Below are 204,278 nucleotides of genomic sequence, written 5' to 3' on the forward strand. Positions count from 1 at the left end.
GCGTCAAGGTCTTGGAGGACCTCAGCTGCTGTCAGCCAGGGCTTGCTGCGTTTCACTGGTCCCAAATGGTTCATCCCGGAGATCCAAATGGGGCTGTGGGTGGCGCTTCTGACTCAGGCCCCAGGTCGGGCCTATTACCCCTCGAGGAGGAGAAAGTGACCCGACTCCGCCAGCAGGAAATGCAACTGGCCGCTGGTGTCAGTTGCAGGAAATGCAAAGGCAGCAGGAGGTCCCGATACCGATCTGATCCCTGACAAAAGACTCAAATAACACTCGGCGCTGTCCCCCCCGGCGCCGCCCGCAGCCAGACCTGCGAGCCGCCTCGGACTCCTCGGCACACCTCTCGGACACCCGGGAAGCGACCTCCCGCGCTGGGTGGAGGGGCTGGCTGGCTGGCGGGCTCGGGAGGCTGGAGGCTGGGAGCGGTTGCATTTCCCAACCCCCTGATCCTGACTTGCCCGAGAAGGGCTTCTGGGTGTTATCTACTCTCCATTCCTCACGGGCCCAAGTCCCAAGGGGTCCCTGTCCCCTACGGAAAAGGAGCCACCCATTAATGACCACGCTAACCCGTGGCTACGTGAACGCCAGTGTCGAAGCCTAAACCTGGCTGGCTGGGGGCCGCGGCGGGCCCCGGCCCTCAGAGGGTCCAGCGTGCCGTGTGCCCCTGAGTCCTCACTGTGTCCGGGGCGCGGGCTTTGCCCAAGTTTGCTGGGCGATGCCCTTCCCGGAGCCCGAGTTGTGGGCCTGGCGGGAGGGGCGCGTGATTGACAGGCTGAACTACAGACTCATCTCTTACCTTAGGCCGCGGGCGCTGATTGGCTGCTCGCTGACATCCTCAAACCCGGCTGCTCCGCGCTGGCTCCGAAGGGGGGCGGCTGCGGGTGGAGGTGCGCTTCTGCCAAGCCCGAAAGTCATTTCCAATCTCAAGTGGACTTTGTTCCAACTATTGGGGGCGTCGCTCCCCCTCTTCATGGTCGCGGGCAAACTTCCTCCTCGGCGCCGCTTCTAATGGAGCCCCACCTGCTCGGGCTGCTCCTCGGCCTCCTCCTCGGTGGCACCGGGGTCCTCGCCGGCTACCCAATTTGGTGGTAAGACTCGCCTCTTGTCTGCCCGCGGCCCGATTTCTCAGCCGCGTCTGGGGAAGGTGGGGGGCCGCGGACTGGGGGCGGGCTGCGGCAGGGCTGGGGCGCCTTTCTTCTTGCCTCCCTCCAGACCCCCACCCGCCCACCCCTCCTGGATTTTCTGCTGGTGTCGCCTTCAGAATCCAACTCCTGGCTTCTCTGATAATCACCATTTTCCCTGCTACCCGCTGCAGAGGCTGGAGGACTTTCCGCGTCTCAGAAGGTCTCTTATGCTTAAATACTAACCCTCCACCCATCCCAATCTAGAGGTCCCCGAAGACTCTCCATTTGCTTGCAGTTGGGTTTCTGGAAATCCAGCGCTGTCCCTGGGGCCCAGCCACTCCTCTTCTCCATTTTGGGGTCTTCATGGGCAAAATCATTCTGTTCCTTCATTGCCACCCCACCTTTGCCTGCGCCTCCATCAAGAGATTTCCCCACAATAACCCCCTTTGCCTTCCTATTCTAGACCCCAAAGAATTCAGGGATCCTCCCGGGGCAGAGGGGAATGTGGGGAGGATTTCATCAGATTCTCCCCACTCTGCTCTAGATTAATCTTGAGCCGCTGAAGTGAATACGGTATTTGATGATCCGAGATGCCATTGAATTCGGATTTTATTCATTTCTTGCTTGTCCAACCTGGCACAAGGGGGGTTCCTTGAAAATGTAGTTGTTCAGGAAGGGTAGGCTTGTTGTTCTTTGACGGAAAACCCAATTCCCTGTGTCACATTCGTTCCTTTTGGAAAACCGAGGAGAAAGGGAGAAGAGAATTCCGTCCCCGAGAAATGCGGATACAAAAGACATTTTAGTTAAGGAGGCTGAGAAGCCAGGCGTAGGGCTTGGGGGGCTGTGCACGTGCAAAGGGGACTGGGTGAGGGATCAACAGCCCCTTGGGAGCCCCAGCTCCAGGGAGTCCCCTTGTTTTCCAAGCGGGCCCCATTGCCACTCCCCGCCCTCTGCAGGTCCCAGGGGCCAGAGGGGAAGACACACTGAAACCAGTTCTCTAAATTACACCCCGCCTCTCCCCAGTCTCCAGTCCCCTGCATTCTGGAAAACTTTAATTAAAGAATCTTCCCCCTCCTGGATGGAAGAGAGTCTCGGCCTGGGGGTGGGAGGTGAGGGGGAAGAATTTGGGATCTGTGAGTGAGAAGTGTGGCTGTCTGTGGGCCCTGGAGTGAGAGTCAGGGAGAAGTACCTCTAGGGTGCTGCCTGCAGCCCCCATTCTCCTTGCCTTGGTACCCCCAGAGTCCAGGGTAGGGAGAACAGAGTCAGCAAGATTTGGGGGCCACACCCTACGTCTTTCTCTAGTTTTTTGGGAGGTGGCAGCATTTGTATCTGGGTGTTTGGGGGTCCCTGAGAGAGAGCCTGGGGGCAGGGGCAGGTCATGACCAAAGGTTTCTGTTCAGAGGGTAGTGGGAGCTGCACCCAGGACAGATACCAAGGGGAAGTCTTTCTTTTGCCCAGCCAACCCTTCCCTATGAGGCCAGGCTGGCCTGAGGCCTTCTTATAAAGAAGTCCATTGGGTGGTGAGGCAGCCAGGGATTCCAGGATAGGGGTTTTGCCAGTTGGGGGTGATGGCTGCAGCTGAAACTAGTCCTTCCTCACTGGCCATTCCTGACTCTCTTCCCATTCCTGGGCCAAGGCCATGCTGCTTTTGCGTTCACAGGGACCCTGCTTTGGGGTGGTGGTGAGGGGACAGGAGGAGCAGGCTTTGAGCCCCATAGATGGCAGGGACCAAGGAACAGACACCAGGCTCCCCTGCCCTATGACCTGGAGGAGGGCACTTCCTAGGGCAGTGCTGGTGGGTAGGTGGGGAGGGGGTTCTGGTGTGAAATGGTGTCTTGGGGAGCATCTAGATAAGGACTACCCGATAGGAAAAAACACTGGGAAAATCTGGAAGATGGAGACAGGGGTCCTAATGTAATGCTAGACACATGACTTGTTTGGGAATTGGAGGTGGAGGGACAGGGATGCTGCTTTGTCTGAGCCAAGGAGAGACAAGACGTGTGTGTGTGTGTGTGTGTGTGTGTGTGAGGGAGAGAGAGAGGTGGGGGGTGGGCAGGTCCGAGTGTGCCCATGTGCGTGCCTGTGGTTGCCTATGTATGTGTGTGTTTCTGGATCTATGCCTAAGAGGTGTTGTTGGTACACTAGTGTGTCTCTGTGTGCAGAAGTGTTCATGGCTGCAACTGGGCAACTGTGGATGTGAAATCATGCGGGTGTGCTGGGCCACAGCTATGACAGGGTGTGCTTGTGTCTCTGCATACAAGTGTCAGCAAGTGCCAGATTCTGGGATGTGTGTATTATGAGAGTGTGAGAGACAGAGACAATTCTAGAAGTACCTTTACCCATGTAAAGGTCAGTGCTGTTTCTGTTTGTGACACTGGGCTCGACTGTGTTCGTGACCGGGCATGTTGAGTGTGGGGTGTGCGTGTGCACACCTTCATGACACTGTAAGGGGAAAGCCCCACAGCTGTCTTTGTGTGTGAATATCAGTGCTCATGGCCATGACCTGATTGTGCTTGTAGGTATGAGTGAGCCTTATGTCCACAGCTGTGTGAGGACTGTGTCTGGGTCTGTCTGTGATCCTGTCCCCAAGTGTCAGTGGCTGTGGCTGGGCCCCTGACTGTATGTCTGTGGACATGTCTGCAGACATCTGCCCTGTGAGCTGAGCGTTGGTGGGCAGCTGTGGTCCTGAGGCGTGGTCCTGAGGGAAGGTCCTGCAGGAAGCAAAGTTCTCCCAAGGTAGCTGCAGGGAGCGCGCCTGACCTGGAATCCCAAGGGGGGTGGGGTGGGGCAAAGCCTTCTTTGGCACCAGCTTGTCCTGTAGTTACTGGCCCTCTTCTCTGAGGTCGTTTTCTTTGGTCTTGGAGCTGGGGTGGAGGTGAGTCACTTTCTGAGAGCCAGGCCAGGGCTGGGGCTGCAGAGTGGATGGCACTCAGATTTCTGACCCCACTTTGGCCCCGGGCAGTCAGATTCCAGTTCTTTTAGCAGCTGAGCCCATCACAGCCTGCCCTCTTCAGCCCACCCAGCTCGCATATTCCCCAGAAGGGATTTAAAGGGGACTCATGTAGCTGTGATTTCTGTCCATGCCACCCTCAAGGAGGGCACCTCCATTCCGGTAGCACAGTGACCAGAAGGGAGTGCTCTGAGGAGCTTCAGACGGAGGCTCCTGGATGGAAGTGCTGTGCTCCAGGCCCCCAGCCAGGTAGTGGCAGAGCTGGGACAGTGGAAAGCAGTGGGAGCATCACTGATATTCTAGAACTCTCCTTGTCAATCTCAGTTAGCGCCTGATGGAGAAACTTGTCTTTCTTTGCCTTCTTGGGAGAAAATGACCCTATCTTATTAGGGCCTAGCCCAGCACCCCAGTAGAAAGGGCCTGTGCTGGGGGGTGTGGGGGTCAGACCTCACCCTGCCTCTGTGTGACTGAGGACCAGTGACTCATCCACCTGGTGAGTTTCTTCACCTTCACTTGGGGATCACAAGCCTGTCCTGCCTCACAGCTTGGCTGAGAGTGGTTTGCAGAGGACAGTGAGCTGGGAAATAGGACTCCTGTCTGCCATCCTCCCACTTAAGCACCTGCCCTGAGCCCTGCCTCAGTTTCCCCATCTTTCGGGTGTCCTGCTGCTTACTTCCCCCACTCCCACTCCTACCTCCACCGCCTTTCAGAGGCTTGTGAACATGTTCAGTCAAACCCTGGTGGGGTCAGTGGGCTGGGCCCAGGGAGGCACCTGGAGACTGCGGGGGAGGAAGGCCCCAGGCCAGGTGTTAACACTTGTAACAGGCAGGAATTACAGCTGGCTGGGACTGGGGCTGGCGAGGAGCTGAGCTGGCTGCAGGCTGTTGATCCCACAGACAGACAGACAGACAGATGGGTAGATACCAGAAGGGATGGCCAGGCTTTCACAGGGTGGTCTCTCTTCTAGGGCAGGCCTTCCCCTGGGGGTATGTGGTGGGGGAAATTAATCCAGGTCTCCTGGAAATGAGTTAACAGCCCTCCTGCTTACTCCACCCCTATTGTAGGTGGGGCTTCAGAGTCTAAAGGGAGCGAAATTTGTGGCTGATCTGTTGGTATTCTTCTGACGGGATCACATTTTGCTTAAAAAGAAGAAAACAAGTCAAACGTTATAATAATACCAGGAGCCTGAGCTGAGTTATGTCCTTGGAAGAACCTGCTTTAATGTATTGGGGGAAGGCATGGAGGGAAGAGGAAACTGTCAGGGAAAGTTTGCCCAGAATTTCAGAGATCATTTTATCAACAGCTTTGGGACCAGGAGGTGAGCAAAGGGTAGAGTCTGAACATCAGCCCCACCTCTACCCCAGGGATCCTGAGGGCTTGGGGTTTGGGATATCTGCCCTGCAATTAAACCTGCCCTGGTGGGAAGACTTTTGGAAGGGGGGGGGTCCAAAGACGCAGGAGCTGGACTTCTGTGCCAACTCCTTTTAGCAGATGTGTGCTGCAGCCTCCCCTGTGGCAAGCCCAGCCAGACCCTGTCAGTGACCCCCTGGGTGCATGCTCAATTGCTAATGAAGGAGAAACCGAGGCAGACCAGACACAGGTCTGAGTGGAAATGCCCAAAGAAGAGACTTAGATTAGCTAAGCAAGCATCTCCCATCCTGTTCACTGCAGAACTTAATCCTAGTAAACACGGTCGCTGGGCAGATGTAAAATTGAGACAGTAATCTGGGAACTGGGCATAGGAAGGGCACTATGGCCCTGGGGTTTTCTCCGAACTTGGTCTCTCCTTGGTCTGGACAGAAGACAAGGAGCCTGGGGAAGAGGCAGGAAAAGTGACTTTTCTCAGAGGAGGATACAGCTAATAGACACTTCTAGGAAGAGAGTTAAAAAAGGAAGATTTTTCTGGCCTCACAATATGTTGAGTCAGGGGGTGAGAAGGACCTTTCCACCCATGCTGATGTGAACCACAGAATCCTTATAAAGCCACCAAGGAGGGGAAGACATTCTCTACCCCACTCCCACCTCCCCAAAGGTTAGTGCCATCCTGGTATGACATCTCTACATCTATGTTATCTTGTATGTTGGAAGTGGTTACAACTGAGAGTGGAGAGATCTTGTCTGAGTTCTGAGTTTACCACCAACTGGCTGTGTGATCTGAGATAAGTTTCTTTCCTTCTCTGGGCTTCATTTACCTTGACTGCACTGAAGGATCTCTTCTGCCTGTCAGAGTCTATGCTGGGGACTCGATTTATTGCTGTGAAGCATGACACTGCACAGCAGACACTCAGGGCCTGCCTTAGTCCACACCTTTATTGCTGCAGCTCTGTCTGACCTCAGTCCCAAAGCTGGCTGTCCTGCCACCCCCATGCCAGCCTGTTTGACTTCCAAACCTCACTCCAGAAGCTCTCATTCCTCTGGAGCCAGGTTGTTCACATTCACATCTGGCTTGTTCATGTATTACCTAAATAACTTAGGGCCAGTTAACCTCTCCAAGCCTCAGTTTCCCTATCTGTAAAATGAGCATAATGACTGCCTCTACCTCATAGAATTGTTGTGAAAATTAAATGAGTGAATACATATAAAGCTCTCAGTATAATGCCTGGCATACAGGAAGCACTATATAAAAAGCACTATAGCTATTTTCGCTGCCTATCTGCAAACTATTGGTTCATGTAAGTCTTGGATCCAAACTTGCTTCTTTCAAGAAGTCCTCTAAGATCGGCCCCACCTGGCTCTGTTTTCTCCTTATCATCTACAGAGCCCATTTATCCCATAATATTTGGCATTGGTGACCACAAGCCTGTAGCTTTATTCTTAGGTTGAAGAAGCCAGTCCAGTATAACCCAACTTCAGATCTCTGCCAGCCCAGAAAGGAGAGGGCAGAGCAGAGAGGGTTACTGGAGTCTCCCCTGAACCTCTCCCCACCGCGCAGAGTCTGCTGGACTCTGCAGCCGCTGCCATTCTGTGCTGGGCCCAGGAGGACCTGGGGAGCGGGCTCACCGGGGGCGTGGCACCAGGCTGCCCGGAGCAGCCTGAACAGAAGTTGCTCCTCTAGGAGCTGAGAGATGATTCAGAAGGTGATTTATAGACGGAAGGCAGAAAGCTTGGCTCCTGGCAGAGGCCTGTTGCTTAATTACATTCTTTGGGGGGCGGAGGTATGTGTGGGGAGGCAGCAGGGGAGAGGCTCTACCTCTTCCCCCTCCAGGCCTTGTCCCTTTGGCTGTCCCAGCTCCTGCAGGGTCCTTTCTCCTGCTGCCAGAGAGGGAATTCCCTGTTGTCAGTGAGAGGCTAGGCGAGAAGAGTGGGACTAGCCTCTGGGCATGGAGAAGCTAGGAAGAGGAGTCCCTTGTCTCACCTCCCATGACTCCTCCAAAAGAGTCATCTGGATGAAGATGGACTGGAAAATGAGACTGCTGGAACAGATTGCTTGGTCCCCTCCCTGCTTCTGGGCAAGTGAACAGCTCATCCACCAGGAAAATGGCTTCTAGAGTCTTCTGAGTATGGCAACTCCACATGTTCCCTCCAGGGCCCTCCCCCACCCCCTTCCTCTGAGGACCTGGCTTCAAGTCTGCTCCTTTGCTGTCTTGGTCTTCAGTGGGCTGTGGGGTCTGGATACCAGGTCCACGCTCCGAGGCTGAAACCCATTCTGCAGTGTTAGGCAACCCGTCTGTCTTCTGTGAGCACAGGGGTCACCTCAGATCCACAGAGCCTCTCCGGGCAGGGCCAGCCAGGATTCCTCATGTTAAACCAACATCTCAGGGAGTCACCACAATTCTACCAGCTAGAGCAAAATAGCCAAAATCACTTCCGTGCTGTTGATGAGCGTCCTTGTTCTGTGTAGTCACTTGCCTTGTTGACACCTACACACCCTCTATGAACACTGACCCATGCAGCAACTGGCTTGGTGACACCTCTCTCAGGTGTCCTCATTCCTGCATCGCAGCTCAGAAACCCAAGGGCTTCACTGCTGGTTCTTGGGGCTGGAAAGGTGTGGGGCAGCAGGGGTGGAGTTGTGGAGGCCGATAGCGTCTGTTTATCTGTTTGCAGCTTGGCTTGTACAGCTGGGAGGGGTTGGCAGGGGTCAGGATGGGGACAGTAGACGGCTTTCTGGATCCCACCCCCCACCCCCAGGCGGGCCTTCTCAAAATGGCCTCATTATGTGTGTGGAGTGAATTCCAGAAATGTCAGGCACACCCATCCAGCTAGGGGAAGGATGGGGATGCAGACAAGAGCTCTGGGACAAGAGGGCACAGTGCAAGGGGATGGGAAGCTTCCAGGCAGGGGGCTAGGGATTGGAGACCTGGCTCTGCCACCAGTTGTGGTGGGATATTAGGCAACTCTCTCATTTGTTTTCGGCCTCAGTAAATACGGGAGCAAATACTGTAAATACTGCTGGCCGAGGACTTCCAGCTCTGAGATCTCAATCCCATAGGCTGTGTTCTGTGTTCAAGTCACCCAGCTATTGGGATTATCTGTGCCTGGTGGAGGGTAGTCACTGAAGGTGATCTCCAGGCAGGGTGGGAGGGGTAGGGAACTGACCTTTACAGCTCTGGATCATGGATGAGTCTCTAACCTCTCTGGGCTTCCGGTTTTCTCATTTGCAAAAGGGACAATGATCATAGTACAACCACCTGCCCTGCAGGGCAGGTAAGGAATTCAGATGGAATAATCTTTGTGAAAGTACTTTGTCTTTTTTTTTCTTTTTCTTTTTTGAGACAGAGTCTCACTTGGTCACCCTTAGACCCTCGGTAGAGTGCCCTGGCGTCTTAGCTCATAGCAACTTCAAACTCTTGGGTTCAAGTGATCCTCTTGCCTCAGCCCCCCAAGTAGCTGGGACTATAAGCACTCACCACAACATCTGGTTATTTTTTAGAGATAGGGTATCATTCTGCTAAGGGTGGTCTCCAACTTGTGAGCTCAGGCAACCCACCTGCCTCCGCCTCCCCAGTGCTGGGATTACAGGCATGAGGCACTGTGAAAGCACTTTTAATTATTTATTTATTTATTTATATTTTTGAGACAGTCTCAAGTTGTCACCCTGGGTAGAGTGCTGTGGGGTCATAGCTCGCAGCAACCTCCAACTCTTGGGCTCAAGTGATCCTCTTGCCTCAGTTTTTCTATTTTTAGTACAGACAGGATGGCTCTTTCTCAGGCTTATCTCAAACTCATGAGCTCAGGAAATCCACCTGCCTTGGTCTCCCAGAGTGCTAGGATCTTAGGTGTGAACCACCATGCCCAGCCTGTGAAAGCACTTTGAGAAGCATCAAGTTCTTTCCAGAGATGTCAACTATCATTGCTAGTCCTAGAAAAGAGAAACAAGGGCCAGCCTTTATTCAGAGGTGCCAAGAGGTCCAGTGGGACCCTTCGAGCCTCTGACCTTGACTTGGTATTTCCCACAGAGGAGTTAGAAATGGGACTGGATGGGGAAGTTCTTACTCTTAGCTTCTTCCTGCAGGGGTGGTGATGCCCAGTGGGGAGCACTGGCCACAGGGCATGCGCAGGTCCATAGCTCAGGGCGTGGGGCTTGGTGGTCCCCCAGGCCTGATGCAGAGACCACAGGCCTGACCCTGGCTGAGCTAGACCCAGAGTGGAACTTCCTACCAGGGACACAATGGTGGGAGATGTGGGTGCGGGTGAGGAGGGTGGAGGCAGAAGCCTGGCAGCGAAGGGGCTCCCCTGACGCTTGTGGTCATCAGGGAATCCTGGTTGGTTAGGTAAGGCCTAGCAAACTGGGAGATAGACACAGGCCATTCCCTCAAGCTGGGCTGGGAAAACTGGGAGGACTGAATGTGTGTGTGTTGAGAGGGGAATGGGACCCACAGGACGAAAGGAACCTGCCCCTGGGCACAGAGTCCCACTTATCTGCTAGAGCCAGCTGGGCTAGTGAGGAAAATCAATCTTGCAGGGCCCATTAGGAATGCAAATAGGGGCTCATGACAGCAGTGGCAGTGGCATTGGTGAGTTGAACACATATCCCACCTCCTGCCCAGCTCCCCACCACTCATCTTCACAATGTGGATTTCTGAAGGTGTCACTCCCCTACTCTAAAACCTCCAGTGGCTCCCCACTTCCTGTTTGGCACTGGGGCTCCCCATGATTTGTCCTCTACCCAGCTATGCAGGTGTTCCTTTCAGAACCCTCTCCAGCCCTCTGACATCTTACTTCAACTGGAACACAACCTCCCTGCGTGCCCACTGAAACACTTCCACCATCTCTCTCTGACTTTAAAAAAGCAGCACAACCTGGTCCCTGTTGATCAGGGTCGGTCTGCTGTGTGCAGCTCAGACCTCACCTGGCTCAGCCCTAAGCCATGGAGGGTCCTCAGAGTGTCTCCCAAGGTGGAAGGGACCACCACCTGAGCAGGCTGCTGTCCCAGGGCTGAGATGAGCCTTGTCTCCATGGTGTCAGTGCCTCTGGGTTTCTTTTTTCCATCCCAGCTGTGTTTGCAAATGTTTCCTATTTGTGTACCATTTCTTCCTCCATGATCCCCAGCTCATGCTGTGCTTGGGAATCCAAGTCCTTAGTTTTAAGATCGCAATTGGCAAGACTTGTTTCTCTCCCCAGGAAAATGTGAATGTTTGTTGACCTGAACGGGGTGTGGAGAAGCTCTGAGTCCATGCCCTGTTGAGCCCAGTGCCTTTTACCTTCCACCATTCAGGCTCAATTATGAACTTCTTATTTGGGGGTAGGAATTTACCTATTTATTATTTATATTCTACCTTGTTCCTCAAAGGATGGTTTTGAGGCAAGCTACACCTGACCTTCAATTGGAAGGCTGCTGAACCCCTAGGAGATCTCTTACTTGGGGATATTCAGTAGTTACCAGGTGTCTTCAAGCTGGGATGCTGCCTTGCTGGCAGGAGAGGCCGTGTAGCATTTTGTTGCCCCTGGGTTCTGGGGGATACCTCCTGGGCCCCAGTTTTCTCACCTATGAAACAGAAAGAAGACAGACTAAATGACCGCTCAGATTACCTCCAGCTCTAAGCATTACCATTCTTTTTGTTCTTCGTACCTGTCTCCCATCATACACAGCCATGAGGCAAATGGGCAGAATTCTCTTCTTGGCCAAGTCCAATTCTTACCTTGGTATTTCTGATACAGCTGATTTTCACCTGACGTTCACAATTCAACATTCAGCTTTAGTTCTCCCTGAGGCACCAGTATGCTTTCTTCTTTCTCATAAAGTAGTTTTCCTTTATGTCCCGACTGCGAGAACACCCAGTGTCAAACTTGAAGTTTGATCTTCACACCTGCACTGACCCCGACTTGGGATGTTTGTCTTCTCCTTTATCACGATCCTGTGTTTCTGTTTTTACTGTGTTACTTAATCCGATGGGTTTGGTGTTAGAAGCTTCTGAGGGCAGGCATGTTGGATTCTTGGAGCCCGGATGTGCACAGTGGACCAGCAGTAAATATTTGTTACCTTCGGAACAGTTGCTGTCAGTGCTTCCAATTCTTTCTGGAAAGAGGCAAAGCACACACGGATTAAAAAGCAAAATAAGTATTGTCCTATCAGGGTGCTGGCCCTGGTGGATAGTTTTGAGTTATAAGAATTCCAGTCGGAATTTTTTCTCTTTGTTGTCAACTTTCTCCCGCGTCTTCGGGGAAGTCATTCTCCTTTCTTTCTTGCGTGTTCTGCTTCATTCCAGCCCTGAAGTTGGTGTGGAATCTTCCCCCTGGGAATCTCTCCTGCTCCTCCCCGGCTCCTTTCACATCTGCTTACTCCCGCCTTCCCTCTCCTTAGAAGGCGGCAGTGCCACTGCTGCTGCCCTTGTGCGGGTGATGGCAGCCCAGGGGGCACTCACCTTCTCTCCAGCCAGGCTGCTCCCAGGCCCCAGCAGCCACTGTGGCAGCTGCCCGGGGGGCGGGGAGGGAGAAGAGGAGTAGAGGGTGGCTGGGCCCAAGATCATGCAGGACAAGCACCAGGCTCCTCACTGCCAGCCAGGCCCTTCCCATTAGCAAAACCCTAAGAGGGCTGCTGGCTTGGCCTGGGAAGTGCTTAGCCCCCATCTGCAGATGGAGCCTCCAGGAGAAGCAGCAGAGAGTGGCCAGCAAGGGAGGCCAGGCCACTCTCACCTATCCATCCAGCAAGGCATCCTCTGAGCTCTGACAAGCTTGTCACCTCCTCTCTGCTTCTGCCCTTGGGCAGCATGGCTGGAGTCCACCCAACTGCCCCTTGATTCACTCCAAGGAGGAGACTTGACTCCAGGGAGGAGAAGGTCTAAGCCCAAGACTGGTTGGTCCTTCATCTGTAGGGGAGCCCGGAGCCTTCCTCAGCTACCAGTAAGGATGGAGGTCCATGACCTCAACAATGTCCTCAAAGCTAAAGCAGCCCTGCGGCATCAGCACTTTATCCCCATTTTACCTGTGAGAAAACTGTGAGGCTCACAGAACCCAAGTAAGTAAGAACTAGGAAGCTGGAGGGCAGCCTAGAATAGCCAACTAATAGCTCATTGTTATGACGGGGGTGCCAGATGTCATGTGCACTGAGGAAACAGGGCACACGCATTAGCTCATTCTCCCAACAACCCTAGGAGGCAGATGCTCTCCTTATCCCCATTCCATAGATGAGAAACTGAGGCCCTGAAATGGCCACTCCATTGTCTGAGGCTCCACAGCTGGTCAACCCCAGAGCTACAACCATCACACAAAGTGCCTGAAGCCAGGCCCACTGGGCTTTACAGTGACACCACAGCACATGTCTGGAAGTTCCTCCTCGGGTCTGAATGCAGTCTTTCCTGATGTAGTCCAAGCCCAGATGCTCTCATTTGGCCTCCAGCAACATGAATATCACTGTAGATTTTCAGTTTGCTTTTGAGGACTAGGGCGCCTCTTTCTCTGAGCCTTCTCCAGAATGGTACCTTCCAGATGACCCAGCCTCTATGCCCTTTTAACCACTTGTTCTCCGTCTTGTGATCTCTCTCCAGCTCCTCTATATCTTTTCCAAGCCCTGTGACCCACAGAAACGCCTTTGTGCCAGGGCAAGACAGCCTCTCTGATTTAGAGGGCTCCCTCTGGCCACTTAGCCCTGTGCTCTTCCCCATGGGGCATGGATTTTGGGATTTAAGAGGCCTGATGCCTCTAAAGCCCACGCCCACCCACCTCAGCCAAGCTCTGGGCTCTCCGGTTCCTGAGGTTTCTTGCCTAGATGGCTGGGAGCTGGTTTCTGAGCTGTGCAGTCCTCCATCCAGGGTTCACCCACCAGGGCAGGCCACAATGTCTGTGGTAGAGAGAAAGTCAAGGGAGTCCCACTGCAGGGCTGGGATGGAGCTGGAAGGTTTGGGTGTCCAGTGTGGATGGAGTGGGAGTGAGCAGCCTGCAGTCTGGGGGCCAGCTCCTCGGTGCCACTATGTTTTAGCATGAACTCCACAGGGAACCAAGCCTCCCGGGGGTGGCGGGGAGTAAGGTATTCTGCCAAGATAGGAAGATAGAAGGATTTTTTTAAAGCTTTTAGTTGAAGTGCAACATTCTGTGTAGGAAAAAACACAAACTGGTTTTCCTCTGGTCTCACCTCACAGAAAACTACTTCTTCTGTGACCAAATGTTTGTGTGGGGGAGGTGTCTCTACACACCAAGCAAGGAATCAGTTCTACAGTGGACACTAGCTGGATATGTCCCATCCAACTGAGTTCTGATGCTGTCTACCTGGGGACAGATGACATCCAACCCCACGGGGTGAGGCTCAGTCCCCAAGGCTGCCCCCCTTTCGGATGCCAATTGCAAGCCCAGGTATTTCACCTGTGCCCTGACTGGCTATAAATCAGGGTTCCCAAGCCCCTCTCCTTGAGATCCATTAATTTGCAAGAGCAGCCCCCAGAACTCAGGGCAACACACAATTTATTATAAATGATACTACAATGCACAGGGTAATGTGGCAGGAAGGGGAGCAGAGCTTCCCTGCCCTCCCTGGGGCGCACCACTCCCCAGGAACCTCCATGGGTTCAGCTGTCCAGGAGCTCTCTGAGCTCTGTCCTTTTGGGTTTTGATGAAGGTTTGGTTGATTAAACCATTACCCATCAGTGATTGACTCAACCTTCAGTCCCATCTCCCCTCCCTGGAGGTGGGGGATGGGGTGGTTGGAACCGAAAGTCCATCCCTCTCATTCCCATCCTGAAGATGCCTAGGGGATGTCAGCCACCAGTCAACTCACTAGCAAAAAGGAAAAAAAAAGACATTGAGACACTAAAGACCAAATATATATTTTATAATGTCCCATACATACAGGCTACTACACAACTCGTTAAGTGTACAGCTCAGAGAACTGGATTGAACATATCACCTTTAACAGCTCATTAACCTGACAGAAAACTTAAATACCAGGCACATGGCAGATGAGCCATCAATTAGTAGCGTCACCCAGGCCCTCTCGATGTTCCAGCCAGGTCGTGGGATGAGCACAGAGTGGGGAGGAGGCCCTCGGCTCCCGTTCCTGCCTCTGGAGGTCACCTTCCTCCTCCATCGGCGGCACTGCCAGCTCCCTCCCAGCTTGTGGTCACTCTTACCTTTAAATCCCTTTGTTAAACTTGGAGCTTGTTTTATCCTTTCTCAACCTCAAAGGCTCTTCCTTCTTATTTGGTCAGGGTTGCCATTTTTTGATGGTCTGCTCAGGGGGACACTCGTGTCATAGATGACTGTGGGCTGCACCGTCTGGGCCTGTCTGGCCTCCAGCCCGATTCCCTCCTGACCGCTCCTCACAGCCTCGCCCAAGGCCCATTTTCCCTTGTGCAGGTGGGAGTATTGCCCGAGGCCCACTTTCACTTGCCTGGGTGCAAGTATGGGCCTTGGGCAACAGCAGCGGAGGGCTCTAGATGGTTCTGCCTTCACATCTGGGTGACCTTGAGCTCTCTGAACCTCAGTTTTCACTCTGTAAAATGGGTCATGAGGATTCCAGGATGTAACGCACGTGAGGCTGCCACAGGGTCTGAACCGTGAGTGAGGCACAGGCCCTGCCACCATTAATTGAGTTCTGAGTGTGGATTGTTCTTGAGCTGCCTCACACCCCTGCCTACCTGCCTCCCTGTGGAGTGACTGCGAACTCCTGTGCAGCCTTCGCTTGGCACCCTTGCCCCTTCTGAGCACATCTGTGTCATGGATGAGGCTGTGAGCCACCTGAGGGCAGGGCAGGTCTCAATCACCTTGGACCCGCACCACCAAACATAGCATGGGGTTCTCAAGACCTGACTGTAGGATGGAAGGCCACTGCTGAGAGTCACCTCATTGCCTCCAGGAGACCAACAGGCACCTGTCACATATTTTCTCGTATTCTTAGTTACCTCTTCACGTGGGTCTGTGTTCTCAGCATGAGGGTCAGCCCCTGAGGCAGGGCCCTGCCCTGCACACCTTCCTGTTGTCAGGGAGTCCCGTGTGTCCACCTGGGTGTTGCAGGAGCACAGTTAGTGATTGGGATGATTGGCTGGCTCATGAATCAGGCTCTATCCCAAGAAAGCTCATCCCAAGACCAGCTCATCCTCCAGCTGGTCCCCACTCTCTGGGACAGTGTACCCTTGCTCTGTGAGTTCCCAGTGGGTGCCGCTCTGGGCCTTTGGCCTCTGTGCCATGAGGCGGTGCAGCATTCTTGGGCCCAAACTAGCTGCGGCACAAGCCTCAGATGTGCCGCTTAATAGCTCTAGAACATGGGTGGTTACTTAAAAGTCTCTGAGCCTCAATTTCTTCCCTAAAAATGGTCATCTCAGGGCAGTTGTGAGGATGAAATGAAATAATACACAGGAACTGAATTGAAGGTGAATAATTAAGGATATTCTGAAGGTCATTCCAATGGAGCTAGGTTATAAAAATACTCTAGCCCAGCAGGGCTTCTTTGGAACAGAAACATCTGACTTCCTTCTGAAACAGACCAAGCTGAGGGAAGTTCATTGTCTTTATGTACTTTCATCCTGACTAATGAATCCATGTGAAGAAAGAAGTGGATGAGGGGCATAAGTGTGTGACTCAGTGGACCAAAGGCAACTCAGAGTGTGGCCTGACCTTGTGTTCTGGTGTCCTGTTCAGCCAGAATATTCACACGGGGGAAAGGAAGGGTAAACCAAATGTGGCTGGCAGGATTTACTGGGGTTTCCAGGGCTGGTCCCAGTAATTTTAATAAGGCTCCAGTGAGTGGTCACATCAGCCCTGCTAAGCAAGTAGGTTTGGCTGGGGGTGGGGTGGGTACTGGAGGCCTGGGTGGGATGCAGGCTGGCCAAGAGATGGCAGTCCCTGTGCACACCTTTAGGTGGCAGGGGTCTGCTAGATAATGAAAAGGAGTGAATGCCATAGCCGAGAAGGTGTGTGTGCTGATGGCACAGCTGGTACAAACCTACACAGATCTCAGCTGCTTTCCTGCACACTGATACAAAATATTTTAAATTCTATAATACTTGGCACACACAAGACAGTAAACACATCCTAGGTATGGGACACGATAACGAAGTAAAAACCTGGGCCTCATCACACCTTGCAGGACCAGACCATGACCTAGGCCACTGCAACCATCTGTAGGCTGCTCCCCCGACCCCCCACCTCCCTCCAGATGTGACCTGAATTTTGCATATTTATTCCAAATAATCATTTCCCAGGTACAGAATGCCTAGACAATGTATTTTTCATTTAGCTTCTTTTTTGTTTGTTTTTTTTGAGACAGTCTCAAGATGTTACCCTGGGTAGAGTGCGGTGGCCTCATAGCTCACAGCAACCTCCAACTGTTGGGCTCAAGCGATCCTCTTGTCTCATTTTTTTTCAATGTTTAGTGGAGATGGGTTCTCGCTTTTTGCTCAGGCTGCTCTCGAACTTGTGAGCTCAAGCAGTCCACCTACCTCAGCCTCCCAGAATGCTAGGATTACAGGCGTAAGCCACGGCACCCAGCCATTTAGCTTCTTTGTAGCATTATAAAAATGGTGTTATTGCCGCAGTCTTCTGTGATGAGCTTTACTCTCTCTGCATTGTTTCCAAGCTTCCAACTGTTACTGGATCTTGCTATAGTTTGCTCACTTTCTTTTTTTTTTTTTTTTTTTGTAGAGACAGAGTCTCACTTTATGGCCCTGGGTAGAGTGCCGTGGCATCACACAGCTCACAGCAACCTCCAACTCCTGGGCTTAAGCGATTCTCTTGCCTCAGCCTCCTGAGCAGCTGGGACTACAGGCGCCCGCCACAACGCCCGGCTATTTTTTTGTTGCAGTTCGGCTGGGGCCGGGTTTGAACCCGCCACCCTCGGTATATGGGGCCGGCGCCTTACCGACTGAACCACAGGTGCCGCCCCTATCCTTCACATGAATATACAATCTTTTTTTCTTTTGAAACAGAGTCTCACTCTATTGCCCTAGGTAGAGTGCTGTGGCGTCACAGCTCACAGCAACCTCAGACTCTTAGGCTCAAGTGATCCCCTTGCCTCAGCCTCCCAAGTAGCTGGAACTCCAGGTGCCCGCCACAAAACCTGGCTAGTTTTTCTGTTTTTAGTAGAGATGGGGTCTTCTTCTTGCTCAGGCTGGTCTTGAATGCCTGAGCTCAAGAGATCCACCCACCTGGGCCTCCCAGAGTGCTAGGATTGCAGCCATGAGCCACCGTGCCTGGCCTTGGATAAAAATGTGGAAAAGCAGCTCTCTGAGACCCAACACAGTCAGTGTAGAGAGAGGATATTTAGGGATAGGTCACATCCTGGGTGTTGGGCACCAGATTCAGAGTATTAGAGGCATCCTGTGGTCTCTCTCTTTTTTTTTTTTTTTTTTTGAGACAGTCTCACTCTGTCACCCTGGGTAGACTGCCTCAGTGTCATCATAGCTCAAAGCAACCTCAGACTCTTAGGCTCAAGCAATCCTCTTGCCTCAGCCTCCCTAGCAGCTGAACTATAGGCGCCCGCCACAATGCTCAGCTAATTTTCCTATTTTAGTAGAGACGGAGGTCTCGCTTTGCTCAGGCTGGTCTTGAACTCCCAGGCTCAAGTAATTCACCCACCTCAGCCTCCCAGAGTGCTAGGATTACAGGTGTGAGCCACCTCACCTGGCTGAGTACACAATTTTTTAAATTCTGTCTCCTGTCCACAGACGGGCATCTCGTGATGCACACACAGGAGAGTGGTTCGTGGAGATACCTACCTAGGAGTGGAACTTTGGGTGGTGGCAGGGTGTGTGCAAATGTCCTGCTTTACAAGATGATGCAACACTGTTTCCAAGGAGGTTGTGCCTGTTCCTACTCTCATCTTCAAAGTTGCTATTCTCATGGCCCAAAGCCCTCCTTCCAACCTGGGGCAAACCCACTCTGTGGGCTCCACTTTCTGGGACCTTCACTGTCTTTCCCCACTGGAAAGCTCTTTGCCATCACTCCTCCTCCTGGTCATGGCCTTCCTGGGATTTTTCAAAATCCAGCCCAGAGCTGCCATCTCCCGGGGAGTCTTTCTAGCCTCACTTGTACTCTCCCCTGGCTTTTCCAGACACCTTTTGGGCCAGAGCAGAAGTCGGAGCAGGACATCACAAAGTGTGTTTCTCACAGTACCAGTCCCATGTAACCCTGCTGAGAAAGGCATCTGTGGCCAAATACATTTAGAAATTGCAACTGGCTGCTTGGAGCTTCTTGGTGTTTACTGCACTCATTAGAATATTAGCAGCTCATTAGCATAATAGCCAAACACAGCAGCCCTGCCAAGATCACCCCTTTTTTCATTTAACTTGTTTTCTAGAAGTATTTAACCTCAGAGTCCCTTTTCCTCCCAGGTAGGAATAACTCATTTGGAAAATGTGATCTAGAAGATTCTCCTGCCTGTTTCATTTGTCTCATTTGTCTGTTTGGCCTGGTGGTCTTTTTTTTGAGACAGAGTCTTACTTGGTGGTCCTGGATAGAGTGCTGTGGCATCACAGCTCACAACAACCTCATACTCTTGGGCTCAGGTTATCCTCTTGCCTCAGCCTCCTGAGTAGATGGGACTATAGGCGCCCTCCATGACACCCAGCTGGTTGGCTTTGGGGTCTTGTATTTCTCTCTAACCTGATTCTGCTGGCTCTGATTCTGCTGACTTCTTTTGTAATCATCCCCTGTGAACTAGTTCAGTCCACAGCACACATTACAGAGGGCCTTGAGTTGAATGAATGCACGTACAAGTGAATGAATGAGGTAAGCAGCTTATCAGTTGGTCATGCAGCTGAATCCCCTCTCCTGTGCTGGAGCTGAACATTCCAGAAGCTGTTTATGGGGAAGCAGAGAAGCTTGGGTGCTTCCTTTCAGGGGAAACAGCTACTCTTTGAGCACCCAAGGAAAGGACGTGAGGGCCAAAGTGGTGGCTCAGAGGGACAGAGATGAGGTGATCAGGTCAGGTGTTCCACCAGCTGTCACCAGCCAAAGACGCCCATGCACACAAGTGGCCCAAGAATCTGGTGGAGGAAGACGGAAATCCTCCTGGCCTGGAAAAAGGAGAGAATTCCCAGGAACCTATAGCCTGCTTGAGTATGTGAGTTAAGGTGTTGAATTTTAGGTTTTTAGGTTGTTATCCTCTTCCTGGTGCACAGCATGTTCTGAGAATGAGGGAGGGTATGAAGACTAGGAAAACCCCTCTCACAGCTGGCTAAGTTCTTTGGTCCCTTAGCCCTCTGAGATAGCCTTCGCTTTGTGCTCCATATAATATGTAGGCTGGGCCCAGGAACCCCACAGCCCCTGCCTGGGGTTCTAGCCTTCATGGGAGCTGGGCTTCTTTCATGCTCACAGATGGTCCCCATCTCACTGCCTGCAGCGTCTAAACTCATCAGGGGGAGCCCAGGTCTCGGCCCCCTTCCTTGTTAGCCCCTTGAGTTTCTGTGTTCTATGTTACAACAATGTCTCAGAGGTATCCTTCCTCTTCCTTTTCTCTCAGGGCATAAAATCTGCCTCTGAGGTCCTGTGGATTGTCTGCCCCCACCTTGTTCTCTGTCCTCCTTCGCTTGGCCTCCCCATCTCCACCTAGACAGTTTGCAAGCTGGCTTATCCTCTCCCTAACACCTTGCTGTTCCTGGGCACAGCCTGCGTGGTGAATTTCACCTTCCTCTGGCCTAACGCCCTAGGCTATGTCTTGGTTACTCTCCCATTGTGCCCAGTTTGGTGCGGAGCATACAGTGGGTGCTGAATAAATGCTGTCTGCCCAAATATGCTGGTTATCACCAGAGGGTGAAATCCAGACAGTTGGCAAAATAGCAATAGTAGATGGCGTGGGGTCAGACTCCCCTTCCACTTCCTGGCTGGTGGTGTTCTGTCTGAGACTCAGTTTCCTCATCTGTAAAGTGGAGACAGCATCTACTTCTCCATTGTGAGAGGACTGATGGCCATGTTGTAAGGAAATGCTTTGCACACTGGCAGGTGCTGGGAACTGCGTCATCTACTCTGACTCCTCCTAGGAACTGGATTCCCAGGTTCTCTAACACTTCCTGGGCTGGTGTCTAGGAAGAGGTCTCATTAACCCCCTACCACCTTGAATTCTCTGGTCACCTACACTTACGTGTCCCGTCTCTCACACAGATCCCTCCATGACTCCTCCTCCCTTGGGGATGCTTTGGGTAGAGGCCTGGCCTTGTCTGAGATACCGAGCAGTGGACCTGAAGTGTGGATGATTCCTGCCGACCTTCAGTAAAGAGAAGATCACTAGGCAGGGCCCCAGCATCTGACACTGCAGGACTGTTGATCCCGTCGGCAGCCCGAGCAGCAAGGCCGACCTGAGAGTCTCCTTCCCCTCCTGACCACCCCTCCGTCAGCCTGTTCCCTGCAGGCCTGGCCATAACAGATGTCTCCCCTTTTTGCTTTATTAGCCACCTCAGAGTCACCATCTCCTAGCTGTGTGACCCCAGACAAGTTATTTAGCCTTATCACCTGTCAAATTGGGTTCTTTGGCAAATTAAAGGCTACATTGTATGTAAAGTGCTTTACTGGTACCTGGCACATAGTCAGGGCTCAGTAAATGTCAACCACCATAATTAGTAACAGCCATTCTGAGCCCACAGCAAAGGGGCCGCTCACTGCCTTAGCTACAGCAGCCAGTCAAGTGGCAGAGTTCCTCACACCTTATTGCCCAGCCTCTACCCAAATACCTCCCTCACCTTAGTCACCGTGGGTGCACCTGCGAGAGCCTTTGCCTTTATTTCATTTACAGCTGACTGTCCCCACAGAGGGGCCTCCTCTCTTCAGCTCCCTCTGTGGTGACTCCGGCCCTTCCTCAGGCGGGCCATCCCGAGGGAACCTGAACTTCACTTCTATCCGCCTTGACACTTCCCCTTCTGTTGAATACACACCCCACTTATATAGAAACTTGGTGATTAGGATTTTTGACTTTAAATATTTGCTACTTCTGTGTATGTGTGCCTGTGTGTGTGTGAGAGAGAGGGAGATTTTATCTTTTTTGCATGAAGTGTTTCTCCCTGGGAAAACTGTGACGAATGTGAATAGAACCCGAGATGGAAACTATAGGAACTGTCTGTGGCTGGGACGTGCATGGCCTAGCGGGGTGGCCTGGCGTACACAGCGAGCAGGGGTGTAAGAGTCCCAGAGGAGGGCAGTGCACAGGGAGGGCTCTGCAAACGGGGTCATTTCTGGTCAGAGACCAGCGGGGAAAGCCAAGTCTGGGGGATGGGGACGTAGCCGTGGCAAGAAGTGAGACAGATGTGGAGCCCCAGTAGGAGAAAGGCCTTGCTGCCTTGAACCCCGGGAGCGTCTGCTGGCGCCCTGCAGCTCTGCAGATAGAACTTCTACCTACTCACAAGCAGGTCCGCCCACTGCAAGGCTAAGCGAACTAAACGGGGTCAGGGAGAAGGGAAGCTAACAGCAGGAACAAACCGAGGAAGCCGGGCCTGGAAGCTTGGGCAGGGGTGGCCAGACAATGCATTAGGCTGCGGGGGGAAGGATTCCTTTTGAAATGTTTTTTATCTTGGCCTTTCCCGACGTATGTTCACGTGTGTTCTGGAATGCATATTAAGACCCGAGCGCGGAGGCCGGCGTGTGATTTATACCTCGGTGTGTAGTGGAGAGGCATGCCCAAACACTTTCACTGATGTGTGCTTTACTTGTGTAGCTGGGAAGATGGAGGTTTGTAGGGAGGACAGGAGGGAGCTGAGGAGGGAGAGCTGCCTCGTGAGAGGAAGTGGACATAACCAGAGTTTGGAAAAGCAGGGAGAGGTTGAGCTGGACTGTGTGGGAAGGGTGGCAGGGTGCTGGGAGCAGAGGAGGTGGGGCTGGGGGAGAGCAGAGGCGGAGGGCTGCCCAGCCCCAGACCCGCCGGCCCCAGGCTCAGCTGTGACTCAGAGCAGGGCTTCTCAACCTTGCTTGCTCCTGAAAATCTTGGGAGGGAGGCAAGATACCACTGAGGAGGGCACCCGGACCACTGGCCCACGGGAGGTCCCAGGCATCATTATGCCTATGAGGGCATCTGCCATGCAGCCAACACTGAGAACCAGCAACCCACCTCTCTGAGCGCTGGAATAAAGCCTTGCACGGTCTGCACGAGACCCGGAACACAGCTTGCTGAACTCGGGCACCTGTGACAAGGAGGCCCTTGAGCTGGAAGGACAGGAGGGAGTTAAAGGGTCCTGTAGAAGAATGGGTGACCAGAGTGAGGACTGAGCCAGGAAACCAGGGAAAGAGGGGGTAAAGGAAGATGCTGAGGCTCGCTCTGGACCTCCTTGCCTTGAGGTGTGGAATAGGCTGGAAGGCTGGGGCTGCCAGTGCTTTGAACTTGGGCGGAGCCTTCCTAAATAGAGTGGGGAAGTCCAGGTGCTGGGCAGGTCTGTCTTCACCTGCGCGTCCTCAGTGCCGTGGGGGGACAAGGTGCAAAGAAGACCTCCTAGGAACCAGCTGGAAATACCCACCTTGAAAGGCAGGGAGCAGGTCATTGCCCTGAGCAGCAGGGTGTGGCTGCTGTGCCTCCCGAGGGGCCCACCAGATCCCCTCCCCCAGCCGCTGGCTCCCACTTGTGTGTACCCCGTGCTGTGACCAGTCCAGGCTGGAGCCTGCGTGGTGTTCGGTATGTCTTGGCCTCAAGGCGTCCAGCCACTGCCCAGTGCTCTGGCAGGCAAGGTCCTGGATTCAAGCCCTATGTGGTTTCATCCAGAAGTCCTTATGAGGTATCTGTAGTTTTTGTCATTGTTCCTTCAGAGTTTTATTATGCAAGATGTTAATCAGAAAAATAGAAAGAAATAGAATAATGCACCTGTATACACGCCTTCTAATATAGCTGGTTTATTTTTTTTAAACATTTTTACCTGTTTCTTTCCCCGACCCTGTTTTGTTTCTACTGAACCATTTCAAAGTAAATTACAGTTATCGTGACCTGTACATTTCCAAAATGTAAGGATGACCCCTAACCACACACCATTAGCACTAAACAGAGTTATTAATGATTCATAATAATCTGGGTTTCCCCAATATCCTCAAATGCCCTCTGGCTATAACTTTCATTTTTGATTGTTATTATCTCTTAAATTCTTTTTTTTTTTTTTTGAGACAGAGTCTCAAGTTGTCGCCCTGGGTAGAGTGCTGTGGTGTGGTAGCCCACAGCAACCTCCAACCTCCAACTCGGGCTCAAGCCATCCTCTTTTCTCAATTTTTCTATTTTTAGTACAGACGGGTCTCGCTTTTGCTCAGGCTGGTCTTGAATTCGTGAGTTCAAGCAATCCACCTGCCTTGGCTTCCCAGAGCGCTAGCATTACAGGTGTGAGCCGCCATGCCTCCTTCTTAAATTCATTTTAATCTAAAACATCCCTTCTCACACTTAAAAACTGGCATTGGCTTTTGGAAGAGTTCGGACCTGTAGTGCTACAACACCCCACATTCTGAATTTGTCCAGTTGCTTCCCCATAAGTTCATTTGATTTGTCTTTATTCCTCATTTCCTGAGCACTGAAAGTTGCCTCTAAAAGCTTGGTTGGATTCAGATTAAACATCTTTGGCCAGAGAACTTCACTGGGGAGGTTGGGTCCTTCATATTTTGTCATCTGATATCATTGTACTATCATGCACCCAAGGGGAGGTTTTTTTGTTTTTTTGGTTTTTTCGAGACAGATTCTCAAGCTGTCTCTACCCTGGGTAGAGTGCTATGGCGTCACGGCTCACAGCAACCTCAAACTCCTGGGCTTAAGCGATTCTCTTACCTCAGCCTCCCAAGTAGCTGGGACTACAGGTGCCCGCCACAATGCCCAGCTATTTTTTTTGTTGTTGTTGTAGTTGTCATTGTTGTTTTAGCTGGCTCAGGCTGGGTTCGAACCCACCACCCTCATTGTTTGTGGCCGGTGCCCTGCCGACTGAGCTACAGGCGCCACCCTCTAAGGAGAGGTTTTTAATAATCCAGTTTCCTGGACTCCTCCCCAAAGGGTCTGACCCAGCATGGCAGGTGTTGAAGCCCAGGTGTCTGCCTCTTTAAACCATCCCAAGCGATCTGGCTGCTATAGTACACAGCTTGCATCCCTGGTCCCAGCAGTCAGCTGGTTGATGATTGTCCTTGATCTTCAGAAGAGCACAGTGTAAGGGACAGTTGAGGTAGATGAAGCCACCTGTGTGAGGCAGGGTAGGTGGCATCTGGGCCCCCACAGGGGAGGAGGACAGGCTACCCAAGGCAGCTCCAGGCTCAGCTGGGAGTTCTCACAGGGCCAGGAGCGCCCCACGCAGCATGCTCCCAGCGACCAGGCCTGGCCCAGCATCACTGTTTGTTGAATGAAGACACACAGCAGGCCGGTGGCTCTCTGAGGAGCCCAGGGGAGCTGCTCTCAGAGTGAGCTCCCAGCCAAGCAGCTTTTTGTGTTCCCTACTGGGTTGCTTCTAAGATTCAAACAAAGGATTTCCAGACTGCCAGCTAGCAGCTGTGTGAAAAGGCCCCGAGAGCCGGCAGGGCCATCACCTGCCCTCAGCGTGTGGCGGACGCAGCCTACAGGGTCTGGGAGAGGTGAGGAGATGAGTGGGCACTCAGGTGGGGCAGCTTAGTGCAGCCAGAGGAGGCCGGGAGGGCCTTGCAGGGATACTGCATGTCAGTATATACACTGCTCAATCTCTATACACGACTGAAAAGACTACTCCTTTCAAAAATCTCAGTGAATCAATGGACAATTCAAAGAAGCACATTTAAGGTTACCCCTGAGAAATGTATAAGAGCTGGGGATATGACCAGAGGGAAGAGTTTAAACTGGAGATATTAAGAGGGGATTTTAAGAAACGGACCGTGAGGGATGAATAGGAGTCCGAAGTAAACGAGAAGGCTGGGCAGGCTCTCTCTTGTCTTTCACTAGAACTGGGGTTGAAGGTAGGGCAGGGTGTGGACCCAGCAAGATCTTGCGTGGGAACCAGCAGACTTGGCTTCTCTGAACAAGCAACCTCACCCTGTTAGGTTCTTATTTCCCAACCTGTCAAAAGGGAGACATGTCTCTGCCTAATGTAACTGAGGGGCTGGAGGGCTCAGGAAGGAGTGCTATAAGGTTACAATGAGCTAAAGATGATTTAGGGAAGGTCAGAATTAGAATTCTCATTGGTGGAGCGGGAGGCAAAGAAGCAGATGGCAGAGCCCATCTTTAAGGCCCAGCTCAAGTGTCAACTCTTTGAAGACGTCTTATTCGCCTGCTCCCAGTCCCTGTCTCCTCAGCTTGCCCAGTCCTTGGGCAAATGAGACGTCTCACACTCTGCCACTGACCACGCTCACCTGTGGAACATCTCTCCTGCTCTATGGTGGGGGCCGCCAAGGAGGAGGGAGGCTACATCTCACGCATGCTAGGCATATAATACGCCGGGGCTACGTGAAGCTCAGCCCTCAGTTGTTAGGTCTGGGAGGCTTCCAGAAGGATCTGCATGGTGTACAGGAGATAGCGTTCTGGCTGAGAGTCAGAAGGCCTGGGCTATGCTCCCTGTACCTCTTCCAACCAGTGGAGGAATACCGGGAAAGTCATATTGCCTCTCTGGGCCTCAGTTTCTAAAGAAACTGGATTAGATAACACCCGAGATTCCACCTAGCTTTGACATTTTATGGCCTGATGCTATAATAGAATAAGACACGAGGCCTTTTACAGAAAAATTCTAAAGCCTCTCCAGGGTATTCCTCTACCCAACTCCAACTAGCAGAGAGAGTCTCCTTGGGCAGAGACTTTTATTCAACAGATCTTTATTGAACATCTACCTTGTACCCAACAAGCACCCCAGAGACACCTTGTTCCCCAAGGCTTCTGGAATGCTCAGCATCTCTGAGTTGACAAGACTGGCCATTTTGGATGGAACTATAAGAGAATCACCCAAAACTGTTAGATGGGAATGTTGTGGCCTCAGCCATCCCGTCTGCGTAATAAAGACAATAACCTGGGCGGCACCTGTGGCTCAGTCGGTAGGGCGCCGGCCCCATATACCGAGGGTGGTGGGTTCAAACCCGGCCCCGGCCAAACTATAACCAAAAAAAAAAAAAAAAAATAGCCGGGCGTTGTGGCGGGCGCCTGTAGTCCCAGCTACTTGGGAGGCTGAGGCAAGAGAATCGCTTAAGCCCAGGAGTTGGAGGTTGCTGTGAGCTGTGTGAGGCCACGGCACTCTACCAAGGGCGATAAGGTGACACTCTGTCTCTACAAAAAAAAAAAAAAAAAAGACAATAACCTCTGTCCATCTGAAGGCAGAGGCTGGACCACAGCTGGCTCCAAAGGGTTGGGACTCTAGCCAAACAAGGGTGAGGTCATTTGAGCTCCCCTGTGGGTTTTGAACTGCTTGGCAAAGATGAGAAAATGACTCGGTGCCTGACACATGCATGTAGAAGCTGTTTCCCCTCTGTGGTCACCTGGAAACTTATGTCGACCTGTGGTCTTGGTGCCTGTCAGGGAGACCTTCAGGGTCTGAGGGGTGAGGCCCCTCCCTTCCTTCCTTCTCTGGATGTCATCTGGGTTCAGAGTCTTCCCTGCCTGGAGGAAGGACTCACAGCTCTGCAGAGTTCTCTGAGAGCGCAGGGCAGGCCAGGGCTGCTGGACCCCTTCCTGCTGCCCATCACTCGCCTTCTTCCTCCCCCCACCCTTTTCAGGCCTCTTTCCCCCCTTCCCATCCAGTTGACACTACCTTTCCTCCCCAGGCCCCCAGCCTGCTCTGTGCCCTGCCCCCCAATTTGGCTGAAGGGGACAATCCTTCTCTTCCACCCTCCTCCCCTTCTCCACTCTGATGGGCTCCACTTTCCTATAAAATGGAAAGAAAAAAAAGAAAGAAAGAAAGAAAAAAAATCCTTCATGCTCACAACACAACAAAAAACAGGTTTAAACATTTTACAGGTTTCAACATTTTTCAGGCCGCCTTGTCACATCTTATCAGATCAGCCAGAGCCGCAGGCCAGGCACTCAGGGAGCTGCTTTGGAGAACAGAAGCTGTAACATTCCAGCCAAGCTCTGCCCCGCCCTCCCCACCCCTTCCCTCCCTTCCCTTTTCTCCCCAGAGAAACACCCCACAGGGCTCCCCGGGATGGAGCACAGCGCTGGCAGCCTCTTTCCTCTGTCTGGGCACTTGGGCTTTGATTGACCCCTTGGCTTTGAGCTTCTGTCCACACCCTGCCCTTCCTACCTTGGCTACAGAACCTGGGCCCTCCTGGGCTCTCTGGTGGTCCCGGCAGGTATGCCCCTCCTCTGAGGGCCCCACTTGGCCCTGAAAGGAAACCTCTAGAAGCTGGGGGCAGAGGGGAGTTGTCAAAGTCTCTCATAGAATGTAGAAGTGGTCACTTGGCTGGCAGGGCCAGTGAGTTGTTTCAGAGTTTAGGGAGAGGAAGATGAAGAGATGCCCCCACTCCCCGGCTCCTGTGGCTTGTCCTCAGGGTTACTGCCTGATGGGAAGGAATGTCTTTTGACTATAGTTTTCTTCGTGTGTGTGAGTTTTCCACCTGTGGTGTGGACCATGGCCTGGAATACCCCCTTCCCCTCAGACTCATCCTTAGACTGCCACCTTCCTATTCTTGACACTCGTGCAGCGATCTTGGGGACACCATATAGGGTATCAGGCCTGGGAAGGGCTGGCCAAAGTCCTATGGTCCAGATTCCAGCCGAGCCAACCTAAGGAGCAGACACAGCCCCTGGGTCTCAGGCAAGAAGGAGCCACCTTTGCAGCTTACTGTGGGGAGACAGGTCAGTGCAGGGAGGTGCCACTGTGTATGGACAGAGAGTCAACATGGAGGGAAGACCCTGGGAACAGAAGTTTGGGATGCCTGCTGAGCCCCCATCCAGTGAGGAGAAAAGTGGAAGAGTGAACAAGCAGAGGAAGGGAAGGGTATTGTCACTCAGTCTCTTCAAGGACATCCCTGAGCCTCCAAGGGGACCTCATTGGGAATATGGGAAGCACAAGCCATTCCCGACTGCCTGGGGCCATGTCCTGAGAGCCCTCCCTAGCTGGTGGCCCAGAGTTCTAGCCTCCTGGAGCCTTCCCTCAGCAGGTGGCATCTCCACTCTCTCCACTAAGCTTTTGGGTTGGCTCATCCTCCCCAGAGAGTCCCAGGAAAGATAGGGCCTAATGTGTCAGGGCCTAATGTGTCATTCGGCTCTTAGGTCCTAGACAGCGGTCTCCAAACTGAATTCTAGACTTTGTTTTCCCCTTGGGCTCTGTCTCTGCCAGGACATGGTGCCACGGACCCCACTGACCTGGGTGGATGGTTCTTGGCCCAGCTGCCCAACAGGCAGACCGCCAAGAGCCTTGCTCCAGGGACTGCAGTGTGCCGCCAGGCCCCAGAGCCTCCATGGCATTAATGCCGCACCAGCCTCCCAGTTGCTTTCCCAGCCCTGGGTCTCTAGTGCCTGCCCCTTGTCCCATTCTGCATGTGGCTGATGGGTCAATATTCCAAAGCCCAGCACAAGAAGCCTGAATACAGCCTGACACCCTGGGCCCCTTTCTAGCCGCTTCCCTCCTTCTGCTCCTCAGTCCAGCCCCTAGGCCCTGGCTGGGGTGACCAGGTGTTGCTCCCTTTCCCACCTCCTTGCCAGGGCTCCACCTGAGGGTACCAGCCTTGTCCCCCAACTCAGCAGCCACTCCTGGTGGAGCCTTCCTACCACGAGGGCAGAGGTCGCCCTTAGCAGGTGCTCTCGGGCCTGGCCCTCACTTGGCGTGTAAGTCGCAAGTTCCTCGGAGCCGTCTGTTACCATTCAGGGCACCCATGACGCCCAGACCCAGTCGGTGCTTGAGAAATGCTTGTTGGTCTCTCACTGACAGGAGCCTCCTGGTCTGTGTGCCCCTTGGGTGCGGCTTTGTTCATTTCCATGTTCCCTACACCTGGAACTCTGTCAGACTAAGAGTCGTGTCGTCACTCAGTGTGTATGTGCAGCAAACAGGGGTAAATGACTTTCTTTACCAAGGGAAGACTTTAACCTGCTCTCTGAAGGACCAGTCTCTCCATTACTCATGGCCTCTCTGCGTGTGGCCTGGTCTGTGTGCCTGGGTCTATGTGGACTCTCCACCCCCACCCTTCTGTCCCTTCCTGCATGTGAACCAAGGTGCTCCCTACTCCCGCTGGAGACACAAGGGAACCGCTGGACCCACTGAGAGAATGAACTGGTGACTAGTGGGAAAAGTCCAGAGATATCTCCTCCTCCACTTCAGTTTTTCTTTTTTCTTTTCTTTCTTCTCTTCCTTCTTTCCTCCCTCCCTCCCTCCCTTTTCTTTCTTGATAGTGTCTTAGTCTGTCATCCAGGCTGCAGTGCAATGGTGTCATCATGGCTCACTGTGGTCTCAGACTCCTGGACTCAAGCAATCCTCCGGCCTCAGCCTCCCAAATAGCTGGGACTACAGAAGCCTGCCACAATTACCAGCTAATTTTTCTATCTTTAATAGAGATAGGGTCTCCACTCTTGCTCAGGCTGGTCTCAAACTCCTTAGCTCAAGCATTCCTCCCACCTTGGCCTTCCAGAGTGCTAGGATTACAGGTGTGAGCCACCACGCCTGGCCTCCCCACTTTTGATGAAAAGCATCCATCTGCTGGGGCATCTAGGCGCCCTCCATGGACCACAGGACAAGGTGCCACATGAGCCCTTTTGGACTGAGAAAGAACTTTCTATCCTTGGCCCTGCACCAGAATGCTGGGATGGGAGTCGACCTGTACTTGGCACCCACAGGGCCCAGGGTGTGCTCCAGGGAGGACCATGGATAGGAAGGGAAAGTGGAGCTTGTGAGCCTTGAGCTGGTTTCTCCTCTGGCTTTGTGACAAGCTCCCTGACAAAGCTCTGGGGCCATGGCCTCCCATGTCAGTAGCAGTGATCACCTCGCCACTCTGGGTTTGACTCCTTGGAAGCTCTAGAAGTTGGGTCCACCAGAGCCCACTGGGCCCAGCCCCTTCCCCGCTCCACTGTTCACACCTGTGTATGCCCTTGAACTTGTGGGCTCCTCTCCTGATGTCCACCATCCCTAAATGGCCTCTTGACTCCAGAAAGATAGTGGCCTTTAGCTCCAAAGCCAATGCTTGGCTCTTTACTTCCTCTCATTTCTCAAGCCTTTCCTTTCGCTTCTAGAAGTTTCTGACCCACCCAGAGCCAGGATGGAGCCCCACTGGACCCAGGAGCAGGTTGGGCTTCTGTCCAGTACTGCCCAGAAGCCAGCAGGTGGAGCATCTAGCACTGGGCTGTCCTGGGGTTTGCAGAAACACTGTGGGCACCTCACAGGAGGGAGAGATACAAAGGAGGCAGTGTCCCTTCCCTGTCCTCCCCTGTCAGCTCCCACATTTGTCATTTAAGAGACTTTGACATTTTTAGATCAGAATCTGAAGGTGCCTTCTCTTCGGGGTTGGCAGAGATGGTTAGTCCTCACCATAGGGAAGCGTGAGTGAGGGCGAGGGGCTTGTGATTCTAAGAAAGGCAGGACTAGGGCGGCGCCTCTGGCTCAAAGGAGTAGAGTGCCAGCCCCATATGCCGGAGGTGGAAGGTTCAAACCCAGCCCCGGCCAAAAACAGCAAAAAAAAAAAAAGAAAAAAGAAAGGCAGGCCTGAAGCTTGGCCCTGGAGAAAGAAGGGGAGCCCTGGACCTTCTCTCTGGGCTGCACCGCTGAGGTCCCCCTTTGGTGCCCAGCATCAGAGATGCTTCTGAGAACATGCATTTCTCGGTGCATCTTACAAGGGTACATGTGAAACTCAGTAAATGTAGAATATAAATGTCTTAACACAATAACTAAGAAAATGCCAGGAAGGCTATGTTAACCAGTGTGATGAAAATATGTCAAATGGTCTGTAAAACCAGTGTGTGGTGCCCCACCATCGCATTAATGTACACAGCTGTGATTTAATAATTAAAAAAAAAAACAAAAGAAGAAGAGCATGCATTTCTCACCCCCAGCTTAGGGGTCTGGTAGTAGTGGAAGGTGGCATCTTCCCAACAGAGGCATGATGGTGCAGGGAAAGGAGCCCTGGTAGTTCTATCCCCACTTTCCCACCAGCCAGCTGTGTGACCCAGGAAAATGACACACCTCTCTGGGCCTCCATCTTCCCAGGCAGAGGAGGAAAGTTTCAGGCTAGATGAGGCTCTCGAATACATCTTGCAGAGAGGCTCAAAGGAAGAGTTAGGGGATGGGGATCCAGGTGGCCCCTCCCTTTTGTGCTATTTCAACCATTTTTAAGTGTAATTCAGGGGCATTAACTACATGCCAAGGTCGTGCAGCCGCCAACACTATCTATTGTCATTACTCCAAGCGGAAACCCTGGAGCTGTTCAGCGGTAACTCCCCACTCCTCCCTCCCGGAGCCCCCGTAACCTGCTCTACTGTCTGGCTCTATGAATTCCCTGTTCTAGATACTGCATGCAAGTGGAATCATGAAGCATTTGCTCTTTTGTGTCTCATTTCACTGAGCGTGTTTTCTTTTTTTTTTTTTTTGTAGTTTTTGGCCTGGGCTAGGTTTGAACCTGCCACCTCTGACATATGGGACCGGCGCCCTACTCCTTGAGCCACAGGCGCCACCCAGCGTGTTTTCAAGGTTCGCTTACGTTGTAGCAGGTATCAGAATCCTGTTCCCTTTTGTTGGCTGAGTAACATTCCATCGCATGGATATGCCACATCTTGTTTATCCATTCATTTGTCAATGGACATTTGGGTTGTTTCCACCTTTGGCCATTGCCAATTGTGCGGTCATTGATATTGGTGTACAAGTATCTGTTGGAGTCCCCATTTTCAATTCTTTAGGGTTTATAACTAGGAGTGAACTTGCTGGATTATGGGGTAATTCTACATTTTACTTTTTGAGGAGCAGGTCCCACTTTTTACCTGTTTTATATATATGGGAGAGGAGAGAGGCTGTGTACAATTCCATTTGGAAATAATAGCTAATGAATAAGAGACACCCTGGACTGGATGATCCTGTGACTCTTCTAATCTCTGAAATTCTATAGGCTGGGAGGCCAAGGCGGGTAGATCATCTGAGCTCAGGAGTTCGACACTAGCCTGAGCTAGAGCGAGACCTGTCTAAAAATAGCTGGGCATTGTGGCAGGTACCTGTAGTCCCAGCTACTTCGGAGGCTGAGGCAAGAGAATTGCCTGAGCCCAAAAGTCTGAGGTTGCTGTGAGCTATGATGCCAGAGCACTCTACCAGGGGCCACGAAGTGAGACTCTGTCTCAAAAAAATAAAAACAGTAAAAATAAAGACTAAAATCCCGGGTGGCATCCATAGCTCGGTCAGCAGGGCCCTGGCCACATACACTGAGGGTGACAGATTTGAACTTTGCCCCAGCCAGCTAAAAAAACAACAATGCAACTGCAACAAAAAAGAAATGGCCAGATGTTGTGATGGGCTCCTGTGGTCCCAGATACTTGGGAGGCTGAGGCAAGAGGATCACTTAAGCCCAAGAGTTTGAGGTTGCTGTGAGCTGTGATGCCACGGTACTCTACCCAGGGTGACAGCTTGAGATAAAAAATAAAATAAAATAAAATAAAATCCTATAGGGTTGGGAGGTTCCAAGGTAAAAATATAGACAAATTTGGGTGCAGAACTGCAAACCCTAATGGGTTATTCAGGGAAGTGGGGGGTGGGGGAGGGTGATGGCACACTGGACACCCCCCACCCACCCACAGCACAGGCAGCTTTCCTCAGTAGGGGCTCAGCCATCACTGGCTAGACAGCATAGTCTGTGGGTCAGCAGTGCCAGTGTCAGACCAGGCAGGACGCACCATGTGGGGCACTTTTGGTGTCTCACACATTATGTGCGTAAGTCAATTCGGCGTTGCCTTGTGCCTGTCACGCAGGCCTACCCTCAGCCCTCTGGCTTAAGGAAGGGGCGGTGGGTAGAGGGTGGGAGGTGGATGAGACCGTGCAGAGGGTTTAAGTACAGCCTATGTGGAGAGGGGATTTCACCCTTAGAGGTCAACAGTGAGCTTCCCCTGAGTAATGCCCAACTGCCTGGCTGCCTGTGTCTGTCCTCAGCCCAGCTGGGCAGTGGGTGGGCGATTGAGGTCGGGGATGAGCTGCCTTCAGGGGGAGGGTGGCAGGGCACCAAGGCAGGGTGGGGCCAGGAGCTGGGTATAAATAGCACCTGGCCCAGCTGTAAAGGCCTGGCCTGCCCTCCACCTCCCCCTCACCAGCTGCTGGTGCCAGGCAGTGCCCTTGCCCCCTTGGGAGCCTGGACACCATCTCAGATCCTAAACGTAGGAACTTCCTTGGCGGAACTGAGGAGTCTTGTCCTGTGTGGAGGTGGAACCTCCGGATGCCTGGAGACCTGGCCAACCAGGGGCATCAGAGTGGCCTTTCAGGAGCATTCCTTCATTCCTTTCCTTGGCTTCAGGAATTAACGAATATGTATAATGTGCCTGGTCCTTTGGAAGGCCAAGCGTGTTGGTGTGTGCATGTGTGAGCATGTATGTGTGCACACGTGTGTGTGTGTGTGTGTGTGTGTTCTGAGGGCAGAGGTTGGGAAACAGCAGGAGGAGACACAAACTTACACCAGGCAGGCCAGATGAAATTGGAAACAAATCAGTTTGGTACTTTACAATAAGGTTTGAATAAGTTTTAGGAAGAACATAAAGGGAGGAGAGGTGACCGCTGTCTGGGAGGTCTTGACAGTCTTTAGAATAGAACTCCTGAGCTCAGGCAATCCACCCGCCTCAGCCTTGAGCCGAAACTTTTGAATGGAGTATCCTGGAAATATCCTTTTGCCCTTGCCCTTTGTATTACCTCGAACCCTCAGCCAGAGCACAAATGTCTTTGTTCATCTATGCCTATGAGGATGGAGCTCTGATCAGTTATCCTTGCCAGCACTGGATGGGAAGGGGCTCTGACAATTCTGATTGTCCTAGCATGTTGGGGATGGGAGAATGGGAGGAATGAAGTTGTTGACAAGGCAGGGGACAAAGTGCTGGGGACATCACCCAAACCCATTGTAACCACAGCAACCCCCATCAATCGAGGGCTTCCTCACAGGCCCGGTGATGGATTATATCACTCATTCTTCCTATTATGTCCATGATACAGATGAAGAAACTGAGTCACGAAGAGGTTAAGGAAATCACTTGAGACCAGGAGCGAGGAAATGGCCGAGCTGGGTGAGAGATGGCACCCTGGCTCCCAGATGCACCATTGGTCCGACCTGGAAAGAGGAAGGAGGCAGAGTTTCGTGGGAGGATGAACTCACCCTCTCTGAGGCTGGGAAGCGGGTCTCAGGGGATATCACACTCGGAGTCAGACAAAACCAGGGTTTGGGCGGCGCCTGTGGCTCAGTCGGTAGGGCGCCGGCCCCATATACCAAGGGTGGCGGGTTCAAACCCAGCCCTGGCCGAACTGCAACCAAAAAATAGCTGGGCGTTGTGGCGGGCACCTGTAGTCCCAGCTACTCGGGAGGCTGAGGCAGGAGAATCGCTGAAGCCCAGGAGTTGGAGGTTGCTGTGAGCTGTGTGAGGCCACGGCACTCTATCGAGGGCCATAAAGTGAAACACTGTCTCTACAAAAAAAAAAAAACAAACCAGGGTTTGAATTCTGGCTCCGCCAACTTCTCTGTGCTTCAGTTCCCTCATTAAAATAGGGATGACAACACCAGCCTTGCAGTGAGGGTTAAGTGAGATACCATATGGAGGAGACTGCCACTGTGCAGCGGGAAGGACCCCCAGGGCTTCTTCCTGGGGGTGTCTGGGAGTTCTCAGGCTTCTGCAGCCAACCAGGCATGCCTACCAGTGCCCAAGGTCAGGTGTTTCGTGGAGCTGGGGAGACCCTACTGGGCTCCTCTGGGAGGAACTGGTGAAACCAAGGGGCCCCGTGGAGAGTCAGGATGAGGAGCAGCCTCACTGAGAGTGGAGTGGAAGGCCAGAGGGGGCCCTCGCTCCCCAGCCCCCCTTCCCCACAGTGGGAGGCAGCCAGCCTGGCACCAGGCTCCTCTCCGCAGACCTCTGCTTTTCTTTTCTTTTTCTTTTTTTTTTTTTTTTGGCCGGGGCTGGGTTTGAACCCACCACCTCCGGCATATGGAGCCAGCACCCTACTCCTTTGAGTCACAGGCACCACCCCAGACTTCTGCTTTTCATCAGTAAAAGTGGGCTTTGCGCTTTCTCACGGCTCAGCCTCCAGCTTAGCTTGAGGGTGCCCAGGGCTGTGGAAAGTGCCAACCGGTGTAAGGCAAAGGCTGGGAGAAGGCAAGGAAGGAGGGGGAAGGACCCCCCAAGTGCTTCTCACACCAGCTTCAGCTCCCTGTACCACCCGAGCTGTCCCATATGGAGCTTTCGGTCCTAAACACCATAGTGGGAAGTGGGCCAGCCTGGGCTTCTTCTGACTTAGGTCTTCTCTTGAGCTGCCCATCCAGGATGGTGCCATGCAGAGTTGTCTACACTGAGCCCTTGCTCCATCCCCTGTGGTTGTAGGGCGGCTGGGGCAGCTGGCAGGGCAGGGCCATGTACCCATCAGAGCTCTGGGCTTAGCACCTCTAGCTCCCTAGGGCAAAGGCTCAGCTTTGAGGCCCAGGGTACAGATGGACCGGGCCTCAAGCCCTGCCTCCCCCTACCCCATGCCAGGATACTAGCAGGCACTGCCCAGAGGGCAACACAGCCCAGTGGTTTGTGTTGTCAGACGACCTGGGTTCTAGTAAGCAACTCTTTGGCAGTTCTGTGGTCTGGCCTGGTTAATCAACCTGCAAGTCTAAGCCATCTGCAAAACAGGGTTCTAATAATGACACTATTATGTGCTACAGTTGGTATGAGACAACTCAAGGAAAGGGCTCAGTCCAGTGCATGCCACAGAGGAAATCAGTAATTAGGCATTAGCAGTGAAAAGTCAGGATTTCTGGCTGTTCCTCCCCCCACCCCAAATAAACAAGTAGAAAAACAAGGGCCTGCCTCTCCTGCTAACAATTGAGCCCAGAGATAGCCCAGGGAGGGTGGGCACTGTGCCTTTTCATGGTGGCCAGAGGGCTCTGTTCCTTGGGATCTCTGTGAGTCAGTTAAGGCTGACAGCAAGTTCACATCCTGGTGAAAGCACACAACACGCTCTGATTTGTCACAGATCTGGCACCAAAGAACCTTGGGCAAGCTAAATTGCTCTCTAAACCTCAGCTTCCTCATCTGGGAGATAGAGACATTTTACGTGTTCAAGGATTGATCAGTAATGTCGCAAGTGGTAAAGTGCGTGGCAGACAGTAAGAGTTGACAAATGGCAGAGGTTTGGTTCATCCCTGTGTCTAGCCCAGAAGCTTTGTGTGCTGTTTCCTGACCCACCCCCAGGGTCCTCTCTCGGATCCTCTTCCAAGGCTTCTGTCCATCAGTTTTTTTTTTTTTTTTTGTAGAGACAGAGTCTCACTTTATGGCCCTCGGTAGAGTGCCGTGGTGTCACACAGCTCACAGCAACCTCCAACTCCTGGGCTTCAGCGATTCTCTTGCCTCAGCTCCCGAGTAGCTGGGACTACAGGCGCCCGCCACAATGCCCGGCTATTTTTTGGTTGCAGTTTGGCCGGGGCCGGGTTTGAACCCGCCACCCTCGGTATATGGGGCCGGCACCTTACCGACTGAGCCACAGGCGCTGCCCTCCATCAGTTTTTTGTTTGTTTGTTTTTTTGAGACAGAGTCTCAAGCTGTCACTCTGGGTAGAGTGCTGTGGCATCACTGCTCACAGCAACCTCCAACTCTCGCGCTTAAGTGATCCTCTTGCCTCAGCCTCCCAAGTAGCTGGGACTACAGGTGGCTGCCACAATGCTCAGCTATTTTTTTATTGTAGTTGTCATTGTTGTTTGGCAGGGCCAGGCTGGATTCAAACCCACCAGCCTTTGGTGTATGTGGTTGGCTCCGAGAGACTTGACTTAGGCCAGTGCCAGACCAAAGCCTTGGTCAGTGCTGAATACAGAGGAAGAGGGGATGGGTCCTCATGTGCCTCTTCAGCTCTTGCTGCTCCTGACACAGGGCTAATTGCAGTTGTCCTTGGAGCCCACTGAGACCCATGTATCATTTTCTCAGCTTCTCCCAGAAAATGTCATTTCTGCTGTTCCTGTGCTGAGGGGGAGGAATGGAAAAGTGGTGATTCCTGCTGTACACTGGTTTCCTAGTATTTTAAACCTTCTCCCCATCCCCACAAGACCATTCCTTCTATTGAGTCTATAAAACCTGACAGAGGTTGACAGGATATTGATTGAAAAATGAGGGGCAGAATTGTGGGGTGACTTGACTAAAGTCACATGGTGTTGGGTGGGGGGAGTGAGAGCTGAGATCTTTGCCCTCTTGACCCTGATCGCAACTTGTCTGGAAACAAAGCCACACTTGAATCATAGGTGAGAGAAGAGGTGCAGCTCTAGAAACTTCTAGGGAACTGCAAAGATGGTCATGGAGGCCCTGGTGGACAGAAGACCTGGTGCAAGCTTGCAAGCTGTAGATTCTTTGGGGAAGGGGGAAGAGGAGGCTGTGGGCTGGGCTGGCAGCATCTGTGGAAGAGGCTGAGGGGCACTGCCATAGGCAAGGTGTGTGTGTGTGTGTGTGTGTAAATATGAACACAAGCAAGGGCAAGCTCCCTGCTGGGACTGATGTTTCTGTGCTTTTTTGAGATGGGGCTGGGGTCACACCAGCCTTGCTGCCTTCCTCCCTTTCGATTTGGGTTTCTTCTCATGAGTTACTGGAAGTCTCCATATGGCCCCAGAATCTGGAACTGCCTAGGAAATTGCCCAGCCCAACCCCTTAATGGTCATCAGGGAAACTAGATCCAGAGGCTGGAAGTGACTCGATCTGGGCCCCAAATACCATCTTTGCAGTCCAGGGTTCTTCTTATGGCACTACATTGCCCCCAAGAGTCTCCATGAGAGGTTTTTCCTTGGTTCATCCCCCTGCAAACTAGATAGGTATGGAGGGAGGGCGCTTCGAGGGGCAGCATGCTCCTGAGGTCAGAGGTAGCATGTTTAGGTGCCAAGTTCTCAAGCCCTCCATTCCTCCACCTACTCCCGAGGACTCACAAACAGTGCCCATGACGGACGGGCTGCATGCTTGTGCCTGCGGTGCCACCACTGTCTGTCTGCCTGCAGGTCCTTGGCCCTGGGCCAGCAGTACACATCTCTGGGCTCACAGCCCCTGCTCTGCGGCTCCATCCCAGGCCTGGTCCCCAAGCAACTGCGCTTCTGCCGCAATTACATCGAGATCATGCCCAGCGTGGCCGAGGGCGTGAAGCTGGGCATCCAGGAGTGCCAGCACCAGTTCCGGGGCCGCCGCTGGAACTGTACCACCATAGACGACAGCCTGGCCATCTTCGGGCCTGTCCTCGACAAAGGTACTGTCCCCAGGCTGAGTGGGAGGTGGGGAAGGGACTGGGTGAGGAAAGGGTGTCGGGAGCCTGTGCCCTAACACTCTAGTCCAGGGTCCCCTTGAGAGGGTGATAAAGATAGTCATGACCAGGGCAGGGCCTCCCTGCAAAGTGGGTTGAGTCCCTCTCAGGGCAGATCCAAGTTGTCACCATGGCTGCTACACTTTCCCAGGTACTGGTGGGCCTGGACAGACTGAGATTCTCCAGGGTCCAGAGATCTGAGGGCAGACACCAAGGAGGCCACAGCCTTCCTCCCTGGCTTGCCCAGAAGTGACTCTAAGCTTTGATGTGGACATTTGCCACATTTTCCCAATGCTGTGTTAAGTGCTATGCAAATACTGCTTTGGGACAGGGTGGGGGACATTGCTACCCTTAGGTCCCTCCTATATACAAAGTCCTCCTGAGCTGAGGAAAGTGCCTGGCTTCAAGAGGTTTCTGTTGGTCCCCATGCCCTGGAAGCTGGATATGACCATGAATTGTGGTGCCAGACAGTGACCTCTGGGTAACTTTCCAGCCATCTTGCAACCTGGGAGCCTAACTGGCTGTGCCTCAGACTTTGAACCTGGAGGGTGGGATTGAGCTGGCAAACGCTCCCAAGAAAGGACACTCCGGGTCATAAGTACTGTATTGAAGAGGGGCAATTGTTTGCAGAACGTCAGTGCCCACAAGGGTAATGGCCCTAGCTGGGCTGCTACCACCAAGAGCTTTGTCACCCAAACCAGACCCTGGCTTTCCTTCCTTTCAGAAAAGAGGCTGTTGGGTGGCGCCTGTGGCTCAGCGGGTAGGGTGCCGGCCCCATATGCCGAGGGTGGCGGATTCAAACCCAGCCCCGGCCAAACTGCAACAAAAAAATAGCCGGGCGTTGTGGCCGGCGCCTGTAGTACCAGCTACTTGGGAGGCTGAGTCAAGAGAATCGCGTAAGCCCAAGGATTTGGAGGTTGCTGTGAGCTGTGTGAGGCTACGGCACTCTACCGAGGGCGATAAGGTGAGACTCTGTCTCTACGAAAAAAAAAACACAAACAAACAAACAAACAGAAAAGAGGCTGTTGACGGGCTGCATTTACAGCTAGAAAGAACTAAGAGCTGAGGGCCAGTTGGAGGGTGGGGCACGGAGCGGGGGATGAGTTGACACCCTCATTTTAGTGTGCACCCCTCTTTACCTGAGTCTCAGGTGCACAGGGTCTGGCCAGCCTAAAGGCAAATGCTGGCTATTGTCATGGGGCAGAAGGGTAATTAGCAAATCAATGGATGATGACTATGTTTACGCTTCTATTACCAAAGCTAATTATTCCTTGTTGACATAAAAGGTTTGGCCTCTTAATTGGGGCCAAGTGGCGGCGGTTTGCATTTCAAACTGATCTTGTCGGTGTGTCAGTCTCCTCGCTTTCCGGTGCCCCACCTCGGGCCAGGTAGCTCTTAGCCCAGCAGCCTTGCGTCCAGACGCACTCCCCAAAGCGAGACTCACCTTCGGATTGCTCTGCCCGTTCGGGACACTAGCAGGGAGAGTCACCCGGGGCTTAACGTTTAAATCACCGTTGTAGGTTCTAGCACCCGCCCTCACCCCCACATTTTGAGAGGACAGGTTTGTGTTGCTGGGAAGCGCGGTATATGTCATACACTTTTGGGGAATTTGCTGATGGCCACGGAGTAGGTGTTCCGCGTGTACACACACGCGCCCCAGTGCCCAGTGCGCAGAGTCGGGGCGGTGACCCCGGGTTCGAACTCTGCCCCAGGCCCACGTTCGTACTCCGCCTCGGGCGATCCCGCACCCCCGCTGGGTGTGCCGCCCGGGGTTAATCTCTGCCCTCCGCCGGGAGCCCCAGGGGTGTCGGGGGTCTGTCTGCTCCTGGGCGCGCGCCTTCCCCGCTGCCAAGGACGACTCCTCCGGGCAGAGCGCAGAGGACAGGCCCGCTGAGGACTGCCACCGGCTAGGGGTTCGCACTGCCCCGCGAGCCGGGGGCGCTGGGGTCGGCGGCCGGAAAAGGAGAGGCCGCGACGGCGGGGCGCAGGCGGCCGTGCGGCGGGCCCGAGGCCGCTTCCCAGGGCGGGGCGGGGGCGGGCGACCCGTCGGGGCTCCGGCGGCTTGAAAAGGGCCCAGCGCCGCCCCCCACCGCGCGGCCCGGCCCCGCGCCCGCTGCGGCCGCCGCGCCATTCACACGCCCTCTGGCCATTCGGCGCGGCGCGGGGGCGGGGGGCGCCGCTTCAATGGGGATTTCGCTGCCCGGTGCCGGGGCCGGGGGCGCGGCCCGGCCGCGGGAGCCGCCCGTTGCTACGCGGTGGCGGCCGGCCCGGCGGCCCGGGCCTGGCGGCCGTATTATGCGGGTAATGCGCTGTGACACCGCGCGAACAAAGGCGGATTGACCGGCCCAGCGGGCCCCGCCGGACGGGGACCAGCACAGCGGGGCTGTCAGCGCCGCTCCCAGGCTAATCCCCGCCCCGCCCCCGCCACCCCCGCGTCCCCGGGGCTGGGAACCGAGCGCAGCCCGCGGCCGGGGCGCCGCAGCCACCACAAGAGGCCGCGCGCCGGCCGGAAGCGAGAGGCGCCGGCCCCGCGAGCTCGCCCACGTCCCCTTCCCACTGGGCGCGAGGGCCGGTGAGGCTGGAATGGGGCGAGGATCAAACCCGGTGCAGAGCCTCAGGCCTGGCCGCTTGGGTCAGCCGTCGGCCGGGACAGCGCAGGCTGCAGCGCGCACGCGGGCGGACCCTGCTCCGCACTCCCAGCCAGCCTGGCGGCGCGAGGACGGTTCCTCTGCAAGTGGCTCATGAGGGCGCTGGGGTCGGAGGAGGGGCAGCACTCTTGTCCGCGGAGCTGTGCTCTCCCTCCGTGCTCCGGACGATGGACATAGCCCAGGAAGGAGGCGGGAGCCCTGGCTTGTAAACCCAGCCCGGTGTCTTGCAACCTAATCAAGGTGGCAAGTCACTCCCTGGCTCTGGGGTCGACCCCGGAAGGTGAGAGAAGGAGAGAGACGGTTGGACTGCAGTTCTTGTAGACCTTTGTCTCCTTAATCGTCAATGTCTGTATCCATAAAATGGGCCTGTAGTAAAACTTGCTGCCTCACCCAGTTAAGAGGATGAAATAGATTAAAGCACAGGAGAGCCGAATCTGGTGCATATCCCAGCCCAGAGGGGTGGTTATCATTGTAATGAGGGTGGAGGAGAGCCCCAAGAATATCCCCTTTTCCTTCAGTGGACTCTGGGGCAGAACCAGGACTCCTCTGTGTCCCCACCCTTCTGGGAGGGGCTTGGCCTCGTCAGTCCAAAACCCCTGGTCTGGGTGGGAGGCAAGAGAATGGGGAGAGGGAGGCTGAGGCATGGGCCACTGCCTTACTGGTCAGGAATCCTAGAGGCAGGGAGAGGCTGTATCCATTCTACCAAGAGGGTACTGAGGCCCAGAAAAGGAGAGAGTCTGCCCAAGTGCATCCAGGTGGGGAATAAGTGGACTTGGGTGGGTTTAGGCTGCATGTTCCCAGACCTCCTTCCCTGCAGACCTGAAGCTGTCTCAGGAAGGGCGGGGCTCAGGCCTATGCTGATGTCCCTTGTGCTTAGAGAAGTGGAGGACAGGGGGGCCTAGGGCCAGGACACAGTGTGGCTACCTTATCTCTGCAGCATTCTGCTAGACTTGTGGTTTCTGCCAGTTTCTGATAGGCTGTGCTCTGCCCCGCAGCCCAGTTGAGATGCTGGGCTAACTAGTTAGCAGCTGGGGCCTCAGTTTGCTCATCTGTAAAGTGGGGATGTCCACCAGAGTCAGGACCAGTCAGAGTGCCTTGGGAGGGCTCCATGCTTCTTCCCTGGCCTCTTCCCTGACAGCTGGGGAGGTCGAGGCAGAGCGTGTGAGTCCCAGGCTGGGGCCTGAAAGCTGCCCCCCAACCCCCATTCCCTCCCCGCAGCCACCCGAGAGTCTGCCTTCGTGCACGCCATCGCCTCGGCCGGTGTGGCCTTCGCTGTCACACGCTCCTGCGCCGAGGGCACTTCCACCATCTGTGGCTGTGACTCACATCATAAGGGGCCTCCCGGTGAAGGCTGGAAGTGGGGCGGCTGCAGCGAGGATGCTGACTTCGGGGTGCTCGTGTCCCGGGAGTTTGCTGACGCGCGTGAGAACAGGCCGGATGCACGCTCGGCCATGAACAAGCACAACAATGAGGCGGGTCGCACGGTGAGCCGCGGCCACCCTGGTCCTGTGCCCCTTCCCTACCCGGGCCCTGCCTTTCCTGGGCTGGCCTCACTTCCCACCCCCTCTCTTCTAGCAGCCCTGTGCATCCTGGGCTCCCACCCAGCCCCATAGTCACCCCTTCTGTCCACTCTCCTCCCTTCTGGGGCTGTTCCTGGTCTCATCTGGCGATAAGTGTGCCTGGGAATGTGACCACTCCCTGGGAGCAGGCATCTGCTCGTTGCCCATCCTGTGCATTTGGCTGGTCATGGAGGACTGTGAAGTCCCCAGGGCCTGGTTTTGAATTCAGTTTCCACCCCTTCCTTTGGGTAAATGACCTAGGATGAGTCTAAGTGACTCCCAGCCTCAGTTTCCCCATCTGTTAATTAGGGATAGCCTATTTCCTAGGGCTTTGAGAAATGGACACAATGTCTGCCAGTGAAGGGGAGGGAAGCAGTTCTCCTGGTGCAGAGGCTGGGGGAACGGGCAGGTGGGGGCAAAGGTGAGTCTGGGGGCCAGCTGCCACTCCTCTTCCCCAGACCATCCTGGACCACATGCACCTCAAGTGCAAGTGCCACGGGCTGTCGGGCAGCTGTGAAGTGAAGACCTGCTGGTGGGCCCAGCCTGACTTCCGTGCCATTGGCGACTTCCTCAAGGACAAGTATGACAGTGCCTCGGAGATGGTGGTGGAGAAGCACCGTGAATCCCGAGGCTGGGTGGAGACCCTCCGGGCCAAGTATGCGCTCTTCAAGCCGCCCACCGAGAGGGACCTGGTCTACTATGAGAATTCCCCCAACTTTTGTGAGCCCAACCCTGAGACGGGCTCGTTTGGCACAAGGGACCGGACTTGCAATGTCACCTCCCATGGCATCGATGGCTGTGATCTGCTGTGCTGTGGTCGCGGCCACAACACGAGGACGGAGAAACGGAAGGAGAAATGCCACTGCATCTTCCACTGGTGCTGCTACGTGAGCTGCCAGGAGTGTGTCCGCATCTACGATGTGCACACCTGCAAGTAGGGAGCCAGGTAGGGTGCGGGCTGGGGCCCTGGGGTCACCTCCTCTTCTTGAGGACCTCATTCTATTTCTGAGCTATCCAGGATACAAAAGTTTCCACAGGCAAAATAGGAAGCCAGGATTTCCCAAGCTTCGGTGGGAATGATCCTTGGGCAGTGACTTGGTGGATTGCATGATGCAGAGGTGATAGCCAAGTGTGTGCCTAGAAATCTCAGGCAATGGATTAAAATTCTTAGACAAGTTAGTTAATTATGAGCCAGATCAAATTATTCCACGACCGCTAGCTATCATCCTTGAGCATCTGTGGATCCAAAAGAGGGGCACTGAAAATGGGAGACCCAATGTCTAGTCCCAACTTGGTCCCTAACTTTCTGTTCTTTCACTTCTCTAGGCCTCAGTTTTCTTACTGTAAAATGATGGGTTAAAATGCCTGAAATAGTAAGCTGAAAGTCTCTTTGACTCCTGGGGCAGAGTCATCTTGCATCCACCTTGACCTCAGAGGGCAAGTTTTTGCACAAGCATAAATCCTGCCAACCTCAGGGGGTGGGTGGGGGAAGCGGCACAGGAGCCCATATCCTGGCAGATCTGAAGCTGGGGTGGAGCGGGGAACACTCTCACCGCGTTTATGGATGATGATGGGGAGGAGGAGGGATTCAAGTTCAGAGTGACTGTGATGAGTAATTGAGGGATCAAAGGCTGGTGGATTATGTTCCCAAGCTTCCCAGAGGTGGCCTGCGTGGGAAGCACTGTGCATGGTCTTTGGATGTGCAGGACCCCACGATAGGTCAGTGCTGACATGGAGTGGTCCTGCAGCCTTGGGGTGGAATGTTTCTCTGGCTGCTGTGCCCTCTTTTTCTCTCCCCTGAGAAGGAGCTTTGTGTGTCAAGGTATCAGCATGGGTTTGGGAATGAGGCCCAGCGTGGTCCATCTTCTACCACTTGTCAACCATGACCCAGGCAAGATATTCCTCACGGATCTGTTTCCTTATCTGTTATCCTCTCCAGAGGGACTGTGAGGAACAAATGAGAGAACCTTGGGGACAGGGCTTGGTTCATTGAGAAGCACTTGCCTGCTGGGTCCTTGCTGGCTGGGGCAGTGTTAGGGGAGAGCAGCCAGTGACAGGGTGAGCACCTACTCCCTTCAGTGAACCTTTCAACTCGGAGCACCTTGGAGCTGGTGGTGCACGTCTGTGTTGTAGTGGGTGGGGACAAGGCAGGTCCGTCCGAGATACGGGAGGTACACTGTGGGAATAGCTCTCATTGAGGGGCAACTCACTCTACCCATCTGGAAGTCCCTTGGGGCAGCTCAAATGATGCCATGGCAAGGACAGTCCAGAAAGGTAGCAGGAGGCACTACCTTTCCTGGGGTCTGAAGAAAGCAGTGTGGGTAGTAGAAAGAGGACAGAGGTGAGTTCCAGCTCCACCACGTGCCCTCTGCCTCCTAAGCTCGGATCCCCAGTTTCCTCACTTTTCCATTGGTGGTAATAAAGCTCAAGTCAGCTGACAGATGTGAACGTTTCTCTGAACATATGCTAAAGAGAGTGTGACAAATACCATCAGAGAGCCATGACATGGGACAGTCATTGTGCAAAGAAGTAGCATCGTCACTTAGTTTCATTTACTGCTTTTCAAAATGATAGAGGAAAAGTCAGCAGATGAGAGAGACCTCACAGGCCAGCGGTGGCAGGCCAGAGTGGAAGGAGTGTTTGAAGATCACAGTGGCCGGCCAGGGGCAACACCGTGTCCCCACTGTCAACTGGACATATCTCTGGTGATTCTGAGAAGGGGCTGTGTGGGGACAGTCCACACACTGGAAACTGGACAGGGCCTAGAGGGCTTGCCTATTCCGGATGGGGACACTGAGTTAGCCGCCGAGGCTTTCTCTGCCTCCAGAAAGCCCCATAGGTTCATCCTGTGGAGGCCACAGCAACAGCCTAAGCCCCAGGAGTGGCTTCAAGGGGGCAGGGTGGGTCACAGGCACAGACCCTGGCAGCTCTGCTCTAGCACCTCCCCTTGTGGGCCCGTTGTAGGCAGGTAAGATCAGCCGAGCGGGGAGTGAGGTGCTGGGGTTGGCCCTCTGTGTCCAGATGGTCCTCCCACCTCCAACCCCTATGCTAATACTGTTCCAAAGAAAAATACATCCCCTTCATCAGCCCTCTTTTCTCCCCATTCCTTAAACCAGGGGTCCTCAAACTTTTTAAACCAGGGGCCAGTTCACTGTCCCTCAGACGGTTGGAGGCCCAGACTATAGATTAAAAAAAAAACAAACCATCAACAAATTCCTATGCGCATGTCTTATTTTGAAGTAAAAAAGCAAACGGGAACAAATACAATCACACCACCTTATGTGGCCTGCAGGCCGCAGTTTGAGGACCCCTGCGAACGGACAATTGTGTTTTCCCCCCCAATCTTATGTAAAGTGCTATGTAGACATGGGTTCAAGATGCCCATGTTCAAGATCAAGTAGTTCACAGTCCCCAACCCCTCCTGTGTGGAAACTCTAGAGCCCTCACTCTGTTTCGAGTAGAGAATAATCTCTCGATGTGGTGCCCTTTTGATAAATACTCAACTTGTTGAGTGAATGCAAGCAGCTCTGAGTTCTGGTTTCCTCATCTGAGAACTGGGGATGAGAAGTGTATCCCTAGCAGAGCCGTCCCATGGACTGGAGATGGTGCACACAGAGCCTGGCACAGGAACCAAGTGCTCGTGGAATGGGAGCAGAGATTCCTGGATCAAGCAGAACTGACCTCCAACAGCCACTTTTCCCAAGCTTGTGGCTTGCTCTAGAGCAGGGGTCCTCAAACTGCGGCCCGCGGGCCACATGAGGCAGTGTGATTGTATTTGTTCCTGTTTTGTTTTTTTACTTCAGAATAAGGTATGTGCAGTGTGCATAGGAATTTGTTGATAGTTTTTTTTTTTTAAACTATAGTCCGGCGCGCCAGCGGTCTGAGGGACAGTGAATTGGCCCCGTTTAAAAAGTTTGAGGATGCCTGCTCTGGAGCCACAGGGCAAGGATTGGCTGAGACCTAGTTACTGCTTGCTATCTGACTATCCATGCTGACACTCTATGCAGGCCTGGTGGGAGCTGACAGACAAGCTGGGAGGGGCCGCAGGTGACAGAGCCTTTAGCTCTTCTCTTGGCTGCTGCTCTGTCAGTCGCAGCCGCAGAGCAGGCCATGTGCCCTCCATGCCCTTGGGTGAGAACCCCTGTCAAATGGGCGTAGGCCACAGGAGGGGCATAGATTCCGGCCTGGGTCCTACAGGTGTGGGGCAAAAACCTTTCCCATCATTCGTAGCTCTGGTCCAGTGTCTCCATCTAACCATCGATTTGGTCCCTTAGCCTTGGTGCCTTGCAGGTGCCAGGTTTATTCCTTATTCTAATGTGAGCATGGTGAGCTGAAAGTTCTGGACAAGAGTTGAGTGTCACGAGTGCCCCAAGTCCTGGGCCCCTAATCCTTGTAAGACAGCCCTTACATCTTCCTGAGCCTCACTTTCTGCCCGTGTCGGCTCCCTAGAGGAGCTGAAGGATGGGGGAAGGCCTGTAAAATTGCTTTGTGCCTCAAGTCCTTGGTGAGGTGGAACTGTGCAAATGGAGAAAATGGATGCATTGGTGCTCTGGGGGGAGAAGTTATTCATAATTAATTTTGAGTAGTCTTCCCCCTATCTGGACAGCTCAGTATCAAGCTATTTGGTGTGATATGAACATGCAGTGTGTGCCTGGTTGGGGACTGGGCCCTCAGACTGGCCAGGTCTCTTCCAGTCCCCATGCCACGTGAATTCCTGCATTGCAGCTACAAGTGGGAGGGGGTATAGGATAGGGACTTGAAAGCCTGACCTTGTCTGTGAATCACATGACCTCCCTCAGCGTAGGTCCCAGGGTGTAAGAGTGTGTAGAGAAGCCACTGGCACGCTTATCACTTCTCAGCGCGAGAGAATTTTGAGACTGACCAATAGCCTCTGGTCTTTGAGCCCCGATGGGTGTCCTCTGTGGGAAAGGAACTTGCTCAGCCCCCATTTCTAATTCTTCCTATTTATTTTCCCAAAGGGCGCTGGGAAGGGGTGAAGTGTGTGGCTGGGCAGATTCAGTCCCATGGAAAGCAGGACCTGGAGCCGGGCTCAGCCCTCAGCGTCAGACAGCAAGGAATATGGACTGTCACCAGCTGCGTGTGGTAAATGACCCGGACCCAGCCCGCCCGTGATGGGGAGCCTCTCCTCCCCTTCTCTCATCTTAACGTTTCTCACCCTACTCTGGCTGGTGTGTGGTTTTTAAAGAACGGGGCTTTCTTTTTAGTTCTCTAGGGTCTGATAGGAGCAGACCTGAGGCTTATCTTTGCACATGTTAAAGAAAATAAAAATGAAAACAAAACAAAACAACAATTCTGCTCCAACAGAACAGGCTGGGCTGATGTGAGCTCTTGGCCTGGCGGTAAAGACGTCAGCACAGGCAAGACTTCGTTCCCCAACTGCTTCTTATGGTGACATTCCAGGATGCTTGTGAGGTGGGAGTTAGGAAGTAGGACGCACCCCTGCCGGCTCCTTTTCTCCGTCTACTCCCGTTCGAACCCGATATACTTTCACATTCTGATAAAAGCCATAGGTTTAGCTAGGATGAAGTGGTAGGGAGGTCCACGGCAGTTGTTAGAGTAGGATTTTGAGTTTTGAAGAACTGGCAGCTCAGGGTGGCCTGGTAAAGCCGTTTGAAGAGCAGCTGTGTGTTCTTCTCAGTCTCATTTTCTCTATAACCCTGTTCTGCACGAGAGGCAGTCTGATCTCAAACTCTTTTTCTACCATTCTGCAGTTTCCACCGCTAATGCAGTTCCTTTTTATTTTTTCATAGTGGACGTTGTAAATAGGTTATGTATGGGGGCAAGTCTTCTCCAGCTCAAATGGCTTCCTAAAGAAAGAAGCGGTGTCTTTGGAAGGGGCCATTCAGTCCTTCCCAGCCCTGCTCACCTGCAGTCTCCATAAAAGCGACTCCAGGTAGAGCAGTTGGGTTTGAGGTCACCTTAGTATAACGTAGACAAAGGGTCAGTGAGAGCGTAGCATTCTATTCCTGAAATTCCACTTTCGTGGCTAGCAGATGGGGAGGATGAAAACAATCCCTTCGTTTCCTCTCCGGTAAGGACACGTCTTCCTGCACCCTTTGCCCTCTCGGGCCTATGTGAGCAAACAGAAACGCCGACTTCTTCACCCTTGCACTTCCTCCCTGGCCTGCATGCTGAGATAGCATCAATCCATGCTGTTACCAAGGATCTGGATTAGGCGTTCAAAGTGAGGCAGGCAATCCCTGCTCCCTTGGGTTAAGCATCTCGTGGCTGAGCTCTCCTTGATGTGCGCTGGCCCTGCCGCGAATCCTAGAGAGAGCTAGCAGAAAGGAGGTGAATGGAGTTGGCAAGACCAGCTGATTCAACAACTCTGTCTTAAGGAGAATCAGACGGAAGAGATGCAGCAGGGGAACAGAGCAGAACAAAGAGTTTTCTCTTTGGGGTCTACCTAACCCTGACCTAAGATGCCAGGTCCGTGGTGGTCTCCCGGCTGTGCTTGTGTGGGCAGGCTTGCCAAGACGGCCACCGGGAAGCCTGTCTACACTCTTTAATCTGCTGGCCTCAAGCTCTACTAAAGAGTCACACCCTACGCCCTCCAGAGTCTAAAATGCCCCTCCCATGGATAATGCTTGCTTTAAGTGAGAATACTTCAGCAGAATGGATACAAATTTTCAAAAAAGTCTTTTCATATCTATGAATTCTATATTAAAAGTTATAAAGTCATGTTTCTGGGGCGTATTCAAGTAGCTGACAAATAATTAATAATAGTACATGAGTGATTGTAATTATTCTTGCCATAGTCAGGTGATAGTATCCAACAAAAATTTCCTACCAACCTGCTGTATCCAAAGTTTTGTAAAAAGCTGTAGAAGTTGTTGATCTTTTTGATTTTATATTCAAAAAGTCTCTTTTTATAAATATTATTTATTATACAATGTATATACCTTTGAGTTAACTAAGATTATATATTATATAAATATATATATATTTGGAGAAAATATATTTCATCATGCAGTTTTTTTCTGTTAAGTCATTAAAGAGAAGGTAAACAAACTTGAAATGGATACATTGTACAATGTGTGGAGTTTCCAGATTAATGCGTAGGAGGTCAAGAATATCTGATTCTGAATTTGGTGGCCTCAGCTAATTAAAAGACCAAAGTATGATCATTTCTTTTGTTTCCTAAACAAGGTCATCTGAGATGTGATGTTATGGATGGTAGGTCTGATCTACTATGGGATTTTCTAAGTCAACTTCTAACAAGGAATTTCCAGTTTTAGGAAAAAACAACTTGGGTGGTAATTCATTTCACAGACTTAAGCATGTTCAATGTACAAATTAATGTCATGGGTACTTCTAAAAGATGGGATCCCAGGCCAGCTGACCCTGGGGGTGGCCGCTGCCTTAATCCGCTCCCCCCACCACGTTTTCAACTCTATTGGGAAAATAGGATTTTCTCTATTGAAAATGAAACTTGACTGAAAATGATCCATCCCCTGCTAACTCCACTGTGAGAGCTAAACTATAAGCAAGGTGTAGGTTGGTCAGCATAAGATATGGCGTGCCCTCAGCTGTGGGTGATCTGGAACAAGTGGGTCATTTGAAGTTGTGGATTGGTTTGGGCAGGAAGGCTTTGAAGTGGGCATGCTCTGGGGATTGCCACTTCAAAAAGACTCACCTGCAGCGCCTGAAGTTATGCCTTAACAATGAGATGCTGTAACTCAGCAACACGACCACAGACAACCCTTTAGTTTTCAGACCTACATAAAATGTTACCTCATCTGGCATATTGTTTCAGAGAGCAGCTAAAATGCTTTTTTTTTTCTTTTTTCCTGATCTACCTCTATTAGGAACAAATCTTATCCACCTCACTACCTAGGAAAACAGTAACAACAGGAAAATAAAGCGGTCTGCCTTGTATGGTGGGGATGGGCTGCCTTGCCCTGAACCTCTCTATTCAGACCTTTAACTTGGCCAATGGAGGTTCACGAATTTTATTTTGCCTGCGATATGTCTTTAGCTCCTGAAGAAAGTAAGCCATAAAAACTGTTGTTTTTGCTAGTCAAGAAATTGGACGTGTAATCAGATCTCTTCCTCCTTCTACTGTGCTGGTTATCTTTTATTTTACTTTTACATAAAGCTCATACAGGTGGAGTATCTCTTATCTAAAATGCCTGGGAACATCAGAGAAGTGATCTGGATTTCAGTGTATTTTTGGATTTTAAAATATTTGCATATACATAATGCAATATCTTGTGGATGGGACCCAAGTCTGAACATAAATTCATTTAGTTTTTGTATATATCTTACACACATAGCCTGAAGGTAATTTATACAGTACTTGGTAATTTCATGCACCAAAGTTTTGACAGCATTTTGACTTCAACCCATCCACTTTCTAGCATCATGTTGGTGCTCAAAAAGTTTTGGAGTCTGGAGCACTTTGGATTTTAGATTTTTCAGGTTGGATGCTCAACCTGTACTCATCTGTCCTGGGTCCTTTTTTTTTTTTTTACCTATAAGATGGCCAAATAGCTAAGATAGTCCCTACTCCTAATTATGAAGACCATTTGTAATCCTATCAATGATCACTCTGTGATTAAGGAGAATACAGCTTATGGCTGTGCTTGAACATTCAGTCTCTACATCAGCATGACTAGTCTGCCATTTACAAGTGAATTCAATTCAACAAAAAACATGGCTGCTACCCTCTCATTGTTTCTCCTACCTTAACAGAGAACTTTCTAGAAGGCAAAAATTATCTTACCATTAATCGTATACTCCCCCCAAATAGTGAGATAATCGGTTGTGTGGAGACTGTATGCTGGGAAAATTTTAAACGGGAGCCTTCCATGCAAATTCCGTCTTCACCTACTTGGGTTTCTTGCCGATCACAGTGCTATCTCCCACATCGTGATGCCGTGCCTGGTGTCTGTCCCGCACACGCCCGCTGTCTCATTTCCAGGGCTGTCTCAGCACAGCTTGCCAGCTGATGAGAAACTCTAGATCATTCTGCAGTAATGTCTCAAATTTACATGCTTTTTTGAACTCACATACACACCTTTCCCAGTCACTTCTTTGAAGAGGCTATGGCCCAAGTTGCCAGGCAATGACAATGAAACCCTGCTTTCACCATCTTTTTGGGCTGGGGTGGCTTGTTTATAGCTGAATCCCTCCTTCAACTTGTCTGTTTATCAGGATTTGACTAGTATACACACTTGGATCTACGCCACGACTTTGTAAGTTGTTGCTGAAACTTTATTAAAGGGGAGACTGTTCACTGTAATTTTTAGGATATGAAAAGATAAAGTTAAAGCAAAACATATTTCAGACTTTGACCACGATTATTACCATTTCTCTCAGTGTTTCAGTGAAAATATACAAATTCTGTAAGGATAAAATAACCTCCTCTGTTGAGCTTTTGATTACAAAAAAACAGCCAGTTAACATTTCCTTCATAGGGGAAGACACGTGAGGGGGCAGCTTGTTGCTGTTTCCTTGCTGTCATGGCCAGGCCACGTCATTCAGTCATTCACCAGGCCGTGTCATTCACCAGGCCACGTCACTCACCAGGCCATGCTGCAATCCCATCTGCTCTGCTGCCCAGCAACGGCTTTGACGGATACTGGGACGGCTTTGAGAACGCACCTTCTCAAGGCTATGTGGGGACCAGGTTAGCCTCTTCTTCTCCACAGAGCCTTGCCTGATTTCTGAGCTGCCTCTCACCCTAACCTGAGCCACTGGTAAAAATTGGGGATTAGGTTAAGAGATCTGATAGCTCAGAAAAACACAAACAATGTGAAGGATACCAAAATGAACCATGTGAAGGAATCTCACCAAGAATATTTAAGTTCCTTGGTTTGTACGTTTCCCAGAAGGGAGTGATTCCAACTGAGAAACAACTTTTCAGTTTATTATTAGCCTCACTTGTAGCCTTGGTACCCCTGTTTTTAAATAAGGTAAAATAAGTCTGAAGCATGAAGCTGTGCATTAGCTTTTTGATATGCTAATGATGCTTTTCTTTTTCAACAATTATACTTTCTAAATAATTAAGACATTTTTGAATAAAATAATCCATCTCCTTATGCGAGTTGTAACAAAACAGGAGGGATTTCTTTGCTGAGCCCCCACCCCCCATCAGTTATATATGTTGTTTTGTATAAAATACTGGGCTACGGAATGTTTTCAAGTAGGTTTACTCTTTATTGCATTCCTTCATTTGAATTAAACAATATAATATTTATTTATACTTTTCAATATAGTTTTGGACAAAACACAAAGACATTAACCACATTTAACAAGAGACAAAAGTTAATACAATGTGTGCTGTTTTCATAAAAGGAGGAATCAGGATACTGGCCACCAGGAATCACAGAATTTCACAATACAATCCACTTTTTAAAAAGCCACGAAATAAGCGAGGGATGAAAACCCAACACAAAGTAGCTATGACACACAAGTCTCTAGCAAAAGCACACAGACAGCAAGATTTGGAGACATCTGCCTTTTACCCTGGAGACAAATGACAGAGCCACACCCAAGGGCCACTATGCTCACAAGCCTGGTAGGTGGCAAGAAGTGTGAGCACCTCAGGATGGCTTCTGAATGCTTGTCCTTCAACTTCAAGCAGCAATGGAGAAAGAGAGGCATGCTCCTTAAGTCTCATCACCAAATATGATGACCTAGTTAAATTCCTTCTAAGTCAGTTGGAAGTCACCCTCAAAAGGACTCAGAGTTCTCCTCCCCTTTGGAAGGGAAAGGGAAGGTGTTCACGTATTGGAATGGACAGTGAGGACTAACGGAAGAGGGCTAGAAGATGGCTTATTTTTCTGGACAATAGTGTTTTATTTAGATACTAAGTAGTATAGATAATTTAAAATAAAGGAAGGATAAATTCTAAGGACGTCATTAAGCTAAAGAAAAAAGAAAAGCAGTGATGCTAATAAGCTAACATTATACTAAAGAATTGACCCACTTAGAGTTGGACACTAATTAGTGCCGAGAGGTTTGTAAATTACTTTATTTTAATAACTTTTCTGTTTACGGGTGTACATTTTTCCATACCTTTCACACGTTTTTTAACAACATCTATCAAGCAGTAATAATTAGCATATCTCTTACCACAGAGCAAATTAGTTACATTAAGGGGAAGCCACAGCCAACACAGTAATAATCTGACTTTCTATTAAGAAAGATCTCCTAATTGCAACTTGGAAACATCTCTGAAAATGACTGAGAACAGCATTTTAGATATTCAAAGCCCTATTTTTTCAGGCAAAGATAAAACCCAATTTTGGGGGGAAACCTTTACCAAATACCCAATTACCCTTAGTGTTAGCTCAGGAAGGCTGTAAGGATCACTGCACCCACACCTCGATTCACTGCTCCTGACTCCTGAGTGGAAAGCCTACCTTCTAATAGGCCAAATGTTATCCTGCAACCTTCATTACATTTATTGAGAATTTTTGGATGGTGATGGTAGCAAAGAGCTGAAAACATGTAGTGTTCACAAGTACAGGATGTTTCCCACACAGAGAATGAATAAGAAGGAATCATCTGAGCTTGCATGGAAAGGTAAGCACAGCATTCTAAAGCAAGCCAACACCTTCCACAAAATACTAGAATATCTCAGTGAGCATAAGGAAGGCAGTTTGCACTAATCATGCAGAGCAAGTATGTGTTGAAGGTAGAAGACGTTCCGCTTAGTCCAGAATCTTGAGTAAGATGAGTGAAGATCCCAGGCCATCTTCACCTTGCTCAGTTCCCTGGGTCACTGTGTGTTGCCAACAGTACGTTTTCAATCAAAGTCAAGGGGGCTACTGCGAAAGAAATACCCAAAACACACACACACAAAAAAAAACCCAAATGAGGGCCTGCAAAAAGCCATTCATCACAAAATCACTAAAAGCTTCTGATTTTTCTACATTTTCCACTATGCATTTGCTATTAGATAAGCATTTCACAAAAGAAAATGATCAGAGCCCCATGCAAGCAGTTCCAATATATCTGTACTCTCAAGTTTTTCCTGCATTGAGACAAGGAAGGTTTGTGAAGCAGGACAGGGAAAGCAAACCAACAGTACAATAACCTTCCTTGCTTGGTCTCTCAGACCTACAGCACAGCAAAGAACTCTAGTAAGTGGAAGCAAAGTATCTAAGAAAGAAACTGTCAAATTTATATGCATCATATAGCAACTCTAAGGATAGGTATTGGGATTCAACACGTGGTTTGGTCGAGGGTCTTAAGCATTTTGTGTACTTACGCTCCTTCTTCTCTTAAGAGAGCCAAAAATTTTCTCACACGGTATTCAGGATCCATCTAAATGCATCAGAAAACATGAAAAAGGCAGTTAATGGTACCTTCTATTATGCTCTTAATTCATGCCATGGAAGTGCTTGGTTTCACACTCGTATCAGTGCTCTGCTGAGTTACAGGTGTTACCTGCTCCTTGAGCAGGATCTGACACACAATGAAGCAGATTATGTCACTCAGGAGAAGTGAATGGGACTGCCATGCGTGGAGAGTCACCGTGCCTGGGTTCCAGAGGACCCAAGCCAGTTGGTTATCACAGGCACCTTGGCTAAGTGCGCCCTGAATGCCGTGCTGGTGTGTAGATGCACGATGTGCCTGGAGACTGGATGGGGCCGTTCACAGGGGTGCAAATGATACCCAGCTCATCTACAGTGTGAAGTTCATCAAAGTCAGGCCAAACTTGGAGAAACCACATTGAGGTTATTAAACACTAAAAAAAGCTCATTAACTCTATATAAACAACAATGTACCTTTTCTTAGCTTTAGTAACCCTTGCATAATTTCTTCTTTGCGATTAATAAAAGAAAAGTTATGCTAAGACTAAAAAATGAAAGAGTATTGCTGATTCCTTTGGTATAATCTCTGGATAACCCGGGTTTCCTATGAGTGAGAACATGTCACAGTTCTAAGAGAAGATGGCGAAGCTTTGTTTCAGGAGCTTGGCTCAAGCAGCTATTATTAATGATCTCTGTTTTCATTTTCTATTCATATATATACTAATTTGTTAAAAATACATTTTATTCTTCTTGATCCACTAGAGATGTGAAGTTATCTAGAAAACAATCATTAAAAACATCTTTAATTCGTGAAGATGAATTTTTATTATAAGAAACACACCTAACTTTTAAAATATGTTTTAGAGCGAGTCTGTTTCCTGGAGGGAACTCCCTGCCCTCTGGGAAGAGCTTTCAAATGCTCCTGCAGCTGCAGGTAAAATCTGCTATCAGATTCTCCCTCCAAGAAGACTTCTTCTCTTCTATCTCAGAAAAACAGTGAACAGAAGTTTCAAATGTATCAAAGCTAAGAGGTCAGACTACAAAGGACTAAGAAAAAGTGTGAATTGCTAACAAAAGCAACATTTTTTCCTCTTGGGAATAGAATTACATATGAATCAATTGTCAAGTTCTTTAAAAAAAAAAAAAAAAAAGGAACCGGCTGGAGCTGGGCTGCAGTCAGTACTTGCAGTTCTTTGCCCATTAAATATATTTAATATGTGTGAGCAAGGACTTACCGACTTGCCTGTAGCTATGGAATTAAAAGTCAAGAGAAAGGGAGGAAAAAAGTAATCTAGATAAATGACTTCATTCCCTCAGGTGACATCCAGTCAGAGCAGATCCTCAGCACTGTGCAAGTTTTAACAGAATCGTGTGTAGTGAACAGAGAGGGAACATGACTTACATTCTGCTCAACTACATGCCTCTTCACTGGGGCTCAGTCTCTCTAAGGCAGATCTAAAGAGAATTCACTCAGCTGCACGGAATCCATTTGACATGAAGGGGTTCAAACTCAGAGGCCTATGAAGCGTCAATCGCTGAAGATTAGGCCCGGGTGCCCCACTCTCACTTTCCACCCCACATAATACACACAGAAGTATTAACTTGATCACTGACCTGCGGGCATCAAAGGAGGAAGGGAGGGGGGTTGGGGAGAAAAGCCCACATAGTTTCTTCTGTGCAATTATTTAAAAAAATGTGCTGAAACTAAAAAAACCCCCCAAAACCCAAGAGTAGAGCTATCTGACAGATTTATCTTTTTTCAAGGAAAAAGCCAATGCACCTGTATTTGCACCTTTACCAAGAATAAGCCTAAACAAAGTGATTAATCTGTAACTTTAATCTATTGCTCAAAATGGAAAATAAGTTGAGGTTTCTGAAAACTACACAAATTTTATTTTAAAATATTTTTACCTAAAAAGATTAAAAAGCATTCACTGTTTCTAATTTGTTTATAGATCCAGGAATGTATTTTAGATATAACTATGAGACTTAAACTTCACCTCTGCCATGCACTGTTCATAACAATAGAGTGGCGGGACACAGTAATGTGCAGTGCTTCCCCAGAGCCAGTCTGTCCACCAGCACCCGGATGGACTATTCATTCAGTGAAAGTCTACTGAGCACCCCACCTCCACCCGTGTCAGCTCTGTTCCGGGTCCTGTGGACTCAACAGTGAGTGAGAACCTATGTCTCTGAACTCACAGGACTTGACAGGGAGGCCTTTACTGTCTAACTTTTAGAGTATGTCAGATAAGAACAAGACAGTATTAGAGCATGGAGGGGTGGGGTTCCAAAAAGAGAAAAGGTAAGTTGCCAGTAGATGTGAGAAAGTCCCAAAGAAGTTTCATCTGTCTTTGCCCAGGCAGCAGCCTGGGGCTCAGTTTTCTATGTGATCCTGGATCAATCCTACAACAGTTTGCATGAAATTTCTAGGCGCCCAGCCAGCAGAAAATATAGAGCCCAAGTCTAGTCGATATAACTCCATCAACTTGTCACTAAGACCCCTTTTGGTATACGTGCAGCAGCTTACTGACCTCTGCTGTATACCATCCCTTGTCCATTACTGAGTGGCTGTGTAATCTCGGATAATTCACTGACCACATGTGGGACACACAGTACACTCATCCCTAAAACAAGGGCACAGCAGAACAATTGCTTTTTGAAGTCTTATCTGCTTCTATCTAGTGACTCCTTAAAACTAAAAGTAACTTTATAATCTTTTCTTCCATTTTTGAATTTTAAAAAGTGGAAAAGCATCAATAAGCTATTGTTTGATTTCAGAAGTAGGCTACTAATACCAACTTGAGTTCAGAAATAATATTAAAAAGGCCTGGCAAGACAGCTCATACCTCTAATCCTAGCATTCTGAAGCATGCGAATTGCTTGAGGACATGCATTTGAGACCAGCCTGAACAACATAGCAAGACCTTGTCTCTATAAAAAATTTAAAAAATTTTTAAAAAGGGAAATAATCTGAAAACTTATAACCTAAATTAAGACCTTAGCAAAGGAAATATTAAAACCTCTTGGTATATTATGAAGCTTCTTTCTACGTCTGAATCATGGAGGAGGAGGCACCTTACCTGTAGGGACATCTCGATCAACATTAGTAACTTCTTGATTCCTATCCAGACCTTTTTCCCTTTGACTTGCTGTGCAATTGTGGTGCGTTCCTTATCCTTGAAGTTGCCCAATAGCTACAAAAGCAACAGATCTCAAGTCATTTGTGCACACCCATATTAATAAAAGCACTTTTATAGTAAATACATTAACATTAGTTAATTCTCACATTTACCCTTAAAAGAACCCTGATTGGAGCTGACAGGATTGATTCTCTCCCTCCCATTTTAAAATCCAGTCTGATCTTTCTAAACCCATTAAGTGTAATCATGAAAGTGAAAACTGGTATCTTCAACCCTGTTTTCCTATGGACTTCCATTATAACTTAGAGATAAATTTGCTGGAGGAAAAAATAGCTCCAATCCATAATAAACATAAGTCAAAATTTTTAACATTCCTTCCTAGGAACAATCTATATATGTCAAAGCAAACTAAATTTAGTTCTCTAACCCAGCCCTGGCACAAAAGCTGCCTAAACAGGTAACCTGGAAATATTTATCATACAGATCATTTCTATTCTGTTGGGTGCAAACACCAACTTTATGGTGTTTACTGACTCTTACTGACAGAACCCTTACTGTCAGAACCCTTACTGACTCTACCACTGCTGAACAACTCACTAGATAATAGTTTCCAACAGATCTCAAGTCATTTGTATACACCAATATTAATAAAAAGTTCAACAAAGAACATACTTTTTAAAAAATTAAAGGCTTTGTTACTCTCGGAAGATTAAAATATTTCCATATTACAAACTTGTTAATAACATTCCTTCAACTTCTATAGCTTTTCTGAAGTTTCTAAGGATTTTTCATTGTTCTAATTTATTAAATGGAAGGAAATGAGCTGAAAGACTCTAGGAATGAGTGAATTTTCTATATTTCTGTGTCCCCACCCATTGTAACTCATTCCTGGCAGCTTTTATGGTACCTACACCTAAGAATGGGAAATTAATTCACCATTCCTTACATTCATCTTTCTCCTTCCATTCCTGAAAACAGTTATAGGCACAGGTTGAGTATTCCTAATCTGAAAATCCAAAATCTGAAACTTTTAAAGTGCTGACATATTTCAGATTTTTGAATTAGGAATATAATGAACTATTACAATATACTTATATGTATAATACAACATTCCAAAATTCTAAAAAGTTTTGAAATCAGAAACCTTCTTATCCCAGGCATCTCGGATAAGGTATACCCAACCTGTACTGTCCCAGGGTCTCAAGTTCTAGGTTAACAGAGAACCCAAACACCAGGTACAACAGGGCTGGTATCCCTTAGTATTATCTCAGCCTCAACTCCTTTCTTATGAACAGTCTGCAATCCATGGACTCATCTTCACCTCCAAGGCTTCCAACAGCTGCTCTCCTGTGGCAATGTTGGGCACGTGGATGGTGGTGCTGAAAGCATTAAGCATTTCCATCTCCTGAAGAACATCTTTTCGGCTGGTTGTCCCAATGATAAGAAGCTTGCGGCCCTGATCACAGGGAGAAAACGTGTTAAAAAATATAGAAGAGAGGGCGGCACCTGTGGCTCAGTGAGCAGGGCGCCGGCCCCATATACCGGAGGGTGGCGGGTTCAAACCCAGCCCCGGCCAAACTGCAACAAAAAAATAGCCGGGCATTGTGGCAGGCGCCTGTAGTCCCAGCTACTCGGGAGGCTGAGGCAGGAGAATCGCCTAGGCCCAGGAGTTGGAGGTTGCTGTGAGCTGTGTGACGCCACAGCACTCTACCGAGGGCAATAAAGTGAAACTCTGTCTCTACAAAAAAAAAAAAAAATATAGAAGAGAAAAAAAAAAAAATACAGAAGAGGGGCGGCGCCTGTAGCTCAAGGAGTAGGACGCCGGTCCCATATGCAGGAGGTGGCGGGTTCAAACCCAGACCCGGCCAAAAAAAACCACACACACAAAAAAAATACAGAAGAGGACAAGTTAGGAAACTTGTAGAGTTAAGTCTGAACAAAATGTGTAAAATCTGTTTATTTAATCACAGAAATGCAAATGATTAGGCAAAAGAGAAAAAAAAATTCAAGATTTTCCTCATGAAATTAAAAAAAAAATAACAAACCTCCTACAATGTGATTCAGAAATTGTCAACCTCTGAACAACTTCTCACTCAACTCACATCAGTAGTGACGTGGACTAGTAAATCAGGGAGAAGACAGACCAAAGAGAAAGATGCTGAAATGCGCATTGGTAATTCCTTTCTCAGGTCAACATGGCACATTTACATTTATAGTGGGAATGGGGAAAAATGAAGTGAGTGGGAAGTCTGTATTGGCTTAGCAAGGCTTTACTGTACCTTCTAAAAAGGAGAGACAGGGTAATAATCATTTACATTTATTCAGCACTTCACTGTGAGAGGCATAGGCATGGTGCATTACATAATATTTTTTAATATTCAAAAATTTAATTTTTATTTTTAACCCCCCCAATCTACAAGATGCTTAAAAACTATACCAGGCTTATGCTACCATTCCCAATTCCCTCTCTCCAGAAGCAACCATTTTCAACTCTTAGCTTTTCTACTTGTATTATTTGTTTATCCTTAAATAACAAGGTTACACTACTATTTTCAGAATTTTGTTTTCAGCTTTAAATATTATTTATTGACTTCCTTCTATGAAGATTTAGTGTTAATTTTGGACTGCCCCCCATATACTCCCTTTCCTATCATCCCAACATAGTTATTTCATAGTCTTTAGTGAAATCTATATTTACTATTTATTATGATTATGTAAATATGATTTACAGCTAAACCATATAGAATATGATTACCTTTCCTTTTGGGGGCAACATTTTGTTTTTACTGGGGTTAGCATCACCTTTTCCCCCAGCTTAGTTTACCAGGTACTTACCACAAATTCATCCCCAATCAAACACAACTGTGAGTCTCCTTTTAATATGTTCAAACGTGTTTGAAGCTCTGTTCTTTTCTTGAAGACATTCCCCTCCTGGAGTCCTCTGTCCTTATAGTTCAATCTGAACTGAGCACTTTCTAGGCCTGCTGTAACACTGTAGCTCTAGAAATCCCCTTTCTACTTTGTTATATATCTTGTATCTTTGTCTTCCTTTCTCTCTCTCTTTTTTTTAAAGACAGTCATCCCCGGTAGAGTACTGTGGTGTCACAGCTCACAGTAACCTCAGACTTTTGGGCTCAAGAGATTCTCTTGCCTCAGCCTCCCCAGTAGCTGGGACTACAGGTGCCCGCCACAATGCTCAGCTATTTTTAGAGACAGGGTCTTGTGCTAGCTCAGGCTGGTCTCCAATTCGTGGGCTTAGGTGATCAGACCACCTTGGCCTCCCAGAGTGCTGGGATTACAGGCCTGAGCAACCATGTCTGGTCCTCCTTTTTCTTAATTTATATCTTTTTGTACATACCCAGAAGCTTCCTGAGAAAGGGCACAAGGGGGAACTAAAATTTTAAAGACCATGCATGTCTGGAAATACCTTTATTCTGCCCTTAATATTGTACCTTCTATCTCATACTTAATAGTTTGGCTAGGTATAGACTCTATTGTCTTTTATTCAGTGCTACTGGCTAGAAGATCAATGCCATCTGATGCCTGACCCTTTGTTTCTAAACTGTTTTTTTTTTAAGTTTTAATTTTTTGAGACAGAGTGTTGCCGTTGCCCAGGCTGGAAGTACAGCAGCTATTCACGGGTATAATCACAGCTCATTGCAGCCTACAATCCTGATCTAAAGGGATCCCCCTGCCTCAGCCTCCTGAGTAGATGGAACTACAGGACGCTCTGCCATGTTTGGCTGTAACCTGTTTCTTTTTTCCCTCTTTTTCAAATATAAAATTTTAAGACTTTTTTTTTTTTTTTTTTTTTGAGACAGTCTTACTTTTTTTTTTTTGGCCGGGGCTGGGTTTGAATCCGCCACCTCTGGCATATGGGGCCAGTGCCCTACTCCTTTGAGCCGCAGGCACTGCCCAAATTTTAAGACTCTTTATTTCCATGTTCTGTAATTTGAAAATTATATACCTCAAGAAAAGTCTTTCTTTACTCACTTTGCTGTCACTACATTTCTTTTCTAAACTGGAAATTCTAATCGGGTGCTGGCTCGGTGCTTGTAGCACAGTGGTTATGGCGCCAGCCACATACACCAAGGCTGGTGGGTTCAAACCCGGCCCGGGTCAGCTAAACAACAATGACAACTGCAGCAAAAAATAGCGAGGCGTTGTGGTGGGCGCCTGTAGTCCCAGCTACTTGGGAGGCTGAGGCAAGAGAATTGCTTAAACTCAAGACTTTGAGGTTGCTGTGAGCTGTGATGTCACAGCACTCTACCGAGGGCAATGTAGGGAGACTCTGCCTCCAAGAATAAAAAAAAAAAATAAAAAATAAATAAAGATCAGGTGCCAAAACAATTTCAATTGGGTTTTGTAAACATTATGCTACTACCGTCAATAAGGCATGCTAGCCTTGCTCCTTACTTACTGATTTTGTCCCTTTCTGTGCCAAGAATGGACAATGTACCACCAAAGGCATATCAAAGAAACAAAGTTGAGATCCCCGTATAATTAGCCATTAGCATAACAGATGACTGTGCAAAGATTATGAGACAGAAGTATCCTGCGAAGTATACAGATTAAAGGGTCATTACCATTATTATTTAAGGAATCAATTAGCTAAAAAACAAATGCTTATCAATAGACATTTATCAAGTTCCTAGATGAATATGAAATAGATCTTGCACAAACAGGAAGGTAAAGAGAAAAGAGAGTAATACAATATAAAAACGTGGAGATACATGTATTATGCACAAGGACATCAGGTAGCGAGAAGAGATGTGGTAGAGAAAGCTTCTTTCTTTGGAGACAATACCTGACTTGAGTCTTAAGGAATGAGCAAGTCGATCAGGAAGATGAAGGAGGAAGGGCATTCTAAGCCCTAGGAGTAGAAATGCATAAGTCCAAGGGTAAAACGACAGAAACAAAACAATTACAAACAGATACAGGCATATACATTTCTATTATAACAAAAAAGTGGTGCTTTATAGGCAAAGTATTTTTTTTTTTTTTATGAGACAGAGCCTCAAGCTGTCGCCCTGGGTAGAGTGCCGTGGCATCACAACTCACAGCAACCTCCAGCTCTTGGGCTTAGGCGATTCTCTTGCCTCAGCTTCCTCAGTAGCTGGGACTACAGGCACCCACCACAATGCCTGGCTATTTTTCCGTTGCAGTTTGGACGGGACCAGGGACAAAGTATTTTTTAACACTAAATTCTAATGGTAAACATGGACACACATCCCTGAAGGCTAATAGATGCCAAAGGCCGTTCATGTTGGCACAGCCTCAGTAAAATTAAAGGTAACTATTACTTCCCCTTTTCCTTGTTTTTTTAACCCTCTCCCCCAATAGCCCGTAATTAAAACTCCTTCATCTTGCTCCTCTCGCACAGAGGACAGTATTGTCCCTAGAAGAATGACACTGAGGAAGAAGCTTCCTACTTATTCCAGAAAGCTGGACTTTAAAAATCATTGCCATCATCCTGGTGAAACTTATTTTTCCTTTAACAGTGACTATGTTCTTTAAAGTGTTGAAAGATTGGGAAATGTAGAGCAACTTATAATGGAGACGCTAATTTATGTTTTGCTTTTCTTCTTGTTTAACAGAACTGCAAACACTGCAAAGAGGTCATGACCCAGGCAGGTTCAGGTCTTGACTCGTAAAGCGTCATCTTTAAGAAAACACTGAAAAACATTACCAAATTATTAAAATGTGCTTGGTCATTTTGTATATTAATTAGCGGTAAAGTTCATAAGGCAGATTTATCATGAAAAAGCAGCTCTGAATGTATTAAGGTAATAAATCACGTTGGAGCCATCGGGAGAGAAAAGCTGCCAGCAGCACGAGGGGGGATGCAGTCTTAAAAATAAACGCAGCGTTCAACCCGAGAGGGGAGCTCCACCTTGTTGATGTGTGGTGATGGCTGTCAGTCCCTGGTGCCCCAAACACGCGCCTGATGGAAAGCAGATAATGTAGGGTGATAACCTATTTGGGGGGGGAAACGTTGCTCCCAGTATACTCTTTACTAAGATTTGCTAGTCCTGATGCTATAAAGAAAAGGCTCAAATAAAATGACTATCTGCCAATCGGATTATGATAAACATTGTTCCAAGGTTAAATAGTATTAGTTAACTAATTCTTAGTACTATAAGGAGCAACTCAGGTGAAAACATTACCATGAAAAAGGCAGGGCTCAGTCAGGTGTTGATCCTTCAAAAACCCACTTCTTTACATGAGGAAGAATGAGCCAAGTACTAAGCAGCATCTAAGCCTTTTGCCACACAAAGGACTAACCAGATAATCCAGACCCTTTCATAGGTCTTGTCCATTGACTGGCTCCAATAAACTGATTTGTAACAAAAGTTCATGTGGAAGAAAGCTTTCCCCCCCAAATAAAAATGCCACCAATATAATGAAATGGAAGGGCTGATTTCAACCTATGAACAAAAAGTAAAGTCAGTTATGCAGTAAAGAAAGGCCCTTCTTTCCATATCATTCAATGCTGAGCAAGTGTAATACATCCTTGGAAAGAAGACTTAACTGCAAACAATTGGAAGTCCTGAAATGGATTAAGAATGAGTTTCAAAGTGCAACTCAAAAGTTCCGTGTGCAGGGCCTTCAACTTTATATTCTGATTATTAGAATTTGAGGTTTCTATAAATGAGAGTGAAAAATTTCAGAATACTAAGGATTTATAAACCTGTAAGTAAAAGATGAAACTGTATCAACCAATAGAAGCACTAACAAGAATTTACTCTTTTTAGGTACTTAATGGAATTACGAGATTTGGTTTGTGCCTTTAGGATGATTACAATTTAGCTGGCAAAAGCAAATAAATATTCAGAGAGCACTACCGAGTAACACATCACCTGGGGAATGGGGTTATCTAGGAAGGTTTCTGAAGTATTTATTGCAGAAACACTGACAAAGAGGAGGTGCTGGCAAGACCCTTGAGGAGAAGGGACAGGTCTCTAATGCTACTAAATCCTATGTGGGTGGGGGAAACAGCTGAGCCACAGGACCAAGGGTTGAAATGAAGTCTTTTTGGAGAGATGGGTGGGTGGGCAGTCGATTAGAGGAAGACTAGAAATGCTAAACTAAGGAAGGAGATTTGCTATCAACAGCAACAGGAAGAGGAAGAACTACAATGGAGAGAAAGATGATCTTGGCAGCCACACCCAGCATGGCCACCTCTAGTGCACCGGAAGCAGCTGTAGCACAAAGGATGTGCCCGGAGCACCCCAGGAAGGATGCTGCACTTTTTGATAACTATCTTATACACATGATTTCCTTTTTAATGTAAGCCCAGGAGGGCAGAAAGTGGGCACTTGCAGGATGGACAAGTGCAGTAGAAAAAGTACAGACTCCATCACCCACAGCTGTGTGACCTGGGTACATTATTTAACTTCTCATTACCTGTATCCTGCTCAACCATAAAACTGGGATTAAAATACCCTACTTATAGGCCAGGCACAGTGGCTCACACCTGTAATCCTAACACTCTGTGAGGCCAAGGTGGGAGGATGGCTTGAGCTCAGGAGTTGGCAACCAGCTTGAGCAAGAGCAAGACCCCATCTCTACTAAAAATAGAAAAATTAGCTGTGTATTGGGGCAGACATCCATAGTCCCAGGTACTCAGGAGGCTGGAGCAGAAAGATCGCTTGAACCCAGAAGTTTGAGGTTGCTGTGAGCTATGATGATGCCACAGAAATCAAGCCTGGGCAACAGAGTGAGAGTGTCTCAAAAAAAAAAAAAAAAAAGGAAAAGGAAAAAAAAAAAAGCAAAGCAAAGCAAAGAAAATCCTGCTTGTGAGAGCAGAGCGTTAGATAAAGAATGCCTGGGATGGGAAGGAGGGCCTTTGCCATCACTGTCAGAACGGAATGGAAGGAAGCAATAGTCTTGAGAGAGACCTGAGAATCCCTCTCTTCCCGACAAGACAGGGCACTGGCAGCAAATGATGCAGAGAGGCCAAGGCTCACTCTGGGTTAGGGAAGATAAGCTCCCATCTGTAGTATAATGAGGGTTACCATGAGACCCAGGAGAAGTCTGAAGCTGAAGATCAAATGCTCCCGCAGAGGAACTCAGGGCAGCGTGGGGTCTCAGTGAGAGGGAGCAGCTTCCCAGGGAGAAATTGGTTCAGAGCCACTTATCCTGGCTTCATTCTTGAAATGAGAGTAACTTTCCATATTGTTACTTAGCTTGTATTACTCAGTACAGAGACATTTAGAAGAATTCTACCGTAGCATAGCATTTCACTGACCTTATTTACCACCCTGAATCTTGTTTCTAGCCTGTCAATTCCCTGGGGGTAGAAACCATGTCATACTAATCTGTGATACTACAGTACCCAGTGCAGCAAGCCTGGCACACAGAGAGGGTCTCTCTCCCTTGAATGCTCTTCCCTTCTGTATCTACACGAGTCCTTTCCTCAAAGTTAAGGAATTGTTTGAATTCAGCTTTCCCATAGTTCCACTTAACCCACGCATCCCTATTTAAAACAGACCCCTAAGTCCCGAGCCTGGCACCCTTCCTTTCCTTTCATCCTGCTCTCTCGCTCCCACAGTACACACCACCTTTTAACAGACTATCTACTCCACTCATTTACTATATTTACTGTACCATGTATTTCTTGCTGGTCTTCCTTCATGAGGATGGGACTTATATCTGACTTTATTTATTTATTTTTAGAGATAGAGTGTCACTTTGTCGCCCTTGATAGAGTGCTGTGGGATCACAGCTCACAACAACCTCCAACTCCTGGGCTTAGGCAATTCTCTTGCCTCAGCCTCCCGAGTAGCTGGGACCACAGGCGCCTGCCACGACACATGGCTATTTTTTTGATGCAGTTTGGCCGGGGCCAGGTTTGAACCCACCACCCTCGGTATATGGGGCCGGCGCCCTACTCTGACTTGATTGATGCATCCAGCGCTAGCACAGTGCCTTGTAGAAAATGCAAAATGAATAAATATGCATTGAACGACTGAATGATAATCCCAGTACAGGTTTCAAGGGTAGCAGATCACTTCTTCATTGTCACATTCTTTCTTCTGGCCATAGAATGATGCACATTACACCAAGTGTTTAACAGGAAAATTACTACCTACCATTTCAAATTGTTGTACCTCTAAGTCCCAATTACTGAATCTTTTGATAGCAACAAGTTTTAAAAAGAAAATAATCGTGGATGAATGGATGTATGCTTTGTGCTAAAGGCTGGCTTATCTCTTTTAGTTTATCAGTTGATCAGCTATTGACCGGATAACAGCGACCTCTCTAGCAGAGGAAAGATAAGATTATTAGAAGCCGTTAATTTAAACTAGTGAGATAACAAGTACTATTACACATCCCCATGACTCCTGGTTTCTCCAATCCAAGGGAAAAGACCGAGGGACCATTAAAATGATCAGAAGTCTGAACAGTAAAAGGAATCAGGAAGAGATTTCTGATTTCTCTTGATTGAATGTCTGTAACTTCTTTTGTGTGATTTTTTTTTTTTGCAGTTAAATGTTTACATTAAATACCAAAGGAAGGATGTTTCACATAAATCATGCTACAATGAGGCAGATAACTACACTTAAACTCTCCATTAGGTTTTACCCTGAAGCACATTCTCAAGTCTACTTCTCTGTAACCTCCCTTTCGGTGCTGTAAGCAGGACGGGACAACCAGGAGAATTCACGATGCAGACTGGACACGAGTGAGAACGTTAGCCCAGACAATTTACAATAATTCCTGCAGGCAAATGAAGCCTGCTTCATGATATTTAGTACCTAATTATGGAAAAGACACTGAGCCATCAGATTTTACAGTCTGAGCAGCTCATAAAGCTTACCTAGTTTCCTCTCTCCTCTGCTCCTTCTCTCTCATGTTCAGATGAGAAACGTGGAGTGAAAGGTGACGTGGTCTCTGAGGCTCTCAGTCTGTGAGGGAGCTAAAACTAGAGTTCAGGCCTTGCTGACATTTTCACTATGCTTTGGTGTTCACCATTTGTTTGTTTGTTCGTTTGTTTTTTGAGAGAGAGTCACACTTTGTTGCCCTGGGTGGAGTGCTGTGGTGTCACAGCTCACAGCAACCTCAATTGCTTTGGCTTAGGTGATCCTCTTGCCTCAGCCTCCCGAGCAGCTGGGACTGAGACTCTTGCTCAGGCTGGTCTTGAATTCCTGAGCTCAAGCAATCCACCCGTCTTAGCCTCCCAGAGTGCTAGGATCACAGGGGAGAGCCATCCGACCAGGCTCCATTGTTTTTATTTGTGTAATTTTTTTTTTTTTTTTTTGTAGAGACAGAGTCTCACTTTATGGCCCTCGGTAGAGTGCTGTGGCCTCACACAGCTCACAGCAACCTCCAACTCCTGGGCTTAAGCGATTCTCCTGCCTCAGCCTCCCGAGTAGCTGGGACTACATGCGCCTGCCACAACGCACGGCTATTTTTTGGTTGCAGTTCGGCCGGGGCCAGGTTTGAACCCGCCACCCTTGGTATATGGGGCCGGCGCCTTATTGACTGAGCCACAGGCGCCACCCCTTATTTGTGTAATTTTAAACTCATCTCAGCAACGGTTGATCTCTTAATGATCAGTTAGGGAGATATATTATTAGAAATAATGACCTCTGAGCTCTTGGGAGAAAAGGTTAAATAAAGTTGTACTGACCATGCCACAGTATTCTTAATGCCAAATGGAAGATTTTTATAGATGCTATCTCATTAGAAACTTCACTAAGATGACCTCAGATTAATTAGCAAATCCAAATTCCCAAATCTTGCATCCACAGTTGATTTTCCCTATCTATCAACTCTTAGCTTGGTTTGCCCTAAATTGACCCCTATAATCTAATTAGGTAAATATTCTTCCTAATTTAATTTCTATCTCTGTCACTTTTATCCAAAGCACTTCTCTGTATTAAAATGCTTTCCAGAGTTTTCTGCCAATTTACAATTATCTTTTATGTTAATAGTTTCAGAAGTTCTTTCTACACTGCCCTCACTTAACCCTACACAACTCATCTTACTCCTTTAGGCCCCAACCTTTCAGAATACGAATATGTCCAGTAATGACACCTCATTTGTGTGGAGGCCAATCTGCTAAACAATTTCATCTATCCAGAACATAGCTAAGAGCCAAGAAATAAGCAAAAATCTTCTAATTTGGAGGACTTAAAAAATAAAAAAAGTGAGGTTCATGTAAATTTCCTCACAAGTAGGGGTGACTTACCTATCAGGCACAGTGCCCAAGGCCCATAAAGCATTGAGAGCCCACAAAAATACTCTCTTTTAAAATGGCTCGGTGTCTGTGCTCAGTGGTTTGGGCGCCAGCCACATACACCAGGGCTGGTGGGTTCGAAAACAACGACAAAAAAAAAAAAAGCCAGGTGTTGTGGTGGGCGCGTATAGTCCCAGCTACTTAGGAGGCCAGGGCAAGAGAATCACTTAAACTCAAGAGTTTGAGGTTGCTTTGAGCTGTGACGCCATAGCACTCTATTGAGGGCGACATAGTGAGACTCTATCTCAAAAAATAAAAATAAACAAATAAATAAAATCAGGAAAAGACAATGAATCCCAAACAATAAAAAATAAAAAGAAAATGAAACTTACAATGAAAGAAATAAAAAAGTTTTAATATATTATAGAAATATTTATCTTGATACCAAAAGGTGAAAAATGTTATTTACTTTTTTTTTTTGCAGTTTTTGGCTGGGGCTGGATTTGAACCCGCCACCTTTGGCATACGGGGCTGGCGCCCTACTCCTTTGTGACACAGGCATCACCCTAGTTTTTCATTGTTAAAAACTCATTTAGGCTGGGCGCCTGTGGCTCAAGTGGCTAAGGAGCCAGCCACATACACCTGAGCTGGCAGGTTCAAATCCAGCCCAGGCCCACCAAATAACAATGACGACTACAACGAAAAAATAGCCTGGCGTTGTGGCGGGCGCCTGTAATCCCAGCTACTTGGGAGGTGGAGGCAGGAGAATCGCTTGAGCCCAGGAGTTGGAGGTTGCTGTGAGCGGTGATATGGCACTCTACCCAGGGTGACAGCTTGAGGCTCTGTCTCAAAAAACAAAAACAAAAACAAAAAACCTCATTCAGTTTTTAACTCTTCCTGAGTTATCAAAGCAATACATGCTTCTCAAGGAAAGTTTGTAAAATACAGGAAACTATAAAGAAGAAATAAACCAACCTCTAAGCCTATCATATAAAATGATAATCCCAGCTCTTTGGGAGGATAAAGTGGAAGGATGACTGGAGCCCAGAAATCTGAGACCAGCCTGGAAAAAATAGACCCTGTGTCTACAGAAATAAAAAAAATTGGCTGGACGTGGTGGTGCAAGCCTGTAGTCTTAGCTTCTCAAGAGGCTGAGGTAGGAGGATGGCTTTAGCCCGGTAGTTGTGGCTAAGGTGAGCTACAATCATGCCACCACACTCCAGCCTGGGTAACAAAGTGATTTCCTGTATATAAATAAATAAGTAAAAATATAAAACAGAGCAGTTATTTTTAGGAGGAATAAATAGAACTTCCTTTTAATTTCATTCTTTTAAAATTTTTTTGTATGTTTTTAAATGATCATCCCATAAAATAATATGTATCTGAAAATAGGGGGAATGAACTGCAAATGTTTTTATTCGTAGAGCATGTGTTCAGAAAGTTTGAAGGCCAACTGATATGAAGGGAATTACAATCAACAGTACTGGCATACCTTCTCCAGTCTTTTTTTCTTTAAGTCTGAAATCATACAAGGAGAATAACTGAGGATTTATGTGGAAGGTGATCTGATAGTTATGCAGAAGTTTCTGACATGGGCCTGTTCACACAGAGGAAGGGTTACTAACTGGGTGGCCACAGGGCTATTCATCTCACCACTGTCTCTTGGTATTTCTCCCTCTCCTCCCTTCCCATATGACTCCTCTTATTCTGGAAACCAGCCAGTATCTTCCCTTTCCTCTGGGACTGGCTTCAGGGTCTGCAGGGGCAGTGAGAGGAAAGGGGGCTCTGTGCTCTTCCAGAGAGGGTTTCTTCAGCAGCAGCTACCTGGAGCCAGGCTCCTTTGATATGGGTTGCTTGCTCGGTTTGCTGCTCTTATTTAATTTTTGTATGAGGAAAGACAGAGTCAGTGTTCTTTGAAATGAATAATTAACAATTGAGTTGTGCTTTACAGTTTATAAAAACCATAATATTTATCTTATTTAATCCTCACAACTTACACAATTTATAAAAATGTTCCACTTTTCAAATAAGTAAACTAAGACTCAGAAGTTAAATGACTGGATTCCAGTCCAAGTCTTCTGATTTAAATTTCTGTGCTCTTATTTACACTATCATTGACAGTTCTATGAGTAAGGCTAAAAACAAAAAGGTGAAACCAGGCAAATGGCAGTCTGGAGTCTTCCTTGTGAAAAGCACTTTTCCCACTCCCCAGTGTGAGGGGTAAATAGGGCTGGCAAGGTGATGTGGTTTCAGACCAAGATGTGACTTAAAAATATCAATGCCTGGTTCCATCTACATTCCAACAAATAACAGGAATATTGATGGATTATTCTGGATTCTTTGTAAGGTCCTCCTTTTGGCTCTTACCCAATAGCTGTTATGCCATGTAGCATAAATCCCTAGGAAATCTCTAAAGATCTGCATTCTTATTTCTGGGACAAGAAGGAAAGGAAAGAAACTGTGAAATACCATTCTGTTGTACCATGAGTTGAGACAAAAGGGAAACTTTGGTCACAAGTAACAGGTGGCTGCAGGGGAAGGAAGTAGGCAGACCAACCCCTGAAGGTGAGGACAAGTACAACCTGGTAGTGTCCTTGGAGATCTCACAGCCATCTCCCGCTACTCCTCACCTTACTGAGGATCCCTTGAGCTCACGAGTTTGAGATCAACCTGAGCCAAGAGGGAGACCCTGTATCTACTAAAAATAGAAAAAATTAGCTGGGCATGGTGGTGGGCACCTATAGTCCCAGCTACTCAGGAGAGACTTAGGCAGAGGGATTGCTTGAACTCAGGAGCTTGAGGTTGTGAGGTAGTCTGACTCCTGGGCACTCTAACCTGGGGCAATAAAGCATAACTGTCTCAAAAACAAAAGAAAACGAAACAAAAATAAACTTCACATCTTACTTTAAAATCCAGTTTTATGCAGTGGACACGTATAGATATTTCATAAAAGGATTCATCAAATTTCCTTCACTGTTTTTTGATGTATTTGAAATTAATCTACATGCATATTGACAGATAGTTAATTCGTATAGGACTTTCCAAGAAATTCTACTATATTAAGCAAAGTATAGTATAGAATTTTATGAAATATCATAGCCATCTATTGTCACTGACTTAATAAGTAGGAAAATTGGGTCACTAAACTGTCAATCACCCTTTTTTTAAATAAAGAAATGAAGTCCAACGCAAAAGTCACTGCATCAGTGATTACAATTAATGTGTCTGGCAAAATGACTAACCCTCTTTCCTAAAGTGGTTCTGTGTCTTATTGAGTCATATTGTAGTCATTAGCCAGAGTTAATTTCTAACAGATAGATGTAGAGATACTCATGTTTAGGCCTGCATCATTTGGAGTCTCTTCCATTACCTGCTTATTTCACTAAGCAAACTAAAGTCTGAAGAGTTGCTTAATATTACCAAGACTTCCTAATAACATATCTGAAGCGAGACTACACTACAATGTTGTGCAGTCCTATAAGGACTACATAAAAAGCAATTTTGTTTAGAGACTGGCGATGTTAAAATGAAACACCCATGGAGAAACAAGCATGTCTGCCCGAATTCCCCTTCTGAAAGTGCTAACAGTGTCTTACTGGTTCACACCTTAATTAGGTAATATTCATAGATGCTAGAGCAGTGAGGAAGTTATTTTTTTTCAACAACTTTATAAAACTTAGCTAAAACCCTAACAACTGTTAGGTCTGAGTACTACTTCAGTAATACTGATATGGATTAGGAAAGAGACTTCTTTTGTAAAAGTTTCATGTTCCGAAGAGTATTCCAAATGGTGAGCTGCACATGAGTAAAATGAGGACTAAGATATCAACTCCCCCTAGCAGTTAGGAAGGCTAGATGGTAGGTACCAGGGTGGCTGGGTCCCTGGCCAGTTGTGAGTGCCCTTATCCAGTTACCCAAATGCGTCATCAGATATTAACATTTTCTGTGTGCAATGGGAAGTGTTGAAGTGAAAAAGGACTGAGTCTCCATAAATTACAAGGCTACTGCATTACATACAGATGAGGTCTTCCAATTTACTTCCCTGAAGTGTCAAGTAAACCCAGTATTAAACAGGTTAATGGGCTTAACGACTCTCACACTTGAGGAAATTGGGACGTCATGTTATTTTGCAGCTCAGGAGTTATCTTTCAGACATTTTATTTTGTGTCCCAAAAAGGAAAACCAAAAAGAAAAAAAGGTAGCAGAAGATATCTATGAGGAAATAACCAAACACTGGTGCTGCCAGCTGCAGGAAGAGTTACCTGGCCTTCCCACTTACTACCGCTTCCTCCTTGACATTAAGATGAAGGCCTTCATCCTCCTGATCTTGAAAAGCACATTCCCCTCCTCAACTTCCATAAATCTGCAAAACTTGAAAAGAGCCCCAGTGTCATCAAGTAAAAGAGACAGCTTTAGGAATCTCACAGGAAGGAGGGGTGTCTTCAAGCCTCTCACTGCTAAGCCGGACATTTCCTAACACTGGACAAATTGTACGTCCAGCTCAGGGAGGGTGAACTGCAGTGGTCTTTTACCCTCCAAGCCAATTGTTAGCTTTTCACAGGAATCAGCAGGGAAGCACATGTGAAACCTCTGTGTGCCGGTGAGCACCCCCATGCCTTGTGTGACTCTGCATGTAGATGAAGCAGGCTGGGAGCTTTCTTAGCTACTGCTGCTGAGTTCTCAGAGAAGCCCTTTTCTCCTAGCTTGGCTCCCTGCTGGGACAGCCCTTTTCAATTTTTCTATCCCCCCTCGATCTCTTCTCCTGCAGAACACAGGGAAACTTGATTGAAATAAAGACCTAGGGAACATGTTTTATTTTCTCCTGTTCAATCCATTTTAGAAAAGCTTTTAATTGGTTTTAAAAAGATGCTAAACAAAATGTGATGATGTTTTTTCAGTCTTCATGAACTACCAATACCACTTTTTATACTTTCAAAGGGCTAATAAATCAATCATGAAATTAACTCTCTAGCTAAATTTAAAGCAAATTCACTGAATACCAGGTTCATTAAAAATCCATGCATTTACTTAGAAAAATTTAAAATTCAAAGAAAATTATCCTAGTAACTGAAATCTGACTTGAATTTTTAGTTCTACACTGAAAATCCAAGACCAAGGCAATCACAAAGGGAAAAAGGAGGGCTTGTGAACCAGTTTTAATAAGCCAATTTACAGGAAGGGAGGGGGAGGTGGGGGAGGGGTGGAAGTAGAAAAGAGAATATCTGGATACATAACAACATCCATCCTGCCTCGAAGGGATTCTTTTATTTGAGCATGTGCACACATGCACACACAATTTTTCTGTGTGAAAGCTGGAATTATAACAAACACAAAATTAAGGATTCTGTGACTGATATAATTGCTATATTGTACACATGTACAGTTCCTCCTTTTAAAGAAAAATGTCTCGAACTTTTCTGTTTTCTTACCAGTAATAAATAATTTCTACTACTCTATGCATCTCTACAACATTCAGATGAATAGACTTTAAATATTTCATTGAGAACATCTGAAAAACCTACATGCTAATGGTTTGGTGAACTTTAGAATGACAATGATTCCTGACACTGGATCAATATGAAAATTTCCCCTTATTTTCTTGAGAGAATGCAAACTAATTTTAAAAAGCAAGGGTGGTACAAAGCATACTTTTATCTTATTAAATATATGCCGACTAGAAATATTAAACCATTCATTTCTCCTGCTCCTGATTCACTTATATAGCAGGTCATCTAGCAATCCAGGTCAGAGTTACCAAATTCTGATTAATGACAGGCTGGTATTCCCTTAAAAGAGACTCCCTGCCATTTCTAATCACTAAGGCAACCAGATCTCTTACTTCTTGGAATATTTCAATATTCCTCCCCTTCAGTCTTCAGAGAAATCCTTCCCACATCCTTTTTAATGATCTCAATCTCTGTTTCTAAGATTTCTCCCAAGCTGGGCCATGTACCTTAGATGCTCACCCCTTACTTCTAACTGCCCATATAATTCTCCTTTTATTATTTAAGTAGCTTCTGAAACCACTTTTTAAAACTATAATTGCTTTACTTAGATATATAGCACACCATAAAATGTGTACCAGTCAATGGGTTTTAGTATGTCATATATACACAGATATATGTAACCATCACCAAAATAAATTTTAGAACATTTTCATCACCCTAAAAAGAAACACCATGTCTATTAGCAGTCACTTCCCATTCTTGCTGTCCAGCCCTCCCAGGCCCAGGCAACAACTAATCTTCCCGTCTTTACAGATTTGCCGATTCTGGACATTTCACGTAAGTGGAAGCATATAATATGCATTCTTTTGCAAATGGGTTCTTTTGCTTAGCATGTTTTCAAGGTTCATCCATGTTGGCACATGTATCAATACTGCAACCCCCACCTCTACCCCATGGAATCTGGAAACCAGGACTGTGGGCCTTGCCTGCTCACCCCAGACCCTGGCCTGGGCCCTGCAGGCCCACCAAAATAATCCTGCATTTTTTTTTATTGCTGAATAATGTTCCATTATATGGATATACCAGATTTCACATGATGAACATTTGTGTTGTTTCTATTTTTGGTTATTATGAATAATGCTGCTATGAACATTCAAATACAAACTTTTGCGTGGACATATTTCCCTTTCCTCTGGGTGTATACCTAAGAATGCAATGGCTAGGTCACATGGTAACTCAATGTTTAATCTTTTGAAGAATGTGCTAGATTGTTTTCCAAAGGCTGCATAATTTTTACATTCTTACCAAGCAGTGTAAGTGGATTCCAATTTCTCTACATCCTTACCAACACTACTTATTATCTGGCTTTTTAATTACAGCCAATATGAAATGGTGCTTCACTGTACTGGTTTTGATTTTGATTTTCATTTATTTGACGCTTAATGATGTTGAGTATTTTTTCATGTACTCATGACCGTTTGAACTTTACTTATTTTTTAATGTTTTTGCTCTAATCATACCCGATCTAGATATAAACTTTAGCAATTCTAAAACACTAAAGCCAATTGAAAAGACACTTAAAGGGTGGCGCCTGTGGCTCAGTCGGTAAGGCGCCGGTGGCTCAGTCGGTAAGGAGCCGGCCCCATATACCGAGGGTGGCGGGTTCAAACCCGGACCCGGCTGAACTGCAACCAAAAAAAAAAAAAATAGCTGGGTGTTGTGGCGGGCACCTGTGGTCAGCTACTTGGGAGGCTGAGGCAGGAGAATTGTTGAAGCCCAGGAGTTGGAGGTTGCTATGAGCTGTGTGAGGCCACGGCACTCTACCGAGGGCTATAAAGTGAGACTCTGTCTCTACAAAAAAAAAAAAAAAAAAGAAAAGACACTTAAAAATTGTTGATCAAGCTATCTGTGAAGGATGTATGTATAAACCTCTGTCCCAGACGCGGTGAGATTTAAAAGCATAGCATAAGACAATGTTTTTTGTCAAAAATCTTACAATTATTTTTACAAAATAGAAATAATTACTCTTAAAATCTTTCATAAAAATGCTGCAGATCATTTGTTAATATTTTCTGTTTATTTCTATTAGTATCTATTTTGGATTACAAATCAATCTCAGGGGATGTATTTCTGTTTAAATCAATGTATACAGTTTAAAATAACATTGAAAAATTTTTCTTCCTTTTTCTAACATAAATTCCTTTTAGCTAAAAAGCTGAATATTACATAAGTTTAAATGCCTAGAAAAACGTCTCTCATTCTAAATAATTTAAAATATACTCATTTCATAAAAAAGATTTTTGTGTTTGTGTAATATATGTAGAAGCTGGGGAGAAATTATTTTTGCTTTAGCACTTTTAGATACATCTGTTTATATATTTATAAAAATATTGAAGAAATCAGAGGAGGAAAAAATGTACTCACTTCTCAAACCTTTAGTATAAGCTAAAACTTCAATTAGTGGAAATAATGGCTACAGAAAGAGGATTTAAAAATCCTTCCACAGTGCATTTTTATAGCAAATATTCAAGGCTGTTGTAGGTTACTTTTTTTTTTTTACTACCCTAGAAGTTAGAAAAAAACCTAAACCCTAGAAAATCAAGGTAAGTCCTTTACTTTAAAGTGTTAAATACACACACAATTTTAACTGTTCAATTAAAAATTAGACTCACTAGCTTAACATTAAATATTTTCCATATGAATTAGTTTATCACTAACTTCAAATATGAAATTCCTATATAAACATTAAGGTGTTTTTCAAGTTAGTGCTTAACTCCTTTGCATCTGCCTTTGATTGGCATTTCTTCGAGTTTACAACACTAAGAATCAATCAAGAGAATCTGTGTCTTGTGACATAGCCAAACATGCTCCGGCAGCCACTACATAATTAACATATTTAACCAACCGTCATAGGATGGTTTTAAATTTGTTAAGCTATCAGAATCACCAGACTCTAATAGACACATAAGTAAAAATGCAACCATGTGAACCAAGATCTCTGCTATAAATAAAATTATCTATTTTAAAAAATCTTAAATTTGGCTAAAAGAAACTTAAATTTCCTCAAATACAAATTTTTAGGAAAACCTATAAAATGATAAATGAGACAAATGCGAACATATGTTTAATCCTGTCCACATTAACATTATAATCTCTCTGGGCAGATGGAGGAGGGAAGGGATGTATAATATGGTGGAGAGTTTATAAAATGACAAAATCAGTACTAATCAAAATTGGGATTCTTGGTTATCTTCAGAAAAGAGCTGGAAAAATTCTGTTAAGAAAATAACTCACTTTAAGTAGAAGGCCAGATCAAATGAAATTTCAAAATCCCTTCAAGAACAGAATTTTGTATGTTTATGATAACCCAGTTAGAGAGCATGCACCAATACCCATACGCAATTTACTGAAAAACTCTTTGTAAAAATATTCCTTATTATTGTTATTATTATTTACCTGAGGAGGTGCCTTTTTCAGTAACACAAGAAGAGCCTGTAATACGAGATTGGAAAATCGAGGGCCAATAGGAACATAATCTAGAAGAGAAACATTATTGTGTTTAGGGATTCAATAAACATGTGCACATATCCCAAACACTCAGATTGATCTGCATCAGGAGTAAACACTGCTCTAAACAAAAGCCATGGCACCATCTATAATAAGAAAATTACATGCTACATGCTTAAAATATAATATAAAAGCCCTTGTATTTTTTTAAAAAGTTTCTAAATATTTATTCTGAGTTCATATAGACATTCCTTTTTTAACCTGGGAAAATTCCCCAGGTTATTTGCTAAGCTTTTCTAAGAAACTACAGCAATGAGTACATTGATAAGAAAATATGATGCTAGAAACTGGGTGGAGGGGACAATAATAAGTAAGGAATTTTTTTTTTTTCAGAGACAGACAGAGTCTCACTTTATTGCCCTCGGTAGAGTGCTCTAGCGTCACAGCTCACAGCAACCTCCAACTCCTGGACGTAGGCGATTCTCTTGCCTCAGCCTCCCAAGTAGCTGGGACTACAGGCCCCTGCCACAACGCCTGGCTATATTTTGTTGCAGTTTGGCCGAGGCCGGGTTCAAACCCTCCACCCTCGGTATATGGGGCTGGCGCCCTACCCACTGAGCCACAGGTGCCGCCCATAAGTAAAGAATTTTAATAAAACTGTAAAGGGGGGGTACAACCGCTAAGATGGGCCCTCAGATGGCAAAGGACAGAAGACTTTCTCAGTAAACTTTGTACTGGTTAGACTTCTACCAATATTGCATAAGTACCCTTGTCCTGTGCGTAGAGTTACCTGCACCATCAGCCCTGATGTCAAAATGGGCCAGAAGCGATCCCTCTGTTTTATGAATAACCAGAACACATAGCACATTCTTCTTTGCATTAATTTTTGCTAATATATTTTATAATAGACAGGTACCATCTTGTTTTTCTGAGACCCTAATAATTCCAGCACAGTAGTAAGGGCTCAGCGAATGCTTGTTGAATAAATGAACAAGCAAGTATAGATAATAACTATTCCTACAAGCAAAAATATACTCAGAGGCCACACATTCCTTACATAGTAGGGTTGCTATGACCACACATCTCAATTGTGTTAAGATAAAGGAATTTACACAGAGCCATGAGTGTGTGCCTAAAAGCTTTTAAAGAAATAATCCTATAAACTGGGCTGAGATGTATCAAACACAGCAGACCAGAAACTTAGGTTACCAGATGAAACTATCAATTTAAGGAGACCTCATATGCTTTGTTAGATATTTTGCTTTATAACAGACATTGCCAAGACTTCAGAAAATAAGTAGCAGAGGACATGAAGCAAGTCTGAAAATAATGGGAAAAATGTAATTTGAAATCATTATGATACCATAGCTTAAGGAAGAAGGGATAATCAGGTACTGGGTAGTATTTTCAGATGTTTATTAAGTCACTAGGTGGGTTTCTATTTCAATAGAGATAATTATCCCACCCCAAGCCATTGTTATAATGAATTTATACCAGATCGATTTAATTTTACAATGCAATAAAATTAAGAGTAACGACAACTTTCTGGCATTTACTTGCCGCTTACTTCTTATGAGTTGAGTGCAAGGACTCAAGTCTTATTAATGGTTGTATCCTACAGAAGTGCACTTCAACACAGGAGATTAATAAATATTTTTAAAAATTACTACAGAGCACTTTGAGCTTTCAGTGTTTTCAACATTTATCATCCCATTTTTGTCTTCACAATTACTCTGTGGGGTAAACAAGGAAAAGATGACAGTCTCTGTTTTGCAAGAGCAAAAACTGAGGTACAGAGAGCTTAAAACTTCTAGCCCAAGTACTTTAGCAAATTTGTGGATCTCATTCTGATGCTAAGCCCTTCTATCAAAGTTCACAAGTGGACCTCAGAGCTATAGGCAGCTCAGAGGTACTAAACAACCAAAACGTCTATCAGTGAAAATTACTAGTCATTTATTATGGCAAGGCACACTGGAAGATACAAAATAAGACCTGGGCCTTACAGGAAAGCAGTTTATAACAGAATTACAGTAACAGGGCATGTTAACATGAATACTACAGCTGATGTCAGGTATGAGAAATAATATTATTTCTATTGCTTTATAATTTCTACATACTTGTTAATTTTCTCTTGTATTTTTTTGAGACATTAGCTATAATGTGGCAAAGACAGTAGGATGTCAGAAGTAAGGACTCACCAAGCAGTCTCTCAATGTCATCCACAACCACACAACTGAGCTGGGATTTGTACGCATCATCAAAGATCTGGAAGGAAGCAAAGCCATTTAGTATTTCGCTGCCTTTTGCATGACACTTTCTGAGAAGATTAAATCTAGTTACTTCTTGAGCTATATCTACACAAAGTAAAACACCAATACTTTTGACAACAATAAATTAGAATTTAATAGAGTATAGGATTTTAGAATTGGAAGAGTTCTTGTAAGCAAACTGAGGCCCAACGCTGTTAAATGACTTGCTGAAGATGACAAAACTGGATCGTGGCTGACCAGAGTGCAGGCGAAGGCTGTTCTCAGCACTAAGAGCTACATGTACCACACTCAGGCCTGCAGAGGACCATTAATCAACTGGCAAATCCTATCACGTTTATCACAATGGTCTCTTATATATGTGCCAGGAATAGGACTTTAGTGTTGTGATTCAAGAGCCAGATGGAGCCCCAAGGGATGTGCAGAATTAAGCTAGATGTCATTTTATTACCTGTAAGAATTGTGGCCCTGTTAAGCAAAAATACATTGAAAAATCAGAGTCCTGTCAAATCACACCATAATGGTAAAAGATTTTACAAAAGAATTAAAGTTATATATGAAGAGTCAAATAGATGTATGTATGAAACCAGACAAAAGGTGAAAGTATATTGTCTTAAGACAGCCAAAGAAATAAATGGAAATTAAAGCAAGCTTGAAGTAAGATGTTCTTTCCTGGCAAAGATGCAGATTTCAAACCAGACATTAGGTTATGTGTAAGTTGAATAGAAGTGCCCAGGGCCTTAAGACCAGCATTTTGGAAATGAGAGTTCCTATTCCAGAGAGTGTAAAGTGGGACTCAGTGTAATTAATTGATGTCATGGTAAGAAATTAATTATGCATCCTAGCCCAATCTCTCTGGTTGATAAATAACCTCAGTGCACTAAGATGGTAAAACCCAACTCAACCTCTAAATACGTCTTGTTTGGGGTGACGTAATATTCTTTAATGGATATCTTTTAACCATAGAAGATTTAGAATTAGGTATAGAAATAAAGTAAATCAAACTCATAATATTAATATATTTAATATTAGGTTTAAAGACAATTTGTGCATACTTGGTCTTTAAAGTATTTTTAACAATTAGGTAAAAAAAGAAAAGAAAAGTTACTTTCATAGAGTCTCGTTGCCACCATCTTAACTCAGTTCCTCATTACATCTTTCCTAGCACAAATACTATCAACAATTTCTCCAAATAGTCTATCAAGTCAGCTCTCCAGTGGACTTGCTTTGCTTTTCACCACCACTTTTAGTCCCTAATCACTCTCAAATACTCTATCAAAACTCCATCTATCCTTTCATCTTTAGCTGTTTCCCTAATGCATTGAGGTGGATAAAAACTTCCTTCTATTAGTATTATCTCTAGGGCCCAGCCCAGGGCATTATTTAGTAATGATGTCTGCTTAATAGGTTCAATGGTTGAAACAATACAAGTCCTAATTCCATCTTGCCGTAAGTTACTTGCCTCTCTTCTCCTTTGATATAGCGTTTTATGTATTAACCAAAGGATGTCCCATAGTTGAGCCTAACTTCAGAGGGGCTGGAGCTACACGGTCCCACCGTGTGCCCAGAGAGAGAATCGGGATGAGTGGGATCCCCAGTGACTACCACAGTACAGCTCCCTTGCTCTATGCCACCACATCATCTTGTATTTCCCCTAGCCTTTTATCTCCTTCCCATTAAAAAAAAAAGACAAAGGAAGAGAAAATGAGAAGACTAGGATATTTCCTTCAGCTTCTTGATACATAATGATGGTTCCTCTTGGCTTTGAGTTGGTGCATTCAAGCCAACTGAAATGTCTGAAAGCAGTTCCACAGTGGTTCTCTGCTATTTTCTTGAAGACTGAACAAATACAGCAGCCATTGCAATATCTCATAAACTCAGGAGATTCAGAGAATCACTCAAAATAATGTTTTGCTTTTCAAAACATTTTTGAGAATTCTATTAAAAGCTCTGATGTAAGCATGTAATTCTGACCTTGGCTGCTGTGAGATAATGGATTAGAGTCATAGGGGCTGGGGACACCATGACCTGGCTGGATGCAATAGTTCTCCATTTTTCCTGAATCTACCCTTCTCAAAACAATTTATAGCTTTTATGGTTACAGGGACCTTATTGAGGACACTACGGGGGTCTAAACTGTATTGCTATGTGTATGTAGTCTCACCAACTTATCTCAGACACTGTAATTCAAAAAGCACTGCAAATCACTGCACAGCTGACTTCATGGGCTGCCTGTAACATGTGAGGGAGGGAAAAAATACCTACAGCAGCCACTTAATATAAAGTAGTGGGTTTTGTTTTTGTTTTGTTTTTTACAGACAGCTCTCGGTATACTAATTACTATTAGAGGGAGAGAAGTACTCACAGCAAACTCTCTTAACGACGCACTAACCATGGCAAAGGCTGTGCAATTCCAGTTGTAACTTGACTAGTTTCAATTGACCAGTCAACCGAAACTTCTTTGGATAGCTACTCTCCTCTGATTTAAATACACAAATACACACCCCTTTCACTTCTTATACATACATTCTCTTCATTATCTAGTCTCCGGCACTCGTCCCCTGAACCCATGGTTTCTTAGTCTCCTCAGTCCCTTTCCCAGTCAGCTTCCTGGCCTAGGCCCCAGCAGAACCCTCAGTAAGAAGACACTCACATTTGATTGACAAGAACATGAGATTAGCTGCCAGACTAATGTCTAAATGGAATATTTACATACTGAGCAAGGAAGTTCTGCCACAACTTTGGGTAGACAAACCCAAAAAGAGAAGTACTAGAAAGAAAGAGGCAGGAAAAGTAAAATCATACTAACTGCCCGGTCAGAACAGTACCATTGAAGTGCCTATGTCACATCAGTCACAGCACACAGTGGATGCACAGTGCCTGCTCCACATCAAATGATGCCTCCACACAGAGGCACCCAGGAGGGCTGAGGCTGGAGGAAAGGGCTGTGTCTTATAGATTCCTTAAAAAAAATTGGTCTAAAGAACATAGGGTCATCCTAGTGTAATCAGGGAGTTTCCGGTAGAGCAGGTAAGATTGTGAACCTACATATTTGGGTTTTAAAGTCAGGTACAAAGTCTGCAAGAGAAGGGTAAGGAAAAAAAATGGACAGGTTAAGGAAGGAAACAATATGGGAAAGAGTGGCATCAGCCAGCATGAGCCTTGTGAAATAATGAGGTCTATTACAAAGGACAAGGAACAGCTCTGGGAAACACAAAATCCATAGTCTATTTCTAGCTGTGCACATGAGACTGTCACCATTAAACTCTGGTATCACCTCTATCACATGCAAAGGAGGATAGTACAACACAAGCTTGAGGGTCCTAAGAGACAACCCAGAATGTTAGGAGCCTGGGCTCAAAGCAAGAGTGAGCTGGATGCACTCTGTGAGCACTGAGGGATAGGAAGGAAAAGTGGACCCCGTCACACAGGTATTAGGAGCAGGTCTGCATATGTGCTAGAGGATAAAGGACATGGCTCTTATGACACAGATCCCACTCCTGGAACATTCCATCAAACTGGGAGCCACCTGTATGCAGGGAGGGGCAGCAGCTGCCAGCTCTGGAGTCTACATGAGCACAGATGGGAGCATGCCAGCATGAGCTCTATTAATCCCAGCCTTTCAGAATCACACACCACAGCAAAGTATGTTCTAAGGAGATCTCGCCCTCCATCCTCTGTGACCGCCTTAGTTCTCTTAGGTAAGGAAAGCCAAATTTTCTGGTTCTTTTGGGGCCTGAAAGAGTTCATCTCAATTCTAAAGTGGTTGTTGTGAAGTACCTCGTTAGCAGAAATCTGATGACTACAGGAATCTGATGGCATAGAAAATCCCTAATGTAGTAAATCTGTCAGCGATTAGTTGAAAGCATACTCTAATCATTTGGTAGCATATAAAAACATAAATGAGCAAATTCAGATCGGTGCTATCTGTAATAATCTCTCGTTTCTAAATATAACTTGGGAGTAGACCAAGCAAACATTAGCTGTCTTCTAATGACACTGCCTCAGGAAGTGGACCTAAACTTTTGGCAAAGCACTAAAGCTTCCTGCAATGACCTTAAAATCTTTTATTTGTTCGCTCTGCTTTTCAGGAACAAAATCCTACATTTTCATATAACAAGAGCCACAGAATGGGATAATAGAGTAAGTCACAAGGTCTGCACCACCTTCTCTGTATGCCACACAGATACTAGTGACAAAAGACACACTGTACTAAACAAAACAACAACAAATGCCCACCCTGCCACACAGGGACCTGCAGTCACTTCCGGAGTGTGCACTTCTCTCAGCTAATAAATGCACAAACTTCAACAAACCAGCTACACGATATATTAGGACATTAACTAAAAACATCCAAATTCTGTTGCTTAGTAACTGCTGTCAAAAGATCTAATTTCCAGCTCTGCTCTTTGTATAGACTAAACCATGAAAAGAGGAGGATTAGGCACCATGATTCTGTTCTGTGCAGACTACAATTTGCTGTAGGATTTACAGGAGGATATTCAAAGAAGATTATTTCTTTCTTGCAAAGCTAGTGGAAAGGAAAATTTCTTCCATTAATTTTCGATCCTTTGAAAATAAGACTATATCATGTTATTAATGGGAACAGTTTTATAAATCACAGATATTTTTACTTAATTTTATTCAAACAATTTGGTCACATCCAATTGTTCTATTTCATCTCTGTATTGATTGTGTACTTAGAAAGCATCAAGATTAGGTAAGTAGTTGAAATCAAATTCCACTGCTTTCTTCTTTTGTTCATTTAATTTTTCAAAAGTATAGATGCACAAATGGATAAAGGAGTTAAAATTGAAAAACAGAATGAAGTTTGAGAAGCAAACATAAAATGGGAGAGAAGAGGAAGCTCTGTGAATACTTCAGGTACCCTAATGGAACACATGGTATCCCCCAGAATGGGAAGGACAATGCCTCCTACATACTTAGGCTAAAGAAGTTTATCTATGGAGAAAGGATTTATTAAGCAAATTAAGAGAAGCACAAGGTGACCTTTAAGTTAATTGAGAATGAACTACTTTTATGCATTTTAGCAGCAGCCACTTGCAAAAAAGAAGCAATAACATAATTACGGTGAAATCGTATATACTTATTAAAGTAAGCTAACAGCCTTCTTTACCAACAAAAACTCTCATCTGTTAAAGCAATAAAATGTTATACAAAGATGCTTGATGAATTAACTAACTCAGACTACCTATCTTTAACAAAAATTAATGTGCTACAGTATTCTGAGCTTCACAAACTATTGTCATGCAAAACATTGAAAAATCTTTAAAATTGAGCAGTTAGTCATTAAAATTTAGCTAAAGAAATAACTGAATGCCAACCCTTTGCCTATCAACTTGACAAAAAATTATTTTAATACATCAAACGTGGGTGAAAAATCCCAGGGAGCTTATGTTCTCATATGATGGTGCTACAAGTGTAAATTGGTATAACTTTCTGAAGGGGTGGGCTTTAAAAGTTATTTTTACATTAGAGTTTTCATAGCAATATATATCAAAAAAATCTTTGAAATGTTAGTATTTTTTACCTTAGCAATCAATCCCAATTCTGAGAATTTATACTAAGGAAGCAATCAGAAATATATGTACAATAATAATGTGGTAAAAATAACCACTACTTTACTGAGTACATATTATGTCCCTGGCCCTATGCCATACTTTACATCAATTACCATGTCACTTAATTCTTACAGTAACCCTATGATGCAGCTATTAATATGATCTTCATTTTACTCATGAGAAAATAGAGGGTTAGAGGTTAAATGACTTATCTGAGGTTATAGAGCTGGTAAGTGTGGTGGAGATGAGATTCAAATTCAGATCTCCCTGAGTCCTAAGCCCATTTTCTCAGCCATATAATGCTACTATATCTAAGAAAATTCTAGTAATAAAATGAAGGGCAATAATTTTTCTAGTTTGGTAGCTCTACGGAATATTGTTTATAATTGTGACAAAAACTGGAAACAATTTAAATATCCAATGAAAAGGGATTGTTGAAATGGATATTTTGCAGCTATTAATTGAACATAATATTGGGATAAGTTTTAGTGACACTGAAAGCAATTCACAATATTTTAAGTGGAAAAAAGCCAGTTTATAACACTATATTCAATGTTAGCCCCATGTATAAGGGTGGGTGTGTACATCTGAGTAGAAAAGAGAATTGAAGGACAAGTACAAATATGGATTTATTTTTATTTTCTTTTATGTTCTTTCCTATATTTTATAAATCATTTTTGTAATTATAAAAAAGCTACATATTTTGGGGAGTGGAGAACCTACAAGAAAAAAAATGTTTTCTTCGAGATGATAAAATTTTACAAATTATTTGTGCTCTGAAAAAAAATTAAAACATCTTTTTCCCATCTTCACGCTACAAATGAAGTAGTGGGAGGCAGACTAGAACTTATACTAAAGAATGGCATTTGTATTTCATTTTCAAAAAGAACCTGGAAGACTTAGCATCTTTAGACTGGTTTGAGCCCTCAGGCTTTTGTCAACCTATCATTAAGTAACAATGTGAAAACTATTTGCAGGGAAAGATTTTGTAATATTTCTACTATATTTCTAAGACACCTATGCTTCATTCTTTTTCTCTTTTCTGAGCTTCAGTTGCAGGGAATAATATTTCCTCCCCCAAGGAAAACCAAAAAGTCTAACATGAATTTATTATATTGCTGAAGCAGAAATAATTTTTGTAACATTAAGAGTATATGGATGATCCAGACAGTGAATCATGAATCTAAACAATTTTGAATATGCTTGTTTAGCCACTTATTTTTATATTCCTTAGCCTTCTACTCATCTAAAACTCTACCTTGAAAGGCTTCAACAATTTAAAGATTAAATCATAAGTTATTAAGCCATTAATTTAACCATTTAAGCCTCTAAAATCAGCACATATTACCTTCCCCCCTCAAGTCAATTTGCAAGAGATTAAAATAATAAAAATGATAATATCTCTCATTTACAAAGCAGCTTTGATCTGCAGAAGCCTAAAGTACTTTAAAAAAACTTTATAGAAAAACTAGGGCCATCCACCCACATCTCAGAGTACATCTGAGGTAGAAGCTTGCAGCTGGTGGAAAGCAATGAAGTAATTTACCATCTGCAAAGAGGACTACTACTTTTGAATAGTATTAGGAATAAATGATTGAGGGAAATACAAACAGAATTACTATTCAATAAATAAATGGGACATTCAATGGCTAGAACTCCCAAGGGCTATTATAGGAATTTTCATCAGAAGAAGTGGCTTAAGGGTTCCCCTTAGAGGGAAAACGGAAAACAAAGAAAAATAACCCCTCCCTACTCTGAGGGAATTATTGGTCCTCGTTGTTCTACCCAGATATTCCTGGGAAGGGCAGATACTACTGGTTTTACCTCAGAAATAGAATAACAGGCTAGTGAATGATGCCCCATGATTATATCAATGTACACAGCTATGATTTAATAAAAAAAAAAAAAAGAATAACAGACCATAATACTCTATGTTCTTTTTGTACCTGACAACATTTCCCTCCCTTTCACACTCAATTTCAAAGATTTCTGTGTAGAATATTTATCTTGACATCTCAGTGTGTACTGCTGGAATCGGCTACAAGTTCTGCCTCCTCTATTTCAAGCAACCTGCAAAAACAATTTTCTGCCACCTTCGCAAACAAACTAGCGTCTTCTTTCTTTTCTTTTCTTTCTTTTTTTGAGACAGAGTCTCACTCTGTTGCCCAGACTAGATTGTCATGGCATCAGCCTAGGTTATGGCAACTCAAACTCTTGGGTTCAAGCGATCCATCTGCCTCAGCCTCTAAAGTAGCTGGGATTATAGGCACTTACCGCTACGCCCGACTAACTTTCCTATTTTTAGTAGAGACGGGGTGTTGTTTTGCTCAGGCTGGTCTTGAACTCCTGACTTCAAGTCATCCTCCCACCTAAGCCTCCCAGAGTGCTAGGATTATAGGACTGAGTCACTGCACCCAGCCTAGAGTAAATTCTTAACACTTTTTGGAAGTCTTCTTTTTAAATATATTTTTCCTCTCCAGTCCCTTTCCTAAAGATAAACTGAATTAATTCTACACTACATTTTTATAGAGTGAGGGCCTAGGAATAACATGAAAGAATGCCCTGAGCTGCTAAAACAGTCTTCCTACTAGGGGGAGGGCCTCCATAAAAATATGAGCAAGTCAGGGGAAAGCATTTCAATTCTCAAGATTCTTTTCCCTAATTCTGATTTTCTCAACAACTCTTGAACTTACAGCCAGTTCATATCTATAAAAGGTCAAGGATGGAAAAAAAGGATGTAAGAAAAAGAAATACTTCAGCTGGACGGAAAAAATAATTTCTTCACTGTAGGATTAGATTATCAATGGAAACGTGGGCTATCAAGTGAGATGAAACAACTGTTAAGAGTCTTCATCTTTGATTTTTGTTGTTGTTGTTGCTGCTGTTTTGTTTTTTTTTTTAAAGATGCTGTAGATGGCACTTGCCTGAGTATAAAATATGGACCAGATGATCTTATAGCCCTTTCAGCCCTAGGATTCTATTCTATATTGTTCCAACTTCACTGATCGTTCAAAGTGGCTGTATTAATAAGGTACCAAATACAGTTGAAGAAAGGAAGAAGATAGGACTAAATTAAGTTGCCATATAGACTCTGATTATTACCGAGTGTACAATTATCTTTGTAGGGGTTTCTGCAAATATTTTTCCAATGGTATATCTCGGTCCTTTCTCAAACTCTGTAGTCAAATTAACTGACCCCAAATGGTTTGACTTTGTACAATAATGAAAGAACTTAAAAAAAAAAAAATCCTACATGCATTTGTTCTACTCTATCAACATTCTTTTTTTTTTGAGACAGTCTCAAGCTGTTGCCCTCAGTAGAGTGCCGTGGCGTCACAGCTCAGAGCAACCTCAAACTCTTTGGCTCAAGTGATTCTCTTGCCTCAGCCTCCCAAGTTTCTGGGACTACAGGTGCCTACTACAATGCCCAGCTATTTTTTTTGTTGCAGTTGTCATTTTATTGCATTTTTTTTGTTGTTGTTGTAGTTGGCCTGGGGCCAGGTTTGAACCTTCCAGCCTCGGTGTATGTGGCCAGTGCTCTACCCACTGAGCTACGGGTACCGCCCTCTATCAACATTCTTAATTATGATTCTTTCAATCAAGTTGAAATAACAAACTTAGGAAATGAGAATTAACCTTAATATGTATTAAAGCATAATTTGGAAGGTAAAGGTAAAAATGCATTACAAAGTTAAAAAATCTAAAATAGTCACTGTCCCCAACCCCCACTCCCAAATTCTGCTGATAATTTAGTTCCACTTGAGAAGAACATAGTTGCTATGGTTTTTTCATATTTACATGTACACACACACACCTAAGAGATAGGAAATTAATGAATGTAAAAATCTTGATACCTTCTTCATGGCCTGACATTTGGCTGTCTCAGAAAAGCCAATCATCTTATCAGGAGAACAGATCTTGATGAAGGGGAAGTTGGATTCCTCTGCAATTTTTGCAGCTAAAGCAGTCTTCCCACTATGAGGAGGGCCTACATAAAAATATGAGCAAGTCAGGGGAAAAAAGCCAACCTAAGCAAAGGGAAATAAAACAAGTTTAAACTTTTATCCACAATGTTCTGAGGTCTCAACTAGTTGCTCATTAACATTTCTTGACACAATTTCACAGCAGACATGTTTTCTCTTATTTATTAGCAACTAAACTTAATGGACTGATTAGCATTTCTCAAGAGTATGGTGAAATACATACCTTCTTATTCTCTCACACAGCCTAATCTTTCAAACTTCTGGCTAATTATATAAAGTGTAAAGTTTTTGCTTTTTTTAAAAAAAGAGAGAGAGAAAATACATTCAAATGCATATCAGTACAGTACTTATATATTCTATCAAATTGTCTAACAAAAAATGCAGTCTTCTTAGGAGATGATATTAGGTGCAGGAAAAAACTGCCTTATTAGAAGCATAACTACCCTATTAAAAAGCTAGAATTCTAAAGACATAGGCCTTCTCCTAAAGGCCAGCCCTGCATTTGGACATACCCGCCCTTCCCTTCTGTACACTGGATGATGTGTCCCTCTTCCAACCACAAACCAACCAAATCCTCCTTGCTATCTTCTCAGGAACTTAACACTATTGATTGTTCCTCTCTCTCTATGTTCATCCTCTTCTTCCCTGAAGTCTTTCCAGAAGCATTTAAACATGCTCTGGTCTACCCAACCATTTATTAAATAAAACTAAAGCTCTTTCTGGACTTCACAACCCTTACCACTACCATTTTTCTCCCTTCAAAAGCTAACTTCCCTAAATAATTGCCCATCCTGGCTGCCTTCATTCTTCCCTCCCTTGTACCTTCACCAAATGTCATGGCTCCCACCCCCACATCACTGAGCAGGCTCCCCATCAAGGTCACCAATGACCTTCATGTTACCCAACCCAACAGATAGTATTTTTGTTGGCCTCTTGGAAGCATTTGATAAAATTCATAACTCCCCTCTTTCTTGAAGTAAGTTTCTTTTCTTTTTTTGCCTTCTGTGATAGCTCATTCTCTTTTCCTCCCTCTTTCCTCACTGGTTACTCTTGCTTAGTCTCCTTTGTCAACTCTGTCACTTCTATTTACTCCTTAAATGTTAACATATTTCCAAGGTAAGTTATATAGCCCTTCTCTTCCCATATCTTTTCTGTAAGTGGCTTCATCCATTCCCATGGCTTCAATGAAAATCTATATACTGACAACTCAGGCCTGTCTTCTAAGTGACAGACCCACATATACAACAGAATACTCAATGTTTCCAATTTAATTATCCCATATGAATCTAGAATTTAACATGTTCAAAACAGAACTCATGAGCTTTCCTCTAGAAATCTGCTTGTGTACTACTAGTATTCTCAATCTTAGGAAACAGCGCAGCAGTGATGTCAGAAATCTGGGGGTCATATTTGATACCTCGGCCCATATGTAATCTATGCAATATTTCTTTCTTCCTTTCTTTCTTTTTTTTTTTTTTTTTGAGACAGGGTCTCATTCTGTTGCCCAGGCTACAGCACCATGACCTCAGCCTGGCTCACCACAACTCTTGGGTTCAAATGATCTTCCTGCCTCAGCCTCCCAGGTAACTGGGACTATAGGTCATCACAATGCTGGGCTGATTTTTCTATTTTTAGTAGAGACAAGGTCTTGCTCTTGTTCAGGCTGATGTCGAACTCCTGAGATCAAGCAGTCCTCCTGCCTTGGCCTCCCAGAGTGCTAGGGTTCTAGGTGTGAGGCACCACTCCTGGCCTCTACCCAATTTGTCTACGCTTCAGTTTAGAAACAAAACAGCATCCATGTTCATAGGGTTAAAGTGAGGTTTAAATGAGATAAAATGTATAAAAGTGCTAGTAGAGGGCGGCGCCTGTGGCTCAGTGAGTAGGGCGCCGGCCCCATATGCCGAGGGTGGAGGGTTCAAACCAAGCCCTGGCCAAACTGCAACAAAAAATAGCCGGGCGTTGTGGCGGGCGCCTGTAGTCTCAGCAGCTCGGGAGGCTGAGGCAAGAGAATCGCGTAAGCCCAAGAGTTAGAAGTTGCTGTGAGCCGTGTGACTCCACGGCACTCTACCCAGGGCGGTACAGTGAGACTCTGTCTCTACAAAAAAAAAAATAAAAAGTGCTAGTAGAGTAGCTGGCAGACAGTAAGTGCTCAAGGAATGTTAGCTTAAGTATGGTTGATAATAATTACTAAGTCTTTTTTTTGTTCTACCTCTTAAATATTTCTCAAATTACTCTACTTATCTCCATCTGTGCTACCACCACATTACTTCAAACCACAATCAGTTTGGCAATGGCTTTCCATTGCTTCCAAGATATAGTCTAAATATTTTAACATAGCCTATAAGGCTTTGTGTGAACTGGCTGCTGTCAAGCTCTTTCCTACCCACAACTTTTTTACATGCTGGTCCTTCTGCCTCGAACATCTTTCCAATCACACTGGCCAGCTACTCCTCATCCTTCAGGCCCTGGCTTAATATGTTCCTCTCAGGGAGCTTTCAACCCTTGACCTTTGGATGGGGTTAGGTTCCCCTAGCATGTGGCCTCACTGAGTTCTTCTGTTGTCGTACTAATCACAACTGTAAATTAATGATCTGTAAATGGAATTTCCTTCCTTTGTTTATTTAATAAAATCCTAATTGATCCCTTTAAGGCTAAATTAAAAATCATCTCTAGCTCTCCCTATGCAAAATAACTTGCACTCACACACACCTTTACACAACACACTGGAGTTAGGATTTCTTTACAAGTCTTTTTTCATGACCAGACTGAACACTTGAATGTTTCTGTATCCCCAGCAACTAGTTCAATGACTAAAACATAGCAAGTACTCAGTAAATATTAATTTAACTGAATCAAGTGCTATGTGGTATCAGTCTGTCAAGTACCACAGAAACTTAGATACAATCCTATAAGAAAACTAGTTGCTATCACTGACCAGTGACATTCCACTGTACACATTCCACTGTACACATTTAATTTGTGTACAAATTAAAATATATATAATTTAATAATATGGTATATATCCTAGATCACTATTTTCAGATTACGAATAAGGTTAAGAACTGACGATAATTTACTTTTCTAGACTACACTAGATGGCTTTTAAAAAATGTTTTTGTTTTTTTTTTACCTTAATGTTATCATTCATTCTTACCTTCCAAAAGGACGCTAACCAATGGTGTGCGGTCACTATTTTTTGTCTGCTGAACTAGCAGCTCCCCATCATCTAGAACTCGGGTAACTGGGTCACCCCATTTGATGATACCATTCATAATGTAACTTGCATAATCCTCTTGGTTTGTGCCAAATGCCTATTGAGGAAAAGAATAGTTTAAAGCATTTTTAACAGTGGTATTCAAAGCAAAGCTAAAATATTTAATAAAGATGAATAATAGTTCCTATACACTGAAAGTGTTAAGCACTATCCCATACTAATGTAAAAAACTTAGAAAGAAAAAAATGATTTTAGGGTGGCGCCTGTGGCCCGGTCGGTAGGGCGCTGGCCCCATATACCAAGGGTGGCGGGTTCAAACCTGGCCCCGGCCAAACTGCAACCAAAAAATAGCCGGGCGTTGTGGCGGGCACCTGTAGTCCCAGCTACTCGGGAGGATGAGCCAAGAGAATCACTTAAGCCCAGGAGTTGGAGGTTGCTGTGAGCTGTGTGAGGCCACGGCACTCTACCGAGGGCCATAAAGCGAGACTCTGTCTCTACAAAAAAAAAAAAAAAATGATTTTACAATTTCTCATTTAACTTTTACCCAAAAGAAAAAAGAAAGCTGCTAATGCAATAAAAATAATAGATTCCTGATAGAAAGTGCATCTTTCTTTTTTTTTTGAGACAGAGCCTCAAGCTGTCACCCTGGGTAGACATCACAGCTCACAGCAACCTCCAACTCCTGGGCTCAAGCAATTCTCCTGCCTCCGCCTCCCAAGTAGCTGGGACTACAGGTGCCTGCCACAACGCCTGGCTATTTTTTGGTTGCAGGCCGTCATTGTTGTTTGGCGGGTCGGGTTGAATTCCAACCCGCCAGCTCAGGTGTATGTGGCTGGTGCCTTAACCCCTTGAGCCACAGGCGCCGAGCCTGAAAGTGCATCTTTCAAAGTGCTTATTTCTACAAAGAGTATGTAGTTTGTGGCCTTTCTGTTAAGAACAAAGAAAAAAAGGGATTATGGACTTAGAAGTTAGAAATGGCTCAGCAGACGATATACTATCCTAACACTGACTGTAGGTGCTATGAATTAAAATGGGAATATAAAATGGTAAAGAGAAGACACTGACTTTGTGGGAGGGGATATGAGTTAAATGGCACTAAGGTTAAGTTTGTATGTGTAAATAAATGATTTAGAATGAGACAGAAAAGGGCTGGGCTCAGTGGCTCACTCCTATAATCCTACCACTCTGGGAGGCCAAGGCAGGAGGATTATTTGAGCTCAGGAGTTTGAGACCAGCCTGAGCAAGGTGAGAAATTGTCTCTACTAAACAGAAAAACTAGCCAGGCATTGTGGTGGGCTCCTATAGTCCCAGCTACTTGGGAGGCTGAGGCAGGAGGACCACTTGAGGCCAGGAGTTTGAATTTGAGGTTGCTGTAAGCTAGGCTAAGGCTATGGAACTCTAGCCTAGGCAACAGAGTGAGACTCTACTTCTAAAAACCAAACCAAACCAAACCAAGAAAGAGACAGAAATGAGCAGCTGTAAGCAAAGGGTTAGGAAAAGGAAAAAAAAGAATTACTATATATAATAATTTTATTTGTGTTCACTACTTTAGGGCTTAAATCAAATCCTTCATTTTCAATTTCTAATCTCAAAGATTATAACTCCCATTAACACAGTTGCCAAAAGTAGACAATAACATTAGTAATTACAATTGAATTGGATTTTCATAAGGCTAACAGGAGAATAAATAAGTAGGAAAACATAACCAATATATAAGTAAAGGTCACGTATCTGGAGAATGTAAACTTTTTAAAGATTATCACATTTCTTAAAAAGTCAAGTTTTGATAATCTGATGTATGGAGTAATTTTAATAGTTCTTAGAACTTACACCTCACAGAAAGTTAATTTTGTAATAATGCCTCTCAAACAGTATCCAGTGGTCTCATGTCCTATTACTTCAATACAAAAACACTTTCAGACCACTGTTTGGGTAGTGTCCATGCATACACTACAGTCTTTTGATTTCTGAGTCAAGAGGAAAAGTTCATATTCTTTAGACTGGATATGGCAAATTCAGTGGCCCTATAAAAAGTTATAAAGGAAGAACCTAATCAATCCTGGTTAAATGGTTGTCCTAGGAAATTTGTAGGTTGGCTGGCCTTTGTCTTTAATTGTTCCAGGTATATACTCCAAGTCGCATGGAAGAATATTTAAGATGCTTGAACTGTAATTATAATGGTGACTCTGGATGACTTTCTTACACATCCCTTCATTTCACTTTTTGCTTATACTCCAGACCTTTGGAAAAAAATAAAAGTAATTTTTGAGTTCTTACTTCCTCACAGCAAGATTACTTACCATTAAGAAAAGAATCTGAGAATTGCTTAGTAACTTTTTGAAAGTATTTATTTTATAGTTAAAAGTCATAATGGTCTTAAAAACAGGGCTAAAGCGGCCAGGCATGGTGGCTCACACCTGTAGTCCCAGTGCTGTGGGAGGCTGAGGCGGGTGGATTGCCCGAGCTCGGAGGTCCAAGACCAGTATGAGCAGGAGTGAGCCAGAGTGAAACCCCCGTCTCTACTAACATCAAAAATAGCCGGACGGCATCTGTAATCCCAGCTACTGGGAGGCAAAGGGAAAGAGAATCGCCAAAGGAAGAACAGTAAAAAAAAAAAAAAAGAAAAGAAACAAACAAAAAAACTTCAAATGAAGAAGAATGAACAAGCAAACTGAAATTAAAAATAAAAATTAAAAAAAAAAAAAACAACAAATGGGGCGGCGCCTGTGGCTCAGTCGGTAAGGCGCTGGCCCCATGTACCGAGGGTGGCGGGTTCAAACCCGTCCCCGGCCAAACTGCAACCAAAAAATAGCCGGGCGTTGTGGCGGGCGCCTGTAGTCCCAGCTGCTCAGGAGGCTGAGGCAAGAGAATCGCTTAAGCCCAGGAGTTGGAGGTTGCTGTGAACTGTGTGATGCCACGGCACTCTACCGAGGGCCATAAAGTGAGACTCTGTCTCTACAAAAAAAAAAAAAAAAAAAAAAAAAAAAAACACAAAAAAAACAGGGCTGGGCGGCACCTGTGGCTCAGTGAATAGGGCGCCGGCCCCATACACCGAGGGTGGCGGGTTCAAGCCCAGCCCCAGCCAAACTGCAACAACAACAACAAAAAAAATAGCTGGGCGTTGTGGTGGGCGCCTGTAGTCCCAGCTGCTCGGGAGGCCGAGGCAAGAGAATCATGTAAGCCCAAGAGCTGGAGGTTGCTGTGAGCAGTGTGATGCCACGGCACTCTACCAAGGGCAGTAAAGTGAGACTCTTATCTCTACCAAAAAAAATAAACAAACAGGGCTAAAGCAAATTGACTTTTGTCTCTAAAGGACATACTTGTGACAAATAATTATTGTCAGGAATACATAACAAATAGCTGATAAGCATATGAAAAGCTGCTCAACATCACTAATCTTTAGGGAAATGCAAATAAAACTATAAATTTCACCTTATACTCATGAGAAGGGCTACTACCAAAAAATAGAAAACAATAAGTGTTGGCAAGGACGTGAAGAAATCAGAACCTTTGTGCACTATCGGCAGGAATGTAAAATGGTATGGCCAGTGTGGAAATCATATGGTGGTTCTTCAAAAAATTAAAGATAGAATTACCATATTATTCAGCAATTCCACTTCTAGATATATACCCAAAAGAACAGAAAGGTCTTGAAGAGATATTTGTATAGCTATGTTGATAGCAGTTTTATTCACAATAGCTAAAATGTGGGAGGAACCCAAATGCCCACTGATGGATAAATGGATAAGCAAAATTTAGTATCTTCATACAATAGACTATTATTCAGCCTTAAAAAGAAAGAAAATTTTGACCTGTGCTGCAACATGGGATCAACCTTGAAGACACCATGCTAAGGGAAATAAGCCAGTCACAAAAAGACAAATACTGTATGATTCCACTTATAGGAGATACTTAGTTAAATTCAGAGATAGAAAGAACAGTGGCTGCCAGGGATTGTGGAGGAGGGAAAAATGGGGAGTCATGTAGCATTTCAGTTTTACAAGATGAAAAGAGTTCTGGAGGTGGATGGTGTTTATATAAAGTAAATACAGACTAACGACAACAGTGTGTCACGTATTAAAGATCAAGATTAATCTAATTTTATGTACCCAAGGCTCTTTAAGAACTGGGCTTTTCTATGATTTGTTTTTGTGCTAATATAGAACTCCAACCAATAGTTACTCAAATGTTAGTTGCTTTTTTTTTATAGGAAAATGGGCGGAGCCTGTGGCTCAAAGGAGTAGGGCGCCGACCCCATATGCCGGAGGTGGTGGGTTCAAACCCAGCCCCAGCCAAAATACTGCAAAAAAAAAAAAAAAAAAGAAAATGGGTTAATGACCTTATAATGTATTTTAAAGCTTCAAGTATGACTATTTTGACTATATTTTAAGAAAATTATTCCTTTTTTAAAAAAAAGTGTACTGAGGATAGTTAAGAATCTTAGAAACTACAGCAGTCAGAAAAACAAACGGTATAGAGCAAGAGAAAGGGATGCCTTGGAAAAGGATGGAGAAAGGAGAGAAAGAGAGAGAAGAAGATATGAAAGTTAATTTTAAATATAATAAGTGACATATGGAGGATGGACTGAATTTAGGTGTTTGTAGTTTGGGATTATATAAGAACTGATAAGAAAACTAATCCTACTTTAATATAAAGTAAAATCTAATAATTAGAAAGTCTCAAAATTGAATGAGCTGTCTTATAAGATGGTAAGCTCCTATTATGAGAAATGATTAGTTAAGTATCAGTTAATCATCCGGCCATTATGTTTACTGGATAGATGTTTCTTATATTGGACACGTTCAAGACTAAAATTTTCTCATTTTATAAAACTACGTATGATACACCCTTTTCTGGGTAAAATAATACTTATTACTCCTGAATTATTATTATCATTTTTTTGCCAACGTAATACATCACTCAATATTTGTACTCACTGGTTTGATATCATTCTCCAAAGAAGCAAGGAAGTCTCCTCTTGTTACCTGCAGGCTCTCTGCTTTCTCCATGTCCACTTCCACTTTAGTACTGGCCTAGGTAGAAATGAAAACAAAATTCAAGGATTTCTCAGATTTAAGTATATTTAAGAATATTTTCAGCCTAAGAACATAACACCTGAGGATTAAAAGGTATGTTCTTACAGATTAAAAACTCAAGTATTCGCAAATCATATACTAAATATATAAGGGATTAGTATCCAGAATCTATAGAGAACTTGTATAATTCAAAAACAAAACAAACAAATAAAAAAAAGCAAACCCAATTAAAAATGGGCACAGGAATTGGACATTTCTACAAAGATGTACAAATGGCTTTAAATAAGAACATGATCTGTGATGCTCAATATCACAGATCTTTAGGGAAATACAAATCAAAGCTATTAAGTAAATTTCACCTCATACCATTAGAAGGACTAGTACCAAAAAAAAAAAAAAATTATAGAGAATAGTAAGTGTTGGTGAGGATGTACAAAATCAGAACCCTTGTATACCGTTAGAAGGAATATAAATGGCACAGCCAATGTGGAAATCAGTATGGTGGTTTCTCAAAAAAAAAAAAAAAAATAGAATTACCATATGATTCAGCAATTCCACTTCTGGGTATATAACCCCCCAAACTGAAAATAGGTTCTTTTTTTTTTTTTTGAGATAGAGTCTCGCTATGCTGCCCTCGGTAGAGTGCCGTAGTATCACAGCTCACAGCAACCTCAAACTCTAGGGCTTAAGCGATTCTCTTGCCTCAGCTTCTGTCTAGCTGGGACTGTAGGTGCCGGCCACAACACCAAGCTATTTTTTTGTTGCAGTTGTCACTGTTGTTTAACAGGCCCAGGCTGGGCTAGAACCCACCAGCCGGCACCCTACCCAATGAGCTCCGGGTTCCAAATGCCTACCAATGGATGAATGGACAAGCAAAATTTAATATTTATATACCAGAGACTATTATTCAGCCTTAAAAAGGAAGGAAAATTTGACAGATGCTGTAACACTGATCAACCTTGAAGACATCATACTAAATGAAATAAGCCATTCACAAAAAGACATCTATAATTCCACCTACATAAAGTACTTAGTACGGTCAAATTCATTCTAAATGGTCAAATTTAGAATGTTGGCTACCAGGAGTTGGAGAGAGGAGGAAATGGGGAGGCACTGTTCACGGGTATAGAGTTTCAGTCTTACAAGATGAAAACAGTTTTGGAGACGGATAGTGATAATGGTTATAACAAGGTTATGAATGTATTTAATACCATTGAACTACACACTTAAAAATGGTTATGATGGTAAATTTACGTCATATGTAATTTTAATACAATTTAAAAACTGGAAAAAATAAACAAAATAGGTCTCTCAAATTCACAAATATATAAACCCTTTGTCTGAACAACTCTATTTCTAGGAATTTATCCCCTAAATATATTCACAGATTACCGTTATGTATACAAGGAAATTATTATTGTAATTTGTAATAACAAATGACTGGAAGCATATTAAACGTCCAAGGGGGGCCAGTTAAATGAATTATAACCCATCTGTACCAAAGAACGCTGTATAGCCATTTCTGTAAAAAATGAGGCATGGCTAAGAGAAAATATTTACAAGGATAAGAATAGTGAAAAATACATACAAAAAGAAAATACATATAGAGGATAAGAATGATGGTTTTCAACCTTAGCTGTGCATCAGAATAACCTATATTCAGATATATTGATGCCCAGCCCTACTGCCTCAGAATTTTGGTTTAACAGGTCCATTAGAGGGCCCGGGTCCTGTTTAAAAAGCACCACAGGTGATTCTGATACAGGATCGGGTTTAACAACCATTACTTTAGGACAGTGGTTTTCAACCTTCCTAATGCCACGGCCCTTTCATACAGTTCCTGTGGGTGATGACCCACATGCTGAGAACCACTGCTCCAGGAGATCAGGAACCTACAACTTTGTACTCATGCTTTGTATTTGAGAATTTATGTGCCAACTCCAAATATTCTGCTTACTGCACCTGGAGCTAACATTTAGACATCTGGAGAAGCATTAGGCCTTTATCAGCACTTGGAGCTGCCTAGACCTGATGAGTGATTAAGATACCAACACATTTTTTAGTGCAACTGGGCTGACTACCAATAGCACAATGTAAGAGAGTCTAATTTTTAAATTAGTATCATTACTTTAAAAAAAAAAAGGCATCTCCCAAAAATGATGACTATAAAAATATGCTAAGTAAATATCAATCATCTGTCAATTATTATGAGTCATGTTCCTTTAGTAACAGACTGCTGAGACAAAGGAAAAAACAGACTTGAAAAAAAAAGGCAGCCTGTAAGATAAAAGACCCATGTCAGAAAACTGGATCAAGATGGCAAACACAACACGTTTAGGTATCTCTCTTCCTGCCCCAAATTCCATGAAATGACAGAAAGTGAGAAAGAAAGGTTAAAAAGCATGGGAGATATACCCAGAAGTTTTAACACTGGTCTAACAGGAATCTCAGAAGGAACAAAAAGAATAAGAGAGAAGAAACAACAGACGACTGAAGAGAAAAACATTTTCCACAGCTGAGGCAAGTTTTGTCATTGCAGTTTTAAGGGTTCAGTGAGTGATCAGAATAAATGAAATTCAGATGTATGTAGCTTATATCTACACCCACTGCTGTAAACCTGCAGAGCAGCAGAGATGAAAAGAAGTCCTAGAACCTTTCTGAGAGACAAAAACAGGTTGTCTGCAAAGAAATCAGAGTAAGACTGGAATGACAACTCTTATTGGCAACACTAGAAACTGGAAGATGACGACACCGGGTCCTCAAAAATATATCTGAAGAGCTACCCTAGAAAATGACTCTGTTACATAAATAGGAGGGACAGGAGAGTACTTTCACAATAGCCACAATAATCTGTATATTAAATAGATCATTTACTCATTCATTTATTATATTACTGAGTGCCTACCATATAACAAGCACTGCTAAAGACACAGCAGGACATAAAATAGAAAAAGGTCCCTGTCTTCATAGATCTTCCACCTTAAATTATGTAAGAGGCTAGAAAATACTGTGCATTTGTCCAAAATAATGAAGACAATTCACATGTACTGACATGGAAAGCTACGCAAGACATATTGGCAAGGAAAAAATGTCACTGCAGTTTAAAGGTTCAGTGAGTGATCAACATAAATGAAAAGAAAGTTACATATATCTACACTGCTGTAAAATTTGTAAAGTTTAGTATGACTCCTTTTGTAAAAAGAGCACAATATACATGAATGTAAATGTAAAGAAAACAGACTACAAAGGTACATCCCAAATGTTGGCTAATTTTGGATGTGGGAAAAAAAAGGGGTGTTGGACACAACCTTTCTCATTTTTCCCTTATGTTTGGCATTTCTGAATCTTTCACAAAAAGAATATGCTCATGTATGACTTCTATACTTTTAAAAAGAGAGAAAATATAGCCGGGTATTGTGGCGGGCGCCTGTAGTCCCAGCTGCTCAGGAGGCTGAGGCAAGAGAATCGCGTAAGCCCAGGAGTTGGAGGTTGCTGTGAGCTGTGTGAGGCCACAGCACTTTACAGAGGGCATAAAGTGAGACTCTGTCTCTACAAAAAAAAAAAAATAAGAGAGAGAAAATAATAAGTAACTTTTTTTTTTTTGAGACAGAATCTCAAGTTGTCGCCCTGGGTAGAATGCTGTGGTGTCACAGCTCACAGCAACCTCAAACTCCTGGGCATAAACGATTCTCTTGCCTCAGCCTCCCAAGTAGCTGGGACTACAGGCGCCCACCACAACGCCCGGCTATATATTTTTGTTGTTGTTGTTGCAGTTGTCATTGTTGCCTTAGCTGGCCCAGGCTGGGTTCGAACCTGCTAGCCTTGGTGTATGTGGCTGGCAGACTGAGCTATGTACGCTGCCAATAAGTAATATTTAATGAAACAACTATTTTACTTAATAGAACAATTAACATTTAAATTATTAATCAAACTTTCATTGGCACCTGTTAGGCATTTAATAAATATTAATTACATTTATTTGGCATTTCTAAGATTTAAAAAAGGAAATGATGTTACAGGAAACAAGCATTTCCATCAAATAATCTGTAGTTCTTTCTAGTTTATAAAGCATGTTCATATACGTTACTTCATTTTATCCTTACACAAATCTGGAGGTTTTCCGAAATCACTAAGGGTAGATTTTTCTTCCTCAGTCCCCTTATAAAAAGGGCTGAACTCTGATTACAACCGCCTGTAATCCCAGCACTGTGGGAGGCTGAGGAGGGAGAATCGCTTGAGCTCAGGAGTTCGAGACTCGCCTGAGCGACAGTGAGACCCCGACTCGTGAAAAAAACGGAAAAACCCAGCCGGGTGCCGCGGCGAGCGCCTGTAATCCCAGTGGCTTCTGGAGGCTGAGGCAGCGGGGTGCCCGCAGCCCGAGTCTGAGGTTGCAGTGAGCTACCGCGCCCACTGCACTCTGCTCAGGGGCGTAAGGTGGGACCCTGTCTCAACAAAAAAAAAAAACTTTTTCATACACCTAAAAGCATTCTAAAAAGTACAAATTCTCAGGAAAAAGTGAAGAAGCAAGCTCTGATAAAATCACTCTAAAACACTAATGATGTTACCAGTCTCATTTTAAATGTCCTTTGCCTACATTATCCCTAAACCCATTTGAATTCGAATGATGGAAAGATATAGCAATACGAAAGAAAAAGCCTGTCCATCTTTTAATGTTTGCCAGAAAATATGACAGATTTCAGAACTGAAGCTGGTATGAAACTTGTCTTTAATTATTAAGAAAGGAATCATCCAATGAATTAAAAGCAAATGAAGATGGCCAGGGGACAGAGGTATTTTAGAACAAGCTATTTTCAGGCACTCTTGGAAAGTTCTAATGTAACTTTAGAAGTTACATTACTGTAAGCCACCAATATTCCAATTGTAAATTATTCCTACTTGTTCATTAAAATAAATTTTCAAAGGACTTCTCTTAGCCAACTTTTAGCATTTTATCAAAATTTGTAAAATCTTATTTTCAAGTCTACAATTCTGAATTTTTACTCATTCAGAAAACCTTTTCTCATTTGTTTGAATTAATATGATTTTTTTCTGCCTTTTATTTATAACAGTTAATCAATATAGAAGAGGCAGCATCTTTCAGCTTATACCTGCAGAAACTAATAAACTTGTATTTCAACACTAGCAAATATCAAGTGGTCACTCTTAAATTTCATAACCTTTTAAACCTGACCTTTCAAAGTTCTTATCATTCCTCTTAAATTAAGGGTACAGTGACCTTAATCAATCAAAAATTCTACAGAAAATTAGCAATAATTTTATTGAAATTCTGCAAATATAACTCAGAGCTTCAATTCAGTAGGAAGTATGTGTTTGTGTGTCTTCAATCTCTTTACAACAGATTAGAGAAGAAATTTTGGTTATGAATCTTCTCTACCTGAAGGAGAAATTCCTTTCAAGAGAAAAACAACCAAATGTCACATGAATTTCAGTTGACCGCAAACATGGGTTCAAATACAAATGACATGAACATCAGGTGTTTATGACCAGATTTTCCACTTGTTTCAGAAAACCTGAAAAAAACAGTTTAACAGGGAAGACTGGTTTAGTTCATCTGTCTAAAATCTTTCTTTCTTTAGGCCTAAATATTTTGAAAGGGAAGCAAAATAACAGTGATGATAGCTTTTTATAATATGAAGAAAGAATATCAGCAAACAGCTGAATGTTTTAAAGTTCTATAACAACCTGTAATCATAAATTTCAAATTAAATAATTATTCCTCAATCACCACTTTGTAGTTATAAACTGCTACACCAATGGGAAGACTAAAACTATCTTTTGTTCAGCTGATGGGGAGGCTTGTTAGAAAAAGAGTGCTTCAAGAAAGACCTCTGATAAGGTGGATTTTTTTAAATGCAGGAAAGGAAACAAATGTTAACAATATATCTTTTGGTACAAAGGGTGTTGATCAAAATCAATATGTAACACCTGAAGCTTAAAGAGAATTTAGCCATATGGAAAAAATGGGGGAAATAATGCTAATTACTTGAACTACATCTTTCTTGTAAATCTCTCATAGAAGTGGTAAGGAAATAAAATGGTCTCCTCTCCCCCTTGATTGGTCAGAAAGTGAAAGGAATGTAATATATAACCACACCTTCTGACTACAAAATCTTCCATTTTCCCACCATTCCTTATTACTTCAGATGTTGATAAATGGAATATATGCTTGAAGAAAGTATGTTTCTTAGTGAGACCATGGCTTAGAGGGATATATGGGTTAGGATTACTATAGTAAAAATGAAAAATCACTAAGTAACAGAAAATCCCATAGCCAATGCTTTGAAAAAATCTGATAACTAGTAAACTAGTCATTGTAGATTATATCAAGGCTGACTGCAGAGGCTCATGCCTGTAATCCTAATACTTCAGGAAGATAAGGCAGGAGGATCACAGGAGTTTGAGACCAGTCTGGGCAACATTTGCGCTATTGCTTGTGTCTGTCATCCTCCTACTTAGAAGGCTGAGGCTGGAAGATTGTAAGCTCAGGAGTTTGAGGTAACAGTGAGCTATGATCACACCACTGCTCTCGAGCCTGAGAGCAAAACCCTGTCCCTTAAAAAAAAGGTGCTTTAAGAGGGACTTTACCTAACAATTGCAATCAGTGTAACCTGGCTTATTGTACCCTCAATGAATCCCCAACAATAAAAAAAAAAAAGAAGAAAAAAAAAAAAAAAAAAAAAAGGTGCTTCATGTGGTCTGAGATGAAAGATGAAAGTATAGTACAGAGCAAGTTTTACATCATTTACATACATTTTTTTAAACATCACCATCACTTCTTACTAAGACATTTTTTATAACAAGGAGGAAGAAGAAAAAACAGTCTCTAGGCAGCACCCATAGCTCAGTGAGAAGGGCGCCGGCCACATACACTGAGGCTAGTGGGTTTGAACCTGGGCTGGACCAGTGAAAAACAATTGACAACTGCAACAACAACAACAAAAAATAGCCAGGTGTTGTGGTGGGCGCCTGTAGTCCCAGCTACGTGGGAGGCTGAGGTAAGAGAATTGTTTAAGCCCAAGATTTTGAGGTTGCTGTGAGCTGTGACACCATAGCACTCTACCCAGAGTGATAGGTTGAGACTCTGTCTAAAAAAAAAAAACAACAGTCTCTAATGGATCCATTCTATAAAAGACCCAATATTAAGTTCCCACACTATGCAAACCTTAGTTATTTCTGAGCTAGGACAAAGCCATATTTATTAAGTAGGGAAATTATGACTTAGATATGTAGTTTGATTAAGAATGTAAGTTCATTCATTAAAAAATATTTACTGAACACCCACCATTTTGTGTGCCATGCTCAGTATTTTGACTTATTTAGGATACTGTAGTGTATTTCAGAGACTGTTAAGATATGGACTTAAAGTCTAGAATAGAGATCAGCAAACTTTGTTTGTAAATGGTCAGATAGTAATTTCAGGCTTTGTGGGCCATGCAGTTCCTGTTGAAAATACTCAACTCTGCCACTGTCGTACAATAGCAGTCATAGACAATATATAACTTATATTCCCCAAAAAACTTGATTTATAAAAACTATAAATAGGTGATTGGCTATATTTGGCCCTTGGGCCATTGTTTGCTGACTCCTCTTCTAGAACCAGCAATAGGATGTATCTGCATAGATATCCTAACAGCCTAACTGTTTAGGCTTTTATAATTTCCTGCCTGAACTGTTATATAAATTCCCCTCTCTTGTGTTACCAACTCCACTCCCCTAAATACTCGACACAGCTGCCAGAGTGATCTTATGTTTTAACACTATGTCACTGCTATTCTTAAAACTCTTCAATGGCTTAGCACCACTCACAGAAAAAAAAGTCCATACTTCTTAGCAGAGAATAAAAGGCTCTTTGTGTTCTATCCCTGCTTAACTCCCTGACTTATCCCCACAATGTCTTTCTCTACCACCCCTCCCCTAACTTCTATGCTGAAGCAATGTTAAATTACTCCAACACACCACACTATTTTATTCCTCTGTTCCTTTGCGTATGTTGTTTCTTCTACCCAAAATGCCCTACCCCACCTGGAGACACTCATATCCATGCAGAAAATTCCTCTGTGAAGATTTCTCTTGCCCCACAAGTTGACCACATCTGACACGGTTTCGCTTCCTACCTTACAAGTACTTTCTATCATTGCACGTGGAGGATTAGACAGTGAGTGAGTTTAAGGGCAGGCAGTTTACTTTTTTGCAGTTGTGTATTAACTTCTAGCATAGTGTCTGTACAGTAGGTGCTGAATAAATCTATTCTGAACCACAGGTTCCATATGTGATACATTGTTATTTCAAGAAGGAAAGCAGCACATCACTCCTAAAAGGGAAAATAAGAAGAGGTTTGACGTGGCAGGTAATGAAGACAGGTAACACAAAGGCTGAAGATCCTCAATGAAGCAAAGACAAACAAAATACCACACTAAAGCAGACAGACTGAAAAATAATGTCTGATGATCAGTGAGTATTTCAGTTTGGCTGAAGTGTATGGAGAGTAACCGGGACTATAGTTAGAAAGGCCAGTGAGGGTCAGATCTAGAGGATCTAAAAGACCAAGGTAACTTTATATTTGTTCTGTAAACAGTGGGGAGTCATTGAAAATGTCTGAATGGTAGAATCATATGCAACAGGAAGGTTAATCAAAGAGCAGATGGGTGATGGCACTGGGAACTGAACGGTATTGCCAAGACAGAATGGACAGAATTTGACAGATGACTTGATGGAGGACACAGAGGAGTGGCAGGAATCAAACATAATCCTGAAGTTTTAAGCCTAGGAAATTGGGATAATATAGGGAAATAGGAGCAGGAAGGAATTAAGTAAAAGTCAGTGAATTTGGTGTTGGAATATTAAATTTGAGACCTGATAAAACATCCAGGTGGGGGTATTTAGCATGAAACTGAAAATGGGAGACTGATAGTTTTAAGAGCTGAGATATACATCTGGGAGTTTGCTACTTTCAGGGAATAACTAAAACCTGAGAAGAAGACATGGTAAAAGACCAAGCACGTGCCAAGGAGAAATATAACATTATTGTAATCATAACATTATTGCACCAACATTATCGTACTAAATTGAAAACGTGTTCATTTCCCTGACTCCAAACTTCCTGAGAGAAGTCATGAGTATCTTTGTGTATCTTTGAAAAAGAGCAAGTTTTGGGCGGCACCTGTGGCTCAAGGAGTAGGGCGCCAGTCCCATATGCTGGAGGTGTGGAGGTGGTGGGTTCAACCCAGCTCCGGCCAAAAAAAGAAAAAGAGCAAGTTTTCAGTATATTTGCTGAATGATAACTCTGTCTAGTACATAGAAATCCAACTTCCTATGACATATTACAACTTAACACAGTGCAAAGATTAAAACAACACTTCTTTAAGAATCTTCCCTTCGCATATCTGTGTAGATGGAGACAACCTAAGGTTTATGAGTCTGTGATGCGGTGGATGCTAATATTATCTTTCCTTCTGCTCCTCTGAAGATTTAAAATTTGACGATTAATTCTTACTCCTTTTACCATTTCTTAATTATCAAAAGTCAGTAATACTCTAGCCCCTGGCATGCTTGAAAGGAAAGAGAAAGAATATTGGTGTGGTATTTATAGGGCTGTAAACTCTTAACCTCTTTAGTTGAATTTCCTGACCTTTATGTGTCTGTTCATAGCAGTAGACTGTGCTGCTCGCACCAGACCCTCCAGTTCAGCACCACTGAAATTCTTGGTCTCCACGGCAAGTTCTTTAATGTCTACATCAGCAGAGAGTAACTGATGCCCTCTCATCCTTGCTGTGTGGATGTGAAGGATCTGTAGTCGACCCTTCTCATCTGGCAAGCCTGATAAAATTAAAAATAAACAGACATTTTCCTAGTCTTGAAAACTACATCAGAGGAGATTATTGTAATCCTAATGCTTTTCTTACTCAAGCATGTAAACATGGCTTCTCATGATATAAATATTTTCTAACAAACATTAAGTCATATGACATTGTTCCTGTTAATAAACTCTAAATGCCACATCTGCATGCACATTGATCAGTGACAGATCTGCTCACCTATCTCCATTTTAACTTCCAGTCTTCCAGGTCGAAGGAGAGCCTCATCTATCAGATCTGGTCTGTTGGTCATTCCTGAACACAGATGTTAAAAGAAAACAACAAACAAAAAAATGATGGGAGTTCAAAATTAAGATAAAATGTCTCTTTAGCATATGTAAGAATAACAATTTCCCTAACAAGCTAAGAGGACATTTTACAAAAGTCAAATAGGTAACCAAATTATTCTAAGTCTAACTCTTTGCTGATATCATCCTATACCTGGAAAATCCCAGAACTCATCTATAAAACTCTTAGAAGTGATCAAGGAATACAGCAGCATCTCAGGATCAAAATCAATACTTACAAATCAGTAGCTTTTATATATACCAACAATAGTCAAGCTGAAAATATAGTCAAGGACTCTATTCCTTTTACAGTAGTGCCAAAGAAGATGAAATATCTGGGAATTTACCTAACAAAGGACGTGAAAGATCTTTACAAAGAGAACTATGAAACTCTGAGAAAAGAAATAGCTGAAGATGTCAACAAATGGAAAAACATACCATGCTCATGGCTGGGAAGAGTCAACATTGTTAAAATGTCCGTACTACCCAAAGTAATCTACAGATTCAATGCAATCCCTATTAAAGCACCATTGTCATACTTTAAAGAGCTTAAAAAAACAGTGCTTCGTTTTAAATGGAATCAGAAAATACCTCAAATAGCAAATACATTACTCGGAAATGAAAACAAATCAGGAGTCATCACGTTACCAGACTTCAGGCTACACTGTAAATCTACAGTGATCAAAACAGCATGGTAGGGGCGGCGCCAGTGGCTCAGTGAGTAGGGCGCCGGCCCCATATGCCAAGGGTGGTGGGTTCAAACCCAGCCCCGGCCAAACTGCAACAACAACAACAACAAAATAGCTGGGCGTTGTGGCGGGCACCTGTAGTCCCAGCTGCTCGGGAGGCTGAGGCAAGAGAATCACATAAGCCCAAGACCTGGAGGTTGCTATGAGCCGTGTGACGCCACGGCACTCTACCGAGGGCAGTAAAGTGAGACTCTATCTCTACAAAAAAAACAACAACAACAACAACAAAAAACAAAAACCCAGCATGGTAGATTTATGGAACAGAATAGAGAGGTAGATTTATGGAACAGAATAGAGAACCAAGAGATAAACCTAGCTACTTATCATCATTTGATCTTTGACAAGCCTATCAAAAATATTCAGTGGGGGAAAGACTCCCTATCTAACAAATGGTGCTAGGTGAATTGGCTGGCGACCTGTAGAAGACTGAAATTGGACCCCCACCTTTTACTATTAACAAAAATTGATTCTCACTGGATGAAAGATTTAAACTTAAGACACGAAACTATAAAAATACTAGAAGAGTGCAGGGAAAACACTTGAAAAAATTTGCCTGGGAGAATATTTTATGAGGAGGACTCCCCAGGCAATTGAAGCAACACCAAAAATACATTACTGGGATCTAATCAAACTAAAAAGCTTTTTGCACAGCCAAGAGCACAGTAAGTAAAGCAAACGGACAACCTTCAGAATAGGAGAAGATTTTTGCAGGTTATGCTTCCAACAAAGGTCTGATAACTAGAATCCAAAGAGAACTCAAACTAATCAATAAGAAAAGAACAAATAACCCCATATCTATGTGGGCAAGAGACTTGAACAGAAAATTCTCTGAAGAAGAAAGGTGCATGGCCTACAAACACATGAAAAAATGCTCATCATCCTTAATCATCAGAGAAATGCAAATCAACACCACTTTGAGATATCATCTAACTTCAGTAAGATTAAACCACATCACAAAATCCCAAAACTACAGACGCTGGTGTTGATATGGAGAGAAGGGAACACTTCTACACTGCTAGTGGGAATGCAAGCCAATACAACCTTTTTGGAAAGAAGTTTGGAGAATACTCAAGGAACTAAAAGTAGAGCTACCATTCGATCCTGCAATTCCTGTACTAGGTATATGCCCAGATGATCAAAAATTATTCTATAACACTGACATTTGCACCAGAATGTTTATTGTAGCCCAATTTATAATTGACAAGACATGGAAACAGCCCAAGTGTCCATCAACCCATGAATGGATTAACAAATTGTGGTATATGTACACCATGGAATATTATGCAGCCATAAAAAAAGATGTGGAGACTTCACATCTTTTATGTTTACCTGGATAGAGCTGGAACATATTCTTCTTAGTAAAGGTATATCAAGAATGGGAAAAAAAGTATCCAATATATAATCACCTACACATTCATATGAATGGTAAACATAACTACAGCTTAGAAAGGAGAAGGGAAGGGCGGCGCCTGTGGCTCAGTTGGTAGGGCGCCGGCCCCATATACCAAGGGTGACGGGTTCAAACCCAGCCCCAGCCAAACTGCAACCAAAAAATAGCCGGGCGTTGTGGCGGGCACCTGTAGCCCCAGCTACTTGGGAGGCTGAGGCAAGAGAATCGCTTAAGCCCAGGAGTTGGAGGTTGCTGTGAGCTATGTGAGGCCACGGCACTCTACCGAGGGCTATAAAGTGAAACTCTGTCTCTATAAAAAGAAAAAAAAAAGAAAGGAGAAGGGAAGAGGAGAGAGAGGGGAGGGGCAGGGGGAGATGGGAGGAAAGAGGATATATTTGGGGGGACCTCACCTAATGTGCATGATGCAATGGTACATTTCAAAACTATTAAGAAAAGTGTATAATTGTGATGGATGTGTTACTTAGTTCAATGTAAGCATTTCACATTGTATCTCAAATCAATACACTGAACCCCATAAATGCATCAATGTACAAAGTCATGATTTAATAAAAACAAAACAAAACAAACAAAAAAGAAAACCAAATTATTCTCAAAAATAGCATTTGTTCTTGATCTGCTTTAACTAAGAAAATACCTGGAGAGTCTACTTTAGCATTTCACTATAGTACAAGTCAATAGAACATAAATATAATGAAAGCTTACACAATATTTAAAAAGAAAATTTAGAGTTCAGAGAAGGTAAGTAACCTGTCAGATTGATGGGGCAATATCTCACTAACTCCAAAGTCCCTTCCCATTTTTGTAGGCTAGTGGTTTTCAACCTTCATAAAACAGCCATTTGTTTTTTTCCCAAAAGTCATTTTAAGAAGAAGCTCAGTACATAAAAGTTAAAAGAAGAATTTATGATGATGATGTAGGATCTGAAACTCATCTCCTGGCCCTCACTGGCCTTGAAGCTCCTCTCAGGACCCGTGGAAGCCACAGGACCCAGTTTGTAAACCACAGCATGACCTCGTGCTGCCCTTTCATCCATGGGTGAGCTATGAGCTTAAGCCTCCAAGGTGCTAAAACCCATTTTGTATTTTTCCAGCCCAGGCATTAAAATAGTCAAATTCTTCAATATAACTTGAATTCAAAATCTGTGTCCAGTGATTTGAAAGAATAATACTTTCTTTAAAAAGAAGTAAACATACCAATGACCAGGATGTTGTTCAGCTGCTCTACTCCATCAATCTTGGAAAGCAGCTGGTTGACAACAGTGTCATGAACCCCTGTGCTGCCAGCCATGCTCCCTCTCTGTTTGCAGATGGCATCGATCTCATCAAAGATGATGATGTGCAAACCACTGTTAGCACCAAGCTATTAGGGGAAGAAATTATAGTAAAGGTCACAGTTTGAATGTTGTATTAAATAAACAAATCAAAAAAGCAAAACAAAGCTTTTGATAGAGTTCCTTTAATTTTGACTAATACAGCAAGCGTAATTGTGGTTGTTGCTCTCTCATTGGTGTTGGAACTACAATCTCAGAAGCCTGCAATCTGAAAATGCATTCTAGAACCTCATATTTAATAGGCATAAAACAAAAATACACATTATATACTGATATATAATGTATATATGTAGAAAGTGGATTATTTATCCAATAACCAAATGTTAATTTATATACATTTCTTATCTCATTATTTGAAAGCTCTCATACTTGTCAGATACATTTGTTAAGGCAATGAGTGCAGCTTGCTCCCATGTTTCTAGAGTTTTGGTAAGAAAAATACCCCGGAAGCAGTAGGTTTAATGTTTGTTTTATCATATTATAGAGCTAAAGATTCACTCCACCCACAGGTTGCCTGGGAATTGAGCAGATGGGTGAAGAAACTGAACATGATTCATATTCACTTACATCACATGAAACGGATCACTTCTCCCTAACAGTGAAGTGATTACAGAGACACAGCTGATAAAAAGAACAAGGTACAGGGAGTGCTGTTTCTTCTGCATAGTGATTTTTGTTTTAGTATCTTGAAATAGAGTCACCTTTAAAAGAAATGAGTTCATATATTTTGAATTTTGAATAGATGTAAACACTTTTGAACACTAATAATTAGTTAGGTTAATTTAACATGGACCTTCTAACAATTTATATTAAAGCAATTTAAGTCTCCTCTTATGGACCAAAGAGTAAAGTACACTCTAGAATTTTCTTTCTTCTTAAACAACAACAACTGGGGGCGGGACACAATTATAAAAGAGACTTTACCTAACAAATGCAATCAGTGTAACCTAATTCTTTGTACCCTTAATGAATCCCAAACAATTAAAAAAAAAAAAAAAACCTAGGTTGGGTGTGGTGTCTCGTAATCCTAGCACTCTGGGTGGCTGAAGTGGGTGGATTGCCTGAGCTCATGAGATGTAGGCAGTCCTGAGCCAGAGTGAGCCCTCATCTCTAAAAATAGCTGGGCGTTGTGGTGGGTGCCTGTAGTCCCAGCTACTTGGGAGGCTGTAAGGCAAGAGAATCGCTTAAGCCCAAGAGTTTGAGGTTGCTGTGAAACTCTGTCTCAAACAATAACAACAACAACAACATCGTTAGGGATTGACAAAACAGGTAAAAATGAACCTAACCTAAATATGACAACATATAGATAACAAAAATTAAAAGACTATAAGATCAAATATAGTCAACATACATTCAAACTCTGATAAGAATATAACTTAAAAATTTTTTTTTTCAGATACAGCTTTACATACATGAAGAGAAACATATATATATATATATATTTTTTTTTTTTGGAACAGTCTCACTCTATTGTATAGGTTAGAGTACTATGATGTCATAGCTCACAGCAACCTAAAACTCTTGGGCTCAAGTGATCCTCTTGCCTCAGACCCCCAAGTAGCTGGGCACTAGCCACAATGCCCAGATTATTTTTCTATTTTTAGTAGAGATGGGGGTCTTGCTTTTGCTCAAGTTGGTCTCAAACTCCTGACCTCAAGTGATCCTCCTGCCTTAGCCTGAGTGCTAGGATTACAAGCCTGAGCCACCACGCCTGGCCAGATATACTTTTTTAATAAGAAGTTTATTTACTTTACAATAAAGGTAGTAGATACATTAACAGAGCAATAATTGCAAAATAAAAATTTAAAAAGAAAGCCGGGATGTTTGATACATGCAACAACTTGAAGCTAGTCCCAAAAGGTTATATACGGTATTTTCACATTTATATGACAATCTTGAAAAGAAATCTACAAGGATGGCAAACAGATCAGTAGTTACCAGGAGTTAGTTGCAAGGGGAAGGTGACCATAAAGGGACAGCATGAGGGAATTCTGGCGGGTACTACAAAAGTTCTGTATCCTGATTTTGGTGGTAGTTTCATGAACCCTACACATGTTAAAACCTATAAAAGTGGTCAGGTATGGTGGCTCACGCCTGTAATCCAAGCATTTGGGAGGCCGAGACATGAGCACCACTTGTGGCCAGGAGTTCAAGACTGTGCCTGAGTAACTTAGTGAGATCCTGTCTCTACCGAAACAAAAACAACAAACCCCCCCCCCCCAGTTTTACTGCATGATGATAATTGTAGCCAGAATAATAGAGTAACACATTCTATTATTCATATTCAGAGTAGTCATCATTCTTTAATGCAATTCTATGTAAAACAATAGTTATATGTCCATCGAAGTTTCTATAATTTAACTAGATTTTTTCCTCTGAACATTACTTACAAATTGTTGTCCTACAAATATTTTAAAACTTAATTTCAAACATAAAAAAAATCAACTTCATTTCTCAGTATTATTACATTTACTGAACAAAGGTCTAGTGATAAATGATAGCTTTCTTATACAAAAAATTCAATACCAAAACAGTTCAACTTTTCATCTATTAAAAAAACTGGAAATGGGGCGGCGCCTGTGGCTCAGTGAGTAGGGCGCCAGCCCCATATGCCGAGGGTGGCGGGTTCAAACCCAGCCCCGGCCAAACTGCAACAACAACAAAAAAAAATAGCCGGGCGTTGTGGCGGGCGCCTGTAGTCCCAGCTGCTCGGGAGGCTGAGGCAAGAGAATCGCATAAGCCCAAGAGTTAGAGGTTGCTGTGAGCCGTGTGACGCCACGGCACTCTACCCGAGGGCAGTACAGTGAGACTCTGTCTCTACAAAAAAAAAAAACTGGAAATGAGGAATTAGAACTACAACCTTAGCTTTGCCAAAGCACTTTTGTATAGTAGGATACTAATTCTTGCCATCTTGAGTATGAAAAAAAATCCCATTTGTGTCTAAAAAACTGTGAGATTTTACATTATTTTGTAAAGACATTTTAAATTAAAGGTTGTTTGCTCGATACAGCATGAATGCTGCTATAATGTATAAATTTTGCTGTCAGTTGCTTTATGTTGTTGCTGGCATCATAACTCCCTTCTCAGTCCAACCTCAAAAATCACCGATGTGGACAGGACAAAAACAATAAGAACACTGTGTTTGATTAAATGGTCACAGGGCAGTCTGTCCTAAACATAATTTAGTACAATTCTGACCTTTTCAGAACCTTACTAATCTTATTACCTGTCATCAGGTCCCTTCCCCCAACCTAGTCAGTACAAAAACATCAATTTTTACAGGTGTGTTACTTAAATAAAGGCAAGTTCTTATTGCAATAAATTAGGAATCAGGTAAGGAAGATGTCAAGAATAATGTTTACTGATTAACATAGTTGAACCATCATCAATAAACCTTTTACCAAAGGATTTAAGTTTCCACAATGCAATCCTCGTCAATTCATTGGTTTCTAGCTGTTTTTAACATCTGCAAGTCTTTCTCCATAGGAACAGAGCTGATGCTGTTGAGCCCCTGGCAACAGCTTTCCAAAGCGGCTGTTCTATATTTAACTAGGCTGACCTATATGCAAGTGTTCATCTCTGTCAGCTTGGACTGTCCAGAGTTACAAAGGTGATGCTTTCCTTTATTATGTAACACACAGATCCCCTCCATGGGGTCATTAGCTAAGTATAACCAAGCCATTTCTGGATGTAAAGATTGAGAAAGATATAACTGAAAGGCCAGCTTCTTAATATCTATCTAGAAATTCTTTGCCAACTCGGTTTATCATTAGTAGTATATTTTAACTGCCCACAAGTTTAAAAACAGCACCCAAGTTACCTAATGTAGCCTAATGTACAGAAACTATCAAAACTGAGATTTTATAAAATGCTTCTTTACATGACATTTTAACTTGTCTATGTCTACTGCTTAATCCTTGGTATATCTTCAGGTCCATCAGACCCAATTCTCTGTTTTTGAATTTCTTTTCTGGGACAGGGCGCGGTGGCTCACACCTGTGATCCTAGCACTTGGGAAGCTGAGGGAGGTGGATTGTCTGAGCTCACAGGTTTGAGACCAGCCTGAGCCTCAGAACAAGACCTTAATCTCTAAAAATAGCCGGGCGTTGTAGTGGGCACCTGTAGTCCCTGCTACCTGGGAGGCTGAGGCAAGAGAATCACTTGAGCCCAAGCATTTGAGGTTGCTGTGAGCTGTGATGACGCCATGGCACTCTACGGAGGACGACAAAGTGAGCCTCTGCCTCAAAAAAACCAAAAAACAAAAAACTTGGGTTTCTTTTTTGTCTGGTTCTAAGTATTTATAAAAATTGATATCTCATGACTTTTATTCCTTTTTAAGTCTTCCAAAGGAAAAAAAAAAAGATGGATTTTTTTTTTTTACTTCAGTTTAATGTGAGGGTACACTGTTTGAATTTGTTAGGTAAAATCAAGCTGTAGTTGAGCCCTTCACCTAGGAGGTGTGCCATATATCCCTACATTGTGCCCATCAGGGGAGAGGTTGCCAATCCCCCTCCCTTCTCCTGCCCCCACTAGAATTAAATTATGTTTTTTCTTTCGTGAGGGTGTGTAGTTGTTCATCTACTGGTTTCATATTAGCATTGAGTACACTGGATACTTGCTTAGGAAAATATATTTTAAAAAATAGAATAAAACTAATTCTATCTTGCAATCACCCTATGGGTCTACCAGATATTTTTATAAATTTAAGACACATTATACTGGTTCATCATCCTAGAAATTATGTCATTGTTACTCATCAATTGTTCCCAACTATGATAAAAGAGATTAAAATAATAAGAATACAGAAGAATGATGCAACAGTGAAATAAATATCACAATGTCATCATTCTTTAGTTTTCTTATTGTATTGCCCAAAGTATTACATCACCTTTTAAGAAGGTATAAAATAACTCTGGAGACAACACCTCTATGGCCCAATTTTAGCTTTGATTCAACACAATTGAGAATTCTGATAATTTTCTGACCAGAGAGACAAATACAATTAACAGAGGGAGATGTTTTACATTTATTAGATGAATCAGAAGATGAATGCAAAGAATGAGACAGCAGCACTGGAGACACTAATGAAGATGGTGAAATCGATCATTTAAAGGAAAATCTGACTATGTGCATTCAGATGATGATATTCTACATATTTCTCAAACTCAAGAATCAATGAGTAAGTAATATATTTCTAATCTAAGGACAAAAAGAAAATATGGTATTTTCATCCAGTTACTTATCAACAGAAAGTTTTCACTGTGCAATATTTTGTGACAAGAAACTAGGTCATCCCGCTTTGCTAAAAGGACACATATCAGTATTCTTTCATCTTTTATATCATTTGTACACCAAAATTTTCTTGACGTAATTTGTAATTGGATTGACCATTCTAAAAGGTGTCCAAAAATCTAAAAATGACAATATTCTGAAACTATGGAACATATGATGGCCATCCTCTCTTAAGACAAAAAATTCTTTTTTTTTTTTTTTTTGAGACAGAGGCTCACTTGGTCACCCTTGGTAGAGTTATGTGGTGTCTTAGCTCACAGCAACTTCAAACTCTTGGGCTCAAGTGATTCTCTTGCCTCAGCCTCCTAAGTAGCTGGGACTATAGACACCTGCCACAACGCCCAGCTATTTTTAGAGAAGGAGTCTTGCTCTGGCTTAGGCTGGTCTTGAACTTGTGAGCTCAGGTGATCCGCCTGCCTCAGCCTAGCAGAGTGCTGGAATTACAGGCATGAGCCACCACTGCACCTAGCCCCCCAAAATTCTTTAAGTATTAAGTTTTAAAAATGTAAGTATAAGAACTAGAAGTAATGGTAATCTTGAACCCATTAGAGATGTACAGTTGAACCTCCATAGTTGACCATCTCCCTACAATGACCACCTCAAGTTGACCTCATTTTCATAGACCTGCCATGCACCACACGTACTGTATGTTTAGTAGGCCTAGTTCCTTAGGTTGCCCACCTCCACATGTTGACCGCTTTGTTACAGTCCCTTGGCTGGTCAACTTATAGCAGTTCTTCTGTATTTGAAATTTAGAATCAATATTTTGAGTTCATACAGGGCAACTGATGAGCAGCTGGTGTATTCAGAGTCCTGCCCGTTATGGGCATACAGGTTGAACATCCCTATTCTGAAAATCTAAAATTTGAAATGCTCCAAAGTCTGAAAGGTATACAACACTGTTTATTCAGTGCCCTACAGGGAATTACTAAACAGTGATCTTTTATTCAAAACACAATATTGTAGGCGGCAACTGAAAGTCTGTTGTTCGGTGTTGCTGTTGTGTAACAGCTGAAATAGGTACTCTGGTGATCGTGCCATGCTGCTCAGTTACCCTGAACAAATCATTTTTTCACTGCATTAATGATATGTCATGTTTTACTGCAAGTACTTATGTGTGAATAAATATAAGAAAATGATTACTTATCAGTAGCATTCAAACTCAGGGTCAGAAATGATAGTGATGCCAAACAATCACAGATTGTCCATCTGGGTAGCTAAGATTTACACTTTTGCTTTCTGATGGTTCAATGTACACTAACTTTGCCTCATTAACAAAATTATTAAAAAATAATTTAGGAACCCTCAAGCTAATTTTACAGACTGACATGATTCAAAGCTGATCTGTAGCCTGTGGGAGGGTATGTCTATTTCTGGTTAACTTTTATTCCTACAGTATAGCCCTTCAGGTCCTGACTCAAAATAAGGTGTGTTCATCAGGTGTCCTCTCCCTGGGGCCAATGCCTCTAATCTTGGCTCCCTTTATTCCTACTGGCCTATCAAAAGGGTTGCATAGGTTTTTAGCACCTCCCTCCAGAATTGGCTTTTCCAGAGGATAAATGAATTCAAGTCTCTGAAAATAATGTGAATAAAAGTGTCATCTGAAAATATATTCATGATGAATTTTATAAAACTTTTGACTTACACAATCATCTACTCTTGTATTATGAACACGTGGGTAACGAAATCTCACACCATATAAATCCCCTACAATCCCAAGTACGCTGCCTCATATAAACTACATACTAAACAAGTTCTACCTGAAAGTTGTTTCAAAATACAGGTCAAAGTATAAACAAGTTTGCCTCTATAATTCTGAGTCTTGCTCATTATATAAGTGATAACAAACTTTTACTAAACTGTATTTATATTCATATTACCCTCCTTTGTTCCTCTTCAGCATCAGCAAAAAGTTTACGAATGTTAGCTTCTGATTCGCCCACATATTTGTTAAGGATTTCTGGCCCATTGACCACTTTGGGCTCTCTTGCATTCAACATCTTGCCAATCTGTCGAGCCAAGAGAGTCTTACCACAGCCTGGGGGTCCATATAACAGGATGCCTTTAACATGTTTACAACCTGAAAAGGAGAAGAAAACAGTCTTATGTCAACTTAGCAAATTCCAAGTAAGACTAAGGAAATTTTCTTCTTTATTTTTGAGACAAAGTCTCACTCTGTTGCTCAGGCCACAGTGTTTCAGCCCACTGAAACTCCTGGGCTCAAGTAATCCTCCTGCCTCAATTTCCCAAGTAGCTGGGACTATAGGGACCTGCCATAATGCCTAGCTAATTTTCTTTTTAGTGGAAATGGAGTCTCACTCTTACTCAGGCTGGTCTTGAACTTCCGAGCTCAAGCAATCCTCCTGCCTCACCCTCCCAAGAATGCTAGGGCATGACCCACTGCACCTCAGCTTCTTTTTCTTTACATGCACTTTAGAAAAAACACAGTGATATCATGATGCTATTTACATACATTAATATCACACGCCATGAACATAAATAAGCAATTGAAAATCCAGTAACAATTTCCACAATAGGATTAATGTTTGAGGGGAAAAGGCTGCTAGTTAAAGGTCTCTGGAAAAGTGATTTTGAGCTATCATTTAGAATACTTTCAGCTCTCAAAATGTTTAATTAGGAAATATTACTTATTTTCATTATCCTTTAAGGTCAGAGAGAAAAAAAAAAATTTGTGTTTAGGCACATCTAACCTGAAACAAATCTATACAGTAGCCTGTAGAAACTATGTTAGCCATAATCGAGCACTTGAAAAAAGGGCAGATATGTCTGAGTTAGATGGCTATACAGGAATATAAAGGGTCCTGATGGATGTCATCGATAAAACTGAATGTCTTACCTTATGTAACTAATATCAAGTAAAGACATACTTCTTTAAAGCAACGCAGATGAGGAAGTTGTTTCAAGGGTAGTATTTAATTATTTGCTATGCAAGCATAGCTAAATGCCTTAAAGGTACCATTAACAATTCAAACTAGGCTGGGGGCTAAGGCGCACACCTGTAATCCCAGCACTCTGGGAAGTCAAGTTGGGAGGACTGCTTAAGTCCAGGAGTTTGAGAACAGCCTGAGCAAGAGCCAGATCTCATCACTACTAAAAACAGAAAAATTGGCTCAGTGCCCATAGCGCAGTGGTTACAGTGCCAGCCACAGAAGTTGGCAGGTTCAAACCCGGCCCTGGCCAGCTAACCAACAATGACAACTGCAACAAAAAATAGCCAGGTGTTATGGTGGGCGCCTGTAGTCCCAGCTACTTGGGAGGCTGAGTCAAGAGAATCGCTTCAGCCCAAGAGTTTGAGGTTGCTGTGAGCTGTGATGCCACAGCACTCTACTGAGGGTGACATAGTGAGACTCTATGTTAAAAAAAAAAGAGAGAGAGAGAAAAAGAAAAATTAGCCGAGCATTGTGGTGGGTGCCTGTAGTCCCAGCTACTTGGGAGACTCAGGCAGAGGATCTTTTTCTTTTTTTGAGACAAAGTCTCACTATGTTGTCCTCAGTAGAATGCCATGGCATCACAGCTCATGGCAACCTCATCAAACTCTTGGGCTTAAGCGATTCTCTTGCCTTAGACTCCCAAGTAGCTGGGACTACAGGCACCTGCCACAGTGCCCGGCTATTTTTTAGTTGCAGTTGTCATTGGTGTTTTAGCTGGCCCAGGCCGGATTTGAACCCGCCAGCCTCGGTATATGTGGCTGGCACCCTACCCACTGAGCATGGGTGCAGCCAAGCAGAGGATCTCTTGAATCCAGGAGTTTGAGGTTGCTGTGAGCTAGGCTGACACCATGGCACTCTAGCCTGGGCAACAGAATGAGACTCTGTCTCAAAAAAACAAACAAACAAACAACAACAACAACATCCAAACTAGTAAGACTGATGATCTAGATTGCCAGGATTCCTTTAGCCAACTCCATGCAAACAAGTGCTTACACTATTTCATAAGGTGAAGATGACCTATGGTTTCCGTTTCCTCACCTGAGGGACTCTCACTTTTCTAGTAGTTTTCCAGTTAAGCCACATGGCTCCTCTCTGATGAGGTGTTTCTTTATACTATACTCAAAAAAGCACTCTGAAATACTGGATGATTAGATTTCAGTATTACACTCATAACCATGAATGAAAAAGAAAACTTCTGAAAATGCAATATAAATAGTTATGTGTCCATGAAAAATGGTTTGACTATATTTAAAATGAAAGCATTAAAAAGTATGTCTTCCTATAATCCTACCACACTGGGAGGCTAAGATGGAACAACGGCTTGAGTCCAGGATCTAAGACCAGCCTGAGCAGAAGCAAGACCCTGTCCCTGCTAACAATAGAAAAATTAGGTCACGGTGCCTGTAGCTCAGTGGCTAGGGCACCAGCCACATACACTAGAGCTGATGGGTTCGAATCCAGCCCGGGCCTGACAAACAACAATGACAACTACAACCAAAAAATAGCTGGGTGATGTGGTGGGAGCCTGTAGTCCCACCTACTTGGGAGGCTGAGGCAAGAGGATCGCTTAAACCCAAGAGTTTGAGGTGAGCTGTGACACCATGGCACTCTACCAAGGGTGACATAGTGAAACTGTCTCAAGAAAAAAAATTAGCCAGGTATAGTGGCACATTCCTGTATTTCCAGTTACTTACAAGGCTGAAGCAGAAGGACTGCTTGAGTTCAGGAGCTCTAACGATGCTCCTGCACTCAACCAAGGTGACAGAGTAAAATTCTGTCTCCAAAAAAAGTGCATCTTTAAGAAAAAAGAATAATAGATTGGATAACTCACATAGAATAAATCACAAGATACAAACAACACTATTAGAAATGTTACATTCTGAGGGGAAAGACCCTTTGGGTTGTCAGTATGGTCTTTACTTCCTTCTATCTTTATGCCAAGAAAGGACTCCCTTTTAATTCCCTGAAAATAACAACATCTGTGCTATGGTTAGGCTTGTAGAAGGAAATTTGGTGGAAACCCTTGAAGGATTAGAGTCTTAACTCTTCTCAACAGAGTAAATCCCTGCCCTAAGAACCATGGCCAATAAAATGTCTTTGGCCCTTGACCCATCCTTTAAGCATGAGTGGCGGGAAGATAAGGGGATAAGCCGTGAGCTTCTCCTTGAGGCCCAAACCACCAACCACTGCCAGCATCTAAGTCTCAGGGACACACTGGATGATGACTTTGGGATCCAGCTCCTAACCCTACCCCCATGTCAACTGTGAGCATCATGATTTGAAACTATTCATATATAGAAACCATAGCAGAGGCAGCTGGTAGTGGAGGTGGTGGTGGTGCAACAGGCCAGGAGAGGAGAGCCAGAAAGAACAAAATGAAGACTTGCTGAGCGCCACAAAGTATCAGCCTTATCCCATCTCCAGTTTCTTGACTTCCTCACTTTCTCCATGTTTATCAATTTCCTTTTAAACACACTTCCTTTTATAGTAAGCCATACTTTTTTAAAGGCCTCTTAACTCCCTGGCCTTTTTATATTTCTGTTCTAACTATCCCATGAGCCCTCACTACAAAATGGCTTTGTTGAACCTATACACTGGCCACAGAAAATCACACCCCTGTGCTTGCTTACTGATACTCCCCACAATTTCATGCTATCCAGTTTCAGATCTACTTTCACTGCTTTCTCAGCATTTCATGTCACCCTTCACTTGTCTTTGTTAGCTCATCTCTAATTCTCCTTATTAATTATCCATATCTTCACTGTTCTTCTCAAGAGCTACCACATGCTGTGAATTCTTAGAGATGACCTTGATACCTACTTTACATATTAAAAAAATGCAAAACAACAACAAAAACAACCTATCAGGCACAAACTTCCTTCAGCTCTCTGCTTCTCTGTCTGTAAACTGATCATTCTCAGACTCAACCCCATTTCTCAAAGGAGTTCTCCTTCCTTGTCTTCAGGATTTACATCACAATGATTTGTTTACAGACCTTGTTCTGTATTATAGGGTGAATTATTCAAGGGCAAGTACTGTTTCATAAATCCTGAATTACAAACACCCAGCATAATGCCTAGCACATAATATGGAAGCAATAGTCTTTTTTTTTTTTTTTTTTTGCAGTTTTGGCTGGGGCCTGGCTTGAACCCACCACCTCCAGTATATGGGGCCAGTGCCCTACTCCTTGAGCCACAGGTAAACTTACAAATTATGAGGGAGAGAAGACTATTTAAAGCTCATTTAAAAACTATTTAAAGCTCAATTTATGAAACGATGCTTACTTTCATAGATAAACTAATTTAAATACCTTAAAAAATATTTGCAATGATTGAGACTTTATAAATTTAGCAAAACAAACTGAATAATATATAAATAGTACAATCTTAACTTTGCAAGTCTGGTTTTGTATAAGGAAAATACTCAATTTAAAGTGTTTTGAATTAAATTTACTCAGCTCTTTAAAAATAAACAAATATTACCATAACAGCTAAAAGGAAGAGAGGTAAAATTCATACCCATGGAGCTTGCTATATATAACGTACATCTCTAAAATGATAGAGTATATCAACATAACATCAATAGGAATGTCATAGAAGCTCTAGTCTGCATTAGAACCATAATTCTTTAAGGATCTCAAATAAGCACATCAAAAAAATAGACTGACATGTAAAGACTTTCAAAATCCACATCTACAAAGGAAATAGTTACTTGAATAAGCAGTGGAAATGGGACTTTGTTATTACTATTATTATTATAGCCTATTCTGACTTATTAAATAAGCATGGGTCTCTAATTTTAAATGAGTCATAAAAACTCTTCATACCTTATTCCATTCAACAAAAGTACATTAAGCTCCTGTTTAGACTAGGTGCTAAGGTAGATGTTAGGGATACAAACATGAAACAGACAGTCCCTACCTGTAGGGCATTCTTGTCTTAGGAGGAAAGACAGAAATAAAAATAGGTTATCTATAATACTGTGTGACATCATCAGAGATATGTATGAAATGTTTTTGGAATCTTGCCAAGAGAGACTGATTCAGCCAAGGTGATGACAGAAAATTTGGGATAGACACAGAAGAAGAGGTAACATTCAAGCTGGGTCTGGAAGGATAACTAGGCGGTTCACGGCCAGGCTATGGAGAAGAAATGGCGATGGAGAGAGACTAGCATGATCAAAGGGATAGAGTATGGACATAGATGCTATTCTCTCAAAACAGCCAGCAGTCCAGCCCTGGAGGCCAGGAGAGGGTAGGCTGGCAGGCTTTGAGCTATGCCCATCAGTATTTAACTTGCTTCATAGATGATTAAACACTAATCACCTTTTAGGTATAGGTGATTAATTATGGATGATACGTCATGAGATGGTTGGTTTAAAAACCAACTCTTGTGGTAGAATGGAGGAAGATCTAGAAAACAAAGAGGCAGAGCATGGAAAGCTAGTTGGAAGAATGTTCTTAACCTTTTTCTGGGGACAATGACTCACTGAATCTGAATACCCCTCAAGTCTTCTGGAAGCATAACAACAAATGGGCCCACAAGCCTCCCAATGACATGGGGCTGCCCCTGCTAATGCCCCAGCTTTTTCCTGAGCTTCCCTCAGACATTAAAGCTGGGCTCTGATATTGAGGAGCCTCTGATCTCTGGCTGCTGCATTGACTGCTGAGTTGTACCGACTGCTGCTACTGTTTTTTTTCCTTAATGTTTTACATTACCCCCCATATAAGGAAATCAGTGCCCCGGTTTAGTGAACTAAATAGCAAAGATATGGAAGAAGTCAGTGGAACTGATTTAAATTGTCATACTCTTTCATTCTATTTCTCACTTTCTTTCCTACAGAATAGTCTAATGGACCTCCCCAGAAAAAACAGACATATACAAAACAATTGTATATAGGAGGCTGAGGTGGGAAGAGTGCTTGAGGCTAGGAGTTTGAGGCCAGCCTGGGCAACATAGCAAGACTCTGTCTCTAAAAAGTTTTAGAAAAAATTAGGCAGGCATGGTGGCATCTGCTATAGTCTCAGCTATTTAGGAAGCTGATGTGGGAGTATCCCTTGAGCCCCAGGATTTGAGAATGCAGTGAGCTATGTCCAGGCTGGGCAAGAGGGTAAGACCCTGTCTCTTAAAAAAAAAAAAAAAATTGCATACAATTTCTTAAATACTTTGAAGTCCATCTTTAAAATCCAAATTAAAAACTCCTGAATGTATTACTGAAATAATTCAGACAAGAGACTAGTAATGAAAAGAGGCAACAGTCACAGGAAATAGCAGGGAAAGAAAAAAGATGTGGGGAGATATTCATTAGAGCTTAGAGACCAAATGGAAATTGAGAAGGAAGAGGAGTCAAGAGCAACTGTAAGGTATCTCTTCTGGGCACATGGGTAAAATGATGATAACCTCTGGGATACCAGGAAGACAGCAAGAGGATGAGGAGCGAGTTTGGAGAATAGAGGAAATTGTTACTTGTTTCAAGATATAAGGCATTTGAGATTCCAGCAGTAATGCCCACTAAAAATACAGATCAAAAACTCAGAAAAGACATTAGAACCACTCCTTCCATATTTTTGAATGCTTATTCTAGGCGTATGAAAAGTTTAAGCAAAGGAATGTGACAACAGGGACAAATGCTACAGAGACAAGAGGACAAGGCCTGGCAAGAGGCCACTAGATATAGACATCAGGAAGTTCATGCTGCTTTGGGCCGCAGGTCTTTGATCACGGTCAGAGCATTTGGGCTTGAGGCCCCTTCCTTTTACTTAGAAGAAAGCTAAGGAGTGTGAGCAGATCTGGAGATCACACTTTCAGGAACTCTGGGAAAACAGTGGAGGGATACAGACACTTCTCTTTCTGAGATAAGTTAAACAAAGAAGAGGAGAAGAGGAGAAAGCAGAGGGTATGCTTGATAGAGTCAGCTGACTATGTGAATAGGAGTGACATCATCTACAAAATGAGGGATGAAGAGAGAAGATTGGGAAACATGGAGAATTGGGAAAATGTGTGGGTAAATGGGCCTGAGAAGACGGATGCCATTATGTAACTAAACTTAGCATATAAGATTCAGGTCATCAAAGGACCATCCTTTTTGCCATGTTTTCATAAGTGACTCACAGTGTTAGGTAAGGCATAGATTCTTTTTTTTTTTTTCCTTTCAATTTTGGCCGGGGCTGTGTTTGAACCCGCCACTCCCGGTATATGGGCTCCTTGAGCCACGGGCACCACCTAAGGCACAAATTCTTATTCAAGTCTATAAATATAAACTTCATGTAAGGTGACATAAATATCTTGACTTTTTTGGTTTTAACCATTTCTTTTTTTTCAAAACCAAATCTTAAAGATTAACAACATGAGGTAAGTAACAGGATTAAGTGAATTTGAAGTCAACATACTACTTGTATAGCTCAATTCTATTACTTAATTTTCCCATCAAAAGTGTGAGGTTAAAAACTATCACATGGGGCAGCACCTGTGGCTCAAAGGAGTAGGGCACCGGCCCCATATGCCGGAGGTGGCGGGTTCAAACCCAACCCCGGCCAAAACTGCAAAAAACTATCATATGCCTGTTCTTAAGTTTTTTCTTCTGTTTACCATAAAGATTGAGGCTTAAATCTTCATTTCTTTCTCTCTCTCTTTTTTTTTTTTTGTGAGACAGAGTCTCACTTTGTCACCCTCGATAGTGTTGTGGTGTCACAGCTCACAGTAACCTCCAACTCTTGGGCTGAAGTGATCCTCTTGCCACAGACTCCCCAGTAGCTGGGACTTTTTTAGAGACAGTATCTCACTCTGGCTTAGGCTAGTCTCAAACTCCTTAGCTCAAGCAATTCACTCATCCCGGCCTCCTAGACTGCTAAGATTATAGGTGTGAGTCACCACAACCGGCCTTAAATCTTCATTTCTAAGTCATTCTCATCTTTTCTCCTGTGTCTGTAACTTATGTAAGTAAGAACTATTGTGGCCTAATAGTAAAAGAGTTTCTTCCCTTAATTTCTTATGTCCAAGTACTTAAAACTGCTTGTTTTACTAACTGTTCCTATTAATCATCTTCTAAAAAATGCCTACTTCTTATTTGGATAAAATAAACATATTAACAACTCTTAGTCATAGTGATGGACAGAAAGGTGGTAGTGAAAAGCATAATCAAAAATGGCCAAAAGTAGATTTATATCCTGTTTCCCCGAAAATAAGACAGTGTCTTATATTAAGGTGTGCTCCCAAAGATGCGCTAGGTCTTATTTTCAGGGGATGTCTTATCTTTCTGTGAGTAGGTCTTATTTTTGGAGGATGTCTTATTTTCAGGGAAACAGGGTAGATATGGTTTGGGACTTTAAGTTGCTAATTGTATTTGAGTATAGGGTTAAATAAAGTTCCAGGGTATCATATTCTTTCTCTCATCCAACCAATGATACATTTTGCAGTGGGAAGATGAGGAATTTTTCTTCCACTTGCTTCCATTTTCTCAGTGAAATAAAGATTCCAGGTCATCAGCCATTGGTGATGATGGAAGAAGGGAAGAGGTGGTGTTAGGACTTTGAGGAGAGTAAAGAATTAGTAATCTCTGAGAATTTATTCTCCTGACAATAAACAGATTACGCTGGGGAAATATAGAAGGAATACCAGGAGTACCTGTTCTAAGAAATATTGAAGGCCCATTTGAGACCTGTTTCATAAATTTAAATGCCATAATACACTATGGCTTTGTGTTTTTCTGAAACCATATGTAACAGCCAGAATACTGGGATAAAGAAGGCAGATAGCTGAGAAACACTCAGGGCTTTGACACACTTGGAAGATGAGGAGTGAGGCTGTCAAGAGTATAGGCAAGAGAATTATCATGATAGACTGGGGAGCCTACGGTGGGTGAAGAGGGAAGAGAGAACAAAAAGATTACAAAGGATAGACTAAATTAACTGGAGATTCTAGTGAGATCCAAATTTCTGGGGTTGGGATGGGAGAAATGCTAGAAGTAAACCAAGAAAAATGACCAGTAGCTAGAGAACAGGATGCTTAAATCTGAGATCCCCAAAGTAACGCAGTTACTGGTGATGGAGAAGTCTTGTGTATAACCAAATAGGTAGCTGAGGTGGACTAAAGGAAAAGTTTAATGGAAATGGGAAGGTCAAAAAGATCTAAGAATATACTGCTGAACAAATTATCAACAAAGATGCTAAAGTCACCAAGAAAATACATATAATTAGAACACATGGCAGACTGCACTTAGGAAGAGCAAGTAAGTCAGACAGCTTTTTAAGTGGCTTTCTTGTTCATTCTCTCTGGTAGGGCAACCCTCACTCTCGTTTGTTCTACAAATATTAGTGACAATAAGAAGTAATAATGTTTATTAATATGTCATTATGCAATAGCTATTATTAAAGATATGAATAATATAAAATGTCAAAGAAATAAAGAAAGCAAAAGATAATACCATATGGATTTAAGTAAATGAGACCTTGGAACATTATGTATAAGACTATTCTGTAAAAAATAAAGCATAAGACTGATTTGTATCTCATTCTAGATCCCTTGTCATAAAGGATGTTTAATGATTCCTAGAATTTTGAACTGCAAAGCTGCACTTTAATTATGTTTCACGATACATATTTGCCAAAAAGGTTGAAAGTGTGGTAAAATACAAGAGAAATGAAAATTGAATGGATTAAATAGGAAATAGAAAATAAATCAGGTGCAAATCTCTGGAGAACATTAACAATTACTAAGAGCCCTACTTTTCTGAGCAGTAGTTCTCAGAAAAAAAAAAAAAGAACTACTTTTTCTTTTAGAAATGGGGTAAACAGCTGTCATTATGTTGTTTAGTTTTTATTTTGCAAGGTAAACATTTCTTTTTAAAAATCATATCTGACATCGTCTATCACCACCCTTTCATATGAGAAAATACATTTTAATATCAAAAGGGCGGCGCCTGTGGCTCAGTGAGCAGGGCGCTGGCCCCATATACCGAGGGTGGTGGGTTCAAACCCGGCCCCGGCCAAACTGCAACCAAAAAATAGCCGGGCGTTGTGGCAGGCGCCTGTAGTCCCAGCTACTCCGGAGGCTGAGGCAGGAGAATCGCCTAAGCCCAGGAGTTGGAGGTTGCTGTGAGCTGTGTGACGCCACGGCACTCTACCAAGGGCGATAAAGTGAAACTCTGTCTCCACAAAAAAAAAAAAAAAAAAGGTAGACTTTATCTCTGAATAAAGGACAGTCTTTTGTATTAAATAACCTCAGTTTTATGTTCGGTGTTAAAAGTGGGGGCTCTGGAGTCAGCTTGCCTGAATTCAAATCCTGATTTTTATACCTACAAGCTGGAAATGGTAATATTAGCTAGTTCAATAGGTTATTCTGAGGATAAAGTATAATGCATATAAAGCACTTAGCATACTTTCTGGTACATAGTACGAGTTCATAATATTGGCTGTTAGTTAATATTAGCCTCTTTTTATCATCTTGCTTTGGATGAGTGATAAAATGGAACTAGACTCCCAACTAGTATGTAAGAATTAGATCACAGTTAGATAACCATAAAGCTTGAAAATAACTGCTGTACTTACCAAATTCATTCTGAAACTGATAATTATTATCATCTGGCCCCTTAAAATTTTATCTAATCCTAGCACTCTGGGAGGCTGAGATGGGTGGATTGCCTGAGCTCAGAGACCAGACCAGACCAGTTTGAGACCAGACTGATTAAGAGTGAGATCCTGCCTCTAAAAAAAAAAAAAAAAAAGCTGGGTGTTATGGTGGGCATCTGTACTCCCAGCTACTTGGGAGGCTGAGGCAAGAGAATTACTTGAGCCCAAAAGTTTGAGGTTGCTGTGAGCTATGAAGCCATGGCACTAACCCCTGGAGCAACTGAGCAAGACAAGCCTCAAAAAACAAAATAAAACAAAACAAAAAAACTTTATCTAGGGCAGCACCTGTGGTTCAAAGGAGTGGTGCGCCAGCCCCACATGCCAGAGGTGAAGGGTTCAAACCCAGCCCTGGCCAAAAACTGCAAAAAAACCCCCAAAAACCCAAAAAACAAAAAACTTTAACAGGACTGTCACTTGAACTATGTAAATTATAGTACCCATTCATTTAATGAACTTCAAGCTCCAAATTAACACAGTGATCAATGGGTTAGACCATAGCAGTTTCACAAAAAATTACTAAGTTTCAATCAGTCAACTTTTTCTGTAGAAAGCCTCCCTTGCAGCTGGACCACTTATCAATCTTGCCTGCTGCTCTTATGCCTCAGAAAGAGTAAATTCACACCATTTCTCAAGCTTACAAAGCTCAATTAGAGTTGACATGTAAACTCATTTAGAAAGACAAGCTACCATGATTATCAGTTCCATATATATATATATATATATATATATATATATCCCTGTATCTTTTCTCCCCCGTTAAAGTATATTTCTTTCTTTTTTTTTTTTTTTGAGACAAAGTCTCACTATGCTGCCCTGGGTAGAGTGCTGTAGCATCACAGCTCACAGCAACCTCCAACTCTTGGGCTTAAGTGATTCTCTTGCCTCAGCCTCCCAAGTAGCTGGGACTACAGGCACCCACCACAATGCCCAGCTATTTTTTTTGTTGCAGTTGTCATTGTTGTTTTAGCTGGCCCGGGATAAGTTCAAACCTGCCAGCCTGGGTGTATGTGGCTGGCACTGTAACCACTGTGCGACAGGTGCCCCCACCAAAGTATATTTCTTTTCCTAAGTTCCCCTTCTATCTTCCCAACTGCAACCATTTTCAATGCCCATAACTGCCAGATATTAAAAAGCTGCTACTGCACTTTCTTTGGGAGCACACACCCTTCTCTGTTTGCACTCACCTGGTATCACCTGATTCTACTAACAGAAACTGGGGCGAATTTCTAGGCATGTCGCCCAAAAGTGTATTTGCAATGCTCGATCACCACAGCCCAACCTTTGTCTTCTAGTTCGAGGTAGATTAGTATTACCTGGATATTCTTTCTCACCTTAATTCTAGCTTCTACTCTTAGTTAAATCTGAAATCCTCTAACAACACAAAAAATGTGGACTGCTGGAGACACAGGTGCTAATAACCAGTGATTATAATTATATGAATTTTGGTGTGGAGAACTTTAAAAGGCTTTAATATGTATGCTACAAATAGCTTAAAGCAATTTCTGATCTAAAAGTCTAAATAGAATAGGACCTTATTCAATATGATAGGCAAATCCAATCCTATGATTGCAATGATACATGAAAATATTTATAAGATATCGAATGTATTACTTGTAATCTCTTTTCTTAAAATAAATCAATATAAAAAATAACCTTACTTCTGCAATACAAGGAATCAACAGCAATGTTTACTAGTTACAACTTTCAAACATTATCCAAAAAAGTAACAAATTTGTCTGTGCCAATCTTTTCTATTTTACAAAATAGTGAATTTTCTTTTGTTTTTTCAAATGTTACCAGAGGCAAGATGCATTGAGGAAAAATTGTCAGTTGACTTTCAGCTATTCAAAAGAGGAAAATAAACGGCAAATGAGACCAGGTACGGTGCCTCACACCTGTAATCCTAGTTCTTTGAGAAGCCGAGATGGGAGGATTCCTTGGGGCCAGAAGCTCAAGACCAGCCTGAGCAAGAACAAGACCCCATCTCTACAAAAGAAGTAGACAAATTAGCTTGGCATGGCGGCACAGGCCTATAGTCCCAGCTTCTTGGGAGGCTGAGGTAGGAAGACTGCTTGAGCCCTAAAGTTTGAGGTTGCACTTTAGTCTGGGCTACAGAGTAAAACCTGCCTCAGCAACAACAACTACAACAAACCTATGGCAAAAACTAATTTTACATACGAGAAAGCAGAATGATAAAAGATTAGAAGAACAGAGATGGTCTCTATCAAATTAACGTCAAGACTGGAGTGTTTAATTCATTTTGCAGGCAACATGATCTATAAAAAGAGAAAGAAGCATGAAGTAGGTTTTGAACAGTGACCGATGTTTAAAGGGGAATCCCAAGTGGCTTCTTGTTCAAATGCAAAAAGATCAACCATGTTTGCCAAACAGAGAGGCTATCAAAAGACTCTGGCAAGTCAGGACATATTCCTAAGTCTTACAAGTTTCTCTCTGCAGTGTGCAAACCAGATTTGAATGCTTAATTTTTAATATTGCAGGCACCTGTAGAAAATACAATCACAAATATTAATATTTGATCTTTTGGATTAAGGTTTTCTTTTTTTTTTTTGAGTTAAGGTTTTCATAATTTCAACTTCTCTCCTACTTCTTTTAAAAATTGTTCATTGGAACTACAGTCATGAGTATTTTCTTAGTTCTATTTACCATTTTAGTAGTATAATATGATTATTTAGTCTAAGAAACGGTTTTGTCTTTCCCAGCCAAGCAATAAAGACTTAGAACATAACTTCTACAACTCATAATACAGGAGGGCCTTTTGTTGGCTTGTTTCAAAAAAAAAAAAAAAATGTCAATTATACACACTGATAATCAGTATAAAAAAAATCTAAAATGGAGTATCCTCATTTGCTTATCTGTGCACTTATCCAATCTTTAAGAACAGGAAATATTTGAGGTTAAGGCTACTCCTGCTGACCCCATCTGGGCAGTCGAGTCTTAGATCACACACTTCTTGGGCATCATTTTGTCTAGCAGAGACTTGCAGTTGCCCCACCAACTTTAAATGCCAAGAGTTCTCAGAGTTCTGTGATGATAAAAGTGAAAAAGACCTGTGCCCTGAGCATCAGGCAGCTGTGTAAGATGTCTGCCACCTGACTGGTCTACATCCAAATTAGTCAACTTTGATTTAACAGATTTTCTCACTAGATAACCTAGAACTAAAGATGGGATGTGTGAAGCAACTTTCCAAACTAATCTTTGCTAACACCCCCACCCTTTTACACTCACTCATAGGGTGTTGGCTGGTGTTTCACGAATTCTTGAAGACAGAGATCACCCTTCTTCTATAGCAGGCCAACTGACAGTATGTATCTTTACTGGTTTCAGAATTTTACTGTTTCCTTTCTTCATTTTTTGCTCTGTTCGTTAGCTTTAAACCCCTTTTACTTGCTGTCCTGTAAGACTTTTGCTTCAGCCTGGCAAATATATTCTCTAGCAGACAACTTATTCCTTCTTTTCCTATACCTGGACTTTTTGTGTGTGTGGGAGAGACAAGAGCCCTGCTCTGTCCTGGGTCTGCCCAAGTTGCAGTACAGTGGCATGATCATAGCTCACTGCAGCCTCGAACTCCTGACTTTAACTGATTCTCTAGCCTTAGTCACCTGAGTAGCTAGGATTGTAGGCATGTACCACCAGCTGCACTCAGCTAGTTTTTTTTTCCCTTTTCTTAAGATGGGGTCTTGCTGTATTGCCAAATCTGGTCTTGAAGCAATCCTCCTGCCTTAGCCTACCACTTTGCTAGGATTCCAGGCATGAGCCACTGTACCCTGGATTCTACTCACTCTAATAGTTCATATTCTTCCGTCCCTAGAAATCCCCTCCTTAATTAATACAACATCATCTAACACTGATCACATCTATGGGTTTAATCCTTCAATACTTACAATAGCAGTTGTTAAACTTTAATATGCACAGGTGTCCAGTGGAGCTTGTTAATATGTAGACTTCCAGACATCACTCCTAGCAATCTGAGTTCATTAAGTCTAGAGCAGAGCTGAGGAAGCTGAATGAATGAGTGAATGAATCTACTGCAGGCCAGAGGACACTGAGAAACATCATTCATAATTATACCTGGCACTACATTAAGCTGCCTTCTAAAATTTCCTAGTTATTTTTTTAGTTTCTATGTTCTAGAGGCTCAATAAATCATAAGCTAGTAAATTTGTTTTTTATTCCTTGACAAGTTGTACCTCTAGAAGAGCAAAGAACTACTCTAACAAGAAAAAAGTTATCAATATTGAATATAAGTTTTCTGTACTTGAGTGCAGCTGGGTTTAGTGAGAGATAACTTGGGATTTTTACTCAGCAACAAATTTAATGAATTTAGAATGTAGATGTCAAAAATGTTAATGTAATTTCAGTCTAAGACTAATAATTTGAACAAAAGATGAATAGTTGTGGTGTATTTTATACAATAGGGACCACACTTGCAGTACTCCATGGAGTTCTGGGTGTCACAACCTAAGGTGAATGTAAATAAATCTTAAAGTTTACAGAAATATGACTAGGCAAAGACCAAATCTAGTCCCAAAAGACCGGCTGGAAGAATCAACCAAACTGGGAGAATTAGCTTACACCAGTGATTCTCAACCTTGCTAAGGCATAACCCTTTAATACAGTTCCTGTGGGTCACCACCTACAGGTTGAGAACTGCTGATTTAGAGAAAAAGATGAATCTGTGGGGAGCTGAGGTCTGGGCAAGAATAGCTTTCATTACAGACCCAAAGGGCTTTCACAAGGAACTAGGATTATGCTTGCTCTGTGTGGTCTTACATGAAGAACAAAAGCTTGTAGTAGAAGCTACAAGGATGTACATTTTACCTTCACGTAAGGAAGATTCAACTTAAACCTACAGTTGCTCAAAAATGGAATGCAGCCTTAGGAGAGAGTGAATTTCCTGTCACTAGAGGAACTCAAGCTTAGCCTAAGGAATTTGGCAGAATTTTACTCAGTCTAAATGTAGATAAGATGCAAACAAAAGACACGGGTGTGAACTAGATGACTCTTGAGATCCCTTGCAATACTGAAGTTCTACAGCTTCTTTGATATTCTCTGACAGAACCAGGTAGTTCTAGAGTGAGTTCTGAAGTAAATATTCCAGGATGGAAAAGAAGAGGTAAACCAAAGCTAGGAAGATAATAAAGAGGCTATTGCTGCAATGCAAGTGTAATTTACTAAAGCCATGAATAAGAACAAAAGAAATGATCCAAAACACAAAGCAGAAAGGAAATTCAGGGGTATTCAATAATAGATTTGACAAAGGCATGCAAAGCAAAGGAAACCAGAGAAACCCTGACTCCTACAAGCACCTAGAAAATAAAGTTTTGGGATTACAACTGCTAGTGCATCTTACAAGGGTATATGTGAAACTTAGTAAATGTGGAATGTAAATGTCTTAGCACAATAACTAAGAAAATGCCAGGAAGGCTATGTCAACCAGTGTGATGAAAATGTGTCAAACGGTCTATGAAACTAGTGTATGGTGCCCCATGAACACATTAATGTACACAGCTATGATTTAATTATAAAAAAACAAAAGGAAAGAAAGAAAAAAAGAAAATAAAGGTTAACTGAGAAGTGATAACTATTTGTACAATGGGAAACAATGTAACAAAGCTTTGAACATTTCAAGATTTCATTTTGGGGCCAGACCTGGTGGCTCACACCTGCAATCCTACCACTCTGGGAAGCTGACGTGGATAGCTTGAGTTTGAGTTCCAAAACAGCCTGAGCAAAAAGCAAGACCCTGTCTCTACAAAAAAAATAGAAAAAAAACTGAGGCAGGAGGATCACTTGAGCACAAGAGTTGGAGGTTGCTGTGAGGTATGATGCCACAGCACTCTACCCAGAGTGACAGCTTAAGACTCTGTCTCAAAAAAAAAAAAAAAAATCCTAAAACTGAAGAGACATGGCAAGCTCTCCAAAGAGGGAAAAGATGGTGCTCAGTAAAAAACTAGCCTCTTTGCTTTTATACACTGTGGACATGGACGCCAGGGTATTTTAACTTTTATTTACTGAGTCTCTATTATACACCCTAGAACTATGCTAAGCAAAGTTCTTTCACAAGATGACTAAGATAACCTCTGTTACCAGCAACTCAGTATTAAAAATCAAAGGTACAAATGTATAGAAACAAAATTTATAAAGGGCTGTGAGAAGACAAAAATAATTATTTCTATTGGGAGGATGTAAGTGTGACATATCTTCCCAAGACAATCAAGCTGAAACGTGAAGAATGAGCAAATACATGGCATCTTCCCTGCTAGAACCTAAGTATGGATCTTCACACTTCACTGAAATGAGGCATTCATATGGTGACTATTTCAGAAACGTTTTTATTTCTGATCTATCTTCCCTCTTTTACTACTGAGGAAACTAAGACTTAAAAATCACAGTCAATGACAAATCTAAAAGTAGACTCCAAGTCTCTTGATATCCGGTCCATAAGCTTTCCTTAAACCATTGTATTTCTTGTATTTCTATCTCTTTCAGGTAGCTACTTAGTAATTGCTTTTATCTATGTAACATTTTTACTTTTCAAAAAGGAAGTCTAAATTTGGTAGTGCATGTCAAAAATGCTTACACTGTGAATGTTTGATTCAGCAATTCCACTTCCAGGAATTTATCCTAAAAAAATATGAATGTGCAAAAATATTTAGCTCCAAAGATATTTGTCATACATACGATATAATAGTGAAAAACTGAATACAATTTACACATCTACCTATAGAGGAATGATTTTAGCATTACAAGTCTATAAAATAATATTCTAGAAGAATATTTAAGTAAAACTATTAAATTACCAAATGGAGGGGGGAACAGTACGTAAAATAGTGAAACACATCTTTAAAGTATATATACCAAAAACTAACAGAATGATATACTCCAGTACATTAACAGTATTTTTCAAACAAAATTTTTTATACCAAGTGAATGACCTATTCTTTTTATTTATCTGTATTTTTGAAATTTTCTACAATGAACAGGTATTACAACAATTAAAGGAACTAATAAAATTATTTTCATGGCCAGGGACAATGGCTCATGCTTATAATCTTAGCACTTTAGGAGGCCAAAGTGGGAGGATTGCTTGAGGCCAGGAGTTGGAGACCAGCCTGAGCAAGAGTGAGACCCCATTTCTACAAACAAACAAAAAATAGAAAAATTGGCTGACTTCTTGCTTTAACTCAGCTCGCCCCCACTGGAGTGAAATAAAGGCCGCTGTTGCCCACACAGCAAAAAAAAAAAATTAGCTGTGAGTGACATCACACTACTGTAGTCTCAGCTCCAGGAAAGGCTGAGGTAGAAGGATCACTTGAGGGCAAGCGTTTGAGGTTGCTATGAGCTAGGCTGATGCTACTGCAGTCTACCCTGGGTGATAAAGCAGGACTCTGTCTCAAAGAAAAAAAGTGTTTTCATAAACAGGGATCTAAGAGGCCCTCTAAAAGCTGAGGAGAAGATGACCACATTGAAAAAAAATAAAAAAAGATATTTTCCCTGGCCCCTAGGACCAACTGGGAACCTGAAGAAATCCAAAGGCTGCCAGAAGCTTTCTGTATCAAATTCGGACTCCAGAAAATAGTAAAGCTTATTCTGGAGAATGAGAAGTATGGTTTCACACCCAAGTTGTGAAATCTGGAATAAAGAAATCCAATAATAAATCAAATCATTTAAAATGCTTGAATCACAAAGCCTAAAGGGCACCAGACTAACAATCAGACAACCTGGATTCCAGCCCCAGTACACAGCAGTAACTTCACTGTAATGAAGTTGCTCACTCTTTGGGGGCCCCTATGTTCTCATCCACAAAGTAAGAATGACATGGATAAGATCAGCATTTCTCAACTGCTATTCCATGGAATATTAATAGGTATATCACCAGACAAGTATGTTTGTTAAGTAAGTTTAAGTAATTTAGAGAAATGCTAGACTAGATTATATCTAAGATCTCCCTCTAACGTGGTCTAATTCTGATTTAAATATATAGCTACTTCAATGCACTTAAGTTTGTATCTGTAGATATACTGTCTACTAGCCGGGCGTTGTGGCGGGTGCCTGTAGTCCCAGCTGCTCGGGAGGCTGAGGCAAGAGAATCGCTTAAGCCCAGGAGTTGGAGGTTGCTGTGAGCTGTGACGCCATAGCACTCTACCCAGGGCCATAAAGTGAGACTCTGTCTCTACAAAAAAAAAAAAAAAAAGATATACTGTCTACTATTGATTTTTTCATAGTAATACAGAGGAATATTAGACGATACAAAGAGCAGAACAATCCTGTTGAGAAAATTTCATACCTTGACAGGAGCTGAAAGCAGAAGACAAAGGGCTTAAGAGCAAGAAGGACAAAAACAATGTTTGAGTAAGATAACAAAGTAACAAATTTAACCGATGTGTTTCATTCTGTTTCTGTCTATCCTTTCAAATGATCATTGTCTTCAAATTCGTTCATAAATTACTAAGAACAGAATGATTCCAATGTAAGTGCAACTTAGTCAATTTTTAAAAAATATTCATTTTTAGATTACAGTCTTTCAACTATGGCAATAAATTCATCTTTCTCTCTTTGTTTTGACACAGTATCCTACCTGGAACCATCACTACTTACAAGACAAATGGAAATTTTGAACATCTGAGTTCTATGTCATTTACCTTTGGTCAGCCAGATCAGACTGCAGAGAACCTGTGACTCAGTTAAGTGAGTCTTCCCTATTTTCCTTTCTCTGAGCTCATCATAGCCACAGCTGGCTCCCTAATCACAGAGGAAGCAAAGCAATCAGGCAGCAGAAAAAAGTACCAACACAGAGAAGTTTTACTGAAAGAGAAGTCCAGCAGCACAGAGAAAGTGGCAGGCAAAAGAGTCTCTGTGAATTAAAATGGAAATGTCCCTGGAATGCACTAATACTCTGCAATGCGAATAATTCTCCCATGTGTATCTGAAATTTGACCCAATATATCTAATGTGTAGATTACTAGCATACTAATTATAGATTTATCTTAAAGTAACCAGTAATCATCAAAAGGCTCTGAAGCCTTACTAAGATTTCTTCCTCATGACAGTATTCTAGATAGATTTTAAAATCAAAGCATTTTTAAAAATCATATCATTATGGATTAATTCAAATAAATATGTGTAAACAGCATAGAAATTCAAGCTACAGATATATGTATCTTCATATATCAGTTTTCAATTACTCTGGAATAAGTATAGAATTCAAATTATTACTTTCTCAGAGAAAAGAGACTGTATTAAAGCCAGAAGTGTTGTTAAAAAACTCAAAGCCATAGGAAAAAATCTTTGAATATTCAATACATTATCCATAATAACTTTCAATGTCAAATTTTACACTATTAGTAAAATGGTATGTAGAAGGGATTTATTGCTGTTTAACTTCTTTTAAAAACCTGGAAGAACATCATGTTAATTCTTTAAAAAGCAGAAAACAAAACCCAATTTCTTTCGGGTGCTTTTTTAAAAGTGTGAATATATTAAACATATTAAAGGTAGACTGCTCCAAATAACAAGCCACATGGAACTCCAAGTAAAGTCTTGTTTGGATCTTGATAGAATAGTTTACGCTCAAATAGTTTACGTTCTGGGTGGTCTTTTGTTAACATTATTGCTAATATTCTAATTCTTCTGTTGCTAATTCCTCTCTTCCTCTGACATTTTATTCTCTATTGTATCTATCAAGACAGTTGTTTTTATGAGTCAGTATATGACCTATAAGAAACTGACAACATTTATATAAGTTGGTAGAGCATTTATCAGCCCCTCCCTGATGGAATGTGATAAAAAATAAATATAAATCAGCCAAAGTATGAGTTCACAAATAAAATAGATCTCTAAGTGTTCCCTTGAGTATCGTTTTTTTTTTTTTTGTAGAGACAGAGTCTCACTTTATGGCCCTTGGTAGAGTGCCGTGGCCTCACACAGCTCACAGCAACCTCCAACTCCTGGGCTTAAGCGATTCTCTTGCCTCAGCCTCCCGAGTAGCTGGGACTACAGGCGCCCGCCACCCTCGGTATATGGGGCCGGTGTCCTACCGACTGAGCCACAGGCACCACCCCCCCTTGAGTATCTTATCAACAATGTTCAAAATGGGTAATTACAAAACAGCTTAAAAGGATAATCTCAGGTGTTAACTATTTTCAACAGCAACGAAAGTTTTAAGATAAGAAGGAAACAGGGGCCCTGCCTGTGGCTCAAAGGAGTAGGGTGCAGGCCCCATATGCTGGAGGTGGCGGGTTCAAGCCCAAGCCTAGCCCTGGCCAAAACCCCCACCCCACCCCATCCCCCCCAAAAAGATAAGAAGGAAACGACATTTGGTTAAAAGGATTGGGTTAAAAATTTTTGTCTTTTCTTTTCTTTTTCTTTTTTTGGCCAGGGCTGGGTTTGAAAAATTTTTGTCTTTTATAGAGTTTAAAGCACCTTTTGGCAATACAATATACCAACTAACATACATGGAGTCTTTTCAGTTAGCCAGGTACCATGTTAGAAAATTGATACACATTAATGCTAGCCTGACAATAAGCTTATCAGTAAGTAATGTTGCAGGCAAGGGTATTGTAGCTCAGAAAGTTTAGAGCCCAGGGCCCTAAAGCATGAAGAAGCATTATCACCAAAGTGATAAAAGGGTAACTGATAAAAGAAAACTGAATGCCAATCTTGTTCTGGTGTTCTGGTGTTCTTGTTCTGGAAGGCCCAAGAGCCTTCTTATTCTTGAGGAAGAAATGCTAATTTACCTTTACAGGGCTTGTGTGGAAACAATTTTGCTAATACTGTTTATCTGTTTAAAAATGTATATATTACCTATATTTTTGCCATGGGTAAAAGTCCAAGATACACTATTTCGTTAAAAAAAAATCTCAGAACAATGATTGATATGATCCTATTTAAATAAAAACTATATTTACATATGAGTATATACTGTCAAATACATCTAAGTGTATAAATGCTTAGGAAAAGGTCTTAAAAAATTCACACCAATCCCTTTACAGTGACTACCTCTAGAAGTGAAACTGCAGTGGGTAAAATGAAGGGAGATTTCACTTTTCAAGCTGCATATCTATGTTGTTTTATAAGGATGTATTACTTTTAAAACTTATAAAAAATAAAATGTATGTGTGTACTTGTGTGTACACACACAAATATTAACCTGATGCCCTTAAATTTGAATTCTTTTTTTTTTTTTGAGACAGAGTCTCATGATGTTGCCCTCGGTAGAGTGCAGTGGCGTCGCAGCTCATAGCAACCTCAAACTCTTGGGCTTAAGTGATTCTCTTGCCTCAGCCTCCCAAGTAGCTGGGACTACAGGCGCCCGCCACAACGCCTGGCTGTTTTTTGGTTGTAGCTGTCATTGTTTTTAGCAGGCCTGCCAGGTTCGAACCTGCCAGCCTGGTGTATATGGCCAGCACCATAGCCACTGAGCTATGGGTGTCAAGCCAAGACTGTAAGCATCTTGAGGGCAAAGTTTGGGCCTTCCTGTCTAAGTGTTCTACTTAATTAATCAACATTAATCAAGTTCTTGGTATTTATTCATTTACTGAAAACTTATCTTATAAGGCAGGTACCATGCCAGGAGCAATAAATATACCAGTAACCAAAATTAACAAGATCTCTTCCTTACTGGATTTATATTATGTTTGTGGGGGAAGGGACATGGAGGGAGGACTTAGAATACAGATATGTAATAAGCAATTATAAAACAATCTAATAGTGCATAAAATAACATGGAATTGTTGGAACACACAGGAAGAGGAGCACTAAAGCTAAAGCATTCTGGAAAAAAAGAGATCGAAGCTGAAGCCTGAAGGATGAACAGGAATTAGATAAAAAAAAAAAAAAAATAGTGGTGAAAAAATACCCTAGGACACAGAGGTAAGAGAAAGTAGCATGGCTAATTAGAGGAACTGAAAATAGCATAAGCTGGCTGGAACCCAGAGTATGGGGGAGGGGCAGCGGCTGAGTGATTAGGTGGGAAAGTTTGGCAGGGCCCAGATCACACAGGGCTTGTAAACCATGTAAGGAGTTAAGGGGAGCTGCTGAAGAGTTTGAACCAGTGAAGTGACAGGATCAGACTTGCCTTTTCATAAAAATCACTTCAGTTACAGTGTGGAGAATGGATTAGAGAAGGGCAAGGCTAAAGGCTGACTGACAATTCAGGTAAGAGATAATGGTGTCCCAAAGGAAAAGTGGCAGGAGAGATGGAGATAACCGGGTGGATTTGAGAGAGATAGCGGACTGCAGAACTGAGTCTATTCTGTGACTTACCGGAAACGGAGAGGTGGGGGGAAAAGGGGGTCAAAGAAGGTGTCCAGATTTGGGCCTAGAGCACTGCCAGAGATAGAAAACATAGAAATATGTGGGTCACTACAAAAGTTTTCAGAAAGACTGTGTTATGGTCTATTATTTCACTTCCAAGAAACACAGTCAACAGTGTCCTTTATGATTCATCTGTGCAAGTTTCAACATGCTTGGTTTACCGGTGTTGCTGAGAGGGCTTCATTTGTTTTCATCCATGGATTTTACATTTCTTGATTTTTGTGTATCTCAAAACTTTCCTAATGACCTACATAGATGCATGTTTAGGGAGGATAAAGGGGGCAAGTGAATGAGTTTAATTTTGAACTTACTGTGGGATTATAAGATAGCCAACAGGTTATGCTGGTAAAAATTCTGAGCTCCAAACTGACACTGACACAGAATGTATATATTTGAGAGCTAATAATATAAGGATAATAATTAAAACTATGAAAATGGATGTGATCAATTTGGGGCAGAATAATTACAGAGTAAGGAAAAGAGTAGGTGTTAAGGAACCCCAACTTACTAAGGGACACAAAAGAGACTGAAAAGGGACAGCCAGTGAGGTAAAAGGAAAACCAGAAACCCTCGGAGTGAGAGAAGCCAAGAAAAGAAGGTATTTCAAGAAAAAGTGGTCAACAGTAAACTTCCTAAACACAGATTGAAACCACCCTTCAGTAAATTAAAATGTCAGTAATTCTTCCTCTCTGTCTTCTATTCCGCTTCCAGTTTCTTCTTTGGTATATGTGCAATAGTATTTCCCACTCCCCCAAACTAGGTCCTCCTGATTTTCTTATTTCCAATATTTTCTCAAAAGACCTGAGTCACTCAGGACCAGCCTGAGAAAGAGAAAGACTCCGTCTCTAAAAATACCTGGGCATTGTGGTGGTCACCTATAGTCCCAGCTACTTGGGAGGCTAAGGCAAGAGGACTGTTGGAGCCCAGGAGTTTGAGGTTGCTGTGGGCTATGACACCATGGCACTCTACCAAGGATGACAAAGTGAAACTCTGTCTCAAAAAAAAAAAAGACCTAAGTGTTACTTCTAATCTATCTCCAACAATAACCAATCACCAAATTCTGCAAATTTTATTTTTGTCATCTTTTTCACATCTTTCTTATCTTTCCATTCCTGTTGCCACCACCCTAATCTAGGTTCTAAGCACCACACAACTATGGTCTATTGGTCTCCCAGACTATGTAGTCCTTTACCTTCTCTCTAGGACTATCCTTTTCACACACAACCATATCAATTTATTCTAAAATATTAACTATAATTGATTTATTGCACTGCTGAAAATTTTCTAGTGACTTCTCATTATAATCATTTGTACAAAAAATTTCATTCATTTAGTAAATATTTATGTAGGGCTATGCTTCTCAGACTACCTGTGATAAGGTCCAAGTTTTGTGGATTTTTTTTTTCCTTTTCAATTTTAACCCTTTCGAAATCAATATTTTAAAAACTATGATGTCAAATTGCTATTAAAGTTTCTAAGTGCTTACTCTCAATTTCTAATATTTATCTTATTGTTGACTCGTAACAGTGGTTCATGATCCAATAATGATCTGCAGGTGACATTCCAAACACCCCTGATGTGGATAATACATAGATAAAAAGATATGATGGTGGCTCGGCGCCTGTAGTTCAGTGGTTAGGGCACCAGCCACATACACCGAGGTTTGAAGCTAGCCAGGGCCTGCTAAGCAACAATGACAACAACAAGAATTTGTACAGGGCACCTATAGTCCCTGCTACATGGGAGGCTGAGGCAAGAGAATCGCATAAGCCCAAGAGCTGGAGGTTGCTGTGAGTTGACATGCCATGGCACTCTACGGAAGGTGACATAGTGAGACACTGTATCAAAAAAAAAAAAAAAAAAAAAAGACAAAACATGATGGTTGTGTCTTTAAAGACATTTAAGCACTGTTCTCAATATAGGACAATTTTATCCCATTTTTTATTGCCTTGGGGGACTGGAAGTTGGGGAAGGAAGGAACTATTATTAGCATAGAGTCAGAGGCCAGAGACTCTGCTTACCTCCTACAATGCTGGCTAGGCACAGTGGCTAATGCCTGTAATCCCAGAACTCTGGGAGGCGGAGGCGGGTGGATGGCTTGAGCTCCAGAGTTCCAGACTAGCTTGAGCAAGAGGGAGACCCTGTCCCTACAGAAAATAGAAAAACTAGCCTGGCATTATGGTGGGTGCCTGTAGTCCCAGCTCCTTAGGAGACTGAGGCAAGAGGATCACTTGAGCCCAAGAGTTTGAGGTTGCTGTGAGCTGTGATGACTCTATGGCACTCTAACCAGGGGTGACAAAGTGAAACTGTCTCAAAAAAAAAAAAAAGTCCTATAATGCACAGGACAGGCCTTCTAACCAGCCTAAAGTATCAGTGGTGCCAAGGTTGAAAAACCCTGCCTTAGGAGTATAATGCAAAGGAATGATTATAACACATTAAGAACACAGCTAGATTCTAAATAAACACAAGGTGCAGAGGAAGCATATAAGCAGCAGCCGAGTCTGTCTGGAAGTTTACACAGGGACAGTACTTACCAAAAAAATTCCTTATCTCTGATTCACATCTTTCCACAACCCAAAATGAATCTTAAGTTTTTTTTAGAGATAGAGTCTCACTCCATCGCCCTCAGTAGAGTGCTGTGGCATCACAGCTCACAGCAACCTCCAGCTCTTGAGCTGAAGCCATTCTCTTGCCTTAGCCTCCCGAGTTGCTGGGACCACAGGTGCTCGCCAAAACGCCCGGGTATTTTTTGTTGCAGTTGGGCCGGGACTGGGTTTGAACCCGCTACCCTCGGTATATGGGGCTGGTGCCCTACTCACTGAGGCACAGGTGCTGCCCTGAATATAAGTTTTTAATCACATTTCCTGCTTCTTCCCAAGAACAGCTTGCTAGACTGGCCAAGGTCATAAATTCTATACCTTGCTTAATCTGTCACTCTTCCCAGGATATGGACAACCATCCCTTTTCCTCCCCTTATCTGAAATGACCCAGCATATAAGGCCTCATTCCAACTCCACCTCTTCCATGTAGTCTTCTGTGATTCTCTTTAAATTCCTATGGAACGTATCATCTACACCTCCCTATGGCCCTTAATCATATACTGACCTTTGGCATCATTTGTTAGGTTATTATCTAACTTTTAAATGATTAACATTTATGTTCCATGTGCAGGTTGACAATTTAAGACAGAATTTCTCTGACACATACATAGCAGCCACTTCTTTCCTTATGCTATAATACATGGCCAAAAACACATGGAAAAATTGGCATTAGTTATTAGGTATTACAGTCCTACCACCAGCCCTTCATGTCTTTTGAGCTCACAACAATTTAAATATATTAGATTACTAGAAAAGTCGGTTGTTTACAATGCAGAGGACAGCCAGCCCCTGTGCCAAATAATTACCAGCCCTTGGCTAGATCAAAGGTTGCCTCATGGGCGATGCCTGTGACTCAAAGGAGTAGGGCACTGGCCCCATACGCCAGAGGTGGCGGATTCAAACCCAGCCCTGGCCAAAAACTGAAAAAAAAGAAAAAAAAAAGGGTGCCTCAAAAATGCTCTAGAGGTCCTCCAAAAGTGAAGCTGGAAGGCCCATTTTAATGTTTTTATATGATGAGCTTTCCTGGCAGACTAGCAAAGAGTTAAGTAAGTGTATAGACTCTGAAGCTAGACTGCCTGGGTTCAAATCTATATCTACCATGTACTAGCTATGTGTACTGGACCAGTTACTTAATCTTTCTGAGATTAGTTTCCTGCTGTATAAAATAAGTATAATACAGCATTTACTTCATAAGGGTGTTGTAAGGATTAAGTAAGTTAATATTCAAAATAATAAGTGAAGCACAAGGTTATTGTGAGGATTAAATAAGTTAACACACTAAGTAATAAGTAGAGCATTTAGGCACTATGTAAGTATTAGCTCGTTTTCATCGTCAATGTAAATATGGGAGTAAAACAAGAGAAAATATCAACTGTTTCACTTTAAGGGTCATAGATATTAGATTCCTTAAGAAAATGGTTTTTGAAGACTGTAAACAAATTTACATACAGTTTCTCAGATGTCGGAAATTCTCTCTTCCTGGAGTTTGAGACCAGCCTGAGCAAGAATGAGACCCTGTCTTTACTAAAAACAGAAAAATGGCATATGGTGAGCACTCGTGCTCCCAGCTACTCATGCGGCTGAGGCAGGAGAATTGCTTAAGCCCAGAAGTCTGAGGTTGCTGTGACCTAGGCTGAGGCCATGGCATTCTAGCCTGGAATGACAGAACAAGAGACTATGTCTCAAAAAGAAAGAAAGAAAAAAGAAAGGATTAAAAAAAGGGGAGGGGGGCAGCACCTGTGGCTGGCTCAATGGGTAGGGCGCTGGCCCCATATACTAGGGGTGGTGGGTTTGAACCCAGCCCCAGCCAAACTGCAACAAAAAAATAGCCAGGTGTAGTGGTGGGTGCCTGTGGTCCCAGCTACTCAGGAGGCTGAGGAGTTGGAGGTTGCTGTGAGCTGTTATGCTACAGTACTCTACCAAGGGTGATAAAGTGAGACTGTCTCTAAAAAAAAAAGAAAGAAACTTAGCTCTCCCTTGAGGCACCCTTCTCCCACTCTTTCCTCTCTAATGCATCCTCAGCTGCATAAAGCCCTGGATGCCAATGTCCTCTCATTTAGGAAGAAGACAACTTACACCCATTACTATAATGCAATAGGAGGAAGTAGTTTATTACATATTGAGAAACTATTTTTCTCTTTATAGTAGGAAAGGGGTTACCATCAAAGCCCTTGGAATCTAGGCCCTTGAACCCTGAGCTCTCCTCCTCTACCAAAAACTTCCACGGAGGGAGTGGAACATACCTGTTCCCTGCTAACAATGGAGCCCTCCTGAGAGTGAAACAGACTGTGATGCTACCTTTTCTTTTCCTTTTATACATTATAAATATTATAGTAAAACATTCAGGCACAGAGATAAAGTAAAAGAACTAAAGTCTTCCTTTACTTTCCACCTGACTTCCCTTCTTGGAAATAAAACACTTTTTTCAACTTAATGTGTGTCCTTAATGCTTTTCCTTTCAGTTTCATACATCTTTTATTAATACAAATGCACCTCTACATTTGGAGCTATGTCATTTTTAAACTGGCTCTAGTCATTTCCCTTACTGGTGGACATTCAGGTGAATGCTTAAGCTAAGACTTCAACTTCGAAGTAACCCAATTGTCGATCTGTAAATAACTCAACTGTAGTTGCCAGGAAATCTAAACCACTGATGACTCTGTAGACAACACTGCCTCTCCAAAAGATTTATTTCTTAAAGTCTGTCTATAAATTTAAAAATATATATATGGTTCAGCACCAGCCACATACACCAAAGGTGGCAGGTTCAATCCTGGCCCAGGCCAGCTAACCAACAATGACAATTACAACAAAAAAATAGCTGGGCGTTGTGGTAGGCTCCTGTAGTCCCAGCTACTTAGGAGGCTGAGGCAAGAGATTCACTTGAGCCCAAGAGTTTCAGGTTGCTGTGAGCTATGACGCCACAGCACTCTACCAAGGGTGACACAGTGAGACTCTGTCTCAAAAAATAAATAGAAATAAATAAAGATAAAAAAAAACAAGCTGAATTTACATATAGTTTGATTTTGAGATATAAATGCTACATTATATCTCTTCAGATGTAACTTTAACGTTAAAAATTAAAACCCAAAAAATTAATTTAAGAAAAAAATATTCAATTATAAAGTTGCCTATAGTGTTTTTTTTAATGCTTAATTTCAGAAGAATTTTATTTAAAAATAGAAACACTAAAGTATATCATAAATAAATCAAGAACATGGCATACAACAGAATTTGTTATATAATGCACAATACTACCTCTGATTTTTAATGTAAATAACATGCAGAAGTAGACGTTTCCATCCTTTCTATTTTTTTTTTTTTGTATTTCCACATATACATGTGTTTATTAGGTTTGCCTATAGTGTTTTTTAGGGTATATGCTTTGTCTGTAAATCCTGCTCTAGAGATTTTGGAAATCACATGGTCATAAGTCATTTTCTTCTTCTATTTAAAAAATAAAACTATAAATTTCCCAATCTGAAGTCAGAATTAGTAAATTATTTAATAGTACACTCCTCATACCTAGGTATTGTCTGTAAGTACATGAGTGGAAAATCAGAAGGGAGAAGTCTAACTAGAGAGCAACTGCTTTCTTTTCCTCTGCTAATAAATTACAGGCAGACTTGAACAGATGTCAGATTGGCATTCAAAACCTAAAATACAGCCGAAAAGCAAGTTATGACTAATACAAGGAAAAAAGATGAATGTCAGAAAGCTTCATTTTTTTTCTTCCTTTTTTTCAAATTTCAGATAAGCTCTTTAGCCTTAGGGTTCCTTTTACAGAGCCCTGGAGTTTGGCTAGATGTCTTAACCCCCATTTAAAATGCAATCTCTCCTCATGAGTGGGGGTGTGAAAATGCATTTTAAGAGTGTCAATGTTTATGTTAATCTTAGCAAGAACTCCCTCTCTCCCAAATATAGCATGCACAAAACCTTAGCGCCCTTTTTCCCACTATGTTTTATTTGCACTGTTTTTAGCATGAGAAAGATGTCTGTGAGTGATTGAAAGGCTCCTTATCTTCTCCGCAGCTCTATTTCATAGAATAACTGCAGTTTCATTTATGATATCAGAAAAGAATTGCTTTCCTCTTGAATTTCAAAAGAAACCTTAAAAATACAGATTGAAAATGAGCTTACGGAGGGAGTCACAGGGGAAAGGAGACCAAAAAGAACACAGTTGTCAGTTTCAAAGAATGGGGGCACAAGACCATAACAAGTGGCTTTCCTCCCCTCTAGGTGGCCTGAACATCTACGACCCACAGATCCGCCGAAAGACAGTGTGAGGCTGGGGCTTTCTGTCTCTACATCCATTTCCTTCTAGCACTTTCCTTGGGTTGCTGTGAAACTATTCCCAAGATTATATTAAGAGATGCTGACTAATTCTTTAACAATATTCCACTGTTCATTGAAAAGGATTTGTTTTTTTACTTTGAGTTTTATAGCTTAGAGAGAATTGCCAGAGATGCTGGAAAAATGAAGTTTCTTTGCAAAAAGTCTATCTTTGCCAACAAAAGAGCTACAATGAGAATTGAAGTAATCAATCATTTATTTATCCTGAGCACTCTCCTCAAAACTGCATGCTGTGGAGTAAGTGTGGTAACTGTATGTATTCCACCGATATCTGCAGATGCCCAAGGACAACAGTCAGCTCCTGATGTATTCACCTATACTTCCAACACCAGCTTTTGATGCTAACGTTTCTACTATGGGGCTCACATAGTGCTTTCTAGTATCCCACAAAGTATGGATTTAAGATAATTTCTAATTAAACATCTACCATTGTAGGGGTAGAAGACATGCTAACCATAATAAGTATCTATTTGGTATTCACTAAGTATAAGGCCTAGGTCTAGAGTTCTTTGCTAATACTTTCATGTACTCCCAAGGAAGAGATACCTGCCTTGGGTTTGGGAGCACCCAACTGCTATGGACAAGGGAAAAACTAAAGAGTTACAGTATACAAAAAAAACCTAAAAACAAAAGTTTAAATTGATATTGTCAAGTAATCCCTTTTCCTATTTCTATACAGGCCTCTATCCCTCAGTCTACAGAGCTTTGACTTCTTTTCTCTTATAAGGATTTCCTTGATTTTAATTCTATAAAAATATAGCAAAAGCAGGAAAGTACTTTAAGAAAGAAACTGACAGATTGGAAAGTCAATGACAGTTTTTCCATGTATGTTACCTCATATGATCCCTAATTTTATTGCATATTTTTGAATCTCTGGTTACGTCACTAAGTCCTTCTATACCTCATTAGCAACATATATGTACCTAAACTATATTTTCTATTTTGAAAAGGCAACGTGAAGTTTTATAAACAAGAGAACTATATTATCTAGAAGCATAATTATCAATCTCATAAAAACAATGACAGAAGAGAATACTAAATTTATCACTTTGTAAATTTGAAAACTTGATAAATAGGCAAAAAATGCATTTAGATAAGATTCCTGTTTACAAAGTAGACATAGCTCCAGACTCTTGAGGCCAGATTTAGTCTCAAGCCAAAAGTAAATGACACATGCATAGCAAGAGAATTATTTCGCAGCTATTTAACCACTTAACAAAAAAAGTTAGCTCTAATTTGTTTTGCCTTTCTTCAGAGGAAAGAAAATAGTATTTTTCAAATTTAGCTCAAAAGCCAAGGTAACTTTACATTAGCTGTCCTTTAAATCAAAATGATAACACATGCTTCTTGATGGCAAAAAGCCAAGAGAGAAAAAAAAAATCTTTTAACAAAGGACAGTACTCATTTTTTTGTCTAAGTAATTTAATATAAAAATACTAGAAAAATAAATCCATCAAAAGAAGATTCTGGACAGGCTCACTCACAAACAATATTCAAATCTATAGTCCCTAATTAAAAAGCACCTCAATAACAAAAACACCCCACTATAATTCAACTCATTTCAATGTGGATATCAGAAACAGATTAAAATTTACTAATAGATTCCAAACCTGTTTTGATTTAGTTTCAAAGTCTTCAACACCTAGGAAAGGCACCGATTGGCCAGTGAGTCTTACCCTACGTTTTGTATTATCTATCCAACCTCACACAGGGGTCCTCAACAGTGGGGGCTGCATAATCCACAGTTACACAAGGTAACCAGTATCTGAATAACTGTCCTGAACAGCTTCCAAACAGTGAGAAAACATTTATAATATCATTAAAACATATGGCTAACTACAGAAGCAGTTTTTTTTTAATTTGTTTGCTGTATAATATAAACGTTCAAAGGAATAGCATCATTAGCTGCTTCTTCACTAGGTCCCAGTCCTGAAAAACCAATAAAAATATTCTACAAGGACAACTTAAAACATTTGGAATCATCCTTTTATCTCCGTTTTTGCCAAAAATAAATAATATTTTTATGTCTTGATAAAAAATACACATTACCAACACAGTGAAGTACCACATTTTAAAATGTTTTCCAGATTGGAATTCTGCTTTTTTACGTACTTGGCCTTTGTATCCTTCAGATAAAAAACTGTGTTATTGTGATTTCAGGGTGCATAAAACTCAGGTGATGAGGGTCTCTGTCATTTTCTCTTAATCCAATTCCAAACTCGACCTTTACCCAGTGAACAGGTGTGTGCTGTGCCTGTAATTCATCAGAGGGGGCAACCAGGCAGAAAAGCTAGCAACAATGGAGGCTAATACAAGCCAGGCACTTAGTGCCTAGAAAGCAGTTCTTAGCTCCACCATGATGAATATACTTTTATCTTCTAGTAGCAATTTAAAGATAAAGAATGACAGAGATGATGGGAATAATATATTCATACTCCTTCCATTTTTGATGAATACTGTTTTTACACTAATAGTCTGCCAGAAGCTGTTATGTTTTAAATTCCTTTCTCAGACATTCTGTTGCTCACATTCTAATCCAACGTATGATATGGATATGAAAACAGTCATGACAACTTTTCCACTGGACAAATAAAGCCATTTCACACAAGAAAGTAATAAATGAGTATAGCATTTCTTTATGTGTAATAGGGAAACTTCTATATATATTCCACATTTGTCTTTATAGATCAAATTTATCTTATTTAAAAACATGCCAGGTATCCATTTTCTAGGTACAAAGATGTACTACTAACTGGGCAATGAAACGTTACAGTAAAAAGGAGCAGTAGCTAATATTAAAACAATGCCCACAGTCCAACAGATAATTATTATTCAACAGGGCAAATCTGACAGCTGACCCAAAGTGGAGCTTTAGATGTTTTAGGTGAAAATTTTCAGTATATCCTATTGAAAAACATTCTTAAATAAATAAATAAAATGGAGCAACCACAAGTAGTATTTCTACATCTTCTTTATAAAATTAAAATGTAATTTTAAAAGCTCTAATATTTTGAAGGTTTTTCAGAAAATGTATCTATTTTTTTAAAGTTAAAACAGAAACATACTTTAGTAAGTCTGAAAAATAATTTCAAAACTATCAAAAAGATTCTTTATCTCATTAATTTCTTTTTAATAATGCAAGATTTTATCACATTTTTCTTTTTAAACTTACCCATCTGCTCTACAATCTCTGGAGGAAATACTCGGGAAGCAAAAGCTCTTCGAAAAATGTCTGAAAATTCCTTGTCGAGACCTCCTATTCCCATTTTTTCAAAGTTCCAGTCAGGATTAATGATAGATTGGCGGTTTTCCTTGGTTTTAGCTTTGCCTATGTCAAACAAATATAGTTAAATGTGAAATAAGGACTTCATCACTAACTATAAAAAGACAGAACTCCCTGGATAGCCTAAAGGAATAAAGAGAAGCTACCCTTATGCAAAGATGAACAATCTTAGCTGATTTTCTAACAGGAAGAGTTAAGTTTTATTATGTTACCTACTTTGGTCTCTATTTATGGTTAGTAATATACTTTTAAAATAAATAGTTAACTTATACTGTAATCTACTGGTAATCAATCTGTAGAACTTGGTTTCAATAACCTTTAAGCTAACCAAATAAACTAATTTGTTTGATTAGAAGAAACACCAAGTGCATATCTGATGAAGACAATACTAGCTGACAGAAATGCAACTGAAATCTGTCTCTGAAGGCTTCTAATGCAAGATTATTTAAAACTACATATATTTATATAGATTAATTTTGTACAGGTAACTAGGTATATAACCCCTCAGCCTAAAAAGACACACCCAGTAAGTTTGATGTCTTATTTGCTTTTTTTTATTTATGCACAAAAGTCTAAAATCATTCTAAAGATTTCAATGATTACAAATTGATTGTTTACCAATTCTTTCACAAGGATAAAAATTATATACAGTCCAATAGATAATTATTATTCAGCAGGGTAAATCTGACCCATAATGGAGCTTTAGATTGACATTATAAAACTTAAATGTCAGAGTGCCACCTAAAGTAACTAAAGAGAACCACATTTACTATTTCAAACAGAATTAATTACCTCAGTATACTTTACTATAAACAAAAAAATAAAGTAATAATATGGTTTTTATAAAATCAGGGAAGAAAATGTTGTATGAAAAAAGTTAACCCTAAGAAATGATAAATATTTGAAGTGATAGGTGTGTTAATTAGCCTGATTCGATCATGCCACAATGTAAACATGTATCAAAACATCAAGAAGTACTTGATAATGTGTAAATACTATTTGTCAATTAAAAATTAAATTAAATTTTTAAAAAACTTTGTCCTAGATGGCAATTTTATGGGTAGAGTTTTGAGGCCTTAAGATTTCTATTAGGAAGCTATCAAAAATATTTTTCTTACACTCTACTGTCCTCTTGTGGCCAAATTTTACTGCATGCCAAATTACTATGCAATTTTATTTTGCACTGAAAATCATACTTTTGCATAATTACTTAGCAATACCTACAATATTTAAAAGTTATACAACTCCCTTGGGATAATATGTCTTAACACAAGGCTGGGCATGGTGGCTCACATCTGTAATCCCAGCACTCTGAGAGGCTGAGGCGGGTGGATTGCCTGAGCTCAAAGGTTTGAGACCAGCCTGAGCAAAAGCGAGATCCCTTCTCTAGCTGGGCATTATGGCAGCACTTATAGTCCCAGCTACTCTGGAAGCTGAGGCAAGAGAATCGCTTAAGCCCAAGAGTTTTAGGTTGCTGTGAGCTATGATGCCAGAGGACTCTACTGAGGGCAACAAAGTGAGACTGTCTCAAAAACAAAAATAAAACATAAAGTGCACAAAAATAAAATACAAAGAAATCATTTCATAAATTATTGGATAAATAATCTGGAGATTATAATGTCCTATGTCCATAAAAGTGACATATATAGCCATTAAAAATCATGTTGTAGGGCGGCGCCTGTGGCTCAGTGAGTAGGGCGCCGGCCCCATACGCCGAGGGTGGTGGGTTCAAACCCAGCCCCAGCCAAACTGCAACAAAAAAATAGCCGGGCGTTGTGGCGGGCGCCTGTAGTCCCAGCTACTCAGGAGGCTAAGGCAAGAGAATCGCGTAAGCCCAAGAGTTAGAGGTTGCTGTGAGCCGTGTGATGCCACGGCACTCTACCGAGGGCGGTACAGTGAGACTCTGTCTCTACAAAAAAAAAAAAAAAAAAAAATCATGTTGTAGGAGTATACTTAAAATGCTTAAAATATGTTAAGCAAAACAAATCAAGTTATATAATAAAACTGTATAAAACAGAATCAAATTTTAGAGTTGTTTGAGAGCCTATCAATATTTTGTCAGGAAAAATGGTAATTTATGGACTAAAAAGAAAGCCACACATTAAAAGAATGTTAAGTAACCTTGGACATGATAGTGTGCAACCAAGGAAAACTCTATTTTCTATTAGGGTAGATATCAACATTGTTAAATCAATCAAAACTTAGAATCACTATCCAGTTAATGACACCATTATTCAAGAGAGTTACTATTATTAGAGACCAAGTTGCACTGTTTTAATATAATAAAAATAGGACTAAAGTACAAGAGTAGAGTTAAACTGTGAATCTGTTAGAAACATTTTACCTGTATGTTCATCTCTTAACTCAATCACTAATAGAAGTGATGATAGTATCTCAAAGCAGGTGAGGAGCATTCTATAAAATAACTAACCAGTTCTTTAAAGTCATAGAAGACAATAAAAGTCAAGGGACACTTCAGAGACTGAAGACTAAAAACAGATTAACTAAATGCATGTGGGTTACCAAATCAGATACTGGATCAAAAAAGGACATAATGGAAAAACTGGTTAAATTAGAATAAAGCTTGCAGTCTAGTTAGTAGCAATGAAACCATGTTTAATTTCTTAGTTTCGATAATTATACTATGGTCATTTAAGATGTTTAACATCAGGGGAAGCGGGTGAAGACATACCAAAAAGTCTGTGAGCTACCTTTGTAAATCTTTTGTAAACCTAAAATTACCTTAAAATTAAAAGTTAAAAAATTAATTTGTTTCTTTTTATTTATTTTTAGTGTAGCTACTCGGAAATTAGAAATTATATATGTGGCACACCTTATATTTCTATCAGACAGTGATAATCCAGATGAAGGTTTTAAACTTTTTCATCAGTAAATTTGACAAAGAGGAAATACCCTATGATTCTGTGATATACCCTCTCAAGGAAGGTGCCCCTCTTCTCTTTACTTACTTGAAAATCACTGTGCATGAGTCACATATAATAACAGAGATAGTCCCATTTCATTCAGAATCTTCTAAAAATTGTAAATCTTACCAATAAGATTGAGTGATGAATTTTCTGCTTTTTCAAAGGCAACTTGACTGTTTCCAACAACCAGTCCTACCTCAATCTGTACAGAAAGACAACAATTAGCAGTCTAACACCAGACTTCTAGACTTCTCTAAGAGCAAGGCCAAAAGTGAAGTGGAAATGAGGTCACTATACGCAAAGCAAGTCTTCCAAAATATCGTCTGAGTTATATTTACTTTTCTCATAACTGCCTTTTAAAATTCCTATGGGCTTTATTTCAATAACTGTACATGTATCTTTCCAATAATGCCTTTCTTAATATTTATTTACAATAAACACCTAGATTTAACCAAAATTATAATAAGTACACACATATACAAATTTCAAATTATTATTAAGTCTGAAAATAATTCTATTTTAAGCAGTATTTTAATAACAAAGCTGGCAATTAAGGGTAACTCTCTCCTACTATCTTTAAAGAGTAAACAATATGCAAAAAAATCACTGAGAAGAGTTAGGAAAATTATATTAATTCACATCACAAAGATTACCTAACAAAGATTATTAGAAATACTGCATACCTTCTGCCTTTTACCTGTTGCAGGTTCTCCCTTCAGGATGCTAGGGTCCATGGCTTCAATGTCCTTCACCAGTAGGCCAAAAAGCTTTTCATTGAAGCTGAACACAAGCTATGTAAAAAGGAGGTAAGAGTATCTCTCAAGCATGGGAAAAAAAGTATCCAACGTACTTAATACTATTACAAAACCAATAAATAGTCACTTACGCATCCATACGAATGATAAAACACAAATATAGCCAGAAAGAAAGAGGGGAGAGGAGAAGGGCAGGGGGAGAGTGAGTGGAGGGAGGAGTGAGGGCGTTTGGTGGGATCTTGCCTAATGTGCACAATGCAGGGGTACACTTCAAAACAACTAAAAGTAAATCATAAATGTCTTAACACAAAAAATAAGCAAGTGAGGTGATGGTTATGTTAATCAGTTTAAGCATTCCACATTGTACATCAAATCATCACATTGTACCCAATAAATGTATTCAGTTATGATTTAATAAAAATTAAATTAAAAAATAAATTTAAAAAAAGAGGTAAGAGGAGGGGAAAAAATCACTTCATGATGTGATGGCATGATTCTTACATCATCACCCATGTTTTTCAGATACAGAAAACCAATTTTCTCTTTTATATCCCTCTCCATCTGCTCCACAGGCAAATTAGAGCCAGTAAGAATAAAAGAGAGCTAACATTTATGATCTCCTACATACCAAACACTATAGGCAGTTAGGTTATATGGTTAATATTCACAAACACTCTTGGAAACAGAAATTATTACTCCATTTTACTAGTAAGGAGGCTGAGTTTCTGAAAGTAGCTAAGCCATGGTACTCAGAGGAACAGTAAATGATAATAAATGCCAGGAGTCCAGCCTCAGTCTGTGACTCTAAAATTGATCCTTTTCTACATATTATAACCAGTATAAAATGCCTGCCGTATGAGCGCAGAAACACCTTCTGAACATCCAATCACTCATTCACCACATGTTTACTGAGTGCCTTCTACAAGCTCAGCCCTGTGGGCTGGAGCATAGCAGTAGATACACAGGCAGGGCTGCCTCTCCATCCTGCCCTCTACTGTCTACTACCAATGAAAATAAATAGGAAGAACAGTGATGTGGGGTAAGATATTTATTTCTTCTCTGCATTATGATGAGTTTTCTTTCATGGCTTTATTGATATCTGTATGTGAATGTTTGTCATTAGGTTTAAAATTACTACAAATACCAAAGCATTTTCTATTAAACATCCTTCTAAGTATTTACTGTAAGATAATAAAGCTAAAGGCAAAGGTAAAAATAATTAAGTTTAGCTAGGCAATCTCTGCACAATTATTAAAAAAATACATGAATGCAGAAGAAACACAGTATAGTCCAAAAAGCAAAAGACAGGTAGGTAACAAATTATCAGCTAAATGTCATCTTGAGTATCCTCCCTGGACCACCCAATGCAAAACAGCACCACAGTAACGCTCTAGTGCAGCATCCTGGTTTACTGACATCAGAGTATTTAACTGTGCATGGCATTTCTGTTTTATATTCTGTATTCCTCAAGTAGAAAGTAAACTCTGTAAGAGTATACTCTATAAGAATATATCTATTTCGTATGCTGTAGTGGTTAAAATAGTGGCTGGAACATACTAGGTGCTATTAAACATTTGTTTAATTAATTGTTGTCTCAGTTACATCCCTGGCTGTGTGGTCATGGGCACATCATTTGCCTTCTCTAGACCTAAAAATGCCTCATTTGTAAATGAGAAGATTAGACACAATTTTCTTAAAATTTTCAAGTAAGTCCATAACCCAAAACATTTCAGAACTACTTTTGCATAGAACTACATTAGTGAAAGAAAAAGACATCCCAGAGACCAAATGTCCTACAATAAGAAAAGAAATTTCAGATATATATGTCTGTAGTATTCCCAAATTTGCAAAGGGAAAAAGTTCTATCATTATATATGATTTTTTTTTTTTGAGACAGAGTCTCACTCTCTTGCCCTGGGTAGAGTGCTGTGGTGTCACCATAGCTCATGGCAACCTCAAATTCTTGGGTTCAAGGAATCCTCCTGCCTCAGCTTTCCAAGTAGCTGGGACTATAGGTACCTGCTACAACACCTGGCTAGTTTTTCTATTTTTAGTACAAATGGGGTCTTGCTCTTGCTCAGGCTGGTCTCCAACTCCTGAGCTCAAGCAATACAGCAGCCTTGACCTCCGAGAGTGCTAGAATTACAGGCCTAAGCCACCGTGCCCAGCCTACATGAGACATTTTAACCTAGAAGCTACTTCGCAATTTTTCTGAACAGCCTCCTGGAGGTTCGGTAAACACAACTATCTCTTTTTTATTGCTCATTTTGGATATATGTGTAGATATGCAAAGCTCTGCTCATTTTTTAAAAAGCAGAAATAATTTTGATACGAACAGGGATTAGAATACTTATAAAGTTAAAGGAATAAAAGAAAATTTAAAACTACCTGTTGTCCCACTGAGAAGGCCTGATTGTTGAACTGTTGAATAAATTCTGCTGCCATCTTATCAGTGTCATAAGGGTTGGAGTCAATGTTTTTTTTCTGTAGGAAATCAATCTCGATGGTCATTGTGCCAATACATTGTTTGGCTTTGTCGAATGTATATAAGGAAACTAAGAAGAAAAGAGAAGCATTTTACAAAAAAGAAGCATTTTTTAAAATGACAAGGACATCAAATACTTGTCATTCTAATAACTACAGGCTTCATGTAAATGAATCGTAAGAGAATTCGATCAGAAGGGGGCTTATGTGGAATTCACTGGAGGAAAGCATAGGCACAGATTTAAAAAGTAATAATAACCACTAGAGATTTTCTTTCCCATTTTAATTAATCAGAAAATGCTAAACAGCACTCTCTCTCTGCTATTACCCCTCACCCTATGCTTATGGGGAAATCACAATATTGCGACATGGCCTGCGTGCGCATCTTCCCCCTTCTCATTCAACAAAGGACAAAATCACAACAGGGAAGTTGGTATAGCATGCTGTTCCCAAACAAGATTTTGGTTTGACATAAGAAAGAGCTAAGGTGAAAGGTGAGTAAATTCTTTTGCCCTAGAAAGTAGGATGCAGGGGTGAAGGGGAAAGTCTTGAGAAACATGTTTACTAGGGGTATTTGCTCCAGACCAAGTTAGAGTTTAAAATTCCTTTTTTACTACTACTACTAAAAATATTTACTGATAAACTAATACAGCCTCTTTGGAAAGAAGTAGGGAGAATCCTCAAAGAACTCAAAATAGACCTTGCACTTGATCCCATAATCCTATTACTAGGCATGTATCCAGAAGAAAAAAAATAATTTTATCATAAGGACACTTGCACTAGATTTTTACTGCAACTCAATTTACAATAGCCAAGATGTGGAAACAACCTCAGTGCCTATCAACTCATGAATGGATTAGTAAACTGGTATACCTTGGAATACTATTCAGCCATAAAAAGATGTCAACTTTACATCTTTTGTATTAATCTGGATGTAGCTGAAATACATTTTTTCTAGTAAAGTATTACAAGAATGGAAAAGCAAATATCCAATGTACTCAATACTAATATGAAGCCATTAGATGAACTAATACCCACACAAGAGGAAAGCTCAATTTAATTAAAGTTGGGGGAGGGAAGAAGAGTGGAAGCGGGGGTGGGGGGAGGAGGGGGAGTAGGGAAGGAGGGATTGTTGTGCTCCCACCTAATAGACACAATGTAAGGGTATATGGCACACCTCCAGGGTGCAGAACTCAACTAAAGAGGGACTTTTAGGCTGGATGCAGTGGTTCACGCCTATAACCCCAGCACCCTGGGAGGCCAAGGCAGGTGGAGTGCCTGAGGTTTGAGACCAGCCTGAGGCAGAACAAGACCTTGTCTCTAAAACAGCTGGGTATTGTGGCAAGTGCCTGTTGTCCCAGCTACTCAGGAAGCTAAGGCAAGAGAATCACTTGAGCCCAAGAGTTTGAAGTTGCTGAGAGCTATGACACCACGGCACTCTACTGAGGGCGACAAAGTGAGATTCTGTCTCCAAAAAATAAAAAAATAAAAAATAAATAAATAAATAAGTAAATAAAATAAAGAGGAACTTTACCTCAGAAATGCAAATATTATAACCTAATCATTTGTACCCTCACATGAGTCTGAAATTTAAAAAAAAGAAGAAAGAAAAAATACATATATTTACTGAGGGCCTAACCTAAGGAACCATAGTAAGTTCCACATGGAATATATTTGGAACCGGGCAAGAATTAATTCCTATTAATAGGATATAACAGTGTCTTTTAGGTGGCTAATAAATTCATGATCTATTTAAATGAAACAAAACCAAAAAACTCTATGGCTTCCATGCTAATAGCAAAGGAGGCAAAAAAACATATACATTAATATAAAACTCTGGGTAAGAAAATTCCTGTTCTAAAAGTTCTAAATTTGTTTTTATGCTATAATATCATAAATTTAAATATCAAAGCATTACACTTAATTTTTTTTTTTTTTTTGTAGAGACAAAGTCTCACTGTACCGCCTTTAGTAGAGTGCCATGATGTCACAGGACTCACAGCAACCTCTAGCTCTTGGGCTTCCGCGATTCTCCTGCCTCAGCTTCCCGAGCAGCTGGGACTACAGGCGCCCGCCACAACGCCCGGCTATTTTTTGGTTGCAGTTCAGCCGGGGCTGGGTTTGAACCCGCCACCCTCAGTATATGGGGCCAGCGCCCTACTCACTGAGCCACAGGCGCCACCCCATTACACTTAATTTTATATCAGGTAATAATCATTTAATTAAAAAACTTTATAGTACAACTACAGCAAAGTTTATTTTGAAAAATATAGGTATTAAATAGGTATTAAAAGATATTTTCTTAATGACATATAATTGCCAAGAAGCATTTCCATAGGAAAATTCTGACTCTTAAATCAGTGTGAAAAGCACATTTATAAAAGACAGCTGATATACAAACCTTTAAAGCAAAGATATTACATTGCAGTAATTGTATTGGGACCATTATGAAAGAATATAGTAAGATACTCAGCAAAGGTTAAGAGGATTTTTGCATTTGAGTTTCCCCAATAGGAAAACCTGATTGTACCCAATAAAAAAGAGTCTACCGGGCAGTGCCTGTAGCTCAAAGGAGTAGGCACCGGCCCCATATACTGGAGGTGGCAGGTTCAAACCCAGCCCCAGCCAAAAAAAAAAAAAAAAGTCTACCATTGCTCTTCAACAAGGTTTAATGCATAGTTTCCTTTTGTGTTCCCAGAAGGTAACTGTCCAAAATTTGCCCATGGTCCCTTTAGAACACAGCAGAAACTCTCTTAAGCACCCTCCACTGAGCTGACTCACCAGAATATTGAGCAACTTTTATCCCTCTAATATACACCAACCTGCCCATGGCTTGCCTCATGGTCAGAGCTTGCAGGCTCTTCATGCACCACTGGAGTTGCTACACATCATGGGTCAATAGCTTGTTCTCTCATCTGCTAGTACTAGTTATACTTATTACAGTAATTATACAATATAATTAAAAACTATAAAACTATTGAAATTTTGACATTCTAGAAGTGATATTATAAAACTAAGTTGAAAGCTTTGGGAAAACTTATGAAAGGAAGAGTTTCTTCTAAAAAAATACTATTAACTAGATAAGAGTAAGAACCTTAAAAAAAGTGAAATCCACAAAAATCGAAAAGATTCTTTACTCTCAAATACTTCACAAGTTCTAAATTCTCCATCCATTTCAAAGACACCCATATAAAAACTATTGGTAAAGTTTATCTGCATAAGACAATACAGAATTCTACTGTATGGAAAACAAAGCCCTCAAGAAAAGGCTTTTAACCAACTTTTCAATTAACTACCAGTCCTAGTCATACTGGATAAGAGGGCTCCTACAGTTCTCAGGAAAGTACATAATTGAAAAGAGATTAGTTTTTCACAATTGCTTTGAAAAAGAGGCATGATGGCTTTCTGAGTTACTGTGGTCAAACAGCAAGAAGCTAAGCAAACAAAGAAAGAAAGAAATCATTGTAGTGAGGCTTTCAGTTGATCAGTATTAAATGCCTGTTGCAAAGATTCCAGTGGTTTACAAACAAAGCTGTTCTCTTCAAAGAGATTTTGAGTCTGTGTGTTTCAACAGATTCAGCGAGTACCTACTGTCATTGAAGTTTCCTGCAGCTTGAGTTGTCACATCTATAAATCAAGAACTCTGGACTAGGTAAGTCTTTGTGGTGATTTCATACTCCAAATTTTGTTCTAAACTTATTACTTATATTCTAGTCTCTTGAGTTATATATTATACAAAGATTTTCTGTAAATTCTTTAAATGAAATTGCTTGTGCAACCATATTTTAATATTTTAGTTTCCCATCTAAAGGAGGACATACACATTTTCAATATTTCGAAAGCCAAATAACAAAGCCAGAAGGAAGGACAGGAGACTCAGGGAAGATCGAAGAGTAAGTTCAAATCTTGGCTGGAAGTTTCCGAATATTCTCCTGCCTCCAATTCCAGATGATTTGTTCCTTCCTAACATTTCCTAGAAAATACAAGTTATGTGCTGAGTAACTTTCATAGGCAAAAGAGCTTAGCTGTTTCTCCACGTAATGAAAATACTAATAGTTTGAAACATATATATATATATATATATTTTTTTTTTTTTGAGACAGAATCTCAAGCTGTCGCTCTGGGTAGAGTGCCATAGCATCACAGCTCACAGCAACCTCAAACTCTTGAGCTTAAGTGATTCTCTTGCCCCAGCCTCCCAAGTAGCTGGGACCACAGGCATCCACCACAACGCCTGGCTATTTTTTGGTTGTAGTTGTCATTCCTGTTTGGCAGGCCTGGGCTGGATTCGAACCTCTCTAGTGTATGTGGCTGGTGCCCTAGCTGCTGAGCTACAGGCACCGAGCCAATAGGTTGAAATCTTAAAGTAAAAATGAGTATGTTGATTGAGCAATTCCATTTCTAGGTGTCTGTCCCAGAAAGACTCTTGAACATTTGCCCAAAAAGAGAAGGTCCATTGTTGCATTATTTACAGCAAACACTGAAAAATGCTGATTATTAGGAGAACAACGAATAAAATGCAGTATATGAATATTGTGGAACACTGTACAGCAACTTTTATTAAAATAAAAACTGGACACATTGAATAAAGGTGAATGGCCTATGAGAACATAATACTCAGTGAAAAAAGTATATTGCAGATAGCCTTGCACGGTATACCACTTTGTGCATTAAAGACTCCAAAATAGTACCACATGTCATAACACGTATATACTACGTATGTACATACGTATATGTTTATCATCTTCATGCTGACAGCATTTGATTAAGTGTATTAAAATATCATTACTGACTATAATTTTCAAATGCATTTTAGTTGAAAGTCTATGTTCCTAAACAGAAAAACATCCAACTATTAAAACAATTTCAGTTGCTATGGGCAGCACCATGGACAGCACCACAGTCAGCACCATGGTCAGTCCTAAAAGGACAAGAGTGCTTAGGATCCATATAGGATCAAAGAAGAGGAAGATCAAGAATGTTTCCTTATTGGATGGCTGATAGCAACTTAATATCAAAGACTAATAAAAAAAGTTTTATAATAAAAAAAAGGTGTATCCAAAGCTCTGAATAAACTTAGACATTACAACGGAACTTCATAGTTGACCACCTCCTTAAGTGGACCTACTTTTTATAGAGCAGACATGCACCACATGCATGTATCAGTATAGTAGGCCTAGTTCCTTATGTTGACCATTTCTGTATGTTGACCAGTTTGTTACAGTCCCTTGGGTGGTTGACTTAGAGACAGTATAATGATCAAAAAAGCTTATGAATTGAAAACCAGTCTTTAATACTTAAAATATGACACTGCTAGATAGAGAAAAGGCAGACTAAATTATTCTTCCAGAAGATTCCCTCAGACTAAAATCACTGCCCTGGCGCGGCACCTGTGGCTCAAGCGGCTAAGGCTCCAGCCACATACACCTGAGCTGGCGGGTTCAAATCCAGCCCAGGCCGCCAAACAACAATGACAGCTGCAATCAAAAAATAGCCCTGCATTGTGGCGGGTGCCTGTAGTCCCAGCTACTTGGGAGGCGGAGGCAGGAGAACTACTTGAGCCCAACCCACTGCACTCTACCCAGGGTGACAGCTTGAGGCTCGCTCTCAAAAAAAATAATGATAATAAAATAAAATCACTGCCCTGACTAGAAAGTCTCACTCCTCCTTCAAACCACACCTCCTATCCTACCTTTGGCTATACCTCTACTTAGACTGAATCAGTTTTCTACCCTTATTGCCACATCGTCCACATCACTTAGGCCCCAAAACCCTACCTTGTTTCTTTTTTTTTTTTTGTAGAGACAGAGTCTCACTGTACCGCCCTCGGGTAGAGTGCTGTGGCATCACACGGCTCACAGCAACCTCTAACTCTTGGGCTTACGCAATTCTCTTGCCTCAGCCTCCCGAGCAGCTGGGACTATAGGCACCCGCCACAATGCCCGGCTATTTTTTTTGTTGTTGTTTGGCCGGGGCTGGGTTTGAACCCACCACCCTTGGCATATGGGGCCGGCGCCCTACTCACTGAGCCACAGGTGCTGCCCCAACCCTACCTTGTTTCAAGCTTACTCTATCTTTGTCTCACTTGATCACTAAATCTGTTTAAAGATCTCACTTAATAATCACGATAAGTGGGCGGAGCCTGTGGCTCAAGGAGTAGGGCACCAGTTCCATATGCCAGCGGTGGCGGGTTCAAACCTAGCCCCAGCCAAAAACCAAAAAAAAAAAAAAATCAAGATAAGCATTTCTGGTAGCAGAAGAATACTTTTATAACTAATCCACAAAACACATTTCTTGAATCATCAAAATTGATAACCTGGAATTTCCATACCTTTTTGCAACAGAAAATATCTACATTAAAAGTTTTAGTGTTGGGTAGGTGCCAGCTCCATATACTGAGGGTGGCAGGTTTGAACCCGGCCCCAGCCAAACTGCAACCAGAAAAGAAAAAAAAAAAAATAGCCAGGCGAAATAGCCAGGCGTTGTGGTGGTGCCTGTAGTCCCAGCTACTGGGAGGGAGGCTCAGGCAAGAGAATTGCCTAAGCCCAAGAGCTGGAGGTTTCTGTGACCTGTGATGCCACAGCACTCTACCGATGGCAACAAAGTGAGATTAACCCTGAAAAAAAAAAATAAATAAAATAAAAATAAATAAATATTAAAAAAAAAGTTTTAGTGTTATAGCTCTTGTAGAATTTGACTCCAGCAGATTTTCCAGTTCTTGCAGGAGGACTGCCCCACACACACACTAAAAAAGAAAAAAGAGCCAAAAAAAAAAAAAAAAAAACAGTTTTAAGTATACTCCTAGTCTTACGTTTAGAAAAATTAATTTATGGAAATTAGAAACCTAAGCTACATACAACTCCATTTGCTCATTATATTTAGTAAGTGTTCATATCTCCACAAAGAAAAAGCCAGCTAACGATAGTGTAAGTTCCTTCTAACTCACAAAAAATCATAATTTGTCAGGTTCCTACTCTCCTCCTTCCTCTTTACCAACTCCTCTTTTCAGATATCTCTACATACTATAGCACAGGTTAGTCATGTGTTCCTGGCAACTGCTTTAAGCTGAAGAACGATTCCAGATTAGAGAAATGATAACTAAGTGCAATACACGTAGTCTGAGCCTGAACTGGATCTATACTGAAGGGGAAACTGCTACACAGGAGATAACTGGCGCAATTAACAGAACTGGAAAAACATCTATAGACAAAAGCATCCATATTTAACTGTATCTTTGTCTAATTAGGTTGTCTACATTTGATTACTATAAGAGCATATCTGTGGTCACAGGAAATACACACTAAAGTATTAGAGGTAAAAAGGAATAATTTCTCTAACTTAATTTCAAATGGCTCAGAAAAGAAGTGTGTGTGTATATGGAAACACAGAGGAAGAGAGAACGATAAAATCTGACAACTGGTGAATCTAGGTAAAGGTAGTACACAAAAATTCTCTATTATTGTTTAACCTTTCTATAAATATGAATTTTTTCCTAAGTTTTAAAGATAAGCAAAAGCAAAAAAAAGCTGGCTTAATTGTATTTTCTTTCCTTTCCCTAAAGTCGATATAAAATTATCTGACTACAGAAGAGCCACACTTCATTTTCCCTACTTTACCACACTACCTAAAAGACAGTTTTTGCTTATTAGCTCTTTGGCTTATAACACAAACAGCTTAGCCTTTTTAGCGCACACACACCCTCCCCCCCACCAGTCATAAATCGCATTCCTTGCCCTTCCCTAATGGATTAACAACTTTATAATATACTTGAGAAAAGACGTAAGGACATACCTACCACAAACGATTTCCTTCCTGTTCTCAGAGATCTAATCAGAATAGAATGAATGTTTAAGGTCTGACAACCTGTCACAGGAAATTGTACAGATCGCAGTAACTATGAGGAAAATCACACAGAAAATCTACTTTGGGTGACTAAAAAATATACCTACCTTCTATTTCTTGTCCAATAGAAAGTCCAGCCCATTTTCGCTATAAAAAAAGGGGAGAAAAAAGATACTTAAAATCAAATCATCAAAATTAGAAAAAAAGAAGAATTTCTATGAATTTCAGAAACACATTCAAAGACTAAATCATGGTATACTACTGTGTGCTTAATTGTGTTCCTCCAAAGAATAAAGAATATTTTGAAGTCTTAACCCCTGATACATACCTGTGAATTTGACTGTATTTAGGAACTGGGATTTTGCAAATGCATTCAGGTTAAGATTGATTAACTTAGCTGGGCATGGTGGCTCATGCCAGTAATCCTAATGCGTTGGGAGGTTGAAGCAGGTGGATTGCTTGAGCTCAGGAGTTTGGGATCAGACTGAGCAAGATACCCTATCGCTACTAAAAATATAAAAATTAGCCAGGCATTGTGGTGGGTGCCTGTAGTATCAGCTACTTGGGAGGCTGAGGCAGGAGAATCGCTTGAGCCCAGGAGTTGGAGGTTGCTGTGAGCTGTGATGCCACAGCACTCTACCCAGGGCAACAGCTTGAGGCTCTGTCTCAAAAAAAAAAAAAAAAAGAATATATCTTTACATACCTTATACATGAAGGTTTTTCTTCCATATGAATCTGTTATAGGGTGATGCTTATTTAAAATAAATGGACTCTTCTACGACTTTTAAGAATAGAAAAAAATAAACATCTGAGTTACCTGAGGTAAGCTGAATGCAATGCTCCCTGGAACCACTGATGGATGAGTCCTCAGGGTAAATGTGTACCTGTGATTGGGAGAGGTCCTCACAATCACGTGCCTAAATGACAGAAACACAGTCAGTACTCCATATCAAAGGCAATTAAGAACATAATTTCCAAATGTGTTTTCCATAATTTTCAAACTGATGTTTAATGCGTATCAGGTGGAAACATGGCATCATATGCGTCTTGAAGGACAAGAACCAATATAGTTTCTAAAAACTGTCAGCAATTCAAAATATGTTCCAAACATAAGGAGAACCTTGGACCAAGCACACAGCAAGTAGAATCCAGACAAGTTATCGTGCTTTAAGAAAAGGGCTTATTGGAAAGAAAAAAAATTTCAAAAGAAAAGCAGAATCCAACCAACTTCGACAAAGTACATACCATCCCAAATAGCAACTTCATCAAATTTCTAGTTTACATAAAACTGAAGCTAGTGATTCAGAGTCCTTGATTTCAAGTAAAAACCAGATGAACTTCTAACCGTGAAAATTATTTCACATCCTAATAAAATAAAGGTAGGAGAACCAAAGATAATAGAGCTCGGATATAGTCATAAAAAAAAAAGTTACCTTTTAGGAGTATTCTGGCTAACCTTGAACTCCTGCACTCAACAGACCCTCTGGCCTCAGCCTTCTGAGGAGCCAGGACTACAGAACTGCAACTAGCTCACTATCTTTTTTTTTTCTTTTGAGACAGACCCTCATTGTGTCACCCTCCATAGAGTGCCGTAGCATCACAGCTCACAGCAACCTCAAACTCTTGGGCTTAAAGCGATTCTCTTGTCTCAGCCTCCCAAGTTAGTTGGAACTACAGGCGCCTGCCACGCCCAGCTATTTTTTGTTGCAGTTGTCATTGTTGTTTAGCTGGCCAGGGCTGGGTTCGAACCCACCACCCTCAGTATATGTGGCTGGTGCGGTAACCTTTGTGCTACAGGCGCTGAGCCAGCTATCTTTTTAAAATTATCTTTCAGAATGCTATAATTTTTAATGTTAATGGGTAATATTTCTATACATATTACTTTGCCATTAGAATACATGTTTCTACATTTTAAGTAACCTCATGAGTACAGTGAACATTTAACATATATAAAACAATTCTATAAACAAATTTTCACATTGACTATACTTCAGTTTAACTATTGAAAATCCTATGTTCAATTCAGCATCACCAAAGGCTTAGGCTAGAAATAACGTTAATATAATCTTGTTGTATAGATTCTCACTGTGAAGCCCATAAGCAGAGATGATTAGCAAGTCTTATTCTATGAAACTCATGTATTTCACAAACAGCTTTTTAAAAAAAAGGATTATATAAAGAAAAAGAAACAGGAATCCTGCCACCTTGTTTCTTTTTTTCCCTTTAGTACGGCCTCTTCATCTTGTTAGGGATGGCACTGAACTTGCAGCAGGGTCTTTAGAAGTTCTGGCACGAGGTAATGTGAATCAATTAAAATAAATGACAATAAGGGCGGCACCTATGGCTCAGTGGGTAGGGCACGGCTCAATATACTGAGGGTGGTGGCTTGAAATCCAGCCCTGGCCAAACTGCAACAAAAAAATAGATGGGCATTGGGGCGGGCGCCTGTATACCCAGCTACTTGGGAGGCTGAGGCAAGAGAATCGCCTAAGCCCAGGAGTTGGAGGTTGCTGTGAGCTGTGTGATGCCACAGCACTCTACTGAGAGTGATAAAGTGAGACTCTGTCTCTACAAACAAAAAAAAATTACAATAAAAATACATTAATACATCTGTTGTGCTTCTTCCAATTTTCATGTCTTTTGGATTATCATAGCAATGATGATCATAATAGCTAATCTTTATTGAAAGAGTTTTAACATGCTAGGTACTGTTCTAAGTGCTTTATTTGGGTAACTTAATTTTCACAACTACCCTGAGGAAGATATTGCCATTAACTCACAACTACCCTGAGGAAGATATTGCCATTAACATTTTACGGATCAGGACACAGAGGCACAAAAAATAGTAAACAATTTAATCACAGTCACCTAGATTATAATTGGCAGAGCCAGGATCCAAACTCAGACAATCTAACCACAGAGCCAAACACCTAGTAACCATGCTATATATGATTCATATAACCAATATATTTAGCTTTGCTAAGAAAATTGGTAAAAAATAAAAAAGCTATATATTAAAAGCTGTATAGGATTTTAAAAACACTATACAGTACTTATCAAAGTTTAACAAAGTAATGACTGAAATATGTAACTATCTCTTCCACTTTCCAACTCAGCAAGAAGAATAAAACAAAATTATTTTCAAAAATTATTTTCCTAAAAATGTCTCTCTGGAAGTTACTAACCACTTAGCAGGTTAAAGAAAAGAAAGTCAGATACTTACTGGCCAGACTGGAAGTCCTTTTCATTCACAACTGCACAGTTGGTTAAAGATAATTCATCTGTAGGACATCTTGCAGCTTGCATACTCTGTAAGAACCAATGAACAGAAAATAAAATTAAGTCATGTTTCGTTACCTTAAAGAATATTTTATGTTAGGGCGGTGCCTGTGGCTCAAAGGGGTAGGGCGCCGGCCCCATATACCAGAGGTGGTGGGTTCAAACCCAGCCCCGGCCAAAAAAAAGAATATTTTATGTCTTTCTGTCCTCTATCTTCATCACCAATGCTGTGGTGAAGATTCATTGTTTCTGACTCCCAGCATTCCTTCCTCTGGAAAGCTAAACTGTTCCCTTCTTTTGGGAAACTATTCCTTCCCTATTCCCTTGGTTCTATCTGCCAGTCACAGCACACAAGCAACCAGACACAGTTCTTTTTCGCCCAGGGGACTTTGTATCTACAAGCACAAGAAGAAGGGCACTTTTCTTTGCCACACCACCACATGGAGGAAGACCTTCCCCACTAAGACAATGAAACTGTCAGAGACACAGACAAACCAACCGATACCTGAAAACACAAGTTAAATCCTTGAGATCAATCCTGAACATCGGTTATAAGCCAATAAATTCTCTTTTGCTCAAGTTTTTTTTTTTTATTTTGGCCAGGGCTAGGTTTGAACCCGCCACCTCTGGCATATGGGACCGGCGCCCTACTCCTTGAGCCACAGGCGCCGCCCTGCTCAAGAGTTTTAAAATTGGTTTTCCATGTCTCAAGAAAGAATATTGACTAATAAATGCAATATTATGAAAAACTATCTTTTCATAAAAGATCCTAAGTAGCTATGAACTGTATCTCTTATGGATTGAGAAAAACCATCTTCTAAGTATCACTCAACAAAAATAATTACAGGATATATTTAAAATTAAAAAAAATAGCAATTAGGCTTTTTGGTTAAGAAGTACTAGCATAATATTCCTTTATGCAATGTACTTAACACACAACCGCCTCCATCATCTCTAGGGCTTCCCAGTGAGCTAAGGCATTCGCAGTCATTGTCTGTTTATGACTGAAGTCCTCATTCTTCAAACCTCAAGCCAAAGCTGGTGATTCTTAAATTTGTCCCCCCAAAATAAATTTATAGAGGAAAACAATCACTTTTTTCTTTGTTTTTAACTAAAAGGCTAGTTTTGTAAACCTTATCCTAATTGTTCAGGGTAATAGTCATGAAAGTAAAATACGTACACTTGAAAAGTTTGTACAATAATTCTTTGATATGTAAGAAGAAAATATTAGTACTTCTATTTATATTTATTTTATGCCAATTTTTGTTAAAGATACCCTAAGTGTATATTCTGCCAGGAGATGTAACCTAATAACTAACAAAATCCTCATAATCTGCCAGACTTTCAAGTATTCATGGAAAGATAAACTTCTATAATTTCTCACTTATGTTGAAAATCCTATTATTTAATCTATCACTTCATAAAGTATAAATGAAAGTTAGTACATGTCAAAACTGCTAAGAGTTTCCTAAAAAGATAAGAAGCCATGGACCATGATAAAAATGGCTGAAGTGATACACAGAGAACAAAACGATGACAAACTAAATAAGTTCTTTTATTAGAAATACAGTCAAAGGCCCTTAGAAAACCCTGAAGAGGTGAAGATATAAAGACAAACTACAGTGTGTGAAGTTTGCTATACGATTAGACCAAAATACAAATGTTTCTTTCATCTTAGGGCATTTGCTGAGTAATTACGAAATACACCAAGAACTAAAATTTTGTAGAATACTAAGGAACAGAAGACCAAAGAGGTTGTATTCTCAACTGTAAATGAAATAGTGTGCTTTATGGAGAAACTGTAACTACTGATGAAATTACTGTTATGATAAGAATTTAAAAAAAAATCCAAAATAAAGTTATAAAAATAGCACCTTATGTAAAAGTTGTTCACTGCTTCACTCAAAGGTAGACTCCTATTACAAGTCAGAACAAAGTACCTCAGGATGTCATTGAGGTTAATTTTGTTAAAACAAGCCATTTAAGTTGGGCATAGTGGCTTATGTCTATAATCCTAGCATGTTTGGAGGCTAAGACAGGAGGATCAAGACCTACTGATACAATAAAATAGTAAAATTAGCTGGGTGTGGTGGTGCACACCTGTAGTCGCAGCTACTCAGGAGGCTGAGATAGGAAGACTGCTTGTGCCTAAAAGTTTCAGTGAGCTATGAAGTGAGCTATGAAGGATACCACTGCATTTGAGCCTGGGCAACAGAGCAAGACCCTGTATCTAAACCAGTGGTTCTCAACCTTCCTAATGCCATGGCCCTTTAATACAGTTCCTGTGGGTCATGACCCACAGGCTGAGAACCGCTGAAAAAAACTCAGGACCTTTACAACAAAAAAAATCTTTCTATACTCTATAAAGAGATAGGAAGCAGCCATCAAAACCTTTTTCTTTTGCTGGGCAGTAGCTCACATCTATAATCCTAGCATTCTGGGAAGCAGAAGTGGGTGGACTGCTTGAGTTTAGGAGTTCAAGACCAGCCTGAACAAGAACAAGACCCTGTTTCTATTAAAAACAGAAAAATTAGCTGGGCATTGTAGGCACCTGTAGTCCCAGCTACTTGGGAGGCTGAGGCAAGAAGATTGCTCAAGCCCAAGAGTTTGAGGTTGCCATGAGCTATGATGACACCATAGCACTCTTCCAGGGTGACAGAGTTAGATTCTGCCTCAAAAAGAAAAAAAACCTCAAAACAAAATCTTTTTCTTTCTTTAAACCATATGGAGACTCACTGGTATCCACAAGGTAAGTACATAAAAGATCTGTTAAATACAGAAACGTCATAAAAAAGACTAGGGCTACAAACTTGCTAAACATTGCTGAAGAGGTTATAAGTAGTATTTTACCATGAAGATACTAAAAACAAAAACAAACCTCACTCTGCCCCTATAATATGAAAACGTTTTAACAACATGTTACAATCTTTTTCTGCTTTCCCAGGGAAAAAATGTCTTGTTCTAATGAATACAGCATTTCAAAACTGAATATTTGGAAACATTTCTATCACTAATTGATTCTGCTATTGAAAACAATGTATTATTTAAAAACAAAGAAAAACTCCAAAAACTCAAGTCTACATGTTTTAAAGAGTTAGAAACAAAGTCTAACATTAAAAAAAAAAATCCAGGGTGGCACCTGTGGCTCAAGGGTAGGGCGCCGGTCCCATATGCCGGAGGTGGCGGGTTCAAACCCAGCCCCAGCCAAAAACAAACAAACAAAAAAAAAATCCAAATGAAGATTTTCAGTGACTTTTTTTTAAAAACCCACTTATTAGCACTATTAAACTACAAAACATTTGGATTAATCTGCAAGAAAAATTAGTGGGCAGATGGAAATTTACAACCACATTTCAATAAAAGGTTTTCATAAACAGTGGTTAAATTTTGGGGAAAAAAGAAGTATGATTTTGAAAGTACAGCTAAATTCCCCCATTTCATCCAAGGTTTGACTGCCATTAAAATCCAATATCAAGGGCGGCGCCTGTGGCTCAGTTGGTAGGGCGCCAGCCCCATATACCAAGGGTGGCGGGTTCAAACCCGGCCCCGGCCAAACTGCAACCAAAAAATAGCTGGGGCGTTGTGGCGGGTGCCTGTAGTCCCAGCTACTCGGGAGGCTGAGGCAAGAGAATCGCTTAGGCCCAGGAGTTGGAGGTTGCTGTGAGCTGTGTGAAGCCACGACACTCTACCGAGGGCGATAAAGTAAGACTCTGTCTCTACAAAAAAAAAAAAAAAAAAAAAAATCCAATATCAAGAGAGGCTGAGGCAAGAGAACTGCTTGAGCCCAAGAGTTCGAGGTTGCTGTGAGCTATGACACTGCAGCAATCTACCCAGGGCAACAGCTTGAGACTCTGTCTCAAAAAAAAAAAAAAAAATCAAATACCAAAATAAAATGCGTTTGGAAACAGCCCTCTGAACAGTTGTATCACAAAATGTTAAACCAAGATTTTAAAGAATAATGATGTACTACTGCTTTGCTTTCCATATTAATAAAATATTACAAGACATATACACTTCATCTTTATTTTATTATTATTATTTTTTTTTTTTTTTGAGACAGAGACTCAAGCTGTCGCCCTGGGTAGAGTGCCATAGCATCACAGCTCACAGCAACCTCCAACTCCTGGGCTTAAGCAATTCTCCTGCCTCCGCCTCCCAAGCAGCTGGGACTACAGGCGCCCGCCACAACACCTGGCTATTTTTTGGTTGCGGCCATCATTGTTGTTTGGTGGGCCCAGGCTGGATTTGAACCCGCCAGCTCAGGTGTATGTGGCTGGTACCTTAGCTGCTTGAGCCACAGGCGCCAAGCCTATACTTCATCTTTAGCTCATCCTTTTTTGGGTATGTTTTACTATATATAAACTATTTGTACCATCTATTACTTATATACAATATGGATATATGTTGGGGGTACATAAAATTTTTTTTTTACTTCTGGGATTCACTATCAAATGTTAGGAAGTCACTAATTTAGCACATGGGACTAACAAAGTCTAGGACACATGTCCACTTTCTGAACGAGACAGCATTTTGCCCAAGATCACAGCTTGACCAGTGATCTGACAAAAATGTACTGAACTTTTTGGTTTCCTATGTTCCCAGGGTCTCTTTCACCTGCAAGTTTCTTTATATTCTCTCCCTCTTAATCCTGTGCCCCTGGCCTGGCCAACTCCTACTCATTTGCAATTCTCAGCTTAGACATTACTTCTCCTAGGAGGCCTTTCTGACACTCACCCCTCTCCATTAAGCTGATAAAATAAATTTCTAATGGAAGCCCCTGAGTACAATTTTACTGTCTGTTTACATGTTTGCACCACATATCAGACAATGAGCTTCTCAAGGATTCAGACTTGCTCATGCCTGTAGCTGCCAGGGTTAGTACAAGGGCCCAGCACACATTTGTTGAACATGTAAATTTACAGATCAATATAAATTTGTCTCAGCTGCAGAATGAACAATCCAAAAAACACGTACACAAAAATTGACAATCTCAAGGTTATTTAGGAGTGATAGTCACAACTGAGCTAAAAAGATCTAATAGTTCAAAACACAGAACTGATATAGCCAAAGTAATAAAAGATTTACAAAATACAAAGTTAACCTTTTCATTTATAAATTTGTTTACCTGTCAAGTGTCCTTCAAAAAAGAGTAGAAAAATCTGCAGAAGTCATCTGGCTGGCCAAGTAAAACAGATGCTGTGAGCAAAAGGCTCCCTACTGGAATCGGGAAGCATCTGTGTTTTTATGAGAAGCTAAGCAGGGTATCTCATTTTTTTCAACAAAGTACAAGTCCCTATAAATAGCAGCTATCTAGTCATCACAGTAATGCCAAGGGAAAATTCCACAATTTTTCTAACTTTGACCTTGCCTCTAGGGAACAATAATAAAAGCCAACCACTAGGTCTATGCAGCTATTACAAAACAAAAATACAAAATTGATAGGTAGTTTTATATGAACTCAGTTGTCTGAGTTACTGGAACATTTAACTGTCTTTAGGCTGTAGAAATTTCTTCATTATATTAATGTAAAATGTCAAAAATCATAAACTCATTGCTACTCCAAAGAATGAAAATTTCAACCAGCCTTTAATAGAAACCTTAGTGTTATAATTATATCATTACATATCTGAGAGCCTTCAAAGTGCAGAAAGAGAATTTGTTTCTCTTCATCAAAAAAATTGGGGGGATTTAATTTTAATTAATTTTAATAGTCACATATGTCTAGTGGTTAGTGAATAGTGCAGTTCTAATATGCAGAAAGTTTCACTGGATAGTGCTAGCTTAAAGCACAGCAAGAAAGGCTATCTGTGATACCCTTCTGTAGGCCTACGGAATCCCTCAGTGCTCTGAATTCTTACAATAATAACTTCTATTAAAATTCTTAAGTCATGTGGGACTAGAAGTGATTGGGTAGAAATAAGTTAAACTTGTAAGTCTTTTCCAAAAGTTTTCTAGTTATCTCTCAAGGACCCTTGATAGTCTCTATCTCAGACCAGTAACTATTCACACAGATGAACCTCCTGTTATCCCTTAGGTCCTTAAAATTCCTTTATAAGTTTATATTGAAAAAAATAAATTCCCATTTGGTATTTTGGAAAATAAAATTTTCAAAGAAAAATGTAAAATGCCAACAAGATTAAATGTTGGCAAAGATGTGATGCAGTTTCCTATAAAGCAGTGGTTCTCAACCTTCCTAATGCCGCAGTGTATTTTCTTTGTTACAAATGGGTCGCGACCCACAGGTTGAGAACCGCTGCCATAACCCAGCAAGTGGATACCTAGGTTTTTAGTCAAGAGAAATATCTCATAAAAGAGACCAGTACGAAAATGTTCCTAGCAGCTGTATTCATTATAACCAAAAACTAGAAACACCACAAATGTCCACCAAAAGATAAATGGATAAACAAACTGTGGTATGACCATACCATAAATATTATTCAGCAATTAAAAAGAAACTACTGATACATGTAACATGGGAGAATCTCAAAAACAATGCTGAGTGAAGAAGTCAGACACACACACAATAAAAATGAACTTATCTTACATTATTCATCTTGCATGTAGATGGAATTCTAGAGGAAGCAAATTTAATCCATACAAATAAAAAAAAAATCAGTGGTTGCCCGAGGCAGGTTATAAAATTGACAGTGAAGAAATCAGGAGGGAAGTTTTTGCAATGGAAATATTATATATCTCGACTACATTTTATTTCATATAAGTTATACCTCAATAAAATTGAGAAATAATATCTTGATTTTTTTAATGTCTGGAAAATCTCTAGTAATTCCCATTGCAAAGATGGAATAAATGCTGAAATTGAAAAATGTAGTTTAGGTACTTTGCCAAAATGAGGCCCCACACCCATGCATACTGAGGAACACCAATTGGAAAAGAGAGAGCTAGGTCTGCAGAACCTTAGTCTGCTCCCGAAGCAGTCTTCATTCTGGCTGTGGGAATAACAGAGAACTAGGAGAATGGAGAGATCTCCCTCTGAAAGGTCAGTTCAAGGATGCTGACCATATTGGCATGCCAGGTGGACACAAGAAGTAAAAGAGGGAGGCTAAAACCTACAACTCCTTCCAGCATGAATATCCCATAGTGACCCTCAGATTAGGGTCCTAAGTAGGTGTAAGAGTAAGAGATTATTAGGCCAGGAGTGGTGGCTCATGCCTGTAATCCTAGCACTTTGGGAGGCCGAGCAGGAAGGATCACTCGAGACCAGCAGTTTAACATCAGCCTGGGCAACAGAGTAAGACCTTGTCTTTACCAAGAAAACAGTAATAAATGAATAAAAAGAAGAGTAAGAAATTGTTTTTCTCTCTCTCTTAAGAGGCAAGAAAGTTCTATCCTCTCTGTGGGTACAAATGAAAACATGAGACAGTAGGAAGAAATGCGCTCCCACCCACATCTACACAACAGTGAGGGTAAACTGAAACAGTCCTCATACACCTGATACAGAATAAATACCTAATAAATCATAGCTATTATTATAACTGCCATAGAGTCAATAAAGAATTATTTGTATTAGAAAAAAATCATACAACCTAGACCTAAACTAATGTCATAAAATAGGGGCATGGTTAAAAGAATGACAACTATGGAGCCATTTAAAAGTACCTCTGTATGTACTGACAAGGCAAAATACCCACAATACAGTGTTAGGTGTTTAAAAAGTTACAAAACAGTACGCAGAGTAAGTTTGTTTGTTTGTTTTTTGTCTTTACTAAAACAAATATACACTACTGTTAACAGTGGCTACCAGTGCTACAAGAAAATGTCAGGGAAACATCTTCATTATTTATAATTCTGAATTTTGGAACTGTTTTTACAATAAATAAACTTTGTCTTGGGCAGCGCCTGTAGCTCAAAGGGGTAGGGCGCGGGCCCCATATGCCGGAGGTGGAGGGTTCAAACCCAGCCCCGGCTAAAAACTGCAAAAAATAAAATAAATAAATAAATAAATAAATCAACTTTGTCTCAGCGAAATAATTTTAAATATAGTAGACTTTTATGTACAATTGTTCCCTACAGCATTATTTTATCAGTGATAAATTAAGAGCAATATAAAACTCCTATTTCAAGTAATTATGTAAACTATAACATTATCCACTTAATTAAGAAATAACTATCAAAATCCTCATAATGCATTAAGGAAAGGTTAATACCATAAGATCATACACATATATTTAAATTATACTTTACAAGCATGATTTTTAAAAAATGTAACAAAATAGCCAAGCACAATGGCTTCCTATAATCCAGGCTACCAGGAAGGCTAAGGTGGAAGGATCACTTGAACCTAGGAGTTCGAGGCTGCAGTGAGCTATGATCATGTACTCCAGTCTGGGCAACACAGCAAGACTCTGTTTCTCAAATTAAAAAAAAAAAAAAAAGAAAGAGAAAGTATAGCAAGCAAACTAAATGAAACATACCAAAATATAAAACATAATACCATCACTGTGAGTGATTTCCAGTTTTCCCTGGTGACTCCAAATCTCATATATTAAGTTCTCAAGAGTATGTGGTTCTATTTCTGGTCTGGTTGTTCTACTCCATTAATTGTTTTCTGTACTAACACCATGTTTTAATTAACATGTGTGGCATATTTTAATGTCTAGTTTTGTCAGATTTAAGTATCACAACATTCATATTCTTTTATTTCTTTTCCTTAAAGCATTTACTAAACACTTACTGTATACCAGATCAGTAGAATTTTCTTTTTTGAGACAGTCTCATTCTGTTGCCCTATGCTAGAGTGCCATGGCATCATAGCTCACTGTAACCTCAAACTCCTAGGCTCAAGCAATCCTCCTGCCTTAGCCTCTTTGAATAGCTGGCACTACAGGCCTGTGCCACCATGTCTGGCTAGTTTTTCTACTTTTAGTAGAGATAGAGTCTTGCTCCTGCTCAAGCTGGCCTTGAACCTCTGAGCTCAAGCAATCCACCAGCCTCAGCCTCCCAAGAGTGCTAGGATTACAGTTATGAGCCACCATGCCCAGCCTTTTTCTTTTTTTTCTTTTGACATAGTCTCACTCTGTTGTCCTCAGCTAAAGAGCCATGGTGTCAACCTAGCTCAAGCAGCCTCAAATTCTTGGGCTCAAGTGATCCTCTTGCCTCAGCCTCCCAAGTAGCTGGGACTACAGGCACCCATCACGCCTGGCTAGTTTTTCTGTTTTTAGTAGAGATGGGGCTGGTCTTAAACTCGTAAGCTCAAGTGATCCTCCTGCCTCGGCCTCCCAGTATACTAGGATTATACTTCTTAAGCCACTACGCCCAGCCAGCACTCATACTCTTAATGTCACAGAAGCATCTTAAGGCTGTGTGAGAGGCAGAAGGATCTCTCCCCTATAGTTTTGATCCCTGCCCCATCCTGGTGCTCTTGAATCTTGGGCCTTTCTCCTTCGATGCAGGACCTATCCTTATTTTCCTACTTAATCTACCTCAATACCCTACCTCAACACCATGTACTTCGTATTCCAAACTCCAAGCCTTCACTCATACTATCCTTTCTACCTTAATTCCCTATTCCAAACTCCTTTTAACTTTTACTCCAAACTCCTTCTAACAAAATCTTTCCCAACATGCAAAGTCAAGTTTATAAAATTCTCTGGTTCCTAGTAAGATTGAATTATCTCCTTTGTTCATGCTTCTTTAACAGTCTTATTACTACTTATTACAAGTTGCCTAGCAATAGACTTAATGGAGTACCCTGACTTCTCCATAAGATTCTGTTCTGACTCCCCTGTGCCATATAGTATATATGCAGTAAATGTTAATTGGATTTTTATTAATATTTTCTAAAATATATTTCATATGACATAAAATTCATCATTTTAAAGAGTACACTTCGGTGATTTTTAATATATTCACTATGTTGTAGAGTTACCACCACAGTTTAATTCCAGAAAACTTCTATTAACCCAAAAGGAAATCCTAGGCCTACTATAAGTTAGTCTCAATTCTCTCCTCCCTTTGTTCCCTGGTAACCACAAATCTACCTTCTATCTCTATGAATTCGCCTATTCTAGCCATTTCATATAAACTGAATCATAAATTTGTCATTTTTGTGACTGGTTTTTCATTTAGCATTTTCAAGATTTGTCCATATTGTACCATAACAACGGTACTTTATTCCTTTTATGGTTGAATAACATCCCATTGCTTGGATATTCCACATTTTGTTTATCAGTCCATCAGATAATGGACATTTGGGTTGTTCCCACTTTTTGACTGTTACAGACGCTGCTGCTATGTACACGTTTTGAGTTCTACCTTGGGGTAGAATTGCTAGGTCATTCTACGTATGGCTTTTTTGAGGAACTGCCAAAATGTTTTGCACAATAGCCGTACTGTTCTACATTCCCACCAGCAATAAATAAATGAGAGCTCCAATTTCTCTACTTTTTCATCAAAACTTATTCTTTGTAAGGTCCGGGCACAGTGGCTCACGCCTATTATTCTAGCACTCTGGGAGGCCAAGGTGGGTGGACTGCCTAAGCTTAGGAGTTTGAGACCAGCCTGAGCCAGAGCTGAGACCCCATCTCCAAAAGTAGCCAGGTATTGTGGCAGGCGCCTATAGTCCCAGCTACTCAGGAAGCTGAGGCAAGAGAATCTCTTGAGCCCAAAAGTTTGAGGTTCCTGTGAGCTATGATGCCAGTCTACCGGGGGCAATAAAGTGAGACTCTGTCTCAAAAACAAACAAAAAAACCTTTTGTTTTATAAGTATAGCCATCTTAGTGAGTGTGAAGTGGCATCTCTCAATGTGGTTTTGATCTGCAATTCCCCAATAACTACGATGTTGAGCATCTTTGCATGTGCTTATAGGTCATTTGTACATCTTCTCTGGAGAAATGTCTATTCAAATATTTTTCCCATTTTTAAATTGGGTTGATTATTGCTGCTAGGTTGTAAGTGTTCTTTGCATATTCTGGATACTACATTATATACTAGTATTCATACATTGTGCAATATATATGTACACTTATCAGATATAATTTGCAAATATTTTCTCCTTTGCTGTGGGTTGTCTTCACTTTGCTTGTGCTTTTGTGTCGTATCTAAAAAAGAGCACCACCTAATCCAAGGTCATGCAGATTTTCACCTATGCTTCCTACTAAAAATTTAACAGATTTAGGCTTTCATCCATTCCGAGTCAATTTTGGCATGTGGTGAGGTAGGAGTCCAAATTGATTCTTTTAAACGTAGATATCCAGTTGTTCTAGCACCATTTGTCAAAAGACTATTCTTTCCTCATTGAATGGTCTTGGCACCCTGGCCAAAAATCAACTGACAATAAATGTATGGTTTATTTCCGAACCTGAACTCTCGTTTTGATTTCATTAGTTTATATGACTATCCTAATGCCAATGCCACACCATCTTGATTACCATAGCTTTGCATTAAGTTTTGAAGTTGGAAGTATGAATCTTCATTTTATTCCCCAAGATTGTTGTGGCCAAAATGGCTTTGCAATTTCAAACAAATTATAAGATTGGCTTGTCCATTTTTGAGGAAAATGACAGTTGAATTTTGATAGGGATTGCACTGAATCTGTAGATCAATGTGGAGAATGTTGCTAACTTAATGTTAAGTCTTCAAATACATAAACACAAGACATATTTCCACTTACTTAGATCTTTAATTTCTTCAACATCTTTTGCGGTTTTCAGTGTACAAGTCTTGCCTTTCTTTGGCTAACATTATTCATAAGTATTTTATCCTTTCCTATGCTAGTGCAAATGGCATTTTCTTAATTTTATATTCAGATTGTTTATTGCTAGTGTATAGATGTGCAACTCATTTTTAAATAATGAACTTGTATCCTCTAACTTTGCTGAACTCATTTATTAGCACCAATGAGTTTCTTTGGGGAGGGTAAATTCCTCAGGATTTTTCTGTATGTAAGATGTCATCTGCAAATAGAGATAGTTTACTTCTTTAGGATACAGACTGCCTTTTCTTGTTTAACTCCCCTACTTAGATAGAAGCAGTGAGAGCAGATTATCTTTCTTTTTCCTGATCTTAAGGAGGAAAGCTTTCATTCTTCACCATTAAATATGAAGTTAGCTGTGAGTTTTTCTGTTAGTTGAATTTTGTTTGTTGAACTGAATTTTGAGCGTGCCAACTCATAAGGTTCCTCTAAGAATCTAACAAGAAAAGATCTGTGAAGGTGTTTTCAAAACTGTAAAACGCCATTTAAGATCTTCGTATTCAGTGACATAGCGGCTCTTACTCTGAAAAGTTTTCTACAGATGTTAAATCAAAATGTTTGTGAAACTTTTCTGTTTTGTTTTGTTTTTTTAATTTTCAACATCCTGAAACTTTCAACATGATGAAACTTTAGCACACACATTTTGAAGGGGAAAGAGAAAAGAGAAAAATCTGTGAAGAAGGAATCAGAACAAAGACCCAAGGCCTACAGCCTCCCTGCCCCACCACCATCCAATAATAAACTACAAGGCCAACAAGAATCAGGACACTCAAGAAAACAGAAAGTAGAAATGCAAGACAAGAAAGAGGTAAGAGGCAGCATGGTGCAGAGGAAAGAACGGGAGATTTAATGGAAAAGGTCAGCTGTGACTCCAGCCGTTCAGAAACAAATGAAAAACTAGTGAGACACGGGAGAGTATTAGAAGGTCTAATAAATTTCATGTCTGCAAAACTGCATAATCTTTTGACTTCACATTGTTAAGTCCACATTACATTTATCTAAATGACTGGTTTTAATTTGAGCCACTACAATTAAACATAAGGGCGCTAATAATTTATGGTTGTATTTGTAATATTGAGGTTTCTCATTTAATAAATTCAGCTTGCTAAAATATAAGCACACTACAATGGTACTACTTACATATTTTATTTTATTTTTTTGGATTTTGGCCCAGGCTAGGTTTGAACCCACCACCTCTGGCATATGGGACTGGTGCCCTACTCCTTGAGCCACAGGCGCCCCCCAACATATTTTATTATTTATAAAGAATAAATAATTATTTATAAAAATTGGCTGTTGGGGGCGGCACCTGTGGCTCAGGGTGTAGGCGCCAGCCCCATATACTGGAGGTGGCGGGTTCAAGCCCAGCCCTGGCCCAAAACTGCAAAAAAAAAAAAAAAAAAATTGGCTGTTGGAAGGCAAAAAGAAATTACCAGCCTACTTCTGTTCCATGTAATGAATATTTACTAAGTATCGATAATGTCCCAGGCACTGAGCTCAGCATAGGAGATGCTCAAATTAACAATGAAGCAGTGACCATTTTCATGTTTTTTTGAATACTGAATAGAAATAAAATATTTATAGGTAATATATAAACACCATGAAACAAATACTGTGTACATATCACCCAGTTTAACAAAAAGAACATTATCGTTTCTTTAAATCAAGGTTTTTATTGAAGAAAAACATACATACAGAAAAGTACATACTTTGTATGTGTTTGGCTCTATGAATATCTGGAAATTAAACACACCAAGGTAACCAACATCCAGGTCAAGAAAGAAGGTATTACCAACATCCCATCTTGTCCCCCTCCTAATTACCATCCCTCTACCTCCAACCACAGATAACTACTGTCTTGATGATAGAAATCATTGATTAGTTCTGCCTTTGAAAAATTCATAAAAATGTAATCATACATGTATTTTTTTATCTGACTTCTCCCCTTCATTATGATTGTAAGACTTATCCATGTTGCATATGGCAATGGTTCGTTCTAATTGCTTTTTTTTTTGCAGTTTTTGGCCAGGGCTGGGTTTGAACCCACCACCTCCAGCATATGGAGCCGGCACCCTACTCCTTTGAGCCACAGGCACTGCCCCATTCTAATTGCCTTTTATAGTATGTAATTATATGAATATGCCACCATTACGTATTCGTTTCCAGTTTTCGGTTATTATAAATACTGTTGTGATAACATATTTGTACATGTCTTTTGAATAATACAAAGTTAGACAATTAAGTTCACAAACTCATCCTAGAAAAAAATGCCGCCTACCTCAATGCTGAATGTCACCCTAGTCACCTCTGAGGTACTCCCCCTGGGAAGCCATTAACGGATGCCAATGCCTAGTCTAACTTTCAAAGCTCATTCAGAACTCATTTCCTGGAATGGCCATCAGAGCTGTCATTATACGAGGTCTGACAATTAAGTTCACAAACTCATCCTAGAAAAAGTGCTACATACCTCATTGCTAAATACCACCATGGTCACCAGATGGTCAAGGGGAGTACCTCGAAGGTGACTATAGTGACATTCAACATTGAGGTATGTAGCACTTTTTCTAGGATTAGTTCGCAAACTTAACTGTTTGATCTGGTATAGTGTGTATTTCTATTGGATATGTTTCCTCTCCCACCCCCAGGAGTCAAACTGCTGGATCACAGGCATACATGCTGTATGCTTAGTTTTAGGAAATTCTGATAGTTTTCTAGAAAGAATGTACTCATTCATTTTCATCCCTACCAACAGTGGATAACAGTTACAGCTGCTCCACATCCTCACCAATGCTTATAATTTTCAGTATTCAGCCAGGTTGCTGTGGCTTACACCTGTAATCCTAGTACTCTGGGAGGCTGAGGTAGAAGGACTGCTTGAGCTCAGGAGTTCAAGACCAGCCTGAGCATGAGGAAAACCACCTCTACTAAAAATAGAAAAATAGCCAGACTTGTAGTCCCAGCTATTCAGGAGGCTGAGGAAAATGATCATTTGAGCCAGAAGTTTGAGATTGCAGCAAGCTATGATGATACCACTGCACTCTACCCAGGGCAAGAAAGATTGTCTCAAAAAAAAAAAAAAGAAAAGAAAGAAAGAAAAATTATTGTCAGTATGCTTATTTTAACTTTGTACTCTCTGACAAGTATAAGGATGAGCACTTAATATATGTTAAGATAGGTTCTTTGTGAAATATCTATTTGAATCTTTTTCCTTTTTTTTTTTTAAAGACTGAGTCTCACCCTGTTGCCCAGGCTGAAGTGCAGTGGTGTGATCATAGCTCACTGCAGCCTTGAACTCCTGGGATCAAGTGATTCTCCTGCCCCAGCCTTCTGTGTAGCTGGGACTACAAATGTGCTCCATCAAGTGTGGCTATTTTTCCTATAGTTTTAATTTTTATTTACTTTTTTTTTTTGAGATAGAGTCTTACTATGTCGCCCCTCAGTAGAGTGCCAGGGTGTCACAGCTCACAGCAATCTCAAACTCTTGGGCTTAAGTGATTCTCTTGCCTCAGCCTCCCAAGTATCTGGGACTACAGGTGCCCACCACAACACCTGGCTACTTTTTTGTTATAGTTGTCATTATTATTTAGCTGGCCAGAGCTGGGTTCAAACCTGCCAGCCTCAGTGTATGTGGCCAGTGTCCTACCCTATGGGCACTGCTGAATTTTTCCTATAGATTTGAGAGATGGAGTTTCACTATGTGGTCCAGGCTGGTCTTGAACTCCTGTCCTCAGGTGATCCTCCTGCCTCAGCCTCCCAAGTCATGGGATGACAGGTGTAAGTCAGCACACACAGCCCTTTGTCCATTTTTCTATTGGCTTTCTGTCCTTTCTTTTCATTACTGATTTGTAGTTCTTTATACAATCTAGGTACAAGGTCCTCATCAAATATACTGTATGTATTTCAAATATCTTTTCCCACTCCTTTTGTTTTCTCTCAATGGTGTTTACTATGGACTGCACTGTGTCTCCAAATTCATATATTGAAGCTCAGCCCCAACTCTGACTATTATGGAGAAAAAGTCTTTGGAAAATAATTAAGGTTAAATGAGGTCATAAGAGTAGGGCCCTCATGAAAGAGAACTGTGGCCTTGTAAGAGAAAGAAAAGAAGCTAGGCATGGTGGCTCATGCCTGTAATCCTAGCACTCTGGGAAGCCAAAGTGGAAGGATTGCTTGAGCTCAGGGACTCAAGACCAGCCTGACCAAAGTGAAACTTGTCTCTATTAAAAATAGAAAAAAATTGGGTGGTGCCTGTGGTTCAAGGAGTAGGGCACCGGCCCCATATACCAGAGGTGGTGGGTTTAAACCTGCCCCCAGCCAAAACTGCAAAAAAAAAAAATAGAAAAAATTGGTGGGGCCTGTAGCTCAGAGGCTAGGGAGCCAGCCACATACACCAGAGCTGGCAGGTTCAAATCCAGCCCAGGCTTGCCAAACAACAATGACAACCACAACCAAAAAATAACTGGGTGTTGTGGCGGGTGCCTGTAGTCCCAGCTACTTGGGAGGCTGAGGCAAGAAAATCGCTTAAGCCCAAGAGTTTGAGGTTGCTGTGAGCTATGATGCCACAGCCACTACCGAGGACAACATAGTGAGATTCTGTCTCAAAAATAAATAAATAAATAAAAATAAAATAAAAAATAGAAAAAATTAACCAGGTGTGGTGGCACATGCCTATAATCCCAGCTAGTCAGGAGGAGCAAGGGAACAAGGAGTTTGAGGTTGTAGCGTGTTATGATGAAGCCACTGTACGCTACCTGGGGCAACAGAGTGAGATCTTGCCTCAAAAAAAAAAAAAAAAAAAAAGATGAAAGAAAGAAAGAGAAAAGGAAGGAAAGGAAGAGAGATCTGACTCTCCATCAGATGAGCCACAAGAAAGCTGTGTGTATACCAGAAAAATCCCTCATCAGAACTTAACTTTGCTAGCACCCTAAACTCAGATTTCCAGCCTCCAGAACTGAGAGAAAATAAATTTCTGTTGTTTAAGCAACTAAGTCTATAGTATTTTGTTATGGTAACCCATTAATTTTAATGAAGTTCGGACTTGGTGCCTGTAGCTCAGCGGCTAGGACACCAGCCACATACCCTGGACCTGTCAGGTTTGAATCTAGCCCGGGCCTGCCAAACAACAGTAACAACTACCCTGTTTCCCCGAAAATAAGACATCCTCCGAAAATAAGACCTACTTACAGGAAAGATAAGACGTCCCCTGAAAATAAGACCTAGCGCATCTTTGGGAGCACACCTTAAAATAAGACACTGTCTTATTTTTGGGGAAACAGGGTACAACCAAAATAAATAAATAAATAAATAAATAGCCAGGTGTTGTGGCGGGTGCCTGTAGTCCCAGCTGCTTGGGAGGCTGAGGCAAGAGAATTGCTTGAGCCCAGGAGTTTGAGGTTGCGGTGAGCTCACGTCACAGCACTCTACCAAGGGCGACAAAGTGAGACCTTGTCTCAAAAAAAAAAGAAAAAAAAAAATTTAATGAAGCCTAATTAAACAAATTTTTCCTTTAGTGTTATTTGTAATCTGTTTAAGAAATCTTTTCCTCACTCCAATTTTTCAGCCATTTTGTTGTCGCTGATTTCCAATTTACCTGCATTATGGTCAGAGATTATAGAGATCTGTACTTGGGTGTGGTGTTCAATATTTATCTATTGTAAATTGATAAATATTTATCATATTATTTAAGTCTTATAAATCTGTGCTACCCAACCTCCAGGTCATGACTGGTACCAGTCCGTGGCTTGTGAGGAACCGGGCCACACAGCAGGTGAGCAGCCGGCAAGCCAGTGAAGCTTCATCTGTATTTACAGCTGCTCCCTGTTGCTCGCATCACTGCCTGAGCGCCACCTCCTGGTGAATCAGCAGCTGCATTAGAGTTTACAGGAGTGTGAACCCTACTGTAAACGGCCAAGGGCTCTAGGTTGTGCACTCCTCATGAGAATCCAATACTAATGATCCAAACAGGTGCTCAGGCAGTGATGCTAGTGCTGTACATACAGAATGGGACCATCTAAGTTGTAGGAAAACAAGCTGAGGGCTCCCACTGATTCTGCATTATGGTGAGTTGCATAATTATTCCATTATATATTACAATGTAATAATAATAGAAATAAAGTGCACAATAAATGTAATGTGCTTGAATCATCCCCAAACCTCCCTCACCCCACTTATTTGACAGGAGGCAGAGCTCAGGTGGAGATGTGAGCAATGGGGAGCGGCTGTAAATACCAAAGAAGCTTCCCTTGCTCACTTGCTGCTCACCTCCTGCATGTACCCTGGTACTGGTCCACAGCCTGAGGGTTGGGGAGCACAGACTCAGATTATTCAATAGCTTGACATGACATTAAATTTGACATTAAAATTCAAACTGCAAACACTGGCAGAAGTGACACTTTATCAAATAAACGTCTTGTTCAATCATTCAAAAATCCTTTACTGAGGACGGCACCTGTGGCTCAAGGAGTAGGGCGCTGGTCCCATATGCCAGAGGTGGCGGGTTCAAACCCAGCCCCGGCCAAAAAAAAACAATCCTTTACTGAATAATACCTCCAGACCAGGCTCTATTCTAAACAATGGGAAGTGTACTATCATCTCACAGAATTTTGTCACTATTATTTTCTTAGAGAAAAGTAACTAGAATAACTAAGTTTTTTAAATTCTGCAACACAAAGGTTCTTTGGAAGATCCAGAATTACAAATAATTGCTATTTTCATTGCTTATCAAACTACAAAAATGTTTGTTCAGCAGCACATAACACTAAAAACAGTAAAGTGAGACTGTCTCTACAAAAAAAAAATATATATATATAAACTACCAGTGAAGCCCCAAAATAGCCTTTATTGTCTACTAATTTTAAATACATGTTGGTTTACAAAAATGACTTTAATTTATTTCTTCCCTGAAATTAATAATCCCATTTCCTTCTCTACAGAAGATCTACAAGGCTAATGCAAACCCACCAGCACTTTAGCACCTCATTCTGAATTTAGCAAAGGCCCAAAATACCCTGCATTACTCATAAACAGCTGATGCCAATTCATTGGGTTTCAAATCTATAGAGCACAGTTGTGATAAATCATTAGCACTTTTTGTCTAAAGTCAAAAAAGGAAAAGAAAATGTTTCCTATAGTCATTCAGCTGAATTTTATTGAAGAGCTCTTTGTGTCTGCCCTTGTAAAACAAAAGGAAAAAAAATGTAGATAATCAATAGCAAAAGGCAAAGAGCATACACATTTTTTTAAAAGGAAGTGGGATTAAGTTGCTCCTAAAATTCATATGGGCAAAGGCTAAGACATGCCAAATGAAGAAAAGCAAGGAAGCAGCTCACCCTGTGAGATAGCAAGAATAATTTTAAAGCTATGGCAACTACAACAGTGGTATTTGTACACATACAGACAAATAGAATTATGAAACAGAATAGAGTCCAGGCTCAGAACCCTGCATAAGGGAAATGGATATAATAGAGAGGTGACATTATAAACCAGTGGAGAAAAAGAATGGACTCAATAAATGATACTGGGAGAAGTGTTTATAATATGGAAAAGATAAAAATAACTTCATAATTTACAACACAAAAATAAATTTCAGATGAATTAATCACCAAACTATGAAAAGCAAAATTTAAAACATTTTGGAAGAAATTCTTTATAATTTCAGGATGGTTAAAGATTTCTTGAAAAACACACAAGAGCATAAATCATAAAGGTAAAAAGTGAATAATTATAACTATAATGAAATCTAAACCTAAAACTCTATAAACTATGTGAAAAGATCCATTGCATCTGGGAAAAGTTATCTGCAACTAACAAAGGATTAGAATCCACAGCATACCCTACTCCCTCAAAAACAAAACAAAAAGCAAACTCTATAAATCGGTACAAACTGCCCAACAGAAAATGTGAATAAAGGATATTTAAAGGTTATTCAAAGAAGAGGAAATTCCAATAACCAATATGAAAAATTATCAATCTCATTAGTAATCAGGACAAATACAAATTTGAACCATGAGAGAATTTTATATCAATTAATATTGTAAGTTAAGACTTGGCGCCTGTAGCTTAAGTGGCTAGGGCACCAGCACCATATACCAGAGCTGGAAGGTTTAAATCCAGCCAGGGCCCAAAAAACAACAACTACAACCAAAAAATAGCTGGGTGTTATGGTGGTGCCTGTAGTTCCAGCTACTTGGGAGGCTGAGACAAGAGGATTGCTTAAGTTCAAGAGTTTGAGGTTGCTGTGAGCTGTGACACCACTGCACTCTACCCAGGGCAACAGCTTGAGACTCTGTCTCTCTCTCTCTCTCTCTCTCTCTTATATATATATAGTAAGTTAAAATGTCTGTAATATTAAGTATTGGAGAGTATATGAATAATGGATACTCGGACACTACTAGTGAGATTATAAACTGGTATAACTAGGTAAAGATGATTATAACATCACCCAGCAATTCTATCTCTAATATATACCCTAAAGAAACTCTTGCAGACACATATAGTCATTTGTCACTAGGCAATTTTGTCAATATTGAAAAAAAGAAAAATAAAATAGCTGGGCATTGTGGTTGGTGCCTATAGTCCCAGACACGGAGGAAGGAGGTTGAGGCAGGAGGATCACTTGAACCCCAGAGCTGGAGGTTGCTGTGAGCTAGGCTGATGCCATGGCACTTCAGCCAGAGCCATGGGGTGAGACTCAGTTGAAAGAAAGAAAGACAGAAGGGGGCGGAGGGAGAGAGAGAAAGAAAGAAAAGAGGCTAGGCATCGTGGTTCACTGCCTCACACCTGTAATCCTAGCACTTTGGGAGGCTGAAGTGGGCAGGTCACCTGAGCCCAGGAGCTCAAGACCAGCCTGAGCAAAAGCAAAACCTCATCTCTACTAAAAATAGAAAAACTAGCTGGGTGTTGTGCAGTTCCAGCTACAAGGGAGGCTAAGGCAAAAGGAGCTCTTGAGCCCACGAGTGTAAGGTTGCTGTGTGCTATGATGCCATGCAAAGGTTGCTGTGAGCTATGATGCCATAGCACTCTACCAAGGGCAGGAGAGTGAGATTTTACCTCAAAGGAAAAAAAAAAAAGCAGCTCTAACAGGATCTTAAATAATTCAATTTTATTTTTCTTTCCTTTTTTTTTTTTTTTTTTTTGTAGAGACAGAGTTTCACTTTATTGCCCTCAGTAGAGTGCCGTGGCTTCACACAGCTCACAGCAACCTCCAACTCCTGGGCTTAAGCGATTCTCTTGCCTCAGCCTCCCGAGTAGCTGGGACTACTGGCGCCTGCCACAACGCCTGGCTATTTTTTGGTTGCAGTTTGGCCGGGGCTGGGTTTGAACCCGCACCCTCGGTATATGGAGCCGGCGCCCTGCTCACTGAGCCACAGGCGCTGCCTTATTTTTATTTTCTAATGTATTGCATTCGAAAATACTTTTAAAAATCTCCACTAAAGTGATATGCAAAAACAATAGCTACTACATATAAGATTGCAAAAACTTGATATGCTTTGGATAGCAAAACTCTGATTTAGGAAATGGGACTACCACTTTATAGTATTTGTTTTAACTTATAGTACTACACATGGGCCATCCCTAGTTTACAGCCTGAGTTCCAAAATTATATCTGAAGGTTGGTTATTTGGTAATGTCATTCACCTATAAAATGTTATAAGTGGCTAGGTTCCTAGACAAGGCTACAAAGTTTCTTCAATATACTGATACTGGGACAGGCACAGTGGCTCTTGCCTACAATCCTAACACACTGTGAGGCCAAGGCAGGAAGAGCCCTTGAGTTCAGCAGTTCAAGCAGCCTGAGCAAAGTGAGACCCTGCCTCTACTGAAAACAAAACAAAACACATAGAAAAATTAGCCAAGGCTCGGCACCTGTAGCTCAAGCGGCTAAGGCTCCAGGCACATACACTAGAGCTGGAGGGTTCGAATCCAGCCCGGGCCTGCCAACAACTACAACCAAAAAATAGCCAGGTGTTGTGACAGGCACCTGTAGTCCCAGCTACTTGGGAGACTGAGGCAAGAGAATCACTTAAGCCCAGGAATTAGAGGTTGCTGTGAGCTGTGACACCACAGCACTCTACCCAGGGTGACAGCTTGAGGCTCTGTCTCAAAAAAAAAAACAGAAAAAGAAAAACTAGCCAAGTATGGTGCGGCATATGCCTAGCCCAGCTACTGGGGAAGCTGAGGCAGGATTGCTCCAGCCCAAGAATTTGAGGTTGCTATGAACTAGGCTGAGGCCACAGAACTTTACAAACAAACAAACAAAAAACCAATAGACATAGCGTTAAAAAAAAAAAAAAAAAAACCAATAGACCAGGTGTGGTGGCTCACGCCTGTAACCCTAGCTCTTTGAGAGGCTGAGACGCACAGATTGCTTGAGTTCAGGAGTTTGAGATCAGCCTGAGCAAGAGCCAGACCCCATCTCTAAAAATAGGGAGGCATTGTGGCGGGTGTCCGTAGCCAGCTACCAACAGGATGAGGCAAAGGGATTGTTTAAGCCCAAGAGTCTAAGGTTGCTGTGAGCTATAATGCCACAATCCACCCAGGGTGACAGAGTGAGATTCTGTCTCAAAAAAACAAAAAACAAAAAAAAAAAAACTCTCCCCCATACCAAATATCTGGCCTGCCCTAGTCAAAAAGTTGGATGAAGTATAATTTACCCCTAACACTTTTCTACATATGCCCTTTGAACTCCTAAGAGAGTTGAGGTTCCTATTTAACATCATCTTGTTCCTATTTCTTCATAACAGATTACCTCAACTAGGTTTAAGGACTTATGAAAAAAGAGAGCCATTGATTTTATTTGCATTGATGTTATGTACTTCATGTATTTTTGGAAAGGTACTGTTGAATCTCCAGTAAGGGAGATTTCTGGCAATTTAAAAAGAATACAAAATGTTCAGACACTATGGAAAACCTTTTTCTTTTCTTTTCTTTTCCAGTAGCAGGAAGGTGGTGGTATATTCTATTCTGATGACCTAGATGTTATATACTGAACTACGTCACACATTTTATTCTTCAGCAAATTTCCCAAACATGGTGTTTTATTGGCCAGAAAAAGCAAAGGATAAGACATGCAGGTTACTAATGTTACAATGGCAACAACAAGTGATATAATAAAAAAAGATCTCCAATTATATAGTGAATGTAAATGCCATTTACAAGATAATGTCAGAATACCAAAATTAACTAAACTAACCAATATAATAATAATTCGAAATAAGTTTTCTCCTACAAAAAGAAAATTTCAAAATCGGCGGTGCCCCTAGCTCAGTCGGCAGGACGCCGGCCACATACACAGAGGGCAGTGAGTTCAAACTGGCCCGGGCCAGCTAAAACAACAATGACAACTGCAACAACAACAAAAAATAGCCGGGCGTTGTGGCGGGCGCCTGTAGTCCCAGCTGCTTGGGAGGCTGAGGCAAGAGAATTGCTTGAGCCCAGGAGTTTGAGGTTGCTGTAAGCGGTGACACCATAGCACTCTACCCAGGGCAATAGCTTGAGACTTTGTCTCAAAAAAAGAAAATTTCATAATCTATTTTAAGAGTATTGCAAGAAAGTGAACTTTATTTGCTAAACATCAGCAATTAGTTACTAGAAAATTAAGGCTTTCAGAAGAAATGGCAATCAAAGATAAGTCAAAGTTGTTCAGATATTCCAAAAAGTTAAAAATAGTTTGACAATTAAACATTGACATCAGGGTTTAAGAAGTTCTAGGTAAGGTAAGTCTGGTCTTCATTACATCCTTGCAACTAAACTGGTAGACTAAGTAATAGTATTAAACTGACCCAAGGTCAAATCCTGACTCTGCTTCTTGCTGGCTACATGAATTTGACAAGTTACTGACTATCCATGTGTCTCTTTCCCCCTCAGCAAAACAAAGACAACACTACCTTCCTTATAGTTGTTTTATCAGGATTAAATGAGATGTATTGGCACTTAACCATTGGTACCAAGTGTTTTGATGAGTTTCAGTCTAGAGAAGGGTGACTAGCAACAGGCTCAAGAGCTATTTCTCACCTTGTCTTATTCTGTCTACCCTTTATCAATGACTTGAATATAGATACATAAGTCATGATTATTACATAGGAAACAAAACTGGAACAGAGCTACTATGTTTCCTAACACGAAGGATTAAGAAGATCTTTAATAAGTAGCAAACATGCCCTGACCTCAAAAAATGAATTTTTTTTTTTTTTTAAATTGAGACAGAGTCTCACTTTGTCACCCTCGGTAGAGTGCTGTGGCATCACAGATCACAGCAACCTCAAACTCTTGGGCTCAAGCAATTCTCTTGCCTCGGTCTCCCAAGTAGCTGGGACTACAGGCACCCGCCACAACAGCTGGCTATTTTATTGTTATTGTTTAGCAGGCCTGGGCCGGGTTTGAACCCACCAGCCCTAGAGCATGTGGCTAGCACCCTTACTACTGAGCTACGGGCGCCCAGCCAAAAAATGAATTTTAAATAATTGAATGATATCTACAATGAGGACAAGGAAGCTGATTTTAAAAGCATATGAGAGTTTTAACTGACTACAAGCTCACACCCATGAGTGTGGAAAAAAAAAGCTAACACAGGGCCAGTGCAGTGGCTACGCCCATAATCCTAGCACTTGGGAAGACAAGGTGGGTGGACTGCCTGAGCTCACAGGTTCAAGACCAGCCTGAGCCAGAGTGAGACCTCGTCTCTAAAAAAAGTAGCCGGGCGTTGTGGCAGGCACCTGTAGTCCCAGCTACTAGGGAGGCTGAGGCAAGAGAATCACTTAAGCCTTTGAGTTTGAGGTTGCTGTGAGCTATGATGCCCCAGCACTCTACCAAGAGCAACAAAGTGAGACTCTGTTTCAGAAAAACAGCTAACACGATTTTAGCCTTATTAATAATGGTAATGTCTGGCCCAAGAGAACAATAGTTAAAGTAAATTCTCTGATTAGCATGTTCTATTCTTCTTTTTTTATTTTTAATTTTAGCTTGCTTGTTCATCATTCTTCTTCGTTTGAAGTACTCTTTTTTTTGTTGTTGTTCATTTTCTTTCTTCCTTTTTTTTTATTTTTTAATGCTTCCTCTGGCGATGCTCTGTCCTGTTGCCTCCCCAGTAGCTGGGATTACAGATGCCCACAACATCTGGCTGTTTTTGATGTTAGTAGAGACGGAGTCTTACTCTGGCTCACTGCTGCTCATACTGGTCTTGAACCTCTGAGCTCAGGCCTCCCACAGCGCTGGGACTACAGGTGTGAGCCACCACGCCCAGCCAGCATGTTCTATTCTTAGCACATTTTAGAAAAAAGGTTGACAAAACGGAGCATTTCCAAAGGAAGGTAATCTAAATGATTAAAGGTTTGGAATACGTGAGGAATTGGGGGTGTTAACTTGCAAAATAGAAAATCTGAGGACGTATGTAACCTGTCTTCAAATATCTGAGGAACTAGCAATGGGAAAAAAACGTGGTTAGATATATATAGCTTTACCAACAGAAATAATATCTATGTGGGCTCAGCACCCATAGCACAGTGGTTACAGCGCCAGCAGCATACACCGAGGCTGGTGGGTTCAAATCCACCCCAACTAGCTACTTGGGAGGCTGAGGCAAGAGAATCACTTAAGGCCAAGAGTTTGAGGTTGCTGTGAGCTGTGACACCACAGCGCTCTACCAAGGGCAAAATAGTGAGACTGTTTAAAAAAAAAAAAGGAAATAATATTCTATATGTAAACATTATACAGAATTCCAAATAAAAAAGATCTAACAAAGCCTGAATGATGTTAAAATGGGCCAGCACTAGGGTAATGTACCTCTATCACCAAAGTATTATATACATTTTCAACGAAAAGGTACTGAGCACCTCTGTCCTGGGAGGTATGCAAAACACAGAGGATGAGTAAATAACTAAACAGAATATCTCTGCTTTAGCAGAAGATAAAGTCTCATGGTAGAAGCAAGTAACAACATCAATACATTTGAAATGACAAAAAGATAGACCTCTAAAGAATACAGTTCTTCAAGAGTATGTAACAGAGGATCCTGACTTATACTACAGGGTCAGAACAGGCTTCTCTTAGAGTAGCTGAGTGATGTTTGAGTAAGAGGTAAATGGATGGGGGCAGAACACTACAAAGAAAGAAAACAGTACTTGCAAAGATCTTAGGATAAGAGAAACTACTGTAAGATCAAGGAATTGAAAGGCTTATAAACTATAAAATCTGAGCACAGAGTAAGGGAGTAAGTGGAGAGAAGCAGGGGCAGAACCAGAGAGAGCCTTGAGGCTTTGTGAAGGATTTGGTCTTCTCCCAAAAGTAATGGGATGCTGTTGAGGAGGGGTTTAAGTAGTAATAGGCCTGGAAAGAAACAACCCATGTGGAGAATAAATTGGAAGTGGGCCAGAATGCAGTAAGGAGACCGCTTGGGAGTTTCTTGCAATAGTTCAGAGCAGAAATGACAGTAGCTTGCAAACAGGAGATAGAAATTAAGATGTAGAAAGGTAAGCAGATTGGAGAGATTTTTAGATTAAAATGACAGAACATGTCACTAGTATAGTGAGTGATTTGGGTATATATAGTTTAAAGCAACAATGCCTTCAAGCCAGATTCTTTGGCCCTAATTAAACACCTTTTTTGGTGTGTGTGGAGGGGTGGGGTAACTCCACGATGAATTTTGCTGGGGGGGTAGAGGACACAATGAAAACAAGAGGTATAAAGGGTGATCGCCCCAGTTTCCAGTCTATATAACTGGATGGATGAAATCTGTCCTGTCACTTACTCCTGATGATGGTCTGTGAATTCATTCTTCAATTTTCTGAGACCAAGGACCTGGCAGAGAAATTCCAGTAACAGTGCCATTCAATGAGATAGGAAACAGGAAAAGTACAGATGGTCCCTGATTTGCAATGGGTTTGGATTATCATTTTTCAATTTGCAATGGTACAAAATGAATAAGCATTCAGGCGAAACTATACTTGAGTACCTATACAACCACTGATTTTTTAGTACAGTATGCAGTAAATTACATGAGGTATTCAACATCTTATTGAGATGTTTGAGATGTCTGAGATGTTTTTACCCAAGTGGAGGCTAATGTAAGTGTCCTGAGTGTTTAAGGTATGCTAGACGAAGCTGTGATACTCATTAGGTTTGGTGTATTAAATGCATTTTCACTTACCATATTTTCAACTTACAATAGATTTATCAGGAATTAGCAATATCATAAGATAAGGAGCATCTTTACTAGTTAGGCTATGATCCTGGGTTCAGATTTGAACAAGCTGAGTTTGAGGAGCCCTGATTTAAAAAAGGCAGCTTGACATATTTATCTAGAATTTAAAGGACAGGTCTGGACTGGGGATAAAATATTAAGAATCACTGGCACATGGATAGTTATGATTATGGGCTTAGAAGAGATTGAGCAGAAAATAGAGAGTGAGAAATATCAGCATTGAATAACAGGGTAACTGAGCGTGAGTCTGCAAAAGAGGTATGAGTCAAAACAGGAGCAGGGCATCACAGAAGCCATGAGAAGAGTGTTTTCCATTAAGGAGGCAATAAGGCAGGCCGAGCATGTGCCTGTAATCCTAGCACTCCGGGAAGCTGAGGTGGGAGGACTGTTGAGCTCAGGAGTTCAAGACCAGCCTGAGCAAGAATGAGACCCTGTCTCTACTAAAAATGCAAAACATTAGCCAGGTGTACACCACCTATTGCAAGGCTGAGGCAGGAGGATCACTTGAACGCAAGAGTTTGTAGTTGCAGTTATGACGCCACTGCACTCTAGCCTGGGTGACAGAGCAAGACTGTCTTAAAAAAAAAAAAAAAAAAAAAAAAAAAAACAAAGAAAGAAAGAAAAAAAGAGGCAATGGTCAAAAATGTCAAATGCTGCTGGGTTTAGGGCATGGTTCAGCAGGATGCTAGAGCCAGAAATCAGACTGCAGTGGGTAGAGAGGTGAGTAGGTGGTAAGCAAATGGGGGACAATAAATATAGACAACTCTATCAAAACGCCTTGCTGTAAGGTAGGAAGAGAAAAGGTGACAGCTGTGGGGGTGGAGGAAGGGTTTAAGATAGGAAAAGCTTGAGCATGTCAAGAAGGAACAGATATGTTGCTTTGTTATTTAGGAAAGGGGTTCCTGAGGAGGGAAAAGAATCTAAGTGGAGAAGCTAAAATAAAAGGAGAGGCTATCTGGGAAAGGAAGAGAAAGAGGCCAAACTAAATGGCCTTGACCGTCTCTTCTGACTTTACAAGCTCATGACCTACAATTCCCTCTGGATAGGGCATTTGCATGTATGTATAATCTGTGCAAACTTATTCAAATATTCTAGTATAAACGGATCAGTCAAGCACATCCTAGCCCCTAATGACGCAGTGAATATGCCCAGGTTTATAACCAAGTACAATCCCTGAGCAGAACCCATCCCTCAGAGAGCTTTTAGCTTAAAGCACACTGCAATACAGCACTGAACCAGCCCTATCTCTCCTCGCCAAACCCATCCCACCCGGCGATCCTCAAGGGGAAAGGAGGAAGTAAAATTTAAAACCCTGAAACTACAGCAACATCCTGCTGCATTCGAAGCGACTGTCATTCATAAAAACAAAACGCGACACCCCAAATCCATTCCCACTGCAGGCGAAAGCTGTTCCTGTGTGACCCGACAGTTGACAGATTCCCCAGATGACCTGGGTTTAACACTAAAAGTCGTTAGCACCCCTCTTCTTTCGCAAGACCTTTTATTTGTGAGGAACCAGACATGGGTTCCTGTGGATCCTTCCCACCCCCTCGCCTGAACGCAGCAGACCGACTGCCCGCAGTCATTCCGGCGGCGCCCCCTAAGGAGCACCCTCGAGGGGGTGCGGAGAAACCCCCCGGAGCCCGTAAGAAAGGGTTCGGCCGGCCACGACCCGGTGGCTGCCTGGAGGACTAGGGAAACAAGCCCCAAGGGGTGGGAAGGGAGGATGAACGGAGGCGCAGCCAAGACGAGTAACGAGGGGGTCATCTCCCCTCGAGCGCGATGGAGTTTCTCAGGAGGGCTAATCCCCTGCCACACCGCGCCTTCTCCACTCAAGCCCGCTCTAACCTCCCAGCCCTCCAGGGCCCCATTGCCCAGACCCACTCCTCCTCCCCTGGGGCTGTCTCGGTCTCGCAGCGCCCGCAAGCCCGGCGCCCCCACCTCGAGCCTCAGCTTCCCGGGCCGTCACTCACCCGGCCCGCCATCTTCGCGGACACGTCCGGCTCGGCGGCTGCAGCTCAGCGTTCGGCAAAGCCCGCCCCCGCCACTCGTCCTTGCGCAGGCGCGCAGCCGCTGTGAGGCCGCGCGCGTCCCCGGCTGCGTCCCTGGTACCCCGCCCCGCAGGGCGCGCGAGCTCGGCGGCCGTCGGGGACGCGCGGAGCGGACGGCGAAGCGGTGCCATTTTGGACCGCAGCTGCCGGGTGCGCGAGCTGTGAACGTGCTTCTAGAGTACTGGTCGGCCCACCACCCGCTTGGTGGCTCCTTCTGCGAGTCTCATCACACCCGGCCGTTTGCGCCGGAATTTGTGGCAAGGCCATTGAGGCTTTTAACCACTTATGTCTTCGCTAGCTGCCGTTCGCCCTTTAATGGCCATTTTGCTCTGCGCGTCGGGGCTCGCTTAAATGAGATGGTATCCCGGGGTGCACCCAGCACGGTGACTGACCTCCCCCCAGAAGATCAGTACCGAATAGTTTGTTCTGAATTCAAATTCTGCTTGCATTCAGGCTTTTCTGTGTGGGCATGCTTCTTTTCCTACTTCCTGGAAATTGTCCATGTTGGGCATTTTTATTTGTTGCCAGGAAAACTCAAACATAGGTATTAGCTTCAAATTTGAAAGTAAATTGTGAGTATTTTTATACATTATTAAATCTTTATTTTTATTAAAGCAGTTTATCCTTTTTCATTTCCCAGTGTTGTTTCATTTTAGACAGCATATGGAACTTGAATAAAATATGCCCTTAATTCAGCCTTTTTGACTTCCGCATTTCCACAACACCATTTCTTCGCTAGAATCTCAGACTAGCTGACTTCAAGCACCCTGCAAGGAAGTTTCCACTGAATGGTTCTCTGATGCTTTTATTGACCCTGCTATCTTGCACTTGGCTTCATATTTGCACAAGACAATAAGAAATAATAGGATTTATCTTTCATTTCTAAAGTTAATTAGGAAAAATAGGTTTGTTTGTTTTTTTTTTTTTTCCCAACATGAGGAAAGAATTAGATGGGTATGCTGAGTAATTTAAAATTCAGAACTAAGAAAACCAGAGAGTAACCAAAGATGGGCCAGGAAAAAGAAAAGATTCATGCCAGTTTTATAAACTTTGTTAGCCAAATCAGATGTTAATTAAATTCATGGATCAGAGAGATTATCAAGAAAGATAGTTGTATTCTGATGTATTAACTTGTGGAATGAACTGGGGAGTCAGGAACCTTTTCCTCATCCTTGTCTGCCAACCTGCTTTGTCTGAGCCCATTTCCTTATTTGTAAAGTGAGAGCTATAAAGTGACTGTAAGCTCAGCTGTTGTATCTTAATTTTTTCCATACTTTGATTTGGACCTATAAATCAGAGAGATTTTGTTCAAATGATTACCGGATCCAAAAGATGACACTCATTCTCAGTCCAATAACCTGGTACTGTTTTCAATGTTGGAGGAAAATGCAAACGTGTTTATATCATTGGTTGTTTGTCTTACTTTACTAGTTAGACTAGATTGCAAGTAAGAATTGTCACCAATGTCTCCACCAAGGAGTAATGTTTATCATCTTGGAAGGATGTGCCTGTTGGAAAGTTTCTAGTGTGTCAGTGTATATGAATATCTACCCATGATAACAGGCCCTTTGTATCCCCTCGGAGTGGTAAAAATTAAACAGAATCATGTGCACAGCCCTGCAGGGTCTACCAAAGAAAATGCAAGTGGACATAGCTCTTATCCTTAAGGAGCTGTGCTTCCAGCAGGAGGGGAAAGATTCTAAGACATTGCTCCAGGTATTCCACATCTCTGCATGCCATTTGTGCTTTACTCTGACATTCAAAATCATCTTAGAAATAGTGTGGAGCTGATTCGACATCACTTTCTGAGCAATCCTTGAAGAGATAATTCACTGGTTTTCTTGATCCCTGGAGTTTACCTGATTTCTGTCTTCTGCAAAATCTGGTTGTCTCCCTTTGTCTTGATTTCTGTGAGTTAGTGGCTTCTTTCTCTTCCTAAAAAAATGCCTTCCTCAGCTTGGCGCTTGTGACTTAAGCAGCTAAGGTGCCAGCCACATACACCTGAGCTTGTGGGTTCGAATCCAGCCCGGCTGAGAAACAATGATGGCTGCAACCAAAAAATAGCCAGGCATTGTGACAGGCACCTATAGTCCCACCTACTTAGGAGGCAGAGGCAGGAGAATCACTTGAGCCCAAGAGTTGGAGGTTGCTGTGAACTGTGATGCCACAGGACTCTACCCAGGGCGACAGCTTAAGGCTCTGTCTCAAAAAAAAAAAAAAATGTCTCCCTCAGCTCTTTATTGATCCCTAAAATCCTTTTAATATGCTTTCCTTTTACAGTGAGAAAATAATACAGCTAACTAAATGATTTAAATGTGTCCTAAAATGTAAATGACCTAGCACTCTGGGAGGCCAAGTCTGGAGGATTGCTTGAGCCCAGGAGTTTGAGGTTGCTAAGATGACACCATTGCACTCTACTTGGGGCAATAGAACTAGACTCTGTCCCACACACACAAAAAAACATGTAAGTGACTAATATCATTTTCTAAAGCTGGAGGGCTTTTGAGGGGCAGGAGGTGGGACTAGGCATACAGTCGGAGAGGAAAGTTTCCTCAAAAGGTGGGAAGAGAAAATGAAGAAATGATGAAATGAAAAAGAAAAAAACGGGGCAGTTCCTGTGGCTCAAAGAAGTAGGGCCCCGGCCAAAAACTGCAAAAAAAGAGAAAAAAACAAGAAATGATGAAATGGAGATAGCAGGGCCCAGAATAAAGAACAGTGAATCATGGGAGCATGGGCAGTTTTGACCAAAATCACTCTTGCCAAACACACCCCTTTGTGTGATGGTTAATTTTATGTCAATGTAGTTGGGTCATATTGTCCAGATTTTTTTTTTTTTTTGAAGACAGAGTCTCACTTTGTTGCCCTCTGCAGAATGCCGTGCCATCATAACTCACAACCTCAAACTCTTGGGCTCCACTGATCCTCTTGCCTCAGCTTCCCATGTAGCTGGGACTACAGGAGCCCACCACCATACTTGGCTATTTTTAGACATGGGGATCTCTCTGTTACGCAGGCTGGTTTTGGTGAGCTCAAGCATCTACCCACCTTGACCTCCCAGAGTGTGTTGTCCAGATATTTGATCAAATATTATTCTGGATGTTTCTGTGAGGGTGTTTTTGGATGAGATTTACATTTAGATCTATAGACTTTCAGTAAAAATTGCTTTCCATAAAATCAGTGGGCCTCATCCAATCAGGTCTGTTGAATAAAATAAAAAGCCAAACTCATCCAGAGCAAGAGGGAATTAGCAAGCAGATTTAGCAGACTGCCTTTGGACCAGAACTGCAACTCTTCCCTGGGTCTCTAGCATGCCAGCCGCCTCCATCAGATTTTGAACTCCTCAAGTCTCTGTGGTCACATGAGCCAAATCCTTAAACAAAATACAGTAGAACTTCTGTAAGTTGACCACCCAAGGGACTGTAACAAACTGGTTAACATATGGAGGTGATCAATATAAGGAACTAGGCCTCTGATACAGACATGTGGTACATGCCCAGTCTATGAAAATTAACTCAACCTAAAGGAAGTGGTCAATGCAGGGAGATGGAGGTTCTATTGTATTTTCCTATATATAGAATTATATACATGTTCTATTAGTTCTGTTTCTCTAGAGAACCCTGATGAATAAATATACTCAGTTTCCTGTCAGTGACATGGATGTGATTACTTTTACAAAGTAAAACTTAGTACCACTCATTACTCTTTAAAGGTAACCAACATCTATAGGTGGAGGCCTGATCAAAGACTTAAAGACAGTGCAAAGATAAAATTTGATGTTCAAATTATGTCCCTTAAACATCACATAACAAGCATTCCATTGGAATGGGACTGAGTAATATTTTGGTTATAGAGGCAGTTTTGTTGTAAAGGTTGTGGAACAGAACTTAAATTAGGAAAAGTAAATTGCTTCTTTGTTTTGAGGTGTGAGGGCAATATTAAACAACAAAGAAGTGAACTGATTTACTATAATCCATTCTATTTAACAAAGCAGTGAAATTTTTCGGTGCTTTTCACATTAACCAAAAGAAAACTACCTTTAGACTGTGGAAACTGTAGTGTTAAACAAATGGTGCTTGGGACAGAGATAGGAGTTTTTCATTCCAGCAGGACTGATTCAAAGGTCTTCCAGCGGAATTATACGCAGGTATTTCAGGAAACTGTCCTGTTTGGTGAATTTATCCTACAATGTAATTGTCAGATGCCATCCTGCAGGGAGAGAGACACACACAGAGAGAGGGTCTGCACTGCCCCTCTTGCAGATATCATTGTGAAGCAGATTTAAGTGAGGACGGTGCCTGTGGCTCAAAGGAGTAGGGCACCAGCCCCATATACCAGGGGTGGTGGGTTCAAACCCAGCCCCAGCCAAAAACTGAAAAAAAAAAAAAAAAAAAGAAGCAGATAAAAGTGGTTTTCAGAGACCTTTTATATCCTCTCTGTATCTCCTCCTCTCTTTCCCAAGTTCTTTCAGCATTAAAAACTTTATTACTCCTCCCAGGAGTATTTGCAATTTAAGAGAATATTGCTGGAAGAACAATGCCTAATGTAAGTAAACAAACATCTAATTGCAACATTTCAGGGCCTATGACACTGCCTAGGGAGCCATCTGGGGGTAGAGAGTTTTATTCCTACCCCGCTAATCGGGGTGTTCTTATCCCACCAATTCTTACTCCGAGAGTTTTATTCTTACCCCTTGTACAGGGCCACCCATACTGTACAAGCTTAGGCTTTCAGGGAGCCTCAGGAACACTCAAATATACAGCCCCATCATAGCCAGTTTTAGGATGATGAAGTTGCCATCTGTTTATCTTCTGTCAGAGAAACCTAATTCCCAAAATGATGGATAAAGCTAGAGAATGGAGCAAAATGGAGAACGGATATGGGAAAGGAAAAGGAAGACCAGCTGATGCAATGCAGTATTCTAGCTGCAGTCATTTGTTGGGGGCAGGTGTTTGTTTTAAATGAATGTATCTGTTCTCTTTGCAGGATCAAGGACGAATACCTATAGTCACAAAAATCAACTCATACTGGAAACTGTGAGTGGGCAGGAGAGATGACAGAATCCACCATGGAAAGGAAGGGCTGTTGCTATGGAAACCAGATGATCCTTTAGTGGGAAACCCAATGCACTTGCCAGGCTGTCTAACTCTACATATTAACATTCTAGGGCCAGAAAACTGCCTGCATCTCTCTGAAAAGGGATTTTTCAAATATTGGTTTGGTGAGCTTCTGTGCATCTTGAGAAAAGGAAATCTGAGTCTCCAGAGAGGGGATCTGCTGCCTAGAACCTTAAGACACTAGAGGTGCATACACCACAGTGGATGGGAGTGACTATTCTGGCTACCTGTGATGTTTTCTCAGGAA

At 42.3% G+C, this 204,278-nt stretch overlaps 2 protein-coding genes across 2 annotated transcripts; one reads left to right on the forward strand and one right to left on the reverse strand.

The window, feature by feature from the left end:
• Nucleotides 1-871: 871 nt before the first annotated feature.
• On the forward strand, nucleotides 872-49,963 carry WNT3 (Wnt family member 3). Its single transcript, XM_053569163.1, has 5 exons — nucleotides 872-1,088; nucleotides 38,428-38,669; nucleotides 42,590-42,855; nucleotides 43,389-43,876; nucleotides 47,910-49,963. Exons 1-4 carry the CDS (start codon nucleotides 1,009-1,011, stop codon nucleotides 43,866-43,868), a joined length of 1,068 nt encoding a protein of 355 aa, XP_053425138.1. The 5' UTR covers nucleotides 872-1,008; the 3' UTR covers nucleotides 43,869-43,876; nucleotides 47,910-49,963.
• A 3,128-nt stretch (nucleotides 49,964-53,091) lies between these two features.
• Nucleotides 53,092-198,940, reverse strand: NSF (N-ethylmaleimide sensitive factor, vesicle fusing ATPase). Its single transcript, XM_053567778.1, has 21 exons — nucleotides 198,840-198,940; nucleotides 169,905-169,990; nucleotides 167,499-167,598; nucleotides 166,789-166,828; nucleotides 158,744-158,910; nucleotides 156,284-156,391; nucleotides 155,727-155,802; nucleotides 152,563-152,718; nucleotides 119,406-119,605; nucleotides 112,097-112,262; nucleotides 108,637-108,711; nucleotides 108,231-108,418; nucleotides 98,483-98,578; nucleotides 93,486-93,642; nucleotides 90,203-90,336; nucleotides 80,698-80,764; nucleotides 78,449-78,528; nucleotides 59,682-59,816; nucleotides 58,301-58,414; nucleotides 55,172-55,227; nucleotides 53,092-54,728 (listed from the first exon to the last, which is right to left on the reverse strand). Exons 1-21 carry the CDS (start codon nucleotides 198,849-198,851, stop codon nucleotides 54,707-54,709), a joined length of 2,235 nt encoding a protein of 744 aa, XP_053423753.1. The 5' UTR covers nucleotides 198,852-198,940; the 3' UTR covers nucleotides 53,092-54,706.
• Nucleotides 198,941-204,278: the final 5,338 nt, after the last annotated feature.

Source organism: Nycticebus coucang, chromosome 18, assembly GCF_027406575.1.
Source record: "Nycticebus coucang isolate mNycCou1 chromosome 18, mNycCou1.pri, whole genome shotgun sequence".
NCBI classification, from domain to species: Eukaryota; Metazoa; Chordata; class Mammalia; order Primates; family Lorisidae; genus Nycticebus; species Nycticebus coucang.

Bases quoted from the DNA above. Each gene is read 5' to 3' on its own strand.
- NSF (XM_053567778.1), bottom strand. The intron at 158,911-166,788 runs GTAGGTATATTT...TTTTCTTCTTAG, and splicing joins TATTGGACAAGAAATAGAAG to TTTCCTTATATACATTCGAC. The intron at 80,765-90,202 runs GTATCAAGATTT...GCTTCCTTCCAG, and splicing joins AATGTCAGGCCATGAAGAAG to ATCTTTGATGATGCGTACAA.
- WNT3 (XM_053569163.1), top strand. From the start codon at position 1,009: ATGGAGCCCCACCTGCTCGGGCTGCTCCTCGGCCTCCTCCTCGGTGGC. The intron at 1,089-38,427 runs GTAAGACTCGCC...GTCTGCCTGCAG, and splicing joins GCCGGCTACCCAATTTGGTG to GTCCTTGGCCCTGGGCCAGC. The intron at 38,670-42,589 runs GTACTGTCCCCA...CCCTCCCCGCAG, and splicing joins CGGGCCTGTCCTCGACAAAG to CCACCCGAGAGTCTGCCTTC.